The sequence below is a fragment of the Patella vulgata genome, chromosome 6 (genome assembly GCF_932274485.2).
Source record: "Patella vulgata chromosome 6, xgPatVulg1.2, whole genome shotgun sequence".
In the NCBI taxonomy this organism is placed as follows: Eukaryota; Metazoa; Mollusca; class Gastropoda; family Patellidae; genus Patella; species Patella vulgata.
Window position 1 is genome coordinate 12,689,211 of NC_065884.2, and position 266,353 is coordinate 12,955,563.

Consider the following 266,353-nt stretch of genomic DNA (forward strand, 5'->3'; position numbering starts at 1 on the left):
AAAAAAAAATTATCAGGTTGTCGAACTATTTTGTCAAAATAAAAATATTCGGTGCGATTTTATGGATCATTCTGTTTTCTGCCTCTAGACTAAAACTTTATTTAAAAGATGATTTTCAGAAAGGATGGCGTGAAAACCTTAATTGTTTATTTTAATAAGATTAAATAATCCAGTTTATTGGACTATTTTGACAAAATAAAAATATTCGGTGCAATTTTACGGATCGTTCTGTTTTCTGTGTAATAAACGAGTAAACATTTCCTAAACTTAAATTTTATTTAAAAGACGATTATCAGGAAGGTTGGCGTGAAATGTTTTTATTGTCTATTTTTTTTTCTTTTTTATAAAATTACAGAATTCAATTTATTGGAATATAATGTGAAAAAAAAAATTCGTTCTGATGATAGACGATCTATGTGCATATAGAAGGCCTAATAGTCTAGAATAATTAGCAAGTACATATCCAATAATGTGACGTACACTACAGCAGTGTGCCGCAAGATCCTCCTAAGTGTGTTGCGAAATTTTGAACAGCTCGCTAAGAAGATGCAAAAAAAACACGTGATCCCAATTGAGTCTTCACTGGTGATACGTATCTCTATTTAGTTCGAGTCATTCCATGTGTCTATGACTAGTCTGTGTCTACGGTTTCATATATATTTAGCCAGGTGTGCCGCTATTTTTTCATGTGTTCCAAGATGTGCCATTGGCAAAAAAGGATGAAAACCACTGCACTAAAGGGACGGCACCGAAAAGCGGTACTGTGACACTATCCTGTAAGCGGTCAACAGAAAACGGCCAGTGACGCTATCCTTCGTCTCGGTAGGATTTTCATGCTGAATATAAAACTTTAAGGATCAATTAACTCTGGAACATTTTGTTGGTTTAACTATGTTCTTATATCTTTATAACATCCATACTAAAACGGTTATATACAGGGAACTAAACACACAGATATGACATTAATTATAAGCTAAATAGAAGTTCTCTGTCCCCTAGCTTGTGCTTTGCGGGGAAATTTGTCAAAAATGTGCCAAAACCCGGCCTAGAACAAATAAAACATTTATAATTCGCTTTTGTCTATGAATCTTTAATAGTAGTGGAAAAACAGATGATCCGGAGAAAACCCACGAGGTTGGACAGACGACCCTATTCCGAATCACGTAATAGTTTGTGTCGAAACCTTATGAACACGAAGAAAATAACTAGAACTTGGACTGTGAAACACTGTAAAAAAATGATTTCTCTTTTAAGATTTTTATTTTAAAAACGATCTGTATTTTAAAAACCATCATTTTATTTTTAAGAAGCATTTTATTTTAAGAAGCATTTTATTTTAAATAACTTTTTATTTTAAATAACTTTTTATTTTAAATAACTTTTTATTTTAAATAACTTTTTATTATCAAAACGAGTTTATTTTCAAAACGAGTTTATTTTCAAAATGAGTTTATTTTTAACAACCGTTTTATTTTCAAAACTATTTTAATTTAGAAAATATTTAATTTTAAATGATTGTTACTTTAAAACGAAGAACATTTAAAAAACTAGTTGTCTGTAAAACTTGTTTAAAATACCCGGATAATTACATCTCGTAATGGACAAATCAGTTCCAAATATCATAAACTCTAGAGAATGAGAATCTGAGTAGGGAAACAGCTGTTAAAACTGAATATAGCATCTCTAAGTATTCACTAAACAGTTCATCAATACACATATGACATGAATGCAGCGATTAAAACTCCTTTGTCAGTCGTATAGGACGAGCCTTAGTGACATGTCGCATGTCCAGCCCCAACGCCAACGCACGTGTCATGGCAGTGGAGAATAATATATCTATAAGCCAAGCCACGTGTCACGCGGTACCCTCGTCATTATTATTGACTAAAGAGCGTGGACAAAGCCCATTACACACATGTAATGATTTTAGAATGTGAACCATAACGGTAATTTTAATAATGCCATTATTTTCATTATTTCAGATTTCTATTGTGAAAGCAGAAACTGCTCAAACACCGGAATATTTTAATAACTGGCAGTGGTACCTGCGCATTTAATTATTTTACCTGAAACAAACATGGCTACTATTTGACCTCAAAGCACTAAATATCATAATATACCCTTTTATTCCTTAACGACGTATAAATACCATGTGCAAATTCCAACTATGTCATTATTTCTTTCCAAAACGCATGCAGAGGAGTGGAATATTTTAATAAGCACATGTTTTTTTGTTTTTCTAAGGGTTTTAATTCAGAGACAAAACTGACTAATGAGCACTCTGATTTTCAATTTAATTTAATTCATTTCACTTTACTTTGACAAATTAAACTGTGTGTTTGTCTAAAAATGTCGACATGACTCGGCGACCTTAGTGGCCATTGGATATGACGACAAATAGACTGAACTATAGAATGAAAATACGTGTATTAGATAATGCACGGGTTTTCTATTTTTAAACTTAAGATATCTTTCGTCCCGATTTAGATTCCAGGGATCTGTTTCGCGAAATTTTAACTAAGATAAAATCCAAATTTTGGTAATTTGATTGGATAATATTAGACTGATTTTAGTGCTTAGCCAATCAAAATTGAAGTATCTAGTAAAATTTGGATTTTAACTTTAGTTAAGAATTCGAGAAACAGGGCCCAGAGCTAAAAACTTTCAAGATATCTTTACCGAAACTTTGTACACATATTAACCTATTATAGTATGTGTACCTTTTGCTAATTCTTTTTTTTTTTGTGGGGGGGTTTATTATTTTTGTATTTTCTCACCCATGGATCATTATTTTTGAAAATTGGAGCTATGTGTACTCATAGCGAGAGAGAGAGAGAGAGAGAGAGAGAGAGAGGAAGACGAGGGATTTGGTTTAACGTCCACTCGACACAAACCAGGTCATTTCGGGACTAACATATGGTTCATTTCTATTCCAATAACTCGCTTGCACGTAGAAGTCTTTAGGAGTGGAAGTAAAGCGGGGGACCGGGAGAAAACCCACGAGGTTTTGGACAGGCGACCCTACTCCTTGTCACGTACTCAATAACAGACCTTATGATACAATGGGGTTTAACGTCCACTCGACACAAACTAGGTCATTTCGGAACTAACATATGGTTCAATTTTATTTCCATAATTTGCTTGCGCGTAGGGGTCTTTAGCAGTGGGAGGAAACCGGAGGGCCCGGAGAAAACCCACGAGGTTGGACAGGCGACCCTACTCCTTGTCACGTACAACCGGGGATTCGAAACCACGCCAGTTGACTCAATGACAGACTTTATGATACAGCGCGCACGTGCTAACCATTCAGCCATCCAACCCCCCGGCTCAGTGAGTAAGACGTTGGCTCGCTAACCTGAAGGTCCCGTTCAGTTACGCTGTTTAACAATGGACTATGGAGCCCTGGTGGCTCAGTGAGTATGACGTTGGCTCGCTAACCTGGAGGTCTCGTGTTCGATCTCTGCGTTGGCCGAGAAAGTTAGTCGGGATTTTCCGGTGTGGTTCTTCTTTGTCAGTGGTGCAGGACCGACAGTCTGGCAAGGGACAACGTATAGTCGTTCGAATGGAACGAAAAACCATGGCCCCGTGTACACATTGGCGTGCACGTAAAAGAACTCTTGACAGTTCGAAGTAAAAGCCATAGCGCCGCTGTCCGGACAAAATGTCCCTCATAGTACACCACATGCCGTATGCCCATCTTCATTTGTCCAGTAGGAGCAGAACAGTAGGACGTTAAACCCCATTTCATTTCTTTCTTATACTCGCATGTTGGGTGGGCCTCATTTTCTTCCACCTAACAAATAGTCACGCTCAATTGGGGATATAGGCAAAGAAAGGTCCTCTATTCCACTTATGAGGCCCCTTCCAATCCCCGTCTCCCATAACTATAATAGGAAGATTAAAATGTGTTTTGACCACAATTGAACAAAACCGGGATGACGAATGTTTAAGATTACAGGCTAATGACAGTGTCAAAATATTATATACGTTGGCAGGAGGCCCCCTAGATTCTGAGGCCCGGGTTTCAGTCCGCTACGCCTATACGCAAATTCTATACTGAATTGTATTTGCCAGGTCCAAAGGCTTTAACCTTGGAAACCGAGTTCCAAAAAACACAATTTTATTATTGGGAAGGGGGTTTTATAATTGTGCGGGACTAAAGGATACCAAAAAATGGTCTAACAGACAATGCAGGTGAGGGTGCACAAAAAAATAAAATAACATGGAACAATTAGATACATATTCCCAGAGAAGAAATACATTTGAAGAAAGACCTAAAATGCATCCGAGCCCCGCTTTATTGATCCTACACGGATGTCACTTCATGTGCACTTGGTCTAACAGGCTGTCGAATACTACTACTATATTAACAGGTAGCGAAAGGGACATAACTCCTGTTTATGAGGCCATGCCATGACTCTCTTACCGTGAAATAATCGAAATCCGCACAGATGTTCTAAAACATTTCTCCGTTGCCAATTAATTTATTTATCTTTTCAAGATTATTGTCTATTCAACAAAATGTGTTATTGCTGGGAAGGATGATTTTTGCACCTGGGCATAATTAGGGGAGAAATCTCGGATATATTCCAGGGAATAAAAACGGGTTTATTACCACCCTTATCCAACAGTCCCAAGCAACTGTTATCTCTAATACACACATAATCTTGTGCCTGGATACACCTGTCTGCAATTCGCCGACATACTTCTGGTAAGCCATGAAATGAAATGAGGAATAACGTACTACTGTTCTCTACCGACTGAGTTAATGAAGACGTGCATGCGTCTCACTGTGATATGAGGGAACTAACTCCCGGACAGCGGTGTACTATACGGCTTACTCATATTACGAATTCCAACTGTCAATGGTTCTTTTACGTGCAAGCCATTGTGTACACGGGATTTCAGTTTTCCGTCCCATCCGAACAACTATACGTTGTAAACTGCCTGGCCCTCCTTCCTGCACTACTAACAAGAGGGAAAATTCTAGTGAACTTCTCGGCAATAAACGGGATCGAACACGAGACCCCCAGGTTAGCGACCCGCAGGTTATTGATGTATATTAATTACCCATTTAGCAAAGTTCACAAACCGAATTGAATAGCTGAGTTTATCAAATCACACAATGAAACATTGGAGGGCAAGGCTATAAAACAATTATATAACCAATATGAACTGTTCTGAGAATCATTTCCAAATGTTTAATACCAAATAAAATAGTCCGGGTTCATGGTCTATCAATTAAAGGGAGATAACAATGGTATTCCTACAGGTGGTCTCAGACTAGTATTGACTTCAGTTCAATGTTAAATACATGTTATTCCTTGGCTTATAACCTATTTTTTGTATGCAAAAAGGGTTGGGGGGGAGGCTAGGGGAGAAATTGAGAACTGCCATACATAGACACACTACATATGTGTATCATGAAATAAGGGAAAGCAATCATTAGTTTTATTTTATAATATTTCAAATTTACTCTGAGTGTACATGACCAAGAGAATTCAACCTAAAATTCTTTATAAGTACTTTACATGTATATAGAGGATATTTGTCGTTTTGTCGTGAATAACATATTTTATTTCATCGAGAAGCAAGAAAACTTATATTTTCACGAATGCGTAGCATGAGTGAAAATATAAACGTTTTTTTGCTTAGAGATGAAATAAAATATGTTATTGATGACAAAACGACAAATGTTCTATTTATTTTATGATTTTACAATCAATTTAGGTAAAAACAACATAGACTACTGCTAGCCAGTGGAATAACACTTTTATTTCACTGATAAAACACGGTATTCCACTACTGATCATAAAATAAAATTCTTTTATTTAATATTACATTAGTCCATCAACTTTTCATCCTAATATATGAGCACACCTTTGTTACTCGAAAAGCTCACTTTGAAGGAAGCCAATTGAATAGGCCCCAAAACATGACCTCATAAATGTACATACGTTAATCAAAATGAAATGAAATGGGTTTAACGTCCTACGGTTCTCTGTTCTGGTCCGACTGGGCTAATGAAGACGGGCATGCCCTATATAGTGTGCTATGAGGGAAATGTTGCCCAGGCAGTGGCACTATGGCCTACTCTTATATTGAATTCCAACTGTCAAAGGATCTTTTACTTGCACGCCAATGTATACACGGGACCTTTGTTTTTCGTATCATCCAAATGACTAGACAGTTGTCCTTGTCAGACCCTCCGTCGAAAAATCCTGATGAACTTTCTCAGCCAATGCAGGGATCGATCACGCAACCTCCAGGCTAGCGAGTCAGCGTCTTACCCACTTAGCAACCGTGGCTCCACACACGTTAATCAACTCATTTTATTCTTTGAATGGTATTTAGTAACTGGAACGTAGGTGTTTATATGCTTGATAACGATCTTGTTGAAATGTCGCAGTGTAATAAAGTGTTTATATGTTTGATAACAACTTGTGAAATCTTGTTGAAATGTTGCAGTGTAATAATACATGTACTGTTTTATTTAATTAACTCGAATATTTTTACAACAGGACGTTTTCTGAGGGTATATGCAAATGCATAAACGTTATAAGCCTGCTCCAGTGTATGTACGGCTTTAATGGATATAAACTTCAGCTTAATTGAATAAGCTAAGCAGATCGTTGAACCACTATTGTTATATTTTCTCTGCATCATCACTTGACTAGTTTTTGTAACATTATCAAGACTCCATCTAAAATGATATCAATGTCAGCACACTGTCCCTAGGCAACATGAATCATTTATTTCACAGACATAATTTAAATCTACACCTGTCACCTGAATAAAACCTTTTTTGATTTTGTTGAAGTTATTAAGTCTCTAGCTTTTAATTTTCTAACAGATTCACGAAGGTGCTTAGGCTGAAGAGGACCTGTTTCATTCCAGTGTTCCATCACATCCAAGGCTGAAAACAGACATTTCAAAATTAAATTTTAAAAAGGTCAGATTTAATCCATGTATGTACATGTAGGCCTATCATGTAGCAACTAACTCAATAATAAATCAATAAATGTTTTAAAACCCTGTTAGACCTGGGGCCTTTTTCACGAAATTGTAACTAAGATGAAATCCGAATTTTAGTAATTTGATTGGATAATATTTGATTGATTTTAGTGCTTAGCCAATCAAAATTGAAGTATGTACTAAAATTTGGATTTTATCTTTAGTTAAAATTCCATGAAACAGGGCGCAGACTGTTACAGGTAAATACATTAATGGATGGCAAGAAACTAAAAGACACAGATCCACTGCTTGGGCAAGATGTTTTCATAAATTACATTTCACCATGGAATTTGTTGTTTTTTTAAAGCGCAGTATAAATGAATAGAATCACTCTCCCTATTATGATATAACTCTCGTTATTTACTGATTGAAGGCCGGATTATCCAATGTTAATTTAACACAAATTGTGTGTCAGGACCGTTGATTGATGTCGTAATTCGGAATATTCAGAATCCAGACTACTCAAAACTTTTGGGGTTGAAGTAATAAGGAAACAAATCGGGACATGAAAATGATGACAGATTTCACAGAATGCTGTAGTATTCAGATGTCGGAAGTGACAGAGTCCACTGTACTTTTGTTTTTTAATTTAGCCTTTTTCCTTAAGAAACAAGTTCACAACATTTTAACAGGTGTTCATGTGACCTTGATGTTGCGTAAAGGGGGACAGAAAATCAACTTCATGTGACCTTATGAAAGGAAACAATTGGCACAAAATTGACCCACCCAACATATTTAACAGTAATTTTATTTCAATTTTGGCACGAAAGTTGAATAGAGCATTTTGCATTTAAGCTCTTCATGTTTCATGTTTTGTGATAAAATAGGTTCTACCTTCTTCTACTACTTCTCCAACGAACACCTTGGCTATACCAGACATGGCAATCACTACATTCTGGGGTACAGTACAACCAGTTATAGACTGCATCAACTTGAAAAATAACATTTAATCACTTAATAACATAGAAATAAAATGAAATGGGGTTTAATAATGTCTTACTGTTTTGCTCCGACTGGGATAATGAAAAAGGACATATGCCAGACAGTGTGCTATAAGGGAAATTTTGTCTGGGCAGCGGCACTATGGTCTACTCTTATATCAAATTCCAACAGCCAAAGGATCTTTTGCGTGCATGCCAATGTATACATGGGACCTCAGTTTTCTATCCCATCCAAATCACTAGACAGCTGTCCTTGTCAGGCCCTCTGTCCTGCACTGGTCACTGGAATAACATACATATAAAAAGTTCTATCCAGGATTATAGCCAGGAGAAATTAGTGCTGGCTGTTTGTCTAACACCAGAGGATGGAGATGTAGGGTAGGCAAGCAAGCATGGAGCGTGACACGGAAGAATGTGGGAGTACGTTGTGGAATTTGTAAGTTTCTCAGATGCCTTCTTCTCTTGTCATCTGACATACAAATCTAGAATTTTAGACAAGTTGAAGTTAACATAAATATGTTCCTTGAAAGCCTTGTGTTGGTATCCCTCAAATGGAACAATAATATTCAATAAATGTTGATTACCCTAAGCTGCTAAATGTACCATAATTTTAATGGGTATCTTACGAGGTTTTTAAGGACTAGACCCCATGCCAATAAAATTATGAGGTATTGATCACATGGTCATAAGTGGTGTTTTTATTGGACTAGAGATAAAAGCTTTAAAGGCGAGGTGTAAGGCATCAGGAACGTTCAAATAGTGTAAAAACATTGAAATGGGAAAATACAGAGTTACAAGTTTTTGACTTCCGAGTGACGATATACATGTTTGTAGATCATTTATAGTTACAATGTAACTTTATGTTACATGTAATACTATAATCCTTCCGTCACAATGAACAATCTAACCAAGTTTTAACAAATTCCATTGTGTTAAACAGTTTGTGTAATTTTCTTTACAGAACTAAGACACATATTTGGTATGAAAATGACAAGTTTTACCAGGGACGTGTAACAAGTATTTTTATATGCAGGAGTAGACCTACACTAAGTACATAGTTACATATTAGTTAAACATGTAATATCAATCCCACCAACACAGATATAATTATTTCTTAAGTGTATAGTTGATTGATCTCAATCCATCTTGGATTCCAAATGGGCTGAATAGATGCTTACCCTTCTAACAGCTGCTTTAGGAAAAGCAGCTCTTCTGTACATTTCATATCTGTTCAACTGTTCTTCAGAGAAATTAGAAACTAACACTCTGGAATTACAAAATAAAAGAAAATGATATATAAATATTCCCAACCGTGTGATGCCATGCCTTTAGCTTATTCCAAGTTTAATATTTATTTAGAATGTATGGACTATATGTAAAATTCTGTGTGTGTGATTTGTCTCTGTTGTGAATTTACTTTCTCAACGAATCCCTCCTACCCCTGCACTTACTAATGGTTATATCTAAGAATATTGTATTATACATTATACATCCAGAATAGTTGATATCATATCATATACCTAGTAATTTTATAAACGGTGCCGGTACAGTATTTTGCAATGTGGTAGAGCGGCTTTAAGAAAATAAGAAAATATTGGTGACATCAGTAAAATAACAACCTTGGACCATCATGTCAAATGGGTGTAGACTAACTAGGCCTTTAAAAATTATTGGCAAAGGAAACAAGACAAAGTTACATGGACTTAGAAACCTACTGCATTTTCAATCTTTCTTCTTCTTGTTTTTCTTTCTTTTGTTTGTTGTGGGCATGGTCTTCCTCATTTTCCGTTTTTCTTTTCTTTTCTGGCGGTGATCCTGAAGGTGTGCGTTTCCTGTCTGGTGTGTCTTGTTTAGCTGAAGGCTTTTCTGAGTCAGAATCAGAACTGGGTGTGTGGACTTTCCTTTTGGATCCTGACGGGGAAGGGGAGTCCTTTGATTTTTCTGGAGTGTTTTTGGGGGGAGTTTTCATGATATCCATTTCAAGCTGAATCAGGTATACTATTGTTCACAATTATAAAAATTCTTGTGTGTATCTTTCGCAAAGAATTCGTTGTTTCTGTGCCAAAAATTTCATTTTAATCTGTACATTTCCTGAAATAAATCTAACCGGAAGTTTATTTGTTATGATTTCGTGGAGTGGCTCACGGGATAGGCTAAAATTTATTTTGCCAGGTAAAGTGTACTTTACTAACAAAGGATAAAAGGGTTCTCTTTTAAAATATAAATTAGCTTATTAATGTCATTAAATCGCGTCTACCATATCTTGAAACCTTCACACATGCACAGCTCAAATTACAGGTCACTGTGCTGTATAAGGTCACCATTCGTTGAACAACGAGGTTACCTTTTCCTTTCGGCTTTTCATCGCATAATAAAGCGCACTAATACAAACACAACATTTTCCCATTAATGCAAACAGTCAATCGAAAACATTTGTTTGGGTCAGCCAACAACGAATATTTACCCCAAACTACGAATAGTTCGGTTGCCAACATTCTTGGGGCTTCAGTAACAAGGGAATCCATGAACTATTTGTCTAATCGAGCGAATTCATTGGCTTCCGGTTGGAGGTAAACAGTTTTGCTCAGTTTCCATTTGCTGTGTGACAAAATATCGGATGATTTTTTAGTGCGGCGAAATAAATTAATGTGGAAATTACCGACCAACCGCTGAAATTTGGAGGATTAAGAATAAACTCCTGAAGGGCCGGGTAAGATTACTCTATATCTGATATTAACTTCATATTTTAGACTTCGCTGTTGTTGTAGGCCGTCAAAACTAGACGTTTTGTCGACGGATACTTTTTTCCAGAAAACATTTCCATTCCTATTGGATTTCAGTTGATTTTTAGAACTTCTAGTTTATGTCTATAAGGTTTGTCATTGTAGCAAACAACATAATTTTTTTTATGAATCAAAGGAAAAGAAATGACATCTTTATATGGATTAGGAGCAATTGCATGAATGAAGCCCACCAACTACATGACAAGCTAGTTTAGTTAGATCGAAATTTACTGTCAGCACAGACATTAGTCAGATCGAAATTATGTGCTTCCTATATGAAGGAAGATTTCTTTGTAAGAAATATATCATATCCTGCTGAATTCTTAATAGAGGCCTATTGCATTAGTATTAAACTGCATTACTAATTCATATCAGAGATCAGATGAACCAACAATACAGTAGGGAACTACTCTAGGGATTTACGTCCGCTTCCATAAGTTCCATCTAGAACCAATGTTGCGGGCAAACCAATATATCATTATAGGTGTGTGTGCATAGATGCAACAGTTTATAATAACAAATCAACACCAGTCCATCTGCAATATACATGTATCACAGTGACTACAATGTATCAGGTATATCACCAATCCAGAAAGTGTATGAATCAGATTTATTTAACTTCTGATTACAGCAAGGTGATATCTCTGAAGCAGTAAAAAAAAAACACTGTCTTATTTAACTGTGTGACATAGCTTTACTGGGTCCGCTTCCACATAAGTGACACAGCAGACCATTACATGTTTATACATTGATGAATCTTTTCAATATCCCAGTGTTACTGGATACACCACCAGTCAATATACACCAGCCAATTTGCAATATACACCAGTCAATCATCAATATATCACAGTGATTACTAGATAGATCACTAATCAATATTTAAATATACATGTTTACACCAGCTCATCTTTAATATATTATTGGATACACAATATCTTTCTACTGATCAATATTGTCATTAAATATACAAAGTAAATTTAGGTCATTATGAAGAAAAAAATTTCACATTATTGAATAACATATAGTGAGTATACACATTAAGGAATTTAAAGGTGATCAAGACAGTTACTGATAATTACTAAAATGGTTCAATGTCTTAATCAGTGACAAAGTTAATTTCTAATGGTTAACTCTCTTTTACATTTCCAATTCATCATATATGATAAAAATCAACATTTTCTGACAAATTGGACACCGATACCTGGAATGAAGCACATCCTTTTTCCTCATGTTGAAATATTTGTCTCCAATTTTTTTCATGTGCCCTTTGTCCATTATTTGGTTCATTTTCAAACTGGTGTTTGATCCCGTCATTGGCCGAGAAAGTTCATACACATTTTCCCACGTGGTTCTCCCTTGTCAGTGATGCAGGAGGGGATGAAAAAAATGAGGTCCTGTGTACACATTGGCGTGGACGTAAAAGATCCCTTGACAGTTGGAATTCGATATATGAGTAGGCCATAGTGCCGCTGTCCAGGCAAAATTTTCCTCACAGCACACTGTATGACGTATGCCCAGTTCGGAGCAAAACAGTAGGATGCTAAACCCCATTTCATTTCATTTTCACACTATATTATTGGAAGGACGATGTACATGTAAATGTAAATTAATAAAGAATTGCATTCATTTTCAACACCATTGTACATCTATTCTGTCTTTAATCAATAATTTCTTGTGAAAATTCTAGATACATATACTTTATGCGTATTTGCCATTTTTTGCCAATGACTATGCACAAATCTTTACATAATAAAACCATTAAAACCAGACACTTGAACTTTTTTATCGAAAGTCCATGTAGTGCTTATTTCTCAGGGTTATAAGATTATTATTAATTCCTATCCAACTGTGAGAGAGCCAGTACTGGCTAGGTTATTGAGAACATCAGCTCTTTTTAGATTGTACAAATAGATATCCTACTGAGGTAGTTCATCATATTAATATAAATAATAACAGTAAACAAACTAATGTTTATATTGGCTATATACATGTTTCTGTAGAATTAGGCCTACAATCTTTTATTTGTTTTGAGTCCACTTCTCCATAACAGACCAAATTGAATACAATTCATGTATGCTTTTTCAATGAATTTGTGATTGCAATTTGCAAGCTTATACCGTCAGGACCTTGTTCTAAAAGAAAGCAGTGCATTATTTGCTTCACGTTATTGCCCAATATCCTGGAAAAGGGCCAAAATGTGTCAAAATCTGTGCACTGTTCACATAAAATGTTACACAGAATTGTATTATTAAAATGCAAGGTTTTGATATCTGCTTTGGTATGCTCTTTTGTCACTAGTTTCTTGCATATACATATAGAACTTTGATGGTTTGAATAAACCAGAAGGAATACATACAGTATGTAATGTAGGTTCTTGAGCACTGAGTGATGATGAAATTTGGTAAATTCAAATGGTCTTAATTGTCAGATAAAAATCCTACCAAGGTGATAACAGTTATTTTAAAATCAATTATCTTATCATTGTGACCTTGTAAAGTTGATAATTTAAATGTGACTGAATGTTATGATATTGACAAATTAAAGTTCACTTTTCATCTAGAGCCCAACTTGTATGAAATTAAAATCATTTACTTCTAATAAGCTTGCTAAACGGTTATTACTGATAGACAAAGTGTTGGATATTAGGTGTTGTTTTTAGTTTACATAAAAAACTTTGAATATTATTAAGGTGGCATATATTGGACAAATGAAGGCACACATAGGTGTTTTGACATCAGAGTAAATCTTCAGTATTTGTAAATACAATGCAGTGATTTTGCCATAATAAATCTGTTGCATGAGTGAAATTAACTGAAAGAAAAGAATAGGAGGTAACAAAAAATTATAATGCTTATCCCAGGAGCAAAGAAAAGCGAAAGGCAAGCAGGACATGCTATTAATAGTGGTTCTACACATAAAGTAGATCAGGTAATTCATTGTTAGTTATGGGTTTAAAATGGCTTCCACATTCTCCCAATTTAAATTTATGATGAGAAGCAACCTATAACCAGTGAAGATTAGACAAACTCCTTGGTGGTAATAAACAAATTTATTGGTGTAAACGTTTCGGACAAGTGGTGTCCTTCTTGAATTTATGTGGGTACTAAATGGACAGAATGTCTATTCCTGCATCATCTTATACTGTATATGAATGAATTTTGTACTGTATACAGCTTACTACATGTAGAAAGAGAAGTTAACAGAAGGAACTTGAAGAAACATCACTTGCATTTGCTTGCCTCAAAATAAGGCACCTGTCACAGACAATGTCAGACACAAATTCTGGATTTGTCAGGCACAATTTATCTGAGGCCAGACATTTTGTCTGTCACTGATTTGTCTTTTTTTCAGCCATTCACAGATATTTTTGGGCCAGGAACTGGTCGCTAACCACTACTCATCTTGTTCTTCGTGGGGTGACACTCTTAAAAAAGCCTAAGGCTCCGTCAATTTGGTGAATTAGATTTTTTAATTTCATCCAACAACATGGACCAGGGTCAGTTCCTGGTCCATAGTAGGATTGTACTTGTTAATACATACATGTCAAGGATCAAAATGTCAGATAATGTACCAGTTCATCAGTGTCTGACATTTTATCAGGTTCTAACAAATCTAAAATCATGCACTATTTTGAGTCGTGATCATTCTTCAATTTCAAACATTGAATGATTTCAATGAATAAACAGAAAGATGGATATTTAGAAGTTAGAACATATTATGCATGTGTGTAATGAAATTAACTTACACATGTTATTTACAATGTATGTATTTAAAATAATTTGTTTTGTCTTTCTGATGGTTTTAATACTATTACCCTAATGATATTGACTACAGATGTATAATTGTTCAAAGATGGGGCATGTTTTTTGGTACACCGACATTATTTGATATTGACAGTTTGTATAAACTTTTGTGAACTTGTTAATGTTAATAGATCTGAATACATGTATAATGTGCATACAAACATGATTAATCCCATTAAATTTTAATCTTACTTTATTTATACATGTACTCATGGTATTTTTATATTAAAGCTTTTGTTAATACTGTTATACACCCAATGTATGGTATTCATTACATGTGCAACAATTTAAATTGAATACACGTGTGCCTGTACTACTGTGGATTGAAATTAGAGTGAAAAAAAGTTAAAAACTATTAATTAAATACTATACACAGGCTATTAATTTATTAACTTGTAGCTTCTACAGGAAGGAGGGTGATGGATGACTGAATGATATAATGTGCGCTTTAAATCATAAGGCAGGGTGTCATTGAATCAAGTGTCATTGCTCTGATCCCACACTTGAACATGATTATTGATAAGGAATCGTGTTACCTATTCAACTGTGTGGGTTTTTGTCTGGGTTCTCCAGAATTATGGAAATGAAACTGAACAATATTTTAGTTGAGAAGTTAAACCCCATCGGGGTGGGGGTGGATGGCCGAATGGTAAGCACGTGCGCGCTGTATCATACGGTCTGTCATTGAGTCAACTGGCGGGGTTTCGATTCCCCGGTTGTACGTGACGAGGAGAGTCACCTGTCCAACCTCGAAGGTTTTCTCCGGGTCCCCCGGTTTCCTCCCACTGCTAAAGACCCCTACGTGCAAGCGATTTATTGAACTAAATTGAACCATGTGTTAGTCCCAAAATGACCTAGTTTATGTCGAGTGGACGTTAACCCCATCAGTCTCTCTCTCTCTTTATCTCTCTCTACAGGAAGGTGTATATCACACAACCTCTGACCTGTGCTGTAGTTCTGTTAAGCCCAGGTGTGGGATTAACTGGACTTCTCTTTCATCTCTTTAACACCTTTCATCCTTTAGATACATGTACTTAGAAAATAGTGCTGACAAGTTTACATTTGTAGAGATGTATGGGTGATAATAGTATATACATGTACTGGGTATTTCTTGCAGATTGTTTATAGGAGTTATAAAACGGTAGGACTACGGAACATAAACTATCACCTTTGGTGGAAGCGGACATTAAATAAACCTATTTTACACACAGAAATAAAATAAAACATTCAGTTTCTTGTGAGGTCTGGTTTTGGTTATTTATTCCTTAATGGTATTTTTCTTCATTAGTTAGATCCCATCTTCATTAGCCCAGTCGGAGCAGAATAGTAGGACGTTGGACCCCATTTCATTTCATTAGTCAGGTCAGTGCAGAAAAGTAGAACGTTAAACCTTCTTTGAAAATGGAATAGCCTTATCTTCATCTGTATCCGGCACTTCCCTAATCGTATCTTTCTGTGTCAACCATTACTATAAAAAGTATAAAAATAATTTACATGACAAAGCTAAAAGTGTATGCTGCTCAAAAAACAAAAAACGAATTGTTGTCAATACATGTACAATGTACATGTACTTGTGGTTAAGATACTATTCAGCTTTTTTAATGGATTATATTTTTTTAGTTCTGATGTTTACCAGAAAGGGTGTTAAAGAGATATGGTTTCGTTTACTCATACTTAATGTTGTTAATAAAGATTATAATGGTACATGTTTATTATTATAAAATCTAAAACATTCATAAATCTTCTTAATCTTTAATTAAATGGTACAGTATTAAATAATCTTCAACTTCCATGAAGTCTGTTGTGATTCTGTTTAGCGAGGATCCTTTAAGTCATATAAGTATTTAGAGTAAAAACAAAAACAACCTTCTGGAAAACAGCCGCTAGTTTATTTTAGGCGATGTTTCGAAGAGTATTCCCTTAATGTTATCAAGCTAATACAGCAATACAGATATTAGGCAATTATATAGACAAATTATAACATAACAGAAACCATACATGACGACAACATGACCATTTATGTCTATATATTTGGCTAATATCTGTATTAGCTTGATAACGTTGAAAGAATACTCTTCGAAATGTCGATTAGAATACACCAGTAGATGTTTTCCAAAAGTACTTGTATGTGTTTTTGTTTTTATAAATTTGAGATGTTTTTGGCTTTATTTATTAACCAGAATTAAACACTTTGTTTTATAAGCCATCAACTATTGGCTGCATGGTCTAACTTGTGTGCTTTAGGTCATTACTCTCTCTCTCTCTCTCTCTCTCTCTCTCCTGCAAACTTTTGCATTGGGTTCACTGGCAACTCTTTCTGTCTGTCTTTTTCTCTTGGAGTTATAAGTCTAATATAAATTATAGCTATATACAGAGATTGGGGGTTATAAGTCTAGTATGTAACATACATGTACATAAGGGGCACAGGTGATTTAAAGTTAAAAGTCTAATATGGATCTATAATTACTACTAATGCAATGACTAAATATATAAAATAGATGAACATTAATACAATACAATTTACATGAATTTAATAATAATTTCAAGGATGGACTTTTTACGATGATTAATTTTGGTAGAAGGATGTCCTGTCCTATGATTTTTTCTTTGTCATGGTTTTATTTCGTCATATGACATATTTTTTATTGAAATACTAGTAAAAGTAAACCCAAATTTGTGAACTACCTGAATGAGAAGTGGTGTCAGGTGTTTAGGAACAGTAAGCAATATTACTTTTCAAAACACTTTAGATCTTCTATAAACATACTTATGGAAAACAGCTACTGATTCATTATAGGCGATTTTTCGAAGAGTATTCTCTCAATGTTTTCAAGCTAATACAATATAACAAATGTATTGATAGAGGATACTGCCACATCTCCATACTGATGACGATAATATTGTGTTAGCTTGAAGACATTGAGAGAATACTCTTCGAAACATTGCCTAAATAAATCAGTAGCTGTTTTGCATAAGTATGTTTATAGTTTAATTGTCTGCCCAGTTACCAAATGCCACTTAAAGAATACTTTAGATCTTGCATCTTTTACAAACTATATGTATGTCAACACAAACTATGCCATTTTGGGACAAACATATGGTTCAATTTTCTTTGGGTCTTTAGCAGGAGGATTCTTAAAAAAATCCACAAGGTTAAACAGGCGACCCTACTCCTTGTCACGTACAAGCGGGTAATTGAAACCACGCTACTTGACTCGATGACAGACCTTGTGATCTAAAGCACATGCTTTATACCATCTTAACACTTTAAATGTTTTATCTTTTATAAACTTTTTGTCGAGTAAATCTATTGCGAGCTCTTGTTCAAATCTTGACTTTATCCCATCACTATAATATCACTTGAATTCTGAGATGTGGGTATCATTGCGTACACTTGTATTTTACAAATAAGACTTTAAATGTCATCAAAATATTGCGCAGAAATTAGTCTACGTGATGTAATATGACAGATTTTAATAAATTTATTGCTTGAAAAGACAGTTTCAGTTTGTTTCATACACTTTCAAATTTCAAATACGAATATTTATATGGTTCACTGATCACAGCCGTTCAAAACAACAATATATAATATATTATAATATAAGCACATGTATGTATTTCTCAATTTATTCTTTGTACAGTCCACAGTCCATCTATTTCTGGAGAAAACAATAACGTTGAATCAGGGGGTCATGTATGGTCTTCCTTTGCTTGGATATTTATTCAGCAAATTCTGATACTAGTCAAGTCAGGAAGAAAATGTACTCGCCCTACATATCTGGACTGTTTACCTAAAAGTCCAATGGTCTTTGGTTTTTTTACTGAATCTTATATACAAAATCACTCTGATTATAATACAGATCTATATTTTGTTTTTTTTATACTTTCGATGGCCTCCACTAAATGAAGATCTGACCGGTTATAATGGAAGTTCGCATCGGGGGGTTAGTACGAGCGTTTTTTTTACCCAATGACATCAGACATTTGATTAACCAATCAGCATTGATGTTATTATGCACCGCACACCAAGAACTCGCTGCATCAACCAGAACGCTGGTTTTATAATAATGAAATTTTGAACTATAAAAAAATGAAACAAAAGAGGATATCTGTTTTAATCAGATGGATACAAACTATAAACATGTAAGGTACACGTACCATGGTACGAACAGAACCCTTGGCAGTTGGAATTCTAAATTATAGTACGCCATAGCACCCCTGTCCAGGCAAAATTTCATTCATAGCCCACAGTATGCCCATCTTCATTAGTTCAATCAGTACATAAATTTGCATTTTTGCTCGGATGTGAGCTTAAGAAGAAAAAGTACAACTTAAGAAAATGTCTAGGAAAAAAGGGTACATTTACATTTTGTAAGAATAAATACCTAGAGTTGAAACCATAATCTGATTATATTCGGACAAAATCAATAGCTTTTGTTATTTGGTCTTTTCATGTATAATATATATGACCTGATCTACATTAATTGATAAAAGCCCAGATCTATCAGTCACATTTTGGAAATCTTTAAACATAATATACTGAATTTGACACAAATTTGAAATATGTCTTCTTAAAAACTTATTTATTGTGTCTTATATTTTTGACTTTTATAGTTTTGAGGGGAGGGTGGTTAAATTTAGCTGGACTTTATAATCATACTGATTCTGTAATTCAACAGTTGATCGACTTAACCAGAATGTCGTGGCATGAACTGTTCAGTTCTCACTTAATAGGGTAGTGCCACGGTGGCTCAGTGAGTAGGACATTGGCTCCCTAGATTGTGTGCTCAATCCCTGCTTTGGCCGAGAAAGTTCATCAGGATTTTCTGGTATGTTTCCTCCTTGTCAGGGGTGTACAGGATTTTCTTGCATGATTCCTCCTTGTCAGTGGTGTAGGACAGAGAGTCTGGCAAGGGACAATGTATAGTCATTCGGATGGGATGGAAAACTGAGGTCCCATGCGCACATAAAAGAACCCTTGGCAGTTTGAACTAAAAGGGGGACATAGCACTGCAGCCCAGTGGGAGCAGAACAGTAGGACGTTAATCCCCATTTTATTTCTTTTTCTAGAAGGATTTCCTAGTCATTTACAGGGATTGAAAGTATTGCCTAGACATGGTCTGCAAGGCTGATACTAGAAGGATTGCCTAGACATTTACAGGGATTAAAAGGATTGCATAGACATGGTCTGCAAGGCTGATACTAGAAGGATTGCTTAGACATTTACATAGCCTGCAGGACTGACACTGTAAGAATTGACTAGACATTTGCATGGTCTGAAAACCCAAGGTCCACTTATATTATGAACACACTGGAATGCCAGTAAAAGAACTTTTGCCAATTGGAACTCAGTGAATAATAATCAGAATCCCCACTGTCCTGGCAAAATTCTACTCTCCTGTATTGCACATTTGACCATAGAAACACAAAATAGCTGTGTATTATATTGGTCTCAAAATCATCAAAGTGTGGTGTTGCCGAGACGTTAAAAACTCCATTCTTTTTCTTTCTATTGATCAAATGTGTATTGTCTCATTTTGTTAGCATTGTTAAGGTCACACCCCTCTTGTGTAAAGGCTTCAATTTACCCTGACTGACTTTCTTCTCAAGCAGTAACTGATATCTATTTGGCACTCATTTAACTGATTCCAGTAGCCACTTCTTGTAGAATTGGAGAATACAACTGAAATAAGAATAGAGTAGACAGTAACTAATTACAGTTTTAAAAGAACATCACAGTTCACACACCCATTGTGAAACCTTTTAGACAAAAACTATTACGTACAGTAGTTTTGTTGAGTCATGATTTTCTTGTTAAAAATAAACCAGATATTCATTGATAATTCTTGTACCTAGACTTTAGAGTACCATGAGAGAGAAATTGAATCAGATGTGCATATTACATTTGTAGTAATACCTTTATACTTCAAATATCCTTGTAAACCTATAAAAAGAATGACAATCACCTGTTAAGGTTAAAATTCAGAATACATATAGGATTGAGAGAGAGAGAGAGAGAAAAATGGAGTAAAGCATCCACTTGAGGTAAAATAGGTCATTTTGGTACTAAGACATGGATTAATTTTATTTGGACAGACGACCCTATGCCTTGTCACGTACAAGCTGGTAATCGAAACGTCACTTGACTCAATGACAGACCTTATGATCTGAAGTGCAGACATTAGATCATTCGGCCATCCCCCCCCCACTCCTCTTAGTATGAATGTATTTCATGAATGTGCTTTATGAATGTATTTCTAGAGCATTTCATGTACTGTATTTTGTTGGCTACATGTACCGGTATATATTTTAGGTACAGATTATAGGTACATGTATTGTTTTTCACCTAGAAACTGGAATAGTGTAACAATATGTTATTACTGGTATCAGCCTTGACATGAACCAGTAAGCTAATAAAGTTTTCATGTGACCAGATTAAGCATGTATATAAAAGCCATGTTATTCCATCATTGCTGTTTATGGACCACTGAACTACCTGTATTTGATGTAAGTTCACCAAGTTGCATAATGACCTGGGTATCTTTCCACTTGAAGATGGGTGTCTGATTGGTTTACGCGCCCACTTTGGATCAAAAGATCCGTCATCGAGTTAAATGCTGTTGTTTTGATTCCCTGCTTGTACGTGACAAAGAGTAGGGTCGCCTGTTCAACCTCTTAAATTTTATCTGGGTCCTCAGGTTTCCCCCCCCCCCCATCCCCACTGCTAAAGATACCTATGCACAAGCGAATTATTGAAATAAAATTGAACCATACATGTATATTAATTATGTTAATCCTGAAATTTCAGTGAAATACCTAGTTTGTGTCGAGTTGACGGTAAACCTAATTTCTCTCTCGTAATTTGCAAGAGATTTAAAAGACATCAAAAAGCCATCAGCAACTTTAATATTGATCCATTATTCGACAATGTTTGTATGATCTATAAATAGAGATTATTAGTAGTATGTTGTATTTATTACTAAATCTGACAATCACCACGATGATAGAGTGATTCAAACTTGACAAAAATACCTATATGTACATGTAATTACATGAATTGATAGTTATTTTAGTATCTTTTGTTATAAGGAAAACTTGAGTAAGTTTATGATAGATAAAGCTAAGAGGTATAAATACAAGTGTAATCAAGTGGAAAACTGCCATAAAAACTTTTAGCATTAAGAAGATATAAATAAATCTATGGTATATTTAGCTTTCATCGCTTGTTTTCAGCTGTGATATACTCATCATCTTTAGTTATTCTTGGTTCAAGGTAATCTTCTTTAGTCCTTGTACATGTACCATACTCTTCATTCTTTCTTTCCCTCTCTCTACTAAAATATATTTCATTATAAGTGTAAAATATATTTGAATATATATTCAAGTAACACACACTTTAAGAATTTGTAGTAACGGACACTACATGTACATGTACATAGGCGTAGATTCAGTGAACCGTCCATTTTTCGGGCAGTATATTTCCGTTTTTTGGGCGCAAACATCAAAGAATGGGGATCGTTAAGTTGTTTTTTGCTTAATATATTGTATATTTATATTGTTGGGTAATTGTGTAATTTTCAGAATGGATCTATAATTAACTAAAACAAATTTTTCACTAAGCTGTGATGATTGTAAATTTTTAATTAAAATTAAGAATTAACAATCATCACAGCTTAGTGAAAAATTTGTTTTAGTTAATTATAGATCCATTCTGAAAATTTGGGTGACCAAGAAAATTTTCAGGCAAATCATCCCCAAGCACCCCCTTCTCCCCCCACCAACTGAGATTGGCTCCCTATGCTTATATACATGTACTGTAATTCATTCTCTCGTCCACGTCCCCTCTCTGTACTAAAATAAGTTTAGATAAGTGTATATTTGTAAAGTATATTTGAATGTAACCAGAGCTGTATTAAAGGTTGGGGAATTAAGTCAACGGGCCCCAATATTAAAGCCATTATCCCAAAATTAATTCTAAAAAAATTGTATTTGTACAATGTACCATAATCATATGTCATATGAAATCCATTTAAATCTAAAGTATTGATTATAGGCTTGTCATATAAATGTCTAAATTATAATTTCTATAACATCTGAATCCTAAATACATGTAAAGACCTGCAGTGGGCAGATTTAGCTTTTGCATAATGTATCTTAAAGGTCAATTTCAATGTTAACTAAACAACTAATGTTTAATTATTTATACATGTAACTTTATTTTCTTATAGAGTAGATCAATATCTAATCATTTCCTCTACTAGATTTAATATCAGTACTGGTATATACATGTATCTAATCATTTCGTTCTTTTGAAGATCACGGTAACATCAATGTACAGATTTAAAAAGTTTAATAATGATTCCACAGGGAGATCAAAATATAATCATCCAAGTTTCGATGCCATCACTAGCCTGCGATATTTAGTGGATTGGAATACATTTTTTTAAAAATAATTAAACATCAATATACAGTTTCAAAACGTTTAATAATGATTCCACAGGGAGATCAAAATTATATAATCAGTCAAGCCCCCTTAAACATACATTATGCAAGAGCTAAATCTGCCTATTGCAGGTCTGTCTTTAGGCCTGAAATGTTATCTAAATTATTAGACATTTATTATCTTCTCCAGACCATAATCAAGTCTTGATGTTATCGCTAGCCTGCAATATTTAGCGGATTGGAATACATTTTTTGAAAAATAATTAAACGTAAAAATGGATAATTGAGACTGTTTTTTTATTGTACCAACATTAGTAATGATGATCAAGGCTAGCCTAAAATTCTAAAGCTAATATCTCGGTTCAGAGTGGAGCAATTTGATTGAAATTTTAGCATATTCTTTTTACATTATCTATTTTTTTAACTATTATAGCGAGAAGTGTCAACTCTTTATCTAATCTCCTATATTGCCCCCTTTAATTGAAATAATGATCAAATGTTTATACATGTAGTTTCCTCACAGTTGACTGTCATTTCCCAGTATTGCTATCAAAATAGATTGACTGGTATTTCCAAGTATATGTGGTGAGTGTTGTGCACAGGCAGGGTATGCTCACTCTTTCTAGAACACCAGATATCACTATTACACAAACTCTGTTACAGGGTTTACAAATTTACATTGTACCAGTAGTGTACAAACAACCCTTTTTGAATGGATATTATTCATGTATGTACAATTAAGTCATTATCTACTTCAGTGAAGCAAACCATGAATAAAGCATTCCTCTTTAATGTAGCAACGGGTGCCGTGCACATGCCAGAGGGCTCTAGAACACCTGATACAACTTTCCATTGGAAAGTTGCTCATAAACCTTTGAATAATAGCGCCTAACAGGCAGCTGTGTTTAATTATGTTCTCCTGATTTTGATTGTTCCTGTGTGTTTGAAGTATATGTTTGTGATATGCGCTTAGAAACACTTCACGTGTAATGAAGCGCTATATAAATCGAACAATAATAATAATAATAATAATATACATGTACATTGTAAATGCCTACAGATGATGTCATTAGTGTCTTCATTTTGTTAAAATGAAGTCTTATTCTGTCAAATCAAAATGAAGTCTTTCATTTATGACTATCTCATCTTTTAAAATAAAATACAAACAAAAACTTTAGTTAGGTTTATTCAAAGACAGTGTCTAGTCATTCGGGTGAGACAAAAACATAAGGTCCCAACTGCATATTGGCATGCACGTAAAAGAACTTTTGACAGATGGAATTTGAAATAGTGCTGCTGCCGGGGCAAAATTTTCCTCAAAGCACACAGTATGGTATGCCTGTCTTCATTAGCCAAATCGGTTCAAAAAGTAGGATGTTAAACCCCATTTCATTTCATTTCATTTATTTCTCTGTAAAATATTAACTAGAATATAAACAGTGTAATTGTGCAAAATAGAAAATGGAGAAAATCAATAATTTGGAATGGAGAACAATGACAAAACTTTTTTTTGTGATGACTTCATCAACAGGCAGAATAAACATTTTCTGATTATCCTACTATTACATCATGTACTTATGATTCATGGATAGTTTAAAATTTAAGCTTGTATCGTCTCTAAAGGGTTTATGGTTCTATTCTTTGACTTTAAAATGGGTCTAAAATCACATCAATAACATGAATGTATAGTGATTTGTATTCAATTTTTTTAAATAAATATGTTCGATGAAATATGTGAACTGTCCAAATTGAACAGTAGTCATTTACACCTATTTAGTCCATTCTACATTGTTCGATCCCTGCATTGGCCGAGAAAGTTCATCCAGATTTTCCGGCGTGGTTTCCCCTTGTCAGTGATGCAGGACGGAGGGCCTGACAAGGACAGCTGTCTAATCATTCGGATGAGACGAAAAACCGAGGTCCCGTGTACACATTGGCGTGCACGTAAAAGATCCCTTGACAGTTGGAATTCGATATAAGAGTAGGCCGTAGTGCCGCTGTCTGGGCAAAATTTCCCTCATAGCACACTGTATGGCGTATGCCCGTCTTCATTAGCCCAGTTCGGAGCAAAACAGTAGGACGTTAAACCCCATTTCATTTCATTTTCATTTCCATTCTACATGCTTTTGTATTGATAGTTTGTGAATCAGCCATTACTACAATTACTGCCGCATTATCTTGTATGATGTGTTTTTCTTTGTTCATTACAATATTGGGTATTGGGTTCCTACATTTTCACATCAATATTATCTTTGATAGGCATTTAGTAATTGAACAAATTAACACAAGGTACAATTTTATGGATACACAGATACCAAAATTGAATTCTAAATTGTATTTTTAATTTTGAATATTATGAGAAATATTGAGTTAAGGGGTTTAGTTCCATTAAAAGATACATTATGGGAGATTTTTATAGAGAGTTGGCCATTCTTGCTATAACAGTTCAAAAGTAGATGATGAAAGAAGAATATATTGAAAAATTCAGTCAAATTACTTTATTCTGAACATAGTTATCATCGTTGTAATATTTGCCTAGAAATGGTAGCAAATTGTGTCTTCACCTTCGCTGATCGTTTGATTGACAGGCGTTAACTCCACCTACATATCTCGATTATCAAGTAAAGTTTTCAATGGCATACCGAAACGCTTTACAGCGGCCTCGCTAAGTACACACTATCATTTAGCCTCGATCTAACTGACGTATTTTCATCAGGTTACCCCTTATTTGATTTAATCAATTAGTGAACTCCTATTTAAATCCGAGCTGTAGCTGAGCCATCCGTGGGTCTACAGAGTTGATTTTGGTCTTGTTGTTTAAATAAAGATCTAATTTATAATTTCTATAACATCTGAAGCCTAAATTAAGACTTGCAATAATCAGATTTAGCTCTTGCATAATGCATGTTTAAGCTTGTGTGTGGCTGCCAGCATCATTATCATTATTGGAAAAAAATGGAGGTTACTATAACCATCAATGATAAGGACTTTCACGACCAACAGATTGTGATGTTATAATAATTAATCATCATAATTATTATATAAAGAGTTACAGTGGCTCGGTGTGTTATATATAGCACTGACTCATTAACCAGGAAGTCTGGATTTGAAACGAAGAGTATCTATTGTTCCGGATAGGATTGGAATTCCCTTGACCACTTGTACACCAGTTGTAGCATATTAAAGATCGTCCTGACAGTTGAAAATCAGAATAAGAGTAGGCTGTACAGCTGTAACATCTCTGTATGTGAAAAATTACCTTCATAGCACACTGCATGGTACATGTACAGTACATTGTGGCAGTATTTCTTTTTGATAGGGATTGTTTATGACAAATAAATACCGTCAATTTTACATGTATAAAGTATAATTACATCGAGGCCTATCGTGTCACACGATAGCAACTGCTACACCGAGTTATTTATCGTGGAAATTTTCAACAAAAAACGACACGATGATCGTGTCCCTTCAAACTATTGCGATGTCTATATATAGCCACCTTCATCAGCCCAGTTGGTCCAGAAAAACCAAGACATTAACCCTTTATTTCACAATTACTGAATTAGGTTTTATCATGTAGTGGCTTCTTAATTTCATAGACCTCATTGTAACCAGGTATACAGGTCACAATTCTATGGAATACAATTACTGCTTATTACTGAGCAACGTTTTGACTAGGCTTCTCTAGTCATTATCAAGCAATGATGAAATATGAAAATATGACGAGACAATATATACATGTACACAACAACACTTAGTTAAACATGCATTATGCAAGAGCAAAATCTGCTTATTACAAGTCTTTCTTTAGGCCTGAAATTTTATCTAAATTATCAATTAGACATTAATTAACTTATCCAGGCCATAATAAACTCTCGATGTCAAGGCTAGCATTTGATGTTGGCTGGATTAGATTCCTATATGCCGCTAACGGCCATTGATAATTAAATAAAAAAAAGTGGATAATCGAGACTATGCTGTTTATATTAATGATTTTAGTAATGATGACCGAGACTATGCAAAAATTTCACCCGCTTCTTTCTCGGCTCATAGTGGATCAATTTGACTGAAATTTTCAGCAAATTACCTGTACACTATCTAGTTTTTAACTATTATAGCGAGAACTGCCATCTCTTTATCTTATCTCCCATAATGTATCTTTAATGCTGACCAACCAGAGATACCCCTTACATGTACCTAAAGGGAACCTAAAATTGTGACCTGTATACTCCAGTTCAATTACTAAATGCCATTGAAACAACTCATTGTAACCATTAATAAAATAGAAAATTTGCCAAATCTACCTCTATTCCCCATAAATTTTACTGTTTTGCTTTCTTTTTCAGGGTCGCCGCTCCAAGATGGCCACAGTAGGAGAAACTGCACCGATCAGTAATCATACAATTGACCGCTCCACAAAGGCCAAGGTTACATTAGAAAATTATTTTTCAAATCTTGAAGCACATCATGCTGAAAGAGAAAATAGGTAAGTACATGTAGTTGACTTGAAAGTTAAATAATTTTATGATAGGATTTGTCATTTGTCCCTATTGAGTCCACAATCTGGTGCATGCAGATACGTTCGGATACGCTTCGATACAATCAACACAAATGCCACTACTGACCTCAATATATGATAAAACCTGATAGGATCACCACGATCACTCCACATTTAAAACCACGATTTCAATCGCAGCACAAATCGTGACAGTGGAAACTCTGCATTAGTATTCTCTGCCAGGGAATATACATGAATTCAACCAGTACAAGGATTCTAAACAATGTACATTTGTACATCCCATAATGAATCCAATAGTTGTTGGAACTCAACAAGATTATTACTGTACATATACCTGTTAGACAACAATGTTAACTCGTTTAAAACACTTAAATCATTAGGCCCCCTGCCCCCCACCTCCCAGCCCTCCTTGAACAATGAAATTTTGTTACAAAATGAGTTACATAATCCTGTTAAGCAAATCTAGCCATTACAATGTACTTCCAAAAGACTCAATATTTTTAATTTAAATTTTCAAGACAAGGTACATGTATTAGGTAAATATCATTGCATTTTGACGTTTGATTCATACATATTATATACTTAAACATACATGTACTTTGTGGAGTTCTGTCAACTTTTGGTGTGCGTCTTATAAATAGGGTACATTGTAAGAAAAGAAATATCTGTACTAAAGTGAGAAACATCTAACAACTGAAGATTTTAAAGATATATAAAAGAAGGATCGTCTGTATTGAAATAAAATTGAACCATATAATATTAGTCCCAAAATGACAAAGTTTATCTCAAGTGGATTTTAAACCCCAATTCTCTTTCTCTTTTTCAAAGATAATTTGCACAAAGTAATTTTTCTATTTAAATTGATTCATACATGTATGTTAGGCCCGAAATGACCAAGTTTGTGTCAAGTGGTTTTTACCCCATATTTCTCTGTGTGTCACTTTTGAAGATGATTTGCATACATGTACATATACTTAGATATTTCTATAAAATCTTTTAAAATTACTGCCATTTTCATGAATATGAAATGTCGATGATTAATCAGAGGTTGTTATCATGGGGAAAACTTTTCCTCAATTGATCTTAATAACAATCTACTAAAACACTGACCAAATGTTTACGCTGACCCAGAATTCACCGTTTTGTTGACAGACAAACAATTCGTATATTCCCACAAATTCTCGGCTACTACTACAAAGATTGTTTATAGGCTTGTTGCCATTTAGTATGGGGTCATATTTTAGTTTGTGTACGACATTTCGATCACATACCATAGATTTTACCTTAGTTTAGTATGGTTGCATTCATTATATTACAAATCGCACATTACAAACCATTCTACTTAATAACTCTTCAAATAATCGCATAGCTCGATTTAAATTCAAAGAAAATAATTCAAAATTAATTTAAGAAAATGAAATCAAATGGGGTTTAACGTCTTACTGTTCTGCTCCGACTGGACTAATGAAAACGGTCATTTAAAAAAAAGCTAAATACGTACAGATATCTATAAAAACAAAACATTTGGCTTATACTTTATGTATGCTTTGTAAATTATACTTGTATTTTAATTGACCTTATAATTGAATTTGTTTATGGAATATTTTAATTGGATTTGTAATTATATACATGTATGTTTATGGAGAATTTTAATTGACCTTGTGATTGAATTTATTTATGGAGCATTTTAATTGACCTGGTAATGGAGTTTATTTATGGAGCATTTTAATTGACCTTGTGATTGAGTTTGTTTATGTAACATTTTAATTGACCTTGTAATTGAGTTTGTTTATGTAACATTTTAATTGACCTTGTAATAGAGTTTGTTTATGGAGAAGTTTTGAGAGTAAGTTAGACTATTGTTGACAGAGGATTTTAGTTGACACTGAAGTTTGTTTTGTTTTGTTGGTTTTTTTTTTGGGGGGGGGGGGTTATTGACTAACAAGCATTAATCTCAAGAAATATATAGAAGTGGTCCCTTTCCCCGTCACCCAAAAATACAAAATGTGAAAGCCTGTTACATTGGACAAGTTGAATCCTACAAGGTTAGATATTTGACTGGTATTTTAACTTTATTTTTGAGGGTAGAGTTTGTTAGAATAGAATAAGGCTAGATATTTTTTTTAATTAAAATCATGTTGTCACTTGATATCCGTCTTCATAGCCCAGAATAGGATCAGAACAGTAGGACGTTAAACCCCATTTCATTTATCACTTGATAGGGTGTGTTCAACCAATCTATTTCCATGCTACAGTTTATTTTTGGGAATGTGTGATATCCTTTTGGTGTTTCTGAAGAAGCTTTATTTTATAGGGATTATACATGTGGTGGACATCTTTCTTTTCACCTAGTAAGATAACACCCGACTGTTTATCTTACAGGTAAACATGAGAGTACTCGGTCCGGGTAGCATCTCCCTGTTAGACTTCATTCAACCCTATAAAACCTATATATTAATCCAAAATGTCTTCAGCTTCTCCTTCATGTTTAAAGGCAGTATGGCTTTATTCTTTGGATCATTAAAATAGACGAAAATGGACCTAAATGCACATATTAATCTAATATGAATGTACATGTATATAAAATGATTTATTTTCAATTTTTAAAACTTGTTGTAATTTCTAAGGTGAAATATGTGAACAGTCTGAATTGTATGACATTCGTTTACATCTGATCTGTCCATTCAACATGTTTTAACTATTCTATTGTTTGTGAATTAATCATTACTAAATACTTCCACATTGTTTTGTAGGATATGTTTTTCTCTGTTTCTCAAAAATGGCACTCAAAACCATAAATACACAACTAGTGTACTGATTTTAAAGATACTTTCCCAGAAAAGTATTTATCGGGTGGTTATTTCCAATAAAAGTATGGCAATTTTGGTATATATGGAAAGTAGAAACATCCAATCTTACTAGAAAAATACTGGATTCCATGAAAAACATCCAAGGATTGCATACAGGGCAAAAATGTAAGAGAAGAACATTGATTGAATTGCATCAACATTGATTGAATTGCATCAACATTGAATTGTAATTTGTGTTTATAATTTTGAATATCAGCTCCTTTAACATCGGCTTCCGCAGTAGAGATATTGCAGACAAATCCAAACTGTATAATCTTTGAAATTCGTATTTTATGTTGTCAAAAACTTAACAGAATTCTCTCACATGCAATATTGACTGTTCTTAGACCAGGATATTGAAAGATAAGTCTCTGAGTGATGAAACACTACTTTGTGCCAAATATTTTTTACAAAGTATTCTAAAAAGAATAGAAATTTTAAGCTAGCCAAAAATAATAACTTTAATAGAATTCACAACAATATTCACAATGCAACTTAGATACATGGTAGGCTAATACTGTATTTTTTTTGATTGATCATTTATGAACAATATTTTTATTCAGATTGTATCTGAATAGGGATTGGTGAACAGTCTCTCACTTAGCCTAAAGGTATATTAAACCCCTCTTCCTCGGTATAAAGCTAGCCAAAAACAATTACTTTAATTAGGGTGACCCACCATAAATAAATATCTCCAAATATCTCGACAATTACGCCACAATATTTATATATATGCCAAGCCTCAAATCAGTTTCACACAATTATAGTCACTAAATAAACGATCAGGTTGTACTTAATAAGCTATGACCATTAATCATCTATAAATAATAGACTGAAAACCGGTTCCAAGTGTCGTCCATAACATCCAGACACTTTTGAGTAAAAGATTGGTTACGTGCCCTTGTTTTGAAATTAGTCTCGCTTAACCAGTCGATCGACCATTCTACTTCTGATTAACAGGTCGGGATAATCAAGACTACTTTTTTACGAAACATAACAGAAAGCTAGAACAAGAAATTGAATTTAGAAATAAGCACTTTAGCCAACTCAACAATTGTTTTAAGAAAGTTGTAAAAGTAAAATGAAACTACTGCTAGTATCATGTTCCTGCTAAAGAAAGTGATTCAGAGATAGTATTTGTACTAAACCAAAAGATGCGGCTCTTAACGGTACAGTTAATGATAAAGCAATTTAAAAAATAAAACAAACGTAATTTCTAAAGCTGCTGTAATAACCAAGAAGCTAAATTTTACTGCTATTCAAAATCGTCAACAATAGATTTTTTTACGGCTGTAATAGTTGATATATTTGTAGAGAATTGCACGTGCCATGGCTATTTATCGACTCAAAGAGAGTGCGGGGTAGTCAGAAATCAGTTCGAGACACGCAACTGAAGCGTGCACATTTAGCCGTGTCGAGACCAACTTTCTGTAGAGTGCATGGGCCACCCTACTTTAATAGAATTTACTTGACAATGCAACTAATACTAGATCAGTATGACCAGATGTGTCTTTGATATGTTAATAAGTTATCAGGAAAATCATTTACACACAGTTTTATTTACATAATAATTTATTATTATAGTTTATTCACCAATAAAATGCGTACCTGTAGTTATAGTTATTTGTAAGCCTGAAAATAAGGCACCTGTCCAGGGCTAGATTAACCATTAAGTTCCGACTGGGCTAATGAAGATGGACATACACCATTCAGTGTCCTTTGAGGGAAATGGGCGTACACCATTCAGTGTCAGGGGGGTTGGGTGGCCGAATAGTTAGCATGTACGTGCTGTATCATACGGCCTGTCATTGAGTCAACTGGCATGGTTTCGAATTCCCGGTTGTACGTGACAAGGAGTATGGTTGCCTGTCCAACCTCGTGGGTTTTCTCCGGGTCCTCCGGTTTCCTCCCACTGCTAAAGACCCCTACGCGCAAGCGAATTATTGAAATAAAATTAAACCATATGTTAGTCCCGAAATGACGTAGTTTGTGTCGAGTGGATGTTAAACCCCATTTCTCTCTCTCTCTCCATTCAGTGTCCTATGAGGGAAATTTGCCCGGGCAGCGGCGCTACGACCTACTTTTATGTCAAATTCCAACTGCCAAGAGATCTTTTATGTGCACGCCGGTATGTACACAGGTCCTCGGTTTTTCATCCCATCCGAATGACTAGACAGTTACGGGAACTCCAGGTTAGCGGGACAGCATCTTACTCCACTTAGCTACAGTGGCTCCCAATTTCATATAATAAAAATAACCAGACTTAGATATCTTTCAGTTCCGGAAGACATGTTTGCACGAGAAATGAACAATTTTGAATGCACAGGAAATTAATACGTATCAGTTCATGTCTTCAGTGGCCCCATTTATCTCCTTCAGATAAAATTGAGCCTTTGAAATCTGTTCATAGTTAATACATGTACATGTATGAAGAAAGCAACCTGTTCGCACCAGAACTGGTGTGAGTCTTATAATACCGTGATTGTGTATTATTATGGGATGTATTTATAGTATTGACAGTTGCTACTGTTTACTTCATAAACACAGGTCAAGCTGACTTGAAACATTAATTGACGTCAAACTTACAATATATTGAACATCAGGTTGTAATGACAATACTATTAGTGTATTCAGGTTTTGAATAGGTCTCGAGACTCAAGTAGATTTATTATATTCATGCACATTTTAAAATCCGATATCCATATAACTTAATTACTTGATCTATGTATCACAGCTCGAGGTAGATTTATATTATGATCATGTGCATTTTAAGATCTGATATCCATATTGTTTAATATGGCTGTGTATTTAGAGTCGAGCTAGATTTATTACATTTATGCACATTTTAAAATTAGGGGGTAGGATAGCTGAATTGTCAGCACATGCGAACTGTATCATAATGTTCGTCATTGAGTCAACTGGCGTGGTTTTGATGCCCCAGTTGTACATGACAAGGAGTAGGGTCGCCTGTCCAACAAGTGGGTTTCCTCTGGTTTCCTCCCACTACTAAAAACCCCTACGGGCTAGCGAAATAATGAAATAATATTGAACCATATGTTAGTGCCGAAATGACCTAGTTTGTGTCGAGTGGACTTTAATTTAACCCCATCTCTCTCTCTCTCTCTCTCTCTCTCTCTTTAAAAACTGACACTCATATAAACCTTAGGAATAGGTTGCAATAAAAATTCTGAACCAATTTTGTTAAAATTGTTGTATTGTTAACTTGTTACAATGTGCCTGAGGGAGTTACAAAGAATTTTTAGAACTCCCAACCACAAACATAAAGATTTTGACTGAAGTATCACTCAATTTGGTCGGAAATGGGAAATGAAAATTTGCCAGATTGTAGTGTTATTAACAACTCGTAAACAGCCATATTGGTTGAGAAAGTTCCTCCTTTTGATTTTCCGACATAGCTTTCCCTTTGGCATGCACGTCAAAGAATTTGAAGTCGTCTGTAGTGCTCATGCATGGGCTAAGATTTTCTTCATAACCCTCTGTGTATGTCAAGGAGTCAGGGTGGCTCAGTGAGTAAAATGTTGGCTCGCTAACATGGAGGTTCTGTGTTCCATCCCTGCATGGCCGAGAAAGTTCATCTGGAATTTCTTGCTTGGTTTCCCCTTTCCCCAGAGGGTCTGGCAAGGGACAAGGTATAGTTGTTCGGATGGTATGAAAAACTGATATCTTGTGTACACATTGGCATGCACGTAAAAGATCCCTTGGCAGTTGGAATTCGATATAAGAGTAGGCTGTAGTGCCGCTGTCCGGGCAATGATTCCCAAGCACTCTATATGACGTATACCCATCTTTATTATTCCAGTCAGAGCAGAACAGTAGGATGTTATACCCCTTATTTCATTTTCACACCGTATGTCTGTCTTCTTTAGGGGGGTTGGATGGCTGAATGGTTAGCGTGTGCGCGCTGTATCATAAAGTCTGTCATTGAGTCGACTGGCGTGGTTTCGAATCCCCGGTTGTACGTGACAAGGAGTAGGATCGCCTGTCCAACCTCGTGGGTTTTCTCCGGGTCCTCCAGTTTCCTCCCACTGCTAAAGACCCCTTTGCGCAAGCGAATTATTGAAATAAAATTAAACCATATATTAGTCCTGAAATGACCTAGTTTGTGTCGAGTGGACGTTAAACCCCATTTCTCTCTCTCTCTCTGTCTCCTTTAGCCCGATTTTATGCCATTTTGATTCTACATGTATGACTACTAGGATCAGTGTAATGTGTTTGGGAACAACGCTTATTTAATTACCTATATTGTAATGAAGATAAAGAAAGAGTTGATGAGGTTAGATAGTGAACTTTGTACAAGGTTAGGGACAGTTGAGAGTAAACAGCTGATACCATGTAAAAAGGTTAATAACATATTAATAGTAGATAATTGCCAAGTAGTCACACGTAAAATTACTCTCAGCTTCTCTGGTTTTGATCTTGTATCTAAATATAACCATAAATTTCCACTCCAGTCATCATTTGAGGGAATTTTTATCCCTTATGAAAGTTGAATCTTTAAATGGAATATAAGTCTAAATTCATTTCAGTATTTACAAAGATATTATATTTTGAAAATTTGTCATCATTCATCATCTATTGCAGACGATACAAACAGGAGTGTAACAAAAATGAAATGGAGTTTAACGTCCCATCCGAAAGACTATACGTTGTCCCTTGCCATGTCGTACACAGGACCTCGTTGTTTTTTTCATCCCATCCGAATGACTATACATTCATTGTCCCTTCCCAATGAACTTTCTCGGCCAACGCAGGCACCGAACGTGGGAAATCCAGGTTAGTTAGCCAACATCTTACTCACTGAGCCACCATGGCTCCCAGGATTGTAACAAGCTACTGCTACCACCTAAATGTGTATAATCTTTGCTAAAATCTGTTGATGAACCCTGTTTTTAATATACATGTATTTGAATGAAAGCCAGGAGAATATGTTGATATGTTTGGTTTGTTTTCTTAATTAAATGTAACAAAATCAATTTGAGTCAACTTTAGCATGGATTAATCCGCGAAAAATTAGGTAGGCAAATATTCCGAAAAATGCAAATGACGACCCACAAAATTAAATATTACCATCTGTACATTTGTGTTATATACATATATGGTAAAAACTTTTTAAATCTATTAAACAAGACTGCATATTTTCAAAATCTGATAGATAATTCTTACAATATTAAACTATAACAAGAACTTGAGTACAAACTGATCTTGAATCATAAATAAAATGTACTAAGATGCTTTTACCAGAGATATCTTGTAGTAATTTGATAAACCGCAGGGATTCTGGTTTTAACTACAAGTCGATCAAAAACTACATGATTGGGGTAATATCGTTATTTTTTTCCAATTTTTGCTAGTAGGAAAATCAATTATCACCATTTCCTGAGTAATTTCCACAAACATGGCGATTGCTGGTAGTTAACACATTATAATAGCATGTGCGTGTTATATACATATCTGTAGGATGTACACACAACTAGACCTGTAGACCTTCATACAGTTATAACCAGTGTTCAAAATCATGTTACAACTGAAGCCTGTTACCTACATTCATTTTGGGTGTTACATGAAATAAAAAGATTATTCACATTTTACTTTTTTTTACACTAACTGGGCTAATGCAGTGTGGTGGGTCTTTGTGATTTAGCTGGATATGTTTTATTGGGTTACTTCATTTGAACGGAGGGCTTGACAAGGACAGTTATTTAGTCGTTCGGATGGGACAAAAAACCAAGTTGACAGTTGGAATTCGATATAAGAGTAGGCCATAGTGCCGCTGTAAAGACAAATTTTCCTCATAGCACACTGTATGGTGTATGCCCGTCTTCATTAGCCCAGTTCGGAGCAAAACAGTAGGACGTTAAACCCCATTTCACGTCTGAGAACCAGAATATTTTGTTACATATATACATCCTAATGTAATTTAATTTAGTAAATTGTTTTATTTTTGTTACAGGTATAGACTATTAGAACAGTCTATGGAAGAAGAAGGTCTTTCAACTGAACAAGTAAGTATGAAATAAAGCAATCTCTAAGACTGGGGTTTCTCTACATAATCTGATTAAAACACAGATCCTATTTCGTTTAGTTTTTTTATAGTTTAAAATTTCATTTTACTTGTCTTTACTAAACCAGGATCTAGAAGAGTTGTTATATAACCCGCATTCAGGTTGATGTGAGGGTCTGGCCAATGATTGGTTAATCACATATCTGACGGCATAGGGTCAAAACCAGCTCGTATGACCGCCGAAGCGACCTTCCACTACAACCGGTCAGATCTTCATGTTTTAGAGACCATCGAAAGTATAAAAAAAAAACGGAATATAGATCTGTATTTTAATCAGATTGTACATAATCTTGTCAGTCAATCAAGTTTTGACGCATTTTGTTTACTGTACCTCAGATTAGAGAGATAGTGGGAGTGAGGGTAATTATGGGACTAAAATGGTTCAATTTTATTTCAATAATTCACGTGCGCTATGGGGTCTTTAGTAGTGGGAGGAAACCAGAGGACCTGGAGAAAACCGGCGAAGTTGAACAAATGACTCTACTCCTTGACAAGCAGGGAATTGAAACCATTCCACTTGACTCATTGACAGACCTTACGATATCATGTGCATTGCAACTATAATTTGAACTGTACTGTATTCATTGTTCAAGGTTGGAATTCTTTGCAGTTTATGGCGAGTAAATCTTTCACCAATCAATTCTATTGCTAGTCAGACAAAACTAGCAAATATCACTGACATGACAGCCCTCCTTTAGGGTCAGTTTGGAATGGTAAACTAGAAATACCCGTCAAATACATATGTGGATTATATCATAAGTTAAAGATGTCAATACAGTTATTAATCAAATTAAATTTATATGGATATTTTAGCGTAATGGAGATCCCTTTGCATACTGCAATTTTTGTGAAAGATAATATACAAGTCCAAAAATGGATCAGTTACAAAGATATTTTGAATTGAAATTTCAGGGATCTATGCTGCTCACTATTTAATAAATCTGCCACCATTTTGTTGTGGGCAAACAGAATTGATAGGCCACTTTTGAATCCCCATCTTCATTATCCCAGTCCGAGTAGAACAGTAGGACGTTAAATTCTATTTCACTTCATTTCATATCCTGTTTTGAATATTCTTTAGAATTCAAACCAGGATGTTATCTAGGATTGGTATTTTGATTATATTTTCTTAATTAAATGTTAAATAATCAATCTGAGTACATATTAGCATGGATTAAGGCGTGAGAAATTTGATATTTCAGCAAAAAATGCAAATGACGCATCAGGCCTTTAAATTGTGTTTAGTAAGTAGGCAGTTGTTATGTAATTATATACATGTAGGGTCAAAGTTCAAGGTTAATTATTTCTCTTATGATTGGATTTTTCTTAATTATATACATGTATGCCAGGTGAAGAAGTCAGTATACTTCACCTGTATATTGAATACTAATTAATACATTAATGACATGAACAGATTAATTAAATAATGTAAACATGTACAGGTAGTCAGACATATTGCTTCTGGTTATACCATATTTAGTGATTAATGAGCAGAAGGCATGTGTATAGATCAAGTTTACCCCAGGTCTACATGTATGTAAATACATTTACCCAAAGAATGAATGCATAACCTAATAAATCATTATTTTGCATAAAACTGTTTGATAATAGCGGTAATGTGTCACATCCAGTATGTGTGAAGGCATATCATATAGTGTCAATAATCATTTTACATCTCTGCATACTGTTTTATATACCCATTTACATGAAATAAATATCTTTTATCCGGATTAACTTAAAACCTCTTTAATTTTTTTTAATAACCAAAAAAATTGTTTTAGAATTTAATTTGTAGAAGAAAAACAGTTGTTATCAAGGGCTTATTATCTTATAAGAGATAAGAGTGGCTATGAAGACCTGGTTATCCAACTCTCTTCTAATTTTGTTGATCAAATCGGTCGGTCGTGATTCCCCCTTTTGCGTCGGAATCAACCACTATTTTCACCGTAGATATTCTCACGGCTAAAAAATCTACAAGAGATACGTAGAATCAAACCGGTCCAGAGCCGATCAGGTTGTTAAGAAGCCGCACATTTAAAATTGATACACAACCGAAGGTGAACAGGCCTATCCGTCCAGTAAATACAACGGACAATCACACCTCGGTCCACAAAAGAGACACATAGTTGCCTTCTACTTCCAATTTCCAAGACATAGTCCAAACCTTGACTCTCATATAAATAAACCATTTGGTACTAATTCGTACCTATATATTAAACCCATCGGGCACTAAGGCTGGGAATCGATATGAAATTTCAATATCGATTATCGGCAAGAATTTGTCATTCTTCCGGAAAAACCGAACTTTACCGACCTGTTATTTGTGTTATTATCCTATTATCCTAGTGTTATTATCCTAGTCTAATACTGTGCCGATGTATGTAAAAAAATCAATTAATGTAAAATAATTAGTTGCTAAATGTAGGATTAATTTGAGTATTATTCTAAGTTTTGTTCTTGATTCATTTGAACCTTTTTTTTATTCCAATATCTCCGATAAATACAAAGACAATACATGGTTTCTCTTTGCAAGTTACTGGCGATCACACAGTGTTATTAATAATAGAATAAAATATAATAGAAGGCGTCTATTGATTGGACAATAAAAAAATAATTACCGGCTTTCAAAGTAGAATTTTTATGATTGGTTAATTTTGACGAAAACCAAAGTAGAATTCTTCCAAGAAATTACGAGAGATATAGATATTTTCCCGGGAAGTCAAAAACGTGTTTTGTATGGGCTGTATCTGACATGATTTAGTAATAAAAGCTGAGTTGATCATTAATAATACAATTATTTTTATCATGAAAGCAGACAATTTCTCTACAAATCAATCAAGAGCAAAGAAGGGAGATAATTCTAATTTTACTATATATCACGTGCGATCGTCATTGTTCACAAAGTGCGTGACCTATTTTAGTTTCAACTAGTAATAACAACAAAAACAACGAAAATATTAAAATAATGTATTTAATCTTAAAGTTTAGTTTTTTTACAATAATATATATTTAAAATGTGCCAGTTTGTAAGCAGTGGGGGAAAATAGTTGTTGTGTTAACGTTGTGTATTCGTTCATTCGTCTGCATGCCAGACTACGGCAAGTTCAGTCTTGTGAAAGTGACCGTAACTTGCCGTCAGAAGGTAAAAATACCGATAATCGATATTTGAATTTCAATATCGATTATCGTATCGCTAAATGACTTCTACCGATTATCGATTATATCGATATTTTTGCACAGCCTTATCGGGCACCATGTTGAATTATACAGTATTTTACGTTTTAAAACTTAACTACTTTTTGGAATCAATGACAAATCTGAACTTCGGCATCCCAACCATTATTATTTTTTTTTACAAGGCTTATTATCTTACCCGATGTCACCCCTATCAGAGGGGATCACGTGGCTAAGTGGGTAAGACGCTGGCTCACTAGCCTGGAGGTCGGGTGTTCGATCCCTGCATTGGCGGAGAAAGTTCATCCACATTTTCCACCGTGGTTTCCCCTGATCAGTGATGCTGGACGGAGGGTCTGACAAGGACAGCTGTCTAGTCGTTCGGATGGGATGAAAAACCGAGGTTCCGTGTAAAATTTCCCTCATAGCACACTGTATGGCGTATGCCCGTCTTCATTAGCCCAGTTTAGGAGCAAAACAGTAGGACGTTAAAGCCCATTTCATTTCATTTCATTTTCATCCCTATCGATATCATATTGACAGCCAAGTGAATATTTACTTCTGATCGGTTTGTATTGTGCAATCTCCAATACCGTGTTTCTGATCTGTTTAATATAGTAATAGTTAGGAATATTTCAACACACAATAAACAAACATGATAAATAAATACTCCATGCCAGATCAAATATATCATATTGTTGTTATTTGTACATTCGTGAATGATCACATGATAAGATCACATGACAATAAAGAAGATAAACATGATGTTGACACACAAATATTTAGTTTGTGTACACATCACTTATGGCTTAAAACAATATATCAATATACTATAATGACATTCAAACATAGGCGTACGAGCCAGGGGGGCATGGGGGGCAGCTGCCCCCCTAACGTTCGGGCAAGCTGACTTTTCGGGCAGATGGGTAAATTGAAAATAAAATTTATTTCATCTACTTGACAAAATAAAGTGCCCGAAATCTAATAAAACACTAATTTTACGGGCTGGAATAGCAGAAAAACGCGTTTGTGGCTGTCAAATATACCAAAATTTTCTTGGGGGCTCCATACAAGGTCAGTTCCGCTTCTTCGCCTCTCGAAGAAAACCGGCGCCGCTGGCTGTTAACCCGAAATTTTTTCGGGCATTTCTAGTTTTTCTTCCCTTACTGTTATCGAGCCCTAATATAACACTAATTTTACTTTTCTTTTAATTGAATACCATGAATTTGTACTGAGTTGACTATGGATTAAAAAATGTTGCCTGGAGCCACCCTACTTTGTGCGACATTTTTCGGGCATCGATTATTGTTTGTGAATGCAGCTGCAACAGTCTGATTAGATGGTTGGAATTCAGAGTGGGATTTCGGTTTCAAAACCATTGGATACTTTTGGAGTTTACATGGGATAGAATAGCAGACAATGGATTTGCAGTGGTTATATTTTCAAAATTTTCTCCGGGAGGGTATACCCCCCAACCCAGCGACGATTGATTGGTTGTTTGGAATTCCGGTCAGCCAGGTTGGCTATATTGGACCAAATTGAAGTTGCTGTATTCACAGGCTGGAATAGCATGAAAACGCGTTTGCGGCAGTTAAATTTTCTCCCAACGGTCTCGCCTTCGTGGACTGTAAACGATTGACTGGAATTCGAGTCAGCCACCTTAAGAAGGTTATATTAGACCACTCTGAAGTTACTGTTCACGGGCTGAAATAGCAGGAAAACGGGTTTGCAGCCGTCAAATATTCCAAAATTTTCTTGGGGGGGGGGGGCAAGGTAAGCTCCGCTCTCTTCGCCTCTCAAGGAAGACCGGTGTTCTCTGTAAACCCAAATTTTTTTCGGCATTTCTGGTTCTGCCCCCCTAACTGTTATCGAGCCTGTACGCCTATGCATTCAAATATCAATCTCTATCAGAAATTAAAGGGGTATTAGGTAAAATTAGATAAAGAGCTGCAACAGTTAAAAAATAGATAATGGAAACAAAATATGCTGAAATATGCTTCAGTCAAAACCAAGAAATTAGCGGTTCAATTTTAGACTAGTTTTGATCGTCATAACAAATGTTGGTATGATAATAAACAAAGTCTCAATTATCACAAAATGGAATCAAATCCAGTAAATTTCGCAGGCTAGCGATGATATCGACAGTTGATAATGCCCTCGATAAGTTAATTAATGTCTAATTAATAATCTAGATAACATTTCAGGCCCAAAGAAAGAGCTACAATAGGCAGATTTACCTCTTGCATAATGTATGTTTAATTGTATGCTTAGGATACCTTACACGTCTGTAAATCTTCTCTGGCTCTGATTTTGTGTCAAAATGTTTAAAGCCTCTACTCATCATTTAAAGGATTGTTAATCCCTTGCAATATTGTGGAAGTTGAATCTCTAATAGGAATATCAATCCAAAAATCTTTCCATTCCATTCAGGAACCACTGTGGCTAAGTGAGTAAGACGCTAGCTTGCTAGTCTGGAGGTGGCGGGTTCGCTCCCGGTGTTGGCCGAGAAAGTTCATTGGGATTTTCCGGCGCGGTTTCCCATTGTCAGTGGTGCAGGATGGAGGGTCTGATATGGACAGCTGTCTAGTCGTTTGGATGGGATTTTAAAAAAAACGAGGTCATGTGTACACGTTGCCGTGCATGTAAATGATGCCACGGCAGTTGGAATTCAACATAAGAGTGGACTGTAGAGTCGCTGTCTGGGCAAAATTTCCCTCATAGCAAACTGTATGGCGTATGTCCGTCTTCATTAGCCCAGTCAGAGCAGAACAGTAGGATGTTAAACTCCATTTCATTTCATTCTGTTAAGTATTTACAAAGATATCAAGAATTAAGAATTTGTCCACATTCAATATCCTCAGATGGTAATAGGTCAAAGTAAGTCATCTATAATCCTGACAGTTGAAATTCAATTAACAGTAGGCAGAAATACTGCTATCTAGGCAAAATTCCCTCATGATATTCATATCACACTGCATGGACTATACATGTTTTCATTAGTATAGTTAGTGCAGAAAAGTAGAATATCAAATCCTTTATGTATTTCATTTCATTTTATAAATTCTTTATAACTTATGTAAACATTTATAAAACATGAAATGCACAGCGCCTATTTACAAAACTTGTAAAACATGAACACATTATGGAACAAGGGTTGTTTGTATGTTCCATAAAACATTCAAATATTATTAGGCCAAACCATTTTAATTTTCTGTTCTTCAGGGTTTTAATAAATAAATATCTACTTGAATCACATGAAAGATACAGTAACCCTCGCACATACGAACGAAAGCTTGAAATGTGCCTTTGAATCAATTATTATCTGACTCTTGCAGCTTATCTCTAATCGAGCTAAGATTGAATTTTGGTCTTTGGCTAACTTGGATCTTCGCTTAACTCAGATAAAATTGGTCGGTCCACTTAGATCAGACTTATGTGAAGTTTACTGTATTTTGTTTAAAATCACAAAACTTACAAATTTGGAACTAAAAGCCTTTAAACAGTACAAACAACTACTTTTGTTTTCTAAATTACCGGTAGTCTTTTTCCTGTAGAAATTCTTACAGGTGTTACTGAAAATCAGAAAAACAAATTGGTGTGGACTAAGAGCAGCTACAGTAGTAATAATGTCAACATCTCAAGGGTATGATTTACTTGAGTTTGACATATAATAAAAGTCAATAATAGATGATATGTTCATGGTAGATTTTATTTCCATAGTCCTTAATCAAACATTTACTCATTATAGTCAATGTTTATGGACGTGGGCAAATCTGTGTTTTTCTTGGTCACCGCCCTGTTTTCTTTGTTTTTGTTCTGAGTCTGTGCCCAGTTCATGTTAATGTTACTTGAAGGGGAATTCAACATTTTATAAATACAATTTCAGTTATCACAGTTTGAATAATATAATTAGAAATATGCATGTAAACTGTTTAATTTTTAATACAGTATACATGTATGACAAATTATTTGGATCAATTTCTATGTCCTGATCAATATTACTACCATTTTGAAAATTTTCGTGGTTTACCTGGGGGTGGGGGGGGGATGGCTGAATGGTTAGCGTGTGCGCGCTGTATCATAAAGTCTGTCATTGAGTCGACTGGATTGGTTTCAGATTCCCGGTTGTACGTGACAAGGAGTAGGGTCGCCTGTCCAACCTCGTGGGTTATCTCCGGTTTCCTCCCACTGCTAAAGACCCCTACGTGCAAGCGAATTATTAAAATAAAATTAAACCATATGTTAGTCCCGAAATGATCTAGTTTGTGTCAAGTGGACGTTAAACCCCATTTCTCTCTCTCTCTCTTTGGTTTACTTGGGTTAACGCATTGGATCAGGTCTGTGATTGAGTAAACTGGTGTGGTTTAGATTTCCCGCTTGTATCTGACAAGGACTAGTGTCGCCAGTCCAACCTTGTGGGTTTTCTCCGAGTCCTTCGGTTTCCTCCTACTAATAAAAACCCCAACACGGAAGCAAATATTTAAAATGAGATTGAACCATGTGTTAGTCCCGAAATGACATAGTTTGTGTCGAGTGGACGTTAAACCGATTTCTCTCTCTCTGTGGTTTATCTTGGGTTATGTTTTATGTAAATCACAAGTCCTACATAAACAAGATAACTTTTACTTTAAATATTTTTTAAAAATGTGTTTAATTGAAAATAGTATGCCTCGTCACAAATCGAAATACCAAATTAACCCTATTCAAAGATTTACTTTATACATAATCAAAGTCAATACGCTACTTTAAATAAATCTTTTTTTAAAAATGTGTTTACAGCATGTCTCGTCACAAATCGAAATACCAAATTAACCCTATTCAAAGATTTATTTTATACATAATCAAAGTCAATACGCTACCTTAAGACCATCTTTACAACACCTGTATGTGTGAAGATATTGTACAGGTATCGACCAGATAAAACAATATTTTATAGAGTAAATACACAATAACAACCTTCCATAGACTAATTAACCTACATAACATATCAACATTTGTTGCTTAAAGGGACAATAACACTCTTGCTGGCTTGACAGCTCCAGAAATTAAAAAATAGCCTTATTCTAAGTACTACATGTGTAAGTGCCCTACCTGTTGTGTAAATTATCCATTAAATCCTATTTTACTTGTCCAGAGGGTTCAAAAATATTTTTAAATCCAAGTCACATTTGAAAAGCTTTACGTCAGGCTTTTCAAATCATTTAGTTGAATTTTTCCAGTTTTTTAAATTAGGTGTGTTAAGATGAAATTTGTATCATCAATTAATTGGAATATTGTAAAATAGTGCAATTTGTTGACCAGAATAAAGATTGGGACATATTATTCAGTTACAACAAGAGTGGTATTGAGCCTTTAAAGTCGCTAATCGTCCTTTTCATTTCTCGGAAAATGTCAAACATTTTACGACTCAATTCACTCCAAAGTGTATTCAGATAGATTAGCATTTAATTAAACATACATTATGCAAGAGCTAAATCTGACTATTTCAGGTCTTTCTTTAGGCCTGAAATGTTATCTAAATTATTAATTAGACATTAATTAACTTATCCAGACCATAATCAACTCTCGATGGCATCAGATTTCTTCGATATAAAATAGATTAGAACAGTTCAGCCATATTTTGATTTAAGCTAAAAATAGAGGAGTGAAACTTAGCTTCGAACAACCAGTATTGTGGTTGAAATTATTGCACACATCTTTTTAAACCAGCAAAGGCTAATATCTTCGCCCGAAATAGAGTAATTTGAATGAAATTTTCAAATTATTCATTTTACCTGATCTATTTTTGAGCTATTATAGCAAAAATGGCTAGTTTTTTTTTTTTATCTAAATCTTACATAATGTATCTTTAAGAAAGTGAAATGAAATGAAATGGGGTTTAACGTCCTACTGTTCTGCTCCTAACCTGGGCTAATGAAGACAGGCATACGCCATACAGTGTGCTATGAGGGAAATTTTGCCCGGGTATATCGAATTCCAACTGCCAAGGGATCTTTTACATGCACGCTAATGTGTACACGGGACCTCGTTTTTTTCGTCCCATCCAAACGACTAGACAGCTGTCCTTGTCAGGCCCTCCGTCCTGCATCACTGACAAGGGGAAACCACGCCGGAAAATCTGGATGAACTTTTTAATCCAATGCAGGGATCGAACACCCGACCTCCAGGCTAGCAAGCCAGCGTCTTATCCACTTAGCCACGTGATCCCCCTTTAATAAAGTAAAATCAAAATATCAACTGTAGATAATCCCCTGGCTTGTATTCAATCATATTAAAATCAGACCCATCAAATAGATTTTGCAAACATGTTAAGATGGCGGGTGTGTTATAATATCGGGACGTCGTCCAATAATAAACAGACCTGTAATTTAAATATTTTATCCAACGGTCAGGTGGTGCTGGCTTTACTTTAGTATAAATGATAATAATAATCTGCTTGCAGTATCCCACAAACCATTCGGTTATAACCAAGCAGGGAGCCACGGTGGCTAAGTGGGAAGGGCGCTAGCTCGCTAGCCTGGAGGTCGGGTGTTCGATCCCTGCATTGGCCGAGAAAGTTCATCCCGATTTTCCGGCTTGGTTTCCCCTTGTCAGTGATGCAGGACGGAGGGCCTGACAAGGACAGCTGTCTAGTCCTTTGGATGAGACGAAAAACCGAGGTCCCGTGTAAATATTGGAATGCACGTTAAAGATCCCTTGGCAGTTGGAATTCGATATATAAGTAGGCGATAGTGCTGCTGCCCGGGCAAAATTTCCCTCATAGCACACTGTATGACGTATGTCCGTCTTCATTAGCCCAGTATGTAGCACACAGCATGGCATATGCCCCGTTTCATTATACCATAGGATTTGAACCCATTTTATTTCAGAAGTGTACATGTACGTTATGTACAGCTGTCACACGAGAATCTGTGCCCTAAATATTCCTACAACAAGATATTATTAAAGATTTTTGTTTATGCCACTTTTTCTTGTATATTTAAATTAATTTTGTTTATTTACAGAAAGAGGAAAGAAGACAACAGCATGCTACCAAAGAAACAGAATTTTTACGATTAAAACGATCTCGACTTGGTGTAGATGATTTCTCACCACTAAAAGTCATTGGAAGAGGCGCATTCGGCGAGGTAAGTTATTTCTAGATCTCAGGCTTTAAGCGGTGCTTACATGACACAATCAATCCATTGAATCGTTGGATGCAACAGTCGAATGAATCCAACCAATTCATCATAGAAATGCCTGGATGAACCTCTTGCTGCTTGAATAGAACAAGTTCTATTCTCATTATTGCATTACTAAGATTGAACAAATGACACAGCACACATATAGGGTACATTTGGTGTCATTTTGCCATAAAAAACATACACTGTCATACAGCCATTCTATCGAGTAAACAGCCTGACAGTTGTATGGACTTGTCGTATCGTTCAAATGCCGTTTTATTTCTTGTTTTTTCGTGGAATAAAAATCGTATATATATGCATTTCTTATTGGATTTCTGAAATCAGCTTTACATATAGCAGATCAATAAACCTTTACAGAAATTCTTATATTACAAAGAAACGTATTTTGTTTCTAAATCCCAGTCTTTATTCCTTGCTCTTTAACTGAAAGACTTCTAAAGTTAACTCTGCATACAGAAAATCAATATTACACTTTAACAGAAATTCTTACATTACAAAAATAGATATTTAACAAAGTTTCCTAAATGGATCTTATTCTCAGCTTGTAGATACCATCAGTAACATTTATAATATTAATTGCACAGAATTGTTTTTCCCCTCACTAATTATGTTTCCATTACATGTTCTCTAGAGCATTACCTTAAGGGTGATCAATGTTTTCTTGCACTGACTACTGGTACATACAGATTATATCATAGTGAAAAATTTATCTAAATAAAATAGAGAGAGAAAGAGAGGGTTTAACGTCCACTCAATACAAACTAGGTCATTTCGGGACTAACACATGCTTCAATTTTATTTCAATAATTCACTTACGCGTAGGGGTCTTTAGCAGTGGGGGGAACCAGAGGATCTAGAGAAAACCTACTCCTTGTCACGTACAACCTTAGAATCAAAACCATGCCAGCTGACTCAATAACAGACCTGATGATACAGCGCGCATGTGATAACCATTCAGCCATCCCCCCCCCCCCCCCTTTAAAAAAAAAGAAGAAAGTTTGTTTGTGGGTTCGCTTATGGAAAAAAAAATGATGGAACTTATAAATTTTAGAATAACTATGTAGTATTCAATTAATTTTATCCAAAACATACTATACATGAATGCATGGCCCGTTACCATTAGCAAGATTCTTAATATTTCTGGCGAATGTTTAACTCAAAATTATAACTATATAAGACAACTCAACTCGACGACGGCGCCAATAGCTGAACTAGTAGTAAAAGGACTCGCCTATAACTTTAGATAATCTGCGTTTTATCTTGGTTGAGTTTAACATCAGCGGTTTTGAGATGAAGAGGTGTTGATCAGTTCGTAGGACAAAATTTGTAACCAATAGGGCAGATTTTTCAGTTTGATGGGAAGATTTGTTATTGATATAAAAGCTCAAGAAAAAACCCACTTGTGTGACTCGGCCTTCAGTTAGACAGTTATAGAGACTTAAACGTCTACCACTTTGAAGTTTTTTTAAGCAATTGGTTATAATAGATCATAAAAATCCTTCAAATAAAGTAGACCACCATTCAATATAATATCCTGTATAGGTCGAGACCTAGTAATATTTAATAGATGGCTTACCTCTGTCAACAAGATTTAATAATATTATATTTCTCCTAATATTCAATCGTATCCGGTCTCTGACAGATAGTAAAATTTTTATATTTATAAACTTGAATTATTTATATCAGGTTTTATGTGACCATAAAACTGCTGATTGTCATTTGCATTTTTGGACAGTATTTAAATTTACATGGCTTAATGCACACTAATATTTTATTTAATTAAAGATACATTATGGGAGATTAGATAAAGAGCTGGCAGTTCTCAGTATAATAGTTAAAAACTAGATAATGTTAAGGGAATTTGCTGAAAATTTCAATCAAATTGATCCCCTCTGAACCGAGAATTTAGTGATTGAATTTTCGGCCTTGCCTCGATCATTATTACTAAAATCGGTAAAACATAGTTTTGATTATCCATTTCATAATTTAATCATGAATGAAAGTTGAGTGGCAGATCGGATCCTAATCCAGTAAATATCACAGGCTAGCGATGCCATCGAGAGTTGATTATGGCCTGGATAAGTTAATTAATTTCTAATTAATAACTTAGATAACATTTCAGGCCTAAAGAAAGACCTGCAATAGGCAGATGTAGCTCTTGCATAATGTATGTTTAAGGAATCAAAACCAGAATATCGACTGTAGCTATAGTCTCCCGGTTGGGACTTAGTCAAATAAAAAATAAGCCGATCAAAAGATTTATGGCGTTGGATTGTAAACACTGAATGGAATGGAAGCAATTTGGCACTGATATTTCTTTTAGAGATTCAGCACCTTTAAATACTTTATTAATCTTGGGTTTGATGTGGGAGCCATGGTGGCTCAGTTGGTGAGATGTTGGCTCGATAACCTGGAGGTCTCTTGTTCGATCCCTGCATTGTCCGAGAAAGGTCAGCGTGATTTTTCTGCGGGTTTCCTCCCTATTGGTGGTGCACGACCGTGGTCCTGGCAAGGAAAAATGTATAGTCATTCGGCTGAGAAGAAAAACTGGGGTCCTGTGTACACATTGGCGTGCATGTAAAAGTTCCTATAACAGTTGGAATTTGATATAAGAGTAGGCCACACTGTATGACCAAAAATGTCACAAGCAGAAAATCATCATAATTCTGCATTAGGTATGCTACATGATTTTCAAGCTTTCAATTATAATTTGGAAGCTGCCAGATATTGTGAAGCAAATTATACTGTTGGCATCACTATCAAAGCAGAGTCAAGCACAGCTTCTCCCAGAATGCTACTTTGTTATAAGCAAATTATAGTACCTGCAATGTTGAAACTTCTAGATCTCACACAAATATGTAAAAGCAACCATAAAAATGTTGTGAGAGAACAGAAATGATAGGCCTTTTTAAAATCCAATTGAATCCAAGTCAAAAGGTAATCAACATTGGTATTTTGATTATGACAATTATGTATTCTTAGTTGCTCAATCTGAGAATATATTAGTATGGATTAAGCCGTGAGAAATTTGATATTTTAGCGACAAATGCAAATGACGCATGGTTACTTTAATGGATAGAGGATAGTATGTGTAGAGCTTTTTTTATTGCACATTATAACCGAGGTTTAACATCCACTCATCACAAATTAGGTTATTTCAGGACTAACATATTGTTCAAATTTATTTAAATAATTCACTTGCATGTAGGGGTCTTTAGCAGGTAACCAGAGAAAAACCATATGGTTAAAAGCAGGAGACCTAGTACTCCTTGTCAGGTACGAGCGGATAATCGACATAACACATGACTCTTGTTAGAGACCTTATGATCTAAAGGAGTCACGCTGGCTAAGTGTGTAAGATGCTGGCTCGCTAGTCTGGGTTTGATCCCGGTGTTGGCCGAGAAAGTTCATTGGGATTATTTCAGTGTGGTTTCACTTTGTCAGTGGTGCAGGACAGAGGGCCTGACAAGGACAGCTGTGTAGTCATTTGGATGGGGCAAAAAACAAAGATCTTGTGTGCACATAAAAGATTGCTTGGCAGTTAGAATTCAATATAAGAGTAGGCTGTAGTGCCACTGTCGGGGCAAAATTTCACTCATAGCACACTGTATAGCCCAGTCGGAGCAGGACAGTAGGACATTAAACACCATTTCATTTATGATCTAAAGCGCACACGTTTAACTATTCGGCCACCCTGTGAAGTTTATGCAGTAAATGTTGTCTATGAATATGTCTAGTTAACAGGTAGAGTAGTTTACTACCTGTGGTTATACACATTAATATGTCAATATCATGCAAGTTGTATTATAAATGGTCGATATACTATAGAACATGACAGCTATATTTATAATAGATTAAGTTATGACTCATCTAGGTAAACTCAGGTATTGTTCAGGTGTTAATTGGATTCTAACTTTTATTCTAAGATTTTTTTTTTTTTTTTTCAAAATGTCAGTGACAGTTTTTTTTATTATACATCAACTCTCTTTATATACAATTTGTACTAGCATTTAAGATATGGGTCAAACTTTTATATTGAATTAAATAGGCTTTTAACCGTGCTTATGTAGTATTTATGACGAATAAAAAGAATTAATAGATTTTATTAAATTAATTGACAAATTAAATCCACATTTTTATATATTCTTTTCAATTGAAAGAGGTCAAGTCCTTTCAACAAGACCAAATAAACGTGAAATAAATGTTCTAGCCCTTCAAGTTCAAGTATAGTTTATTGAATAAATTAACAAGCCAGATCATCAAAACATCTTGTTATAACAGATTAACCCTACACAGGGACCACATGCTACGAGATTTATTTGTTTATCATTTACCAATTTCCGTTGATGGTTGGGGATCACATGGCTAAGTGGGTAAGACGCTGGCTCACTAGCTTGGAGATCGAGTGCTCGATCCCTGCATTGGCCAAGAAAGTTCATCCAGATTTTCCAGCGTGGTTTCCCCTTGTCAGTGATGCAGGACGGAGGGCCTGCTGTCTAGTCGTTCGGATGGAACGAAAAACCGAGGCCCCGTGTACACATTGGCGTGCCCATAAAAAATGTCATGGCAGTTGGAATTCGATATCAGAGTAGGCCGTAGTGCCGCTGTCCGGGCAAAATTTCCCTCATAGCACGCTGTATGGCGTATGCCCGTCTTCATTAGCCAAGTTTAGGAGTAGGACGTTAAAGCCCATTTCATTTCATTTCATTTCATTTCCGTTGATGATCTTTATCAAAACCCTACCCTCTAAACAGATTCAGAATCTTAACTAAGTGCAGTACAACCGACATGACAAACTACATGTACACAGACATTGCAAGAAATAAACACCTAATATCAGTTCTATGGAATACAATTACAGCTTATTACTGAGCGACGTTTCGACTTGACTCGCTCAGTAATAAGCTGTAATTGTGACCTGTATACTCCAGTTCAATTACTAAATGCCATTGAAACTAATTATGTAACTATGGTGACAACAAATGTTGTTTTTCCTTAATGTATCTTATTATATAGCTTACATTAAAAGTGCATTATGTAAGATTTAGATAAAGAGCTGGCCGTTCTTCAGTCGTTGTTTTTTGTATTTTAGAGGAGAGCCGAAAAAAGATCCCCTTAATGAACAAATTGAAAAAATCGCTCCCCTAAAAAAGCTCTCCTAGTTTTGATAAGAAGAGTGATTTAGAAATTAAGGAGAATGATCTTATATTAAGGAGAGTGGTTAGTTGTTTGTATGGGAAATGGTTCTGAAGATCAACAACTGTGTGTAAGGGGCAATTCTTGGTTACATAAATGATAATAAACATCGTCTGCTAAATAATAGCACTCGTAGTCGTACGGTCAAGTCAAACTATGACTACAGTACATACGGTATTCCAATAGAAATACTTTTCGACATTTCTAAATATATATAGCTTGTATAAATTTTGTTTAAAAACATAACCCCTATTCAAAATATAATCATAAACGCTTGAAAATTCCATCAAAATATAATCTATTTCTTCTGGAATTATTCTCATTGGAAATTTTTATGTGCCATCTCTCGTAAGTTCTCACGTTTCGCGAGAGTTCTACTTTTCATTTCAGTTAAATTAACCAATGGTGCATAGGCGCCATCTATTTTTAGCAACATATCCATCGGAATTTTATTACCATGTGCGATCACATTATACTAATCGAATACACCAAATAAATGTTCACAATGACAGCATGGTGGCGATCGGAATGGGAGTCTTTTACGTTCTTTTGAAAAAAACACCCCAAATACATGTCCATGATTATATGAAGAGCGATTTTCAATTATAAGGCGAGGGAGAAAAACCTCCCCTCGGTCAACATTCGGGTGCGCGACAGGCCCTCGCGAGCGATCATACGCCTCAAAAAACAATGACTGGTTCTTGATATAATAGTTCAAAAATAGACAATGCAAAATGAATATATTGAAAATTTCATTGAAACTACTTTATTCTTAGCATCGTTTTGAGTGTTGGAAGATGTGCCATAGATTGTTTATTATCGTAACATTGGTACTAATTTTGACAGTCAAGGCTAAATCTTGATTATCCAATTTTATCGATAAATTTTTAAAATCTCTTGGGTCTTAGCGAGTTGATTCTAGACTGGTCATGTGAATAAATGTCTAATAATAGGCAGATTTAGCTCTTACATAATGCATCTTGAAGTATCTGATTTATAATTTACATGTATCTGTCTTAATTACAAATCTTTTGAAATACATCTTTAAGCCACCAAGAGTGGTGGTTTCCGTCTGTTGGTGTTGTATTTCAACTAACGTGACTATAGAAATTTATTTATTCTCCTTGTTGTACGTACACCTGCTGATTGTGGCTTCAACCTTGATCTTGTATTGTACAGGTTTAAATTTAGAATGAAACAGTCATTGTACTGGATACATGTTATAATGCTTTACATGCGTAATAAAATCTTACATTAAAAACACAATAACCGTTTATATGCTATACAATCACTTGTAACACTGGTTTATTATGCATATAGCGAGGCGTTTCTAAATTTTGTCTTCTTATTGTTTTGTTACAAAACATGATCATTTGTAAACTAAAAAGTAATATAGTTTAAAGGAGCTAAATCGCTAATATTCGGGACCTAGAAATTGGCACAAATGGGTTGCAATGCATATAATAATGTAATATGAATGTATATAAACTGATTTGCATTCAATCGTTTCCGTTTCTATACTCTAATTTAAAATCAGTTATGTTCGGCGAAATACGCCAGAAGTCTCAATCGAATGGCAATCTTTAGCGTCTGGTTATTCCAGTCTACACCGATATTATTTATTGTGCATGCTCTCCCGATAAGAATATGACGTCACCGTTTGACATGAATTGTGGAATATGTCTAGACTCGTTCTTCAAGTCCCTCGTTACAAATGGCGCTGAAACGCATTATGGTACACGATTCGTGTACCAATGGTAAAATGTTTATTTTGTCTTAAATATTGGACATCAGAAGCTCATCTTTTCCCGGTAAGATTACAACATCAATGTTGGTTTAAATTGACAAATAATTTGTGTTTTCAGTATCGAAGACTTTGGATGATATTGAGTTAGAGACTTAGCTACTTTAAATGATTATAATTTTTTGAAGAAAGGAAGCTTATTGTCCGAACTTACTACATTTTACAAGAGTTGGAGCGAATCCTCTAAAATCACAGAGAGAATCTGATTTCATATATTATATTATCTGAAATTGTTTCGTAACTATGCTCTGATGCAGGGTCTGACAAGGGCAGCTGTCTAGTCATTTGGGTGAGACGAAATACCGAGGTTCCTTGTACACATTGGCACACACTGTATGGCGTATGCCCGTCTTCATTAGCCCAGTTCGGAGCAAAACAGTAGGACTTTAAACCCCATTTCATTTCATTTTCATATTAATATTGACTGAAGTATTTAAAGAGAACTGATAACGTTAGCCAAAAAATGTGTTTATTATTTTTTTTTCAACATATTTTTTTACATACATCCAAAAATATTAGCACAACTGTAAAACTGCACTACTTTGTTTCACGGTAAATGACGAAAAGATAAAAGGTATGCTGATTTCAACACTGATTTAATAACATTTTAAAGTACTTTTCACCCACGTTGGGGCTATTACTATTCATAAATAATGCCATGCACATAGAGATGGACAGTATAGTATGTTTATTTATACATATTTACATAGTAACACTGTGGTTTTAATTGTCTATAGTTACCGCATATAGGTAACTAACAGAAAACACTTGTGTTTGTTAATCTGTTGTATATGGGTACAGTTTAGGAACAATGAGTGAAAAATAATCTAGGGATAGATTAAGAAAATGAATTAAATTAATGGACCATTGTTACTTACTGGGTATTAAGTCGAGGAACGTATTTTTTAATCAAATAGTTTTATATTATTTGCTTTTCGTCATTTCATCGACTTTCATTTATTAAACGGGAAAATTTGAAATTTTACTTGTAGGTGTTGTGCACATCTAAGGAAATGTCTGTTTACAAATAAAGGCCCATTTTCAATCCCGTCCATGGTTGTATACTCTATTCCATATATAGATAACAATGGGTTCCATAGGAATGTACACAATATAGAATTTATTTTTTATCGCATTTTTCTTCATGAAAATATTGATTTAAAGACGTTTACATGCTCCGTTTTTATTGTCAGTATCTATCTTAGGATTATAGAACGATTGAAGTATTTCTACATCAAGGTGCAATGTTTATGTCAGGGTTTTAAAGAGATGTTGATTATTTGAGACATGGTCTTTATCTCCATACAACTATTTATCACCTAGTAAAACAGATGTCAACAGCAAAAACTACCATAGTTTTATGTGTAGTGTAAAATTCTATTTCGGTAGAGCTTGTCATTAAAAGATATTTTCATGGTTGTTCATCAATAGGTCAAATAGAATGTTTTTATGCTTGATTAAACCAACAAGTTTACCAACTGTACCAACGGGAGAAAACTTAAAGTAGCGATCTATCTTTTTATTAAAGTCTTTTCAAAGCTCTTTGTCCCCTTTGTCAGTGATGCAGGACGTAGGGTCTGACAAGGAGTAGTGTCTCACTGTTACGAGGTCCTGTGTACACATTGGTATGCAGATGCACACAAAAGAACCCTTGATGGCTGGATTTTAAAATAAGAGAACGCCTTAGAGCTGCTGTCCTTGCAAAATTTCACTCACTGTATATGAAATGAAATGAAATGGGGCTTAACTTCCTACTGTTCTGCTCCAACTGGGCTAATGAAGATGAACATATGCCATGTAGTGTGCTATAAGGGAAATTTTGCCCAAACAGCGGCGCTACAGCTTACTCTTATATCGAATTCCAACTGCCAAGGAAACTTTTATGTGCACGCCGGTATGTACACAGGTCCTCCGTTTTTCATCCCATCCGAATGACAGTTGTCCTTGTCAGGCCCTTCATCCTATACCACGAACAAGGAGAAATCATGCCGAAAGATCTTGATGAATTTTCAAAGCCAACACTGGTAGCAAACCTGCGACGTCCAGGCTAGCGAGCCAGCAATCTGATTAAAACACAGATCCAATTTCGTTTCTTTTTATAGTTCAAAATTTCGATTTTACTTGTCTTTATTACACTTGGATCTGGAAGTGTTGTTATTTAACTCGTGTTCTGCTTGAAATGAGGGGTCAGCCAATTAAATGGTCTGTCGAATAGAACGTTTGACCTTTTTCGCGCGGAACTGTGGGTAGACATAAGCGACAATAGAAATCAAAACAAAGCAAAAGTAGATAAAAAATACATGGTTAATCGAATGACTGACGTAATCGGGTCAAATGTCGCTTGCTTGGTACCTGACGTCATAGAACGTGAACTCCCACTATAACTTGTTAGATCTACATGTAGTGTAGGCCATCGAAAGTATAAAAGACGAAACGAAATATAGATCTATATTTTAATTAGATTGGCGAGCCAGCATCTTACTCACTTAGCCACCGTGGCTCCCCAAAGCAATAAACAGGTAAAAGTACAAATGACAATCGACATCTTTATAACAATCTGATTAAAACACATATCCTATTTCGTTTGTTTTTTTTTTTAAATTATATTTTGTTATGTAAGTCTTTACCACAGATTGATCTGAAAACATTCTTGATTAAGCCACATTTTCTATGATATAAGAGATCAGCCAATGAAACCATCTGTTTAGTTGAGCTCTAGGTGGAGGTGTGCACTGAATTATTGGAGAGAATTATAGAGCAGTAGAAGAGAAAACAAATGTTACATATAAATAGTTTACACGATTGAGTTCACCAATGTGACCGCTCTCAAATCACTGAGATCTAATTGGTTTAGAGGCCATTGAAAGACTAAATCAAACAAAATGTAGATTGTATTTTAACCAGTTTGCTTTAAAACAGACTTTATTTCTTGAAGCAACAAGGGGGGTTGGATGGCTGAATGGTTAGTGTGCGCGCGCTGTATCATAAAGTCTGTCATTGAGTCGACTGGCGTGGTTTCGAATCCCCGGTTGTACGTGACAAGGAGTAGGGTCGCCTGTCCAACCTCGTGGGTTTTCTCCGGGTCCTCCGGTTTCCCCCCACTGCTAAAGACCCCTATGCGCAAGCGAATTATTGAAATAAAATTAAACCATATGTTAGTCCGGAAATGACCTAGTTTGTGTCGAGTGGACGTTAAACCCCATTTCTCTCTCTCTTTGAAGCAACAAAGAATAAATATGATATATTTCTGGCTTGCCAAGAGAGAGTTCTTGTAAAAGAATTTTTTTTTTTCGTTCGGCTTTTGATTTACAAAACATTTATCAGTGTATGTGAAATCGGGGATGGCTCCTTTAAACACTAGTTATTTAGGCAGGACATAAAACTTATATATTTCAGTAACTTTGAATATAAAACAGGATTACATCAGTAAAAATAACATGAAAGACATTGATCCATTAATAGAATTTAAAGCAAACCTTTTACAAGGTTCACCTTTTAGCCTGCCTCTATTGATTTTATCAGTAAATAATACTAAGCCTTACTAAGCTTTATTTAGATTGCGTAAATCAATTCGACTTTCATTGCAGTGCTGGTTAAACCATCGTATTCAAGTTTTGTGGATTTTTAGGATTTATTTCTTTTAAGTATCGAGTTTTAAATAAGAGTACGTTTTGTCGTGTGCCTTGCAAATATTTGTATACAAGTGAATTTATAGACCTTGTTTCTTTTGGGTTCGTGTAATTGGTTAGGTAATCGGCAATTTCAAATTCTTTTGGGTTTGATGGGTGTTTATACTGCTCTAAATCTGATCCTTGGTTATGAACTGGCTGATACAGTACGATAGTTTAAATTTGAAATTCTAACGGAAAAATTATCTTAATGAAGTCCATAAATGATTTCATATGTTTTGCTAGTTTAGTTATCAAGTCGTTGATGAATAGACAATTGAATGATAATTTAAAGGAAACATGCTAATTGTCAAAAGTTAAAGAACAATTCTATTAAAACTACTTTGTTAGAGCAATATTGATAGTGCATTTGGATAGATTTATGATACATGTCTTCACCATTCAACACTGTAACTCAAAAGGAAATAGAAGCAGTAAAATTACTTAATCGCTAAACTATCTGCATCCTACACTAGATACGTCTTTAACTAATGACTGGCTCCTCTCACAAGTTTCCCAGCGGATGTTAAGTCGAGTTACAACCCACCAGTTTAGGACGTCTTAAAATGCGCAGGACCGTCTCTAATCTAGCGTTCTCCTTAATATCGCAGAACCTAACTGTGAATCATTTTATATGTACATCCCCTGAAATTAAAATTTTAATGAATTTATCTTAAAATACAGTTAAATTGATAGTTGTTATATGTAGAAACACTTGAAAATGTATTAAAACATTGGGATAAATTAAATGCCATATCGGGACAAAAACAAAAAAACTGAGAAAAAAAAATTGACAGCCTTCCAAAATTTTGAAGAGAAAGTCTTGCTATAATACCAACCTTACTTGGCTTTGTTCTGTAAGGTCTTCCATATGGGAATTTTACAGTGATGTAGGAAAATAGCAAATTGACAGGATGTACTAGAAATAGATTGAGGTTATGTATGATACATAATTTAGTAATAATAATATAATAAGTATATTGTGTGAAGCAGGTCTTATAATTGACTTATATTTCCTGGTTGGTATGAGTACTACATGTATATTGTTAATAACACATGTACAGTTCAAATGTTTCCCTGTATATAACGCTATTAGTCGACTTTCTATTGTTCTAGCTGAACTCTAGTTACTATCATGTACTCAACATGCACTGAACACATACATGTATATGCAGTGAGTGCCCGAGGACCACACTACACACAAATAAAACCGATAAGACAAACCCGAGGACAAGTCATTACAAGAAATAAACAAGAAATATCAAATCAAGGGAATGGATCTGGAGGCCAGCCGTGTATGCTTCCATAGTTAGTGTAGTAAAATTTTTATGAATACGCAATTACTGAATTTATTATTAACTTGATGCAGACGAGAGTATCCGGGTTGAAACGTTGCATAGTATTAAACTCAGTAATTATGTATCCATAAAATTGTACATGTACCTTGTACCATAATATGTTCAATTACTAAATGCCTGCAAAGAAGTGGTTAGCAATAGAGTCGGTGCTGGCAGAAAAAGTTCCTCAGGATTTTTCAGCATGGTTTACCCATGTCAGTGGTGCAGAACAGAGGGCCTGGCAATGACTTTCTAGTTGTTCGGATGGGACAAAAAAAAAAGAGATCCGTGTACACATTGATGTTCACGTAAAGCAACCCTTGATTGTTGGAATTCGAAATAAGAGTAGGCTGTAGCGCCGCTGTCTGGGCAAAAATCTCATTATTAGCCCTGTTGGTGCAGAAAAGTAGAATATTAAACCCTAATTCATTCATTCATTATGTTTTGCAAAACTACACCATGATGCATGGGATTCTTTATCTTAAATGAGATCTAGGGAAACATATGAAAAAATAAACATCGTGACCACTACTAATGAGAGTATTGTTAGAGGTAGAATGTAAGAATTGGCCGACTACTGTTTGACCTTTGTCTTGAGTTAAAGCAGATGTAAGTCTAAACAGGACATGAAAACAGTGGACTATATACAGATATGTTACTCAACAATGAGTTAATAGAAAACAGTAGAGTATATAGTTGGTTTACAGGATACACCTGATCTCATATTAAAACAGTACCAGTACTACAGATCATTCATTAAAAAGGAGAGGGGGGGGGCGACAGGATACACCTGATCTGATATTAAAACATCTATTGTGTACAGTACCAGTAATACAGATCATTCATTAAAGAGGGGGTTTTGGTTGGCCGAATGGTTAGGGCTTGCACGTTGTATCATAAGGTCTGTCATTGAGTCAACTGGCGGGATTTCGATTCCCCAGTTGTACATGACAAGGAGTAGGGTCACCTGTCCTCCGGTTAACTCCCACTGCTAAAGACCCCTACACACAAGCGAATTCTTGAAATAAAATTGAACCATATATTAGTCCTAGAGAAACCTACGGTGTTGGACATACAACCCAACTCCTTGTCAGGTATAAGCTGGGAATCTAAACTTTGCCGATTGACTCAATATGAACCACACACAATCAGAATAAGATTTTTTACTTATACTATGATTACTGTCATTATTCCAAGAAGTCTGCAATTATAGATGGAACCAAATCAATCATGATTATTGATTTACTATCTTACTTTATATATAAAAAAACAGATCTAGCTTAAAGTGGATATATTACCATGTATAATATTTACACAAGGTACAATTTTATAAATACACAATTGCTGAGTTTAATACTAGGCGACGTTTCGACTTTATCAAGACGAGAGTATTAAACTCAGTAATTGTGTATCCATAAAATTGTACGAGACGAGAGTATCCTCTTGGAAACGTCGCTTAGTATTGAACTCAGTAATAATTGTGTATAAAATTTTACCTTATGTTAATATGTTCAATTACTAAATGCTAATCAAAGAAGATATAATATTTATGGATGACTGTTTGAAGGTGTAAGGGGATCACGGTGGCTAAGTGGCTAAGACACTGGCTCGCTACCCTGGAGGTCGGGTGTTCGATCCCTGCATTGGCCGAGAAAGTTCATCCAGATTTTCCGGCGTGGTTCTCCCCTGTCAGTGATGCAGGACGGAGGGGCTGACAAGGAAAGCTGTCTAGTCATTCGGATGGGACGGAAAACCGAGGTCCCGTGTACACATTGGCGTGCACGTAAAAGATCCCTTGACAGTTGAAATTCGATATAAGAGTAGGCTGTCCGGGCAAAATTTCCCTCATAGCACACTGTATGGCGTATGCCCGTCTTCATTAGCCCAGTTCGTAGCAAAACAGTAGGACGTTAAACCCGATTTCATTTCATTTTCATTTCATTTTGAAGATGTAAAATAGATAATTTATTATCGTAGCAACCATACTTGACTAAGACTTGTCCATTTTATCAGTAAATTTTTAAATCACGCTGATGTTCAAATCAATCTGATGATCTAGAGAGTTGATTATAGACTCGTCATGTGAATAAATGTCTAAATAATAAATTATATAACATTTGAAGCCAAAATAAAACCAGCAATAGGCAGATTATAGCTCTTACATAATGCATCTTTAAAGTGTATGTCTAGAAGTACAAAATCTCTGAAATGAATCGGGACAAAAAATGAAATGGATTTGTTAATTGGGAGAAATTTTATCAAGCAATTGGGAGTGGAAAAAAAGTACAATTGTCATCGAGGCAGATTGAAATTGTTGCTTTATAATGATCATAATGAATACAATGTGAATGAGATTTGTCTTGTAATTAAATCAAGTTTATGAATAGTATAAATTCTGAATAGCCTATAATAGCCTATATCATTGTAATCCTAATTGCTCTCTAGGGCTTACTCGCATGGAATTAATATAGGAGATAATTTGAAGAGAAATATATGAGGATTTCATTTGTACTTAATTACTATTTCTATTTCAGGTGCGTCTAGTCCAGAAGAAAGATACCGGCCATGTTTATGCAATGAAAATATTACGCAAAATGGATATGTTAGAAAAAGATCAGGTGGGTTTTGGCGCAAAGATAATTATTTCCTATAATCACTTCTGGGTCCAGTTTCAAAATATCACACTTAAAACTTATGTAAATCTCTATTGAACTTATAATATTAGTAAGTGCAGGGTGATTGTACCATATATAGTCAGTTACAGAGTTCTTAATTCTTTTTGAGACTACGCCAATATTTGTAAGTGCAGGGTGATTGTACCACATATGGTCAATTACACAAGCCAAACCTACAGTGCAGGGTGATTGCACCACAAATAGTCAATTACAAATGACAAACCTATAGCACAGGGTGATTGCACCACAAATAGTCAATTACAAATGCCAAACCTACAGCGCAGGGTGATTGCACCACAAATAGTCAATTACACAAGACAAAGCTACCAATACCTCAACCAACAAATGTATATATGGTATATATCAGATCAAATGAATGGATCCCGGGGCTAGCCGTAAGTGTCCACTGCGATGTACAGTCCCAGGCCTGTAGTGATACAGATTTCACTGAAAATGACAAACCAACTAGAAATAGACAACCCAAGAAAAAAGTAGAACAATTTCCCAAGTATTTGACTTAGGAAGTTTTTCATTGAATATATATATAATGAAATGAAATAGGGGATAACTTCCTACTTTTCTGCACCAACAGGGGGAATAAAAAGTATGCTATGATGCAAATTTTGTCAGTGATGCAGAATCGATAGCCTTGACGTTCGAAGGAATGAAAAACCTGTGTATACAGTCTAAATATTAATGCCAAACTGCAGATTTGGTCAAAGGTCACGAGATGTAAACGGGTCAAGCACTAACCCAAACTCTTAAACTAGACCTAGACCTTACCCTAACCCTTACCCACAATCTCGTCCACGATCACGTGCCCTAACCTTATTTACGTCTCACAACAATGGCAAAAGCTGGCCTTAATATTTTGACCTGACCTTAAGATCCCCTGACATTTAAAAATCAAAATAAAAGTAGGCCATAGTGCTTCGTTTCCTTCAGAACACTGCATGACATCTTGTCTTAATTATGTGGTGCAGAAAAGTAGGACAATAAACCCTATTTCATTTCATCTTCTACAAATTTATTGTGTGGTCTGTCACTGATACTGTCTTTATTAGCCCAGTCAGAGCAGAATAGTAGGACATTAAACCCCATTTCATTTCATTTCTGTTGCTGATATATTAAATATAAAATATTGTTATATTTCTCCAGGTTGCCCACGTACGAGCTGAACGTGATATATTAGTAGAAGCAGATCATCAGTGGGTAGTTAAGATGTATTATTCTTTTCAAGATGCACAGAATCTTTATCTTATCATGGAATTTCTTCCTGGTGGTAAGTACACACATTAATACTTCATCATGGTTGTTTCATACATGTCTAGAAATAAGGCACCTGTCATAGACATTGTCAGGCACAGATATCATTCTACACATACAGATTCATCTACTTCATTCCTCGAGAATAGATCTCTGCCATAAATGACCACCATATCCAAAAATTAGTATACTGTTTTGTAATTCATTTCTACTCCGTTTTACATCTGTCATACACAGAAGTATAATTAGTGTTTTCGACTAAATTCATCGATTTTTGACTTAAAATGTCTGTCAACTAGCTTAGTGTCTGTTCTCAAGCAGAGCTAACTGTAGACAGACAGCTTAAGTTTAGTATGGCACAGATATGGCTATCAATCAATCAGTGTTTTATTGATATTTATATATATGTTTGACACAAAGTTCAAAATGTCCACCATTATTTCCAGGCCTTGAATCAAGAGCAGTTTCATTTATAAACATTTTGGTCTGTTTCATTTCCAAACATACTGGGCTGTTTCATTTCCAAACATTTTGGTGTTTCTTTTTCATATAAAAAATACGCTTGAACTCATTAATTCTCGCAGTAAACTGTTTTTCGTGAGAATCTATTAAGTAAGAGTAAATACCTTATCAAAGAGTTAGACAGCTAAGCATCAATGCTAGGAGAAGTGAAGAGGATTGTGATTATTAGATTGTCAACCAGAGTTATTGATGAGACAGTTGATAAATACTAGAACATGGTTTTATTTGTATCGTGTAGAATAATCATCTACAAAACCTTGTTTTAATCAACTGAGCTTTCATCATTACTCAAGTATAGCTTTTTATTCACGAATCAAAACTTGAAATTAACAGAGGAGTTCTGACTCGCCAGAAAAATATCCTAAATGTACTTAACAATTGGGAATACAGACTTTTAGGTAGATTTTGCCTTGAAATTTGTCATTTTGAGATTTCTAGCTTTACAGGTCCCACATATCCTAAACAAATGGGAATTCAAACTTTCAGGTAAACTGTGCCTTGAAATGTGCCAGTTTGAGATTTCTAGCTTTACAGATCCCACATATCCTAAACAAATGGGATTTCAGACTTTGACTACTTTGAGGTAGATTGTGCCTTGAAATTTTTCATTTGGAGATTTCTAGCTTTACAGATTCCACATATAACTGCCCTGATTTCCAATGATCTTATTAATTTATGGCACATAAAAAAGAAAACACCTCGTTTCCCTTTGTAGAACCTTGTGAATGCTCAAACAACAAAAGTTATCATCCAATATGTATTAAATTTATATCCATGTCCTAAAAAGGATAAATATGCGACTGGGTGGACAATTTAGCTGCTGTGGGTGTATGATTCATTGCCTGGCAACCCATCTTTAATATGTGTATTATAGGTGATATGATGACTTTGCTAATGAAGAAAGACACATTAACAGAGGAACAAACTCAATTCTACATCTCGGAGACAGCACTAGCCATAGAATCTATACATAAACTCAACTTTATTCATCGTGATATTAAACCAGATAACCTTTTATTAGACTCTAGAGTAAGTAAAACCAGAGTTATTCAACTGGATAACCTTTCTATGGGACTTAAGAGTTATTCAACTGGATAACCTTTCTATGGGACTCCGGAAGTAGTAAACTGGATAACCTTTCTAGGGGACATCAGTGTTAGTAAACCTGACAATCTATTTAGGAGCCTCCAGATCTTAGTATACTCTAGAGTTAGTAAACCTGGTACTATTTTTAAGCAGGATACCTTTTCAGCAACAACCTCCAAATGTGGTTTGAAATGAGTCTTCATCTACACACCCTAATATAAATTATGTCCTCGGAGTGAAACTGACAATCCATTTTCTAGTTATTTTGTATTTTCTGTTTATATTAATTTAAAAGTGTGTGATGAATAGTATAATTTTGGTGTTGTAAATACTGTAAATTTAAAAGCAAATTTACATGTCTAATAATGGCTGTATATTTTATTTTCAGGGACATATCAAATTGTCAGATTTTGGATTATGTACAGGAATGAAAAAATCCCACAGAACAGAATTTTATAAAGATTTATCTCAGGCCAAACCCGGTGACTTCTCCTGTAAGTTCCACATTATAATAAACTAATATTAATTTAGTCATTTTCTAAAGATAGGGTGCCACGGTGGCTAAGTGAGTAAGACGCTGGCTCACAAGCCAGGAGGTCTCGGATTCACTCCCGATGTTTGCCGAGAAAGTTCATTGGGATTTTCCAGAGTGATTGGCTGAATGGTAAACTCATGCTCCTTGGATCATAAGGTCTGTCACCGAGTCAAGCAGCGTGGTTTCGATTCCCCACTTGTACCCAACCTTGTGGGTTTTCTCCAGGTCTTCCGGCTTCCTCCCACTGCTAAAGCAAGCGAATTATTGAAATGAAATTGAACCATATGTTAGTCCTGAAATGACCTAGTTTGTGTCGAGTGGATATTAAACCCCATTTCTCTCTCCCTCTCTCTCTATTCATCTTGATGATTATTATTTTACAGCCGGTAATCCCATGGATTCTAAACGAAAAGCAGAAAGTTGGAAACGTAATAGACGAGCATTGGTATGTTAATTTTCCTGTCCTGTCACTGTAAAATATAATCGCTACATTGTTTCTATAGTAGTAAACTTACGAAGTAGAAGGCATTTCATCAATTATTTAGTCTTAACATATTGAAACCTATATAGATTTCACAGTGTATTGTTCACCTTGCCACCATTCAACATACCTCCAAGTGATCATACCTTCTTCATCCATCACATCTATAATCCAGAATATTGGTGGTTGAGTACTTGTCTGCGATATCAATTATTTAGTCTTGACATATTGAAACCTATAGATTTCACAGTGTATTGTTCTTGTTCACCTTGCCACCATACCTACAAGTGATCGCGCCTTCTTCATCCATCACATCTATATAATCTAGAATATTGGTGGTTGAGTAGTTCGACCTTGGTCTCTTTGAGTAGAATGTCCAGGATTCAAATTCACACGTTCTCACATGCTATGAGTGGTGTCTGAGTGGAAACTTTGCCTAGTCATTAGGATGGGACAAAAAACTATGGTCCATCTGTGTACGCATATGTGGGAGAGGGGTTTTACATAGGCTAAGCCTGTTCACCAATCCCATTCAGACAACCTGGATAGAAATATTGCTTATAAAAAAAAAAGCTTAAAAGACCCCTTGGCAGTTTGAATTCTAAGAAGAGTAGGCATAAATACTGGTGCATATGTTAGTCCCAAAAAGAATGAAGTATAATGTGGACGAGATATCGATGTTAAACCCCATAATATTACAGTAAACTTCGCATAAGAGCTAAATTCAATCTTAGCTCGATTAGAAATAAACTGCAAGAGCCGGATAATAATTGATTCAAAGGCACATTTCAAGCTTTTATTCGTATGTGCGAGTAGATAACTTCCGTTTTGGTGCAAATAGATAACTTCCGTTTTTTCGCCATCCTTGAAAAAGTGTTCTAAATTTTCCCAGAAAATGTGTTGTACAGCAGACAGCGAATTTTGAATTTTCCGTGAAAATTCTATTTTTGCGTCACGTCAAATAGGCTGATTTGAGTCAAAATGATAAAGGAAAGTCTTTTGGGGCTCTGTGCATGGAATAGCTAACCTTGATTTAGACCATCGGGATGAACAGACAGTCAAATTCTGAAAATACTGCCGTTCCGACTTAGGCAAAGGAAAAAGTCGATATTACTATTAGATCAAATGGGCATACATTTTAATCCTAATTGAGCAAAGATCCGACTTAGGAAATCTGACTTAAGCATAGAAATTTGATATGAAAACTGTGCAGTATCAAAGGGTCCAAATGATTTTATCCGGGTTGAGCAAAGATCTGACTTATGCGAGGTTTTCTTTATTGTCAGTCTGAATATATTATAATGTTCTATTATTAGGCATATTCTACAGTTGGTACTCCTGATTATATAGCACCAGAAGTGTTCATGCAGACTGGTTATAACAGCTCCTGTGATTGGTGGTCGCTAGGTGTCATTATGTATGAAATGATGATTGGTTAGTAATTATTTTCAACCTCTATCATGTGTTCTTCAAAAATAATTATATATTTATGAATTTTAAAGTTTGTAAAGAATACTAATAGTATAGTTATGTATATTTGTTGAGTTTCTTCTTTAAAGATGCAGTATGTAAGAGCTAATTCTGTCTATTTCTGGATTTATTTTGGCTTCATATGCTATATAAATTAATAATTAAACATTTCTTCACATGACAAGCCTATAATCAACTCTATAGATCATTGGATGGCCAAGATTTAAATGGATTTGAACGCTCCCAAGATTTTAAATTTAACAATATAATGGATAATAGAGACTTAGTCTTGGTTGCCAAGTACTGTTGCTACTATAATAAACTATCTAATATGCAACTTCAAAACATTCATAACTTTGCCCAGAATAAAGAAATTTTCCATACATTCATTTTTCATTATCTCTTTTAAAACTATTACATTAAGAATGGCCAGCTCTTTATCTAAATCTTACATAATGCCTCTTTAAGGTTACACTCCATTTTGTTCTGAAAACTCCATGATGCTGTTGAAAAATAAATACATTTATGAATTTTAAATTTTGTAAGAATACTGATTATATAGTAATTTATATTTTTAATAATTTTTTTTAAGGTTACCCTCCATTTTGTTCTGAAAATCCTCAGGAAACTTATCGTAAAGTAATCAATTGGCGAGATACTCTGGTCTTTCCACCTGATGTTCCTATATCTAATGAAGCTAAAGAAGTCATACAAAGGTAATTCAAATAAAAAATATTAATTAAATTGAAACCTGTATTTATAACGTTAGGTTTCATTGCCAGACATTACCAAGTTAATATCTCACTGAAGTATCAAAAACTGATTTTCGAGTGTTTTCAAATTCTTGAGGCATCGTCATTAACTCATAGATAGATCTTGTCATGTATTCTTCACCATGATGAGGACCCAACGAACCCAGTTGGTCCGAGGGCATGATAGTATGGATCAGATGAATAGTGAATGTTATATTATTTTGGTCTGTCCAACCTCGTGGTTTCCTCCCACTGCTAAAGACCCCTATGTGCAAGCGAGTTATTGAAATAAGATTAAACCATAGTAGCGAAATGACGTAGTTTGTGTCGAGTGGACGTTAAACCCCATTTCTCTATATATAATATTTCTTATATCATGTATGCCATAATATAAACAATTGTAAAAATATTGGGAGCCATCATTGTTCAAACGTACATGCAAAGTCGTTTAATGTGTTCTAACAGCCATTCTACTTAAAACCACAAGTTCCACAAAACGTGAAAAAATTCACAATGCTCCAAGATAGCCAGTTTTTATATAGTTCAGAATATACGTCACATTTTAAAGGAGCTAAATTTCTAACTCAATATTGTCCATAAAACATGCAACAGTTTAAAAAACACAGATGATTTAACCAGAATGTGTTGTGTATTTTTTTGTATAGGTTTTGCTGTGATGGTGAAAATAGATTAGGTGCTGGAGGTTTAGTTGAGATAAAATCTCATCCATTCTTTCAACCAGTTGATTGGGATCATATCAGGTAAAGTATTTATATATATATATATACTCATACATGATTAACACTCTAGTTAAATACTTTTAAAAACTCTATTTATATCTACATACCCATTCATGATTAACACTCTAGTTAAATACTATTAAAAACTCTATTTCTATCTACATACCCATTCATGATTAACACTCTAGTTAAATACTATTAAAAACTCTATTTCTATCTACATACCCATTCATGATTAACACTCTAGTTAAATACTATTAAAAACTCTATTTCTATCTACATACCCATTCATGATTAACACTCTAGTTAAATACTATTAAAAATGCTATTTATATCTACATACTAATACATGATTAACACTTGAGTTAGATACTATTAAAACTATTTTTCTATCTACATACTAATACAAGATTAACACACTAGTTAAATACTATTAAAAACTCTAGTTAGATACTATTAAAAATGCTATTTATATCTACATACTAATACAAGATTAACACTTGAGTTAAATACTATTAAAACTCTATTTCTATCTACATACTAATACAAGATTAACACTCTAGTTAAATACTATTAAAAACACTATTTCTATACATATTTATAAAATACTATATTTTAACGTAATTACGTAATACAAGTATTTATAAAATACTTTATTTTGATGTAATTAAATGATAGAATTAAATTGTATAAAAGAGAATTAAATTGTATAAAAGAGATTGTTTGATTATTTTAATGTATTAAATGATAGAATTAAATTGTATAAAAGAGATTGTTTGATTATTTTAATGTAATTAAATGATAGAATTAAATTGTATAAAAGAGAATTGTTTGATTATTTTGATGTATTAAATGATAGAATTAAATTGTATAAAAGAGAATGTTTGATTATTTTAATGTATTAAATGATAGAATTAAATTGTATAAAAGAGAATGTTTGATTATTTTGATGTATTAAATGATAGAATTAAATTGTATAAAAGAGAATGTTTGATTATTTTAATGTATTAAATGATAGAATTAAATTGAATAAAAGAGATTGTTTGATTATTTTAATGTATTAAATGATAGAATTAAATTGTATAAAAGAAAATTGTTTGATTATTTTAGGGAGCGTCCAGCAGCAATACCAGTTGATGTAAAGGGAATAGACGATACGTCAAATTTTGATGATTTTCCAGAAATAGATTTAAAACTAAGTAAGTAAAAAATCTATGTATTTTTGACATATAATTCATGAATTAATTTGTGATTTCTTTGGGGAGCCGCGGTGGCTCAGTGCGTTAGATGCTGCTTAACTAACCAGGATGTCTCGGGTACGATCCCATTGTTGGACGAGACAGTTCCTCAGGATTTTCCAGCATGGTTTCCCTCCTGTCAGCGGTGCCGGACAGAGGGCCTGATAAGGACAGTGACTAGTTGATCAGATGGCCCTGTCAAGGGTTCTTTCATGTGGACACCAACATTTACATGGGACCCCACTTTTTGCCCATCCAAACAACTAGTTACTATGACTGTTGTTGTTTAATGAAGAGAAGAGCAAATGGTGGCTTTTCGTGTAAGGGGGGTTGGATGGCCAAATGGTTAGCACATGCGCGCTGTATCATAAGGCCTGTCATCGAGTCAACTGGCGGGGCTTCGAATCCCCGGTTGTACGTGACACGTAGTAGGGTTGCCTGTCCAACCTTGTGGGTTTTCTCCGGGTCCTCCATTTTCCTCCCACTGCTAAGGACTCCTACGTGCAAGTGAATTATTGAAATAACATTATTGAAATAACATTAAACCATATGTTAGTCCCGAAATGACCCAGTCTGTGACGAGTGGATATTAAACCCATCTCTCTCTCTCTCTCTCTCTCTCTCTCTCTCTCTCTCTCATTTGTCTAGATGTATAATAACCACTATGTAATTATTTTCAGCCTCTCCACCCAAAGAAGAAGATATACCGGACTCTAAATATAAGGACTGGGTGTTTATAAATTATACATATAAACGGTTTGAGGGTTTGACACAGAGAGGTTCTCGATCACCACTTAACAAGAGCTAGAGATATATAAAAAATATATAACTTATATGTGATATAAAATGTTTTATTGCAAGACCTATATAAAAAAAAAAATTAATTCTTTGTTTAATGCTTATATTTACAGACACTTAAACTTATTGTAGGTTATGTTTTCTGAGAGGAAATAAATGTTTTGTTGCTTAATTGATTAAAGATCAGATCGATAGGAAATGTGCCAAAATTCTTGTATTTGGAAAAGTTGACAGCCATAAAGATATAACTATATTTAAATTAAAGGAGCTAGATCTCTATTCTTTGGAACCAAAAATGAACGAAAATTGGTTAAAGAGCATATATTAATGTAATATGAGTGTATATAAATAGTAAGATAATAACATCAGTATTGATTGGTAGGAACCAATAATTCGAGTTTGTAATTGTAAGAAAACAATATCGATTGGATTAAACCAATAATTCGAGTTTGTAATGTTGAAGACTCTGGACAATGAATTAGAGCTTTACACCCTTGAACACAAGGTACAATTGTATGGAAACACAATTTCTGAGTTTATTACCATGTGACGTTTCAACAAGGAAACTCTCGCCTTTATCAAGCAAACGATCTTACGTTAATATGTTCAATTACTAAATACCTATCGAAGAAGTTATATGTAGTTCGGCTGTAATGTTGACTCTTCTAGTGAGGGCCCTCAATAAAAACAGTGCTCTAATGATTTAAAGTGTCTATTAATAAGCTTTTTAGAGATATAGATAAAATGCTTTATTACAATCCAATTAAAATACAGATCTACATTTCGTTTCGTTTCGTTTTTTATTTCGATGGCCTACGCTACATGAAAGTCTGACCGATTGTAGCGATAGGTCATGTCAAAGGTCATGCGTGCGGCTTTTGACCCTATGATGTCAGACATATGATTAACCAATCAGCATTGATGTTATTAGTGGATTACCCACAGTTCCGTGCAAAACATGCCTAAAGCTCGCCATAACAGACTGTTTCATTGGCTAATCCCCCATATCATCCAGAACATGTTAGTGATAACAACACTTCCAGATCCTAGTGTAGGAAAAACAAGTAAAATGAAATTTTGAACTATAAAAACGAAACGAAATAGAGTCTGTGTTTTAATAAGATTGTGCTTTATTAGTGTCTAATATACAATATATATTGTTGAACTTAGGTGTAATTAAATTACAAGAGTTGTTAATTTAGATTTATTTTTTTGCGTTAAACAAAGAATTTATTGTACGGTCTTGGTTATTGTCCCAAATCATATCGAAAGTTTGCTTCTTTATTTTTGTCAGAAGTTAGCTTCAGGATGAAAGGGAATTCTTTCATCTTATTGCAATCTTCAAGTAATATTGTATCCATAATTATTATTCCCATTGTCATTGTTTTTTTTTCTTTTTGTTAATTTTGAGAAAAGATTTTCATCATCTGAGAAAATGTGAAGATCTAATGAAATTAGATTAAATGTTTTGTTGGTTAATTATATATTATTTTTTTTCCGTGTGTAGAAAGATTTAATTTGCACACCTAATATTGTTATTATGGCTTCCACACATTAGAATTAGGCAGTGAAATAGCTGGCAAATTTGTGGAATGCCAATTAGATTCATTTGTATGGATTGTCACATCTACCAAAATGTTAAATATTGTTATAAAAGAATTTGATTTTTTGTTGTGGATGGTTGACCACACAAGTAGATCTAAGTGGTTTTCTTTCTCACAGAAATGTCTTGTATTAATATTTTGTTCAGTTAGAATTTTAAAAATATCCACTCAACATGCAGTTCCAAATTATTTTTCACTATGGTTATTTAATTCTAAACTTGATACTTGATTTGTAAGTCTTTAAAACACTGCACTAAGTAAAATAAATGTAACTCTAAAATTCGCTTTAATTGTCTTAGGAAAGTGATGAGATGTTTTGTATCACATAGTTAATTTTGCAGTGAAGTCTAGGCCCTTAGATCTTGAAACTTTAGCAGATTTACATAGATTTTTTCGAATCTATGAATGAATGTAATTTGAATTATTTCTTAGTAGCATGTAAGTCTTAGACGGTTTCTTGATCTTTGGGCCATAATGAAATATAATAATGGCTTTAACACTACAAGCACCAATAGATCTGAACAAATGATAAAATCTTGAAATGATATTCAAACTCCTGATTTTAAAATTCTTAACTGCATTTACTTTAAAACCCTGCACGGAAATGTTAAAACTAGATTTTCTGCGATTTCACTACTGTGTTAAACCATCCAGCAAGCAAGCTATACTAAAAGCTGGGGCCTGTTTCACGAAATCTTAACTAAAGATAAAATCCAAATTTTAGTAGATACTTCAATTTTGATTGGGTAAGCACTAAAATCAATCTAATATTATCCAATCAAATTACTAAAATTTGGATTTTATCTTAGTTAAAATTTCGTGAAACAGGCCACTGAACTATTAAAATGCATTAAAGGGAGATAATTTTATTTTCTCTGATTTTTGTCCCCAAAATTAGTATTTTCACACAAAAAATAGTTTGTTCCTAGTTAGTCTCAAGTAAACTTGTGTGGCATTAAAAACAAAACAACATGGGGTATTGATATTTAGATATTGGGATATATTAACATCATCAAATATATTCTCATTAAATTCATGACATTTCATAACTAAATAAAAAACATTTATAAAAACAATATTCTATATCACCATATCTCATTATACAACATCTCTCTTTGTATAACAATTTGTTTTATTTGTAAAATCATTTAATATGTATTTATATCATTATATTAATAAACAAAAATTCCCTCTTTGTGTAATGTGGAGTTAGCTCCCTTGGCTGGGTATAATCAACTCTGGTTATTTTTCGATGAAATTGAAGTAAAATTAAACCATGCTTTATTTTTAATAAATAAAAATGTGGATTAACAACATTTTATTTTTAAAAGGATCCATTGAGGCAGAGCTTGCGCTATAAATTATATTTATTCCATGCATATTCTATCATTTGGGGTATACCAGAAACTTCTCTGTCCTCTGTCCGGCCTTAATCTGAACTTCTTCAGGATTGCCATGAGCACAATCTTTTCGGTTTAAATTCAATCACTAAAGAACAATCTGAGTTTAAATCGACATTACACAATGAGGGGAACCCCCATTTTAGGACAGCATGTTTCTGTAGAATTACCTTTATTTATTTTTTGTTTTGTTTTTAGTTTGTGTTGATTTTTTTTTAACCTTATGTCTCCATATTTATTTAATTTTGATGAAAAGAAAATAATAATGATGATAATTTAGGAAACTAGAAGTTATTTGCTATCTTTATTTATTTGTATCTTTAATATTAATATTGACATTCCAAATGGTGGCAGTGCTAGAAATAAATTTTAAAAGAAAAGGAATATGATGTGGACAAATTAATCGAAAGTTTGGTTTTTATTTGGATAATTAATGTATTACCTCATTGAAATAACCCTGTGATCAACCAGACGTTACTTCATCTGTTTCGAGTGATCGAAATATGATTGAAAATCTCGAATAATTTCTATCTCCATTGCATATAAGTAAGGGGTGTTAGAAAAACTTTACAAGACAAACAAAATATCTGAATGTTTATTTATAATAATGATGTTGACTCGTTTCAGAATCAGGGAGTGTATTCACAAAAACTTGAACTAAAATATGTTGAGAATTCAACCCTTTCATTGGTCAAGAGGTAAAATTTGTATTGGGATCTGAACTCTCAACCAATGAAATGCCTGTATCCATAAAATATATTACTTAAGTTTTGTGATTTAGGCCTCACCAATTTGAATTTCTGTTCTTCAGGCAAAAATTAGTTGTCCTTCTCAAAAGTTTTTAGTACAAAATATTTAAGTGTTAAAAGTTTAACAAAACGGGGGGGGGGGGGGATGGCCGAATGGTAAGTATGTTGTATCATAAAGTCTGTCATTGGGTTACCTGCCGTGGTTTCGATTCCACGGTTGTATGTGACAACCTCGTGGGTTTTCCCCCATGTCCTACGGTTTCCTCCCACTGCTAAAAAACCCTACGCGCAAGCGAATTATTGATATAAAATTGAACCATATGTTAGTCTCGAAATAACCTAGTTTATGTCGAGTGGAAGATAAATCCCATTTCTTTCTCTCTCTCTTTGATCTAAACCCTGAAGAACTAAGATTAAATTGGTTTTACCATAGGGCCCTGATTCGTAGAAGATAGAAATTACATACTAAATACTAAAGGGAACATCTTATTAAGGTATTTTGAATGTCACTGAGTGTAAGATTACAGTGAGTTAAACTTGTTAGTAAATATTTTTTAAAAATTGATATTCATCTATTCCCTGGGTTACAAAATTTTTGACAAAATATTACAAAGTCTCACCTGACAACGAAAAAAGAAAATAGTCTGTATTATTCCTAAATAGTTGAATAAATGATTGACATTTAAAATCAATATTTGACAGGTGAGAAAAGATGTCAGCTATGAAGTTAATTTTTGCTATGTCTAAAACAAATTTTAGGTTAGAGATCAGTTTTAGCCATGTCTGTGAAAATTTCAAGACCCATGTTCTAGACTGAATATCAATCGTATGAATACCGTCAGGGAACTTATTCACCAGAACTTAAAATAGTTTTAAGAATGCAGCCAATCTCATTAAAATACAGATCTTTATTTCGTTTTGTTTTTTTTATATTTTCGATGGCCTCCATTACATAATATCAGATCAGTTTGACCCTATAAGGTCAGTCATTTGATTAACCAATCAGCTTCAGTGTTTCAAGTGGGTATTTGGAAATACAACTTTTGCTTTGTATCGCTGCGAATGTCATCCCACAGTTAAGCGTGCCAGTCGATAAGAACTCTACATCTACCAGAACGCAGGTTATTTAATTAACTAATCTTCCTGATCCTAGTGTATTGAAGACAAGTAAAACAAAATTTTGAACTATAAAAAAAATGAAACGAAATAGGGTCTGTGTTTTAGTCAGATTGAGAATGCAGCCTTTTTATTTGCCAAGAGCATAAAATTGTTGTTATGATTTTCGTGCTCAGCGACGAATAAAACATCAGTATTCTTAAATTGTTTTTATAGTTTTCGTGCCACCTGGATAATTATAGATAATTAATTTATGTATGCTGTTGACTTGGCGCTTGGTGTCATGGTTATAACTTGGTTGTGTTTGCATGCCTTAAATATATATATATATATAATATTCTCCATCGGCAGGATAGACGTAAATATTCTATTTTTAGTCAGGTTCGATATTTTTACATGGCTTTAAGTGTAACCCGTATGTAATGTACATTTCAACAAATTGTTTAAAAAGATGTCAATATTTGCATTTTGCCTTATGTACGAAATGTGTAAAATTGCATGTAAATGGAAGCTGATGTGCTATTTTGACGTTGAATATATTTCTATGAAATACCAAGAACTGTAGAAAAAAGTACAAATAACATGATTAATCAGTTATTATAGTTATAATTTGATGAATCAGTTATTACAGTTATAATTTGATGAATCAGTTATTACAGTTATTATTTGAAACAATATTTTATTAATAAACTATAACACATACAAGAACAATTACTAATTCATTTAAGTGGATATAAGACGCTGGCTCGCTAGTCTGGAGATCGCGGGTTCGCTCCCGGTGTTACCCGAGAAAGTTCATCAGGATTTTCTAGCATTGTTTCCCCTTGTCACTGGTGCAGGACAGAGGGCCTGACAAGGATAACTCTCTAGTCATTCAGGATATGAAAAACTGAGGGCCCATGTACACATTGGCGTGCACGTAAAATATTCCTTGGCAGTTGGAATTTGATATAAGAGTAGGCTGTAGTGCCGCTGTCAGGGCAAAATTTCATTAGCCCAGTCTGAGCAGAACAGTAGGACGTTAAAGCCGATTTCATTTCAGTAATTTATTTATGTGATGTTTTGAAGAGTATTGTTTGAAACCATTGAGATAATACTCTTCACAATGTCATCTAAATAACTTAGTAATTGTTCTTCCATAAGTATGTGTTATAATTTCTTGCTCTATTCAGTTACTAACTGCCTCTAAAAGATTTTCTATTATATTATTATTTTACGAATTATGGTTGATTCTTCAATTTTAAGAATTCCCCGATATTTCACAATATACAGACTATTTCTTTTCGAAAATTATTATTAATAAATCTGATCAGAAGAAATAAAACACAGATAGGTGTGAATCCAGTTGGTTGTTTTGACATAAAAAGATTTTATAAAGGTGTCGGCTCATTTCTATGTAGTTGAATCATTTAAACCAAGGTTTCCCAACCTTTTTCGTTCAGTTCACCTCTGGCAACTTTTCTAAAGTAAATTACCTGCACTCTGTTCAGTAATTTGGGATGACACTTCTGCCATAGTAAAACAACTTAAAGATAGAAAGTTTTGAAATATTCATTTTAACATTATTTTAAATTAAAGTAATAACAACACATAACGATGTTATTTCACTTATTCATGAATAAATATTGAGGAATATAAACATCCATAGGTGAATTATAATATTTAAAACCGAAAAATTTACTCCCTGTGAAGGTAAGATTTACCTGAGTTTGGAAATCCTTGTTTTTAAAACTCTTGATAATGTTTAAACAGTTAACATGAGAACTTACCTTAAATGTTTGATTAAATGATAATTGATGTTTAGAATTATGGCCTTTAATGTCATTTTAAAAACCCTGCGTTTGTCTGTAATATCATCTAACTTAAATCATGGGACTGGGCTTAATTTAAATTATTGAAGTGTTCATCATGTGCAACTAATTTTTGTAACATTTTTAATTAGGTATTATTTTCTTGTCCACATTGACATACATACATGTATGTAATATGTATATTAATATTTAACATGTATGTTTTACATTTTGCACTTTTAATGACATCAGTGGTCTAGTACCACAATATATGAGTTATTTCCCTTTTTGCAAGTTCAAGTTGAGTATGAGTTAATCTCATTTTCAGAAAAGGTGAATAGGCTATAGTATTTTTCTAAAGAAAAACAACCAAAGTGACCCGAGATGTGGATTGATGTAGACTAATAGACATTTGGCAATAATGTTGAAAAGAGGTATTCCAAAGTGCACAATAAAAGCCCCATGATCTGTTGACCAGGATGGAACAAATAACCCATGATGTTCACGATTCACAGACTTGAATTTTTTTAGTAAATGTAAAAGGTCTCAAAAAAAAAAAGGTTATTGATCAAATCGTCTCAAATTTGGTGTGCGGGCATTTCTAGTCACTCTTAACAAGTCTCTACAATCATGGGAAGTACTAAGTGTTTGAAAGCGCACTAGCACCATTTATCCCAGTTTCTCAACAAGATAGTCTTAAAATGATCCCACAGAAGGGGAAGTAACTCTGTAAGGACCAAACAGAAGGGGAAATAACTCTGTATTAGAACATCATTTAATATCATCATACTATCCACCACGTGATGAATGTGAGCACATTTTTGTTAAATTTTTAAAATTTTTGTGGGTTGACGTGGACCCTATCTCTAGCAGAGTTTGGTCCATTTTCGTTACATCTATTTCTTTCTTTTCGATGGTATTTTTTAGACCAATATTTCTGTATATTATTGTCAGTTGTCATATTTTAACATCTCTTTGGTGCCTTGTACATTGTATGCTTTAAAATTTACTGTTTTTGAGATGACAGGATATATGGATATGCATAAATTACTTGACACAGCCGAAGAGGCACAATTAGACCACATCAGAGGCGGACTGACCATACGGGCAATGCTCGGTGGGCTGGGTCCACCAGGTAATATATGACCCACTAGATACAAATAGTGCCGAAAAAACAATTAATAAATATTGGGACAGCCTCGTTTTAATCCCTTGTCTTCTATTAGACCACACATTGAATTCTTGGACAGTATTAGACATTTACATTTAGTAAATCCACAATAATCCCCAGTCTGCTGCTGGACTACACATTGAGTTCTTGGACGGTATTAAACATTTACACTTAGTAATTCCACAATAATCCCAGTCTGTTACTGGACTACACATTGAGTTCTTGGACGGTATTAAACATTTATACTTAGTAATTCCACAATAATCCCCAGTCTGTTACTGGACTACACATTGAGTTCTTGGACGGTTTACACTTTTTACACTTTGTAATTCCACAACCTAATTGTTTCAAACAAAACCTGTCATCTTGTAAAAAGAAAGCTAAGTATCCAAAAGGCATCAAAATAAAGGCATGTTGATCAATATATAGTCTCTATCTACCAGTGAAAAATATGGGTCTACTATTTTTTTTCTCTTATTATTAAGGTTTTGATCATGTGATAGTAATATTTAAAGAAAAAAAGATATTGTACCATATAAAGACATTTATAACCCAGTGAGTGATAGCTATTGGATGTATATAATTCTACAAAAACAACATATAACAAATAAAAAGTGTAAATACTTATATTTATTTAGTTTTGTTATTTTTTGCACTGGAGTCATGTTTGGGTACTATCGGCAGTTGGACTTTACAGGTAGATCAAATATATTTGCTACCGACATTTCTGCCACCCAGGTTAAAAGAAAATGAAACATAGTTTTAACTTTATGCACCAAGAGAACCAGTCAAGACAGGCATACAAAAAAAACAGTGTACTGTTACGAGAGAAATTTTTACTCAGACAAATATACATTCCAGTTTAGAATTGCGGTGTAGATCAAAGAAAAAACTGTGTTTTGAAGCCCAATTCTCTTCTTTCAGAATGAAATGAAATAGGGTTTTACATCTCTCTTTTGTGCATTGACTGGGCTAATGAAGACAGAATTAAATCATACAGCAAGGTGATTAGGCTATCAAGACAGGCATACACCAAGCAGTGTACCGTACTGTTATGAGAGAAATTTTGCTCGGACAACAGCATTTACGTCTATTCTTTAAATTAAATTGGAGCTAATTAACTGGTTAGGGTTAGCATTTGGATTAGGTTTTAAAAAAATCTGTGGATCAAATATTATACATTCCAGCTTAGAATTGCAGTATGGGTCGAGAAAAAACTCCGCTTTGAATCCCAAATCTCATCTTTCAGAAATGAAATGGGTTTTACGTCTCTCTTTTGTGAACCGACTGGGCTAATGCAGACAGCCTTAAACCATACAGCAAGCTATGAGGGAGATTTTGCCCCGGACACTTTTGCTACGGCCTACTCTAATATCGAATTCCAACTGTCAAAGGTTCTTTAACGTGCACACCAACATGTACATGGGACCTCAGCTTTTCGCCCCATCCAAACAACTAGGTACTGTTTGTTGTCAGGAATATCCCCTTGTCAGTGGTGCAGGACGGAGGGTCTGGCAAGGAACAGCGGCTAGTTGTATGGATGGGACAAAAAACGGTTCTGTGTAGATGTTAGCATGCACGTAAAAGAAACCTTAATGGTTGGAATTCAAAATAGTGCCGATGTCAGTGCAAAATTACTACAATAGTACACTGAATGGCATAAACCCATCTTCATTACCCCCATTATGCCCCTTATAAATTAAGCCATCTACATGTATATTGTTATTGATAAAAGAAAATCTATGGATAAAACTTCCAGAATCACCCACTAACAATCTCTGAGAGAAATCAAGAAACAACATGGTTGTAAGAGTTATGAGATTCCGAGAATCACATGATCGTTATAATATGCTATAATAAATTGTTGAACATGAGCCTAACAGATCATATTGTTAATTTGAAGATAATCAGTTTCCTTAGCTAGCACTGAACCTGAATGCTGGAATCAAATTATTCTGCTCAGAAAGATTCATTAATCACAGCCAGATCATCATGGCACCATTTCTACTTCTGATTATCATATGACTCAGATTTTATTACCTTCATAAGTGTACAGCTGCCCCACTAACTTTCGGGCAATCTGACATTTCAGACAGAAGGTTAAAGTAGAAAGAAAACTTATTGTTTCATCTAGTTGGCAAAATAAAGTATATGTATTAGAAATCTAATAACACACTAATTTTACTTTTCTTTTAATTGAATACCACAAATTTGTACTGAATTGACTATTGATTAAAGCATTTTGTCTGGAGCCACTCACCTTTGTGCCACATTTTTCTGGCACCAAAATTTTTTCGGGCATTTCAGGTTCTGCCAATCTGATTAAAATACAGATCTATATTTCGTTTCGGGTTTTTTTATACTACATGAAGATCTGACTGGTTGTACTGGAAGGTCGCGTCGGGGGTCGTACGAGCAGTTTTTAACCCTATGACGTCAGACATTGATTAATCAATCAGCGTTGACGTTTCTTGTGGTTTATCGACAGTTCCATAAACTGCAGCACCAAGAACTTACTGTAACAGACCGTTTCATTGGTTAATCCCTCACATTAAGCAGAACGTGGGTTATAACTCTTCCAAATCCTAGTGTTGTGAAATTTTGAACTATAAAAAAAAGAAACGAAATAGGATCTGTGTTTTAATCAGATTGTTGGAGTAGGTGGAGAGGGCAGTGTTGAAAGATTTCAGTATACTGGTAAACAAACTATGAAAACCTATTTTTGTCAGAATTTGTCATTGGTAACAAATTCAGCCCCAAGAAGATTTTTTTTTCCCAAAGTTTCTATCTGCATGGTATGTTATATATCAAACAAAGGATGTAATAATTAATTTATCCCTGATCACAAAAAATCAACATAGAATAGTAATTTGAAGACAACTTTAATTCTTAAATAATCATAATAATTAATTAATTAATATTTACAATTTAATAGATATTTTTTTTCACCTTCCTGGGTGGTGGTGTGTTTCACCAAGTTACAACAAAAATAATTTATACACTTAACAATTAAATATTGTATTCAATAAAAAAAATTATAATAACTCTTGAAATTGGTCATAGATACGGTAATTACAAGAGATTTCTTAAACAACAAACATGTGGCGATAAATGAAGTTTAGAAAAAGGGGTGGGTACAATGAAAAGTTATCACTAAAAGTAAAATGAATATTGATCTGGAAAAAATAATGTGAATTGTCTTTTCAGTGTCTTATATCTTATGATGGTTGTCATGAAAATGACCTTCACCTACAGAATGCATATGGTGCAGAGCAATGATACCCCCATTATAAGTTTTAAAAGAAGTGGTGGGTACAAAATATAAAGTTATGAAAAAAAAGTACAATGAATATTGGTCTGTACAAAATAACATGAATTATCTATTCAATGTCAAAGGTCATACAGAAATTTAGTGTTTCTTATGATTGGTTGGGCAGAATACATCTGATACAGTGTAATGATACCCTGAATAAAACTTTGAGTACAGGGGCAATGATACCCCCATTAACAACTGGAGTGCAGGGGCAATGATTAAATATGCCAACTGTATTATCATTCCGCACGCAGAGATCCATCTATTTTATACGGAGCTAACGGTAGACAGGCAGCTTAAGTTTAGTAATGGTATGCTGCATTATATACCAGTACCCAAAAATCAGTCAGCACAAACCCACAATGAATGATATATTGTCCAGATGAGTATTTGTTGTAGCTGAGCAGAAACAATTTGGACCTGAGTGATCAAGACTAATGAAAATAAAGACTGGATAATAATGTCCAAAAAACAAGTAGTAAATTTAAATGATGAAATCCCATGAAGGAGGATAGTTTTATAATTTAAACATACATTATGTAAGAGCTAAATTTGTCTATTGCAGGTCTTTATTTTGGCTTCAAATGTTACCTAAACTATTATTTAGACATTTATTAATATGACAAGCCACTAACTCTCTAGACCATCGAATGACTGAGATTTAAATGGATTTGAACATGCTGAGATAGAATTTTAATGATAAAATGGATAATCTAGACATAGTCTCTGTTGTCAAGTACCGTTGCTGCGATATTAAACTATCTACGCTACATCTTCAAACAGTCAAAAATTCTCAGAATAAAGTAATTTGAATGAAATTTTCAATATATTCATTTTCCATTATCTATTTTTAAACAATTATAGCAAGAATGACCAGCTTTTTATCTAAATCTTACATAATGCATCTTTAAAAGAACAATAGTTTTAATGTGACTTTGAGAAAGTTGAGCATTGGTTCTATTGCCCATGTATTTAGAAAGTTAACAACACTTCTCAGTGCAAGTGGATGTATAGTAAGAGCTCGGAACATATTATATGAGCGATAATTCTACAAAACATGCACAAAATTTAATATTTGATATTTTTATATATATATATATATATCACTTATTAAGTACACAATAATACATGTAATTAATATCGTTGTACAATAGATACAGGCCATTACAAAAATATGTAATAAAACTTACAAGACATGCCATTAAGTTGGAACTGCAATAGTTGTAGGACTTTTAAAGTTTAAACCACATTTCAGTCAAGCAGTAAGGGATATATTAGTTAGCCATTCTTCAAACCATAAAATATGGGCTACAGCAGTCATAGAACTTTTAACCCCATTTCAATCAAGTGGTAAGGGATGACAACAAACGTTAGCCATTTTTCAAATCATTAATTTGGGGCTGCAGAAATGGAACGGTAAGGATTTGGACACAGCAGGAAACATTTTTTGTAAGCCCCTAGTTTCACGGCCAAGGTCTGCTGTATTGAAATAATTTATTAAAACTGACCAAAAACAGACAGGGTCAGTCTTTGAAGCTGCAAGACACAGCTGGGAACATTTTTGGTAAGCGCCTAGGTTTACAGCCAAGGTGTCTTTAGAGAATTTATTTATTAAAAATGACAACAAACATAGTTTTACTTAAGAAGACTCAAGTAGATTACCCTAGCATGGAGCCCCAAGGGTACAAGGGGCCAAATGACTTATATCCTACCCTAATAATAGAGAATAATTAGAAATAGTTAAATATACTTAATATAATAAAAAAATATTAATAATGAGAACAACCATGATTAAATACTCCCATAAAAAAAAGATTAGAAAATGGGGGGAATTTTTCCAGGATAAATATAAACACCACATTAACAATGAAGATTTGAAAATATAAATACATACATACAAATAAAACATCAAATAATTGCATTGTTTGTGCTTACTAGAATCACTCATCTGTATTTTATCATAACCATTTACACTCACAAAACAGATGGAGTTAGAATTTTTCCTTTTCTCTAAAGAAGCATTCCTTCACTTGGCTTCCATAGTAATGTTTGGAATTTCTAAAACCTAAAGAAGCCTTCCTACACTTGGCTTCCATAATAATGTTTGAAATTTCTAAAACCAAAAGAAGCATTCCTACACTCGGCTTCCATAATAGTGTTTGAAATTTGTAAAACCTAAAGAAGCATTCCTACACTAGACTTCCATAATAATGTTTGAAATTTTTAAAACCTAAAGAAGCATTCCTACACTTGGCTTCAATAGTAATGTTGGAAATTCTTATAACCTAAAGAAGCATTCCTATACTTGGTTCCATAACATGTTTGAAATTCTTAAAACCTAAAGAAGCATTCCTATACTTGGCTTCCATAACATGTTTGAAATTCTTAAAACCTAAAGAAGCATTCCTATACTTGGCTTCCATAACATGTTTGAAATTCTTAAAACCTAAAGAAGCATTCCTACACTTGGCTTCCACAACTCTAATTAGTAATTATTTTATTTTATTTTTTTTAATTATTTTTGTTCAACAAATACACAACTCAATTATTACAATACAATTTTTAGTTCTTTCTTTTCCGTTTTTCCTTATTTTATTAACTTTGTGCAATGAACATATAATTTAATTGTCATAATTTAAATGAGTTTCTGTTTGTCATATCAACTCAGCCCATCAATCATAATTTTAATGATTTTCTAGTTTTCATAGCAACTCGGTACATAACAGATAAGAACATTATAAAGCGCATAGCAGGAATATGAATCATTGTACTTTTAAACAAGGAATTAATGTTTCATGAAATTAATGTGACCTAAAGGTATAAGAGGGTACAGTAATTAAAGGAGCTAAGTCGCTAATATTGAATCAAATGGGTAGCAGCGCATATAATAATGTAATATTATTATTATTACTAATATGAATGTATATAAACTGATTGACATTCAGTCGTTTCTGATTTTACTGTAATTTCTAATCAGTAATGTTCGTCGAAATATGCCAGAAAACTCAATCGAATGGCAATCTCTAGCGTCTGGTAATACCAGTCTACATCGCTAGTATTTATTGCATATGCTCTCGTTCTTCAAGTCCCTTGTTACAAATGGCGCTGAAACGCATTATAGCACACGATTTGTGCACCAATGGTAAAATATTTATTTTGTCTTAAATACTGGATATCAGGAGCCCATCTTTTCCCGGTAAGACCACAGCATCAATGTTGATTTAAATTGACAAATAATTCGTGTTTTTAATGTCGAAGACTTTGAATGATATTGAGTTAGAGACTTAGTTACTTTAATACCATGCTGGGTATATTCATAGCAACTTAAAACCATTATAGGAGTTCCAACAGAACAAGTACCAGCACCAGACAACTTTCAGGCCATTACTTTATTAATGTTATAAATAATTAGTAAATTAATCATGTTTGGAAGTGAGTATCATATCATGCTAGAGGGCTATTATTATCAAGACTAATATGTTTATCAATGTAGCTATTCACAGACAAATCAAATTAAAGGAGACATATGAGATATATATTTCAGGGAATCAAGCTGGTTGATTCTGTGTAGAGGGTTGTAAGAACCTTTTATTTCAGTTTCAAGACACTATCTGAAGCTTTGTAATATGTTATCAATGAAATAGCAATGACCAGTTATCCAGTGGATTTGGATATCGGCTTTGTGACTGGCAATCACCCTGTTTCTGGATATAACTCAGACATGTGTCCAGTTACAACTACTGGTAGCAGATATACCATTGTTTCGTGTTGTTTTCCAAGGGCCAATATAATTTTGCACCTTATTCCTGGTTTTAAAAGCCTACAGGATTGAATAGTTAAGTTTATCAGGCCTTTCAATGAAAATAAACCCAGACACAGACTCTATAAGAGTTATGTAACAAACTGTTCTGGTGATTATTTCCAAACATCTCAATATTTTGACCTGAAACTTTCAAACTGAATGAATAGGTCATTTTCTCATTATATTTACACACTTTAAACCAACCTCTTTTTCTGAGATATAGTTACAGTGGTTGCTGGAAATATGATTCATTTAACACATTTATTCATTGTTTTACAGTTCTTCAAGTATATTTTACATACAGTGCTAACCTTAATCATAAACCCGTCTTCATTAGCCCAATCGGTGCAGAACAGTAGGATGTTAAACTCCAATTCATTTCATTGGAAACATAAATACAGTTCTGCACCAGTCAAATGATGACTTACATGTAAGGGAGACAACTGAGTGATATCAAATTACATGTATCACATGTAATTTGCAGTGGCACAGAGAGGACATAATATTGTAATGAACAAATTATAAGTTATCAATACCACGAAAAACAGAAAATCAAATTGGTATGGCCAGGGCCGTAACTGGGGATGAGGGGTGCATTTGACACCCTTCAAAAAGTTTCGCCCCCCCCCACCCCCCTGTGAAAAAATTGTCGATACCATAAAAACAATAGATATACATGTACATTGTCCGTGAATTTTACAGCACCCTCTGAAAATCCTCCCCCACGACGCCCCCCTCCCCCCCCCCCCCACTCTGAGCTAGTTACAGCCCTGGGTATGGCTGAGCTAGTTACGGCCCTGGGTATGGCCTCATTATGAAGTGTAGAGGAACAGAGTTGATAAATGGACTGAGTTGATTAATAGATAATCTCATACACATATATTAGGTTTTTTCTACTATAAGCATTAGAGGAAATATTTATCCTGAGTGATAAACAAACTTAAATTAAATCCTAATCTGTCTGATTGTACAAATTACATGCAATATACAACAATGAAAAAAACTAAAATAAGGACATACTAATTTGGATGTTTGTTTTTCAGGATCACCTACAAAAATTTTACATATCAAGACCCCAAAGAACCAAAAATTAAACTAATGGAGATGCTATTAATTCCAGACAATAACTTTTAATATTCATTTTCTTAACCATAAACCTGTAATTCTATTCCTGTATTTTAGTTTACCAAGTAGTTTGAAATAATTTGATGAAATGCACTTAAAATGGTATAAATAAAACATGACGTTGATTACTAGTAGACAACATGTATATGAGACAAAAAATATTTAAATAAATATACATCTCAATTTGACTTAATATATCACACTAATTAGAGGAAATCTTAATATAAAACCCTTTATAGAATTTAATACTGAACATAACCACTAGATGTATTGAAAATGTATGGACATTACCGGTATAAACCACCTGCTTATACATTTAATAAGCATGGATGCCATTAATTAAGCTAGACATATATTTAAATTCTTTAAATAACATCTAGAGGCATGGTTAACTATGCATAATAAAACATAAAACAAGGTACATGTATATATGGATATAACTACTTCTCTATATTCATCATTAACTTGAAAACGTGATCTGTATGTATTACGAAAATCGTTATTAAATAATACAAAAGTAGTTATATCCATATATACCTTGTGTTGTGGTCTGTTATGAATATATTTATATGTCCAAACATTTTTATCTTTAAAGAGGAAATAATACTCTCATGTAATCATATTTGGTCTAGTCTTATTTCAAATTTCAACTGTCAAGGGTTCTTTAACGTGCACTCTAATGTATACACAGGGCCTCGTTTTTTTGGACCATCCGAACGACCATATTTTATCTTTTGCCAGGCCCTCGGCCCTACACCATTGACAGAGGGGGAACCACGTCTGAAAATCCCAATGAACTTTTTCTCGAACAACACTGGGATCGAACTCAGGACATCAAGGTTAGCGAGCCAACGCCCTACTCACTGAGCAACTGTGATGTCCCATTAACATATCACCATTCTGATGGTACATTTACCTACTGATCACCAAAGTATGATTTCCTCTTTAGTTAATTAATTAAACAGGTCTGTCGACTAATCAATTTATAGATATTTCATTTATACACAACAACATTTATAATTAATAAATAAATATACATAACCAAACGGTTGACCAATATAATAAATCCATAATTTAAATAATGTTCATTTTCTAATGCCATTTATACAAATTCAAATTGTGAATATTAGGGAAATGAAGCATGAAAGAATGTTTATGTATTAGATAGCAACTATTTTCCAGGTTGTTATTTGAAATAGATTGCTATGTGACTTACACATGACACAAACTATAAAGTTTATCGCGGAGTATCCACCTCTGCTTACTTTGTGTACGCGAAATTCAAAGCATGTGGTCTAATGACTTTACAGAAGGCTGATACGTGGAAACAGCCACCTAAAACATCAATAGTTACTATAAGGGAGATACAGTCTGGAGTTGTGGAAATAAAGACAGAACAAATATATACACAAATATGATTAAATGCTGATCAAAAATACCTCCCCAAATCCTATTTACAATTATTACTGAATTATCTTCCCACAAAGAACTCATTCATTATATTCCAATTGATAATTAATATACAGGTACAAGTAGAATATTTACAGACCAAATATCACTGGTCTACCATTATTTACATGTATATCTTAATTCTTTGGTTTTAATAAATCTAATATATCCCGAATATTATCTATTACAGTTACAAAATTACAGATCTATATTTTATTTCTTTTTTTATACTTTCGATGGCCTCCACTACATCAGGTTACGTCAGGGGTCATCCCAGAGGCTTTTGGCCCCATGGCGTCAGACATTTGATTAACTAAGCAGCGTTTATGTTTCTAGTGGAATACCCACAGTTCCATGTACTGCATGCCAAGAACTAGTCACAACAGACCGTTTCATTGGCTAATTCGTCTAAATCCTAGTGTAGTAAAGACAAGTAAAACGAAATTTTGAACTATAAAAAATAAAACGGAATAGCATCTGCATTTAAATCAGACTGCAAAATTAAACAGAATGGACAATTTTTTATATAGTTTTTACATATGACTAAACAGGCAAATGTAGGATTTTTAACCCTAAACCCGATCAGCTAGAACCTATTTAACCTCTGTGACTGGAAGGTCAGACAACTGAATTGTATTAGAAAGACTCAACATTCGACGCCCTTGGATAAAAACTAAGTCAGTTTTGAAGGAAATAGTCTACAAAATCCTCGCGCAAAAACTACGTCAAATACGTTTTTGAGGAAATATATAAATCATGGAACAGAGAAATTTCCAATTAGCAAAAGTCAAATTTGTTTTTGAGGAATTATATAATTTTTTAAATCGAGACATTTCCAATATCCAATTAGTAAACGACGCAACTATTATAATAGGTTGATGTGCGTACAGTGTTTCCGGAAACAAATCCAGTACGAAAGGATAGATCAGAGCCCATTTCAATATCCTTTCCCTTAACGAGATTCAGCACAGGACAATTAGAATCTACTTATGGAATCAAAGTAAAGAGAAATAATAAGAAAGATAACTGAACTTTGTTTGTCCATGTTAAACTGTTAATTAGACATTAATTAACTTATCCAGACCATAATCAACTCTTGATGGCATTGGATACCCAAGATATCAACTAGATTAGAACTGTTCTCCATTTAAAAATGGGAAACCGAGGCTAAGTCTCAAATATACCAGTGCCCTTGTTACTACAATTCACACAACTTGTCAAATCTACTAACAGTTATAACTTGGCATAAAATGAAGTAATTTGAATGAAATTTTCAACATATTGATTTTACATTATCTACATGTATATTTGAACTATTATAGCAAGAATGGCCAACTCTTTATTTAAATCTTACATAATGTATCTTTAGGAGAATTTGTGTTATATATAATATAAACAATATTTGGAGAGAAGAACATACAGATGTGAGATGCCTACATGTTTTAAACCCCTCTCTTCAATTAAGAGATAGCAATAATTCCTGAATGTACATCAGTAATGTTTACCATCAATCTCACAAATTAACTGGGAAACTTGCTCCAGGGCTGATTTTCTCTTTATATCACATAATGGAAAACTCTAAATATGGAAACACATTTTGCAATAATTATCTCAATATCTCTATAATCAATTTATACATTTTAATGTATAAATTGATTATAGAGATATTTAAAAACATATATAGCTGGGATATAGAATTTGGTTGGTTTTAAGTTAGCACACTTCACTGATAAACATCTAGTTCCATTCAAGTATTATACACATATAAGCCGTCATTTAATAATACATGTACACGTACAATACAATCATCTGTATCTTAAAGTTCTGCCATATCACTTTTGTGGAAGCAGATGTTAAAGAACTAAGATACTCAAAGTTCCAAGTTCAACTAATATCTGTCATATAACTGAACCGCCAGTGTCCTTGGTTGTATTCTTGGAGAAGGTCATATTAAACAATAAGCACTTCTAAATGTTTCAACAAGTTTGTCTCAACTTTGAATTCTATCATATCTGTTTAACAAATATGTAAACACAGTAAATACAGAGTTGATTTACATATATAGGATCATTATGTTCAAACTTTCTTTTTCAACAGTTCATCCACTTGACTGTCAACTACAGATAATGAGATGCCGACTTGAGCCGCATAATACGTAGACATGATTATCACATGTGAGAAAGGAACAGGAGTGACAAATTTATCAATAGCAATCGTAAGATCCGATATCATGAATAATATAGCCCCAGCACATCCACATAGCTTGGTCCAAGTCCATAAATCATCAAAAAACTGGACTCGAGCCACCGATCTCCATGCCATGGTACTGATTAAAGCGACGTACAGACCTACGATGTAGCTCAATACAACATCCTTGATGCCATCTTTGATGTATGAATACACGATACATCCTAGAACCAGGAAGACTGTCCCAGCATATGGGTTAAATGGACGCCAACCGAATGCTCGAGAATAATATATCTGTGCGATGGCAAACATCAAAATACCCAGTTCAAAATACTGTTTCTTGTAGACTAGAAAAGCATCACCCAGAGCCGAGAAAAATAATCCAATGAGAATATGTCTGGCGTAACGATAGTATTCGTTTAAACTCATTCCGTGTAAAAGAACGAATAATATGAGTGATATGATTGGTAGACATTTTACTATACAGTAGAATATAGATGGGTGTGACTCTTCTCCAAATAATACAAAAAATATTGAGACTGTCTTAAAGAATGGCACCAACTTCGGCCCAACACTCTTCAACTGAAATGATAAAAATATATTTTTGATTAATTTTAAGCATGTTAATGGCAAAATGTATAATACAATGGGGTTTAAAAATAACCTCCTACTTTTCTGCACTGACTGGGATAATGAAGACGGTTATACGCCATACAGTAAGTTATAAGGGTAATTTTGTATGGACAGAGGAGCTACATATACGACCTACATGCACTCTTGTTTCGAATTCCAATTGTCATGGGTTCTTTTGACACTTGACCTCGGTTTTCCATCCCATCCAAACAACATTGTCCTTGTTAGGTTGTACCTCCTAAACCACTGACATGAGTCAACGCGCCAGGACCACCAAATCCTGAGGAACTTTTTCATGCAACAGCAATACTAGGAGCAAACAAGAGACCTGTCTTTCTAATTTATCATTAATTGAAAGCTGGATAGGGTAAGGATTAAAATGGTAAAAGCATTTAGTTTTCTGCACTTAAACCTATTGTCACCACGGTCCGATTAATATACATTCTTATTAGAATACTCGTTAAGAGGACTATGCTCTAAGATGTTATATCAGTGTTAAGGTGACCCATAATTAATTCAACCATAGAAAGGTAATTATAGGGTTTTGATAGACCGTGGTGACACTATTATTTGAAATAATGGTACGCCAGCATCAAAGGATGATGTCACATCTGTATTTTAACTGGGAAGATATAAAGGTATGCTGCACTGAATAAAAACCACATGATGTTAGTCATGTGACCTCAATACTAATCACAAGCGATCATAAGATGATTACCCATCTCACCAACCCCTAATACTTCACCCTTATTGCATACACCAGGGTTTTCTCAGTGAGAGATTTCTACTTTTGTGTGGGAAGAGAGCAAATGTGCTAAGGCAATGGGTATTTGAAATATTGGTGGGCGTATATGCTTTTGAATTTTTATTTCTATTACCGGTATTGAAAATAAAATACATGTATGAGTCAACCGTAACAACACTGTCATGTTGCACATTTTGTAGATTCGTAGACTATATAGAAACCTGTTTATAGACACTAGATGCGTCATGTCAGCCACGTGGAACACATTCATGAGATCAAAAATGATTGTCTTCATTAGCCTGGTTGGTGCAGTAGAGTTAAACCATTTTGTTTCACTACTGACATTACATTTATTAAAGATGTTTATTTTTACTGTATTGTTAAAGTTGAATAATTTTGGTACCCTTTTAAATATTTACTCAGTACTGACTACTTACTGTACATACATGCAGGTGGGTAGTTGGAAAATGTCAAAGTAATCAGTGATGTCAAAAAGGTTGAGAAAACCTTTACATAGATTATATAATATATTACTGCAAATAATATTTTAGAGATAGAAATGGTATTTAATATCCACAAAATGCAAAATAATTTATTTTGGAGACTAACATTAATATGGTAGACCTACATGTACATGTACATATATATATAATTCCCTCAATTGCCCCCACCCTGCCATGTCCCAACCCTGCCCTGCCCCAACCCCCTTTGCTGGCTTCTATCACATAACCAATATCTATTGGTCTTTATGTGATTCTAAAAGATTACCTTTTGAATTTCCCTACAGAGTTATATTAATAAATTTGTTTATATATCCGAAAAAGAAAAATGTTAATATTTATTTAATTGCGTGAACTTACAATACATTTATACATTTCTTATTTTATTAATAACTCTGTTTACTTCATCCTAGCAGTAGGCTATAATAAGTTTATTTATATCTCTCATAAAATTATAGTCGGTTCACTAAACTTTTAAAGGGAATCAGTGACCTATATCTATGTAACAAGCATTGTAATCACATGGTTATGATATCAGCAAACATGCTATTTATGGACAATAGCCCGAAAACCCACTCAATAATTTTACATAGGAAATAAAATATAACCAGGTGTTTATCAGGTGGAGGAAACTGGAGGACCCGGATAAAACCCACGAGGTTGGACAGGGACCCTACTCAGTGTCATGTACGACCAGGGGAATCGAAACCACGCCAGTTGACTCAATGACAGACCTTATGATACAGCACGCAAGCGCTAACCATTTGGCCATTCAACCCCCCCGTGAATCCGGGAATATTCAGCAGCGATAATATATTGTCGATATAGGTACATGTAGGAATGAAAATTGAACATTTTCGCATGTTTTTATGAGGTTGGGGAGATCGGAACCAAATGTTGATATTAGCAATACAAACATCAACTTATTTCTGTTAATGATTGAGAGGGTAAGAGAGGAGAGAGAAATGGGGTTTAACGTCCACTCGACACAAACTAGGTCATTTTGGGACTAACATATGGTTTTAATTTTATTTCAATAATTTGCTTGCACGTAGGGATCTTTAGCAGTGGGAGGAAACCGGAGGACCCGGAGAAAACCCACGCGGTTGGACAGGCACCCCTACTCCTTGTCACGTACAACCGGGGATTCGAAACCACGCCAGTTGACTCAATGACAGGCCTTATGATACAGCGTGCACGTGCTAACCATTCGGCCATCCAACCCCCCTGATTGAGAGGGTAAGACTTATTTGTAAAAAAAGCTATATGTATTTAGTCATACATGTATATCATGACAGTTAGATCAAGTGTTTTGATTAAAGTTTGCTGGCTGCACTCAAGCATCTCATTATAAAGGAAATTTATCTGATCAGTGTCGTTTAGATCTTAAGGTATTCCTTTGTAGACTAGGCCACCTAACTAAGATTATATTAGCTATTTTACAACTGAGACAAAACACTGTATTTCACATGTACAATACAATAATATGTGTTTTCTTTTTGCTATAAAACCATAGACTAAAAATATAATGCTACACAAATAATTTTACAAGTTGTTTTAAAATTAACACACAAACGGCTCTATGGTATTTAAATAAAGAGACAGAATACTGTAACCATGTAGGTTGGCTGGTATGTGTATAAATGTACATGTAATATGTATATAAAAACCACAATTATTTTAATACAATGCTGGGTTTTATTCATGATTAAACAAGAGATTGTATCTCTAACAGATGCTATGATAAGTGAGTGACTTGTGAATATGTACTACAAATCAGTGTTATTAACATCTTCACAGATTGAGCACACATGTAATTTATTATAAACATAGCTTCATGCCAATAAATATCATAAAACATTTCTTTTGTTAGGACTAACAGCCAACCTGTTACATCATTACAGAACAATAACTTCATTAAACAAGTGGTTCATGGCCATGTAAATGTGTACCATAGTGGCGTGGTGTAGATTCCCTGTTTGAATGTGACAAGGAGTAGGGTCATATGTCCAACCTCGTGGGTTTTCTCCAGGTCTTCCAGTTTCCTCCCACTTCTAAAGACCCCTCTACACAAGCGATTAATGAAATAAATTTAAAACAAAATATTAGTTCTGAAATGATCCCCCGCTTTTAGAGATTCAACTTCCACATTATTTTCGTTTACAAGAGATTTAAAGGACCTAATCGCTAACATTTGGGACCTAGAAATTGACACAAGTGGGTCGCAACTCACATAATACTGTTATATGAATATATATAAACTGATATACATTCAATGGTTTCCGTTTTTACTCTAATTTCAAATCAGTTATGTTCCGCGAAATAAGCCAGCAATCTCAATCGAATGCAAATTTCTAGCGCCTGGGTATTCCAGTCTACATACGCCGTTTGGTTTGGTGCAATATGTCTAGCCTCGTTCCTCGAGTCTCTTGCTAGAACTGGGGCTGAAACGCATTATGGTACACAATTCGTGTACCAATGGTAAAATCTTTATTTTGTCTTAAATATTGGATATCAGAAGCCCATCTTTTTCCGGTAAGATCACAGCATCAATGTTGATTTAAATTGACAAATAATTTGTGTTTTCAATGTTGAAGATTTTGGATGATATTGAGTTAGAGACTTAGCTACTTTAAATAAAACCCTTCAAATAACTGACCCTGTTTACTGTAGTTTAACTCTTTATTTTATTACACAGGTGAAAGTTATTTATGGAAATTATTTTAATTATATTCAAGCAGAAATGAAATGTAGTTTAACGTCCTACTGTTCTGCTCCGAGCTGGGCTAATGAAGACAAGATATATTCAAGCAGTATAATATGTTGACTTGTCAGGCTTTGTTTTGATCAGTACTTTTTTGGACTCAATACACATTCTTCTGAGCTTATTATTAGAAATGAATTGTGATGATATATACAACATGTAGATTAGGCAGTATATAATACAAATGATACAAAATATACACAGGGTATCAGCTGTGTCCTATCTAAAAATAGAAATAACACAAATAGCCTTGTATATTAGCTTGTAGCCTGGGGTCATTTGGAATTATGTATCATTTTACCTTTAGCATTTCCTATCCCAAATAGGTTACCTTAATTATATCACAATTTCATCATCATCGTGGTATGACCTACTGGTGAAGACTAAGAATAACACTTCACAGGTGATTACACTAATAAATAATTAATAACGTGTAAATGATAATTATTGATCTCGAGAAAGCCTTATCTGGAAAGCTACCAGGCATATAGATACATGTATAACCTTATAGGTAGTCATTTACAGCTTTCCAAAATTAATAGAATCCTATCAACATTGACAATATTTATTTGATAAATTTAAAGATCCCTTAAAGGCTTAAGAAAAGCGATTGTTGTCCTTCATCATGTCATGTTCATTTTAGGGAAGTATTAACCGTGTCTCAGTATCACAATATAAAAAAAAACCAGTCCACAAATTCCAACTGGCTGACATATTATATTACTTGGGTTATTTAAATCAAATCAACTCTAAAAACTGATTCCCTCCTTTATTTCTTTTTACCAAAGGTCAAAGCATAACTGATGGGATTGCCCGAATTGTCAGTGAAAGAAATGGGTCAGTCACATGCTCCTGTTTACAGTGCGACTTACACAGTTAAATAGATTTTCACAAGACACTGAAACAGTTTTATTCTCTCATTTTTCTGTTTATTTGATTGTTGGGAAAATTTTCCAAATATTGTTAACATTGCTCGAGCAGATTCATATGTGTCACACGTGAAGTAGAAGAAAATCACTTATTTACGACCTACAGAAAATTATCATATCGCCAACAGCTTAGCGAGCCTCCACAATTCGACCATCTTTCTTTGTCCGGAAAAAATATTCGTGAATTCTGTACCCCTTTCGACATAATTTAATACGCAAATGTTTGTTTTTGTACTAAAGAATGTGCTTATTATTAAAAACAAAAGGTAATATGTTTGCAAAATACTTACAACTGACAATGGCTTCGTCATCTTTGCAATCAAGATTCATACGTCCTTTCACCAGCACGTTTTCAACTCTCCTGGCTTGTTTACATCAGTATGCTATTTTAAGACTACTGTGACGTCACATGAAAACTGTATTAAAACATTTGATTGGCTTCATCCATTCTTATCACCCAATCATGCATAAGATTATAAAATAACCAGAAAAATAATTATGCATAAATTTTGCGCATGGGAATTTGACATTTTCTTTACTATCAAAACAGCTGGTTGACCTCATGTGAAAATCTTTCGTCACTAATGTTCTAAAAGCTATTATGTTTGTCTTAAAACGTGCTTCCCGAGTAAAATATTTGCTACTGTGCCAACAAATCATGTGTTATTAATATGAAACAGCTACACAATAAAGCATTAGAATGATAAATTATGGATTAATTTAAATTATGTTTTTAATGGATTAGTCTCCCTTGAACGTACAATTTATTCAGTCACTAAAATACATTTAATAAAAGGGATGCAGCACCGCACGCAAGGAACACACGTTGGGGGTAATGGCTACAATTCTAAAATAGCAATTTGAAGTTTCCTTTTTCACGCCAAGCTTCATTCTATTTCTAGACTTCTTTAAAGAAATATTATTCTTAAACGCAAATTGTTTTTTTTTTTATATATAGACGGACACAATTATGAACCACCTAGCTAATACATATTACATGTAACAGACATTTTTAGTTTCACATACATACAGGGGCTGATAGAAACCTTTCATGGTAAAAATCAGAGAAGAATTTCACTAGGGGAGTGTCTTAGACCTATGTTTATGCTGTTTTTCGCAGTCATATCCTATACCTTCTGTTTTCTACTTATTAGTAAGTATATACAGTAAGTGGACAATATAACACGCTCTGAAAACTTCAGCACCCACCTTCTCCTTCCCGTTTCGTTCGTTCTTGGTGTTTAACGTCTGCTTCCACATAAGTGATATCGCAGACAAGACATAGGAGAGCCGAAGCTGATTCCTGTTTTTTAGAATATGATTTTGCAATCTTTCCATTTGGCCTTAGGCCATGGATTTGGTTAATTGGGAAGTTCTTCCCTTTATTTAATATAAAACATATCGTTTGGTAGATGATCTCGTCTGCTTCTGGATTGGTAGATGTCATCGTTTTAGTGTTTAGGTGCCAGGCCCGTCTTATCGTGGCCTCCCCTTACTATCCCACTCTCTGGGTTTGGTATCAGTTTTTTTTTGCGGAATAGTGTTTAGGTGCCGAGTTCGTCTGACCGTAACTCCCCCTTACTCCACTATCCTGCTAGTTTGGTAGATGTCATCTTTGTGGGGTTTGTGTTTAGGTGCCAGGCCCGTCTTATCGTGACCTCTCCTTACTCCACTATCCCACTCTGTAGGTTTGGTGTCTGTTTTTGGTGGAATAGTGTTTAGATGCCGAGTCCGTCTGATCGTGACTCCCCCTTACTCCACTATCCTGCCAGTTTGGTATAAATCCCCTATATATGTAGTTTAGTGTTTAGATGCCGGGCCCGTCTAACCGTGACCCCCTCTTACTTCACTATTCTACTTTGTCCAACTGTGTCCATTAGGGCGTGGATTTGTTCGAAGATTTGCAGTTTCAGATCTGGTCTCGGGAAGAGTATAGGTTCTTAGTGTTGAATGGTATGTTGTTGGTCTCCATTGTTCTCACTAGTTCCCTTCTCTCCTCCTCGTATACCTCGCAGTCTACCAGGACATGGTTTACACTCAATCTAATATAATACTGAAATCTAATACACATAAAACACGGAATCTTACATATTATACCTTTAATACACAAAAACATTCAATCGAAACCCCGACCTCGGGGACTGTACTTAACAAGGAAGAAGTTTGGCGACATGTAGGTTCATATACGGTGATTAATCCAGTCGTTTCCGATATCATCGAAATGTCCTTTGATTATAAAAATATAATCAAAACAGCGAATCAAAGGCATGAAAAAAAAAGAACACATATTTTTTCTCCATATTTTATATCTCCTCTATTGTCGATCAGTGATTCATACCTTATAACGTCCCTGTCCTAATAAAATACATTGCATACACGCGAGAGAGAGAGAGAGAGAGAGAGACGGGGTTAAAGTCCACTTGATACAACTACGTTATTTTGGGACTAACATATGGTTCACTTTTATCTCAATAATTCGCTTGCGCGTAGGGGACTCTAGAAGTAGGAGGAAACCGGATAACCAAGGGAAAACCCACGAGGTTGGACAGGCGATCCTACTCCTTGCCACGTTCAAGCGGGGAATCGAAACCACGCCACTTGACTCAATGACAGACCTTGTGATATTATGCGCACGCGTTAAACCACGAGACCGCCAATCAACACTAAATTTTATATAAAAGTCTCAAGTTAAATATTATATAACCTAAATAATTTACTTGCTAGAAATCAGAAAATCAAAACGGAGCTCTTCATATTACGCCTGTATCAGGCTGCAGTCCGTGGTGGGGTTGACGGGACAAAGAAACGCAACATTTTTGCGTTGTTAGCGGTCAACTTAACAGGTTCAAGGGCGCTTAAAACCCTTGCTACGCCACTGTACCATCGCCCCTAAATACGCATAGCCTCTGTATTGAACTATTTAAGGTGATTTTGTATATCTTATTCATTATTATGAAAATAAAGCTCTAATAAGATTAGGCCTATATAATATATGATTTGTTCGATGGGGTGAGAATCTGCGTTCCTACGGATTTTCATATCCATAGAGAAAGCCAATGTTGAGAAAATAGTGTGTTCGTGTGTCCACAGACTAATCGAAAAATGGACTTCTACTTTCTCGTCTTTCCTTACACAAATTCCATCGTCATTACTTGACATAACAGCAGCTAAAATCAGTTTAATATTCAAAGATGTTCCCGTAATATAGTTTAAAGGAGCTAAGCTTCTAACCCAATATTAAAAATTAAAAACACAAATTAAAATTCAATATTTGTCTATTCCGATCAATCTTGTCGTGAAAATAATATCCAATATTTAAGACATAATGATCATTTTAAAATCAGCGCACGAGTCGTGTATTTCTATGATTTCGGACGCCATTTGTAATGAACAATGCAAAACATATTTTACAAAATACGAAACTAATTAGTAAAGGCTGATTCACAAACGACAAAATAGTAATTGAAAAAAGAAACGTTTAGAACAGATTAAAGCGGGCGTAAAGGACTGTCGGTCAATTTGGACTGTTCAAGATATTCACCAAACTTAACAATAAAATTTCAAAAATTGAATAGAATCTCTTTCTATACATTCATATAACATTATTGTGTGCTTTTAGAACCATTTTCGTCTAATTTAAGGTTCCAAAGCATATATCATACGCCCTTTAAATAACCCAAAACCTTTCGTACAAACCGTTTCATTTTTAATCAAATTTACACGCTGGTTCTGCCGTCACGAGGGAAACGATCTGTAGCGGTAAATAAACAAACCAGCAGCGCGTGCTATAATAACTACTGTTTGTGCTCCGTGGACACGTGGATATAGGTGAATACACAATACACCGGTCATTAGAACAGAGTGGATTATTGGGGGAACCGAAAAGTATGAGATTATATATCACATTCCATATCGATCCATTGCCAATTTCAGAATAATAACCTGTTCGTGTTGGATTAGACCAGTGATTCCCGAAGCCAGGGATGGGGGGGGGGGGGGCGGTAGTTCAGTGAGTAAAAGAGAGAGAGAGAGAGAGAGAGAGAGAGAGACGGTGGTTCAGAGAGAGAGAGTTTAATGTCCACTAGACACAAACTAGGTCATTTCGGGACTATCATATGGTTCAATTTTATTTCAATAATTTGCTTGCGCTAGGGGTCTTTAGCAGTAGGAGGAAACCGGAGGAAACCCACGGGGTGACAGGCGATCCTACACTCCTTGTCACGTACAACCGCGGGAATCGAAACCACGCCAGTTGACTCATTGACAGACCTTATGATGCAACGCACACAAGCTAACCATTCACCCCCCCCCCCCCGCCCCCTCCACGTCCCTTGCTTCACATACAGGTAGACTCAGTCTCTAACATATATCTGTCTGCACTAATTACACATGGTTAAACCTCCTATATTTGTTGATAAAATTGAATTACACAAAGAGCACACACCGTCCTTATATATACAAACTTGTCGTTGCTCGTAAACATGTTGGAGCCAAGGTGGCATAGTGGGTAGGACGCTGTCTCGCTATCCTGGAGATCGCGGGTTCGATTCCGGTGTTGGCCGAGAAAGTTCTTCGGATTTTCCGCCATAGTTTCCCCTAGTAAGTGGTGCAGGACGGAGGGCTAGAAAGGACAACTGTCTAGTCGTTCAGATGGGACCAAAAATCATCCCGTGTACACATTGGCGAGGACGTAAAAAATACCTTGGCAGTTGGAATTCGATATAAGAGCTATAGCCTATAGGCTGTTGTGCCGCTGTCCGGGCAAAAATTCCCTCATAGCAAACTGTATGGCGTATGCCCGTCTTCATTAGCCCAGTAGAAGCCGAGCAGCAGGACGTTAAAACCCATTTCATTTCATAATCATGTTAATTTTACCGTGTCATTAATATGTGGTTTCAGAATTATCAAACAATGCTTACAAAAAGTACAGAAGTAATAAGATACTGTAAATTTACTGAGTGACATTTCGACATGGATTCTCAAATCAAGTAGTCACAATAAATAGACTTCACACATTTAAACTAAGAAACTATACAAATATCGTTTATTTATATATTTAACGCGTCATTGCACCTTTGTCTTTTTATAATAATATCGAAAAACAAAATTTTAATTTCAGTTATTTTTGTGACAATTTAAGCGGCCTTCACATTAGTTTACGTTATGCTGTTGTGTTTAGATTGTTCTGTGACGAACAAAGTACATGCGTAATGTCTGAAAAAATAATGTTTTTATTATGAGTTATTCATTTGAACACTGACCCATATTCCACCGTGCATTATCACGGTGACCGCACGACAAATTAATGACAACACTGTTTGACGTCTCGGGGTCATGACCCACTGAACTCTGTAGATGGCGCTGAAATAGCAATGGAGGAAGTGGAAAGTGTGGTAGCATAATGTAGTCCTCGTATAATTTTTGGAACTAGAATTCATGTTTTTTCTGACATAAGAATGGGCAGAGAACAAGATTTATTAGATGCCGCTAGAACTGGAAATGTGGCCGTCATAGAGAAGTTGTTGACAAACAGAACACGCAAATCATCAGGAGGCGGGGGCTTGACAAGTGCTCTGGCAAGGTAAATAACTAACACACAGTTCGATAATGCGTGTTCGGAACTGCGTGAGTAATATCAGAAACGTTCCCTTCGTGTGACGGAACATCATGCGTATCCTCTTTCTTAATACTAGAAATACCCGAAAATTGGTCTGTCGGTTAATTGTCTGTGTAAATACTGACGAGGAAGGTTGGTGTAGAATCGCATTTAATTGCAGGCTATATCATAATCATTAATGACACATTTCTATTCTGTTTGGTTTTTCAATTCAAAACAATTTCTCTTTTCACTCACAAATCTACATCCGCATTTTTTCACACAAAAAAGACAGGATTATACTTGATTTAAGAAACATTCACTATCTGTAAGCAAGGGTGGATTATATCTCAAACCGTTGGGTGTGGTCAGAGGGCCCATCAACCCCGACTGAAAAAAAAAAAAAAATGCCATTTTATATTATCATTTAAAAAAGAAATAAAACTGTTCTTCACAACCACTGAAAAATATAATGGTCTAAATCTGATGAGAAAGATGATCTATGAGTGGGGTGCTTGAAAGTTGAATCAAGCTAGACCTGTTGTTCCACCCCTGTCTGTATGCCTGTATTTAATTTGAACCGCCACCCCCCCCCCCCACCCTAACAAACCACTGCCCTGTTAAACTTTTAGTTGTGTTTATATTTTCAGAACTAGGAAACTCAGGTATGGGGAAGTCTTATAAGTTTAAGATATATTTTGTTTTTTTATTTCTTGGATTATTTTTCAATTCATATTATATTTATTATAAATTTTCTATTTCGTCAACATTTTCCCAAGACGATTAGACCTAAACTACACTACTTTAGAATAGTGCACCAATTTAAACTGATTTTAATATTTAGAGGGATCTTTTTTTTTAGAGTATTTAACTAATCTAATCTCATTTTAATAAAGGGTATATATAGATGACAATATATTAAAAGTCAAACTATTAATAAATTTGTTTTTAAACTAACCATAACCATTTTTTTTCATGGTGGGAGCCAATGTCGTACCCACTGGACACTGAGCCACCGTTGCTCCTATACCATACTGTATAGCGTATTCCTGTCTTTATTAACCCAGTTGGTAGAGAAAAGTAGAATGTTAACCCTTCTTTGAGTGGCATTTAGTAATTGAACAATAACATACTAAAAACTAATTATGGAATAACAATTACTGGTTTATTAACATACTCTTGTCTTTACGATGCAAATGATGTTAGTTAACCCCTTTTTATTTCAATTGAAAAACAGTATTTTTTATAATAAATAGAACTTCAAACTCCAGGGCTTTTTAAATTAAATCTTTGATTTAAACATGCATTATGCAAGAGCTAAATCTGCCTATTGCAGGTCTTTCTTTAGGCCTGAAATGTTTTCTAAAGTATTAATTAGACATTAATTAACTGATCCAGGCCTTAATCAACTCTCGATGGCATCAGATTTCTCCGATATTAAATAGATTAGAATGGTTCAGCGATACTTTGATTTAATCAAATATGGAGGACCGAGACATAGCTTCGATCAACCAGTACGGTGGTTGAAATTATTGCACATTTAAATTATTCATTTTACATCATCTACTTTTGAACTATTATAGCAAGAATGGCTAGTTCTTTATCTAAATCTTACATAATGTATCTTTAAGTAAAAAATAATTTATATCCAGATTTAGTTGTGGATTGTTTTGAGATGTGTTTTTTTGTTTTTGTCTACAATTAAAACTGTATGACCAGTCTTGAGATATGATCATTGATTTTGTCTTAATAATCAACGGTTATATAAATTAAAGCCAAAAGCTAACTAAACAAATGGACCACTGCATAATTTTTCAATCATAAAGAGAGGCTCATCACTTTATTTGTATACATTAAAATGCGCTTGTATATTGTAATCACCCTTGTCTGTTCGCCAGGTGTTCCGGCATCTACAATTACTTGTGGATGCTCCAGAGGCTTAAGTTGTAAAACTGTTCATGAGATGAAGAAGTATATTGATTTTCAGCAATTTTTAATAATTATTGTCAAGAGTTATGGGACTTGATCTGGTTACCTATATCAAGAGGGTTAACTCCTTTATTTATTGAGTAGGGTAATTAATTCGGATGTATCTGGAAATGACAGGTTCACATCAGTTTTCTTTCAGGAGTTTGAAAACAAATTTTGTTTAAGATATAATATGGAACACAGTTACTATTTTAATTAAAGCGACGTTTCGTTGAGGGTTCTCTCAACATTTTCAAGTAAATGATAATGAAAATGTGTGTGTGTGAAATAGCTTTATTTAACATCCGATTCCATGTGTGTGAAATAGCTTTATTTAATGTCCGCTTCCACCGAGGTGATATCGCTTCCAATGTACAGAAGCTTATATATACAAAAAACAACTAATTAACCATGAATCAATAGGGAAACCATTTAATATATTAAATCAAATCACCGATAAAGGAATAAGAGCTTATGAAACCATATACACAAAATATATAACAACTAATTATAGCCAATAAACCATTTTGAGGAAACCACTATTCGCTTTAATTAAGATAATAAATGTGTTCCAGTTCCATATTATGTTTTTGTGTTTATTACAGATGTCAATTGCTAAATGCGTCTCAAAGAAGATATAGGTACATGTAAAAGGTTTTGTTAACTGCGCTGTATATTTTGTTTTTTGTTATTAGGTAAAGTAAGGTTATATTGAATCATGTACAACCTGTTAAACATGATAATTGTCACTTATAATTATTATGATTAACATTACTGTCAAACAAGTTTAAAGTACTAATGAGTAATTTGTCATCATTATTTAGCATTTAATCAAATCGGTTGTTATACATGGTTATATATGGTCACCAAACCTATCCATGGGGCTCTTGAGGTTAAAGTTTAAATCTGGTTTACTTTAGATTTATAGAGAGAGAGACAGAAATAGGGCTTAGCTAGGTCATTTCGGGACTAACATGTTTTGATTTTATTTCAATAAAATGTGCATACTAGTCTTTAGCAGTGGGAGGAAATCGGAGGACCCAGAGAAATGAAATGAAATGAAATGGGGTTTAACGTCCTACTGTTCTGCTCCTATACTGGGCTAATGAAGATGGGCATACGCCATATAGTGTGCTATGAGGGAAATTTTGCCCGGGCAGTGGCACTAACGCCTACTCTTATATTGAATTCCAGTTGCCAAAGAATCTTTTACGTGCATTCCAATGTATACACGGGACCTCGTTTTTTTGTCTCATCCAAAGGACTAGACATCTGTCCTTGTCAGACCCTCCGTTCTGCACCACTGACAAGGGGAAACCACGTCTGAAAATCCAGTTGACTTTCTCGGCCAATGCAGGGATCGAACACCTGTCCTCCAGGCTAGCGAGCCAGCGTCTTAACCACCTAGCCATTGTGGCTCCGAAAGACCCGGAGAAAATCTACAAGGTTGGACATGCAACATTATTCTTTGTCAAAAACCACTTGACTCAACGACAGACCTTATGATCTAAAGCGGGCTCTCTAGACCACCCAACCCTCCTTTAAATTTATACACAGTGTTTATGTTCAAGAAAGTGCCTACATGTATCACTCGTCAACGACTTCTGATAATTACTGTCAGAGTTTTGTTACTTGAAAATTCCTGTGAACCCTCTTACCATTCTATTGACTTGAACTTTATACATAGTGTTTGAACAATGATTTCCAATAATAACTGATCAATTAACTGGTTAAATTTATCAGATCGATTTGATAAAGGTTAGAACTAGAAGTAGAAGCCAATCAAATTTTGATTATTCCTGATAGCTACTTCCTGGTTTGTAACGCTTGATAAATTTTCAGTGAATAAATAAGATGCGACAACCTTTGCAGAAGGCTCAGTTGTTACAGGCTATGTTTTGTTGCCTGGCAACTAATCTTATGAAATAATAATAAATCCACAAATATAAGCAAATGTTTATTCTGCATCTGAAAATGTCCAAAGATGTATTCTGGAGCAGTGGTGGCTCAGCGTGTAGGACGTTGGCTCGCTAACCTGGAGGTCCTGTCTGACGTAGTTCCCCCTTGCAAGCAGTGCAGAATAGAAGGTCTGGCAAGGGACAATGCATAGTCCTTCAGCTTGGAAAAAAAAAAGTCCCATGTACACACTGTCATGCATAGTTGGAATACAAAAAAAGAGTAGGCCTTAGTGCCGCTGTCCAGGCAAAATTTCTCTCACAGCCGGCTGTATCCCGTGATTCCTGTCTTCATTAGCCCAGATAGAGCAGAACAGTAGGAACGTTAAACCCCATTTCATTTCCAAAGATATATACTAGAATTTATCTTCACTGAGTCATATATTTTTCATGTAGTTCTGAGAATCGATATTGATTTTCATATTGATCATCATTCAGAAGATTGAAGATAGCCAACAAGGTGATGTCATGTGGAAATTTGAAAAGATTGGTGACGTAGTATATCATAGAAGTGTCTCGCACAAATATTTAAATAATGCATTAACATAGTTTTTCAGAGCTATTCACGAGAGAGTGAACAAAAAAATAGGGTTTAACATCCACTCAACACAAATTAGGTCATTTTGGGACTAATGTTCAATTTTATTTCAATAATTTGCTTGTACATAGGGGTGTTTAGCAGTGGGGGGAAATCAGAGGACCCGTAGAAAACCCATCAGGTTGGACAGACAGAGAGGCTAGAGTGCTATTTAAACTAATTTAATTAATGATGTAACGGTTCAAAATACTTCCTACAGGAGAAAAAAAACAACATTAAATTATTTAATAAGATATAAACAAACATATCAGGAAAAGTGCTTCAAAAACGATCCAACTTTTGAATTGAATAAAATATTGAAATGTTATTTGAATAATGACTTAAAATTAAATATTTGAATAGTAAAATCAGTGTTTGCTGTGAGTCAGCTTCACCTATACATGTATGTGTTGGGTAAATTTTTTTGATGGGTATCTTAATAATCTGATTGAATCCAATCATTTATGGGTGATTAGATAAAGAGCTGACACTTCTTGCTATAATAGTTGAAAAATAGATAAAGTAACTATAATATGCTGAAAATTTCAGTCGAAATTGCTCCCCTTTGAACAGAGATACATGTTAGCTTTTGAAGTTTAGGCTAGTCTCGATCATCATTACTTAAGTCAATACAATAAAAAATAAAGTCTCGATTATCCATTTTTATGTTAAATTATTTATCAAAAAATTTATTTCAATCCGCTAAATATCACAGGCTAGCAATGGCATCGAAAGTTGATTATGGTCTGGATAAGTTAATTAAAGATACATTATGGGAGATTCGATAACGAGTTGGCAGTTCTCACTATAATAGTTAAAAACTAGATAATGTAAAGGCAATTTGCTGAAAATTTCATTCAAATTGATCCACTATGAACTGAGAACAAAGCGATTGAATTTCCGCCTAGCCTTGATCATCATTACTTAAGTCAGTACGATAAACAGCATAGTCTCGATTATCCATTTAATCGTTAAATCGTGAAGGAAAGTTATGTTTTATATCGGCTCATAATCCACTAAAGATCGCAGGCTAACTATGCCATCTAGAGTAGATTATGGTCTGGATAGGTTAATTAATGTCTAATTAATAATTTAGATAACATTTCAGGCCTAAAGAAAGACCTGCAATAGACAGATTTAGCTCTTGCATAATGTATGTTTAATTAAATGTTTAATTATGATCAAATTAAGCACTGGTACATCTTATTGAGGATTAGTTAAATGGGTTTAACGTCCACTTGTCAACATAGGTTAGGACTAGGTCATTTCGAGACATATTGTACAATTTTATTTCAATGATTCGCTTGCACTTAGGGATCTTTTAGCAGTGGGAGGAAACCAGAGGATCTGGAGAAAACCCACAAGGTTGGACAGGTGATCCTGATCCTTGTCACTTACAAGCTTAGACTTGAAACCACACCACTGGACTCAGTAACAGACCTTTTGATCTAAAGCACACGTTAGACCACTAGACCACCCAACTATTCTAGCGTAGATAAGTTGAGAAACGTGAGAGTTAGGGATTAGGACAAGTAACGTTGATATCTTTGTTATAGTGGTATTAGTAATCATAGTTCAAGTACATGTACAATTTTCTTATTTTATTGAAGTAGTTGAAACAGGAAGAAATAAAATGGGATTTAACTTCCATGTTTTCTGAACTGATTGAGCTAATGAAGATGGGTAAACATCATACAGTGTGCTTTGAGGGAAATTTTGCCCGGATAGCGGCGCTACAGCCAACTTTAAATTTGTATTCCAACTGTCAAGGGTTCTTTTACATGCACACATTCTCGGGCAACACTGAGAGCAAACTCGAGACCTCCTGGTAAGCGGTCCAGCGTCTTAATCACAAACACACTCATTTTATTGAAGTATTTGAAACAGGAAATAATATTGAAGAGCAGTAATTCACAAAGATAAAGATTTTAGAGTTTGTTTAAATAGAAAATAAAGTGGTCTCTGGGGTTTTTTTTATCGTTTTTTTTTTATGATAATCTGTTTCCTGTTATTGAGTCATTGACTAAAAACAAATGGTTAAACATCTGTACAAGGTTAGATCTATTTGATAAGGCCAACTTCAAGTTTGGTCAAAGGTCACAAGATGTAAACAGGGTTAGCGTTAATCCCAACCCTAACCCTAATCCTGGACCTAGTCCCAATGCTTACCCTAACCCTAACCTACAATCAAGCCAACAATCTTGTGCCCTAACCTTATTTACATCTCAGCGACCTTGACAAAAATTGAGCTGGCCTTAACAAATAGATTTAGCCAACTGTACACAGTAATTATGTTCATACTAACAATTATATATCTGTTAATTAATTCTAAACAACTGTCATACTATGTTAAAGATGCATTATGTAAGATTTAGATAAATAGCTGGCCCCGGGTTCACAAAGCATTTAAGAATTTACTCAACTTCCAATCACTGTTTATAAGAAACATCTTTGATCCAGAAACACAAAACTTTTCACATAGTTTCTTATTGATCTATTTGATATATTAAAACAACAAAAGCTTTATAAAAGACTATATTTAGGTTAAAATCAGGCAAACTTAAGTCTGAGAATGCTTTGTGCACTCTGGTCCAGGTCGTTCTTGCTATGATAGTCTAAAATAGATAATTCAAAATTATCAGGATTTGACTACATCCTGATTTAAGTGAAATAACCAAAGAAAGCAAAGGTATCAAAATATATATCCAGAAATTCTTCTAATTCAATGGAATGGAAGCAAAATGAGAGAGGAATTATTACTCAGCGGCGTGTATAGAAGAATGGTGACATGCGGATTTTAACTTAGATTCTCTAGTTTTTTTCATGTATAGTAATAGAATGACATCGTGCGTACATTTATTTCCAATTTAATTACTTAATCTCGATGAAACCATTTTTATAATATGTCCCTTAACATTTCTAATTTTTTTTTTTTTTTTTTTTTACAGTTTATGGAATTTAAAATCTGTGAATATAAATTGTACAGATTCAAGTGGTGAAACTCCTTTACATTTAGCTGCTTTACATGGACACAGGTAATTATGATTAATTGTACCTATCTGGTATCCACAGGTTTATTTTAACTATCTAGTATTTACAGGTTATTATACCTATCTAGTATTTACAGGTTATTATACCCTATCTAGTATTCACAGGTTTATTTTACCTTTCTAGTATTTACAGGTTTATTATACCTATCTACATGTATTATTCACAGGTTTGTTTTACCTATCTAGTATTTACAGGTTATTATACCTATCTAGTATTTACAGGTTATTATACCCTATCTAGTATTCACAGGTTTATTTTACCTTTCTAGTATTCACAGGTTTATTATACCTATCTACATGTATTATTCACAGGTTTGTTTTACCTATCTAGTATTTACAGGTTATTATACCTATCTAGTATTCACAGGTTTATTTTACCAATCTAGTATTCACAGGTTTATTATACCTATCTAGTATTCACAGGGTTTATTTTACCTATCTGGTGTCCACAGGGTTTATTTTACCTATCTAGTATTCACAGAGTTATTTTACTTATCTGGTATTCACAGGGTCGAAACCACACCACTTTACTCAATGACAGACCTCACGATCTAAAACACTCTTTTTGCAAGAGCCGATGAAAGCTTCGACTTCTCCTTTAAAGTTATTTTGTTTCCTCTAATTGGGGAGTAGGGGCTGAAGGTCAAGATCTGTATGATACAGGCATGCAGTTACTTGAATCGCCTACATTTTATGTAATAACTTGGTTCTACAAGTTTTTAGGGGGCATTGATGGCCGATTGGTTAGCACGTGCTTGCTGTATCATAAGGTCTGTCATTGAGTCAACTGGCGTGGTTTCGATTCCCCGATTGCACGTGACAAGAAGTAGGGTCGCCTGTCCAATCTCGTGGGTTTCCCCTGGGTCTTCCTGTTTCCTCCCACTGCTAAAGACCCCTACACGTAAGCGAATTATTGAATTAAAAATTGAACCATGTATTAGTCCCGAAATGACCTAGTTTGTGTTGAGTGGATGTTGAACCCCATCTCTCTCTCTCTTTCTCTCTCTCTCTCGATCAACACACTATTTCGACATGTTTTATATTGTTTGCAGGCTGTCAAGTATAATCTTTATTTTGAAGTCATAACGAGAAACATAACGAACCCACCGAACCCACGTTGACTACTAGTTACATATTTATAACTAACCATTTTCCTTTCTGTCTACTTTGTCACAATTATTCTGAGATGTTCGCACAGTAAATACTGCAAATGAATAAACATAATGGCAGAGTTTATCTGGTTGGAACCAAGACTATTGATTCAATATTGACGATTACCAATCACCCACGAAGATTTGGGTCTAATCTCGTTGTTGTTATCATTAGGCAGTCATGCTCATTCTACATGTTGTAGATACAGTTCACGCAATCAGAAAGACATCTCTGTGGTATAATATTCTAAGATTATTTGATGTCCATTTTGTTTTAATTCATACTAGACATCTCACACAATCAGCCACTTGAGAATTCAGAAAGTTATCTCTCTGGTATAATATTCTAAGCTGAAATGATGGCCATTTTTTCTTATTTCATGCATAAAGAAATCCCTTGAATCTCATAATTTCATCCGAGATGGAGATGGTAAAACCAATTTTACAATCGCGGATGCTTATCAGTTTCGGGAGCCGTGGTTTCTCTGTGAGGTCAATATACAGGAAATGAATTGAAATGCGGTTTAACGTCCTACTGTTCTGCTCCTACTGGGCTAATGAGGACGCCGAAGTGTACACAGGACTTTAGTTTTTCATCCTATCCAAACCACTATACATTGTTCCTTGCCAGGCCCTGACATCACTGACAAGAGGGAACCATGCCTGAAAATCTGAATTAGCCCAGTTGGTGCAGAACAATAAGACATTATATTCTCGAAACATTGTGTTTGATTATAATACCAGAGATTGTTGTCCAATATAACTGTGTTAGTTCTGTTTTTGACAGTCTTAGAGCCCCCCTCCCCCCCCCCAACCGGGTTGGTTGGATGGCCGAATGGTTGCATCATAAGGTCTGCCATTGAGCCAAGTGGCGTGGTTTCGATTCCCTGCTTGTATGTGACAAGGAGTATGGTCGCCTGTCCAACCTCGTGGGTTTTCTCCGGGACCTCTGGTTTCCTCCCACTGCTAAGTGAATTAATGAAATAAAATTGGACCATATGTTAGTCCCAAAATGTGTTAAGTGGACATTAAACCCTCCCTCCCTCTCTCTCTCTCTCTCTCCCCCTCCCCTTGTGGGTTTTCTCAAATATTTGCTGACTGCTCACTTTGTGGGGTTTCTCAAATTTTTGCTCACTGCTAGTAAGTTAATTATTGAAACAAAAACAGACAGTGACCTAGTTTGTTTTGAGTGGATGTTAAGTTATTTATTTATGAAACATTAAGTACATTCAAGGGCGATCCAGAGCTACATAAAAGAATTGTAAAACAACACTTATATGAGAAAAGTGTCATGGTCATGTACTTTATCCTTTATCATCAGATGGTGAGATGGGATGGGTATTCAAAGTGCGAGATAATGATATAGACATGATATGTGATATAACAATTAGTGCTTTGCATCAATGAAATTGAATCACAATGTAATGAACGCCAAACAAGGTGTTGGATTTCTCTTTAAAAAGCTCAGTGTGTATGTATGCCTACGTAATATGGAGACAATGATGGCATCATGCATTGTCAACTGTCAAATTTCGTTAACAGGAACCTGGCATACCCTCTCCTGCAAAAATTCCTGGATCCGCCTTTGACTTTCAATCAAAGTGACCATGATGTTTTCTATCATTGTCAATTGTTGCATTGATTGGTCTGTATATTATTACAAGGTTTACAAACATTTAGGACTATCAATTGAAGTAGTTACATCAAATACAAATTTTACTGTTTCAATATTCAAAGACATTATTTGAATGCTGTTTCAATATTTGAATGTATGAGGAATCTTTAAACAATTTTGGGCATATTTTTAGATTTATAGCAACGGTTTGCAATATGATTTTATCAAACATATTATAAGAGACCCAAAAAAGGAGTTTAGATCGCATTAGTTTAATTGACATTGATTAATGGATTCTGAAAATTTAGTTTGAATACCGTATAACCTGGGCACATTCAAATTCCAAAGGAGTTTGTCTAACCTTGTGGGTTTTCTCCAGGCCCTCTGCTTTCCTCCCTCTAAAGATCCTCTACTCAAGTGAATTACTGAAATAAAACTGTATCATATTTTAGTCTCGTAATGAACCTGTCTCTCTTAATCTCTGGGGGCCAAATAGTTTAGCATGTGTTATTGAGTCTAGTGGCGTGGTTTTGACTCCCTGCTTGTTTCCTCCCACTAATAAAGACTCCTAAAATTGAACAAAATGATAGTTTCGAAATAATCTAGTTTGTGTGGAATGAGGGGGTTGGATGGCTGAATGGTTAGCGTGCGCGCACTGTATCATAAAGTCTGTCATTGAGTCGACTGCCGTGGTTTCGAATCCCTGGTTGTACGTGACAAGGAGTAGGGTCGCCTGTCCATCCTCGTGGGTTTTCTCCGGGTCCTCCGGTTTCCTCCCACTGCTAAAGACCCCTATGCGCAAGCGAATTATTGAAATAAAATTAAAAAACATGTTAGTCCCAAAATGACCTAGTTTGAGTGGACGTTAAACTCCATTTTTCTCTCTCTCTCTCTTTTGTGTGGAATGAACCCTCTCTCTCTCTCTCTCTCTCTCTCTCTTACTAATTCTCATATCCAACCAAATATTTGTGTGGGCACTAATAGATTGACCATTGTTCAGACACCAATTTTATATTGTGTATGATATTATGTGAGTGTTATCGCCAGAAACTGTTTATATCTGAAAAATATCTCCACGAGATTACAATATGCGTTAGTATGTTCTGGTCCGAGAACCAATCTTATATTTGTTTATAATATTATTACTGGGTATAAGGTGATCACGTTATCTCAAACACTTCAATTATTAATAGGATTTTGATTATTATAGGATGTCGACCTTATTCCGTGATTGAGTAGAAATTGGTTGTTACTGTCAGAATAACGACTTCACTTTGTTTTTATTTCGTCTTTGTTTACGTGGGAATCTATGTATTATTGATGTTCTGGGAACGATCTTTGTGGCTATAAGCCGAGATAATCTTCTTAAAACCCTGTTTAGCCTCCAAACCAGCTGATGAGAAACTAAGTTGTTGCTGATCTCACTGTGTATAAATGTCTTGGTAAACGTGCTATGGTTTTAAATTAAGCGTTAATAGAGTAGAGTAATGGGTTTCCTGGAAGTATTAACCATACGTACCATGTTAAACTAGTTTCAGTCGCTTCATTGATTCTCTTTAATATGGTATCACTGTTCTTGATGCTCTCTCACAGTTGGACTTTCTTATTATCATCGGGGGTGGTTGGTATAAACGCATGCACTTTAGATCATGCGGTCTGTTATTTAGTCGGGGGGTTGGATGGCTGAATGGTTAGCGTGCGCGCGCTGTATCATAAAGTCTGTCATTGAGTCGACTGGCGTGGTTTCGAATCCCTGGTTGTACGTGACATTGAATAGGGTCGCCTGTCCAACCTTGTGGGTTTTCTCTGGGTCCTCCGGTTTCCTCCCACTGCTAAAGACCCCTATGCGCAAGCGAATTATTGAAATAAAATTAAACCATATGTTAGTCCCGAAATGACCTAGTTGTGTTGAGTGGACGTTAAACCCCATTTCTCTCTCTCTCTCTCTGTTATTTAGTCATGTGACCTGGATTTGATTCAATGTTTATGCATGATGAGGGGTAGGATTACCTTCCTTTCCTCACCTGGCAGTTTTGTCTGGTTCCACTGATTTCATTCCACTGTTCAAAACACCTACGTGCAAGCTAATTATGGAAATAGAAATGTTCAAATTGTTTTTTCCAAGTCCCCAAATTTTGAGGGGACATTAAATCCCATCTCTTCCTGATTCAAGATATTTATATGTCACACTTTTGGAGCAAATTTTACCCTATAATTTTATCCAAATATTGGAAACATCATAATTTTTGTACAGGGGAAACCAATTGAGAAAGGCTACATTTAATTGGCATTGAGTAGAGCGAGTGAACAAGTTTTTGATGTATTATTTCAACAATAGTAATTGGTTTGGGAATTAAACTGATATAAGTACTGGTAAATGAAAAACAGGATCTGAGCATGCTCAAAGCATGTATCCACGCCTATCTCGGTTTTAAAGTAATATATTTTTCTTATCTGTCTGCGGAGTTGTAATTTGTTGGGGTTTTTTTTATTCTTGATAAATTTAATAAGAGAATACTCATAAAATGACCAGAAATAAAACAAATATCTCAGAACCATCTTTTCCTGTTTATAATAATTTGATTACAATCGCTGCCAAAAAAGGAAGAGAAGTGAGCACAGATAGTGTCACCATTACAATACCACCATCTCATATTATCAACATCTCACACCCTTATTACACCAAAACTGAGTCAAGTTTGTTTCCATGGAAACACACTAATTCTTCAATTCAGAATGTTTCTAATTAGCAAATACATGTACACATACTATAAAGATTGATCTGTGTACAAGAGAGAAAGAGAGAGAGAAATGGGGTTTAACGTCCACTCAACACAAACTAGGTAATTTCGGACCGACTAACACATGGTTCAATTTTATTTCATGAAGTGAAATGGGATGTAACAAATTTTATTTCAATAATTTGCTTGAGTGTAGGGGTCTTTAGCAGTGGGAGGAAACCAGAGGACCCAAAGAATACCCATGATGTTAGGTACAAGTGGGGAATCGAAACCACACCACTCGACTCAATGACAGCCACCCAATCCCCCATCTGTGTACAAAGTTTCATATGATTTGAGTGGTTCCTGGGACAGATGGACAGAACCCATTTCAATATCTCTCCCCTTAAAGATGCATTAGGTAAGATTGAGAGAAAGAGCTAACAGTTATAATATGTTGAAAATTTCAGTCAAATTACTTTATTCTGAGCGGGGTTGTCGTCGTTGAAAGACATGTAGTCTTGATCGTCATTGCTACCGTTGTTATAGTGAGTTTGTAGTCTCGATTGTCATTGCTACCGTTGTTATAGTGAGTTTACAGTTTACAGTTACTGGGTAGGATATCGTGTAAGCAGTTGATGGATCAACAAAATGTTGCATATTGATAGAGTTGATATATTGTGTGAGCATAATAGCTAACAAGAAGCAGCACATCATCTAACCAAGATTAAAGATACATCATGGGGGATTAGATAAAGAGCTGGCAGTTCTCATTATAATAGTTAAAGGCAATTTGCTGTAAATTTCAGACAAATTGATCCAATCTGAACCGAGAATTATCCATTTCATGATTTAATCATGAATGAAAGTTGAGCAGCAAATCAGATCCTAATCCAGTCAATAGCAATGACATTGAGAGTTGATTATGGTCTGGATAAGTTAATTAATTTCTAATTAATAATTTAGATAAAATTTCAGACCTAAAGAAAGACCTGCAATAGGCAGATTTAGCTCTTGCATAATGTATGTTTAAGGAATCAAGATCTTAGCTGATGAAAAATTACCATAGTTGTCTACGTTTTCATACACAAAGTGAATTGATAATAATCTTAACCAAAGGTGCAGGTTATAAACAAACCAGTGTGTCTCCCTATTGATGAGTTATTGAATGTGATAGGTCATATTATCCTGTCTAAACAACTGAGTTAATTGAAGAAAATCGTTTTGGGAAGTTTCCAACTGCACTGAAGAATTATTAGAACTTGAACGACCATCTTGAAATAGTCCAGACAAAACATAATAAGTGTATGTTGGGCCAAATATCTCTCAATGATTTAGAAATGGTCATAATGTAGAATATTGTCTTCAGATCCATTGTGATATGCCCAACCAAATTGATTTTCAGTTCTTCAGGATTTTCATAAATACATGCACATGTGGTCTTGCATTATGTTTTTTGCCACTGGCCTTTCGAAGATCTGTTTGTGTATCCTTCACACTGTTTAAAACACAATAACTCTGCTTCTAATTCAGGGGTTCCCACAACTTGATTACAATGATCCCAGGTGCCAGGTGGGGCACATGCCCCCCCCCCTATTTAAAAAAAAAATGGATGCTGGAAACGTGGGTTGCAAGCATTTACCACAACTTGACCTATTTAATCATGTTGGGCTAAATCTAAATTTGAGCGGGTTGGATGACCAAATGGTTAGCATGTGTGCGCTTTTTCATAAGGTCTCTCATTGAGTCAACTGGCGTGGTTTCGATTCCCGGTTGTATGTGACAAAGAGTAGGGTTGCCTGTCCAACCTCGTGGGTTTTTCCCGGGTCCCCCGGTTTCCTCCCACTCAGAAATAAAATTAAACCATATGTTAGTCCTGAAATGACCTAGTTTGTGTCGAGTGGACGTTAAACACCATTTCTCTTTCTCTCTCCAAACGCATCCATATCTGGATTCCAGTACATAGAATGACGAGCTCAACACAATGCTTTTATAAAAAATATAAAATACAAGTAATTAATGAGTGTCATTTATTTATTTTGGGATAATGGAAGGGGTCATTAGCCTCGTGTTTTTTTTTTTAATTTCAAAAGTAAAAAATTGAAGTTTAGAGCAACTGACTAGGCCTTTTTTGTTAATGGCAGAGGAAAAATAAAATTTTAACAAATGTTTCAAGAAATAATATTTAAAATTCAAATTGGTGTGGCCTATCTCCCAGTCTGACACTCAATTATTGTTTTTGCAAACCATTTTCAAATTTCATATCACTGGTATAACATTGTTAATTTTTATGTCATGTACGAGTCCAGGTGGTTTTTTGGTTGCGTGCTTTCTAGAAATCTAATTATCTTGCAAATGGAAAATAGAATGAAACCAGAAAAAAAAAGCCTTGCCATGTGAATTTTTTTGTGAATGAATCATTTCCTTGTTGAAATATTATCAATAATTACTTTATTTAAAAATTCATGTGATCAGCATCTGGTGTTAGCAGATACTTCTAGAGAAACGTGATGACTCAGTGAGTAAGATGCTGGCTCGCTAACCAGGTGTGTGCCAAGAAAGTGACTCTGGATTTTCCAGTGTTTTTTCACTTGTCAGGCCATTTCAAGGAACAATGTCTAATCATTCAGATGGTACAAAAAAACAAGGTCCCTTGCAAAAGATCCAACCTCGTGGGTTTTCTCCGGGTCCTCCGGTTTCCTCCCACTGCTAAAGACCCCTACGCGCAAGCGAATTATGTAAATAAAATTAAACCATACGTTAGTCCCGAAATGACCTAGTTTGTGTCGAGTGGACGTTAAACCCCATTTCTCTCTCTCTCTCCCTTGCAAAAGAATCCTTGCCAGTTGTAATTCGAAATACAAGTAAGAGTAGGCTGTAGCACCGTCATCCGGGCAATATTTCCATCATAATACACTGTATGGCCATATATGCCCTTCTTCATTAGCCCAGTCGGTGCAGAAAAGTAGGACGTTAAACCTCATTTCAGTTCATTGATCGTACTATTGTAGCTCACTTGATAAGCGTGATGGGGGTTGGGTGGCCGAATGGTTAGTCAGTCTGTCATTGAGTCGTCAACTGGCGTGGTTTCGATTCCCTGGTTGTACGTGACAAGGTGTAGGGTCGCCTATCCAACCTCGTGGGTTTTCTCCGAGTCCTCTGGTTTCCTCACACTGCTAAAGACCCCTATGCACAAGCGAATTATTGAATTAAAATTGAACCATGTTAGTCCCAAAATGACTTAGTTTAAGTTAAGTGTTAAACTCTCTCTCTCTCCGGTTTCCTCCCACTGCTAAAGACCCCTATGCGGAAGTGAATTATTAAAGTAAAATGGAACCATGTGTTAGTCCTGAAATGACCTAGTTTGTGTCAATTGGAGGTTGTACCCCCCTCTCTCTCTCTCTCTCTCTCTCTCTCTCTCTCTCTCTCTCTCTCTCTCTCTCTCTCTCACCCCCAATGCTGCTTTAATGATAAACCCCATTTTATTTCCGATTATGGTGGTTTATCTAAGGACTGTCAGGACTGTGTTTCCTGCCCTTGCTAATATTAGTCACAAATTAACCTGGTCATGTAGAGCAAGCGTTAAATTAACTCCATTTATATGTTGCTTGTCTGTGTTGGTATTAATAATTGAACCACAAGCTTGTATATAGTATGATATATACGGTATTGTCAACTAGTTATGGTTGAACGATTGATATAATGATGGACACAGAGTGCAGGACGTAAATTAACAATAATATTGATTAGATCTAAGATCATCAATATTAATCCATGTTAAAGCGCTATTGTAACAACCATTATACAAACATAGCTAGTTAACTAATGAAATAAAATGGGGTTTACATCTGCACCATCCAGACTAATGAAAATAATAATCCATACACTCTATACACTATTGTAACAACCATTATACAAGCATGTAATTAATAAAAAGAAATGAAATAAAATGCTGTTTAATGCTAATGAAAATGGGCATTCGACATGCAAAACGTCCTACTGTTCTGCTCCTAAACTGGGCTAATGAAGACGAGCATACGCCATACAGTGTGCTATGAGGGAAATTTTGCCCGGGCAGCGGTGCTACAGCCTACTCTTATATCGAATTCCAACTGCCAAGGGATCTTTTACGTGCACGCCAATTTGTACACAGGACCTCGGTTTTTCATCCCTTGTCAGGCCCTCCGTCCTGCTTCACTAACAAAGGGAAACCACGTCGGAAAATCTGGATGAACTTTCTCGGCCAATGCAGGGATCGAACACCAGTGTGCTATAAGGGAAATTTGCTTGAATATCAAATCAAGTGAATGGATCTGTATTGTATTTATGCGTATTTATTTCATAAAGCTGTCATAAAGGACATAAATGGACTGGTGACTAACGTGGAATAAATACTATAAATGTCTATTGTGAGATTTAGTTCACATTGTGATAACCCATAAGATATGAATAAATGTATGAATTATTGACATAATTTACATATTTCACATAGATACTATAAATATTGACCCTTTGAATCCGGACCAAAGTTTAATATTTTTAGCTATATTCCATGAATCATTTACTTATCGTGTGATATAAGTGTACAAGATTGTTGAGATGTTGAAGTATGTGACTTCAACTACTAGCTGTAATATTATATAATATGTCTTGTTTGACTTACTTACTGTAATATTATATAATATACCTTGTTAGTTGATTAGAATCACCTGTCTTTCATTAGCCCAGTCTGTACAGAAAAGTAGGTCGTTTACCCCCATTTTATTTAATTTGATCCGTCAGAGAGAGAAAGAGAGAGAGAGACTAGAACATTTCCGTTCGGGAATAACATATGGTCTTTAACAGTGGGAGGAAACCAGAGGACCCAAAGAAAACCCATGAGGTTGGACAGGCGACCCAACTCTTGAAACCACGCCACTTGACTCAATGTGACAGTGACAGACCTTCTGATTCAACATGCACGCGTTAACCATTCAGCCACACCACGTCGCTATTAAAAAAAGAAATAACTATAGTACATGAAGTGAAATAGAATAAAATGGTGTTTAACACCTTTCATGTACTTTTCTACATGAACCGAGCTAATTAAGACAGGCATGAAGTACATTTTGTTTAGACATGAGATACCTTTTGTCCTGACCCTGGTTAAGTTAAGAATCTACTCAAAATTGTTCGCCTTATTTTAACTAAATTATAGCCCTTTATAACACTTTTCTAGTTCTAATATATCAAATACATCAATAAGAAACTATGTGCAAAGTTTTGTGTGTTTCTGGATCAAAGATATTTCTCATAAACAGTGATTGAAAGTCTGAGAATGCTTTGTGAAACTGGGGCCTGTGATGAGCATATTGTGTGCCATGAGGAAAAGTGGTACTACAGTCTTCTCTTATTTGAAATCCAAATGTAAGAGTTCTTTTTATGTCCATTCCAACATCCACACTAGTGGACCTCAGTTTTTTCCCACGATCTAGATTGTTTTTCCTTGTCACTGTGCACCACAGAAAATAATGACTTGGTTTTCATGTAAGCTTGTTTTAAAACATCCACCATTTGTGGATTTCAGATAGTGTACAGACACAAGATCCCACATTAGATCACACTGTCTTTGTTGTTTCCAGAAAGCATGTGCTTTCTTTCATCTGGTTTCTCTGTGCCATTTTACTGCCTGACAGACAGAAATAACATTTTAATTAGGTTTCAATATAGCTTTAATAGAAGTCTTGGTCATTAGTTTCATCATATTTTCAGATGAGATCCATTTTGAAACTGATATAAATGACCTTATTTACCACAAAGAACTTATCAAAAAATGACCCCTTGGAAAATGAAATTGCTTAAATATGTAAATTTTATGTTTCAGAGAGGTTGTGTCGATCTTGTTACAGAGTGAATCGAATCCAGCAGCTGTAGATACAAGAGGCTGTACACCACTCCACCTTGCAGCATGGAGTGGTAACTCTGATATATGTTATATGTTATTAAATCCATCAGCACCTGCTGCATTATCCACTGTTAATTTACAGGTATTATTTATGGTCTATTACTCAATCTGATTAAAACACAGATCCTATTTCGTTTTGTTTTTTTTATAGTTCAAAATTTTGCTTTACTTGTCTTTACTACACTAGGATCTAGAAGAGTTGTTATATAACCAACGTTCTGGTTGATGTGAGGGATTAGCCAATGAGTTTATGGCGTGCAGTGAACAGAACTGTGGGTATCGCAGTAGAGACATCAGCGCTGATTAGTAAATTAAAAGTGTGACATCATAGGGTCAAAAGCCACTCTTATGACCCCTGACGCAACCTCCGACTACAACAAGTGAGATCTTCATGCATTTGAGGCTATTGAAAGTATAAAAAACTAAACGAAATATTGATCTGTAATTTAATCAGATTGTCTATTACTACTCTTCGCTTGAATTACTAACGGCAAAACTGTGGTAATAACCACTGATTGCTACGACAAAATCAGATTTTATTTGCTCTAATAGATGGCGTAGAAGTACTCAGTTTTTATGTAATAAAACCAATTCTACTACTAGTTGACTGCGTCAAGTAGCATTGATTTTGAAGCTTATGAAAAACAGTGTAATTTATAAAGTTATCATCAAAAAATATTCGGAAGATTACTTTCGATTGTTGGCTGTGAAACCCACCTTTGCTGGATAATATCTAGTTGAAATTGAATGGTTGAATGGTTATAAGGTCTGTCATTGAGTCAAGTGGTGTGGTTTGGATACCCAGCTTGTACGTGACAAGGAGTGGGGTCGTCTGTGAAACCTCCAGGGTTTTATCTAGATCCTCAAGTTTCCTCCCAAAGAGCTAAATCTGCCAATTACAGGTCTTTCTTTAGGTCTGAAATTTTAGGTTAATTATTAATTAGACATTAATTATCGACTCTCGATATCATCCCTAGCCTGCGATATTTTCTGGATTATAATCCGATCTGCTGCTCAACGCTCATTTATGATTAAATCAAAAAATGGATGATCAAGACTGTGTTTTTTTGTCGTACCGACTTTAGTAATGATGATCGAGACTAGACCCAAAATTCAATTGCTAAATTCTCGGTTCAGAGTGAATCAATTTGACTGAAATTTTCTGAAAATTCCATTTACATTATCTTTTTTCTAACTATTATAGCGAGAATTGCCAGCTCTTTATCTCATCTTCCATAATGTATCTTTAACTCTCTGGTGAATTTAATTTGCTTCAAAACACAGACTGTGCACTAATATTAATTAAAACAGGGTTATTATATTATACAGTCAAATAGGCATGTTGCCATAAAAACTCTTCCATCATTAAAATAATACATTTTTCATGTATTCTTTGAATATTTTAGATGTGGTTGTCATATTTCATTGCATTACATGTTTTATTTATTTATTTATTTTTTTTCATAAACAATATTTATTCAGAAACTGAGGGGATTGGGGAACAGGCAAAGCCTATATAAACCGCTCTCCCAATGTTTTATTTGTGTGAATTTAAAGCTACAATTGGCCAAAAGTCTAATAAACTTTGTTCTTTAGAAAACATGCTAGATACCATCTTGATGTTCATGGATTATAGTGAGCTATACTGCGGTTGTCAGAAAGCGAGTATAAGAAAAAGAAACGATGACCAAAGTTATCACCTAATCTGTTTGAATTTATATGTTAATTATATTAATGAAAGAAAGATGCATATTGAATTTCAACAGTTTCCATTAATTACTTCCAGAGTTATGGCCCATCTTCACCTTGAAAAAGTGTTTGAATGCTATATTCAATAAATTTATTGTTCTATCTGCTTGAAATTTATATGCATTGTTTAGATTAGTGAAAGGAAAAATCCTATTAAAATGCACCATTTTATGTTAATTTTATATTGACAACACTTAAATTGAAAGCTAAGTGAAAGCTGAGAAAAAAAAATGAAGAGTCCCCAAGGAGGAAGAATTGGTTTCAACTTTGAGGAATGAGTTTCTTCCTCTTTACTTTGATTTAGATCATAAAATTAGTCATTGAGTCAAATGGTTTAGTTTCGATCCCCTACTTGTACGTGGCGTAGATTGGGGTCACCTGTCTAACCTCGTGGGTTTTCTCAGGGTCCTCCTGTTTCCTCCCACTGATAAAGACCCATTGCAAGCGTATTATTGAAAAAAAATTGAACTGTGTGTTAATGCTGAAATGACTTAGTTTGTGTCAAGAAGATGTTAAACCCCATTTCTCTCTCTCCCTTTACATTTTATCTGTTGACTGGCGTTACTGTTTCTGAAACATCTACACTTGGACTGAAATAAATGGAATTCATTAAGAGACTGATTGAATAAACCTTTCAAAGTGATTCAGTTATGTGATCGGACATAAACATTATTATATTCTGCAATAAAGTGAGACCATAACATCCATTATAATCAGATATTATTCTATGCCATGGCCAGCTTTCTCCATCTCCCGAGTTCCGAGACATTATTCTATTATAGATCAACCTATATGTCAATTAAAGATCAAATGAATTGACCTTCAGAACTAAAGTGGACACTGTCTGGTTTTCAAATTATATACTAACATTTGTTATCTTCCCACGTTGAAATGTCTTCTCTTCACGGCCAATCTAGACACTCTAGAGGATACAGTTATGTTCATGAGACAAATAATCCTATTGATTTTCACCAATTTCTAATGGTTACTGTCAGAGTTATTGGCCTTAATCAATTTGCTTTTCAAATTTGTATTCCATTGTTATTACATGGTACATGTAAATATTGACTGCCCCAGTTCCTGGATGAAAATTAGAGAAAAGTGTTACATTAATACTGGTATATCCCTGGACAGATCGAAACAGTCTCGTACTGCTATTCCTTAGACTGCCTCATACCACCCGAGATATATGAATAGTTTTCCGTATTATAGGACTATATACAAGTTGTTGCTGTCGTGACAGCTATGCACATGACAGGGCAATCTATCTAAAGCTAGGTTCCCACTGTAGTGCGATGCGTTACGATAGGATTGTCCCTAGCTGGTGCATGCAGATAAGTTCGGATATGTTTCGATACAATCAACTTGATTGCTACGACTGACCTCAATATATGATAAAACCTGATAGGATCACCACTATTACTCCACGATTAAAACCACGATTTCAATGGCAGCAAAAATATAAGTGCTAAAGGGTAAACTCAGTAGTTTAATATTAATTTTTTTTTGTCAGAATGGTGATGGTGATACACCTTTACATTGTGCTGCTCAACATGGACATGCTACTACAGTGTCTATATTATTACAGGTAAGATACATATATACATTTATAGAGAGATATACATATATATACGTATATAGAGAGCCGCAGTGGCTCAGTGAGTTCCGCCGCTGGTTCGCTTGCTGGGAGTTCTTCGGTTAGCTCATGGTGTTGGCCGACAAAGTTTCTTCTGGATTTTCTGACGTAATTTCCCCTTGTCTATGGTGCAATACAGCAAGGGCTGCAAGGACAGCTGTCTAGTCATTTGGATGGGACAAAAAAAACTCAATGATATTCCTCTGTACACATTGTCGTGCACGTAAAAGAACCCATGACAATAAGAAGTACTTATACGGATTCATCATTGACAATATTGTAGTTTGCAAGGGAGTCAAAATCTCTCAGGTGAGGGTCTGTGACTTTAATTGGGGCAAATTGTAAGATTGTTTGTAGAAGTGAGTAATCGCTGACTAAACTGATTATAGTTACCATGAGACATTTTAGATAATGTCATTTCCACCAGGGTCGGGTCACCAGTACAAAGATGTTACACTAGCCTCAACTATTTTATAATGACAGGTTGTTTTTGTTACTATTAATCATGTGACCTTTAACCCCATGTCAAGATGTATCAACCCCAGGTCAAGATGTATCTTATTGTGCACATGTTTACGCTTGTCTAGACTCACTTTGTTCTGCATCAAATAGAATAAATAGTTTCTAATAGCAACAGGCATAGCATTGTCATTCATCCCATCCCCATAAATAAAACAAAAGTAGACATGTGAAACTGTGTCTTAAATTTCAAAATGTGCTATTTTTTTAAAATTAGCTTAAAAAGTGGGTGGTATAAAGTTTCTAATAATAACTGAATTAGCAATGTCATATCCTCCCAAAAAATAAAACAAAAGTAGACATATGGAACTGTACTGTGTATAGAATTTCAAAAGGTGGAATATTGTATAAATTCTCTTAAAAGTGGCTGGAATTCAGCTATACACATATTTTTACTTGCTTCTCTTTGTACTACAAGGCATGAGCTCTTTGGGTGCTCGTAAAAAATCTTTGCTATAAATTTTTTTTCAATAACTAAGGGTCTAGGTTTAATGAATGATATTCGATAACATTTAAGTTTATTTTCTCAGGTTTTTTGGCACCTGAATTACTAAAATATGGTGAGGATATATGGTTCTAATTAAATATTCTTTCATTTTTTTTTCAGAATAAATCGGATCCAGCCATACGTAACCTAGGTGATTTGACGCCATTAGAGCTAGCAGCACAATATGGCCGATTAGACGTCGTTATTCATCTAATTAAAACCCATCCGGGCCTCGTTAACCATGTGGTACCAACACATACCCCGTTACATCTAGCGTCTCGTAGCGGACATCTAGCTGTTGTCGAATATTTATTAAATTCTGGCATCCAAGTCAATTTAAAGGTACTGTCCTCAACTGGCTATTTTCAATTATCAACATTTCTTTACTGAGAATTTTACATTCTAACAATGGATTGCTATTGTAGGTTTTCTGATCAGCACATCCCCACCTCATCCCCTTTCTACATCTTGCATGTATTGTGCAACGTTTGCTTGCATTATTTACTTTTAGAGTACTAGAGTAGGTACAAGAAATGTCATTCAAGTTAGTTTTAGTTAGTCCAAAGTCTGAACATCATCTTCAAAAAAAAATAATTGTTTATAGGCCCACATTTTATATGTGTGAGTATATTGTTGTTACCAAGGCTGTCTGATTCATAAATGTCCAAAGTGTGAACATTATCTTCAAAATAAAATAATTTCTTATAGGCCACCATTTTTTATGAGTATATTGTCATCACCATGTAGCTCCAATTCGTAAACATCAGAGGTTTTGAAATTTTCGTTTAAACTTGCCAGAATTATTTAGCTAGTTATAAGGAAGAAATCTCATGTATTTGGATTTTTCATCTTTTTGACATGAATTTATTGCCCCCTGTTACTGAAACATTGTAAACTCTCTACAAGTCCGAATTACTGACATTTTTTTTTGGATTTTTCTGTCATTGTTCTACAAGAGTTATTTCTCCTGTCAAAACCTTTCGAATTGAGAAATTCATATGAATAGTGACACAAAGAATCCTATGAAATTCAACAATTTCTCTTGATTACTTACAGTTATTGTCCTTGACTATGCAATTAAACCTTGTCAACAGGGGTCAGGGTGGCTAATTGGGTAAGACACTGGCTCGCTAGCCTGGAGGTAGGGTATCCGATCTCTGCATTGGCCGAGAAATTTCATGCAGATTTTCAGCCGTAGTTCCCCCTTGTCAGTGATGCAGGACAGAGGGCCTGACAAGGACAGCTGTCTAGTCGTTCGGATGGGATAGAAACCAAGGCCCTGTGTACACATTGGCGTGCACGTAAAAGATCCCTTGACAGTTGGAATTTGATATAAGAGTAGGCTGTAGTGCCACTGCCCGGGCAAAATTTCCCTCATAGCACACTGTATGGCGTATGCCCGTCTTCATTATCCCAGTTAGGAGCAGAACAGTAGGACATTAAACCCCATTTCATTGTATTTACCTGAACCATTGTGTATTGCTTGGATGACTAAGCTGCTGTGGGCATATGTATCATTGTCTGGCAACCCATCTTTATAAATAGTAGAACACCAAGCAACTACTTAAATCTAAAAACAAATACACGTACATAAATCTAAAGCAGTTTAGGTTGTTCACAAAAATACTTACTAATCAAAAGAAAAGAGGACATGTTATTTGCTTTGTGGAAAATAACAGCATGATATGATTGAAAGGACTGACATTGTATTACTATATATATATTAGAGTAAGGTGTAGTTATTAATGTAGTAATAATAATAAGGCCATGTAACAAAAATATTTTGGTTCTCAGATTCTCCTGTGTTACTTAACAAGAGCTGCATGTTTTTTTAAAAAAATAAAAACAGTCTATAATTAATTACTGCATCTAATTGTTTTCCCTGGCTTTCAGGAAGTGACTATTAAGAACATGGTAATGATTCTGGGAATGTTCAGTAGGCTCAATTATCCAGTATACAACCCTGATGAATGTGACTGACAATCTGGATAATCAAGTATACAATCAACAATGTGATTAGATTAATGATTGCCTTGAAACACAATGTTTATGAGAAGAGATTTAGCCCAGTAATGATACTTTTATCAAATAAAAACACAATAACAAAATACACTACTGTATCAGAGCTTTCAGGGGCTGGGAAGGAGGGGGGGGAGGGTACTTATGTCGACCTTGCAACTGAAAGCAACGTGTGTTTTGGCAACTGAAAAAGGTCGCCCTAAGCGCCTCTTACAACTCGAAGCAACTAGTTGCAGTCAGTTGCACTTGTTCCACTTTCTGCAACTCGCTGCAACTAGCAACAACTAGTTGCAGTCGACATGAGCGTTCTTGCAACTGGTGTCAACTCGTTTCCATGGAAATAACATCACGTGATAGCAGTCATGTATGTGACCTTATAAATAAACAACTGGAAACGAATGAAGACACCCACTTTTCAAATGTTGATGATGTCGATAATAATATACTAATAGAATTGTGGCAATACCGACCATGCCTTTGGGGATGCTTCTTCTAAGTTATTCGCCAATAAATTAACAGTCACATGTTAAGTGTAATTGGTATCAGTTCCGACTTCCGAGTCAACATGAGCGTTCCGAATTCGGTTGCTCCAAGTTGTCCTCCGTTGCTGATATGATCAACATAAGCACACTTGCAACTGACTCAGTGACTGCAACTATTTGTCGACATAAGCCCTGTTTTAGGAAGAACTGTATTGAGAACCAAAATATTTTTGTGCATGTCCTAATAATGATACTAACTGCTTGTAATGTTACCATGGTTACAGACAGATGCTGGTACAGCATTGCATGAAGCAGCTACCTATTGTAAAGTTGATGTCATACAATTATTGTTAGAAAGAGGTAGGTTTAAATCGATTATCATAATCTACATTGTAAAGTGGTTACTGAGGCAAGGCTGTTGGGTGGTTGAATGGTTTAACGTGTGTGCGCTAGATCATAAGGTCTGTCATTGAGTCTAGTGGTTTGGTTTCGATTCCCCGCTTGACTGTGACAAGAAGTAGTGTCGCCTGTTCAACCTCCGGGTTTTCCGCTGATTGATTTATCAATATCTGATGTCATAGGGTCAAAAGATGCTTGTCTGATCCCTGACGCAACCTCCCAGTACAACTGATCAGATTTTCATGTAGTCTAGACAATCGAAAGTATTAAAAAAAAAAGAAATGAAATATAGATCTGTATTTTAATCAGACTAACATGGCTATGGAATAGAATGGAATTTAAAAACTATAGTATATATATGATGATGCAAATGAATCTGTTTTTGCCACTCCAGGTATTGATGTTAATATAAGAGACAAGTCATCTTTATCTGCTGAAGATATCCTGAAAACATTACCATCACAGAAAGCTTATCAAGCTCAACAACTTATAGAGAGTAAGTCCCACGTATAAATCATTTTCATTTTGGATTTTTGGGGGAAGCCCAGTCAGTGAGTGAATATGAAGCTGGATCATTAGTCATGAGGTCCCTGTTTGTATGCCGATGATGAACGAGATGGTTAATTGCAATAAATGATGCTTTCTTTTTGGCGGGGGGGGGGGGGGGGGGGGGGGCGAGCATGATCTCTGAGTGAGTATCACACTGGATCATTAACCAGGTCTCAGGTTCTATGTCAGCGAGGATCGAGACGGTTACTTGGGGTTTTGCCGCCTGATTTCCCCTTTTCATTGGTGCAGGACGGAGGGAAGGACGAGGAAAAGTGTCTAGTCATGTAGATGGGACTATAAATCGAGGTCCACCTGTATAAAGAACCCATGACAGTTGAGATTAGATGAAGAGTAGGCGGAAACTCTGCTGTCAAGGTCAAAGTCAAGGCAAAATTGCATCATGTTTTGCCCTCTTAGGCCGTTAAGCCTCATTTCATTTCCTCCATTTTCATTTCATTTCCTCCATTTTCATTTCATTTCCTCCATTTTCATTTCATTTCATCCATTTTATTTCATCTTCTCATTTCATTTCATCTATTTTCATTTCATCTACTCATTTCATTTCATCCATTTTCATTTCATCTACTCTACTCATTTCTTTTCATCTACTCATTTCATTTTATTCATTTTCATTTCATTTTATTCATTTTCATTTCATTTCATTATTCATTTTTTTTCATCTATCTGTTCATTTCATTTCATCTGATATTCAGATATGTAATGTTTTGAGGTTGATTATTTTATTTATAATGTATTTTACAGATTACCATTCTAATCATCTTAGTGCTTTCAATACAGTCCATACACCTGATTCTGATACTGCTTTCTCGGGTACTGAGACACCAGAGTCATCTCCCCTGAAAAAACCAACACCCCAACCGCCAAAATCTATAGAAGAACTATATTCCAAGCCTTTCAAAGATAAAGAACACATCAAAGAAGTAGAGTTCGAAGACAGGTTTATCAAATTTAATCAACTTTATTGTGTTTTATTCATAGACAGGCCTGGAAATAACAGTTTCACATGTACCTGACAAAATGTCAGGCACTAATGAAATATTACCTGACATTTTCAACTTAGTGCCGGACATGTATTAATAATATCAATAAAAAAGACAAATCAGTGCCAGACAAAATGACAGGCACCAAAGGTTTAGGGCCTGACAAAGCCTGAATCTGTGCCTGACATTGTCAGTGACAAGTGCCTTATTTCCTGGCTTGTATTGAATACTTAGATGGCCTTTTACAATTGTTTGTGAAGTTTTCCCACAGCAAAATATCTGATAACAAAATTACAATATTTTAATGAATAAGAAATGTCTGGCAAATCTTTATTGTTCAGGAACAGATTGAAAGCTGATCATGGGGTGTTTTGTAAGGGGAGATAATCTTAGGTTTTGGAAGAGTTGTTTCCCTTTAATATTTTACTTCAATTTTGGAGCAATGAAGCAGCCATATTAATTCTTCTTATTAAATTTCATTTCTATATTGTAGGTCTTCCGGGGTAGAATCACCTCCACCACCCCCTCTACCACCTCGTATGCCCTCACTGAAATCTTCCAACAAGAACAATACACAGATATCTGTTTCATCCAGTAACGACAGTGAGTATTTCTCGGTTTTCATTTTCTCTTTTTTTGTGGGGTTGGGTGTCGAAATGGTCATAAGGTCTGTCATTGATTCAGGTGATATAGTTTTGATTCCCTAGAGTCGCATGTCCAACCTCATGAGTTTTCTCCTGGTCATACGCGGTTTCCTCATACTTCAAAGGCCCCTACGCTGCGCATGTTAATTATTGAAATAAAACTTGACCATATGTTCGTCCCCATTTGTCTCTCTCAATTAGATGAAACACCTGACAAGCTTTATCATTTTGTCATGTTGTTACTTGTGTGCTTTAAACAGCATTTTCCAGTGTGATTTCCCCCTTGTCAGTGATGCAGGACGGAGGGCCTGACAAGGACAGCTGTCTAGTTCTTCGGATGAGACGAAAAATCGAGGTCACGTAAAATATCCCCTGGCAGTTGGAATTCGATATAAGAGTAGGTGATAGTGCCACTGCCCGGGCAAAATTTCCCTCATAGCACACTGTATGGCGTATGCCCATCTTCATTAGCCCAGTATAGGAGCAGAACAGTAGGACGTTAAACCCCATTTCATTTCATTTCATTTCATTTCATTTCAATCATTGCCATGGTTTTTCAAACTATTTCCACATTGTTTTCTATCTACAGGTTGTTTTGAAGCTAATCCACCTCAAGATGCACCGTTACCGGTACCTCAAGTTCCCAAATCTGCATATATTCCAATGGGTGCAATCTTTCCTGATGCCACTCCTGGTGTCAAATTGGTAAAAAATGTCATTGATTTTGTCTTTCTCCATATTGTTCATTGTAGATTTTAGCTTTGATTCCAAGCTTCCATGTGAAAAAGAGTAGGGTCGCCTGTCCAACCCTGGGGTTTTTCTCCCAGTGCTAAAGACCCCTACGCGCAAGCGAATTATTGAAATAAAATTGAACCATATGTTAGTCCTGAAATGACCTAGCTTGTGTCGAGTGGATTAAGAAACATGGTCCACCATGGACACATTGGTGTGCATGCAAAAAAACAAATTCTGCACACATAAATCATTGAAATAGAAATTACTAATATACAATCTGATTAAAACACAGATCCCATTTCATTACAACGAAATGATTTTCCGGTGTGGTTTCCCCTTGTCAGTGGTGCAAGATGGAGGGCAGCTGTTAAGTTGTTCAGATGGGACAGAAAACCGAGGTCCCGTGTAGAACCAGGAGGTCACGAGTTCAATCCATGAGTTGACCAAGAAATTTCCTTGGATTTCTCAGCATCTTGTCAGTGGTCCAGACAAAATTTCACTCACAGCACACAAAATGCTGAATGCCCGTCTTCATTAGCCCGCCTGACTAATTATAGGATGTTAAACTCCATTTCATTTTATTGCTCTCTGTGTTACAGGAACATCCAAAGAAGCCTCCAAGAACGAGGAAGCAACCGAGTCCAAATCCTGATAGTATTAGTACTAAATCTCATTCTTCATCCGTTAAATCAGACGAACTCTCCGTTTCTACCACAGATTCTTTAGAGAGAAGTGTCGACTCGGACATGAAGAGAAATTCTTCAAATTATGTGTTTATGGAAGGAATTTCTTTTGAAAAAACTGACGCAAATGCTGAAAGTGATTCTGTGTATGTCAATTCAGCGGAAATCATAACAGCTGCAACGAAAGAAAAATTAACGAATGATTTAAGTGCTGAACCGACCAATGAAATGAGTGCTGTAGAAAACTCCCGAAAACATTTCCCAAATTATTGTAATGTTGTTATCGGAGGACCTGGACAGGTGGAAATTGAAATGGCTGAAGACAAAACTTTAGATGATGAATCTGAAGTAGAAACCAATACCTCAACTGACCCTCAAACTAATACAAGCAATGAAGATACAACTGACCCTCACACTAATACAAGCAATGAAGATACAACTGACCCTCACACTAATACAAGCAATGAAGATACAACTGACCCACAAACTAATACAAGCAATGAAGATACAACTGACCCACAAACTAATACAAGCAATGATGATACAACTGTGATAAACGAGGATTCGAGTCAATCTAACGGTAAAAAAATTAGTTGTAGTTTTGAAGTGGGGTTGGGTGGTCTAGTGGTTTAACGCATGCGCATTAAATCATAAGGTCTATCATTGAGTCAAGTGGCATGGTTTCAATTCCCCACTTGTACATGACAAGGAATGGGTTCGACTGTCCAACCGCATCTCATTATTCGAATTACGAATGTCATCTTGTCAAGCCTTAATGGATTAATGATACCTCAACAAACAAAGTGTCTTTAATCAAATATATCGGCAGTAAAATAATAGGGACCGGGATCATTCTTTCATAAGGAAAGAAACTGAGCTTATCATCTATAATCTAATACACATATTCATTTAATAGATTGCCATGCAGAAAGTGTTAAATACCATCAAGATTCATCAAATTCGCCCAATTTGTGCTACCGTTTAGTTTAAGAAACACCATTTAGTTTTGACATCGGTCATCTAGTTTATGACCATTTAGTTTAGTTTTGATATTGGTCATCCAGTTTATGACCATTTAGTTTCATAAACTAGACAACCGATGTCAAACTAAACGGTAACACAAACTGGGCGGTTTTTGATGAATCTTGATGGTATTTAACACTTCCTGCATGGCAATCTATTAACTGAATATGTGTATTAGATTATAGATTCGTAAGCTCAGTTTCTTTCCTTTTTTCATCAAATCTGAATGATACCAGGTCCCTAGTGAAAATAAGCATTGTATTAGTGTCCTAATTGTTGAAAAGATAATTCCATTGATCATTATGTGGACGAACGTACTTGGGTGTGAGGTGACTTGTTATCAGGAATTTTTACGGCAATGTGTTGAATACATTTGCTAATTTTACAAATTTCTAAACTGATAAAATATTACACTCTCACAATCTGTTGTTTTTTTAGAGGATAGCATTCTAAACAACTCCTGCAATTTTGACCAGGAGAGCGATTTTTAGAGCACCTGCAATTTTCAAACATCAATCCCCGAGATATTGTCCAAAATCCAGATGAGGAGTAGCAGCTTTAATTTGTAATTAATTATTTTTTTATTTCAGGTGATAGAACCACTAAACCCTTAACGTTAGATTTATGTAATAAACGAACCAGTTCTGTTGGTGAAGATGCACCAGTCTCACCTACAGGTTATGTACAACCTCCTACACCAGACCAACCACCTCCATCTCCTAGCACAGCTTTACATGGTATACATCAAAAACTTAATCCACAGGTTAGTACATTATAATCATGATGCAGTCATGGTGATCATGATTCTGCTGTCATTGTCACAGTGATCAATGATAGTGGTGGTACTCGATTGAACGCTCCAGAATTGAATTCTCTCAATCCCTAAAATAGTCAAAATTGAGTGAAAAGGGGTATTTCGGGCTACAACGCATGCGTCGACTGAATAAGTAAATATCTCAACCAACCATGCAGCCGAAACACATTCGTTGTGTTTAATAACATCACAATTCTACTCACACCACCTCCGTAGTCGGGACAAACAGAACTGTGACAGGACTGAATTTCGCCTCAATCGTCAGTTTGGGACGTTCCGGACTGTGAATTGAGCATCCCTTATGTGTTATACATAGAACACACAAGGCAAATTTTTATGACTCATCATTTGGACGAACCTTTCACAAGGTAATTTCGCATCATTCGGACGAACCTTTCACCAGGTAATTTCGACACTGTTGACCAATATCAAACATATTTGATATTTATCGCCTGGATATATGTCGCAGCCTATATTATGTTACCAAAAACCCATGCATGAATTAAGTATCAGGCAACGTATTCGTGAGAAATCAGCACAGGCATTCGCCTTGTGTGTCCCATAACTTCTGTGGCGATTACTTCAGCCAAACCATAAAATTTGCATGGTGTGTCCCAGACATTAAATTTCTAAATGAGCTGCAATTAATAAATTTTAGTGTTCTATTTGGTTACTTTACAGTTATCATTGTTCTGACATTCAGATATTTTGTTAAACAGGCATTATGCAAGAGCTAAATCTGCCCATTGCTGGTCTTTCTTTAGGCCTGAAATGTTATCTAAATTATTAATTAGACATTAATTAACTTACCAAGACCTCAATCAACTCTTGGATGCCTGCGATGTTTAGTGGATTTGAATGGGTTATGTGATGGATGTCATGACAGTGAAAATGAATAATCGAGACTTTGTTTATTATCGTAACAATGGTAGTAATGACAATCGAGGCTAGCCTATAATTGAATTGCTAATATCTAGGTTCAGAGTGAAGCAATTTGAAATTTTCAGCATATTCTGTTTTCATTATCTATTTTTTTAAGAACTGTCAGCTCTTTATCTAATGCCCATTTAAGTCTCATTTTTCCTGAATTAAATTTGTTCATATTTTAGGACAAACGGAAATCAAAAGACATGGAAACACTTACAGATGCCATCTTGTTGAATCCTGGAGGACTGTCGGATATCCCTGAACTATTTCCTGGCAACAATGCCAAATTACCAAATATGGAGAAACTTGACAATGAAGAAACATTACCTAGTGATAATTTACAAACTGTAGATAAAACAACCAGTGATGGAAAAGTTGTTAGTGATAATATGAAGAGCTCTATATCAAGTGAGATCGCTGCAGGAATAAGGGGAGATAATTCTATTCAACCTAAAATGAGAAAGACAAGTTCTAGTTCAACAAGTACTGGCGGTAGTGTCAGTGATAGTGAAGTGGAACTCAATATTTTTGCAGGTAAGATTTTAGTAGATGTTAGTCTCAGAAAAAAGATAGAACAGTTAATAGAAATTTCAGTTTCTGGCCTGTCTTCCGTGTACATGTTTTCACTGTGTTTCAGGGTGGGCATCTTTGCTGACAAAATAGTTGATCTAATGCAATTGTTACGGGATCGTAACGCGTGCAGAAACGCGTACAGAAACGCGTACATAAAAAAACAAGCCCAAAACCTTTAGCACCTAGTACATTAACATAATGATTAGCCTGAAATAATCAGAGAAAAGCTGTCTTTCTTACATGAGTCTTGAAACTCATTTTTGAAGCTGCCCAAAACTATTGTCTAGACTGACATACTAAACTTAAGCTGGCTGTCTACGATTATAGATCCGCTTGAGAACAGACACTAAGCTAGTTGACCGACATTTTAAGTCCTAAAAGACGATTTTAGTCAATAACACTAAGTATATTTCAAGAATTTTGAGAAGTATATATTCTGCTTTCATTTGATAAAATTGGAAGGTCTTGTTGTGTATAAAAGATGTGAACCAGAGTAGGAACACATTACAAAACATCCGGTTTCCTCCCACTGCTAAAGACCCCTACGCGCAAGCGAAATATTGAAATAAAATTAAACCATATGTTAGTCCCGAAATGACCTAGTTTGTGTCGAGTGGACGTTAAACCCCATTTCTCTCTCTCTCTCTCTCTCTCTCCCTCTCTCTCTCCCTCTCTCTCTCTCATTACAAAACAGTATACTAATTGTTAGATATGGCGGCCATTTAAAGCAGAGATCTTTTCTCAAAGTAGAATAGAAATTCACTGTGTGCAGAATGACTGCCTGAGTCACAGAACTAATATTTATAGCCAATTGTTGGCTAGAAAGTTTCTGGACATTAATTTGAGTTGACATAAATGCATAATATTTATCAGATCTGTTTAAAAATGTAAGATCTCAGATCTTGTGCTGTTCTCGTATTTATATCTTGCCCTGAATAAATTCATGAACACAAGGTTACACGTGAAATTTTGTGTGTGTGAAATGAATGAAATAATTGTTAAATATCCAGAACCACTGCTATTTTCCGTTACAGGATTGTCATTAATACATATAATACTGTAATGAACCGTGGTAAAATTTCAACACTTGCATTCGAATGAATAACCTGTGGAACTCAGTGGGCAGATTGAATGACATAGCAGATAGTAAAAAAAAATGAAATGTTGATTTTAAAAAAAATAAAATGTTGATTATTTAGTCTTAAACTTCTATCAAAATCCATCTGTGAACTTTGATCTTGCATCTCAATAGGGGGGTTTGATGGCCGAATGGTTATCGTAGGCGTGTTGTATCATAAGGTCTGTCATTCAGCCAACTGGTGAGGGTTCGATTCCCCAGTTGACAAGGCGTAGGGTCGCCTGTCCAACCTCCTGGGATTTCTCTGGGTCCTCCAGTTTCCCCCCACTGCTAAAGACTCCTACGCGCAAGCAAATTATTGAAATAAAATTGAACCATATGTTAGTCCCAAAATGACCTGGTTTGTGTCAAGTGAACGTTAAAACCCATTTCTCTCTCCCTGTCTCTCTGCATCTCAACATTTTCTTAATTCATAGGTATGGATGGGCAGGTGGGTGGCTGCAGATCGACATCTATCTGTGGGTTATGTGTTTAGATGCAAGTGTTGAAATTTTGCGTGGTGCCTGAACTATGCAGCACCTACATACCTTTCTAGGGTATCATTCAAGACAATTTATCTCATTCAAACTATATGTGGCTAAACAGCTCTGTTTGGTTTCTGCATGATAATTTATGTATATGTGGTTTTTAGACGATGGCATTTTTTATATGGTTTTTGGATCATCGCATTTTGTATGTGGTTTTTAGACCATGGTATTTTGTATGTTGTGTTTAGACCATGAAATTTTGTGTACTGTTGGCGTAAAGATGCCTTCCCAGGAAAGTAGGCCTATTTTTAGAGCAGTATTTGCCAATAAAAAGTATGGCAGGTATGTGGAAAGTAGGGATACCCAATCTTTCTAGAAAATTACTGGGTTCCCTGAAAAACACCAATTTAATGAGACCTGCACAGGGCTATAATCAGTGATTGTATTTCGCCCGTATATTCCGGACACGTCCCACACTATTTTACAAACGTCCTAAATTGTCTGACCAGGAATGCGCCCAATCGGACATCAAGACATAGTGAATAATATTCAAAATTACAAAATTAATATAGTGTACTTAGTGTATAACTACCACTCAACCGTACGATTTAAAAGGATTTGAAGCAAACATTTCATAGAAAAAATTAGTTTGAATATGTTTTTAGTTCAAATATATCATCAATTCAAACAATTAGCATGGGACATCTTTGAAGTGTGTCTAGATTTTAATACAACTTCTGCTAATTTGGATTTTAGAAAATTTGAAAAAAATAAGAGATTTTTGTTATGAATATAACTTCTTTGACAATCAAGTAGTAATTGAACGTATTAAACATAAGGTACAAATTCGTGGATGCAGAATTACTGAAGTTGACTAAATGTCGTATGTAAATGGCTTCACCATACGGACATCATATATATTGACGTTTACTAAATGTTATTATGTTTAATAAAGATAAGCGGATACTTGTCGAAACGTCGTGGTTTTAATATAAAACTAGTTATTGATCTTCCATAAAAATTGTGTTTTGTTTAATGTGTTCCTCAATTGCTAAATGACACTTAAAGATTTTTACAATGCAATGTTTCGACAAAGGTACTCTTGTCTGTAATGTAATGTAAATTCTATGCAACGTTTCAACAAGGATAATCTTGTCTTTAATAATGTGATCATTTGTATAGAGCTTTTCCACACTGTTTGTATGCTCATAGCATGTAAGTATAAAACTTAGACTGGGTTGGGTGGCCGATTGGTTAGCATGTGCGCACTGTATCATAAGGTCTGTCATTGAGTCAGCTGACGTGGTTTCGATTACCCGGTTGTACGTGACAAGGAGTAGGGTTGCCTGTCCAACCTTGTGGGTTTTCTCCGGGTCCTCTGGTTTCCTCCCACTGCTAAAGACCCCTACGCACAAGCCAATTATTGAAATTAAATTGAACCATATGTCCCAAAATGACCTAGTTTGTGTTGAGTGGACGTTAAACCTCATTTCCCTTTCTCTGACTATAGAACTTAGACGCTAAGATAAAAAAAATGCCACATGTCCCAAAATAAATCACTTATTCTTGCATTTTAATAAACGAATCCAGATTAGGATCTATCAAGCATATTGCGATTCACAGGTTCACATAAGGCCCTTGGGTCTCTTGTTTTTTATTCTATAAATAAAATAACATGTTTCACTAACTCATATATTTATTGATTTTCAATAATTTAATTTCATCTTGGTCCACATTTTTACATCTTAGGAGATATTTCTAAGATTATAAAATATTGATTTTTGTGAAGAACTGGTTTTTTGCATGGTACAATTTGGCTTTAATGCAATCCATTTCGTTTTTTTAAATTAAATTTTTGTGGGTAATAGACATGTATTTGCTAAAAATATATCAAATTTTCAGATGAAAGATACATGCAGACTTCAATTATGCTGGGATTCATTTTTACTGGAATCAAAATATGAACATTTTCATTTGAATGGTGGAGGGGGGGGGGCTTCGGTGATTGAATGGCCAAACATGTGCACTTTAGATGATAAGGTCTGTAATTAAGTCAAGTTGTGTGGATTTGATTCCCAGCTTGTACATGACAAAGGGTAGTGTAGCCTGTCCAACCTCTTGGGTTTTCTTTTGATCCTCCAATTTCCTCCAACTTCTTAAAACCACTATGCACAAATGAATTATTAAAATAAAATTGAACCATATGTTAGTCCCAAAATGAACTAGTTTTAGTGGAATGAACTTTAACCCCCCCCCCCCCCATCTCTCTCTCTTTCTTTTCTTTTTCACTCTCTCAGATATTTTTTTAGTATATGACTACATGTATTTTATTGTTTATATCCTGTACAAGATATAATAATTTTGCCTGAAGGTAATATATATAGTATATTTAACAATTGGATACAGATTAAATGATATGACCCCTTACCAATGTTTCCGCTCTCTATATTTTTAGTATATGTATTTTGGTAGTTTATTTAAAATATTATTATGTTAGTAGAGCAGTGACCTCAAACATAATTTTTATTTCACACTACTAACAAAATGTCAACAGGTTAAATGGACCTAAAGAGAAGACTAGTATAATTTTAGTACTGGCGTGTTTACATCTGATGATCACACCTTATCTCAACAAACATTTAGAAATCTTACTCTGTGTTCACGGCCAGATTTACCTACTTGTTGACCCTAATCAGTAGCCCACTTTTTGTATAGTGGTTTATACCTTTTGTATAGGGGCTCCTTACTCTATCTTGGCCCATAACTTATTATATAGGGGCCCCATAATCCAAACCCTATACTTATTGTAAAGGAGCCCTTTAATGAATTGCCGGGTGTACGCTCGATAAAAGGATATATACAGGCACGCTGCACGACAAATTCGTTTCAGTGGGCTTTCAGATGCCTGTGGGCCTACTATTACTATGCCTATTGTTAAATCCGACCCCATCTGCGTTGCATTGGTGAGGCTTCCATTAGCTTTTCAGAAATTCAGAACTTCTGGCATGAAAATAAAGTAAGAAATAATAAAAGTTTGTATAACTACATTATTTACGACTGCGTATAAAAACACTGTCAAAACACTTTGGTTTTTTTTATCTACCATGTTTTAGCTAATATGATTTACAAATTAATCGTTGTTTACGAATGCATAAAAACACTGTTAAAACATGTTGGTTTTTATCTATTAACGTTTTTAGCTAATATGATTTACAAATTAATGGTTACTTGTGTTCAATGATGTACTTGTAGATGGAGTTATCTGCCCCTTTATAATTATGGTAACAATTTCTGCATGTATAATTATCAGTGATTTAAGGCAGTGATTACTGGTGTTTTAGTGTTTAAAGTAGCACAAGCCACATTTTGAATATAAAGGGAAGAAATATGAAAATGATTGTTTATGAACAGACCTGAAAATAATGATTTTACTTACGATCTGAAAAATGGCATACACTTCTCATATAGTACCCAATATTTTAAACTTTGTGCCGGACTGTGGACATGTATTAAAAACATCAACAAAAATACAGAAACAGACAAACCAGTACATTTTGTTTATGTTGAACCTAGCGACCAATACCCCTATGAGTTTTCCAACACCTCACAAAGATAAAGTATGTTGACCTACAATGATTTGATTGGCTTTCACAAAACATTTATTGATCAACAGCCAATCAAATGTAGATATTTTGGCCTATGATATGAAACGGCCTCTGAGGTTGTAAAAGTAAAAAAGTTATGGTCAATATCCACTGGACACCACGACGGCAATGACCACTTCATCACACTAATGAAACCAAGGTTCTAACATTGTAGTGACTGACAGTTCCATCGTCCTATGTCTAACAGACTCCATCAATACTGCAGAGTTCTGCAGTTATTTTTCCAAAACTGCATGTCACTAAACCGACTCATAATGGTTCGATGAAAAATTATTTTGAAAATGGAACCAAGGTTCTAACATTGTAGTGACTGACAGTTCCATTGTCCTATGAATACTGCAGAGTTATGCAATTATTTTTCAAAAACTGTAGAAGTCACTAAACCGACTTAAATGGTTCGACGAAAAACTCTTTTGCAAATTAAGTTAGTTGTAGAAAGCCAGTCCACCCCTGCACCCACCCAGGATTGTCAGATTTAGTAGTTTAAAGGACAATATTGGTGCCAGTCATTATCACATATGTGATGGAGCTGGTTACATACATTCCAAATATAAAATTAACACAGAGATCATTGCTACGATAGATGAGTAATACAGGTTTCCTGAATCGGAAGTGACGAACGCCACTATATAACTGACTGATGTGACGAGTGATAATAGATACACGGCCGAATTTCTGCTCACTAATAATTCCTTCGAAGACCAAAAGTTGTTATATGGGACTGTAAGAGGATACCTGACAATTCAAAAAAGTAATTGAATGTCATTAGATAAGAGAACACGAGAAAAATAGAAATAGTCTGTACATTCCCTTGTTTATATTCATTCTATACCTTATAAAAACATGGTAATGCACAGACTTTTTCTGTTTTCTTTCGTGTTCACTTATCTAGTGGCAGTCAATTCTTTTTATGAATTGTCAGATATTCTCTCACAATCTCACACAACAACTTTTAGTCTTCGAAGGAATTATTAGTGAGCAGAAATTCGCCCGTATATCCGTTATCACTCGTCACATCAGTCAGTTATATAGAGAGATGACTTGTGTTTTCCTTTGGCGTTCGTCACTTCCGATTCAGGAAACCTGTATTACTCAGCTATCGTAGCAATGATCTCTGTGTTAAAATTATATTTGAAATGTGTTTAACCAGCTCCATCACATATGTGATAATGACTGGCACCAATTTTGTCCTTTAAGAGCACATGTTAAATTTCAATTTGTAAAGTTAAAGAAAATGATTATAGTATTGTATATATGTAAGTAAATAATGAAACTGTATGTTAAGATGTAAATTGTGTATGCAATTTAATTTTAGATAAAATTCTTTTTCTTTCTAATTTCTGCTTACTCTTACTTGGAATGGACACAGGTGATCCATCATGTAAGTTTGTAGATTTATTTTAGCTGGTTGATTTTTACTTTTCTCTATCTCTATCTATCTCTCTCTTATATCTATCGTGTTGTACATCTTGCTATTTACTTACTTTTATTTCTTTTCTTTAATACGTCATCAAATATTGCTGACTTGTTACTCATGGTCACAAAGCGATCTCAGACTTAAACTAAACATACCTTATTGCAAGTCATTCTTTAGACCTGAAATGTTATATAAACTATTAATTAGACATTTATTAACATGAAAAGACCTTAATCAACTATCAATGCCATCTTTTGCGTTTGATTTTCACTGGATTTGAATTCGATCTGATGCTCAACGCTCATTGATGATTATATGCAAAAATGGATAATCAAGACTATGTTTTTTATCGTACTGACTTTACTAATGATGATCGAGATTAGGCCTAAAATTCAATCGCTAGTATCTTGGTTCAGAGTGGAACAATTTGACTGAAATTTTCGGCATATTCCCTTTACATTATCCAGTTTTAACTATTATAGTGAGAACTGCCAGCTCTTTATCTAATCTTCCATAATGCACCTTTAAGTTAAGAATTTAATCAACTTGAAATCACTGTTTATGAGAAATATCTTTGATCCAGAAACACAAAACTTTACACATAGTTTCGTATTGATGTATTTGATACATTAAAACAACGAAAGTTTTATAAAGGGCTCTATTTTAGTTAAAATAAAGCGAACAATTTTGAGTAAATTTTTAATTAAGTTCAGAGAATGCTTTGTGTACTCGGTGCATGGATTTTGATGTTTGAGATAAATCTCATGAGCAACAGTCAGCAGATTTCTTGCTGAAACAGAAAAGTAAGAATATTTGATGGGGTTTATTTAGCACGCATGCATGATGTACTTGTCTTGAATTTAAATGCTACATTAGATAATTGTAACATATCCACCATATTTTTAATTATGATATTTGTAGTAGGGTAGATAGTGAGAGGAATAAAGGGAGGTAATAAACATTTGAACCTTGCTCAGGAACAGGATAATAATTTTTGATTTATTGAGCAGTTTGAATTAAGACCTAAAAATATAAGAAGTTTTTCATTATATATACATGTAGGTGATGTGATTTTTATATGCCCACTCTGAAATGTGATTTGTATATCCCGCACTCTGAAATGAGGTCGTATATTGCCGTCTGTCTCTTCCCCAAAGTGTATGTTCATGAGATGAAGAAGCCTATTAATTTTCAGCAATTTCCAAAAGCTAAAGCGATTGTCGAACTACTGGTACAAGTTCTGTATAATCAATGTTTTAGCATTAGTTTGAAAACAACATAGAATTATTTATGATAATTACCGCACAGGTTGTCAACCATAATCATTTTCTTGCAAATGCTCACATTACCTGCATAATATTACAGATGTGACAACGTTTGTGGACTGCTCTGATGACTTAGCTGCTGTGGGCATATATTTTGTCTTTGTATTTTTTGAGCATGGATTTGCTTTCTGGATTTCAGTAGTTTGTTGTATATTGCACATCTTTTTTCCATGAAACGCATTAATTGCAAAAGTACAAGTTATGAAATCTCTGATTGCTAAGTGTTGCAGATTTGTATGATTAAACTGATAATGCAAATGCGCTCGGCATATTTGAAAGTATTCAAAATATAATTTATTAGTTGTGGAAAGATTGCTTCACTGTATCAAAGCACACCAGTTTAAATGGAAAAACATTTTCTAGAGCTTTATCTCTTATCTTTTTTTTGAGTATAACAACTAAAAAGTTTGATAATCTATACATAATTCAAAAAAAGGCCAAATAGTATATTATTTATTTTGTTATGGTGTTTATAAGATTCTATCCAACCTTGTGGGTTTTCTCCGGAATCTTCGGTTTCCTCCCACTACTAAAGACCCCTACGCGCAAGCGAATTAGTGAAATAAAATTGAAAATCATATGATAGTCCCGAAATGACCTTGATTGTGTCGAGTGGATATTAGAGCCCATTTCTCTCTCTCTCTATCTCCCTTTCTCTTTCCCTCTCTGTCTTTTCTTCTTTTTTTTTTACTGTTTCAGATATTATTTCAGTATATTTTATTATTTAAATCCTGTAATAAAGATATAATAATATTGCCTGAAGGTGATATATATAGTATATTTAACAATAAGTTTATGTATGATACATTGTATTATTGCATTCAGCTATAAATATTTTTTTTTTATTAAAGTTACAGTTTTTAATGTATATATTTAAAGTTTTTCTTGAAAAATATATCCAGAATATCTGTAATGTTTTGAAAAGCTGCAGTATATCAGAATTTACGTTGGATATAGTATAGAGTTTAAGACTAAACACAATCTAAAGAAAATTGGGTCCAAAAATAATTTAGATTTTTAATGTTTTGCCGAGCTCCAGCGTATCAAAATTGATGTTAAATAAATCAAAAATATTACTTAAAATACAATATGATGCATAAGCAACATTTATACTTGAAGTCTATGTGTTAACTCTGACAGGTATAAAATAAGTGACAGGTAAAATTTTGAAGCAGAAACCCTGATATAAACGATGTGAATCAAATACTGTAGATAAAGTGTGTACAGTACAATATAGCAAGATTTTCCCACATTAAATAATAATATAATGTTTCTTTACAGCGTAAGTATGATGTAAACATGCAATACAGACAGATATATCACAGTTAAAAAAAATTTAACAAATTGACTCCTTGTGTTTTTGACAGCATTTATTATTAATAGACTGCTGTGGTTAACAAACACTTTTGTTAACTGTTGAGTTGTATGCAAACAGATGTTAGAGTGGTGTGAATGGGCTACCATAGTGACTCATGTAAAAACTGTTAGTTTGGGTAGCCGACTGCCTGCTGACAGCTATAGTGAATGTGATCCCATCTTTGGCCCTTTGTTCCTTTGGGTTTGATATCATTCATTGTATTACAGGAGCTATACTTTTCTAATTATAGTGTCATAACAGTGGGATAATTCTCATGTGTTGATTTGGAAACTTTTAACTCAATTTTAGTTGGATTTTTGTAACTGTTTAGGTAAGTTTCTAATAATTGTCAAGAAGCCATGGATTATATTTATTTAATAATGACATCCAGTTTACTATGTTGTTACCAAGCTTACATGTTTATTATTAAATGAAAGATGTCATGTATTCGAAAGGTTTCATTATTAATTGAAACATGTCACATAAACAGTTGGTTTTATTAGTCTACTTTATGTCAGTTTTATTTTGTTTATACAATATGACTTGATAATAACTTGAGAAGGCTATTGAATAAGTGTGCTTTTTACATATTCTATTGAAACAGTGACACAGTTTCTTTTCATATTTAAATAAAACAAAATACAAAAATAGACCCGTCCATTATATCATATTTAATGTATTGGACGTTAAATCTTTAATAAACAACAACAATAAAAATAATATTTTTGGACATCATGACATGAAGGCCTAGTACATGTATATATCAATGTAAAATTTTGTTATTTTTTCTCGTTGAGTGAATTTTATGTGGCAGGGGCGGATACAGGATTTTCAGAAAAGGGGGGCCGGGTGCTGCCCCTAACTTGGGAGTGCGAAGCTGAAGATGCTTTGTAGGCATAAAATGACGCATAATGACATAAGGACACAACATGACACAGGGACTGCCAACTTACGATGGGGATCACTAGAATTTTTAAGTGCCCCCCTCCCGGATCCGCGCCTGTGTGGATTTTATTCTATTACTACAGTATTCATGGCTGGATAATGATTCATTGAGAAAATTATCTAATTATAGAAGTGAGTTGAAGTATGGTGACACAATTAAAGGGTCACTGCCTCTTTTCATATTCAAATATAACAAAATAATAAAACAGTGATTTTTAGACTTTCGAAATTGTTGGGGGTAGATGGCTGAATTGTTTGCACGTGCACGCAGTATCATAAAGTCTGTCAGTGAGTCAACTGGCGTGGTTTCGATTCCCCGGTTGTACGTGACAAGGAGTAGGGTCGCCCCTCCATCCTTGTAGGTTTTCTCCTGGTCCTCTGGTTTCCTCCCACTGCTAAAGACCACTATGCACAAGCGAATTATTGAAATAAAATTGAACCATTTAGTCCCGAAATGACCTAGTTTGTGTCGAGTGGATGTTAAACCCCATCTCTCTCTTTCTCTCTCTTTTTTGACATGGAAACCTAGTACCAGTATATTCCAGGTTAATGTTTTGATTTTCATTTACTTTAATATTATCTTTCCATGTAAATAAGAAATGGCTAGTCAGCTATGAATGAAGCATGAAAGAGTATAGTTTTTATAGCCATACATTCGGCTAGTAATAATTCATATCAATGAAAGAAGAAAGTTTTTATCTCTCTACATATTACAAGATATTATTCATATAAAAATAAGAATTGTGGTGATAAAGAGCTGAATAAACAGACAAGTCATAATGACAAATTTGCTGAGAGTAGATTGCCCAAATTCATGCACAGTCAGAAATAATCATGTTAATAGCAAATTGGTTCTATTAGTCTTGTTCTTGGAAATCATCCAGAAATTGTTCACAATTGATTTTCTCTGATCAAGTCTGTAATATAAATGGTTATATCATGTATATGACTGAATAAAGTTGTAGAACTCTGAATACCCAAAACAGGGTGGGCATTATATTTCATATTGGCCTTCTCGTTATTCTCGTATATTCTTACATCGGAATAGGAAGTAAATTGATAATATACCATAAATAATGGGCCATTTCTATTTTATGCAGATCTCTACATATTATTTATCTAGCTTGTATGTGACAAGACACATGGGTTTTGTCTGGGTTCCTCCCACTGCTAAAGATATACCCACATGCAATGGAATTATTGAAATAAAATTGAACCATATTTTAGTCCCAAAATGACCAGTTTGGTGTCGAGTGGACATTAAACCCCATTTCTCTCTTAATATTTATATTAAAATGTACTGAAATGTAGAACACCAAATAGGTTCTTGACAATAGACTTTTAGACATTGTATTGTGTGTCTTTTTTAATAATATACCAGATATTATAACCATTTGTGGTCTCTAAATATTTATATTAAAATGTACATAAAATATGCATTTAAAATTTCGGAAAATAGAACATCAAATGAGTTCTTGACAATAAAGTTTTCGATGTTGTATTCTATGTATTTTGTAATAGTATACCAGAAATAATGACCCATTTCTAATTTATGCGGATCTCTTAATATTGATATTAAAATGTACATAAAATATGCGTTTAAAATTTGGGAAAGTAGAACAGCAAATAAGTTCTTGACAATAGAGTTTTCGATGTTGTATTCTATGTATTATTTAATAATATTCCAGAAATAATGACCCATTTGTCATCTCTAAATATTGATATTATAATGTACATAAAATATGCGTCTAAAATTTGGAAAAGTAGAACATCAAATAGATTTTTGACAAAAGAGTTTTAGACATTGTATTGTATGTGTGTGATGAGTTTTAAATTTGCTTGTGATGTTTAATATTAAAAAGGTGGTTACATCAAGTAGCCTACACTTCATACATATAATTCAACTGAAGTGATAATATAATTACATATAATAGAAAATTATTTGGATGAAAGTTTACACCACTTGAGAGTACGTTCTTTGATATTCAATCATCAGTGAGAATATGTACATAAATGATCTTCAGTACTTTATTTACTGTTATTAACTTTATCACTGGTTATATTTACATCCACTTGAATACTAATAGACTACTTAGAGTGTTTTAATAGAATTCGATACATGTGTCAAAGAGTCATGGTAAATCAGTGTCTATTTGATATCAAGGCTGGTTTAATAATGATTTGATACATGCCTTGAGTGACTGTTAAGTCTGTGTCTATTTGTTTTCAAGGATAGCTTAATATGATTTGATACATGTCTGGTAAGTCTGTGTCTATGTGACATCAAGGCTGGTTTAATAGTGTTTAAGGTCATGTGTCAAAGAAGCCTATTGATTTTCTACGATTTCCAATACATACCGGTACTACCAGAGTTATGACTCTTGATCAATGATCACACTTAATAATGAAATGAAATGAAATGGGGTTTAACGTCCTACTGTTCTGCTCCTAAACTGGGCTAATGAAGACTGGCATACGCCATACAGTGTGCTATGAGGGAAATTTTGCCCGGGCAGCGGCACTATCGCCTACTTTTATATCGAATTCCAACTGCCAAGGGCACTTAATAATGTTTTGACTCTCTTGTTTAATAAGGTCTTGACTGATAAATGGAAACTGCTGCACCTGATAAATGTTCATCATCATATTAGATATTCGATGACCTTCATGTGTTTATAATTATATGTACCCACAGTAGAACATGCCCAATAATTAGATTCATGTTCAATTTGAACCTGATCGTTTATGTACAGTATAGTGTAACAGTACCCTGTGAACTAATGTTATCAATTTCAGTTTATATACTGATACTTCAATTTAATCTTGAATAATTGAATTTAGATTTTTATAGAAACTTTATAAACGGGAAAGGATTACTTTTTGAGTAAATAAAAAAAAAATTTGAATGAGTTTTGAAGTCATGGATTGATATATATGTCAGTTTTTTATGATTGCTTTGCAATCTTGTGAACTTTTGTCAACAAAATTTTCATTTAAATTTTGGATTATATTATGTTTGATTCAGAGTCGTGTCAATAGAAGAAGGCTTTTTATCTATATGTTATCTTAAGAGTGAGATTAAGCTATAAATTATGTTTTGACATGAATAGGAGTGCTATAAAAATTGTGTTTGAATTTATCCAGAAATATCACTGCATATCACATTTTTGCCTGAAAAATTGCTTCTTTTTGCTAAAATAAACCCATCAATTTGAAAATATTTGGAGATTTCAAAAGGGGAAGGGCGTATGCGTAATTACTCCTGTTACCCCTTTCTTGATACGCCTATAGGCATGAATAATAAATTATGTGAGCATCAGTGTGTGAAATGTAAACCCAAAGTTAAAAATTTAGAACTTGTGTAAAAGTTATAAAAGATTCTATACTTTAATCTAAAAATACCCCAGCTTACTTCATGTGGAATGATGATAAACAGAATGGTATATTAGTAGTTATATGTTTTACCAAGAGAGGGGAATTAGGTATCTGTTTTCTCTTTCACATGTTGATTAGATAACAAAGAGTTTATTTAAGAGAGTTGCTGTTTTTACATGAGATATTTAATGTAGCATATCATATAGCACTATATTACAACACATATTACAACATCTGTTCAATGTTACCATACTATCTCTAATAATCACTCTTAGATTTAATGTAGCATATCATATTGCACATATTACAACATCCCTTAGAGTTTATTTTAGGAGTTAACTGGAGTGGATTTGAAGAGTTATAGCCTGTTCAGATGCTTAAAGCGATAATTTCATATTTTCTAAGAAAGTCAAAACATAATTATTTCTATGTCTTTTGCTCAATAGGTTGTCAACTCACTATTATACGATCATAGATATTATTCTCTCACTTAAAAATCCTTTGACCCCGGAAATAATAACACAATTACCTCCCTTGTTTTTCTATTCCCCCCCCCCCCATGGAATAGCTATCTTCAAATGTTTGAATTTGAAGGTTAAAATGATATTTTTGCCAATTTCTCAACTGGCAATAGTGAATTATAGGATTAATAGGATTATTCTTTAACAAGGTAGGACTGTTTATAGATACCATCTATTTTAAGGCTTTATTTTAATAAATTTTAAAAATATAACATAAAAATATGAAATTGCACCTTTAATTTGAACTGGTTTAAAAACCATGGGGATCGTTAAATCAGTTTAACTTTGTGATCTGAATGCAAATGTTGGCTTAATAAATCAGTTTAAAAATCCTAGCTCGCGGCCTGTCTTCGAGAAGGCTTTTTATTTTATACTGGTTCATCTTGGCCGTCTGAACGGGTTGGCTTAAAAACCCCGGCTCCAGTTCGTTTTGAGCATGCGCAGTAAGTTACATTCCTTGGGAAATATTGGGGTCAGGCAGTGCCAGTGTTATCGAAAGCGTGCGAGAACCAATAAAGAATATGAAGCTACCCATGAGGTCAGAATAGTTAAACTGGTTTGGCTTATAGTACATGTGAATGCAACACGATCCTGTCTTAAAAACCCGAGCGATTTTGAACTGGTTTAAAAATAAGCGTCTGAACAGGGTATTATATGGAGATAAAATTAAGAGTTGATTGGTTTTAAATAGTTAAGTGGAGTTGATTTCAGGAATGCTAAGAACAATTGAGAAAACCAGAGTATCGGCATCAAGACTTCAGCATGTGTGCTTATTTGGTTGATATCATAATGATTTTATTTCAACAACTCCGTAATAAAATTTAGGAGTGTTTTATTGATTTCAGCCATTCCTAAACTAATCTCTCACAGAAATTCCTGAAATTCTTGAAATGTAAAAAGTTTAAGTTTTGTTAAATATGTTAAATCTGTTAAATCTGTTAACTGCTGCTATGTGTAGGAGTATAATTGAATCAAACTACAGTAAATCAGTTTATACTTGAATTGTTCTCTGTGTTTTATCACCTAATAAACATATCTAATCTCCTTTTAATAAAGTTAAAGAGCATGTAAGGTAAACGCTTAAAATTGGTATGTGCTTAAAGGTGTTGCATTTTAATAAAGTTAAAGAGCATGTAAGGTAAACGCTTAAAAATGGTATGTGCTTAAAGGTGTTGCGTTTTAATACACCAAACATAATCTCGTTTTAATAAAGTTAAAGAGCACATAAGGTAAACGCTTAAAAATGGTATGTGCTTATAGGTGTTCTCTGTGTTTTATCACCTAATAAACATATCTAATCTCCTTTTAATAAAGTTAAAGAGCACGTAAGGTAAATGCTTAAAAATGGTATGTGCTTAAATGTGTTCCATTTTGATACACCAAACATAAATTTCATGTAAATCTATTCATGTTTAATTCATATATATTCGGGGCTGCCATGAGAATTTTTATCTGTTTGAGCAAAACAAATTTTGTCCCCCATCCCCATCCCACCCCAACCTGTGGAAGGACTATGCAAAAAATAGGGTTTTTCACTTTATCCCTATTCCGTATAGATAGAGTAGGGCATCGAGGTCTCTGTGGCATAAATACCAACCATACGGGTGTAGAGAATTATTAGCTGCAATTCCCTCTCCTTTTGTTTAAATATACCTGTCCAACCTCGTGGGTTTCCTCTGGGTCCTCCGGTTTCCTCCCACTGCTAAAAACCCCTACGCGCATGCAAATTATTGAAATAAAATTGAACCATGTGTTAGTCCCGAAATGACCTAGTTTGTGTCGAGTGGACGTTAAACCCCTTTTCTCTCTCTCTCTCTATTTAAATATATACATTTTCACTTAAAGTACAGTAGTCAATATAGCTTCCCCACCCCCCCACCTCCCCAAAAAAGATTTTACCAATTGCCTAAAGCCCTCTGTACAGAAACCAAAGGAAAGTGGATAATATTTTCGTACTCAAATTAATCCTTAAAATTACAAATTGTAAAATGCTCACTAAAGTCAAGAAAATCGAGAAATATTTTAAGGAGTATTTATGAAAATTTCCATTGGTATTTTATGTTCTGTATTCATCAGATTTTGTCAAGCTATGATATAATGAAACAAAACCAGGATATTTCTAGAAAGGGAATAAAATGAATATTTTACGATTGACACAACGCATTAATAAGAAATTTCAAAGCTATCAAGTAAGAAAAGAATGAAATATAAGCTTACTTGGTTTTCTAATGGATATTTATTTTTAAGGTTAAACTAGAGGTATGAGAAAACAAATATAGTATATTAATTCTGTAAGTAATAGTATATTTATTTGTAAAAGTAGCAGGGGGTTATTGGTATAATACACTGGAGATCACTCGGCATCAAGCCTGAAAATATTGGTTTTGGTTGTAGCTGACAAAATGTCCAGCACCGATGAAATAATACCAGGCATTTTAAACTTTCTGCTGGATATGTATTAAATGTCTGGCACTGATGAACTATATAGGGTCTATAGATACTAGCGCTGAATGATATTCAGGAGTTTATTGGTACCTGGAGAATATTCAACATATCAGTAGATATCTATGTATATTTCACCTGTATTAATGAAGACTGGTTTAATGACAGATTGATATGTTCAAGGTGTCATGTATTTAGATCTGTTTAATGCTGTTGATGAAGTATACCTGTAAAGTATCTAGACACTAATATAATGATACTATTTCAGCCTTCCAGAGTAGGTATATCTAGTATGTATATTCCCGCTGATATACTAGATAATGACTTTAGGATACAGCAATTTCCAAAAAATTTCCAAGGGTGGGAGGAATTTGATTAAGGGTAAGTGTCTTGGCCAAATTTCCATCATAGCACAATATTTTATTATCATAGTCATTGCCAATCTATCATAGTAATTCTGCTATATCAATATTTACATGAAGGCCGGGCGTCAATAATGACAGGACCTTTAAATATATTTCCTTTCATTTGAATTCCTGTCTTATCTATTCCATTAGTAGGTGTCTTGAAGAGACCGGCAGGAACTATTGAAATAAATCTGTTAAAATTCTTCATCACCAGTGAGTTAGAAGCAAAAGCCTAAGCACTTTATGAAATATTTCCTGTCTTATCTATGCCATTATTCCCAGTAGCAATAGAGAGAATAAGTTAAGAAAGTGTTGAAATAAATCTGTCAGTTATAATGTCTATCATCTTTCACCACTGACTGTGTCTAGATGATTATCACACCTCCCATCTATTATATACTTACAATGACAGATGGAAGCAATATGGACAATAATTTGTTGGTCAGATATCTTAGCTTTCTTTGATCCCAGACCAGACTTTTGCCATCTCTCGGGCACAGTGAGCAGCCATTTTTAGTGAGTTATGGATTCAGACTAGTAATTAGTTCCCTTATCTCGGTACCCACGATTTGTAGTTCCTCTATCTATAGCAATCCTCTCTTACTCCCTTTTTATCGGCTTATGCATAGGAATTAGGAATTTTGATCTACAATCGAAGAAGATTGTTTAAATTTCCATTTTCTGCCAGGTTTTGGTGAATGTTTATGATTTGGGGTGAAAGGATCAGGAAGTAAGTAAACAGACATGAATTAAGGTGATCGCCTACTAAAATGATGTCACTGTCACAGATTCCTTTGACCTGGCCTATAGCAAAGAATAAATATGGTCAAACCCTCTCAATATTTCTATCAGATGATTGTGACATATTTGACTCTTTGTGGTTATAAAGATCAAGATTATCGGAATGTTCAAAAAAAAATTTATAGACCAAGAAATATCAAGGATTTAACATTGAAGTCAGTGGGGGAGAGAATTACTTGTCTGAGTCCTGATGATTCCACACTGTGTGATTATTCTACTATTATACTAGAAGTGTCAGATGGAAGCAATATGGAAAATAATTTGCTGGTCAGATATCAGACTTTCTTTGATGCCTGACTCCCATATTTTACTTTGATCGTTTAACCAAACAAGTTCCAGTACAATGGCCCTTGTATGGTAGCCATTGATAAGATGTCTAATGTAAATATAATTTACACATATACACTTTTTATATTTGAGAGCTTTGTATGTTTTTTGTATACATGGTAGGTGTGGAAATGTAGGGACCCAAACATTAAAATTCTTTCTGTTATATATATTGCTTTAAAGGTTGGTTTATAGGCCATACAAGATTTTTGCCAAACAAATTCTGTTACATATGGACACTTAATAGTAAATGCAGGGGGACTGCATCACACACAATTTACACAAAACAAATCTACAGACAAGACACAATACGCAGAAATCACAAACGAAAATATCAGATTAAGTGAATGGATCCAGGGGCTAGCCATAAGCATCCACTGTGCTGTACAGTCCCAGGCCTGTTGTGATACAGACTTCACTCAAATTTAAAAACAATCAGGAATATAACCCATAGAAAAATATTGTTTAATACCAGCACAAGTCACAATATCTGCTATATGCCACATGAAATATGAATGTAAACATATTGAAGTAAAAATTACCTTTACAAGAGTTTTGGATTGGACCATCATCGGTGGACAGCTTGTATAATTATATCATTTGCTACCAGATTTACTATGAATTATGTCTATTTGAATCATGAATCTTATGATTTGCTGTTGAAATTAATGTACTTCATATTAAAGGCGATTACCCTGTTTTCACTGAGTCTGTGTGTAAATAAATTAAATGTCAAAATGGAAAGAAATAGCCTAAATACAGTGTCTGAAAGTTTCAGCTCTGAATATTGCAATTGAGTTGTTTGGAAATGATGGTCAGAGCAGTTCATAGGTCACTCATCCTCATATATTTTTTTGTTGAGTGACCTGATAAATGTGACTATTTGATACCATTTATAAGCCTGCCAAAACCAAAAGATAGCAATATTCAGCAAAATTCTAGTACTTTTTTGGAAAATAATTAAGAAAAAGTATGTCTGAGTTACAGACATGCTCATCCAGACTCAAAGTGATTGCCATTCAAGAAGCTTCTATCCAACTCCATCTGACAACTAGACATTTGAATCACAAAGCTTAATTAAGACTGAGAATTATCTAGTTCTATGTACTGAATATATATCTGGGATTATTCCTTTAAAGATGGGGGGGGGGCTGAGTGGTTAGCACATGCGTGCTGTATCATACGGTCTGTCATTGAGTCAACTAGTGTGGTTTCGATTCCCCAGTTGTATGTGACAAGAAGTAGGGTCGCCTGTCCAACCTTGTGGGTTTTCTCCAGGTCCTCCAGTTTCCTCCCACTGCTAAAGACCCCTAGGTGCAAACGAATTATTGAAATAAAATTGAACCATGTGTTAGTCCCGAAATGACCTAGTTTGTGTCTCGAGTGGTCGTTAAACCCCATTTCTCTCTATATCTCCTTTAAAGATACATAATGTAAGATTTAGATAAAGAGCTGACAATTCTTGCTCAAAAAAAGATGATGTAAAATGAAAATATTAAAAATTTCATTCAAATGACTTCATTCTGGGCCAAGTTATGACTGCAGTTTTGACAAGATGTGTGCATTGTGGTAACCAAGGCACTGGTATATATTCTAGACTTAGCCTTGCTTTCTCATTTTTAAATTAAATTTTTAAATAGCAAACCATTCTAATCTAGTTAAAATCTTGAGTATCAGATGCCATTGAGGGTTGATTATGGTCTTGTTTTGTTAATAAATGTCTAATTAATAATTTAGATAACATTTCAGGCCTAAAGAAAGACCTGCAATAGACAGATTTATCTCTTGAATAATGTATGTTTAATGTAGGTGCGAATATGCTGAGAAAATATTAGAAAACATGTAGGAAGGAATTATGACAGATATAACAGATGTTTTCAAATTGATTGAGCTATATATCCATGTTATAAATTGGAAAGATGTCAAATATGCATCACACGAGAATAACTTCAAATATATGTCTAGATTTTGGTGTGAATTGAGTTTTTATTTTGAAAAGAATATAAATGATGGTGATGGTTGCCACAGAAATGTTAATGTGAAGGATTGTGGATATATGTAAAGCCAAACCAATTTAATTTTCAGTTTGGCGTCTTGATAAACAAATAGCCACGTGAATCACATGAAAGTGGCCTATTTTAAGATTTCAAAACTTACAAATTTGGAACTAAAAGCTTTTGAACCGTGCAAGCAAGATCTTTTGGGTTTAAAATTAGTCTTTTTCTTAAAGAAATAAAAAGCAAAATTTTTACATGAATTCCCAGAAGAACAGAAAATGTAATTTGTTGTGGCCTAAGTTTTTATGGGTGTCAGACGTGATAAGGTGTTTGTGTAATCTTTATATACAGGTAATCAACACCGTTATTATCTGTTGCTTTATTACACTTTAAAATATAACATATGTTACAATTCCTGCTAATTCTCAAGAGGTATTACCATTTATTTCTATTCTTCTGGGGCCTGACATTTCCATAGGTTAACTTCACCAATGTTCTAAAGCATGATTCTCAAGATTTTTTTTTCTCCTGCGCTATTCTGAGATTGTAACTTTTTTATTGGCTGAAAATGAAAGTATTTATGTATTTTGTGATCTTTTGGCTTCTAAAATGCATGTTTAAACTAGTGTTACCCTATTAGTTATAAGTTCAATCTGTTTCCCAGTGGTAATATGAAAGCCTTCTTTTAACTCTGTCCAAGATGACTGACCTTGAAGGTCATGGCAGTATTGACACTCTACGCTTTTTTACGGGCTAAAGTTAATATCTGATTGACTTTAAATTTTATATACAGTGTTTAAGATCATGAGACGATTAAGCCTATTGATTTTCAACGATTTAAAGTCTATATATGAGTGACATCACATGGTACGTTGTCAATAACACATGCATTACTCACATTGGATGTTGTATCACAAACTGGTCTGGACAGAATTGGTGCCTTTTACTCATTTTACGCCTTCATGTACGTTTTTATGTACCCATTTACACTAAATAGGAAATATTTTTTACTCACATATACTTCCAACACATATATTGTTTTTTTTAAAAAATAATTTAAGAAATTGTTTTAGAATTTAAATTGTACATGAAAAAAACTTAATATTTAGAGCTAATCAACTCGCCACGATTTCATCAGTATCAGTACTCACAAACGTTTTAAGAAAAGAATTTATGACAAAAACTAATTAGAACTTGAAAAACTGTGATGACTCCCTTTAAAGACAAAAACCATAAAGAACTTGACTGGATCAAATCAGAAAACTCCAGCATTAAACTTTGACCTGCTGACACACAGCATTAACCTATGACCTTTAACATTTGATCAACATGCCCACAATATTTGTGCAAGGTTTTGCAGCCAAGTCTTCAATCATTTTGTAGTGCCAGAAATTTATTGACTGAAAAGATACAAAAAAAAAATGTGGTGAAGTTTGTTTTTGGTGGCTTTCACTGTGTCGTGCGAGTTTGTAAAATAGTGTGTGTAAATTGAAGCACATGGTTTAAAAGATGTGAGTTCCGGTGAATAGTGGAGTGTCGGTCACAAAGTGGAAGTTTTATCGCTTTTGTGGTGTTATTATAATAAATCGGAGTAAAGTGGTGATTATTCATATCCTTATTTAATGAGTAATTATTGCCGATCTGTAATTGGTATAATAACTTGTTACTCAGGACTGTCAACAAATGTAAGTACATGTTGTCTATAATTGTTTTGATTATACTCGATTTATGAAATATTCTCCATGTGTATTTTTTGAGGGAATATTTGTCACTATCACATTTTATTTTAAATTTTTAAAAATCAAATCCAAGATGGATTTGTCTATGATATCACCCTTGGTGGAAGTGGACGTTAAACGCCAGGACCGACCGAAGACGGTGACGTGACGAATGAACTCCTTACTGAAAGTACAGCTTATGGCTTGAAGAATCCCTGAACAGTGGATCCAAGATCAGATCTCAGTGATACGGTTAGGGATAAAATTAAAAACGTATAGGTAATATTCTCCAAGCAACGAACTTGACATGACTGTATTAAAAGTAGACAGTCTTTATTAGCCCAGTCTGAGCAGAACAGTAGGACATTCCATTTCACTTCATTAGAAGTAGAGTTGTTTTAATCCAAGATGCATTTTAGGCACTTTCCTTTTATTTTAAATTTATTCACTAGAGTAAATTAAATATTATGTATTCATAGTTACAGACTTAATGAAAGAAATGAAATGAAATGAGGTTTAATGTCCTACTGTTTTACTCCCAACTGGGATAATGAAAGTTTTTTTTTTACATATATGCCAATGTGTACACAGAAGCTCGGTTTTTTGTCCCAACCGAACGACTATATGACCATGATTTAACATGGGGCCTCCAGGTTACCAAGCCAACGTCTTACTCACTGAGTAACCGCGGCTATTAATAAAATGGCATCAGAGTTGTTACTGACATTATTTCAAGACCAGTTAAACTAAATTTTACCTACCAGAGGTGAATTGCCAGAAAAATCCTAACTTTGTGAAGTGTTAGATTTGTAAGAAACGAAAAGGAAAGGTAAGATAATCCTAAATGCTTCCATCTTAACGGAAATAAACTTAAGATAATCATTGAGTTAGTCTTTTTCTGGCAACAGTTTCCAAATTTCATTTTTTTATATGTTAACTCTTGTCAAGACTGTCATACATTGGAATTTTCTCTTTAAAAGAGAGAGAGAGAAATGGGGTTTAACGTCCACTCGACACAAACTAGGTCATTTCGGGACCAACATGTGGTTTAATTTTATTTACATAATTCGCTTGCGCGTAGGGTCTTTAGCAGTGGGAGGACCCGGAGAAAACCCATGAGGTTGGACAGGCGACCCTACTCCTTGCCACGTACAACCGGGGATTCGAAACCACGCCAGTCGACTCAATGGCAGACTTTATGATACAGCGCGCGCACGCTAACCATTCAGCCATCCAACCCCCCTTCTCTTTAAAAAGCTCAGTGTGTATGTATGCCTACGTAATTTGACGACAATGATGGCATCATGCATTGTCAAGTGTCAAATTTCCTTAACAGGAATCTGGCAAACCCCCTCCTGTAAAATTTCCTGGACCCGCCCCGGCTATGGATAATTAAAAACACTATTAAAGATTTTATGTTCATACATATTCTATTCACATGGTTTCACAATAATGTTGGGTGGTCTTATTACTTGAAGATTAGGGTGATATTTTTCTGGAAGAATAAACTTGTATAGTTGAGCACGTATATTTTGTTTATGCATTTATTTAAAATAGGCTCATATGAATTACAGTATTATATTGAATAAATGATAATATAGTCTATTGTGAATTACAGTATTATTATGAATAAATGTACCTACTCTACCAAAATAACAAACATTTATGATAATATAGTCTTATGTGAATTACAATATTATTATGAATAGATGCACATACTCTACCCAATCAACAAACATTTATGTAACTCTGGCTTAAAGATACATTATGTAAGATTCAGATAAAGAGCTGACCATTCTTGTTATAATAGCTCAAAAATAGATAATGTAAAATGAAAATGTTGAAAATTTCATTCAAATTACTTCAACCTGAGCCAAGTTATCACGGTTTGTAGTTTTGACAAGATGTGTGCATTGTGGTAACCAGGTCACTGGTATATTCGAGGCTTAGCCTCGCTTTCCATTTTTGAATTAAATTTTTAAATGGCGAATCATTCTAATCCATTTAAAATCTTGAGTATCCGATGCCATCGAGAGTTGCTTATGGTCTTGTTTTGTTAATAAATGTCTAAATAATTTATACAAAATTTTAAGGCCCAAAGAAAGTCCTGCAATAGGCTTATTTAGCTCTTACATAAATGCACGTTTAAGAGGGAGACACTAGCCGAATCGTTTATTTTTACCGAAATTGTCTGTTGTAATCAGAAGTATAAACTGTGTCATGGTTCCGGTTCAATGGTTATAATGTAACCATAATTTTGCATGTAGTGTATCTATTCATATTTGTAAAACACCACTTGAAGACTTTTAGTCCTTATCAAATCAATGGAATAAATAAGATGAATGAAAACGGGAACATTCTTTATAGGATTGTTATTTACTGTTAAATTATTTATAAAGTTAATGGGGGGTTGGATGGCCGAATGGTCAGCAGGTTTCCTCCAACTGCTAAAGACCCATACGGGCAAGTGAATTATTGAAATAAAATTGAACCATGTGTTAGTCCCGAAATGACCTAGTTTGTGTCGAGTGGATGTTAAACCCCATTTCTCTCTTTCTCTTGAGTTAATAAAGCATTCTCAGACTTAAGTTAAGAATTTGCTCAACTTTCAATCACTGTTTATGAGAAATATCTTTGACCCAGAAACACAAAACTTTGCACATATTTTCTTATTGATGTATTTGATGCATTAAAACAACAAAAGTTTTATAAAGGGCTATATTTTAGTTAAAATAAGTCCAACAATTTTGAGTAAATTCTTAACTTAAGTCTGAGAATGCTTTGTGAACTTGGGGCCAGGTATATACAACTGTCTGTTATTCAAGAAACAGTTTTTAACAATGATTTTTCTGATGTGACCCAAATAATTATAATGGTTCCTAGTTCTACAATAGAATTCTGAAAATGGAAAGAGAAAATATTTGCCAGTTTCTAAATTTTATCTTATCTCAAGTCAACATTTAGTCCTCAAAAACAAACTTTTCCCTATTCTTGAAGATTACAGCTGTCCGGTTGGTATGGGAACTACCAGTATGATTAACATGTCAGAAATGACAAGCATGAGTTTTGATGTTAGTAATAGAAGGATTAAAAACATTAACCATGGTTGGATGAAATACAGGAACTGGAATTTAAAGGGAAAGGAAAGTTTGATTTATAAACAGATCTACAGAAATCCACCAATTAAAAGTTTTTTTGTGATTTAACATGGTACAAAATCTCACAAACTGAATTTCTGGACTCATTTCATAACATATTTTGATTTTATTCCTGAGTTTGTTTGTATGTGAAGCAGTCCTATGATTAAGATGTCTGAAATGACAGCCGTAAATGTAAATCATGGTGAGATTAAATGATTCAGTTCTACCAAAATCAGGAAGTTTTGATCAAATGTATTAGGATTTTTTGGTATAAATTGCAAGTATTAACTTTAAAGTATATGATCCTAGAAGTTGAATAATATACTGGAAGGATAATTTACCTATGAAGTAAATTCTCCTCTCTAAATACTGACAGGATTATAATTTACATATCACATGAAATGGATTATTACTCGTAGAGGCAAATTACCTGAAAGATCTTTGAATATAAAGTTATAGTATTGATGCATGATTTGCATTTTTCCGGAAAATATCAAATTTCTCACAGCTTAATACACACTAATATGTCCTCAGATTATTTAACATTTAATTAAGAAAACAAAATCAAAATAACAACACTAGATAACCTTCTGGCTAGGATTTAATCACATTAAAAACAGACCCGTCAATTTGGTTCACTAAATTTGGACTGATAATCATATTATAGATTCAACTTTCGCAATATTCTGGTTTGCAATCAGGCTCAGAGTCTTAAACTTTGGATACCAATTGAAGCCGTAATTTGTTTAAATGATTATGTGAGTGGCTGTGACTTTAACTAAGTGACTGCCTACCACAAACCAGGAACTAGAGTATGAACTAGTTCTGAAATCATTCAACAGGAAAATGTGAAGTAGTTCACCATGAGTACACCCAATTACACACTTCCAATCGGTCCACACTAAATAAAATGAGTAATTATTACCATCTGCTTGAAAAAAACAACTTGTTGTTCTACTTACTTTATTGTTCAAGTCTATTAGTGAAAACTAGGGAGACACAGTGGCTCTGTGGAAAAGGCACTGGCTCTTGCCTAACCAGGAGTTCTGAGGTTCAATTCCAATGTTGGCTGGATTCAAGTCTAATAGTGAAAACTGGTGAGGCGTAGTGGCTCAGTGAATAAGGTGCTGGCTTTTGCTAACCAGGAGGTCTGGGGTTCAATCCCAGAGTTGGCTGAGATTAGTCCTTTGGATTTTCTAGCATAGTTGCCCTGTGTCAGTGTGATCCAAGATGGAGGGCCTGGGAAGGACAGTGTCTAGTCTAGTCGTTCAGATGGGATGGAAAACAGACACCCCCCACTTAGGTGTTGCTATACACGTAAAAGAACCCTTGACAGTTGGAATTCGAAATAAAAGTAGGCAGCTGTCAGTCACAATTTCCCCTCAAAGCAGACGAGCAATAACTCAATTTGTTACCAGGAATCATAGAGAGGCAGACTAACAATTATTTCCCAATATGTGGTCTGTCTCCATTGGATCGTTATGAAAGACCAATTGCCTCCCATGATAGGATGAGGCTGTATCCGAGTTGCTGTTCATTCAACGCTCCTTAATGATTAAACACAAAAATGGTTAATTTTGAGACAGTGTTAACAGTGACAATCAAGGCTACAGTGATTTTAAAATAAAGTTTTCTTGGCTAAGAGTGAAGCAATTTGACAGAAATGTTCAGCATATTCCTTTTACATTATCTAGTTTTCAACTATTAAAGTGAGAACTGCCAGCTCTTTATTTAATTTCCTATAATGTATCTTTAATATAGATTGTACTCCAGTTGATATAGTTTAGGATGAACTTTGTTGACATTGATTTTATATTTGAGGTAAATAGGTTCAAATCAAAGTTGATGTTTGCACTGACTGACAGGATTATTTGGATTTTGGTAGCAGACGAAATGGATTAATACTTTTGTGGTGCTGCTGTTCTGAGCTAACATAATCATGCAAGAAACACCTTGTGTGCGCTTGAGATCTTAGAGGAGTCTGAATCCCTGGATTACTACAATATTGTTAAACTTGAATGTCTAAAAGGAATATCTGTCAAAAGTGGTTCAGTTTCATTCAGTACTTACAAAGATATGATGAATTGAATATATCACAACATTCGGTATCCTCTTCAGACAGTCTGTCATTTAGTCAGCTGGCAGGGTTTTGAATCCCCGGTTGTATGTGACAAGGAGTAGTGTCGCCTGTCCAACCTCCTGGGTTTTCTCCGGGTCCTCCGGTTTCCTCCCACTGCTAAAGACCCCTACGCGCAAGCGAATTATTGAAATAAAATTGAACCATGTGTTAGTCCCGAAATGACCTAGTTTGTGCCAAGTGGACGTTAAACCCCATTTCTCTCTCTCTCTCTGCAGACGACATACACAAGACAGTAAAATCTTTTGACAGGCCATGGAATTCATGCCAGGAGATTCTACCATTCATATTTTGATTTTCTTTTCTTAATTACATGTTAAATCATCTATTTGAGTACATTTTAATATGGATTCGGCCATGTCAAGTCAGATATTTGTTCGAAAAATGGCAGCAACTTTTACTGAAAGTATCTACATTTACATACGAAATGAAATGAAATAAAATGAAATGGGGTTTAACGTCCTACTGTTCTGCTCATTCAGATGTAAGAAAAAATTGAGATCCTGTGTACTCATTGGCATGCACCTAAAAGAACCCTTTATATTTGGTATTCGAAATAAAGAGTAGGCCTTAAATGCTGCTGTCAGGGTAAAATTTGCCTCATAGCACACTGTGTGGTGTATGCCCATCTTCATTAGCCCAGTCGTTGCAGAACAGTAGGACATTAAACCCCATTTCATTAAACTGCATGTATCACCGTGTGAACACAGCCTTCTGGTACTCATCATATCTCGAGATGGTTTTTGGGGTTAATTGTAGACATAATTAATTAAATGGATGATCTGTGACTGAGTTCCTGTAGAACGTAAACGCTCCTGTTTTTACTCTTCAAGTGCATGCTTGATTCAATTTGCACATCTGCACAAACAACATGTCTGATGAAGATCTTTCGTTTAAAGGAACATGTTTTAGATGTTTAGACGAATATAAATTAAATCAAAAAGAATTACAATCCCTGGAGGATATTGAAACTAATGATTTAAACAGATATACTTGAAATTAAAGATGACAGAATTAAGTATGATTTGCTGTAAAGATTTATTTAATTGTTAGTCTATTTGAGTTAAATGATGGTAAAATCCTTTATTTTGGCCGAGATAAATCTTTTAGAAAAACAAGAAAGCTTTTCACACTTGAACACACATTTCGTCGGTGTGCATGTAGTGTCAAAAAGCTGTATCTCGGGAAATTAGTCGAATACACTTTTTTGCATTTTTAAAATCTCCCAATTAATATGCACATTTCTTTTTTCTAAGCTGTGTCCTTTTTTCTAAGCTGTGTATCTCTACGCCAATTAGAACTGTTCTGGGTATCATGTGTCCAAATGTTGTATCTTGATTTGTGGAAATTTTGAAATGCAAAAGGTTCTATTTCTTAATCTTTAGAAATTCATAGATACACCCTCTTGACACTTCAGCGACGATTTATGGCTTGAAAATCCCAAAGGTTATATTGCATTAAGAACGTTTTAGTTCTGAATCTTGCTTGAAGATGACATACAAAATATTGATTAATCAAATACAATTACTTATATAACCAGTCCGTACTTCTATAATGAATTATTTATTAAAACATGCTATGGTTGAAATTCTTTGAATTCCTCTGATGAGGAATGATCTGAAGGCTCACTAGTTAGCTCACTCTTTTACTTTCTCTCTCTTACTTTCTCTCTCTCTCTCTAAAGGCTCACTATCATTTTTTGAAGTGATCGTTTTAGTTTATTTATAATGGCATCCTTTGGCTGCACACCTTAAACCTTGCACAAAAAAAACAAAAAAATGTCAAGAAAAGTGGGTGTCCGGTCAATATTTGTGCAAAAAACATTGCTTGATAATTTTGGAGATTTAATCATTTTATCATGAATAAGTTAAACGCGATCCTTAAATATTTAAGTTCCAGACGTTCAAGTTGTCGACGATCTTGAATACCCCATCATTTTCCAATTGTATAGATAATTGCTGAACTCTATTTTGGGAATGTTTCAGTGTCTGCATCAGACGGCCTAATGTTGTTACAGGCATGAAATAGAAAGAGAAAAGTTGACATCTTCTCAAAATATAATTTACTTGAAGGTGAAAAGATTAGATCATTTCCAGTGAAAATTATCCAGCTAGGAGAAATTGTAATGATTTTATAGTTATTCTTGGTCAATTACAGACAGAATTTACATAGTTGAAATGCAACTCCACGACACGTATGTACTGATATAGCCTTACATAAATGAAGAGTGATTGGCATTGAAAATTACAGTAAAGATGCAATGCATCATTTGCATTTTTCGCTAAGATATCGAATTTCTCACGACTTAATCCATGCTAATATATATATACTCGGATTTATTTATTATTTAACATTTAATTAAGATAATATAATCAAAATACCAACACTAGATAACCCTCTGGCTTTGATTTAATCAGATTTAAAAAAACTGTTAGAATTTAAATGGATGCTTTATCTCTAGAAAAAGTACTCTTAATTTTAAAGGGACATGTATTAAAATTATATTGAATTTTCAACCTTTAGACATGATTATTGCATGATTATGTCATACTGATTGTGAGAAATATACATGCTGTACCATTTATATCATCATAACTTTGTAGATTAAAATACTGAATGGAATTGAACCATTCTTGGAAAATCTCGATGAACTTTCTCTGCCAATTCAGGGATTGAACACCCGACCTCCATGGGCATGGATTTAGGGGGGGACGGGGGACGAATAGGTCTCTGTCCCCCCCCCCCCCATGATTTTGATCGCAAGGACAGATTTTCAGGTTTATGTCCACATGAATGTCCCGTAATTAATCTTCATGATATCCTCCTCCTTTTAATTGGAGGTAGTCAATTTTACCATATCGTCATCATATTACCCCTAGTTACAGCTTTCATCGAAATAACACTGGTTAAACTGTTCGTAATTATTATTTTGGTTTGGTAATGAAAGGTTCCAGGGTTCGTCCGTCCCACCCAAAATCCACGGTCTTGCCGACCACCAGACTAGCGAGCCAGCGTTTTACCCACTTCGCCACCGTGACATCTGATTTGCAAGAAATTCAAAATTCAAATTTCTTCAAATGACAATTATAGAGACCTTAAATAAATGACCTAACCAGATTGATATAAAACAAAGAATGGAAATTATTATTATATCTTTTGTGAAAGAAAACTTGTTGGTTTTAAAATGATTTGTTTTATGTTAAAATGAAAAAGATTTAGTTACAAGTATATGTATAATGTCATGGACATCTAGACATTACAATGGAACTTATTATTATATCTTTTGTGAAAGAAACTTGTTGGTTATACAATGATTTCTTTTAATGTTAAAATAAAAAATGATTTAGTTACAAGTGGACATCAAGACATTATAACTTTTACTGACACCATTAATTCATTGACACAAAGCTTAAAGGGACTATCCCGATTTCAAGAGAGTCTCAAAAATAAAAGTCGGAGTACGTATGAAATTTAAGCGTCAAAATATAGAGGAATGGTGTATTTACCTTCTCTCAAAATTCTAGCTCAAAATATTGAGCCGTTTTGACTTGAACGTCAAAACTGCTTATCCGGACACGTAACCCTTTTAAGATTTCGGGGCAGTGTTTTCGTTGGGTGACCTGATAATCGATTCCCGTTCCTTGAGAGGTCTATATATTGGATGACCCATGTGCTCTACTTGATAACGAAAGGTAAATTTCACCTACACATTATTTTTATAAAAGAAAAGTCTGGTTTTATCCAGACACTGCATAATACAGCTTGGGACATCGGCCTCCATTTCCATATGAAGACTGGCGGGTTTAAGTTGCTTGAAAACTTATCACAAATATTGAGTCAGTTGCTCGGCCCTTAGCTAGAGGATTTTAACGAATTTTAACACAAAATTAAGCAGTTTTATTCTCCAATAAATATCGGGATTAGCCCTTTAAAACATTATCTACCATGTCATAATAAAACTAGACATGTTGATAAAATAGTAGAAAATAGTTTTAATTTATGTAAATGGTTTCTGTGATATAATTGGTTAGACAACCTAAACAAATAACTCTTATGTTTTATTCTGCTAGTCTAGTGGAGTTATGCTAAACTCATTGAGTCATTTCTACGCTGAATGAGCTGTTCTACAAGTCAACACACTATTTTGTATTAAAGCAGAGCTATCATTCATCACTGGAGTACACATAGCGTTTCTCCTTGAAAACTTAGTCTTGTGTAACTCTGTTAGTTTGGATGCTACTGAATAAAGCAATGTAAATAAGAAATAATTTTGGAACTAAAATGTATCAGTGATTTAGATTTTTGTGTATATTTGTGATGGATAGCATTTCTCGTTGAAAACTTACTGTGTAACTCTGTTAGTTTTGATGCTACTGAATAAATCAATGTAAAATTAGGAAATAATTTTGGAACTAAGACGTGTCAGTGATTTTTGTGTATATTTGTGATGGATAGCATTTCTCGTTGAAAACTTACTATCTCGTGTAACTCTGATGCTATTGAATAAAAATTGTAAAATTAGGAAATATTTTAGAAACAAGACCGATCAGTGATTTAAATTTAATTGTATTAATCATTGTGTGACCTTTGACTTGATTATTGGTTTTGAGTGTATCAGTGATCAACTGGTGATAGTACATGACTATAAATGTGAGAGAGTAATATCGTATATGGGTGTATGTATATATACTGTATGTTGAGTGTACTAGTACTAGGGTAAGTTTAAATCATCTCTTTTGATGTTTTATGTAGTAGAAGCTAATTTTAACTATTTAGCACAGAGTTGTTGAAGTTCTTGTGAACATTATTTACATGGCACTACATTATTCAATATATTTGTAAAATGACCAGAGGTTTTATGTTGACAATACATTATTCAATTTATTCGTAAAATGGTTTTATGTTGACAATACTTTATTCAATTTATTCTTGAAATGGTTTTATGTTGATAATATATTGTTCAGTTGATTCATATTGTGTGATTCTCTCAAAATGAGCTAAGATTTTATGTTGATATTATAAGTACTGCATGTAATAAAGTTTATGGAGTAATCAAAGACAAAAAAAAAAACATAATAAATTTGCGCTCACATAGCGATTTGACCCAACAATATGCACTTGGGATTCTGCATAATTAAAACTGCATTAGTTCTTGGCACTAAATGAAATACATAAAATCTGTTAGAATTATCCTTTAATACAGCAGATTGTCATTGATTTGTAAGGTAACAAGATTTGAAATAGCCGGGATGGTGGTCTTCTGTAGATATAAAAAAAACAACCTATTATTGTTTTATGTACGCATTTGTTGCATCTCCCATGTTTTTCACTATTGACATTTAAACTGATTCCCATACTTTTAAACAAGAGTGTACCTTGTTATAATTTATATTAGTCGTTAAAAAATCACTTGAAAAAGACCTACTTGAGATATGTGTTAAGTGAATTTAGATTTGATTTTATGTAAAACATGATGTACTTGAACTGCTATTGAGATCTCCATGTTGGTATGTATGTCTATATAAAACATATAGGCAGGTGATAAGATGTTAGACGTAATATAACCATACCAAGTTATGTAGACAGACTGCACTGTATAATCTACAAACTTTCATAAATGTACCCAGAAACTTTCAGATAGCAGCTCATTTCTTCAAATAAACTTATGTACACTAAATTTGATAGACATATGGCTTTAAAAAGCACTTTGGAAATGCTTATGGATGGATTTGGCGCACAAGAAATGGACATTATTATTATTATTATTAATGTTCTATAAATAATATGTTTGTACAAATAGTAGCGTTTTTATGGAGTGCTCAAATGTATGAATTAATATATTTTACCACTGAAGATAAATGCTAGATTAAAGCTAGCTTTAATTTGTCCTGAAAGTTCTCATTGAAAACAATGCTGACTAAGACTCTTTGGGAACTGTAAATTTTGAATGAAATGATTTGTCAGAGCCAACTTTTTTTTTTGTGTTCAGCACTTACTTGCTAAGTAAGTAGGCTTGATGACGAATTATTGAAAGGAAAATATTCTGTATGATCTGTTCAGTGGATGTTAAACCCCATTCTGTCTTGCATGCTTGCCATAGATTCAAGTAAACATATTTTTTTACAGGGAATAATAATAAGGTATGTTTTCTAATAACATACAGGTATTTACAGGTATTTAGATGGATGTTTCTATTCTATAATAGGTTCCCTGGAGGGTGAAGAGGAGATAGTCTACATTCCCTCTTCCTCTCTCGTACTCGTTTCGATTAGCCCAGTCAGTACAGAAAAATAGGATGTTTGATCCCATTTCAGAGGTTATCTATATTCCCTCTTCTTATGCTGCTCCTCGTGGGCATTTTTATGCAATAAATTTACTTACTTACTTACTTCTCTTGTACCCATCTTGATTAGCCCAGTCGGTGCAGAAAAGTAGGATGTTTAACTCCATTTGATTTCGTTTTCTCTCTTGTAAGACCGGTAAATCTTATGGGTCAACTTGATTAGTGTAAAACGTTTCTGTAATTTGTTCTGAGTATGGTTCCGTGACCTACCTATAATATATATGTTCTCTATAAGTGGTATATATTATGTTTTATTTGTTTTTTCGCCACCTGGGGATATTGTTAAACAACAAATGTTGTATGATGGTGGTGCCAACAGTTTGTTTATTTTGGCTAACAATGACTACAGGTTGTGGTTAGTTCAAGTGTGATAACTATATAAAATCACTTGTAGCGTTTTTAATCACAAATAACTCACTATACCAATAATATTCACATTTACTAAGACACAAAAAAATGTTGGGTTGACAAGCAAAGGAAGTCAAATTTTTGATCATTTATTATAAAAGTTATCTTAAATTTAGGTTAAGATTTAGATTTCACAATTGTAGTAGATTAAAATATTTATTAGATAAGACTTAATTGCATTACAATAATACAATTTTGGGGAAATACTCTGCATCTGGGGATTCCCTCCCATGTGAGTATGTTTTCATTTTGAGTGCAGTTGTCATCGCTGAAGGCCCAGGACTATACATTGAAGTGAATGCTTGCTCATGCTCCCCCCCCCCCCCACTCCCAATTCCCTTAAATTGTTTGTACTTTTATTATATTTTTCTTACAATGTATGTAATTCCTCGGTTGTATGTGACAAAGAGTAGGGTCGCCTGTCCAACCTCGTGGGTTTTCTCCGGGTCCTCTGGTTTCCTCCAACTGCTAAAGACCCCTATGCGTAAGCAAGTTATTGAAATAAAATTGAACCGTATATTAGTCCCGATATGACATAGTTTGTGTTGAGTGGACGTTAAACCCCTTTTCTCTCGCTCTCGTTTATCTGTGCTGCAGTTCTCCTTCTCTTAGTAGTAAATAGACAAAATGTTCATCCAGTGCTCATCCATAAGAGATTGAATACTATGATGCAATACAGGAAATTTTTTAAAGCGATATAAAAAAAAAATTTTTTTATTAGTGTGCCATATTTTTGAAGTGATCACCACATCTATAAAGAATGAGTGATTTATGTAACTTATCATCTATTTTAAGTAAAAGTTTATGTTCCTGCCAGATGTTTAAGGTTTTTTTCTAGAGATGTTTTTAGGATACTAGATATAACAGATATATCTGATACACCTATCAACTAGATGTTGGGTTTTTTAAAGCAAAGAGTCTACCTACTACTGTCTGCTGGTAGAGATGTAATCTAATCTTATATCATACCTGATCAGCTCTTCTGGTTCATAACATAGCATACATTGCATCACACATAACATCTGTTGTCATATCTGATGAGCTCTTCTGGTTCATAACATAGCATACATTGCATCACACTTAACATCATACCTGATGGGCTCTAGTTCATAGGATATAGCATACCCTGCATCACACACAACATCTGTTGTCATACTTGATGAGCTTTAGTTCATAGGGATATAGCATACCCTGCATCACACACAACATCTGTTATTATTCCTGATGAGCTCTAGTTCATAGGATATAGCATACCTGTCATACCTGATGAGCTCTAGTTCACATACAACAGCAATTACTAATTGCTGGCTATGTGAACCTCCCCAAAACATGAGAAGTGGTATCAGAGGTTCTAGAATTTAGAAAGGATATAGCATACCTTTCATCACACAAAAACCTGCCAGAGTCAGCAGGTAAATTCTACAGTTAAACAACACTTTAAATTGAGATTTCCTATTCTGATATTGGTCATTTATGTAGACTCTGTTACCCACGAAGACAATATACATAGCATAGGTCGTAATAGTGGATATGCATGCGCAGTAATGGTCTGGGTGACAGAGGCTATTATTTTTGTTGATATACATTCAACATTCAACTGATAATTTCTCACACATTATCTTATATTTCATTGATAAACTGTATGAATGACGGGTGGTAAAGTTAACATACGACATATTGCATTCATATGAATACAAAAATATGGTTTACACCTTGACATTTGCAACCAGATTCATTGCTTTATAGGATAAATAATGCAGTTTCACATAGAACACCTGTATAATGTTCTCTCATGTACTGTATTTGCTGCCCCCACTCACCCATTCATTTGAAATGATATTTATTTCTTGTAAGGGAGGTTGGATGGCCGAATGGTTAGCATGTGCGCGCTGTATGATAAGGCCTGTCATTGAGTCAACTGGTGTGGTTTTGATTCCCAGGTTGTGTGTGACAAGGAGTAGGGTCGCCTGTCCAACCTTATGGGTTTTCTCCGGGTCCTCCGGTTTCCTCCCACTGCTAAAGACCCTACGTTCAAGTGAATGATTGAAATAAAATTGAACCATGTGTTATTCCCAAAATGACATAGTTTGTGTCGAGTGGACGTTAAACCCCAATTCATTTCATTTCATAATCCCCATCAAATCCTATTATTTCCAGGTTTCTTACACAGAGCTAACAAAAAATAGGAATTCTCGAAAATCTCATTTTCACCTACTGTATGCTAGATGTTCATATAGCTAGCAAATTGTTGTAATTGGGATTGTCAGATATCCAGAATTTTGCACCCAGAATAAAGGAGATTCTGTACATGACATACTGCAAATATACTTCACTGTCTTCATACACTCCACACCTGATTGTTGTTTAAAGAATCTGATAGACTTCACATGTTAAATACATTAAGTGAAAAGATAGAAATAGAAAAGATCTTCTCTCTAACTTGTTTCACATTTCAATAATCTGCATTTTATTGGCCAATTTCTTCTTACTCGGTACTTTTAAATGAGAAAGATTAGTAATCATGGAAATAGATGAAATGAAACGACCTCCTTTTCTGCACCGGCTGGGCTAATGAAGTCAGACCACACTTTGTGAAATGAAATGGGGTTTAACGTCCTACCATTCTGCTCCGACTGGGCTAATGAAGACAGATCACACTTTGTAAAATGAAATGGGATTTAATGTCCTACTCTTCTGCTCCGACTGGGCTAATGAAGACGACATGGAAATAGATAGGAAAATATTTACCCCATGGTTCTAGCACCAGGCTGGGTGTAATCACCGCAGGCCGTTCTCTTCTCTTCTTCTTTACTGTTTGTGGACAGTTCATTTATCATGACCACAACTTGATGGAGCTCGGTTGAAACCACATGTTTTTTTGGACTCATTCTCATAAATAGTAGATACTGCAAGAGCTTGATGGACTACATAAGAAGTTTTGAATTATTATTGATGTTAAAAGAGGGGGTGGGTGTCCGAAGGGTTAATGCGTGCACGTTGGATCAGAAGGTCTGTCATTGAGTCAAGTGGCGTGGTTTCGATTCTCCCCGCTTGTACGTGACAAGGAGTAGGGTCGCTCTCCAATCTCGTGGCTTTTCTTTGGGTCCTTCGGTTTTCTCCCACTACTAAAGACTCCTTTGCGCAAACGAAGTATTGAAATAAAATTGAACCATATGTTAGTCCCAAAATGACCTTTTTCTCCCTCCTCTCTCTCTCTCTCTCTCTCTCTCTCTCTTGATGGTAATAACATAAAAGAATACAGTCTGCCTGTATTGTAGGTTTTTAGAACTAAAGTGAATAGATCATAATGAAATATTGTTGAAGATTTTTTTTTTCTTTAGATTTTGATGAGACACAAACAGGGCATCAAGTAATAGATTGTACTAAAATATTACTGAAATTTTTGTTTTTCTTAAGACATTGCAGAGGAGACGAACAGAAATTTTGTAGTCTACCTTGGGCTAATTATATGTATCTATACTTAAGTATGTTTATTCCACAGTCTAGAGCATTTTAATAAGTTTTATTTTATCTTCCTAATTGTAAGGAATACATGGTTATTCAGATTGATCGTGAGACTAAATGCAAACCAAATATTATTGTCTACAGCTAAAGAATTTATATGAAAAGCTTGTTGGATCCAACGTTTTAGAATCAAATATTATATTAATGTATTTAAAACACATCTTATGTTCTAATTGCAACGTTTTATTTTAAGATAAATTAAATTTTGAATTAGTTTCCATTTGCACTTTTCGTCTTTATCTTGACTAAAATTACTATGATTCAGACTGACTCTGTACATGGGCACTGAAACAAAGTTACTATCTACATGTATTGTCTTTTATATAGGAAGTGAGCAGATATTGTAATTTATAGCAAATCCGCATAGCTATATTGTATTTTATGAACTAGACATAGATATATTGTAATTTGTATTGTCCTTTACATAACTGTTATAATTTACGTAGTAGATCAGCAGAGCTATATCATCATTTATATAGAGTCACATAACTGTATTGTAATTTATGGATGTAATTTCGTATTGTCATTTATGTAGGAAGTCAGCTATATCATCATTTACCATCATTTATATAGAAAGTCACATAACTGTATTGTAATTTATGGATGTAATTCTGTATTATCCTTTATGTAGGAAGTCAGCACAACTGTATTGTAATTTATGAAGGAAGTTAGCATAGCTATTGTAATTTTGCATTGTATGTATCTATTCAGGAAATTGATGTATACAACATTCATGGCTTCTGATATTTTGTATTATCTGCTTAACTCCAATTATCAAATATCAACATATGATTAAAAACATTGTATTTCTGTTTCTATAATACCAGTAGATTGTATACTTTATATACTGTGTACTTATCTATACAGGTTATCTAGTAACATATAAGTAAAGTGATATAAAATAAACATTAGATAATCTATACACCAAATGCTTGTTGAATTACAGACTGGGCTCTTCTTCTATCATAGAATCTTTATATCTTTAATAAAAACATGCTTCAGACAATTACTGGGGATATTCTTACTATATAATCATTTTAACAATGTATACACTTGGTGAAAAATATATTTAACATATTTTAGATTATCAGAAGTAAGAAACCATAAAATGAAATTTATGCGTTAAATTCTTTTGGATGGAGGAATTTGGTCAAGGTTAAAATTTAGGATATGTACCTAGAATAAGTTCAGATTTGATTTACTATTATTACTGAGGTATTATTTGTACAGTTTCATTTTTAAATTGTTATTAGAAACTTCCTGTTTATTCTGAAAATAGTGTGACTTTTAGTAATTGTATTTGATTTAGCTGAGAAATATACAGGGGGGGAAGTACGTAAATTGAAGAATGTCCCTCTTTGAAAACAGTTCTTTTCTGTCTCCCCAGTATGAGCACAGTGGTTGTGGCGCTGACTAAATAACCAGGAGGTTCTGGATTTCATCCCAGTAGTTGATGAGAAAGTTCCTCAGAATTTTTCAGTCTGGTTTTATTCTTGTCAATTGTGCAGGATGGGGGGCCTTACAAGTGTCTAGTTGTTTGGATGGCACAAAAAAAGAGGGTACTGTGTATATGTTATCAAACATGTAAAAAAACACATGACAGTTGGAATTCAAAGACAAATAGGTGGAAAAGACAAAATTCCTTCATAGCACACTGCATGGCGTACCGTATGTCTGCTTTCATTAGTTCGCTTGTTAAACCCATTTCATCTCTCTGACTGTTCATGTGCAAGTTTACAAGATGGTATGACAAGAAACTCTTATACCCAAGTGCTTATTCAATCTGAGAATTCTTGTCTTCTATTACCAGATATTTTGATATCTTCTATAAAAACACGCTTCAACCCGATGAAATATTTCAGATCTTTTACAACGATAAATCTTAATGGGAAAAAGTGAAAACTGAACCGAATGGGTTACAAGATTGAATCGCCTTTTTTCTGTTGAAATATTTGGGTATAGGTTGTTTTTTTTCTGTAGCAGGTGATAATGTTTATGTAGATCCTGTCAAGATTCTTGTAAAGATAAAAACACAATCTTCTGATTGCTTGTAATAGTTGAAGGAATTGGATTTGGAGTCTCAATTTAAAAACACAATCTTCTTATTGCTTGTAGTAGTTGAAGGAATTGGAGTCTTAATTTAAAAACACAATCTTCTGATTGCTTGTAGTAGGTATAGTTAAGTGAAATTAAATGGGGTTTAATGTCCTACTGTTCTGCTCCAACTGGGCTAATGAAGACGGGATTATGCCATACAGTGTGCTACGTGGGAAATTTTGCCCAGACAGCGCCGTTACGGCCTACTCTTATATCGAATTCCAACTGCCAAGGGATCATTTACGTGCATGTCAATGTGTACAAAGGACCTTGGTTTTTCATACCATCCGAACAACTAGACAGCTGTCCTTGTCAGGCCCTCCGTCCAGCACCACTGACAAGGGGAAACCACGTCAATAAATCCTAATGAACTTTCCCTGCAAATTTGCAGGGATCAAAAACTTATAGGTGGCGCTTGCTTGTTTATATATGATATTCCTTTGAGAGATTCAACGTTCAGGATATTATAGTTAGCAAGAGATTTAAAATAACTCATCTGAGGCTTTAAGATTATTAATTTCTATATCTCTAAATATAATCTTCAGATCTTTAGAACCCAAGACTTCATTTCCTGACATCTTGGGATTAAAGCTGCTTAATTTGTGGAATTTAAGAATAAAAATGTTGTTGTCATCATCAATATTGTGACCAACCGCTAGTTCCTGAAAATGGTGATTTATTTAGTTATTGTATTTGTAAGAACTGCACAAAATCATGTGTCCAGACACTTGAACCCCTGCACCCATACACAAATTCCAGCTCATCTTTATGTGATAGAAAAAGCATATTATGAACGATCTGTTGTGTAAAGTACTGTCTGTGATTTTTACTGTAACCCTTGTTATAACTGTTGCTGCAGTGAGTAACACCCTCACTAACCTCTCGGTTCACTCCAGGTGTTGATCAAAAAAGTTTGTCAGGATGTTCAAGCATGGTTTCCCCTTGTACGTGGTGTAGTACAGCAGACCTGGCAAGGAATTGTGTCTTATTATTCGAATGGGACAGAAAACCATGTACACATTTGTTATAACTTAACGAAATCATGTGCTCAATATGGACCATGTTAAGACATGTTAGACCCACCTACACTCCCTTTTACCAATCTTCTAGCCTATCTTGATATCATAAACAGCATATTACCAGACATCTGTTGTTTAAAATCATTCAAAATATATGTCAATTCTTTCAAAACATTGTCTCATATTTCAGTATTTTGTAATATTTTCTCTTGGGAATTTATATGATGTCTAATCACTTTGATTTATATAATTAATCATCTATTGGTTTATCTTCATTATAAATTAATTATAATTACATAAAAACATGATAATCACTAGATAGATCATGTGCTAAATCTAGATTAAATATCACATGTTAAAGTATCATTGTGTGATTTTAGTGCTATAGGAATCACTTGCAAACTACAATCTGTGAAACATGAATCTCTAATGAGAATATCAGTCCAACAAGAGTTCAGTTCTGTTCAGTATTTACAAAGATATGTTGAATTGAAATTTCCTTTACCTATGCTGAGCTGAACGCCATTTTTGTCCATGAATGATAGTTTATGGGCCTTTTTTTAATCTGATTGAATCCAAGCTGGGGTATTATCTAGCATTGGTATTTTGATTTTGTTTTCTTAATTAAATTTTAAATTATCAATCTGAGAACATGTTAGTGTGGATTAAGTCGTGGTAATTCCTTACTCCAGTTTATTATCAGCTATTTAAATCCATAATTGTTGAATGTATAGAATATTAGGTTATGTACTGTATCTTGTTTTATGATATTTCATCTGTAAGAACAGATATCTAATAATAATTATCAATCATATATCACTGCTTCTTCTTTATTACCAGTGTTATATTATTGTAAAAATAGATGGTAAATATTGTCTTTAGGATGGTGTAAAAGATTTTTTATGCCCTATAAGGGTTAGAGTCAGGGATTCAATTTTCCAATCTATAAATGACCTGAAGCGGGCAGGGTGATTACTTACACAGACCAAATATATTGGTTGACAGAGAGAGTGAATAATTTGTAAAGATAAACCAGTGTTTTAATAATCTGTGTTTTGCTGTTGGCATTGATCGATCGATAAATTGATTTAATTATTAGATAAGAGTGATTAGTTTGTTTATGATAACAGTTGTTCCAGTAACTGTGTTTATCATATTTTATAGCTTTTTTAATCCACAAATTGATTGCTTTTTGCAAGCGTTGTTACCAGTTAATGATGTAGATGAAGGGAGTCCCTAGGTTATTCGGGGGGTTGGATGGCCGAATGGTTAGCATGTGCATGCTGTTTGATACGGCCTGTTATTGAGTCAACTGGCGTGGTTTCGAATCCCCGGTTGTACGTGACACGGAGTAGGTTCGCCTGTCCAACCTCGTGGATTTTCTCTGGGTCCTCCGGTTTCCTCCCACTGCTAAAGACCCCTACGCGCAAGAGAATTATTTAAATAAAATTTAACCATATGTTAGTCCTGAAATGACCTAGTTTGTGTCGAGTGGACGTTAAACCCCATTTCTCTCTCTCCCTTCCTAGGTTATTCCACTTGAGAGGCCCCTCCCAATCACCTGCACTCACGGCTAGATGAAGTTGAACGTCTGTTTTAACGCAATTGAACAAAGCCAAGGATAATGATGGATGTCGAAGACTACGCTGTGTGAAAGATATGCTACCTTGGGCCTTAGATCTTTAAGCCCTAAGCTTCAGCCTGCCAAGCCTAGGTTAATCGAGCACCAGTTCTTGCAATGTCATTTGTTGAACAAGTTATTTTTGTCCAAATTGATTAAATTAGGAATTATTCTTCAGTTGATTTCAGCAACTGTCATACTCATTGATTCAAAAATTTATACTGTTTGGTCTTGACTTCAATGCCAATCCATGCCATCCCTTGATGATCCAAATTTTATAATCACAAAGAGCCCAACCATGTCTCAATCATCTTAGGGCGTTAACCATCTCAGTACTTTTTTACACCACATTAAAGGAATCTATTGGATGTGACATCTTTTCGTGGGGTGTTTCCCTAATACATGTTTGTTTATTGCCTGATCCTTCCGTCACAAAATGAAGAATATTCACCAAAATTCAAACTCTCCTCTTCGATTCTGGACCAAAAGGTTAACAAAAATTGCCAAGCTAATGCGCAAAATTAGAGTATTGCTATAAATAGAGGAACTACATTCATCTATCGTGAAATCAGGACAAATAATTACTGGTCTGAATCCGTTTATAATGCAACAATACCTTGAAAAGGTGTACTTTTAGAGATGTCTAGATACAGTGTTAATACTCGCTGTGAATTTGTGAATAAAAATAAGTGATGAATGACTGCTGCACATTATTGATCAGCAAATAACTTTTGATTAAATCCAGTTTTTATAAAAAAAAAAAAAAGTTCAATGTCTTAATTCCCTTTCAGTAGAGAATCTAAAACAAACTATAAATGGCATGTTTAAAAATAGTTTTGCTTCAATGTTTTTTTTCTAAAGTACTTACGTTATCTGTGGTTTTTAAAGATAATTGTTCTATTCTTATGATAGTCACAATTTTTTTATGTGAGAGGTCTTTTCGGATAATTTTTTTTAAATATTCCATTTCAAGAGGAATTGTTGAGTTTGTTTTGTTTTTCCTATGGGAACAATTTCCTTTCTTTAATTTCTTTGGAAGAAGATTAAGTTTGCCATTGAGCAACGTCTCTCGAAGGATTAAGTTTTTATTCATTTCGTACAATCCTGATTGGTTTTTACAAAAGACTAACATTTTATTTTCATTTGAATTAGTCGATGATCGTAAATTCTTCAGACTTGTGTTTATGATTTGAATGTAATGGTGATTGATAGATAAGGATTTAGAGGATGTTTCGCTCGACTTGCAACAAAGCTGTAAATATGTCGATCAAGAGCTAGTCAATATTTTTACTGTTTATGGCTTGGATGGACTATGATCAATATTATATATTGACAATAGGACATGTTGGTAAATATCTGGGTTGTTCAGCTTGAGTTCTTCTTCTAGGTTCACTGTCTGTCCACTTGTAGAGTTCAAGGCACTGTTGTAATCACTTCTAATTTCTAACCAGACCTGACACTGTTTGGTGCTTTTACTTTTACGTGGAATTTGGTTTTCGCCAGAATACAGTTTCAAGTGACTAGTTAGGTTCTATTTCGGTAAGTTATCTCTATTGCATCATCATATAGTACCAATACTTGGCCTGCATCCAGAAATGAGGTTCATGAGCTAGTTAGGAGTTTTGTCAATGAGCCTCCTGATAATTAAGACTATAGGCCTCAAGCTGACTAACATTTAACTGTAGTACATCTGGAAATATATCTATTGATAAGTGGGTTGGATGGCCGAATGGTTAGCATGTGTGCGCTGTATCATAAGATCTGTCATTGAGTCAACTGGCATGGTTTTGATTCCCCGCTTGTACATGACAAGGAGTAGGGTCGCCTCTCCAACCTTGTGGGTTTTCTCTGGATCCTCGGTTTCCTCCCACTGCTAAAGAACCCTACGCAAAAACGAATTATTGAAATGAAATTGAACCATGTGTTAATCCCAAAATGACATAGTTTGTGTCGAGTGGATGTTAAACCCCATCTCTCTCTCTCTCTCTCTCTCTCTCTCTCTCTCTCTCAAGGTGACTATCAAGTAGTATTTTAAGCAAATCCTTACAGGATGGGGGCACACAGGCTTACAGTGCCCATCAGTGCCCTAAATATTCAGGCGAGATGGTCACAGAAATTTGGCAATCATTGCACTACTCTCGATTGAACTGATCACACTTTTTGAACATTATAGGTCAAAGTCAAACAATAATCTTGAAGACGATGAATCTCACTCAATGAAACGTCCTACAGTTTTGCTCCAACTGGGTTAATGAAGATGGGCATATGCCATACTGAGTGTTATGAGGGAAATTTTGCCCTGGCAGCAGTGTCAAGGGAATATTATCAATATTCATATCATTATATAAAACAACACCTGTCAAAGTCTCTATTTGTGTGTGTGTGTGTGTGAAATAGCTTAATTTAATGTCCACTTCCACCGAAGTGATATCGCCAACCCCTATGATGATAAGTACATATTTATAGTAGTATTTCTATTAGTATATATTGTCAAAACACTTAATACAAACAGCACTGAATAACCATTAACACTTAGTACAACAACTTGAAAAATGCTTTGATAATTACGATAAGAAGAACATTTATTATGGTACTGGCGCCATTTGTAGAAAGATATATTTTGTTTCGTTAATTCTGTCAGAACTTTTTCTGTAAAAGTAAATTTAGAGTAATATGGACATCATTTAGAAGATAGATGTTTAGTAACAATTAAGTTTGGAATAATTATTTGAGATAGGTATTTGAAGATTTACAAAGTTTTTAATTATATATAGTTAGAAGAATTCTGTCACATTTTTTTCTTTCTAAAGATAAGATTTAAAAGGTTATTTAGATTACCAAGTTTTTCCATTAATAGTTTGATAATATATCTGAAGAAAATATCTAACATTTCTAACATTACTTGAACATAAAGTATGTCAATAATGTTGATGATAACCTAATTAATACTTTATCTTAATGGTTAGTAGTAAGCTACAAATATTGTGACAGTGTATAGTAAACTATTGATCCCTTGGGTTACAGGGGAAGGGGGTTTGATGGCCGAATGGTTAGCACATGCAAGTTGTATCAACCGGTTGTACGTGACAAGGAATAGGGTTGCCTGTCCAACTTCGTGGGTTTTCTCTGGGTCCTCCAGTTTCCTCCCACTGCTAAAGACCACTACGCGCAAGCTTATTATTGAAGTAAAATTGAACCGTATGTTATTGCCGAATTGACCTAGTTTGTGTCTAGTGGATGTTAAACCCATTCTCTCTCTCTCTCTCTCTCTCTCACTCTCCCTCTGCCTTTAGCCACAGGGGTGGGTGCATGAAAGATCTTTAGATGATAAGGTCTGTCATTGAGACAAGTGGTGTGGTTGCACCAACTGGGCTAATAAAACAGGCATGCATAATCTTATTCTGATTTCCAACTAATAGATGATATTTAACATGCAGTCAATAGTACACAGGGGACTCCACACTTTCCTTGCTAGGATAACCTTCCTGTACCAGTGATGAGGGGGAAATCAGGCTGGAAGAAAACATGTGGCTCGCTAACCTGGAGGTCCCTTGTTGAATCCCTGTGTTGGCCAAGAAAGTTCATCAGGATGTTCCCCTTGTCAGGGGAGCAGGACCGAGAGCCTGGCATGGGACAAGATATAGTTGTTTGGATGGGATGAAAAACCAAGGTCCCGTGTACACATTGGCGTGCACGTAAAAGATCCATTGGCAGGTGGAATTTGATATAAGCATAGGCCATAGGGTCTTCATCAGCCTAGTCTGAGCATTTCATTTATTTAAAATCCTAGTTTTAGCATCAATTATATTAAGATAATGAGCACATACCAGACCACAGTGTGTTTAAAAGTGTTTTATGATAAAGAGTAAATGGACTGAATATAATTTCATTTGGAGATTTATAAATCACATTTTACATGAAAACACGTTTCCTGCGTCAATCTCCGTCTTCTTGCATGTTCTTTTTATTTAATGAACATGAGAACTGGTGTGTAACTAAAAGAATTTCTAGATTTAACACATCCTATATTCACAACTTGTATTCTGTTTATTACATTATATTTGTTATTTTAAGATTGTGGGAATTGAGATAAAAGCATGATTTTGTTTGATAATTGTCCTCAGGAAAACTTTTCCTTTTAAAAGTTTTTTAAATGTTGGCATATTACATTATTTTTGCTGTGAAAGGGTTTAGTGTGTGAGGTTGCATGACAGAATCAGATGAATGTATTAAATATCAAAATAAATAGAAATTTCTAAAGTAAATAAACTATAATGTATTTGACATCCTAACAGTGTGAACAATGAGGTATGTTTGAATAAGATAAGAAACTGTCCACAATGAGATAAGTCGTCCTACTGTTTATGTCTTCATGGTATTCATGCCTACACAAATTAAAGATAAAGATGATTAGAAACTAAGCCTTGTTCCTTGCTGTGGACTTAATGGGATACTGTCAAGAAGAAAAGTTGTTATTGAATTTAGATTTTTATCTATAGATTTGGAAAAAAAAACGTTTTTCTACCTTTTTGCCAGACTAGCAAACATGACTGAAATAAGAGTCCTGATAAGGACACAAGATCGCTGATGTGTGGGATGAGGTCCACTAGCCATTAAAGGATAACTGTAGGTAAGAGCTACTGGAATTAATGAGGTTAAAAACCTTTGCAGGTACATGTATACAAATAAAATGAAATGGTTATATTTGTAACAATTGAAAGTCATTAGAGACCTTGGATATAGAGTTCACACAGTCAACTATTATCTGCTACTTTTACTATAGAATCGACTACTGTACTAACTGACTGTCTGTATAAATCAATAGGAAATGTAATTGTACTCTATATATTGCCGCTAGCTATTTCCATTGGTACTACAAATAACATGATCAGTAATCATTGATAGATGACCGTTAACATGAAGCCCTGTAATCTATATGTAAGAAAACTTTACGAGCTTAGAGATAATTGTATTGTTGGAAGATTCTTCTTCACCATTTTTTCAAATTGTCCTGGTTGCCAAAGAAAGTGGTTGTTTTGGTTGCCAAAGAAAGTGGTGGTTCTGGGTGACCTATAAATTGTTGTTCTGATTTGGAATTTGTAGTTATTGGGTTAAAGCTTTATTGGTTATGGACACAGAAAATGGTTTGACAACGTTTCTTTGATATAGAAAATCGATTGACATAATAATAGAGATTGTTCTGGTCGTCATAGACATTGGTTGGTATAGTTCACAGATTGTTCTGGTTCACAGAACTTCACAGATTGTTCTGGTTATAGACATTGGTGGGCATAGTTCACAGATTGTTCTGGTTCACAGCTTGTTCTGATTGTCATAGACATTGGTTGACATAGTTCACAGATTGTTCTGGTTACCGTAGGTATTAGTTGACATATTTCAAAGATTGTTCTGGTTGTCACAGAAATTGGTTGACATAGTTCACAGATTATTATTTTTATTATTTTGACTTTGATTCAAATTGAGTTTGAAAAAGTTATGCATCATCAACTGAGATGAACTATCACCATGTCTTGTACAAGATTAAAAATGTCAGATACAACTTAAATCATCAATTCCTGACCCGAGTATTACAGAATATTCTGTTGATGAAAACTGCATGTTATATTTTTATTTACAGGCAATTTACATCCAGTTTCAAAGATAATGCCTTGGACTAATGATTGTGATAATTGAGTGCATCTTTTAGTGCATATTGAATTATATGTCATCCATTTTGAAAAAAAGGTCTTGGGCTAATGACTTTGATAACAAATCATTTATTTTAGTGCATATTGTATTTGAATGTGTTGACAACATTATTAACTGGTTATTATTTATATTTTTCAGGTTTATTGAGAGGTTCAGCTCCAGGTGGATCTCGTAATGTTGTGTCGCAGATCTGTGAAAATGTAGTTGTCAAACGGATTAAATCAAATCGACGATCAGCACCATCTTCTTTCTTTACTTTCGACCCATTGATGGAGAAGGAGGAAGAAAAAGAAATTGACACAGAGGAAGTGATTGCCGCCATTGATGCCATAACAACAGAAGCAAAACATCCAGCCAATCAGAAACCATGTAGTAAGAGTGATGATGCTGTCTTTGACGATGCTGAAGAGTGGAATAAGGTAAGCTGGTGGTGTAAACCAAACAAAAAAGCTCAGCAGGATTAGTTTATATGACATATATACAGTGTGCAAATTGACCGATGGGTCGGGAGAAATTTCGGTCAAATGTTTAACATCAGTGGTCATGACCGGCATATCTGACCAACTTGAAACCTGTCGTCTTATCACTAGGTTTTGTATCACAAAGATTCTAGAAGAAAGGCAGCAGTAGTCTCAGCTAATTAGAATGTTTATTCTATTCATAGTTGAATACTAGCTTAAAGATACATTTTTTAAGATTTAGATAGAGAGCTGACAATTCTTGCTATAATAGTTCAAAAATAGATAACGCAAAATGAATATATTGAAAATTTCATTCAGATTACTCTATTGCGAGCAAATATATTAGCCTTTGAAGGTTTGACAAGATGTGTGCATTAATTGCAACCACCATACTGGTTGTTCGAAGCTAAGCCTTGCTTCTCCATTTTTAAATTAAATCAAATTATCATTTAATACTGCACCAAATACAAAATAATTAGCACCATTGTGAAGTTGTTTGGTTTCCTACAAACAAACAACCTTTCCCTTTTATAGATGATATGAAATCGAAGATGTTTAATTTATTCATGAACGTAAAACTTCCCCTTAATAAAATTTCATTTGGTTGATATAATGTGATTTTCAGATCGAAGAAATTGTCAGCAGTTATGGCGGCCGATTTAGCCTTCATGGCGATTACGGCATATTTGAGGCTCATATGGACAAACTCTTGTCCGTGAAAGGTAGAATGAGTCAATAGATATTGGAATGCTAGTTCCATCACATAGCCTGCTTGATTATTATAATATACAATCACTTATTTCTATGTACTGTTAGGAATGTTAGAACCTCTAAAAACCACTATGCTGTTCTTATCCCTTGAGTAATGCTAGGTTTAAAATGTCCTAAAAAAAAAAGTGTTTAACGTTTATCAGCACAAAAAAACAGTCATTTTTATTCAAAAATTGTTAAAACCAGCCCCCGAGTTCACAAAACATTCTCAGACTTAAGTTAAGAATTTACTCAAAATTGTTCACTTTATTCAGACTTAAGTTAAGAATTTACTCAAAATTGTTCACTTTATTTAGACTTGAGTTAAGAATTTACTCAAAATTGTTCACTTTATTTAGACTTAAGTTAAGAATTTACTCAAAATTGTTCACTTTATTTAGACTTAAGTTAAGAATTTACTCAAAATTGTTCGCTTTATTTTAACTGAAATATAGCCCTTTATAAAACTTGTGTTTTTTAATGTATCAAATACATCAATAAGAATTATGTGCAAAGTTTTGTGTTTCTGGATCAAAGATATTTCTCATAAACAGTGATTGAAAGTTGAGTAAAGTCTTAACTTAAGTCTGAGAATGCTTTGTGAACTTGAAGCAGCTTTAAAGGACCATGCACAGATAGTCTGTAAATTTTATTTGGCTGTAATCTATTGTTTATTATTATCATTTTGTATCCACGGTATCGTTCAACTTACCTGTCTATTGCCGAAAGTTATTCATTTGGAAGCAAGTGTAGAAATTTTGCGATCGTCCCTAACTATAAATTAAAAACCATAGAAACGTCATCCTTCATAGATAATTACATAAGAAAAATGTAATCTGGAGATATAATAGATGGTGGTTTTCTTTACATTTGAATATGTCTGCCTGTATATGTACGAACAAAAGCATGTGGTAGGCTACTTATAAAAAAACATGGAATGTTAGTTCTACACATGCATGCAATTAAAAGAACTGAATTTGTCAGTCTTGAAGAGGAAGTTGAATTTGACAACTAGAAAAAAAAAAAAAAATTTTATGTGAGAAATTTTTATGAATGAATTTGCAAATATCACACAGTTTCAAGATTTAAAACGGAAGCTTGAAGAAAAATGATTAGATAGCAAGAATTTGTTGGAACCTTTTGAGAATAAGCTGAAATAGATGTTCTTTTATGAGTTCTGCCAGCTTTCTATTTCACACTGATCTATGTTTATTAAGACATTTAAAATTATTTTCAACAGATTAGAAAATAATGATTGCACTTCCGTCCTTTGTTATTATTTTGTTATTCATCTAGATACCTGTATTTTTTACGATCACTGTTTGTTGATGTTTATTTTTAGTCTTTGATTATTAGTGCATTTTAAGTTGCATGTGCATGATGCTTGATTCAACCTATTTTGTAGATTGCTGCTACCCTTGCCACTTTTGGCGCTGGATTTGCCCGTGAATCTGTCTTTGTAAAAGAATATGAAGCTGATTTTGCCAGATTGTTAGCAGGTAGTTGATTGCAGTATGAATATTGTATAATGTATGCATTAGGGATACTGTAACTGGTCAGTTCAACCAATATTACATTATAGGGAGACCCTAAAGGAACAATATTGGTGTCTACCAATTTTACATATGTGATAGAATGAGGGGAGGGGCGGGCTCGGTATTGGATGGCCGATTGGTTAGGGCGTGCGCGTTCTATCAAAAAGTCTGTCATTCAGTCAACTGCCGTGGTTGTAGGAAGTAGGGTTGCCTGTTCATCCTTGTGTCAAGTGGAGGTTAAACCCTTCAGTCTTTAACTGATTTCCTATATTGTGTCACCATGACAATGATTTCTATTTTAAGATTATATTTGGAATTTGTTTAGCCACATATCTATCACATATCTAAAATTGATAAACACAGTTAGTTTCCTTTAAATATCACACAGCTGCACTATACTGAGATTCCATTGTACCTATACTCATGTAATATTAGTTTACAACATTTACAAAATATTTCCCTTAGTGATAAGAATTGGTGAAAATTCTTATAAACATTTTAAACAACAAAAATACAACTACGAACCTCTAACACCCAAGACCTCAAACAATATGTAAAAGGGGCTACTTTTTATGCTTGATGGTTGTGAAAATTTATTTAAATTCAATGATTTGGTCCTAGAATAAATCCTTGTGGCACTCCAGCAGAAGACTTTGCTATACCCTGAAATCAAAATTTAAGTTCTTTATAAAACGTACGCTTGGTGCTCACAAAGTAGAGCAAAGTTTCCTGATAACAGTTTATATTAACTTTTGGGCAAATGAAAGTTAACACATGTAAATCCAGTTTTATCTATATAATAATGTTGCAGTAAGTTTAGACACATGAGGAGATACGTTTTGGTATGTATCGATGCCCATGGCGGCCACACACGTTATTAATGTTGTGTCTTGTCAAATGATCAGACTTCATAAGGACTTATTCAAGGGCTTCTCCTTGACTCGTGTATGTAATTATTTATCTAGGCCCCATTGATCATTAACCGACTTATGGCCAGTACACTATTTTTGCTCCAGACATCAGAAACTTATTCCTCTCAATAAAATATTCATCATTTAAATCATAACTATCTTTGTCTTTTTTATGGAACATGTACACTGAATGTCAACTTTCTTTTCCCTGGTAGTATATATTGATAACTGGCCCAAGGAGAGAGGGGTGCATCAATTGATTTAATTTTTTGTTTATGGAGTAAACATATTTCAGTTATTAAGAAGGATTATTCAAGATAAATGTATTGTTGTGTATTTAACAGTCTTAATGCCCTTGAAAAGGTTGTGGAGTGGGGGGAGGGGCAAAATTTGCCTTGGTTATACACATAAAAATCCTGTAGCCAGCCATTGTTGCTTATTATACAGTAGTACAGTTATATTATGCAATATCGATATACATTTGATTCTTTTCCAAATTGATAAAAATTTATACATGTATTCCATAAAAAGCTTCAAGCTGGTATTAAATAACATTGAAGATTTGCGAAGATAAATGTATAATATGATGAGTATAGACATTACACTGATATACCATGATCAAATATAAAGCCTAAAATCAATGTTTTTATTCTTTTGTCTGAGCTTTTGCATTAATACATATAAATCTCTTCAGTAATATGCAGAATTAATTCTTTTTTTATTCATATGTCATTTTTTTTATTATGATTTTTGTGAGTATAAAAACCTTAAATTAGATGTTTATAAAGATAAATAGACCAAAATAATTTTTAATGCAGGATGACAATGTAGGTATAATTTTTTAGATATGTGTAATTTATTGTAACTTTGTTTTACTAGGTTCTAACAGTATACATAGTGTAGGAGAATGGTTGGAGATAATTGGATTAGAACAATATGAAAATACGCTGATAGCAAATGGCTTTGATGATACCGATTTCTTGGTAAGATAATCAATTATAAATGGTTCTGCACAGAGCATCCATGGTGGAATATGTCAGTCCCTTCACAGTGCTGTATCAGTCCCTCCACAATGCTGTATCAGTCCCTCCACAATGCTGTATCTGTATCAGTCCCACCACAATGCTGTATCTGAAGCCAGTCAAATTTCTGATAATTACTTTGAATGTAGATGCCCTTTGTCAGATTTTAGTGTTTTATAAATACTCCCATTGTCTACAGAATAATTAAAATGTGATGTGTGTGTATGTTTGTTAACTGGCAACCTATCTTTTAGTATTCTGTATGAAAAAGTTAAGGTTCTTATTTAAAGGTTTAGTCTCTTATAGGTACTGGAAGGCACGTGTGTTGTAGGGGGTGTTGGATGGCCGAATGGTTAGCACGTGCGCGCTGTATCATAAGGTCTGTCATTGAGTCAACTGGCGTGGTTTTGGTTTCGAATCCCCAGTTGTACGTGACAAGGAGTAGGGTCGCCTGTCCAACCTCGTGGGTTTTCTCTTGGTCCTCCGGTTTCCTCCCACTGCTAAAGGCAATTATTGAAATAAAATTGAACCATGTGTCAGTCCCAAAATGACCTAGTTTGTGTTGAGTGAACGTTAAACTCCAGCCACAGGGGTGGGTGCCCAAAAGGTCTTTAGATCATAAGATCTGTCATTTAGACAAGGGGTGGTTGCACCAACTGGGCTAATAAAACAGGCCTACATAATCTTATTCTGATTGCCACATGTTGTGTATTTTACACTTTTTGTTTCAGGGTAATTCTATATTAGAAGATAGTGAATTGGAATCAATTGGTATCAAAGTTGTCGAACACAGGAAAAAAATCCTTGATTCTGCAAAATTATTACCATCTCTTCAACCTATAGGTATTTAAAACATTTTGAATAAATACAATCAGGTCTGGTAATGAAATAAAATGGGTGTTTAACGTCCTACTGTTCTGCTCCGACTGCGCTAATGAAGACAGGCATCGGCATACACTGTGCTATGAGGGAAATTTTGCCTGGGCAGCGATGCTACGGCTTACTCTTATATTAAATTCCATATGCCAAGCATTCATTTACGTGTACACAGCACTTCGTCTTTGTGTCCCATTCGAACAACTATATGTTGTCTCTTGCCAGACCCACCGTCTTGCATCCCTGACATGAGGGAACCACACCAGAAAATCCCGATGACCTTTATCAACCAACACTTGGATCAAACACAGGAACTACAGGTTAACAAGTCAATGTCTTACTTGCCTGGTTAGGTCTGGAAATAACAGGTTAGGCTTTACAGTTGATAAAAATAAGTTTCTACTAGTTGTCTTGTCGTAAGATGTTTTTTTTTTATTTTCAGATTTTTTTGTAGAACAGAACAGATGATAACAAAATGATACTGTTTAATGTTTTTATTTGAAAAAAAAAAGTTTGGGTTTTTTTTTTTAAATTTTTTTACTTATTTTTTTAGATCAGAATAATTTACCAGCATCAGTAGAAGAATGGTTAAAAACAATCCAATTAGAGGATTATTGGGATACGTTTAAATCTCACGGCTATGATTCCATGGAAAGAGTTGTTAAATTATGGGAGCTGGAACTCTCTACAGTAAGTTTTGTTCCTTCTGGTAATAAACACAAAATCTTACCGGTATTTTACACGGCTATGATTCCATGGAAGGAGTTGTTAAATTATGGGAGCTGGAACTCTCTACAGTAAGTTTTGTTCCTTCTGGTAATAAACACAAAATCTTACCGGTATTTTACGCAAAGAATGGATTTGACTTGAGGTTACAAGGGAAATAACTCCTGTTTCAAGTTGCAGGGATCAGACCCATAATTCTGTCTACAACGGTTGTTTTGAATTTTCTTTGTTTCAAGAACCAAAAGTCAACAATAGTTGACCTTCCAAAGGAGGGAAAAGGGAAAAAGGGGAATTGCTATAAATGGACTAACTAAATTACCAGTCTTAACAGTTTTATTCTGAATATTTGATTACGTGATCTTTTGAATGAAAAGAAAACAGTGTAGGGTTTAAACTAGATGTAGTAATATCTACTGAGTATTTGTTTTAGTTAATATAGAATAAATAGTAATATCTGGGTATTGGTTTTAGTTAATAAATGAACAGTAGTTATATCTACTGGGTCAAATATTACACTTTTATGCAATAACAATTACCATAGTAATTGTTATTCCATAAAAGTATGTTATTATGTTCCAACTACTAAATGTCATTCAAAGAATATATCTACTGGGTATTTGTCTTTGTAACATGGATGGGAAATCTTCCTTTGTTCTTTTCGTTGAGTAAGCAAATTACTTTCCCTCTAGTAGATTGGGTGGAGCTTAACCGTGTAATAACTAGACATGTTCAATGTTATTGCACACTTTTGCTGGTTTACACTTGTTTTAGTAGAAATCATATAGAGAAGTGGGGTGGGTTTCTGTGCAATAACAATAAGCATGTTGAGCAGTTGTCAATGTTACAAGTCATTTATAGCACGCTTCATTCGTTAACAGGTTTAACCCCTCGGCCTTTGGTCTCTGGTTAAACTTGTTAACTCATGGAAGCCGTGCTATAAATGACTTGTGTATGTAATTGATCTGTCAGTAGATTTTACATGATATTTGATAATGAAATGAAATGGGGTTTAGCGTCGTACATTGCTGCACCGACTGGGCTAATGTCAACCGGGATATTTGATAATAATTATACTGATTGTTGTTACAGGTATTAGATATTTCATCTGTTGGACATAGACGACGTATATTAGCATCACTCGGTGATCGACCATTACCTGATATTAAAGAAACAAATAACCAGACACCTGTAAGATATTTACTTATCACTATAACCCTGTTTACATTATTAATTTTAAGCGTGCCAGGAACGGTCCTGAGAGCAGAGCGGTTGATATTTTTGTAGTGTAAATGGATCAAACACAACTGTGCCGTAGTGAGAACTGTGCTAATTGGAACCACTGAAGTGGGGTGGTCTTGGCACTGTTCTCAGTACGGCATGGGGAAATTTTCGTATTGTAAATGATATCTGGTCTCAGAACGGTTCTCTTACGGATTTCTGCGTATAAGTTAGCGTTAAGTTTGACCCTTTGACTGAAATTAATGTTTCAGTGAAGAGTTCCACATTTAGCATGCCAGGCATGGTTTCAGGTTATTGCATACCAATGTAAACATTGCAATTTCTTGAATTTTATCGTGGCCTGGAACAGTTCCGAGTGCGGTACACATTCCACGGCCAAGTGTAAATGCAGCGTGTTTCTATTTACTGTAGAATATCTAATAGAAGAAGTAGAGTGCGCCATTAACATGGGGAGCAGCATAGATAAATAGAATTTAAGTTCAGCATATCTTTGTAAATACTGAATGGAATTGAACCATCTTTGGAGTGATGATCATATTAGAGATTCAACTTTTATAATATTGTAAAATAACACTCAAGAGACTTTAAGCTTAGCTCACAACCGGCCGTATGTGGTTTGAAACGTGCAGATCCTAGGGTTTGGTAGCTCGCAGACCAGCTGCAATAAACAGGGTGAAAATTTCGTATGTGCAGGACCAACAGTCTGTACGGCCAGTCTGTGATCTTTATGGTGCTGAGCACACGCAAGTGACGCGTAAGTCTTACACACAGGTTTACTAAAATTTCTCCCGTAGACTGCTCGTATTAGCATGTACGGCGGGTTGTAATCTAGGCTTAAACAATGATGAATTTGTGCATTAGAGAAAAATTTCTCAGAAAAGCTACCGGTATTCGTTTATTGCAAATAACCTAATATACTTGTACATGTCAATATATTGATTGATGTTTAGATATATTTGTAGATAAAGTATAAATACTTCTATGTTTACGATAGATAAATACATTTAAAAATAAAAATAGATCCACATGTACATCAATTTGATTAAAACACAGATCTTATTTCATTTTGTTTTTTACAGATCAAAATTTCGTTTTACTTGTCTTTACTACACTAGGATCTGGCGTTTTTCTTTGAATTGATGGATAAGCCAATGAAACAGTCTGTTACGGCAACTTCTTGGCGTCCCATGCAAAGAACTGTGGGTACATCACTAGAAACGCCAACGCTGATTGATTAATCAATGTCTGACGTCATAGGGGTCAAAAGTCGCTTGTACGACCCTTGACACGACCTTCGAGTACAACTTGTCAGGTCTTCATGTAGTGTAGGCCATCGAATGTATAAAAAAACGAAATGAAATATAGATCTGTATTTTAATCAGATTACATCAAATCATAAGCTAACTGTCTGCTCTTAATATGAGCATCTCCAAATATTATAATGTGTTTCTATATGGTTTCATTTATTCATTTTGATATTTCAGACCTTAATCATTGACCCTGGTGATGAAGTGAGTTCACCGTTTGAACATATAGATTTATATAAAGATTATACAGGGGTACGATCTCGACTTTCTGATGAATCAGATGAACCTCCTCAAAATCCTTTACTTATGATGGATGGTCAGGAAAGCGATGACAGTGGAAAACAGGTGGGTTCTTTCATATATTGAATACTTCAGTGTAGAATATAGGTTTTACTTTATTCACCTGAGTAATAGTAGCTAAACAGTTCATTCTGAGATTTTAGTGTCATCCTTTAAAAAGGATAATCTACTCTTGAGATTTAATGCGTTATATTTTTAGTATCCCCCTTTAAAAGATAATCGTCAGATTTAATGTTTTAATTTTAAAAAAAGATAATCTAGTCTTCATATTTGATACGTTATATTTTTAGTATCCCCCTTTAAAAAAAGATAATCTGTTTTTGAGATACCACCTCATCGTTTAAAACAGACAACATGTAGATCCTCTAATTGGGATGTTTTTGAGAAGTCATTTAGCTGCTTGGTCCTTTTGACAAAATAAAATGGCTAAATATCTATAATAGTAATCAGTTGAAGATAAAACTCTGTCAAATCTGTGTTTCATTATTTACATGGTTGCAAACAATTTTTTATATTAATAAATTTTCTTTTCTTTTCATTAAAGGGTCAAAGTATCAAGGATAGCACAATACATATTCGACCTCCGCATTTAGCTCATACTACCGGCTCAATACGACAATGGCGACATCGACCAGAAGTATTAATTAAAGGATGTTGTAATTATACCTCACAGGTACGTATTTTAAAACAACCTTTAGATCATTTGCTTGATAAATACAAGAGTATCCTCGTCGAAACGTCGCTTAGTATTAAACTCAGTAATTGTGTATCCATATTTGGGGGGTTGGATGGCTGAGTGTTTAGCATGCGCGCGCTGTATCATAAAGTCTGTCATTGAGTCGACTGGCGTGGTTTCGAATCCCAGGTTGTACGTGACAAGGAGTAGGGTCGCCTGTCCAACCTCGTGGGTTTTCTCCGGGTCCTCCAGTTTCCTCCCACTGCTAAAGTACCCCTATGCGCAAGCGAATTATGTAAATAAAATTAAACCATATGTTAGTTCCGAAATGACCTAGTTTGTGTCGAGTGGACGTTAAACCCCATTTCTCTCTCTCTCTCTCTGTATCCATAAAATTGTACCTTGTGTTAATATGTTCAATTACTAAATGCCAATCAAAGAAGACCCTTAGATATAAGCTATAAGCTCATTGGGGGTGGGGTGGGTGATGGTTTAACAATTGTCATACCTCGTGGGTTTTATTTAGGTCCTCCTGTTTCCTCCCACTTCTAAAGACCCCTACGCGCAAGCAAATTATTAAAATAATACTGAACCATATGTTAGTCTCTAAATTACCTGGTTTGTGTCAAGTGGACGTTTAACCCAATTTCTCTCTCTCTTTTACTTGTCACTAACTAGCAGGTCCCTCGGTTCCATTGTAGTATCGGCCAAGAAAGTTCCTCTGTGTTTTACAGCCTGGTTTCCCCCTTGTTAGTGGTATTGGCCTGGTCTTCTCCACAAGTTGACATCATCTCCCAAACAATCGTCCTGATCTTCTTTCATTAAGTCTTATAGCCTGAAAATAAAATGAAACCTAATTTATATATATTGAAAATTTAACAATCGACTGATTAATTTGGTGAACTAATTGTTTAATTATAATAATATTTCAGTATCTTGGTTCAACCCTTGTAAAAGAGCTCAATGGGCCTGAATCAACTCAGGAAGGGATAGCTAAATTAAAGGTAAGAAATCTTTATCACAGTCATTAGTAACCACAGTCTATATCACTAGGATACACGCTGTGTCTTGGGTCACAGTTTTGGAACTGAAGACATTAGGGATACGTGACTGAACATTCTGGAATTGAATTTTTGGTATTCAGTTAAGCAGAAGAATTTCGAACAAGTTCTCCATGCTTAATAACATCATAATTCTACCTACACCTCATCTGTTATCGGCATTGACTGGAGTGGCAGACTCAGTTTGTTGTCATTCAACTGAATATTATTGCTCTGAACCATCAAATTTGTCTGTCTTGTAAATGGAGTTATCTCCCTTCCCCCACTTATTTTACTGTGCAGGATATTGCCTTGACATCAATACACTCATATATGCAAGTTAGGAGAATATGCATCATATTATGTTTGAGCACAAATGTATCTGTAAAGATAATAGCATTGTGATTTTTGATAGACTTTAGCTGAGTTCACTTCTTACTAAAGTCGTAATCAAATGAAGTGGAAGCTTAACATGCTTCAATTCTGCTACTGGGCTAATGAAGATAGAAATTAGTAAAAACATAGTGAGAACTTAGTAAATAGTTGTCTCCCTTAGACCATGAATTGATATTTCATTGTTTATTACCTCCCATAGCAAAGATTACGAAGGAAATTAAAGGTTAGTTAAACTAACTGTGTGTGTATATCAACTGTCATCATTATTTCATTAATTATTTAGAAAAAGAAAATATTGAATGCACCTCACTCGGGTGTAAGAATATGGCAAAAGGGCATTCAAAGTTTTCTTTTAAAAAATTGTTGTTTTAATTGAAAAATGCAACTTGCTTCTTTGGTGATTGTGAAAAAGTATGATTTTGTAATTGTCGTGATTTTTTGTGATATTTTTTTATACACCGATTTAATAAGATGTGTGTATTTATGATTAAAACGTCTGTGCATGGTTGGTTAATGATGATTGGATCAATACACGTAGATGCAATATTTAATTTTAGAATAGTTTCAATGTGATTATTATAAACTGAAATTCACGGTCTTTCTGATCACTGACTTGACTAGAACCAGTGAGCATTATTTTGCCCTTTTTTATGCGGCATATGACATAGTTACCATTATCTACTCTTGTCTGTGGATTTTATAAATTGTTCTTTGTTATTGGTATTATGTCACTTTGTCAAAATTTAAATTATCCATAAATTTTTGATATGATGTGTAGATTCTACATTTATGACATATCTTTCCTTGTTGGTTACTTTTTTCGATACTTTTGTCGCTAATGTCAAAAAGGTCTTGTCGGTCCAAAGGTCTTGTCGGTCCTTGTCAGTGATTAATAAGACACAAATTGAAATCATATCACTTATTGTAAGATGTTGTTGCTTGTATGATCCTGAGATAGACTAAAATGTCAATTTGTGATTAGCCACTGGATGTTAAGATGTTGTAATTTGATGTGTTTGATTTAAAGATGCATTATGTAGGAGCTAAATCAGCCTATTTCAGGCTGGGTTTTTTTCTGACTTAAGATGTTATTAGCTGAGCCGTAGGCTTTTCTTCAGAGATATGCGGAGGACAGAAGATTCTAAGATTCTAGTCATTCGGATGGGACAATAAAAAAATCAAGCTCCTGTGTCTTCATTAGCCCATAAAATTAGAACATTAAACCCCATTTCATTTCATTTTGTTTCATCATAATCAACTCTCTAGACCAACCGATGGCCCTGATTTTGAATGGATTAAAACACAACCGCTATTTAATAATTTAATGTCAAAATGGATAGCCAAGACTTTGTTTATTATTGTAGCAATGGTCCTTGACAATCAAGAACCTTTTTAAATATATTAATTTTGCATTATCTATTTTGAACTATTATAGCAAAAAAGATCACCTCTCTATCTAAATTTTACATAATAGATCTTTAAACATACATTATGCAAGAGCTAAATCTGCCTATTGCAGGTCTTTCTTCAGGCCTGAAATGTTATCTAAATTATTAATTAGACATTTATTAACAAAACAAGACCATAATCAACTCTCGATGGCATCGGATACTCGAGATTTTAACTAGATTAAAACGGTTCGCCATTTAAAAATTTCATTTAAAAATGGGATAGCGAGGCTAAGTCTTGAATATACCAGTACCCTGGTTACCACTATGCACACATCTTGTCAAAACTACAAACAGTGATAACTTGGCTCAGAATAAATTAATTTGAATGAAATCTTCATTATTTTCATTTTTCATTATTAGTGTTGAACTTTTTTTAGCAAAAACGGTCACCTCTTTATCTAAATCTTACATAATGCATCTTTAAATAAAATAAAATGAAATGTACAATGACATTGATTTCTAGTATTGTTTATGTTGAGTTGTTATGAATCTTTATGTCAACAATTGATATAGTTGTTAATCAAGGGGGGGGGGGGAGGATGGTCGAATGTTTAACACATGCGCGCTGTATCATAAGGCCTGTCATTGAGTCAACTGACGTGGTTTCGAATCCCCGGTTGTACGTGACAAGGAGTGCCTGTTCAACCTCGTGGGTTTTCACCGGGTCCTCCGGTTTGCTCCCACTGCTAAAAACCCCTATGCGCAAGCGAATTATTGAAATAAAATTAAACCATATGTTAGTCCCAAAATGATCTATTTTGTGTCAAGTGGAGTTAAACCCCATCTCTCTCTCTCTCTCTCTCTCGCTGTTAATCAAGAGTGCTGTAGTTGTTATTATCATAGAATATAATGAATGGGATTAGAAGATGACAAATGTTATGATTATTTGTTATTAGCTTAGACTTTTTATTACTTTCAATCTTCCACAATGCTTATTATATCTTCACATCTGTCAAGTTTATGACATGAGAAATCCTCACAAAAGTTGTCATTTGTTTGTGGCAGTACCGGAACACATCCTTGTATGTGGTCGTGTGGTGCAATTCGTTTTTATGATGCACAACTTTGGGTAAATAACGTGGGGAATGTGATTAATTGAAATAAGGAAAAGTTATTTATAATAGAGAACGGAACGGCCTACATGTAGTATTATTATTGAACAGTTGAACAATGGTTTCTAGTCCATGTGGTTTTATTATGAAATATGCTTTGCTTTAAGATTTATAAAAATATCTTGTTATTTATATGTTTACGTCAATCTCCACGAAAAAATTTTGCAAAAGCTAATAAAATTAATATGATTAATAGCTTAAAACATTCTACTAAACTGCTATTTAAAGACATTGTTACTTTCATCTCATCCTGGATCCATTCACTTGATTTAATGACGGTTTTATTGTGTATTGCTCATAACATCTGCATGTTTGTCTTCTGGCTTTCTGTTTGTGTGTGGTGCGGTTATCCTACACTTTTAGATTAAGGGATTTGCCACATCAGCTACAGAATGACATATTTGTTGTAAATTTCTATTATAGTCTAAACTGAACAATCCGATGTAAGTGTTTGTCAAATCACAGCAAATTGAAAATTGTATATTTAACGACTGTCAAAAATCTACAAAGTGTTAATGCCTCTTTAATTCGCTTCCCCCAATATCGTCTTTTGTAAAATGACTACAAAGAAGGGCTTGTGAAATACTTTCTTGATTTCATCTATTAAATAATTTTAAAAAAGCAACTGTTTCAGATACTTTGATATTCGTTGTCAAATTTATTTCATTTGTGTACCATATAATTTTCCCAAAGTAAAATTTAATGAATGAAAGTTTTTAATAATCAAAATTGACCACCCATGGGGATTTTTCAAAAAATGGTAAAAACTGAATTGTTTGACTTTTTGAATGCCACATGACTAATATAAAAAGTGGTTAGGGAATTAAGAGTCTGGCAGAAGTGATGATTCAGATTAACTTGTTTAGTACCACAAAACAATAGTATTGAAGAATGGTACCAATATGACTCAATAACTCATTAATCATAATTTTGGCGCTTAGTACTTTATTGGAATAAAACAATGGTTTTGACGGTCAGCAAAAGTTGTTTATTAGTAGTTTCAGGCTATTACACATCACTTACACAATGACTGTCGGAGTCCAGGCATCTGCTTTTGAGTGGTCTTTTCTTTAACTGTTAGGGACAAGGACATAGGTCAACAAATATTCCGTGGAGAAACTCCTGACGATTGACAGCAAACTGTATGTAATTAATCATCTTTCTCAACTTTCAAGATTGGACGTTTCGATTAATTGTATTCCAATAATTAGCCATTTTTTTGAAACAAACGAAAATTTAAGAGATCATTCTTTAAGCGAGAGTAGGCATTGTTAGCGTTCCCCACTGTATGACCCCATCTTCACAATTACTTCACGCAACATTTAGTTAAGCATTAGAAAGAATTGGCCCCAGATAAGAGAAAACACTCATAGCACGACGGATTATTAATCTCATTTTTCTTTCTGTAGCAAATAAGTTGAAGAAGAATTGACATGACTCTTGTCCACTTGGCTTAACAATAAACATACAGCCTTCATTATTCTTTCTACCATCCACTCATTCATTTCCTCTCGCGACACATCAAAAAAACACGAGACTCCAAAATTTACGTAAAAGTGATCGGTGATGATGGATAAGCTGTGTGAAATCAATTAGAAATGGGACCTTATGTTACTGATGAAGAAAGTTAGGCTTGCATCATTGAATTTAAGATTTATTATTTTAGACCGATTGCAGCTATCGCTGTGAAAAATGTGTCCTGTGCCCAATCAACCGTAAAGCTTTAAGAAGACACTCACGGTTCAACGATTCTCGAATCTTTTGGCAGTAAATCTTGAGTCGAATCAAAAATTAATAATAAAACAAGCACGTAACAAAATGGATCTGTCTCCTTCTCTCCAGCTCATTTTTCTAACTTCTAAGACTGTTAGTTGATTCCTTGTTGTCAAGATTAATTTATCAAAAACATGATAAAACTGATGATGTAGGACAAAAGACTCGCAGAAATACATTTATCATTGGAAGCAGTTCAGCAGTTAAAAAACATGGCCGCCTTTCATATATCAATGTGTCGAACTGGTTTAACTACTTGCATGTAATGTCAAATTGACTTTGAATTTCTTCTAAAGACCCAAGGTTTGTGTTGTATTTATTGCACAGTTCATGTTCAATCAATTGTCAGTGTTAGAAAAAAGCATTTTCCTGAATTATTATTTTTTTTTTTTTCAGAATTAAATAGTATTTAATTCTGGATCTTTCAGACAAATATCCTGTAGTTTTAATTTTTTCTAACATCCAAATTGTTTCTTTTATCAAAACTTTAAAAGAATGGATTTCTAATAGTAATATCCTGAATGTTTCCAAATAGAAAAGTATAAGTCAATGGAATTAAAAAGCATAAATAAATGGAATAAATTAAGGAGCATTAGTGTTTTGGACTTTATAGTATTTATTACATTAATGTTATAGTCATTGGAGTATTTATTAAATTAGTGTTTTAGACTTCAGAGTATTTATTACATTAATGTTATAGTCATTGGAGTATTTATTAAATTAGTGTTTTAGACTTCAGAGTATTTATTACATTAATGTTTTGGACTTTGGAATATTCAATAATGTTTTGTGTTTTCAGTATTTATTCAATTAATGTGTTGTATATTTCCAGAAATCCACGGATGTTATTGCTAAGATTCCAACTATAATGTTATCCATATCATACAGAGGAGTAAAATTTATAGATGCTAAGTCTAAGGTATGCATAGATTATTCATTTATTTACATTTACAGAGTTTACATTTATTTGTATTGACAGAGTTTACATTTATTTACATTCACAGAGTTTACATTTATTTGCATTCACAGAGTTTACATTTACATTCACAGAGTTTACATTTACATTCACAGAGTTTACATTTATTTGCATTCACAGAGTTTACATTTATTTACATTGACAGATTTCACAGATTTTACATTCACAGATTTTACATTTGTTTACATTCACAGAGTTTATATTTATTTACATTCACAGATTTTACATTTATTTACATTCACAGAGTTTACATTTACATTCACAGAGTTTACATTTACATTCACAGAGTTTACATTTATTTACATTCACAGAGAGTAATCAATATAACAGTTTTAAAAATAGTTTTGGTTTGTAAATTTATTCACTATTGACAATATAATTAATAATAATTTAATGTTTTATTGTTTTTTTTTTTTATTTTTCAGAAAGTTATCTGTGATCATGAAATAGCTAATATTTTCTGTGCCTGTCAGGATTCCGAGCACATGAATTTCTTTGCCTATATAACGAAAGACCGAGAAACGGCTAAACATTATTGTCACGTATTCAGTGTGCGGAGTCGAGTAAGTATTCTATTTAATAAGATTATTTTTGTCCCCCGCCTTTCGAAGAAAGCAGGGGACTATTAAAATGGGTTCGTCCGTCTGTCTGTCTGTCTGTCTGTCTGTCCTTCTGTCTGTCCGTCTGTCTGTCCGTCACACTTTTTGGGACACAATAACTCTCTTCATAATTGAGCTAGAATGTTCAAACTTGGTGTATGTGTTTATTAGGTCAATGCCTTGATGGAGTTCGAAGATGAGCATTTTCCGCTTAGGGTAAGCAGAGATAAGCAATTTGATTGGTTGATGCTTTGGGACACGATAACTCTCTTCCTAATTGGGCTAGAATATTCAAACTTGGTGTATGTGTTGATTAGGTCAATGCCTTGATGGAGTTCGAAGATGAGCATTTTCCGCTTAGGGTAAGCAGAGATAAGCAATTTGATTGGTTGATGCTTTGGGACACGATAACTTTTAATTGAGCTAGAATGTTCAAACTTGGTGTATGTGTTTATTAGGTCAATGCCTTGATGGAGTTCGAAGATGAGCATTTTCCGCTTAGGGTAAGCAGAGATAAGCAATTTGATTGGTTGATACTTTGGGGCACGATAACTCTCTTCCTAATTGAGCTAGAATGTTCAAACTTGGTGTATGTGTTGAGTAGGTCAATGCCTTGATGGAGTTCGAAGATGAGCATTTTCCGCTTAGGGTAAGCAGAGATAAGCAATTTGATTGGTTGATGCTTTGGGACACGATAACTTTAGTTCTAATTAAGTGAGATTGATGAAACTTGGTGTATAGATTTATTATATGAATACCTTAACTAAGTTCGATAATGAACATTTTTTGCTGAGGGTAAGCAGAGTGATAAGCAATTTGATTGGTAGAAACTTTGGAACACAATAACTCTCCTTCTAATTGAGGTAGAATGTTCAAACTTGGCACAGGTGTCTATTAGGTGAATGTTTAAACTTGATGTATATGTAGATGTTCATTAGGTGAATGTCTTGACTGAGTTCAATAATTAACATTTCGAGCTGAAGCTAAGCAGAGCTAATCGATTTCATTTGTCGATGGTTTGGGACAAGATAATCTTGATTCTATCTGATAGAGAGTGATGAAACTTAGTGAAAAAAATAAATGTGCGATTAATTAATATGTGTCATCTATTTATTTTGCAATTTCGGCGGGGGACATCAGCCTCACTGTTGGCTTGTTATAGACAGTTTTAGCTTAGGCTTTATCCAAGAATACTTAAAATAAGTTTTTTTTTTTTAAGAATACAGCCTTTACATTGGCCCAAGAGCTGATATCTTTGCTATGATTTTAGTGCCTTGCCATTGAAACATGGGTATTTAGTTGTCACGAATAAGGTCCCTGATTTTATAAAGGGTATGTCTGTAGAATATCGAGGATCCAAGGGAATAGGGTTCAATCCTTGTGCTGGCCGAGAGAGTTCTTGGGAATTTTCCAGCCTGATTTCCCCTTGTCACTGGTGCAGGACAGAGGGCCTGCCGGGGAACAGTGTCTACTCTTTTTTATCGAGGATTTAGTCAACTAGAAATTCCCAGCAATAAACTTGTGTTCTTGTATATACTACTGGTGTGTATCTGTTAGTGTTATTGCCTGGCAACCCATGTTTATAATACGTTACACATAGTGGATTAAGTGTGAATTATATGTACATGTATGTACCCATTAACATAAGGACTTCCATATATATATATATATAATGTTATATAAGTATGTTTTCCCATGAACTCTTGTATACATATTGTCAACACAAAACATATACTTAGTGTACATTATCTATCTATGCCAAAGGGACATTTCAATTAAAATTTCTGGTAGGCTACAAATTCATGAAATGTGTTTTAAATCATCTTATAGAAATGACAGGAGAAAGATTAACCCTTTCATGAGGTTTTGAAAATTCTAATATTCTATACAACTTTAAACATTCCGAATGTGTGTTTTAATAGCTATAGAATCCCTTGTAAAAGATGAGTTCCTAATAAGAAAATCGGTCCAAAAATGGTTCATTTTCGTTCAGTATTTACAAAGATATGTGGAATTTAAATATGCTGCTCTTTATGTAATAAGCCCACCGTGATTTTGTTGATAGGCCTATTTCAAATCCAATTGAATCCTATCCCAGAGGTTATCTAGTGTTGATATTTTGATTTTTTTTAATTAAACATACATTATGTAAGAGCTAAATCTGCCTATTGTTTGTCTTTCTTTAGGCCTGAATTGTTATATAAACTATTAATTAGACATTTATTAACAAAACAAGACCATAATCGACTCTCAATGGCATCAGATACTCAAGATTTTAACTAGATTAAAACGGTTTGCCATTTAAAAATTTAATTTAAAAATGGGAAAGTGAGGCTTAGTCCCGATTATACCAGTGCCCTGGTTACCACTGTGCACACATCTTGTCAAAACTACAAACAATGATAACTTGGCTGAGAATGAAGTAATTTTAATGAAATTTTCAATATTTTCTTTTTTTATCAACTATTTTTCAATTATTATAGCAAGAATGACCAACTCTTTATTAAACTCTTAACTAATGTATCTTTAATTAAATGTTAAATAATCAGTACGTATAAAAAGCCGTGAGAAATTCAACATTTTAGCGAAAAATGCCAATAGTGAATCATGACTTTAAGAAATAATTTGAATGTTATCTCTGCAATACATAGGAATAAGGTGTTATATTTAATGTATCTCTACGTAATGTCTGTTTAAGTTGCATGTTATATTGTAAACAATAGGGTGTTGGTTGTATATCTGAGTAATGTAATATTTTATATTGTCATGGTGACACACTATTAAAACAACTTACATTACTTACATTACTCTCTCTCTCTCTTAATACATGTACATGTGATGAATCTAATATGTGTCCTTCGATTGAATCGGATTTAAAAAAAAATGGCCTGTTTAAGGATCTTACCCACTTAATTATCAACAAATTATCATCGGCGCTGAATTGTTTATATCATATAGGAAACTAAATATATGAGGCAATTACACCCATAGTTAACTTTTATCATAATATAACACTTATCATGACAGTCTTTATCAGTAGCATGTCATTATATCATCCAGTTTGTTTCAAATATAAGTAATAAAATACCTATATAGCAGGTATATACTGACACTATATAAACATACAGGTAAAATATGATATCCTGTATAATTAACACCTGTCAATCACCTGTAGATCCCACCCATATACTAACAGGTTACATTTCACTATGTCAATTACCTCATCTTTTTAGGACACATCAAAAAAAAATTAAGTTGATTTTCTGTTCTTCCGAAACACCTGTAAAAATTTTCCTTCTTATTTCTTCAGGAAAAAGACTTATGTAAAAACCAGGAGTGCTTGGTTGTGCTGTTAAAAATATTTTAATTCCAATTTTTAAGTTTTGAAAGTTTAAAGTAGCTAAGTCTCTAACTCAATATCATCCAAAATCTTCAACTTTGAAAAAACACGATTTATTTGTCAAATTAAATCAACATTCATGTTGTGATCTTACCGGAAAAAGATGGCCTTTTGATATCCATTATTTAAGACAAAATAAACATTTTACCATTGGTACACGAATCGTGTACCATAATGCGCTTCAGCCCCAGTTGTATCAAGAGACTCGAGGGACGAGGCTAGACACATTGCGCCAAATAAAACGGCGTATGTAGACTGGAATAACCAGACGCTAGAAATTTGCACTCGCTTGAGACTGCTGGCTTGTTTCGCCGAACATAACTGATTTGAAATTGGAGTAAAAATGGAAAACATTGAATGTAAATCAGTTTATATACATTCATATTACAGTATTATATGCGTTGCGACCCACTTTTGTCAATTTCTCGGTCTCAAATGTTAGCGATTTAGCTCCTTTAAATATGACATCTTTCATGCAATTCTAGTGGCTATTTATTAAAACCCTGAAGATCAAATAATCAAATGGGTGTGGCCTAACCTGCTCTTATTGAAGATTTTTCTTGTAATTATATTTCAAACTTGAACATGTGCGCGCTGTATCATAAGGTCTGTCATTGAGTCAACTGGCGTGGTTTCAATTCCCCGGTTGTATGTTACAAGGAGTAGGGTCACCTGTCCAACCACGTGGGTTTTCTCCGGGTCCTCCGGTTTCCTTCCTTTGCTGAAGACCCCTACATGCAAGCAAATTATTGAACCATATGTTAGTCCTAAAATGACCTAGTTTGTGAGAGTGGACATTAAACCCCATCTCTCAAACTGTGTGTATTAATAGACTATAATCTGATAATACATCTCACCTTTGGTTTATCTACTCTAGCTGGAATCTACTGTGGGCCCTATCATTTTCCTACTAAAGATACCTTTAGGTTCAGTTTAATAAATTCTGGGAAATATATACATACATGCATCATCAAAATGATTTTGTAATAAAGCAAAGGACATTCCAGCAAATTGTACCGCTTTCAGTAGTGAACAAAAAAAACCTCAAAGGTTCCACAATAAAAATCCTGAGTAGATTAGAAGAAATAAAATGAGGTTTAAAGTCTTTCTTTTCTGCACCAACCTGACTAATGAAGAAAAACAAGCATATGTCATGCAGTGTGCTATATTAGGGAAATTTTGCCCGGACAGTGGTGCTTATGGTCTACTCTTGTTGCTATTCCCAATTATCAGGGAATCAGCTGCCAATGGTAAATGCAGAAGCTTGGATTTTCATCCCATTCGAAGGACTTGTTGCTTTTCTTAATCAGGCCCTTTATCCTTAACCGCTGTCAAAAGAAAACTGGGCTGGAAAATCCTGAGGAACTTTCTCAGTCAACTCTGGGATCGAACCTGGGACCACCTTGTTAGTGAGCCAGCACACCACTCGCCAGCCACTGTTGCCCCCCCCCCCCAACCGCCCCCATATATCAGAAGAACCTGTTTTTGATTTATTTTGATTTACCCTTGGTTTTAATACACAATCACATTAAAATGGTGTGATCATAATCAGTCAACTCATCGATTGATTGAGCCTGGGACCACCTTGTTAATGAGTCAGTGCACCACTCACCAACCAATGTGGCCCCCATAGATCAGAAGACATTGAGAATATTAATGAACCTAGTTTTGATTTACCTTTGAATTAAAATGGTGAGATCATAATCATTAACCATGACAATTTACCATAAATAAACGAACGAAGTGTGTATACCAAAAAAAAAAAACAAAGTGTGTATGCCATGATGATGATGAGAGGATGTGTTGAATGACAGCTTGTCAACTGATGTTATGATAAATATTATTATATATACAGATAGGTAATCAGCTATTCTAATAACCTATCATGTAATACAATTAATATAGCCTGCAGTAACAAGTGTCACAGTTGCTATACAAAAATCTATTCACCACCATTTTATTACTTTTAAAGTGTCACAGCCATAATCAAAACAATCGTTTTATTTATGGATAATGCATCGCTTGTTGCTAACAATGACATGATGTTTTGATGAAATGGACACCATGTTGATCGAAAATTGATTGTTATGTTTGATTATTCTTCAAAACAGCAGGAATTTTTTTTTTCTCAATTCATTCAGGTTATTCAGGACCTGGGAGTAATGGATTCCTTTTGAAACAAAAATAGCGAGACATTTTTTCTGTGTCTGCTGGTGTTTTATTTGTTTTTTGTGGTGCAACCTTTCCAAATTTATTTTTGGTACCCCCTAGTTGGTCACCATTACAATAAAGTCAAAAGAACACACCAAAAGAGAGGTTATTTGAGCGGAGGATAATGAAATTCCACTCGGTTAGATCTTGCTCCTCCCAGTTCCTTACAACATTTTCATGGCCTGCAGCACGTCTCTACGGAACAATACGTTTATAAACAAGTGAGTGACCAGAACTTACTTCTGCTCTCTTGCCGTTTCCGATACTAACATATGTCAAATTAACTAACCAATAGGAAGAAAGATAATTAAAGAATTGAGGATAGGTTTACGTTGTTGTACCATTGGTAAATTTGGCGATATTGCAGGCTTCGTATCTAAACCAATAAATGAGTGACACTAATTCACATATTGTAGTTACAATAAAAGATAAATTAACCATTAACCAAAAATCACATATCGAATTACTGACTGAGACAATGTGAGTTATTGCAGTAAGGATTCGGTTTCATTTTTGACAAATTTGAAGATACATTTTGATACTTAAGAAATTACTAAGGAGAAAATTGTTATTTGAAGTAGTAAGTCGAAGCTTGTTTTCTTTAGGTTAAGGTAGGTAGGTTTGTGAAAAGAAATATAAGGAATTGAAAGGAAATCTTGATGAATCATTTTAGGACATTTGGAATCACTAGTAAACTGCAATTTTTTGAAAGGTGAATCTGTAATAGGAAAATCAGTCCAAAAATGGTTCAATTCCGTTCAGTATTTGACAAGGAACACTGTCTAGTCATTTGGATGAGAGGGAAAACTCTCGAAATTGGAATTCGAAATCATAGTAGGGCGAGGTGCTGCTGTCCAGGTAAAATTTCCGTCAGAGCACACTGTATGGCGTATGCCCGTCTTCGTTAGTCCAGTCGGAGCAGAACAGTAAGACATTAAACCCCATTTAATTTCATTTAACTTCAAAATGACCGTGTTTTGTTATTGTAACATAAAGTTTATTAGGTGCAAAATAAATGTAAATTTGATTTATATGTTTTAATATAACAATGACAGATGATTATGTTACCAACACCTTTCCTTAAACTGTCCTCATTAGCCCAGTTCGGAGCAGAACAGTAGGACGTTAAACCCCATTTCATTTCATTTCCTTAAATAATGACTCATTTATTGTTACAGTAGAAAGCTGAGATAAAACTTAGAGGTATTAAAATATTTAATATTCCAAATATCAATAATTTACTTTTCATTAGCCATAATTCCTGCCTGGTCGACTTAGCTGCTGTGGGTGTATTCTTCATTGCCCGGCAACCTGTCTTTGAAGTGGTAGGAGGGATTTTATAAAACATAATATTTCTTTGATTAGGGCCTACAGGAGCATGATAAACATATTTGATTTTTACAATAACTCGGCCTGACTTTCATAATAAAAATTGGATCATGTGTTCATGATCATAGTTTTTTTGTGGGTAGAAGTAGAAAATATATATCTTTTTAGCTATATCTTCATTATTTGAACATTTTTCATTCTGTTTTGTGCTTCAATAATTTATTTTTCAAAAGCCAAGAAAGTAAATTTTTATATGCCCACATTGAAATGTTGGCTGGCCATTGACGATTCCTTGTGGCCTTTCTAAAGGCTAAAGTTTTCATTAAGTTTGTGTTTGACCATTTTTCATTGGTCATCCCTATGGTGTCAACAGGTCCGAATAATATCACCTGTTCCAGATGGCTGGAATGATAAATAGATGAGTGACCACTGTCCACTACTTGCTTCCACCTCACCGGTCACAACAAGACATCATTATAGTGGACATCACAACCAAAACACCTCTAGGCCAGCTTTAATTAATTCCCCTACACCAATAAAACCCAATGGCCAGTGGCTGGTCAGATCTCAATGACCAGGGTTGTGTCCATTCTCTTCTGGAACAAAAGTGGACGGGCAACACAGCAGATGCTGCAACAAGACAACTGACAAAAACCTCATTATAACCCATCACATCATCGTCATCGTAATCGGCTGCTCGGGACGTCTATTACCTCATTCGGAGATTCATCTCATTGACAAAATAGATTGGGTCAGAGGTCAAAGTTGATGACTAAATTAAGGGTGAAGTTGTTTAGGGTTATTGTCCCCGGTTGAATTAAAGAATGGTGAAGGACTGTCAGTGTCTGGTAATAATATGAATAGATTTCAAGTGACTGGTTGTTAGTAAACAAGTTTAAGTTTAAGAGATGAGACACTTGATGACAAGAGTCAACTGTCAATTAAAAGAATACAGAAGTTGTTAGAAAATCAAGTAGTATTACATGTAGAGATTGTTACATTCCAACTTTTACAATAAATAGTTTAAACTGAACAAAATGGTAGAGATTACTCAAATAACAAATTAACAATTCTTAGCAACACTTATGTGTTACAATAAATAGTCTGAACTGAACAAAGTAGTAGAAATTACTCAAATAATGAGTTAGAAATTCTTTGCATCACTTATATGTTAAAATACATAAAAAAAATAAGCAATTCTTAGCAATACAACACCTTTATGTTACAATAAATAGTCAGCAATTCTTAGCAATACAACACTTATATGTTACAATACATAAATAATCAGCAATACAACACTTATATGTTACAATAAATATTTTAAACGGAACAAAATGATAGAGATTATTCAAAAAACTAATTAGCAATTCTTAGCGACACTTATATGTTACAATACATAAATAATGAGCACCCCCACCCCCTCATTGCTAGTGCAATAGGAATCTCGATCTCTGTCCAAAAATGGTTAAATTCCGTTCAGTATATTTACAAAGATATGTTGATTAGAAATTTCGTCGATTGGTGCTGCCTGCTATGTTATAAGCCTGCTGCCACCATTTTGTTATGGGCGAACAGAAATGATAATGATAGGTCTATTTTAAATCTGGTTGCGTCCTAGCTGTGACGTTATTTAGCGTTGGTATTTTGTTTTCTTAAATAATCAATCTGAGTATATATTAGCGTGGATTAAAGATATATTATGGGAGATTCGATAACGAGTTGGCAGTTCTCACTATAATAATCAAAAACTAGATAACGTAAAGGCAATTTGCTGAAAATTATCATTCAAATTGATCCACTATGAACCGAGAACTAAACGAATGGAATTTCTGCCTAGCCTCGGTCATCATTACTATAGTCCGTACGATAAACAGCATAGTCTCGATTATCCATTTAATCGTTTAATCCACTTAAGATCGCAGGCTAGCGATGCCATCTAGAGTTGATTATGGTCTGGATAAGTTAATTAATGTCTAATTAATAATTTAGATAACATTTCAGGCCCAAAGAAAGACCTGCAATAGACAGATTTAGCTCTTGCATAATGTATGTTTAAGCCATGAGAAATTTGATATTTTAGCTAAAAATGCATATCACTCATCGTTACTTTAATTCTGTTGATGCTCGGGAGAACAAAAAATAAAGATTACCTAGATGAAGTCATGGCTGATCATGGTTAATCATTTAAAATTAAATCTGTTTTATTTTTTCAGGAATTGGCCGGGGAAATTATACTGACTTTAGGAGAAGCGTTTGAAATTGCCTATCAAATGGCGCTGAAAGAAAAAGCTGAAGAAGATGCATTTGAATTTGAACTAAAATTAAGCCAAAGTGACCTAGATGATTCAACGAGTATATCTTCTAAAGCCTCAATAAGCACCGTCTGATTTACAGGTAATTATTATCCATCGCCCAATGAAGGAATGTTGAAATAGGCTCCGTCTGTCTGGACGTTTTTTTGTTATTTGAGCATGTCTTTTAAACCGTTCAAATATCTTTTGAAACTTTGTTCACATATTTACTAATTAGAAATATCTCACGTTTAATAATTTATTAAATTTAACTTAGTTTTTGGTATACAAGTGCATTAATGTTGATGACCGATGACCTAGTCCGCAACTCTTAAGTAATAGTACACAACAAACAGAATTTCTCTTGAGGATTTTTCAAGCAATTTTCCAGACACAAGTACTAGGGAAGGACCTGGAAAATATGTCTAGACTTTCTTGTATCTGACAAAATAAGGAAATATTGAAAACAAATTGGTAGTTATTGTTAAAATCCCGGACCAGTTATATTTCAATGAAGAGTTATTGAAAATACCGCTTTCTTGGCTAAATTACCCCATGCATTACAAACTTCACAACATGGAGCCACGGTGGCTAAGTGAGTAAGACCGTGGCTCACTAGCCTGGAGGTTGCGGTTCCCTCCCAGTTTTGGCCAAGAAAGTTCATTGGGATTTTTAGACGTGGTTTCCCCTTGTCAGTGGTGCATGACGGAGGGCCTGACAAGGATAGCTGTCTAGTCATTCAGATGGTATGAAAAACCGAGGTCCCATCCACACATTGGCGTATATGTAAAAAATCCCTTGGCAGTTGGAGTTCGATATAAGAGTAGGCCATAGCGCCGCCTTCTGGGCAAAATTGCTCATCTTCATTATCCAAGTCGGAGCAGAACAGTTGGACATTAAACCCCATTTCATTTCATTTCACAAACTTGACAATAAAAATAATTTTAATCAGGTAAAATCGAAGTTGGGAGATTATCTATTTTGATTTTGTTTTCTTAATTAAATGGTAAATGATAAATTTGAGTGTATTTTACTCTTTAGCATGGATAAAGCCATGGAATTACACAATTGGGATCAGAGACATTAATTCATTTAAGGCATTATATTAACAAATCTATTCGACAGGGAGGGGGGTTGGATGGCCGAATGGTTCTCCGGTTTCCTTCCACTGCTAAAAAACCCTACGCGCATGACAATTATTGAAATAAAATTGAACCATATGTTAGTCCCGAAATGACCTAGTTTGTGTTGAGTTGATGTTAAACCCTCTCTCTCTCTCTCTCTCTCTCTCTCTCTCTCTCTCTCTCTCTCTATTCGACAGGGAAATAAAAAAGGAATTTAGAAAGATTAGTTGGATCAAACAAATGAAATAAAAGTTCATTCGAAAATTAAACAGATTGAGTCTGAATTTTAAAAAAAGAAATATGATATGCTGGTAATCAAAAAACTGCTAGTACATAGCGGCAACGCTAGTTGATCACTTTAGTCGTTTAATAAACATCTCAAGACAACAAACCCATGTGAGAGCCCCAACAGCTTCATTCAATTAACATATTATATTTTATAGCAATAGTCAAGTGTCAAATTAACTTGAATCAAATAAAAACAATAAGACTTGAGCCTGATCTCTCTGTGTCTACAATAGTAATTTAGTGGAAATCATAGGGGTTATAGGGGCTGGTTGTGCATCTTCTGCCTCATTATTAAAATACCATCATACCAAGCTTAAGACATCTTTTGTATTTGCTATAGGTCTCCAGATGGCAGCATGCAACTGCAGAAGGTTGCCAAAGGTCTTAAGAGTAGTGCCAAATGCAGAATTAAAATCAGAGATGAATTAATCACAAATTGAGTATCACTAACGTGCATGTCATTGTAGGCAAACAGTGAAACAGCAAGAAATATAAATGAGTTTTGTTCATGATATGTTTTAAAGCTGCTGATCGTTGTCATTCTGCACACACAGAGATTAATCTACTTCATTCCTCGAGAATAGATCTCTACCCTAAATGGCTGCCATATCTAAAAATTAGTATACTGTTTTGTAATGCATTTCTACTCTGTTTCACATCTGTCGTACACACAAAGACTAAATAAAAAAAATTTAATTTTATTAAATGGAAGCAGAATAAATACTCAACAAAATTCTCGAAGTATACTTAGGACCTAAAATGTTGGTTAAATAGATTAGTCTCTGTTCTCAAGCAGAGCTAAATGTAGACAGACAGCCTAAGTTTAGTATGGATGGTTGTGTGTGTTTTTCGAACAATATCTCATTTTCCTAGACTTAATTCTCAGATTGATCATTTCACATAAGAAAACAAAATAAGAATATTGATGGTAGATAATCTCCCAACATAGATTCAGTCGAATTAAAAACATACCCTTCAGAAAAAATTTGTTCGTCTTTAGTTTCCCGTTAATAATGTCTGCAGAGAATGCAGAATGTTGCGAAATTTTCCATTCATATCTTTGTAACTACTAAATGGCAGAGGTGGGAACTCAAGTCCTGCTGCATAAGTTGCATTAATGATTCGACTTGCCGACTCATTTGATGAACTGGCGACTTTAACGCGACTCGACTCGGTACTAAAGTCACCGACTTGGAACTCGACTCCGACTTAAGGTGCAATGACTTGGGCCTATTCTCTGCTTAATGAAATTGAATCCTTTTACGTTGATATTAATTTTAGAGATTCAACTTTCACAATATTGTAGTTATCAAGGGATTCAGAATCTCTTAAATGCCCAATTTGCGATATATTCACCAAATTAATTCCACCAAGCAATAAAAGAAAAATGTATGATTTACAAAATATTAGCATCTTATAAATAAGACAAAGAGTAATGAACAGCAAATCAACATTTTTCATTGACTCTTAAATAATATGTGACCAGTGACAACAAAATGACTTTGAAGTCACAAATAATTGTTTACGATGTATGATCAAAAATGATGAAATAGATTCTCTATTGGTTGAATCTAAACTTGATCTTTTCGTGGTATATCATTAAAAAGATATTTTTAGCCTGTTTTTGTTCATATTGTAAAAGACTTGAGACTTATTTTTCTATCAGGTGTCATTTTGGGACTAACATATGGTTCTATTTTATTTCGATAAATGGCTTGCAGGTAGGGGTCTTTAGCAGTGGGATGGGGTCCACATATAAATGATATCTTAACATGTAACATAACAATTATATTGTAACTTTATTATCATTAAGTAACATACACTTTGTTTATAAATGAGTGTCTCATGCTGGTTTCTATAAGTCAAGCATCATTAATCTGATGGCAAATCATTAATAATTAGACAAACAAATGATGATCATCATTTACAAAATTAGATATTTGACTTTAAAACATAGAAGCAGACATAACGACTCATTAAAAATTCAGTCATTTTATTCATGCATGTAGTAATTTAGAATTTTAACAATAACAGTTTTTTATAGCATTGACTGTTTTAATTCTAAATTTCTATCCATTTTTGGGTCCTGTTAGCTATAATAGTGAGATGCTAGAGGGAATGCTTTCTCTTTCTAGAGGTTGTACATGGCAAGGAGTAGGGTCGCCTGTCCAACCTCGTGGGTTTTCTCCGGGTTCTCCGGTTTCCTCCCACTGCTAAAGACCCCTACGCGCAAGCGAATTATTGAAATAAAATTAAAACCATATCTAGAGAGAGAGGGAGAAATGGGGTTTAACGTCCACTCGACACAAACTAGGTCATTTCGGGGCTAACATATGATTTAATTTTATTTACACAATTCGCTTGCGCGTAGGGGTCTTTAGCAGTGGGAGGAAACCGGAGGACCCGGAGAAAACCCACGAGGTTGGACAGGCGACCCTACTCCTTGCCACGTACAACCAGGGATTCGAAACCACTCTCTCTTTCTAGAACACCTGATACCATTTTTTATTTGTTTGAAAAATTCACATAGCTAACATTTGTTAAACATGAAGTATGCAAGAGCGAAATCTGCCTATTGCAAGTCTTTCTTTAGGCCTGAAATGTTATCTAAATCATTAATTAGAGATTAATTAACTTTTCATGGCCATAATCCACTCTTGATGCCATCGCTAGCCTGTGATATTTACTGGATTTGAATACAATTTGGGATGGATGACTTAACGCCAAAATGGATAATCGAGACTTTGGTTTTTATCATACCGACTTTAGTAATGATGATCAAGAATAGGCATTAAATTCAATAGGTTGGAGCAATTTCACTGAAATTTTCAACATATTCCCTTTACGTTATCTATTTTTTAACAATTATAGCAAGAACTGTCAGCTCTTTATCTAATCTCTCATAATGCCCCTTTAAATTTTGAATTATTTTTCCACTTAGGACAAAGTTCTTTGAATGAAAGTGTCCATCATCAAGATGTTTATTTAATAATGGGAAGATCTAACTACCGTATTATCTGTCCTTTGTTCCATTAAAAGCTTTAAATGCCAGGTTATGCTTACTCTTTTGATACCACTTTGTTTTAAAAATTCACATATAGCTAACATTTTGTTAACTGTTTGCATTATTTTTTCACTTAAAACCATGTTTTTTGTATGCAAGTGGCGCATCATTTCATCTCTAGTATTATTTATTCATAGGCAACCTCGTGGGTCTTCCGGTTTCCTCCCACTGCTAAAGTAAAAGACCCCTACATGCAAGTGAATTATTGAAATAAAATTGAACCATATGTAGTCGCGAAATGACCTAATATGTGTTAAGTGGACTTTAATCCTCTCTCTCTCTCTCTTTCTCTCTCTCTCTCTCTCTCTCTCCCTTCCTTCCACCTCTCTCCTCCCCCCCTCTCTTTCTCTCACTCTTAAAAAGTTTATTATCTCTCTTTTGTTGAAACTGAATGGAGGGAAGTAAAAGCCATAAATCTTGTGGATGATCTCCAATAACAATATGTTGTTGATTGTTCAAACATAATAACAATGTTAATTAGCACCAGTAATTGATAATTACAGACAATAATCCCAACAGTTACAGAAAGTACTTAATCATAGTCAACAACATTGGGAATTAAAACACATTATCTCTGTTTAAAGAACGATGATCATGTTGACTAACAATTTTCTCGATGAACTACGTCTCCTTGACCATGTGGTTTATTTCAATAGGATATTGTTTCCCCGTTCCCCATTAACGCCTCTTAAGTGCTCCCCATTTGTTTCTGGGTATTCACCCGGGGAGCAGTCAGTGTGCTTTTGTTGTGCTTTAATGAAGGTGATCAGTACACAGTTTTCGTGGAGAGAAAAGAAATACAGTCGCTCGTACATCTTAACGACCTGTCTGTAGAATAATTGAAGTATGCGGGTTGGGTTGTGTTTGAAACGGCCAACAGTTCTCATAAAATCTGACAAATTACACCTTAAATTACCACCCAAATAAAGAACTACTCGTTTAACCTCATCTGGGGCAAAGAATAGAATGAAACAAGATACAGAAAACAATTGTTTGATGTTAGGGACTACACAAGGTCCCTGGACAATCAAAGGTTAAAGCAAGTCAATCTCATTTAGATGATCCGTAAACATTGTTTCAGGATTTATTCATAGTTTTTTTTAGGCACCATAAGATTGTGACTATCTCTGACTAAAAATTGTAAGACCATTGTCATAATGTCACTGTTTATACATATAAAATGGAAAAAGCAAGAATAACTGAGCAAAATGTCAACTGGACCCACGTGGCAGCCGTTATAAAGGCTCACACGACTTAGCTGTTGGCATATATTTTGTTGCCTGGCAAATTATTTCATTTAATGCTCAAAATGAAAGATACATTATGTAAGATTTGGATAAAGAGCTAGCCATCCTTGCTATATATTTCGTTGACTGATAAATTATTTCATTTTATGCTCAAAATTAAAGATACATTATGTAAGATTTAGATATTAGCCTTTGAAGGTTTGACAAGATGTGTGGATTAATTGCAGCCACCGTACTGGTTGTTCGAAGCTAAACCTTGCTTCACCATTTTTGAATTGAATCAAAATATGGCGGAACTGTCCTAATGCACTTAATACCGGAGATATCCGATGGCTTCGAGAGTTGATTATGATCTTGTTTTGTTAGTAAATGTTTATTTAATAGTTTATATAACATTTCAGGCTTAACGAAAGACCTACAATAGGCAGATTTAGCTCTTGCATAATGTGTGTTTAATTTTCTCATTACAAAATATTAGACTAAATTTGTTTATATTTCAGATCGAGATACTGGTTTCTTCACCAAATGTAATTTGAACAAAATGCAAAATGGCTGACTACATGTTCTTCACTGCTGAGTATAACTGTAATGGAGTGTGAAGTATTGTGGTTGCTATTATTATGTTGAGTTCATTAATAATTGAAAATTTTAATGGTTTATTAATTCAACCGCTCAAAACAATCGTTGTTTTATTATATATTTAGTTATTATTTTCAATTTGTTAAAACCTCATGACTTACTTGAACTTTTTATTGAGAAATTTTAATCAAATTTCATAGACAATGATAATGTGTGCGTATTTGGCACTTTTAATCAAAATGAAATTTAGATAACATTTCAGAAAATATATTTTTATAGCTTAGAATTTTATTTATTCAATTAATACAGATTTCAGTCTGTTTTATTCTCTTGTGTCATGAATTATAGAATGTCGTGATTGATCCATTTTAGACTTCTTATCCATTTCAAAACCTTAAATAGAATCAGTGTCAGATTTAGATGAAGAGAGATCCTAGGTTATTGCACTTATGAGGCCCCTCCCTATCCCCCATCCGAACGACTAGAGGAAGATGACAATTTGATTAAAACACAGATCCTATTTCGTTTCGTTTTTATAGTTCAAAATTTCGTTTTGATTGACGTGTTCTGAATGATGTGAGCTATTGGCCAATGAAAAGGTCCAGTACAGCGAGCTTTAGGCGTGTTTTTCACGGAACTGTGGGTAATCCACTAGCAACATCAATGCTGATTGTTTAATCAAATGTCTGACGTCATAGGGTCAAAAGCCGCTCGTATGACCTCTGACACGACCTATTGCTACAATCGGTCAGATCTTCATGTAGTGAAGGCCATCGAAAGTGGAAAAAAAAAGAAACGAAATATACATCTGTATTTTAATCAGATTGGGAAGATAACGGATGTTAAAACTACAGGCTTATGACAGTGTCAAAAATAGTATACACCTTGGCCGAAAGCCCCCCTTGATCTTGATGCCCTAGGCTTCAGCCGGCAATGCCTAAAGGTAAATCCTGCATTGAATAAATTCTTTCTTGTGTGTTTTGTTGAGGACAATATGGTCTCTCCATTGGGTTGATGTTGCTAATGTCATTTGTTTTTGTTTTTATGAATAATAAATAAATTGGGGTGTAATTGATTGGTTTGGTATTTAGAAAAAAACATCCCAATGGAGATTATAGACTTATATAATGTTGTTGGTGGGCAGAGGTCAAATAGACCTGCAGTCCTCATTTTAATTATTCATCTAATCAAAAATAAGTGAAAATTACCACGAATCTGTGAATCATGGAAAGAGTATAGCCCTGCTTAACAGTAAACTCGAAAAGTTGTGTTTTAATAGACTTCTGTTTTCACTCCAGTCTAGTGTACTTTTGTTAAGTGGGGACTATATATACACTGTTTACGTATTTTTATGTTCCAGTAGTAACTCGGATTGAATCGGTTTGTCCAACCATTTTATACCCTATCAGCAGACTGTTTCTGTTCCTTACTTTAAGGAGCCACAGTGACTCAGTGAGTAAGATGCTGTTTCACTAACCAGGAGATCTACTCTCAGGATCGATCCTGGGGTTGGCAGAGAAATTATCCCAGGATTTTCAAGTGTTGTTTGCCCTTGTCAGTGGTGCCAGATGGAGGACCTGTCTAGTTGTATGGATGGGGCTAAAACAAGGTCCCATGTGCAAGTTGGCATGAATGTTAAAGAACCCTTGACAATTGGAAATCGAAATAAGAGTAATGCCGCTGCCTGGGCAAAATTTCCCTCATAGCACACTACATGGTGTATGCTGTTTCATTAGCCTGGATGGTGCAAAAAAGTTTCCCTCATAGCACACTGCATGGTGTATGCTGTCCCATTATCCTGGGTGGTGCAAAAAAGTTTCCCTCATTGCATACTGCATGGTGTATGCTGTCCCATTAGCCTGCATGGTGTATGCTGTCCCATTAGCCTGGATGGTGCAAAAAACTGAGGATGTTAAACCCCATTTCCTTTCCTTTATATCAATCAATTAGCTTGGTAAACAATGGTATGTAAGTTCTACGTTTTAGATGATTTTTTTTCTCGTTTCCAGCGTTAAAAGAAATGTTTGAGAATAGTATGGTTGATCATGTTCTTAATATAATCATGTTAAAATGAATTTGTGTAAAAGACAATGCGTGCAATATGTTATAACAATTCCCTTTTTTATATCAAATTTTCAATTACCTTTTAGTAATCTGAGTAATTTGTACAAAAATAAAGCAAATATTTGTTTTTTTTGTTTAGCTTTGCTTTGCCTATTTAATTTATTAAGAGTTATGTATATATAATTTGTAAGATAAGTAATATGTATATTTTTTGTATTATGTAGAGAAATGTAAATAATACAGGTTCTTCTCAATACTGATCAATCACCGTTCTTTTCATCATTGGATTTTGTCAAGTAGTCAGAGAGAGAGAGAGAGAGAGAGAGAGAGAGAGAGAAATGGGGTTTAACGTCCACTCGACACAAACTAGGTCATTTTGGGACTAACATATGGTTTAATTTTTTTTTCAATAATTTGCTTGCACGTACGGGTTTTTAGCAGTGGGATTAAACCGGAGTACCCGGCTATCCAACCCCCCTGTCAAGTAGGCAGGCCTGGAAATAGTTGTACCTAACAAAATTTCAGACACTTATAAACTAGTACCTGATAATATTAAAAAAGAAAAAAAAATTGGGGAGGGGGAGTCATTTGACATGGTTTCAAATGCCCACATGTATGTGACAAGGAGTAGGGTCACCTGTCCAACCTTGTGGGTTTTCTCTGGGTCCTCCCACTGCTAAAGACCCCTACGTGCAAGCGAATTATTGAATTAAACCATGTGTTAGTCCCAAAATGACCTAGCTTGTGTCAAGTGGTGGTTAAGCCCCATTTCTCTCTCTGTATAAATAAGACAAAGGGCGAGCTTAATATTGAAATAAAATTGAACTATGTGTTAGTCCCAACATGACCTAGTTTGTGTGGAGTGGACATTAAACCCCAATTCTCTCTCTCTCTCGCTTTAAATTTATGCTGGACATGTGTTAAAAATGTCAACAAAAACACTGCTCCATGACAAATCTGTATCATACAAAATGACATCCACAAGAGAGATTGTTTCAATTTCAAGATTTGTTTCAATTTAACTCTACTGTAGTTCCTTAATCACTATTATGAAACCAACTTATATCACATACAAACAGTAAAGAGTTAAGTAAACAATCTCTCTTATGTCAATTGAACACCTGATACGACTACTATGTTGGGGCCGATTCCTGCTAACATATGCTGCTATTTTACTGTTAATTGTAGATATTATAAGGGATTATCAGTACTGAGAAATTCCTGGAAACAAGAGTCACACAAGTGGACAAATCCTGCCAAACATCTTAAAGGAGAAATCCTGTGGGTTAATAGGAGGTTGGATGGCCGAATGGTTAGCATGTGCGCGTTGTATCATGAGGTCTGTTATTGAGTCAACTAGCATGGTTTTGATTCCTCGGTTGTACGTGACAAGGAGTAGCGTTGCCTGTCCAACCTCATAGTTTTTCTCTGGGTTCCTCCCACTGCTAAAGACCGCTACACGCAAGCGAATTATTGAAATAAAACCGAACCATGTGTTGCTTCCGAAATGACGATTGGATTTAGTCCACTATGGTGACTCAACCCAAACCAAGAACAAATATATAGAAACATGTATATGCAATCAAACATTGCTACGCTTAATGGCAATATTAATGTTATAATATTTTATCATTTCTTTAATAAGGGCATGTACTTACTTACAATTATTTTAACTGGTTTTATAAGATTTTAATTGTTTTCATAATCATTTTATTGTTCATTGTTAAGACTTAGTTCAGAGTTCCTTAACTAGTTGGATTAATCAATTCCTATTTGTTTATAAAGTGTTCTGTAGGATTAACATTGATTAACCATTTTGACTCCCTAAAAAGATTAGAGAAAAGTTATGTAGCTCATATTGAAACCCGTTTGTAACTACTGCTCACCTAGACCGCCTCCTACTACCCAAGTCACAGAAATATTAGCTGGTAGTTTAACGTTTGCTTCCACACTAGTGATGTCACAGACAAGAGTCACGAAGCTAGTATACTGCCGTTATAACTTGTTCATAGGTATTCACATGACTTGGGTAGTTTAGGGTAGTCCAAGTGGCGAAGGGTTCAATTTAAATAGCACCTCATATAACTGACTGAAAAGATTTCATCAATGTTGATGCCCTTGTACAAGATACTATCATTCCATAATATCAGAAAGGTTAAAGTTCTCTGTATGTTTCATCTCCATCGGGAAATTTCTCTGTATGGTTCTAAGTCATCCAGTTAGTTCTGGGGGTATGTGTCACATTCATCCAGCTAGTTCTGGGGGTATGTGTCACATTCATCCAGCTACTTCTGGGAGTATGTCACACGTTCATCCAGCTAGTTCTGGGGGTATGTCACACGTTCATCCAGCTAGTTCTGGGGGTATGTGTCACATTCATCCAGCTACTTCTGGGAGTATGTCACATGTTCATCCAGCTAGTTCTAGGAGTATGTCACACGTTCATCCAGCTAGTTCTGGGGGTATTGTCATGTTCATCCAGCTAGTTCTGGCGGTATTTTTCATGTTCATCCAGCTAGTTCTGGGAGTATGTCACATGTTCATCCACGTGCTGGACATATATTATAAATATCAATAAAAACATTGATAAAAGACAAATCGGTGCCGGACAAGATGACAGGCGCCAGAGGAATTATGTCTGACAAATCCTGAATTTGACTCTTACATTGTCTGTGACAGGTGCCTTATTTCCAGGCTTGTGTAGTGGAGAAATCTGGAATGTTGAGCATACTAACTTTAAATGTACCAAATCATATTGTGACCATTATTCCATATATAAATACACAATCATGGCATCGCTAGTTATTCTTGATCTCATTTTCAAGTGTCTTCACGTGACAAGGAGTAGGGTCGCCTGTCCAACCTCGTGGGTTTTCTCCGGGTCCTCCGGTTTCCTCCCACAGCTAAAGACCCCTATGCGCAAGCGAATTATTGAAATAAAATTAAACCATATGTTAGTCCCGAAATGACCTAGTTTGAGTCGAGTGGATGTTAAACCCTATTTCTCTCTCTCTCTCACATAATAACAAAAAAAAAAATCAAATTTCTTAGTTGAGTTTCTCAAATCTTCTGGGAGCAAGAATTGTAGATAAATATTCATCAATTATATTATTAAAACTCTATAAATATCTGATTATCTCATAAATCTGCATTTGTAAAGTTTGTGTTATTTTTATCAGGTATGAATTTGTGATGGACGGACATTTCAGCTATGGATGCTAATGTTTCGGCCAACTTCAGCATCATTGTTTTACTTTGTTGACATTTGGCCGAAAATCCTAAATATCATTTTCTCATAATCAAAACTTCTGTGGCCATTTTGTTGACATTTGGTCGAAGAGTCCTAATGAGCATTTTCTCATCGAAACTTCTGTGGTCATTTTGTTGTGATTTGGGCAAAATGTCCTAATGAGCATTTTCAAAACTTGAAATGTCTATCGTCAAATTGTCCTTGCCGAAAATGTCCTAAATTGGTATTCCTAACAAGCACCTTGATCTACTTATTAGGAAGGCAAGAATTAAGATTGACTTTTCTTCTTTCTTTTTTTTATTGATTGTTTTATTCAACGTTTAGCATTTTAATTTCCTTTTATTTGTGTAAAGAATTTGTTTTATTTGAACAATAAATGTATGTCATGTTCTGGTAGGACTTTTCTATCACGCTGTATATAATTAGCTTTTATCAAAATGTTTGTCTGGGGTTTTTTTTTTTTTGTCATGAAATACGATTTGGAATCAAATATTTTTACAAGTTAAGAAAGAAAGTGCTCTTGTTTTTTTTTGTTATTAATTTTAGATGATAATATACTACGAATGAGATTGAGTACGGAGCTGTTATGCTAGAGTTTTATGTAGCTTACCGTGTATATACAATGACCTGTATCATCTAATTCAAATTTCTATATAGTATATAAATAAATTAATCACTTAGTTAATTTGTTCTTGAGACTTGTGTATTTTATTGTAAGGATTATGATAATTTCTATCAGAATCGTAAAGGAGTGGGGAGCTATGATTCCTCGTTGAGTATGGTTCTAGCTCAATAATAGGATCATCTTGTCCCGAGTTCACAAAAATTCTCAGACTTAAGTTAAGAATTTTCTCAACTTTACTCAAGCCTGGTTTTATCCCGATAGTGGTGCAGGAAGGAGGGCCTAGCGTTGGGATGGGACGACATGTGATGCAGGATGGAGGCCTAGCATTGGTATGAGATGTCATGTCAGTGGTGCAGGATGGAGGGCCAAGCATTGGGATGGGATGTCATGTCAGTGGTGCAGGATGGAGGGCCAAGCATTGGGATGGGATGGCATGACAGTGGTGCAGGATTGATGGCCAAGCATTGGGATGGGATGGGATGTCATGTCAGTGGTGCAGGATGGAGGGCCAAGCATTGGGATTGGACGGCATGATAGTTGTGTGGGATGAAGGGCCAAGCATTGGGATGGGACAGCATGAAAGTGGTGCGACATGGAGTGCCAAGCATTGGGATGGGACGGCATTACAGTGGTGCAGGAGGGAAGGGAGGGTCTAGCATTGGGATGGGACGTCACGTCAGTTGTGCAGGACGGAGGGCCTAGCATTGGGATGTGATGTCACATCAGTGGTGCAGGACGGGGGCGGGGGGGGGGGGGGGCCTAACATTGGCATGAGGGTAAGCTGTAGTGCTGCTGTCTGGGTAAAATTAGCTTCATAGCCTACTGCATGGTGTATGCCCCTCTTCACTAGTCTGTTTGGTGCAGAATGATAGGATGTTAAACATCATTTCACAATGGGTTGTTAAGGTTAGCGACATCCATTCTAAAATTGTACATAGCCAGTTTTGTGATGGCCAGACTGTTTACCCAATTGCACTATGTGTGTGTCCATAGGGATCCAAGATGCAGATGAAAATTGGTGTTCTGAAATGAAAAGTCAATTCAATCCATGAGATGAGAAATTAGTAATTAATATATCACAAATCCAATTACCTACCCATGAATCCAATCACACATTCCTGCCACGTTGCCATGTGATTTTCCATTCCCAGAACATGATCAGCTGAAGAGTCATCAGTCCTTCCTAATTTGTGATGAGCCATCCCTACAATGTCGTCAAACATCGTTAAAATGTTGGCGGTCTCTATAGTGTACCAGACATCTATATAATATCCATCATCCCTATAATGTCATCAAACACCCCTATAATGTCACCAAACATCCCTTCAAGGTCAGATGTCTATATAATATCGGTTATCGGTATTCTGGTCTAATTATTAGAACATATTAGAAATGAAGTGAACGTAGATTGTCTATATAATATCGGCCACTATGTCACCAAACATCTCTATAATGTCGATTATGTCTACAATGTCATCAAACATCACTATAATGTCGGTCATCCCCACATTCTCACAGGACATCCCTACAATGTCCGACATCTATATAATTAATTCGGTTATAACTACATTGTCCGACGCGTCCGACGGCTTATATATAATATCGGTCATCCCTACAATGTCACCAAACATGTTGGCCATCCTTATAACGTCATCAGCCATTTCCACAATGTCTTTAGACAACTGTATTATATTCTCTTGTCGCTGTTCTTACCATGCCTGCTACCCCATGTAAAACAGCCCGGGAACCGGCAATAATTTATAAAGTAACATTCCGTGTTAATAAGAATTAAATCATTTAATAACTGCGACAATATCGCGAGATCACGATATAATAAGCATCCGCCGAAAAGCGCGAAAGTCGAATAGTAAGATAAATACAACTCGATCATCGGGATTCCCACCAATTCTTTAATCATTCTGATTAAAATACAGATCTATATTTCGTTTCGTTTTTTTATACTTTCGATGGCCTACATTTACATGAAGATCTGACAAGGTCATGTCAGGGGTCAAAAGACCGACTAATGACCCTATGACGTCAGACATTTGATTAACCAATCAGCATTGATGTTACTGGTGGATTACCCACAGTTCCGTGCAAAACACGCCTAAAGCTCGCCGTAACAGACCGTTTCATTGGCCTATCCCTGACACCATTCAGAACACGAGTTAAATAACAACTCTTCCAGATCCAAGTGTAGTAAAGACAAGTAAAACGAAATTTTGAACTATAAAAACGAAACGAAATAGGATCTGTGTTTTAACCAGATTGATTCTTTAATTATTATTATTCTACTCTAATTATTAGGACATATAGAATGTACGTAAGTTTACAAAGATAGATAACTACCAATACACACTTATTTAATTATTTCATAAAATTTTCACCATTGCCCATGAATCTCGATCACTAAGTCGCAATTTCCCAACTTTTCGGCATAAGGCTTTTGCGCTTTTCGAAGGATCAAACTATCATCAAAGACATCGCACGATATGCCTATTAATTATAAACAATCGAATTTTGAGAATCGGTCAGCGAGTTGTAAATAATTTTAATTTGGCGTTTGACACGTGCAACATAGTCCCGTCCCGACATATCACGTTTGGTGGCATGCAACTACGTGATCTTCGTTTGAAAATGTCAATCATAACTTATATCATGTCATTTATGACAGGTCATACGTCAGTCATCGACGTCACGAGTGCTAATCACCATAGTAATAAACATTAATTAGACAAATTATTTAATAACAGACCAGCCAATATTTAATACCGCTGTTAATCTACCCATAATTCAATTGGTCATTGTCTGGGAGTTATCAATTATTTGATACAAATCAGAACATTCACTGATGAAAACCACTCCCTTTATCTTGATAATGAGGTTTGACTTTTCTACACCGACTTGGCTAATGAAGAGGGGCATATACGGTATACAGTGTGCTATGGGGGGATTTTTTCCCGGACAGCGGCACTACAGCCTACTCTTATTTCGAATTCCAACTGTCCTGTTAGATAGGTTACACGTCAATGTGCACACGGGCCCCCGATTTATCATCCCATCCGAACGACTAGACACTTTGCCCTCGCCAGGTCCAAGGGAAAACTTAGCCACATGAAGATTGAGTTCGCTGGTACGAATAAGATAGCAAACAATTATTACCTTTTTTTTTATCTAGGACATTATTATCAAGATGACGGCGTACTCATGTCAATAGAAACCAATGTAAACTTTAAATCGCCACTATCCGGGCACAATTTCCCCCATTGAACAATTACATTTTTTTTAAAATTAATGATATATATATTCATCAAAAGGAGATAATTTCAGAAGCATTACCAAAGCAATATAGACTACAAAATTCGAATAGGGGAGATGTGGCAGAAAAACCGTCATCAATACTAAAAATATTAAGATCAATTTTTGATGACCATTAATACAGAATACCATTAGTAGTTTATTATATTCAAGGAACCGCGGTAGCTGATGGCTGGGTGGGAGAAGTAGGACGTTAAACCTCATTCCATTTATTATATTGATCGACGTTTCGACAGGTTTAACGTCCACGCGATACAAACTAGGTCATTATAGGACTAACATATGGTTCAATTTTTTTTCAATAATTCGCTTGCGCGTAGGGGTCTTTAACAGTGGAAGGAAACCAGGGGACTCGGAGAAAACACACGAGGTTGGGTAGGCGGTCCTACTCCTTGTCCCGTACAAGCGCGGAATCGAAACCATACCACTTGGCTCAGTGACAGAACTTGTGATCCACCCCCGCCCCTGTTCTCAAACTAAAAGAGAGGGGGGGGGGGAAATGGGGTTTAACGTCCACTCGACACAAACTAGGTTTTTCGAGACTAACACATGGTTCAATTTTATTTCAATAATTCGCTTGCGCGTAGGGGTCTTTAGCAGTGGGAGGAAACCGGAGGACCCGGAGAAAACCCACGAGGTTGGACAGGCGACCCTACTCCTTGTCACGTACAACCGGGGAATCGAAACCCCGCCAGTTGACTCAATGGCAGACCGTATGATACAGCGCAGCGTGCACGTGCTAACCATTCGCCCCCGCCCCCGCCCCCCACGCTTTGTGCTTGAAAACGATAAGGGATCACTAGTCGAAGCGTCGCGCAATATATAATAAACAAATTGTGTTCCATAGAAATGCTACCCACGCATTCTATTTTAGCATAATAATATGTTAACCTGAAAAAAAAAATGAAAATATGATAAAATATCAAATAATCTATGAATTAGATTGTCGATTTTTTCAGGACAAAAAGGTGAAAAAAACTGCTCCATTATTGTTGATAATAATTGGAGCACGTAATATAAATCAAAAGAATAATAAGTACTTTTTTCACAGAAACAAAAGATAAATATGACTAATATGAATAACACAGATATGATACCGTGAACCATTTAATAGAATACAATTGTAGGGTCTATATAACTTTTGTAAAAGAAGATAGGTATCGGGAATACTATATCCGCGCGTGACAGAGCTATAAGGTATACTAAAGGTTTTACGGCTGGGTTATTGCCCGGTAACAGGTTGGCGGAAATTATAAACATGTGACATCAGTTTTATAGAACATTTTAATTGTTCTTAATGAATCGTTCGTTCATTGATAATTGATCTTTGATAAAAAATGTTTTTTGTTGTGTTAAACTGTGTTGCTTATCTCTTTATTACTATGATAAGAGACAAAACATAACTTTTATCGTGGTTCAATAAAATTAACTGAAATTCAAAGAAACGTTGCTGCCCTGGCAAAAACGAGGTCACGTCTTTGTAAATAAATCGTATAGAATTTTATCGTGCGTGGTATCGCAAGGTGGCAAGTAACAAATGAATGGTACATTATGTAAGCTACAGATATAGAGCTGCCATTCTTGCTATAATTGTTTTTTAAAAAAAAATAGATAATTAAAAATGAATATATTAATAATTTTATTCAAATTACTTTGTTAGAAGATTATCGCAGCAACGGTACAGGATAAATGGGACGAAGTCACGATTATCCGTTATATCGTTAAATTTTTTGAATCTCGTGGATATTCAAATCCATTTATATCTTATAGGCTTATCATGTTAATAAATGTCTAAATAATAGTTTATATAAAATTTAATTAAAGCCAAAACAAAGACATGTAATACTATAGGCAGACATAGCTAGTATCTTTTGAGTCGGTTGAAATAAAAATTAACATGGCAACACGCATTATTTTTGGTAGGGGGGGGGGGGGCGGATGGTTTGCACGTGCGCGCTGTATCATAAGGCCTATCATTGAGTCAACTGGCGTGGTTTCGAATCCCCGGTTGTACGTGACAAGGGGTAGGGTCGCCTGTCCAAACTCGTGGGTTTTCTCCGGGTCCCCCGGTTTCCTCCCACTGCGAATTATTAAAATAAAATTAAACCATATGTTACTCCCGAAATTACCTAGTTTGTGTCGAGTGGACGTTAAGTCCCATTTCCCTCTCTCCCTCTCTCTCTCTCTCTCTCTCTCTCTTTATTTTTGGTAGAGTTTCTAACAATAATATAAAATACTGAAACTGTTTTTTCATCTCCGGATTGGTACGGTAGGTATAGATGTACTCCATGACCGTTTTCAACTTCTTGCCCACGTGTTGTTGTTTTCATCTCTAGGCTCATAAAATTTATTGGCAAGAGGGGATAACTCTGATCAAATGAAGCAGAAGATAGTAGTTTTAATACCCCTCCCTAAATCTATTTGCCCATTGACTACTTATAATAACATATATAAATTTTACCGTCCAGTGGGTTCTGTTGAATAGTTTGTTATGATTTTTGTTATTAAATACAATTATACCCTCCTCATGTTGTGATCGCCGTAAATATGTTATTTAAAAATACAATGAATTATGTTAATCCAACTTTTATTTAGTGGTGAGGATATGAGTTGAAATATCATATTATTCATTGAAGTATTTATGTTGAGAGAGAGAGAGAGAGCGAGAGAGAGAGAGCGAAAGAGGAGGGGGGGGGGCGTGAGTAAGACCTTATGATCCGACCCCAATTTGTGTTTATAAAGACTCGTAGAACTTACGGCATGGACCATCTTAATCTGGGGAGCCACGGTGGCTAAATGAGTAAGATGGTAGCTCACTAGCCTGGAGGTCGCGAGTTCGCGAGTTCGCTCCCGGTGTTGGGCAAGAGAGTTCATCGGGATTTTCCGGAGTGGTTTCCCCTTGTCAGTGGTGCACGACGGAGGGTCTGACACGGGCAGCTGCCTAGTCGTTCGGATGGCAGGGAAAATCGAGTTTCCATGTACACATTGGCGTGCACGTTAAATATCCATTTGCAGTTGGAATTCGATATAAGAGTCGCCCTAGTGTCGCTGTCTTGGCAAAATATGCCAGTCTTCATTAGCCCAGTCGGAGCAGAACAGTAGGACGTTAAACCCCATTTCATTTCAATCTTAATCTGAAAGTTTTATTTATAGCCATTCTGATAAAAAAAAATCGTGGTACATCAATCCATAGCAAAATGATCGCTATTACTATTAATGTGATGCCCGGGAAAACTTCCCCTCATAGCGAAAAAGAGAGAGAGAGAGAGAGAGAGAGAAATGGGGTTTAACGTCCACTCGACACAAATTAGGTCATTTCGGGACTAACACATGGTTCAATTTTATTTCAATAATTCGCTTGCGCGTAGGGGTCTTTAGCAGTGGGGGAAACTGGAGGACCCGGAGAGAGAGAGAGAGAGAGAGAGAGAGAGAGAGAGAGAGAAATGGGGTTTAACGTCCACTCGACACAAATTAGGTCATTTCGGGACTAACACATGGTTCAATTTTATTTCAATAATTCGCTTGCGCGTAGGGGTCTTTAGCAGTGGGGGAAACTGGAGGACCCGGAGAAAACCCACGAGGTTGGACAGGCGACCCTACCCCTTGTCACGTACAACCGGGGATTTGAAACCACGCCAGTTGACTCAATGACAGGCTTTTTGATACAGCGCGCACGTGCTAACCATTTGGCCATCCAACCCCCCTCCCCTCATAGCCTGTATTCATTCAATCATTGGCAATGCCGGTGCAGAAAGGTAGGACGTTAAATCCTATTCATTTCATTTCTTTTTTTTTATGTAGTAGGAATTTTAAACATTTAATAGATTTGTAATTAGGGGTGTCGATGATATGAGTCGTAAATTCCACCAGATGAATACCTACTTGAAATAATAATTATATTGCTTTCGAAAATTGACCAACTGTTGTCGGTATGTCTCAGGCCTATATATTATGTAGAGCATGCATTCTATATACACTATAGAAACAATCAAATAACTTAAATTCTTCTCACTGAGAAATGGACATATGCGAAATCTGGGTTAAATTACATTTAAATCTCAATTGCTTTTGTTGAGTTTGACATTTTTATCTTGTAGGATAAATATGCCTCCCTTACAAAATGGAATAACGTTGTCCGCACCAGCGCACCGGGGTGCAATCACCAGAAAATTCGATGTATAATACCCGTGAATGCGATTTGCGACGGTGACTTCACATTTTGTTTCAATCGTTCAAAAGTTTAACTGGTCATTTTAATGTTTTGAAGCGGTCACTCACAGAAAACAATGATGATGCAGAAAAAAATTGTTATTTTGAAGGATTGATGGACAGCTGGTAGAAGGAAGTATAGTAACTATTACCTTCTGTTCTCTTTAGGTTTTTTTATTTTTTAAATCCCTGACACTGATGGGTGATGATGACAAGACAACAGATTAAAAACAACAGTAGACAAAACAATGATAAAAAAAACGGGAATAGTTTCATAAGGCCACACCAATTTGAATTACTGTTATTCAGGGACAACTATCAACATTCTACCGCCAATGTCTTCATGAATCTGACAAGGACAGCTGTCTAGTCGTTCGAATGGGACAAAAAACAGCAGTAGACAAAACAAAAATAAAAAAACGGGAAAGGTTTCATAAGGCCATACCAATTTGAATTTCTGTTTGTCAGGAATAAGGAGCCACGGTGGCTAAGCGAGTAAGACGCTGGCTCGCTAGCCTGGGATTCTCAGGTTCGATCCCGGTGCTGGCCGAGAAAGTTCATCGGGATTTTCCGACGTGGTTTCCCCTTGTCAGTGATACAGGACGGAGGGCATGCCAATGACAGCTGTCTAGTCGTCCGGATGGGACCAAACACCGAGGTCCTGTGTATACATTGGCGTGCACGTAAAAGATCCCTTGGCAGTCGGAATTCGAAATTCGATATAAGAGTAGGCCGTAGCGCCGCTGCCAGGGCAAAATTTCCCTCATAGCACACTGGCCGTCTTCATTTGCCCAGTCGGAGCAGAACAGTAGGAGTTAAACACCATTTCATTTCTTTGGGAACACTTATTAAAATTATATCGCCAATTTCTTCATGAAAAAAAAACTAATTTAAAAACCAAAAGTACTTAGTTGTACTTCACAATAGCTCTTAGTTCCAAATATTTAAGTTTTGTAATTTTAACAAAACATTGCATAAAAGAATTTAGTATGTTAATTATTGATCACGTTCCCGAAGAATTAAAATATAAATTTGTTTGGCCTAAACTTAATAGGTTTGAGTATCTGTGAATGCACCGATGATATGTTTTAAATCCAAGTATCAGAAAATACATCTGAATCCCAAACAATGATGTGAAAGGGAATAGTTTTATAAAATTAATAGATTTTGAGTATCTGTGAATGCCCCGATGATTTTTTAGATCCAAGCACCAGAACCAATGACGGTTAATAAAATATAGTGGAAAGTTCATCTGGAAACAAAATAATGATAAAAAAGTAACAGTTTCATCAAATTAATAGGTTTGGTAAATATAGTGGAAAGTTCATCTGGAGACAAACCAATGGAAAAAAAATTAAATAGTTTCATCAATCTGATTAAAATACAGATGTATATTTCGTTCCGCTTTTTTTTATACTTTCGATGGCCTCCACTACATGAAGTGTTGTGAAGATAAGTAAAACGAAATTTTGAACTATAAAAAACGAAACGAAATATGATATATGTTTTAATCAGATTGTAGTTTCATCAAGTTAAGAGGTTGTTTGATAACTATAGTGGAAAATACACATGCAGACAAAACAATAATAAAAAAAGGTAAAAGTTTCATAAAATTAATAGGCTCGAGTATCCGTGAATGCGCAACTGGTGGGTGATAAAATGTAGTGGGTGTGAACGCAAGAACAGTTTTAAATAATATTTTTGAATATTGTATATATTGATGGATGTATACATGTATCCACGCCATGGATCAATCCAAGGACTACGTTCTTCTTCAAAAGACCTTCTTACCACCCCACCAAAAGAATTAAAAATTAGACAATCCAAATCTATTCAAACATTCAAGTGAATATTGAAAATCCTTGAAAGCGCATTAGGAATAGAAATGCGGTTTAAAGTCCTACTTTTCTGCACCGACTGGGCTAATGAAGACGGACGTACGCTATCCAGTAAGCTATGAGGGGATATTTTATTCGGACATCGGCGCCACGGCCTACTGTCAATTTCAACTGTCAAGGGTTCTTTTACGTGCGCGACAGCTGTATTTGTCAGGCCCTCAGTTCTATAACCATGCCGGAAAATCCCGAGAAAGTTTTCTCGGGTTACACCAGGAGCGAACCCGAGATATCCAGGCTAGCGAGCCAGTGTCTTACTCACTGAGCCACCGCGGAACTAATTGTTTAGTAATCATACGGTGTCTAAATCCTGATATTATGATTATATGTATGCGATCATGATCCGTGGAAAATCTGTATTCATATACGGTTGATGTAAAGAGTGTGACAATAATTATTTGTTGGTTTTTTTTTGTTCCCCATAAAAAAAATCGTTCAAGACGAAGTCCAAATATACATGTACCAATAAAATGTATGCCAATAACACACCAAGAGTGTGACAAGAATGAGAAGATATTGTTTAAAAGGGTGTCAAAGTCCCATAAGGAAGAAATATAAGCAACATAATATTTATAACAGTAACATGGTACTGATTTTAGGGGGCCACAGTGGCCCAGTGGGTAAGACACTGGCTTGCTAACCCAGAGGTCTGTAGTTCGCTCCCGGTGTTGGTCGAAACAGCTCCTCGAGTGGGTTTCCTTTGTTGATGGCACAGGGCGAATCGTGTCTATAGTCGTTCGGATGGGACAAAAGCCGAGGTCCTGTGTACTCACTGGAATTCGATGTAAAAGTAGGCCGTTTCACAGATGCCCGGGTAAAATGGCGTGTGCCCGTCATCATTAGCTATTTCAGTACAGAAAACCAAGGACGTTAAACCCCATTTCATTATTAGCATTTCTCCAATTTCCTCCCACTGCTAAAGACCCCTAAGCGCAAGCGAATTATTGACATAAAATTGAACCATGTGTTAGTCCCGAAATGACCTAGTTTGTGTCGAGTGGACGTTAAACCCCATTTCTCTCTCTCTCTCTCTCTCTCTCTCTCTCTCTCTCTTGTTAGCATTTTATTGCTAAACATTTATCGCTTCCCAACAGCTGAGATGTTGATATATATCCCTCGTTTGATGTCACGGTTGATTTAACCTATCACTCCCCTTTATTATGTCCTTCTTTTAATATTGAACCAAGGCCCCTTGCTCCATACGACCCCCGTTTTCTGCCTGATGGCTCCGCAAATAATGTTAAGTGTTAGGAATATTGTTTGTTTAATTCATACAAATCGCACGAGAACAAATAACCTCAGTTTAAAACACGGCTTGTTAACTTCAAATTACTCAGCACTTAATATATATTTGATTTTTCCTTTCTTGTACAATCAATCAGTGAAAGGTTCAAAAGGTTCAGCCATGAAATATTGTCGATATCTCACGATATAGGAAACATCCAATATCGATATTGTTTATTGGGGGCATTGTTTTTGTTTTTCAGAAAGTTGTGAGTGTAATTGACACAGGCATTGATTGACATTAAAAAAATTATGTTTTTTTATGAACTAGGCGTTATGTTTTTATTATGGTAATAATTAATTTTTTTTTGTCTGTAATAGATTAATAACAGATGCTAAATATCAGAATAATATCCCACACTTCAAAGTAAAACAATCGCTTCCCAAATGGTGAAATATCACGCCTTGAATACAATTAATTGTGAACAAACGCCGAGTTGTCAAAGTTCTATACGATTGTTGTCACAGTCACGGCTCTCTATGTCGTAGTGGAATGAAATGAAATGGGTTTTAACGTGCTATTTTTCGGCACCGACTGGGCCAATGAAGACGCGGACATTCGCAATACAATGTGCTATGAGAGAGATTTTGCCCGAACAGCCGCAGCGCCACTGCGGCCTACTCTTATTTCAAATTCCAACTGTCAGCGATTCTTTTACGTGCACGGCAATGTGTACACGGAACCTCGGTTTTCCGTCCCATCCGAACAACTAGACACTGTCGGAAAACTTAAGAACATGCCTCAGCTAACATCGGGAGAGAAGCACCGGAGACCTCCTGTATGGTTAGTGGGCAAGGGTCTTATTCACTATAGATAGTTTATGTCAAGAACATAACATATTGCTTCCGCCACGTTACCTTTATGGACCAGGAGAAAATTCATAAAATTATTAACTTAAAACAAGATGCCTGTACCTAAATCTATCGACCAATACAAAGCCTTTCTTTAGCTCACTCCGTCTTCATTAGCCTCGTTAAACCTCATGTCATTTCTTCATTATACCCCCGTCAGTTCGGGGTGGCGTCCTTACTGCGCTGCCCAGTCGTTGCAGAAAAGGAGTACGTTAAACCCAATTTATTTTATTCACTAGCTCATTGCTTTATATTTGGGACCTGATGTTATTTAATTCGTTTTATGCTGTACCGTTGTTTATATTTTACCGGACTCACGCCTGATTAACTTCTGCCGCGGTTTCACCTCGTGTAGGTGTGGAAAATGTAATCACAACACGTCATCTCTTCCGATCACACCTCGACCAATGATCTGTTTGTAAACTCGCTTGTCTCGTGCACAACGCATACTATGGAACGACAGTCATTTTGAATATAATGTCAGATAGTGTGTAAAATAACGATGTAATTAATTTTGATGAGATTGAACGGTGAGAGAGAGAGAAATGGGGTTTAACGTTCACTCGACACAGACTAGGTCATTTCGGGACTAACACATGTTAGTGGACTCTGTTGTGCGGCAGCTTTTTGGTAATGCGTTTAACGACAGGTTTGCTGTACGTAAAAGAACCTTTAGCAGTTGGAATTCGAAGAAGGGTGGGGGGTTGAATAGCTAATGGTTAGCAGGTGCGCGCTGTATCATTGAGTCAACTGGCGTGATTCGATTCCCGGTTGTACGTGGCAAGGAGTAGGATCGCCTGTCAAACCTCGTGAGTTTTCTCCAGATTTTCCGGTTTCTTCCCACTGCTAAAGCCCCCAAGCACAAGCGAATTATTGAAATAAAATTAACCATATTTTAGTCCCGAAATGACCTAGTTTGTGTCGAGTGGACGTTAAACCCAATTTCTCTCTCTCGAAGAAGAAGAAGAAGGGTAAGTGGAAACAGCGCGGTCCGGTCAATATTGTCCTCATAACACAGTGCGTGACATACACAGGTCTGTCTTCATTAGCCCGGTTGGTACAGAAAAGTAAGACTTGTGGAGTGATTTAACATGACGTCCTTCTCATGTTCATAGAACACTCATAGAACAGTGTTTAGTTGTTCGGATGGTACGCAAAACCAAGCCCCCTGTAAATGTTGGCGTCTAAATACGAGTAGGTCATAGCACTGCTGTCTGGGCAAAATGTCCTTCACAGCATACTGCAAGACGTTAGCCCGTCTTCATGGCGCAGAAAAGTAGGAGGTTAAACCCCATTGCATTTCACGTTCAAAGTTCTTGACGGGCACTGGAAACCGGGTTATTTGCAACCCTAAATAATCGCCACTATCATTTGCGATCACCCCTAATGTTCTTGGTGGATCGAAGGCTGTACTACTGACTCACGACTATCTGGTCAGTATGGAACTGACAACAGAGAGCATTTTACACCAGTAATAAATAAAATGTAAATCGGCATATCTCTTACAGACACGTCAACGATATATAACCATGAATTATATTTAATCGACTTGAATAGAGTTTTAAATGCCAGAAAACTTCAAAGGGAACTGTTTCGTGTTTAGTGACTAGAAGTCAATAATGATGACTAAGATCTATCAGAAGTTACGTCCCTTGTGAATTCATATACAGCATATTTTTTGTTATGCTCAATGGATTTAATCCCCTAATTTTATTAATAAAGCGTTTACATATAGATAACGGATATTGCAATGAAATCCCCACGGAAAAGTAAAAACATTTAAGGCAGTCGTTCGCTTTCTCCCCAAATTACGGAAGGATGATTTTGATTTTAATATCAAATTTAATATATTCGCTATGGTCTGTTCAGTGTTGTGCCATACATGATGTGCACCGAGACTCTGAAAGGTTATAACGTTGTAATATAGTAAACTGAATCAAGCTTTGTTAAAATTCGGACCTCCGTCTGATTTGCATAATTCGCGGAACGCAAACTCGAGGGAATTGTGGTTATTTTCTTTTTGTGTCTTTTTCCAAAATTGAATTTTATATTTGGTAAAAAGAAGTAAAAAGCCACCAAGCGTTGGGTATTGTTTAGAAAAACTAATCCGCGTGATGTCATAAAGAGAACTTGTTAATTATTTTAGAAGTTTCTATTCCTACTATAGCATGTGGTTTTGACGAATCAACCCCGAGCATTTGTTTGAATTCAAAAAGCCGAAAAGACAAACCAGATTAGCTTGTTATAAAAATGGTTTTAAGTCCACGAGTTAATTGGCTTCAATAAAAGTTCAGAAAAGAGACAGATTTGAGGACGATTTTTTTTTCTCTGATTTGTATTATTGCTCCAACTTTCGGTTCCTAAAGAATAAAAGAAACCAAATAAATAATCAGCCTTGGCAACTTTTAACGAAATACGATGACAGATTGCGAGGATTTTTAATTTCAATTGTCTTTTCTCTTGCAGAATACATAACTAGAATTGAGAAAATGTTCCTTTCTGAAGAAGTAAAAGGGTGCGGTATAGGAGTATTGTCAATTTGGTCAGACCCCTGTTTTTAATTCTAATTCAGCTGGTTTTCTTATGAAACCACAACTGGTAAATTTGAAATTTTGGATGAAAATAAACACGAAAAACGCAGGTGCGTCATACTTCCAACTCAATTTTTTTGGAAATTTTAAAATTTAATTTGAATATTCAGAATATTTGCCTTCTGCCTTCTAACCACGTATGATTGAAGAAAATAACACTCGGTTTGTTTCTACGACATATTTATGAATTAAAATGAGCTGGAACAAAGTACCATTGATTTGTTGAGGGCATAGGGGTCGGGGCAGACAGACCTGATTCTATGAACCGTTAGACCAGACTGTCAAAATTCAGGAACAAAAAACAAACTTCTCTTTGGTCCTCCAAGAAAGCCCTTCTACACTGTCTGTTTTTCAAACATTACCAAAGTTCGTTAACTGTGTTGACTAAGAAACACGCAGTATTGCTACATATTAAACTATCAAAACTTTAAAAAAGCAAAAAACCCCAACAATTAGTGATTTATAGGAAAGGTAAACATGCTGAATACAAAAATTTACAAAAGTTCTATAACGATAGACAGTAATATCACCGAAATGCAATTTTCAGCAATACTCTTGCGCCTATCTTGTTTAATTCCCTTTTCAAAATTTAAAAAAAAGTTCTTAAAATTGCACTTTAAAATGCCATTGTTCTAAAGTAACTTGTAACTTAGCTCTCTCACACTTATAATATACTTGTACCTCCCATTTAGCTCTCTTACACTTATACATATATATATACATGTAGGCCTATACTCCCTATATTTGTTACCACTCGCTTGTAAAAAAAGCGGATACCATTGTCGGTAGTAAAATAAACCAGTAATTGTTATTCATATAAATGTGTTGTATAATAATTACCTATCAATTACTAAAATGTCATTTAAAGAAGAACTTTGTTTTGTTGTTTATTCACCCATTTCTTTTATATATCCATATATATTCTTGTATTTAGGACAGCGGCTTTTCAATTTTTGAATAAAATATTCTTTTTAAAAATAAATATTGTAAATCTAACAAGACCACCGTCCAAGATAGTTTATGGTTCAATGAAAGAATATCGTTTTCTGTTATACTAAAATACGATGCAACTTAATTTTGTCTAGTTTATTAATTAATAAAAATCAACGCCAGGGTAAAATATTACAAAGACTTTGGTGTTCCTTTTTATAGCAAAATTGATATAAATATTTATCTATTACACTAGCTGTACATATAGGATTCCCCGGTTGTACGTGACAAGGAGTAGAGTTGCCTATCTGACCTCGTGGGTTTTCTCCGAGTTCTCCGGTTACCTCCCACTGCTAAAGACCCCTACGTGCAAGCGAATTATTGAAATAAAATTGAACCATATGTTAGTCACGAAATGACCTAGTTTGTGTCAAGTGGACGTTAAACCTCATTCCATTCTATTCTTAATAAAATAGATATTGTGAAAAACATTTAATTAAACAAATTTTACTTAAATTGAAATATTGGTAATCTTTCCTCCAGGAATAAACACACTCTTTGTGTATTCTAAAAGAAAAAACATTTTTCACACCCAAAAATGTTTGTATTTGCATATTCGTATGCAAATATGCATAATTTGTATTCAGTTACTTTGACACATTAATGAAAAGGCTGTATTTGAATAAATGCGGTGGTTTTATAAACAATATTTCATATGAATGAACAAACTCTTTGTGTGTTCTAAAATGCGTGTATTTGTTGTTATTTTTGTTCATCCCACCAAACAAGTCACTTTTTGCTTTTTTAAAAAAATTATTTTGCTCTTCGTATCAATTCAATGCGCATAATTCGTATTCAGTTACTTCGAAACATTTATGAAACGCCTGTGTTTCTTTTCTCTTGATAATATTTTACACAATTCAAATTAATGTGAGGATTTATTTACATGTTGAGTCAATTCGAACTCTTGGTACGTCTCATTACATTGTCCAGGGCAAAACAAGCTTGAAATGATTTTTATTGAAAAGTTAGAGCAGAATTTCCTTGTTGCTACTTCTTTAATCTAGCTTTGATCTACGACAAGGCATCCAAGGGCGCTTTACTATTCAATCAACCCCTCGTTAAATCTGCCGTATCGACGAGTAAAGTCACTAGAAAAAAAACCCGACTTCAGTTATTGTCGCTCTATTGTCCCCCCGCTCTGATACATCCATAACCGTTGTTGCTTGTATACAAGTTTTGGCATTAAATCGACGAGCTCTTATTAAAAAGATCTCAATACAAACTCTCGTATTATTCATTGCGAATTTCTTTTCAATCCTAGCGATAATATCGCGACACATACCGTCTAAATCCTTTTGTCGACCGTCGCCGAGGAACACCCTCTCGTCTTTGACAAATGGCCCGTGACGTGGGTATTGTCCGCGCATGTCAATTATAGGCTCGATACAGGCTATGATGGAGTCCAAATATGGATAGCACGTGCAATTTGGACATTGTAAAAAAAGAAAGTCGGGTTACGAAGGACACAGAATCTAATATTTCTGGTATTGATAGGGGCTTGAGATTTCTTTGAATAAATTCCTGACTCGAGTGATCAAAGAGCTAGTTTGTAGTACCGTGTAATATTCTTGGACACGCTGACATGGAGTTGGTTATAGCATGCAATAATTAACTATTCTTTTAGATTACTTCTAATACAGCTTAGAACTAGTCCGTCTTTCAAAGAGGGGATATCAATATTAATCCCAACAACCATCATTTGAAGCAAATATAAAAAACAACTTCTTAAATACAAATTATATCTTTGAAAAGTATTGCATCCGGGATAAAAGACAGGCGAAGACCTAGTGCATGAATTCATTAATCAAATGAATAAGTGGTCTCCTTTACGTCACCCACAACATAAACATGCCAGAAAACTGGTATATAGCTGATCTTTTTTTCTCCCACACAACTTCTCAGTAACGTAATTTTGAAAATGAAGGTTATAACAAGCAATCACTACCACTACCATTTCTGGAACAATAGGCCTATGACTTTTCTCATCTAAATACAATTTAATTTTCTATGTACAATGTCTACTACAATGACAAACCATTGCTGCTATATTATCATAGTTCATCCCCTTTTCATATCTCACGAAATCGTCATTCTCCTTTCAAATGAATGGGGTTTAACGTTCTATGGATATACCTTTCTGCAACGTCCGGGCTAGAGCGTGTGAAATAGCTTTATTTAACGTCCGCTTCCACCGAGGTGATATCGCAGACAAGCGGGTTAGAGCAGACGATGCCCACCTTTAAAAAAAACCGTTACAGAAAATTTAATTTTCGGCGTACAATGTCTACTAGAATGATAAACCATTCCATCTATATCTTGTGAAAAAAGAAAGTTCGCCCCCTGTTCATATCTCGTGCAACTCCACTTTTAAATGAAGAGTTATACGTTATATACTTGTCTGTACCGCCTAGGCCAAAGAAGACGAAACTCCCTTTAAAAAGAAACTGTTACAGAAAGTATCTACTGAACTTTTCTTTTGGCATGTTAAAGGAAAATTCGAAAAAAAAAACGCAATGACTTACTTATAAGCTAGCCATGTAGAATGTTTTTTTCAAAATAAGTTTTTAAAATAAACATCTACACAAAAGGCTTATATGTTTAAATGGTGAGTGTAGCGGATATGTCTAAACTACACATTAATACGCGGCCTATTCTTTATACCCCCGAGGCTCACTAAATTCAACAGGGCGACAGTAATGGTCGGCGACGTTCAAATCGAAAATTAGTAAAAAACATCCTGTTTATTCTCTTTGTAAGTACGATAATTTTGTATAAAAATAGCCATCTTAATTTCACAAAAAATAGATGTTTGCTAAAGGGTATTTCAATAGTTTCTTTCTTTCGGTGGTACTTGGATGTATAACACAAAGGCGCTGTGACAAATTGTACCTCGAGGACGTTAATTTGCAGAAATTGATACAAGGGTCTACTGGGAACCGGGTGAACCCTAAACAGACGTATACGTCGTATTATCAGGCCTATTCAACTTCACGTACAGTAAACGTGATTACTTTAGAAAAATGGTTTATTCGGGCAGCACAAATCGTCAGATCTAGGGACTTTAATGGTAAGTGCAAAAGGGGGCGGGGGCGCACATAAACAATTATACAAGACAAACATACGGATAGGACACAATATACACAGAAGCCTTAGACATCAAACGCACATGACAGATCGGGGATCACTGCACTGTGCATTCCCGGGCCAGTAGTGGTACAGGCTTCAAACAAAAACAACAATAAGGGAAGCAACCCAGGGTAACAATAGCCCGACGCCAATCTTGGAATCGGCAAGTTCAGTGTCCCTCAGAACTTAATCTCTGTAGGACATTTTGAGGCTAACGCGCATTTGTTTCATTTCTGATTCCGCCTACAAATTTCAACTGTCGTCAATTATTTTACGTGTACACCAATGCGTACCTGGGCGGTGTTTTTTCTCGACCTACTACGGCATTCGATCCAATGGTGATTCCCGGAATCCACTTTCTAATTTTTTTGTTGTTTTTTTTTTTGGTGTGTGTGTGTGTGTGTGTGTGTGTGTGTGGGGGGGCTGTATTAATCATATATTGTACCATTTAGGCCACATTAATTTAGGCCACTATAAAAATGCCCCTCATCATACGTACTTGGTTGTATTGTTCAAAAGCTTTTTGTTCCAAATTGTTCAGTGTTTTAAATTGTATACAAAACATCTTTCATGTGATTCAAGTGGATATTTATTTACCAAGACCCTAAATAACTGAAAATCAAAAGACAAAATATATTTTATGACATGACATTTTGAGTGAAGAGTGGACAATGCCCACTGGAAAAATGCCACGCAATTTTCGGGGTGGCATTGTCTCTGATCATAATTACGTTTCTTTAACGCACTCATGTAAAAATAAAAATCCAAAATTGTTTAATCTCATTGCTGCCAAAGTAATCGTTTTAGGCGGAAAATCAAGTGACTGACCTTTCACGGACTGGCTATATTAAAATAATTTCATCCGACACGACTCTCACATTTGACTTCGATCGTGTAAAACAATTCAATTGAATATGCAATAATTATCTACAACTGGTTTATATTAGGAAATCTATAAGTAATTTTCACGCTCGGCATCCTAAAGTTCTCCATGTTACAGAATATTCAATTTGGCCAGAATTAGCTGGATTAGAGGGGAACCAATGAAGGTTAATAGTAGACACTGTCTATAGCCTCGTATAACAAGGAAGCGAGTTAGTTATGGTTCTTAGCCCGTGGACCTTACTTCGCATTAACAAATCTAAGCACGGAATCATAAAATTGGAAACTGTTTTTGCTCGGTTGAATCTCGAATTTAGTAGCTCGGGGGAACAATTTCACACCTTCTGTGAAATCTAAAAATGTCAATGAAATTTGCTCTTCTAAAGATCGTCTGGTCGTGCAGCTCTCGCGCCCGGCTCGCGCTCCACTCGTATACACGTTAATACGAAATGAGCAAACAGCCTATTGGATGGAGCGGAAGGAAAGATTATTAGTTCAGATTTATTTTCCAACAAAATGAAGAAAATCTCGTAAATACTGAAGGATGATATTGCGCCGACAGAAAATTAAAGGGAAGCCATTTTGGCTAAGAAGCGCGGTTGATTACCGATGTAGGTGAAGCGAGGATAATATGGCGAAATGGGATTTTAGTCAATTTATGGCCGTTAGAACATTTCTTCTGATTTATGGCTTTAAGGTGAAAAATAGAAAAGATCTCAATTTAGATCCAAATTAATAAAAGAGAAAAAACTGTTCAGCGATAGAGAATGAGTCCCCTCATTGCAGTAAAACATTTTTCAAATTACCCAGACCAACAGACGAAAGGAATCATATAATGGCTGGCTATATAAACTTTTAAAAAGAAATTGAACTTTTGATATTCTATTAACGAATGCCATTTTTACATCAATCAATGAAACAATAAACAATTCTTTCAGTCGTTTAAGATTTACCCCCCTTTCTTCTTCGGAGAAAATTTGTAGAAAAGAATATATTCCAAATCGTCTCCTCCCCCAAATAAACCCGTAAATATATTCAAATTGTGTGTGTAATTCTTTTATGTGCACAATTTCTTTAAGTAAGTTTAATCACTAAATGGCTGCCTTATAGCCACTAGAAATACATCTTTGAAACAAATGCTTTCTTTGCCATAAGTTGGAAGAATAGTACTAATAATACAAACAATATAAATAATATAAACAGAGAGAGAGAAAGAGAGGTGGTTTAACGTCCACTCGACACAAACTAAGTCATTTCGGGACTAACATATGGTTCAATTTTTATTTCAATTGCGCATATGTGTCTTTAGCAGTGGGGGGGGGGGGGTCGGAGGACAGGGAGAAAACCCACGAGGTTGGACAGGCAACCCTACTCCTTGTCACATACAACCGGGGTTTGGTGAAAAAACTTTAGGTCCTAAAATTAATATCTTTGTTTTTACATTGGTTTCTTTTAATTTCACACTGTCATCTTTATCTCTTTTAGACAAATATAAGTAATAATACTTTCGTACAAACCACCCCAGATGTGTTTGAATATATAATATTTTTTTAAATTGAAATAATACATACTTTTGACAAACTGATTCAAACACATATCCTATTTCGTTTCGTTTTTATAGTTTAAAATTTCGTTTTACTTGTCAGCATTACACCAGTAGTAGGGGCCATGGAAAGTATAAAAAAAAACAGAAAAAAACAAAACAAAACGAAATGTAATAACTGTATTTTAAGCAGATTGTATTTTTGACTCTGAGGATTATATGCCACTGTCTATTACTTACACCGACTTGCAGAAGCAATTTACACAAACAAAACCTCTTTAATTTTTAAGCACATACCATTATGGTAATAGTCATAAATCTCTTAAATATACAAATTTAAAAATTACATGTGACCCAGGGGTCGTGTAATACACAATAACCCCCAGTAAACCATCGTTTGTTTGTATATCTACTTAGTAAAAAGACGTAACATTATCTATAATTACACTGATATTTACTAGAAATTCAGCCTTTAATCTTATTATGATGACATCCATTTCTATATTGTTAGTTAATCATTTATGAAAAGTCGGTGTTGATAATATGGTCTTTAATGCCCCTGGTAGTTGAACGCTAATTCCGTATAAAGCAACACAGGGCCAATACATTAGTTATGTTATTTTCTGAAATTATCCACGGATTATTTTCTCGTGTTGCCTTCACGCATATTAGACATGATCCAATAAGTATAATTAATACATTTTATTTCAAGTGCCGATCAAAGGCTAGAAATAAAATAGAAAAATTACAGCCGAATCTATGTTGTAAATTCAAGTGCAGTTTATACACGATAGAGTTGGGATTAATTACATTGTATGCCTATATTTTATTTGTGCTGTTGCAATATTATGAATTGGACCCTAGTTTTTACAATTGAATAACACTTCCTGCTATATTTTTATATCACGCGCATTAACACAGAACTTCCATTTCATGAGCGTTGGGGATCCCATTTTAGATGATTATCATTGCACGATGGCCAGGTTAATCAAATATATATATACATCCTAATTGGAATGAAAGTTCAAAACATACTTATTTCGTTTCGTTTTATTGTTGATGTTGTAACGCGAAAACTGCGAGAGTAATAACGTTGCTGTTAATAAACTTAGTGAATGATACCCATAAAGCCGTCTATATTATTCTGAAAATCTGGAAAATAAAAGAAACTAAATTTGTGTCTAAATTACTTGTAATATCCTTTTTATTTGAAAGTTCAAATCTGAAATATTACAATGCAAATGTGTTAATAAATAATGTTTTAAACTACTACGCATTTTGAACATGTAATTTAACTTTGACTTATCTTGTTTAAAGGAGCTAAATCGCTGTTTTTTCTTTGGCACCAAGAAATGGACACAAAAGGGTCGCAACGCTAATAATAATGTATTATGAATGTATATAAACTGATTTACATTCAATCGTTTCTGTTTTTACTGTAATTTCTAATCAGTTATGTTCAGCGAAATTCGCGAAGAGTCCAGATTTAATAGCAGTCTTTGGCGTCTGGTTATTCCAGTCTACACTAGTAGTATTAGCCTGTGGGGTATGTTTAGCCTCGTCCATCAAGTAGCTTCATTAGAAATGGAGCTCAAAGTCATTCTGGCACGCGATTCGTGTGCTAATTTAAAAATTTCCATTTTGTCTTAAATATTGGATATCAGAAGCCCATATCTTTTCACGGTAAGATAACAACACCAATGTTGATTTAAATTGACCAATAAGTCGAAGCTTGGATGATATTGAGTTGGCGACTTGCCTCCTTTAACCATACAGATACTAGTTTCATTTTGCTCAAAATTTACAATAAATGGGTGTTAACAAATAATGTTCAAGCTACAATGAAGTTGACAGATTATTACGGAATGATCTTGTTTAAACATACATTATGCAAGAGCTAAATCTGCCCATTGCAGGCAGGTCTTTCTTTAGGCCTGAAATGTTATCTACATTATTAATTAGACATTAATTAACTTATCCAGGCCATATTCAACTCTCGATGTCATCGCTAGCCTGTGATATTTACTGGATTATAATCCGAACTGCTGTTCAACGCTCATTCATGATTAAATAAAAAAAAGGATAATCAAGACTATGTATTTTATTGTACCGACTTAAGTAATGATGATCGAGACTAGGCAAAATTCAATCGCTAAATTCTCGGTTCAGAGTGGATCAATTTGACTGAAATTTTCAGAAAATTCCCTTTACATTATCTAGTTTTTAACAATTATAGTGAGAACTGTCAGCTCTTTATCTAATCTCCCATAATGTATCTTTAAGTTACAATCTAGGAAAATCACTTCTTCTCTGGTAATTTTTTTTTTATATTTTAATATTAATAAATAAAATGATGTTAGATAAATGTTTGTTTGAGACTCATTTCTCTAAACATGACCGGAGTCTCGAAAAATCAAAATGTTATCGAATAGAAAAAAAGAGAAAGAAAAAAAGGGAAATCTTTTTGATTTCTTTTTGCAGAAATGATTGAAGTCAATTTTAGATCAAAATGTAAAAAAAAACCTAACTTATAATCAAATAAAAGACTTCATTTGGACAGCTTTAAATCATTTTAAAGTTGTTGTTTTTATACTCAAATGTCGAGATTTCGCTGAATTCTTTTGATGCTATTTTCAGTTGGAGCAGCTTAATAAATCAAGATATTTCAGTAGAAATTGGCAAAACCATAAATTCAGTTAGTGCTGGCTGATCTTTGCTGTGTTCCCCCCCAACTAGAATGATATTTTATCGTTTCGTTGAATAGAAGTCAGTTCCAAGACTGTCAGGAACTTCTCATGGCTGATTTCACTCATCGAATATAAAAGGGACATGCCGTAATTCTGAATGACAGTCGAACATTAGTTACCACCGTTATATTGAAGCAATACATTTATTTAAACATGCGCGGTGACCGAGTGACCCGGAAGACAAAGCTAGGGGTTGCGGGAAGATCAGCGCGAGGGAAGATATATGTTCATCGTTCCACATGTAATGTCTTATTATTGATATTTCTCAACAATAATTGACGCGTGGTGATTTTTATTTACCGGTTATTCACCCATATTCTTATTTTATGTACATTACTTTTTATTTCGCACTGAAATCATACACCCATCTCATGTACGGAAGTAAACGAAAATTAGGAAGTTTCTTCGAGATGATGCAGAAAATCATCGTTTTAAATAAATTTTATTTTCGTGATCAAGTTATTTTAAAAAGCATCGGCCATATAGCTCGTTTTAAATAAATTTTATTTTCGTGATCAAATTATTTTAAAAAACATTTTAAACATATATTTGCGTTCTAGTATTTTACAATGTACGATGATAGTTTTCCTTTACTGACCCGAAGTCGCTTGAATTAAAAGTGCTAAACCTCTTTGGTTTAACTAAAAAAATAATACTGAAATGTGTTGATTCAGATGAGCGATTGCACAATCTCTATCGACTAAATTATTGTTTTGTGAACTGGATCGATTTAGATGAGTGATGGAACAAGTTCTATTCAACCAAATTTTTGTTTTGGGTTGATTTAGATGAGCGATGGAACAAGTTCTATTCGACTAAATTATTGTTTTAGTCTGGGTTGATTTAGATGAGCGATGGCACAATCTCTATTCGACTAAATTATTGTTTTGTGAACTGGATCGATTTAGATGAGCGATGGAACAAGTTCTATTCAACCAAATTATTGTTTTGGGTTGATTTAGAAGAGTGATGGAACAAGTTCTATTCGACTAAATTATTGTTTTGTGAACTGGATCGATTTAGATGAGCGATGGAACAAGTTCTATTCAACCAAATTATTGTTTTGGGTTGATTAAGATGAGTGATGGAACAAGTTCTATTCGACTAAATTATTGTTTTGATCTTGGGTTGATTTAGATGAGCGATGGGACAAGTTCTATTCGACTAAATTATTGTTTTGAACTGGGTTGATTTAGATCAGCGATGGGACAATCTCTATTCGACTAAATTATTGTTTTAATCTGGGTTGGTTTAGATGAGCGATGGGACAAGTTCTATGCCATAAAATTATCATTTCGAAAAATTAAGCGGAAGTTGTCTAAATTATTTAATAATTTTAGTTTCATTTTTGCCTTACTTGGTCGGCTATGTCGTGACAGACGTAAATCCATTATCACATCACAAAATAAATCAAAATATAAAATCCAATGAAATCAACAATTTTAAAAACCCAAATCAAAGAGGTGTAGTCAATTTTAAGAACTTTTATGGAAGGAAACAAATTTTGTCATTGTTATATTATATAATTTATGGGGGATCAAAATGGCTCGCTAGCCTGGAAGTCGGGTGTTTGATCTCTGCATTGGCCGACAAAGTCCATCAAGATTTTCCGGCGTGGTTCCCCCTTGAGAGTGATGCAGGCCGGAGCGTCTGACAAGGGCAGCTGTCTAGTCGTTCCGATGGGACGAAAAACCGAGGTCCCGATTACACATTGGCGTGCACGTAAAAGATCCCTTGACAGTTGGAATTCCATATAAGAGTATACCGTAGTACCGCTGTCCAGGCAAAATTTCCCTCATAGCAAACTGTATGGCATATGCCCGTCTTCATTAGCCCAGTTCGGAGCAGAACAGTAGGACGTTAAACCCCATTTCATTTCATTTATATAATTTGTATTCGAAATGAAATGAAATTAAATGTTGTTTAACGGTCTACTGTTCTGCTCCGAACTAGGCTAATGAAGACGGGATTTGTATTCGAAGAAGAATGATAAAAAAGAGTCTATAAATTTTCTTTTTAAGGACAGACTATACTGTTTCATAGCTGTGTATGTTTGCTCACTTCTTCATCAAAAGTTGTTGAACCAATTGAGATGGCTATTGGAATGTATACATGATTGCACCTTAAATCAGAGAAACGGTCTAGGCCTGGCAACTCTCTAGGGTATTACATCATCAAGATGGCGTCTGGCATGTCATCAAGTCTTACTGGTAAATGAAGCGATGAGGTACAGACGATCTCTGATTATACATCTAACAAAAACGACGAGAACATATAACGCTTGACCACAGACTGTGAAAATTACAAGTTTCGCTGACCACGTATGGTGTAGTATGGTCACTGTAATAATATGGTGAAAATCACCTCCGCCATATTACACTTCTAATGGAGTATGAATTTCGGCCAAGCAGAAGCGAGATTTTAACCCTCTGCTGAGCATCATGGGTAATAAAGCGTGGTGAAATGTGCTGTTTATTAAGGTGATATTTCTGAGTATCCGTCTGTCTTTTGTAATAAAAGCTACTTTGTATATTTAATGTGTGTCTTATAAAGCAACGATTCCTGTTTCTAAAATAAAGTTTATAACGGATAATATTTGTCTTAACTTGTTTAAAGTGTTAATACGTGTTAGCAGTTCGGAATAATTGTCATCGTTAATCAGCATTTAATCATATTAATTGCATAATAATTTCGAAATTTTAACAGCTTCAGCCTCGTTACATAAAACACGCGCAAATGCTATCCCTTCGCTTAATTCAAACAAACGCCATATTAGTTGCTAAATTAACTAAGAAATTAAATTTTCAAACGATTCATTTGAGGAATGAGGTGGGTGTGTAGGCTATACCAAGCTGTAGATGATTTCATTCCATACAATTATTGGACATGGTTTATTCGGTGAATTATTCTAACAGATTTATTTATATTTTTAATACGCAATAAAGCGACAAATTTATTAATAAATACTTCTTACCACTTTTCATCAACCATTCAATCATAAGTTGTGTAATATGGACAACTAATTTATTCAAATTTACAAAATTGTCTACCAACCTTACAATGCAGGTAATGTTAAAACTGGGTGATTTGATGGTATATTCAAACTAATTAATTTATCATAAATGTTCTTCAAATCCTTCTCAAAACATTGCAATTGTCAGGGAATACCCTTGCTATAAAATATCGATCAAAAGAGGTCATGTTTATGTCACGTGACTTACGGGTGCAAAGTCGGAGGAGAATACATTGCATACACAAGACGATGTTATCTTTAATCACTGACTATTTATTACAAATATCGAATCCTAATTAAATTCTCGTATTATCTACTGCCCGCGTCTTTTTCCGTGATTTTTATCTCAGAAAGTTTTGTACGTCTAACTCTTCATAAAGTTTATCAACATGTACATCAAGCGCTCAATCTCCGTGTGCAACCTTTGACGTCACGCGTGCAGATATTCCTAATCGTCGGGCTGTCGATTAGGGGAACCCTGACATTTTTGTCCTATATACGCCCCATGGGTGTTTTTCAGGGAATCCAGTATTTTCCATATATACCAAAATTGCCATACTTTTATTGGAAATAACCACCCGATAAATACTTTCCTGGGAACCTATCTTTAAAAGCGGGGCTACGAGAAGTAAATTGTGCTTTAGTTGTATTCTGGTTATCTTACTGAACACTAATAAGACAAATCGCTAATTTATGATAAGAGTAGTGTTCATATTTCTTATCTCTTTTGGTGGAATGAAATACAAAGATACATAATGATGTGTTTGATAATCCACACGGATCCAAATCTGGTTTACGTTATTTACTCACAAGATGTTTCGCGTTAGGTGTTGGTAGTTTTCCACTTTGGGGTTCATTGTTACACATTACATTCACATTGTGCAGGATCTAGAATTAAATTTCAAATTTGACCAGACGGAAAATATACAGAAGATCGAGATTTGTTTCCACTAAACTCGGCCTAATACAAAATTTCCAAATTCGCGCATGTGTTCAAATCCATAACAAAAATCATGGATAATGGTCCTTGGTTAAGAATTGCCATTAATTAATCAGATAGGCGAATAATGTTGAATGAATCTGATAATGGTGACTATTTTATTTTATGTATCGATTGAATATTTGTACACTTGCTTTAAAGTCAAGTCAAGATACGAAACTGTTTATTGTTTCGCGTAATTCTCTTATGACCTGAAATTACCGTCTTCAAAGGTGGATAACTCTATTGTTTTATTGTCATTAAGGGACAGGTTCCAGTGAGTGTCTTTTCAACGCCATTGATGTTCAACTGTCAAGAGTCGTTGTATCTTTATTGCAGAATCTGTCAAATATGGGTTATAATTTTGAAATATCGTCAATACGACAGATTAAAGGTATTAAATAGCACGGAAACTTTTCGCACCTAGTTTCATTAAGCTTTGTCATCAAGATTTCCGCCATAAAACAGAATACTAAACCGCAATCTCGTTTGTAGAGAAATTAAAAGCAAAGCCGTGTTTAAGTGGATTTATCACTTGGAATGATCCATAGTTATAAAACACAAGTTTAAAAGGAAAATCTTGCTTGTGGGTAAATGAAGCGTTTTGTATCTCATCATAGGCCAAGACTAACAATCATCACTACTGGCATAGCTACAACGAGAATGAAATGAATTGAAATGAAATGGGGTTTTACGTCCTACTGCTTTGCTCCTACTGGGCTAATGAAGACGAGCATACGCCATACAGTATGTGTGATCGGAAATTTGGCCCAGACAGCGGCACTGTGGCCTATTGCTTATTTCAAATTCCAACTGTCAGGGGGTCTTTTACGTCTCTGCAATGTGTATACTGTTTTTAGTCTAATCCGAACGACTATACGTTGTCCCTTGGCAGGCCCTCTGTTCAGCACCACTGACAAGATGGAGCGACGTCGGAAAAATCACTATGAACTTTAACTAAAACGAGAGTGAGTGCCGGGAATTAAAACCATAAACATCCAACGAAAGTTGTTGGTTTATTCGATTTCCAAAATAAAGGAGAAATGGTATCAGGTGGTGCAGAAAGTGTAACCACGTTCGTTAGTACTGGGGGGTTAACGTCCGCTTTCACCGAGGGGATATCGCTGACAACTTAAGAAACTTGCCAGATGAGTCAGTGGTTGGGAGGTTAGTTCAGCATAGGATAGGAATGGTAGAGAAAAAAGACATTGGCAGCCAGGATCCTATCGGAGCAGTCGTGCCTTTGGGGATGTAGTGTCTAATCATTCTGTACACAGAGATCCATCTACTTTATACTTCAAGAATAGATCTCTGCCCTAAATGGCCGCCATATCCAAAAATGTGTATACTGTTTTGTTATGCGGTTCTACTCCGTTTCACATCTGTCATACACACAAAGACTAAATAAACTTTTTTTTCAATTTCATTAAATGGAAGCCGATTAAATATATAACAAAATACTTAGCGTTTTCGAATAAAATTGTCGATTTAGGACTTAAAATGCCGATCAACTAGCTTAGTGTCTGTTCTCAAACGGAGCTAACTGGTGACAGACAGCTTAAGTTTAGTACGGTGTCAAATTGGACCTTTCTACGTGTTGCTCCTGGGAAAAAGGGACACCCAGCGCTATTCCAGCCTATTGGGGTGATAATTTGGACTTGGGTTACAGAAGTTGGAGCTACATGGTAGACACACAGATAATTTAAGTTTTGCTTTGTTTAATTTTGACATATAAGCAACAGATCCTCAACCGTACTTCTAGTGTAAATACTTATTATTATTGACACCAAAAGTAGAATTGGAACATTCTTGTTTGGCCATTTTGAAAATATCAGCGTATTATTTATCGGCATGGTTGAAAGATAATTATGTGGTTCTGAGCATAATCTTATATCGGTAAGATCTTGTGTTTTGGGCAACAAATATAGTAGTACCTCATAATTTAAATATATCTTTCAATCGATGGATGTATAGGCTATTTAGGGAATGTATCTATACATGTATCCATAATCTTTTTTCAGTATTGACGCGCTTTATAAATGACGATATTATTATTATATAATATTTATCTAGAATCCGGTATTTATCAGGAACCCCAGAGTGTTAATCTTTATATCCACATCTGTAATCATTTCTTGATAACCAGAGTTATACGTAGGTTCCAAAAGTTATTCATAGGGTACATCTATAGGTACCACATTCGCGCCTGAACTCGCGAACCTCGTATGCGGTCTTTCAAAATATGTTATATAATTTGAGTACCTGATGACCACAAGCTAACCAGTGAGTCACGAATTGACGCCCTTGCTCATCGACTGTTTAAATAAAAATAAAATTAATTCATCAGTTTCATAAATATCTGGATTATGGGTCCAAATCCTATCCTCTGTTTCATTATAAAGAACCGCAACATTTTTTTTTGTTTAGCCTAAAATATCCCATCCATCATCTAGCCGTCATCCAACACAAACAACTTGTTTATATTTATAAATCAATAAAACGTTATGGTTCATTGATTTCTGATGATAAATAAAGTGATTGGATCTCATGTGGTTATTAGTAACTATTTACGTTCCACATCAATGCTTTATTAATGTCATAATTTACATAAAGCAGCCAAACCATGAGAATTATACTCACATTGGGGGGGGGGGGGGGTAACGTCCACTCGACACAAACTAGGTCATTTCGGGACTAACAAATGGTTCAGTTTTTTTTTAATTTTAATAATTCGCTTGCGCGTAGGGGTCTTTAGCAGTGGGAGGAAACTGGAGGACCCAGAGAAAACCCACGAGGTTGGGAAATGATAAGACAAACCGTGTTATAATATTTTTAAGATATATTTTTTTATATATATATTTTTAAAAGTTATTGTAATTATGCTATTTTAAAAAAGTTATTTTAATAAGTATATTGAAATGTTGTTATTTTTTTCATTATTATTCAAGCAAGTGCATCATTCTCAGAAATTCACAGATTTTAGTACATCGAACACTTTTTGGATTTAAAAATACGATGGAATTATTTTTCGACAGACCATCTATCATACTCAAAGATATTTACGTATTTTCTTTTTTAAAGTGGAAGAATGAATACTAAAGAAAAAAACGATACCTTTAACAATTCAATTCAACTGATGTTTTCAAGAACTCTTAATTTTGGGGTGATGAATAATTATATTTTTCTATACAGGTCACAATTCTATGAAATTACTGCTTATTACTAAGCGACGTTTCGACTAGGCTTCTCTAGTCATTATCAAGCAATGATAAAATATGAAAATAAACGTCGCTCAGTAATAAGCAGTATAATTGTATTCCATATAATTGTGACCTGTATACTCTGGCTTAATTACTAAATACCATTGAAACAATAATTATTTTTTCTAATGTGAGACTGAGTAGCCTACACATTTGCTTCAACATTTTTATAAAGATTGAGAATTTTGGATGTAGTTGTTGTACTTGATCGGTGAATTCTATTTTTACAGATAATAATAATACAGGGATAGAAAGGGTATTAAAGGAAACTCATAACTGTGTAATATTTTGAACGAATTGTTCTCGCCTATTATTCAAGACAGGTACCTTACATGGATAATCTTTATTACTTGTTGTCAAACAATGGAAGCACGTTTAAGTGTGTGATAATACAACAGTCTATAGTACTCGGATTATCTCTAATAACTTAAATACTCGTGTAAAAAAATCTTATGATCGTGTAATAACGGATATCTGCAGGAATTGTATTAATAAAACACCCCGTTGAATTACCCTTAATACATAAAATATTACACCACTGCCGTGCAACGTTTTCCGTTTCATCTTTAGATTCAGTGTTCAAAAATTGATTTCATTTTTTTTTATAAAAAGGCGGGAGTCGCGTGAGTACTCGGCACGAGATCAAAACACGAATTCCCCTTCTTAAAGCCAATTTCTAAAGTCTTGAAAAATTGAAAGAGACGAAAACAATAATATATTATGCGAGTTTCCATATAAATTTCTATAAACAAATTTTTTAATGCATAATTTAAGATCGTTCGATAATAAAATCGGTAATAAATTCGCTATTAATATAATTTTGAATAAATAACAAGAACGACACAAAAATATTTAAAAAATGAATATTATAAATAGAAAAATTCTCCATTAATGCAAATATTGGATAAATTAAAAAAGTAAAATTAAAAAAAACCAAAAAAACCCCCAAAAATTAAACTATAAATCAAAGAATTTTTATCAAATATGTTTAGAATGTGATTTTGTAAATAGGCCTATTACTAGATCGCTACCCACATTCCTTGTAAAGCCCTTTGATCCGGTTGTAATTTTAAAAGTGTTTAAGAAATTCAGAAATCGCTTCTCTCTCGATTGCCTAAAACGAAAAATGCTATATATCACCACAATTCTATTTTCACAATACAAAAGAACAACTTGACCAAAAAGGGTTTTAATCCAGTTTTGCACTCCTTGAAAATAGAGTTATCAAACGGTGTAAGGTCAATTTATCACCCACAAAAGAAGCTCCGATGTGTAGATGGATTTTAGTAGAAGACCGATTTTGCTCGCGACATGACTTGACGAATTTCCCTATCAAACTCTGTCCCTTTGATCGTGGTGTGTGACTTTTTATAATAAAGCTATAAAATATATATTATATATTTCAACAACAACATTACCATAAATCTAATTTTCTCGATTTAAAAATCAAGTAAATATGATGGATGTCGCGGTATTTAAATTATTATCTCGGCTGATTATTAACCCGGTCAATGTGTAATTTATAATAACTTGTCATCTAAGTACCTATACAGAAACCTATCAAAGCGTTACTTATAGAAATTATGAATTAAATGTCTCAATAGATAGCTTAATACTTACGTTTTCTTTTGATATAAGCAAATGAGATTCGCCGTTTTATGGTTTTATGGAGTGGTCTTTAGAATAGAAAACGATGATAAAGAGGATACATTAATTTTAAAAGATTTTATTTCTCAAGATGAAATTTGATCCTTGTTTGTCAATTATTTAATTAAGGTGTTCTTAAGACGATTCAAGTGCTTTTGTGAAACAGTCATGGAGGTAGGCTACAGAGTGAAATAGGTGAACCTTATTTCTCCAATGATGTAATAATATATACATAATATTTTCTCAAATAAAAGTTAAGTAACACACTGTGGTCATTTTAATTCATTTATTCTTCCATATCTCTTTTCAAAATAAAAGATTGAAAACAACTTTTGAAAAATAGTGACGACTGACTTAGATTGTCTGGTATTATTAATTTATATAATCAATGACAGAAAATGGGTTAATATTTTTCTTTACAATAGCCGTCAATAGAACAAAGCTGATGAGCAAAGGAAAGAGTTATCCCCCTTGTGCAATGATTTATATACAAATCGACAATAAAACTTTAGCCCATTATTCACTGAAAACCGAATAACTCACTGATTTTCAAAAGACAACATTTTAGCCGCGACTAAGATTTAAAATAAACTTTTATGAAAAATACTCGTTAAATCCCTCTTGTTCCTTCTTATTTTTTAACATTAAAATTTAAAGATTTTTATATGCTTGCTAAGATCCGAACAACATTATTGTTTAATTTCATATATCATTTACAATCAAAGACACAATGTCATAATATATAATATCTGTAATCAATATAGATAAATTCCGCCATTCGTCCTTGAAATGTTTTACAGGACTAGGTTCTAGTTAATTTAAAGGCTCAACACCACTCTTGTTGTAACTGAATAATATGTCCCAATCTTTATTCTGGTCAACAAATTGCACTATTTTACAATATTCCAATTAATTGATGATACAAATTTCATCTTAACACACCTAATTTAAAAAATTGGAAAAATTCAACTAAATGATTTGAAAAGCCTGACGTAAAGCTTTTCAAATGTGACTTGGATTTAAAAATATTTTTGAAACCTCTGGACAAGTAAAATAGGATTTAATGGATAATTTACACAACAGGTAGGACACTAACACATCTAGTACTTAGAATAAGGCTATTTTTAAATTTTCTTGGAGCTGTCAAGCCAGCAAGAGTGTTATTGTCCCTTTAAAGGATGTAACCCTCCCTCCCCCATCAATTTAAACCTTTGTCAAATGTAAAACACATAACACAAGGGAATATAAGTTACTTTGGAAGTTTATTTCTGGTGACGTTTTTTGCTTGATTAAGGCGAGAGAACCCTCGTCGAAACGTCGCAAAAAATAAACTTACAAAGTTACTTTAATATAATTGTGTCATGGGTTATTATCATTCAATTACTAAGTGGAACTATTCTTAAATCATATTACCTGATCTGAAATCACATTTCTCTAATAGTAAGTGCAGGGGGACTGCACCACAAATAATTTACACAAAAACAAACACACGGACAAGACATCATACTCAGAGTATTATCCATTGCACAATTTAATTAAATTGATGTCTAGCAACAGGAATAAAAAAACAACGAAGTCCACAAAAAAAATGTCTATTCTTAGCTGTTTTCATTTTCTTTCTAAACTCACGTCTTCATTATTCGAGTCGGTGCAGAACTATAGGATGTTAAACCCCATTTCATTTGTATTTCTTATTGAACCATCGATTATTATAATCATCTATGCATGAAGATTATCGCAATCGGTGCATCTTTTCTTCTCTTTCAAGAACATCTTGTATATTGTTGTCCCTCTATTTCTTAAGCATCGATTATTAATTTTCTAATTACAGCGATTTTTATTTTCATGTTTTTCAATTATAGCTATTGATTTAATCATTTACATATTGGATAAAGATTATGGTGTATAGCGCCATTTTGTGGGATATAATGCTAAACTAACTATAAGCAATCTCTTTAGGAAATTAAGGCATAAATAAAATTATATAGAGCTCAGAAGAACATATGTTTTGGGTGGTCCGTTCTCGGCTATTCACTCTCCGTCCTAAACAATTTATAATTAGAACGATTATCGCCATCTGTGCGGGTAAGTAATGATTTATCCATGATATACCCTTATTGTTGCGTCTCGTCTTGGTCCGTTTTACGAGTTCGATGACCGAGAGACTAATCTGAAAATAACGACAAACTCTTTTTCCGGATAATTTAACAATTTTACAGAGGTATAATTACTCAACTCATCATCTGGTACCAAGATCAGAAATTCTGAAATAGTATCCAAGTCAGAGGCAACACCAGCTATTCTAAATAGTAACTACGGCAGAGAAAATAGTAACCAAGGCAGAGGCGACACCATCTATTCTAAAGAGGAGCCAAGGCAGAGGCAACACCACCTATCTAAATAGTAACCAAGGCAGAGGCGACACCATCTATTCTAAATAGTAAACAAGGCAGAGGCGACACCACCTATTCTAAATAAAAAACACGGCAGAGGCGACATCATCTATTCTAAAGAGGAGCCAAGGCAGAGGCAACGCCACCTATCTAAATAGTAACCAAGGCAGAGGCGACACCATCTATTCTAAATAGTAAACAAGGCAGAGGCGACACCACCTATTCTAAATAAAAAACACGGCAGAGGCGACATCATCTATTCTAAAGAGGAGCCAAGGCAGAGGCAACACCACCTATCTAAATAGTAAACAAGGCAGAGGCAACACCACCTATCTAAATAATAACCAAGGCAGAGGCGACACCACCTATCTAAATAGGAGCCAAGACAGAGGCGACACCACCTAATCTAAATAAAACACGCTTTTGTGAGATTGTGAACGAATTTCTGTTTTCGAAATGAAAATGTCTCTAGGTTTTTCTTAACTTTTGTTCGAAAATATGAATCGGGGTGTCAGGAATTGAGTTTTCAAAATTCTTTCATAATCGCATAAAGAAAGTGGGAAATGAAAATGCCTTTTTATACATTACGTTTAACTGTTTTTTTTAATAAATATGGAACGAAGTGTTCGAAAAACTTTAACGGTTATTTCATTCTGATAAAATGCACAGAACTTACGTTTTTTGTTTCGATCATTCTGACGATACTGTAAACCATAAACTTTTAATTTTTTGGAATCCAAGCATTTTGTCGGATTATAGTGTCCCTTCTGTGTCAAAATAGTTTCCAAAAAACGTCATAGATAATTTGAAAGTAATCAAGTTGCCACAATACGACCTATTGTAAAGCACTGCAACCAAAAATGAATTGTTGGAAAAAATATATTTTCTGAGGCCTATTTTTATGATATAAGTCCATGTAGGCAATATTCAAAAATTCTTGAATCATCCTTTGTAGATTGCTGCTTTATATATTTTTTTGATACATTGATTATAATATTTTTTAAATATTTTTTTTATTTGAATGTGTTTAAAATACAACAAAAATATATTACATTCATATTTCTTCTTTGATTGGCATTTAGTAATTGAACATATTAACACAAGAATATATACGTCATCAATATGGAGATGTGGCTACCACACTAATGAACCATATTGTGAAATCAGAGGGCAAGTATATTAGATTTTGCAACAATTTGACATTTTAAATGCGATTCAGGTTAAGTTTTAATAGTATTTGATTGTTATTTTTGTTGCATATTTTGTATATATTTGCCTACTATTTACATACCTGTATCATTTGCTTGATAAAGAAGAGAGTATCAAACTCAGTAATTGTGTATCTATAAAATTGTACCTTGTGTTAGTACACGTACATAATGATCTTCATTCAGTATATTTGTAAAGCTAAAAAATTGTTGACTTTTAAGACAGGTAGCACATAAATAAAATCACCACAGAATTTCTTTTCGAAACCATGTAATGTAGCCATTTATTTCGAAGCATACAGCAGATCATGGCACAATGTTTTTCTCTGGGTTATGTTTCTTATTGTCTGTTTTTCAATTTTGAGTGAAGTCTGTATCACTACAGGCCCAGGACTCTACACCGCAGTAGTCGCTTACGACTAGTCACCGGGATTCAATCACTTTCACAAAACATTCTCAGACTTAAGTTAAGAATTTACTCAACTTTCAATCACAGTTTATGAGAAATATCTTTGATCCAGAAACACAAAAAATTACACTTAGTTTCTTATTGATATATTTGATACAACAAAAGTTTTATAAAGGCCTATACATTAGTTAAAATAAAGCGAACAATTTTGAGTAGATTCTTAACTTAAGTCTGAGAATGCTTTGTGAACTCGGGGCCATATAATTATGTACGTTTGTTTGTGATTTCTGCGTATTGTGCCTTGTCCGTAGTTTTGTTTTATGTAATTATGTGTGGTGTAGTCCCCCCCCCCCCCTGCACTTACTATTAGAATTAATATATATTTATCACATATTCTATAATTTATTATCGAACAATACAACAATAACTTACACTTTTTCATTTTAAAAAAAAAATCTAAAACCATTTCTATAAAACATTAAATTCTATGCAATTAAGAAATATAACTTGAATATTTTACTGTAAAAGCCATTTACCTTGTTTTATGAGTCAAGAGGATTTCAAAAACATATCAAATATTATTTATCCCACATACAAAGGACTCTTTTTCACGAATTCCTGGCCTAAAATGAACAATAAATATTTTGAGTATTTATTTCAACAGTTCGGCGTGTTCACAAAATTTTCCAAAATAGAACCTAAGAAGAACATGTGCATTGTCTATTGATAACGTGCAAAAGCGTGAACAAAAGAATTCCAATCAAGAACGACTACTCATGTGAAATAAAAGGCTTATATACAGTCAATGAAATATTCAAAAGCTTTATAATGACTTGTTCCTAGAAAAAAATTATAGCTTTCTAAAAAGTCACAGGGCTAATTTACATATGGCTATAGATGACTGATGTTCCCAATTGGTTAACAGGGTAAAAAACGCCAGCATTAAGTTGGGGGGATTAGACGAGCTATTGAAATTCATTTTAAATATTTATAAAACATTTTTTGTACCAATATAACCTACTGCAATGTGTTGCTGATACCAATCTCTATTAGCAATGATTAAAAGTATGTTGTTGAATACAGGTGTTTAATCCAGGTGTAGTTCTTTTACTTGAATTACGAATGTTCTACAACTAAATGAAACAATCAAATTTCTGGCAAGGATTTAAATATCAAATTTCGTTTCTCGGGCTATAAGCCATACGAAATGAAATGAAATGAAATGGGTTAACGTCCTACTCTTCTGTTCCGACTGGGCTTATCGAGACGTGCATCCGCCATACAGTGTGCTATGAGGGAAAGTTTGTCTGGACAACGGCTACGGCCCACTCTTCCGACTGCCAAGGGATCTTTTAGGTGCACGCCAATGTGTACACGGGACCTGAATTTGTCGTCCCCGCCCCTCTGTCCTGCAACCACTGACAATCCCGATGAGCTTTCTCGGCTTCTCGGCCAACACTGGGGTCAAACACGGGGACCTCCAGGTTAGCGAGCAAACCTCTTACCCACTGATCAACGTAACGAGACAATAAAACTTTTGTGAAATGATGACGTACTGTTCTTGAAATCAAACCCTTATTAATATTCTGATGTTAGAAATCGTAGGGTCTTGATACATTTAGGCTATAAAAATGTTTTTGAAACGTCAATCGACTTTCTTTGTTGAATTCAATATAATTTAAAAACAAGTGAAGTGTTTGTCTCCTCGATCTTGACTTTATACTGTGAATTCACTTAAACCGTGGTTGACTGGAATTCACTATATATAGTTGTGGAATTCACTTAAACCATAGTTGTCTGGAATTCACTTTAACCGTAGTTGCCTGGAAATCACTTAAACCATAGTTGTCTGGAATTCATTTAAACCGCAGTTGACTGGAAATCACTAAAACCATAGTTGTCTGGAATTCACTTAAAGCATACTTGTGGAATTCACTTAAACCATAGTTGTCTGGAATTCACTTAAAGCATAGTTGTCTGGAATTCACTTAAAGCATAGTTGTATGGAATTCACTTAAACCGTTATTGACTGGAAATCACTTAAACCGTTATTGACTGGAAATCACTTGAACCATAGTTGTCCGGAATTCACTTAAACCATAGTTGACTGGAATTCACTTAAACCATAGTTGTCTGGAATTCACTTAAAGCATAGTTGTATGGAATTCACTTAAACCATAGTTGTATAGACTTTACTTATAGCATAGTTGTCTGGAATTCACTTAGAGCATAGTTGTCTGGAATTCACTTAAAACATAGTTTATCTGGAACTATTGTTAAACTATTGTTAAACTATTGTCTGGAACTCAGTTAAACTATTATCCATAATTCAGTTAAACTATTGTTAAACTATTATGTAGAATTCAGTTAAACTATTGATAAACTATTATCTAGAATTCAGTTAAGCTATTTTCTGGAACCCTAATAAAATATTTTCTGGAACTCAGTCACACTATTGTTAAACTATTATTTGGAACTCAGTTAAACTATGTTAAACTATTTCCTAGAATTCAGTTAAACTATTTTCTGGAACTATTGTCAAACTATTGTTAAACTATTATTTGGAACTCAGTTAAACTATTGTTAAACAATTTTCTAGAATTCAGTTAAACTATTTTCTGGAACCCAGTCAAACTATCGCTAAACTATTGTCGATGTTCTATTACTGAATTCAATCATTATCTGGAATTCTGGTAAATAACCTATTTAAATATCTCATTTAAAAATGCGTAGAACCCGGAAGATATTTGTATGTGTAGTCTGAAATGATGTTTAGGGTGGAACAGATAGATATTACAATTTCAAAACTTCATGATCATTGTCACCTTTTTGGCGGCTTGGATGGCCGAACGGTTAGCACGTGCGCGCTGTATCACAAAGCCTGTCATTGAGTCAACTGGTGTGGTTTTGAATCCCCGGTTGTACGTGACAAGGAGTAGGGTCGTCTGTCCAACCTCGTGGGTTTTCTCCGGGTTCTCCGGTTTCCTCCCACTGCTTAAGACCCATACGCGCAAGCGTATTATTGAAATAAAATTAAAACCATACCTTAGTCCCGAAATGACCTAGTTTGTGTCGAATGGACGTTAAACCCCATCTCTCTCTCTCTCTCATTGTCACCTTTACTTACTTTTCGTTTTATAAAAGGGACCAATTATATCGTTAAAATGTTAATGTTCGAGGGATTCTCTCGGATGAATATATACATATATAAAATGGCGCACCATGTCGAGTAATCGGTAAAAAGATAGGGTGTAACACGGTAATAAAATTTGCCGAAATGGAAATCCATCTTTTGAATAACTCCATCCATTCTTTTTATGACTGAAATGAAACATAACGGGTCGTACCCTGAAACTCGACTCCCGAACATATAAAGAGATTTTACGATGACATACGTGAACGATTTCAACATATTGGGAGATTGTTAGTTCCTTTAAAAACTCATAAATTTTGGAGCAAGTGAGTTGGGGCCCCAGTGGGGGTGCTAACCGGACAATAATACTATCTTTGATATACCAGTTTAACTGTTAACGAGCAGTCATCGTATAGGTTATGTTTGATACACAGGTGTTCAGTCGGAAATCAAAAAACCTTTCATTTACATCCATTTTATGTACGTATTATATTTTCGTATAAGGTTAGAGGTCACACTTACATATTTTTTATGCCATTCGTTTTTGACAAATATCTTTGAAGGAAATTTAGAAGTACACAAGGACATGCTGTTTTCTAAACATTATGCTAACAGTACGCTTTGTATCATAAGGTATGTTATTGAGTCAATTGGAGTGGTTTCCATTGCCAGCTTGCACGTGACAAGGAGTAGGGTCGCCTGCCCAACAACGTGGGTTATCTCCATTCCTCCGGTTTCCTTCCACTGCTAAAGACCCCTACGCGCAAGCGAATTATTGAAATAAAAATGAACCATATGTTAGTCGCGAAATGATCTAGTTTGTGTCGAGTGGAGTTAAACCCCGTCTCTCTCTCTTTCTCTATTAATACATGTAATGAATCAAATCTGCGGTCGAGGTTGGCCATTATCAGTAGGCTGAGGGAGGGGGGATATATAAGCTGTTTATTTAGAGAAACCCATTTTAGTGCTTGGTACCTTGCCTGTTTGGTACATCTAAAATAAGCATTACTCAATGAAGGAGAAAGTAGCCATGGGAGCACGAGATCCGACGGCACTGTAACTATTGCGGTAGCTACGAAAGCATGGTAACTAGACTACTATGGTAAAGACGATGCATGGTAACTAGACTACTATGGTAAACACGAGGGCGTAGTAACTAGACTACTATGGTAAAGACGAAATCGTGGTCTAGACTACTATGGTAAAGGCGAAGGCGTGGTAACACCCGTCATAGTAAGGACAGGTGTCAATATTAGTCCCATGGTAAGGACGCGAAGTGCAAAAAAGGTGACTACCATGGAAAGGTAAGGTAACTACCATGGAAGGGACAAGGACTAATAGTAACATAATGTCATAGTAAGGAAACCAGCAGGTAGTAGCTTGACTACCATGGATAGGATAAGGGTCAATAGTAACGTAACTACCATGGAAGGGACAGGGGCCAATAGTAACATGAAGTCATAGTAAGGAAAACAGCAAGTAGTAGCTTGACTACCATGGATAGGATAAAGCTAACAGGGCCTATAGTACCGTGACTGCAATAGTAAGGACATAAGCCAATGTTATTATTATGGTAAGGACATCAAGAGTTATCTGACAATCAGGGTAAGGACAAGGGACAATATTAATATGGCCGCCATGTCAAGGTCAGTGGGCAGCAGTAACGTTTGAATGATGGTACATCGCTGTCATATACCAACGGCAAAGCCAGTTGCGCCATGGTAGACGTTTATAAACTTGTTCCTCGTCAAGCTGGTCGAACAACAGATATTGTGGTCAATCCAGAAAACTTGGTCACTATGAAAAAAATGGTAACTGACCTTGGCAACCTTTTTACGAAAACATTTATTTGAATAAAAACATATGTGATGATATCTTATGAAAGGTTTAGTGGTAACATGCAAGCCGTGATGGGATAAACAAGCATGATATAGGGACATCCCCTTGTGAAATCAAGGGTTTAAAATAAATTTACTATGGAAACTTGGATAATTTGATTTCCTTGCAAGACTGGTCAGATTCTGATGGCCATGTCCATTCAAGACTGGTCAGATTCTGATGGTCATGTCCATTCAAGACTGGTTAGATTATGATAACCATATCCATCCAAGACTAGTTAGATTCTGGTGGCCATGACCGTACAAGACTGGTCCGATTCTGAAAACCATGTCCATTCAAGACTGGTCCGATTCTGAAAACCATGTCCATTCAAGACTGGTTAGATTATGATGGTCATGTCCATTCAAGACTGGTTAGATTATGATGGCCATGTCCATTCAAGACTGGTCCGATTCTGAAAACCATGTCCATTCAAGACTGGTTAGATTATGAGGGTCATGTCCATCCAAGACTAGTTAGATTATGATGGCCATGTTCATTCAAGACTGGTTAGATTATGATGGCCCTGTCCATTCAAGACTGGTTAGATTATGATGGCCATGTCCATCCAAGACTGGTTAGATTATGATGGCCATGTCCTAACAAGATTGGTTAGATTCTGATGTTCATGTCCTTACAAGACTGGTTAGATTCTGATGGTCATGTCCGTACAAAACTGTTCAGATTATGATGGCCAAGTCCGTACAGTACTGTGATCAAATTGAATCCTTGTGGTTGTTATATATCTAACCTAAAATGGTTTACGTATGAATACAGAATCAGTATCAAAGCTGATGAAAGCCTATTCAGGTATATAAAAAGTTCCCTTAAATAAATGTTAATAAACCGGGAGAATGTCATTAATAATTTATAGATACACAGATAGGTTATAGATGGAACTCGAGTATCATAACAAATTCGTGTATTTAATAAATTCATTTAGGTAGAAATTTCAAACATTTGGAAAGAGTGATATATCCCAAACCTCTATCTAAAATGTATTATTATTTATAGTCGGGGATAATTTATTTATGAAAAGTTGTCAAGACTAAGTTTAGATATAAAACTAGAATAATGCTACATTTGGAAAGAGTGGATTTATCCCAAACCGCTCTTCCTCGAAGGTATTATTATTTATAGTCCGTGATAATTTATTTATGAAAAGTTGTCGAGAGGTTTAAAAATAATAAAACTACAATAATGCTACGTTTGGAAAGGGTGGATACATCCCAAACCCCATTCTTGGAGGTATTGGTATTTATAGTCAGTGATAATTTATTTATGAAAAGTTGTCGAGAGGTTTAGAAATAAAACTAGAAAAGTGGTACGTTGCTGGTCCATCTCTCAGATGAAACTTGGTCATCAGGCTTGATTGGAACGGTTATTCTGCAAGATGTTTAGAATCAACACTAAAACAATGGTATGTTATATATGATGCTGATTCCTCTCTCGGACAAAACTTGGTCATTCTGCTTGATTGAAAAGTTTAACCTAAATATTACCTACATTGTTATATATTGATGCGGTCAGATTTTGGTTTATAGAACGTGATAATTTGAATAAAATTTTAATGATACAGATATAAGTGAAACAAAGCATTCAGAATTAATCACGGACCAACGCCATAGGTGGTTAACATCTACAATATAACTTTTCATTATTATAACAGAGTTGATCTCTTAGACTTTAGTTCCGTGGGACATATAAAACGATTGTATTAATCCCCAACTACCGCCTTATAAGTTCTAAACTGAAATTTCACAATGCTCCCTTGTTCCAGAAAAAGTTGGTCACTAGAATCCATTATGATCTATATTTATTTTGTTAGTTAAACTATAAATAAATTACTAACATCGTTTTATTGTTGTTTAGGATATCTTATAATTCTATTGTATTGTAGATTTCTATTGTTGGTATTCAGTTTAGCCTATATTAAAAGTAGTTAAGGTGATTCCCCCAGGAAGAAGAGTTACACGCATGACAATTTCGATGTTGCTCTCAGTTTGCATTGAAGCCCTTTAACAATTATTGTCTGTGAACTTTTAGTTCCTCTGGTCCCAAATCGTTAGTGGTGCAGGACGGAGGGCATGGCTAGTACCAGTGTACTAGTCATTCGGATGGAACGAAAAATCGGGGTCTCGTGTACACATTGGTACACAGTTCCTCTACAGCACACTGTATGGCGTATTTCCATCTTCACGAGCTCAAACTGTACAGAAAAGTGTATTTCATTTCATTTCTATAATCTCTGAATTTAATGATGCATAACGTGAGATTTAAGTAAAGAGCTGACCGCTCTTGTTAAAATAGTTAAATAATTTAAAATAAGAAATGAATATATTGAAAATTTCAGTCAAATTACTTTATTCTGAGAAAGGTTATGAATTTTTGAAGTTCCGACAAGATTTACTATTACTAAGATAAACAAATTCAGAATTATCCATTTTAACGTTTAGTTATTAAATGGCGCGGATGTTCTATTCCATTTAATATCTTAGCCATTCGATGGCCTACAGAGTTTATTATGAGTTTGTGGGGGTCTGTCATTGAGTCAACTGGCAGGGTTTCGATTCCCCGGTTGTACGTGACAAGGAGTAGGGTCGCCTGTCCAACCTCGTGGGTTTTCTCCGGGTCCTCCGGTTTCCTCCCACTGCTAAAGACCCCTACGCGCATGCGAATTATTGAAATAAAATTGAACCATATGTTAGTCCCGAAATGACCTAGTTTGTGTCGAGTGGATGTTAAACCCCATTTCTCTCTCTTATGAGATGATAATGATAATTTATATAACATTTGAAGCCAGACAGAACACCTACAATTGAAAATGAAATGAGATTAAAAATTCAACTTTTGTGCACCCACTGGGCTAATGATTGCGAGCATGTGCTATCCCTGCAGTATACATCTTATCTTTATCTCTTACATAGTGCGCCTTTAAGGCTTGTCCTGTTTTTTTTTCTCCTCTTCATCTTTACCATTGTAGTCTATAGCTACAATGATATTTTTACACAATCCATCTTTAAGGCAAAATTTAACAATAATCCACCAGAATTTGTTTTCTTTTCTTTGAGTAAGAATTTATAATAGTGTCATTGATATATGCATGATACATATTCCCAGTTAGTCATCCATTGTTCCACGTGTTCTTCACCTCGATTATCAAAACAATATCAAAGTCGTTTATCAAATTGCTTATGTTGTCTGTGTTGGATATACAAATAAATCGACATAGTTCTATTAAATTTGAAATGCAGAATTTATGAAGATTCCCAAAACAATCATATGATATTTAGTCACAGCATAATCTTTTTCATTTTCATTCACAGCAGAATGTTTTTCATTTTCAATTTACATGTTTCTTTCCAATAACATTATTGAACGACAGGTTTTATTTTATAGAGAATGCGAAATGAAATGAAATGGGGTTTAACGTCCTACTGTTCTGCTCCTAAACTGGGCTAATGAAGACAGGCATAGCCATACAGTTTGCAATGAGGAAAATTTTGCTCGGACAGCGGCAGTATGAATTCCAACTGCCAAGGGACCTCGGTTTTTCATCCCATCCGAAGGACTAGACAGCTGTCCTTGTCAGGCCCTTCGCCCTCACCAGTAACAAGGGGAAACTACGTCGGAAAATACTGATGAACTTTCTCGGCCAATGCTGGGATCGAACCTGCGACCCCCAGGCTAGCGAGCCAGTCTCTTAACCACTTAGTCACCGTAGCTCTTTGGTGAAGAAAGGGGGACATGACAGGGTAAAGCGTCTAAAGAGATCTGTAACACGTTAAAATCCCTTAACTGGAGCAACGTTGGCTCAGTGAGTAAGACGTTGGCTCGCTAATCTGGAGTTCCAGGGTTATCCCTGCGTTGGTGCAACGGGAATTTTCACGCGTGGTTCCTCCTTGTCAGTGGTGCAGGACTGGGGGCATAGCTAGGGAAGCATATAGTCGTTCGGATGGGACGAAAAACCGAGGCCCCGTGTACACATTAGCGTGCACGTAAAAGACCACTTGAC

The 266,353-nt window shown here is 34.9% G+C and overlaps 4 protein-coding genes and 1 long non-coding RNA gene across 9 annotated transcripts; 2 read left to right on the forward strand and 3 right to left on the reverse strand.

Annotated features, from left to right (window-relative positions):
• Nucleotides 1-5,753: 5,753 nt before the first annotated feature.
• On the reverse strand, nucleotides 5,754-10,340 carry LOC126825284 (transcription initiation factor TFIID subunit 11). Its single transcript, XM_050554879.2, has 4 exons — nucleotides 9,671-10,340; nucleotides 9,134-9,221; nucleotides 7,849-7,945; nucleotides 5,754-6,916 (listed from the first exon to the last, which is right to left on the reverse strand). Exons 1-4 carry the CDS (start codon nucleotides 9,931-9,933, stop codon nucleotides 6,786-6,788), a joined length of 579 nt encoding a protein of 192 aa, XP_050410836.1. The 5' UTR covers nucleotides 9,934-10,340; the 3' UTR covers nucleotides 5,754-6,785.
• A 168-nt stretch (nucleotides 10,341-10,508) lies between these two features.
• LOC126825269 (serine/threonine-protein kinase 38-like) lies at nucleotides 10,509-78,818 on the forward strand. Its single transcript, XM_050554856.2, has 14 exons — nucleotides 10,509-10,665; nucleotides 27,330-27,469; nucleotides 36,323-36,374; nucleotides 46,612-46,734; nucleotides 61,331-61,414; nucleotides 62,630-62,753; nucleotides 64,134-64,288; nucleotides 64,734-64,839; nucleotides 65,264-65,325; nucleotides 66,678-66,795; nucleotides 67,424-67,547; nucleotides 68,249-68,344; nucleotides 69,434-69,522; nucleotides 70,242-78,818. Exons 2-14 carry the CDS (start codon nucleotides 27,345-27,347, stop codon nucleotides 70,367-70,369), a joined length of 1,386 nt encoding a protein of 461 aa, XP_050410813.1. The 5' UTR covers nucleotides 10,509-10,665; nucleotides 27,330-27,344; the 3' UTR covers nucleotides 70,370-78,818.
• Nucleotides 78,819-81,054: 2,236 nt separating this feature from the next.
• Nucleotides 81,055-84,572, reverse strand: LOC126825290 (uncharacterized). The gene is made up of 2 exons (XR_007681867.2): nucleotides 83,895-84,572; nucleotides 81,055-83,787 (listed from the first exon to the last, which is right to left on the reverse strand). It is a non-coding gene; the product is annotated as an uncharacterized LOC126825290 (long non-coding RNA).
• A 1,484-nt stretch (nucleotides 84,573-86,056) lies between these two features.
• Nucleotides 86,057-96,049, reverse strand: LOC126825282 (lysoplasmalogenase-like protein TMEM86A). The gene is made up of 2 exons (XM_050554874.2): nucleotides 95,927-96,049; nucleotides 86,057-90,647 (listed from the first exon to the last, which is right to left on the reverse strand). The coding sequence occupies exons 1-2, from the start codon at nucleotides 95,945-95,947 to the stop codon at nucleotides 89,955-89,957; spliced, it is 714 nt and encodes a 237-aa protein (XP_050410831.1). The 5' UTR covers nucleotides 95,948-96,049; the 3' UTR covers nucleotides 86,057-89,954.
• Nucleotides 96,050-100,998: 4,949 nt separating this feature from the next.
• Nucleotides 100,999-221,035, forward strand: LOC126825250 (ankyrin repeat and SAM domain-containing protein 1A). 5 transcript variants are annotated; one of them, XM_050554822.1, is made up of 28 exons: nucleotides 100,999-101,217; nucleotides 101,883-101,897; nucleotides 108,681-108,767; nucleotides 120,132-120,294; nucleotides 123,475-123,549; nucleotides 124,724-124,945; nucleotides 127,389-127,464; nucleotides 127,898-127,999; nucleotides 128,815-129,010; nucleotides 129,547-129,656; nucleotides 130,287-130,402; nucleotides 131,032-131,695; nucleotides 132,729-132,901; nucleotides 134,062-134,413; nucleotides 182,492-182,772; nucleotides 183,440-183,536; nucleotides 186,890-186,993; nucleotides 187,764-187,875; nucleotides 188,462-188,598; nucleotides 189,724-189,822; nucleotides 191,358-191,525; nucleotides 192,025-192,153; nucleotides 193,089-193,160; nucleotides 193,792-193,815; nucleotides 198,761-198,847; nucleotides 199,330-199,467; nucleotides 208,657-208,837; nucleotides 214,958-221,035. In XM_050554822.1, exons 1-27 carry the CDS (start codon nucleotides 101,093-101,095, stop codon nucleotides 208,828-208,830), a joined length of 4,098 nt encoding a protein of 1,365 aa, XP_050410779.1. In that variant the 5' UTR covers nucleotides 100,999-101,092; the 3' UTR covers nucleotides 208,831-208,837; nucleotides 214,958-221,035. The 5 variants fall into 5 exon arrangements, with proteins under 5 accessions (XP_050410779.1, XP_050410780.1, XP_050410781.1 ...); XM_050554823.2 differs by lacking the exons at nucleotides 100,999-101,217; nucleotides 101,883-101,897; nucleotides 108,681-108,767; ... (9 more) ...; nucleotides 132,729-132,901; nucleotides 134,062-134,413 and adding an exon at nucleotides 143,925-144,152; XM_050554824.2 differs by lacking the exons at nucleotides 100,999-101,217; nucleotides 101,883-101,897; nucleotides 108,681-108,767; ... (9 more) ...; nucleotides 132,729-132,901; nucleotides 134,062-134,413 and adding an exon at nucleotides 156,085-156,321.
• The last annotated feature ends 45,318 nt before the right edge of the window (nucleotides 221,036-266,353 follow it).

Excerpts from the sequence above, each read along its gene's own strand:
- LOC126825284 (XM_050554879.2), bottom strand. The coding sequence starts at position 9,933 with ATGGATATCATGAAAACTCCCCCCAAAAACACTCCAGAAAAATCAAAG. Across the intron at positions 9,222-9,670 it reads GAAGAAAGATTGAAAATGCA|AGTGTTAGTTTCTAATTTCT; the intron begins GTAGGTTTCTAA and ends TTGTAATTCCAG. Across the intron at positions 6,917-7,848 it reads TGGAGAAGTAGTAGAAGAAG|CCTTGGATGTGATGGAACAC; the intron begins GTAGAACCTATT and ends GTCTGTTTTCAG.
- LOC126825269 (XM_050554856.2), top strand. The coding sequence starts at position 27,345 with ATGGCCACAGTAGGAGAAACTGCACCGATCAGTAATCATACAATTGAC. Across the intron at positions 27,470-36,322 it reads CATGCTGAAAGAGAAAATAG|GTATAGACTATTAGAACAGT; the intron begins GTAAGTACATGT and ends TTTTTGTTACAG. Across the intron at positions 64,840-65,263 it reads CAAACCCGGTGACTTCTCCT|CCGGTAATCCCATGGATTCT; the intron begins GTAAGTTCCACA and ends ATTATTTTACAG.
- LOC126825282 (XM_050554874.2), bottom strand. The coding sequence starts at position 95,947 with ATGACGAAGCCATTGTCAGTT. Across the intron at positions 90,648-95,926 it reads TGACGAAGCCATTGTCAGTT|TTGAAGAGTGTTGGGCCGAA; the intron begins GTAAGTATTTTG and ends TTATCATTTCAG.
- LOC126825250 (XM_050554822.1), top strand. The coding sequence starts at position 101,093 with ATGGGCAGAGAACAAGATTTATTAGATGCCGCTAGAACTGGAAATGTG. Across the intron at positions 124,946-127,388 it reads GCATCCAAGTCAATTTAAAG|ACAGATGCTGGTACAGCATT; the intron begins GTACTGTCCTCA and ends CCATGGTTACAG. Across the intron at positions 129,011-129,546 it reads GAAGTAGAGTTCGAAGACAG|GTCTTCCGGGGTAGAATCAC; the intron begins GTTTATCAAATT and ends TCTATATTGTAG.